Source organism: Antechinus flavipes, chromosome 1 (genome assembly GCF_016432865.1).
Source record: "Antechinus flavipes isolate AdamAnt ecotype Samford, QLD, Australia chromosome 1, AdamAnt_v2, whole genome shotgun sequence".
Taxonomy (NCBI): domain Eukaryota; kingdom Metazoa; phylum Chordata; class Mammalia; order Dasyuromorphia; family Dasyuridae; genus Antechinus; species Antechinus flavipes.
The window spans coordinates 156,471,024-156,759,381 of NC_067398.1; the positions used below are offsets into that span (position 1 = coordinate 156,471,024).

Consider the following 288,358-nt stretch of genomic DNA (forward strand, 5'->3'; position numbering starts at 1 on the left):
TTATAGTAACAGAATAATAGGTGCCCTTTTCTTGATTTTTTTTTTACAGCCTCTTTCGAATCTGGGAGATGACAGTTTCAATTTAGGTATTAAATGGACCAGGAAAAAAAATTGGGTAAAGGTGATCAGTTGGAGAGGTTACCACAACTGTGTTTCATCAACAGTTTCAATAGAAACTATAAAATATGCAATTTGGAATATTGGACAAGTATTCAGTCACACCAGTTCTGTTACTATTCAAACACAGAGGGAGTCACTAGGTAGTAGGCAGTAGTAGTCAAGACCAAATAGAAATTTCCAAGTTAAGAGCAAAGTATAGAGCAAAGTAAGGCCATTTTAATGATGTTTGCAAAGAACATGGCATGGAATAGGGCACGACTGTTATGGGAATGATAAATTCATTTGAGATTTCTTGCCCTGAAGGACCTAAAATGACAAATATTCAAAATGTATCTAAAGGCACGGGATATGATTAGGCAACAGAAATGTTTTGAAGCAGTGAGTAGGCTCAGACTATTTTGCTTCCCAGACCGAAGTATATATTCAGATACATTTTATAACAGTCCAATGGATCCCATACAACTAAATGTTAACATAATTTCTGACACAAACTAACCTGACACTTAATAAAAATAAACAATTTTAGTTCAATGGATAGCTTCTCTAAATTGAACCAATTGAATATTTATTCTGCTTTTCTGTGTCAAGGTGCAAATTTTTTTTTAATGGAATTTTTTAATCAGCTATAGTCCCACTGAAAACTCTTTTCTCCTTGAAATTAGAATTTAGTTGTGTTAGTGGCTATAACTTGTTTCTGTTATATAATGTGTCAAAAAAAGAAAAAGTATTAGGCTCCAAAGAAAAAAATCTTTCAACTCACACAATTGTTTATTTGGTTGACATTTACCTCTATTTAATATACTTCCCCTTTCTGCAAGCATCATCTCCTACTGCTCTTAACCAGGTCAATGTTGTTTAACCTAAGGTGTTGTACTCTTGAGAAGATATTAGGGTAGAATTCCAAGGATGTCAGTAATATTACTTCATCTTTAATCTAATTCTGGGCTTTTACATCTAGAATGACTGTTAAATAAACAATAATTAGGGGCTACTTTTCTGGCAGAGATTTGATATGTAAGGACCCACCAATTATTACATGAAATAATCTTAGATGAGTTCTGCTAAATTGGGCTAAGATAAAATTAGTCAATATATTTCAGCAGTTATGGGGGATTTTATGTTCCACATAAGAGTATTAACAATTAAGGGATCAGATCTGAAAGAATTCTTAATCTGGGTTCTGTGAATTTGGGTGTGTGTGTGTGTGTGTGTGTGTGTGTGTGTGTTTTTCTTGGGGGTGGGGAATATATTTTGATAATTCTTTCAATACAACTATAGTTTCCTTTGTAGTCCTATTTATTTTATTTAGTGCATTAAAAATGTTCCAAGATTTAGGCTTTACCAGACTGAATAAAAGAAGTACATGATACCCCCCAAAAGTTAAAGACCCTTAGATTAGAAAATAAAATCTGTGCAGTTGAATTTCATAAATGACAAAAACATAGGATTAAAAATTGTTTTCCTAGTCCAATATAAAAAAGGAGAATTACTTTGTTTTATAATCTAGGCAAAAAAATAAAAGAATGGGCTTTCAACAGGTAAGATTTTAGGTTAGGTGAGCCAGTTAATAGATTCAAAATGAAATGAATCAACATTTGCACATTAGGTGAAGCTATGGAATTCATATAATCTGAATATGACTTATTGTATTACTATACTGTGGCTTTCTTAATATGTAATACTAATGGAATATTAAGAAAAGAGAATAGTACTAGTGAAAATCTGTTGATTAAAACATTTTTAATGAATTACAGAACTATTAAAAGTCTGGACTGACAACTAGAGGACTTTAATTAGTGTAATCTTTTTCTTTGGAGAATTTAAATGAACACATGTCCATCTATCCAGGATGGCTTAGGTGCAGTTTAAGGCTTAAAAAAAAAACTACTAGACCTTCTTTGGCACTAAGATTTGCATTGATGAACCATCTCTGGAGTTGGCACAACAATAAACTGATACTAATGCAATAGAGATTGGGCAAGGCTAGGGTGGGGTGGGGAGAAGTAATCTTTATCTAAATGAAACTAGTAATTTTTAACAAGAAAATATCATGATGTTTAAAATCAATATTTCTATTCCTGTAATACTAAATTAAGATATAAATATGAGTTGTTTAAATACCAAGTCCTAGAATATAATTTTGCCTTTTGAAATAAATCTTCACTGTATTCTTTTTATAGTTTCAAGATTTTAAATTACATTTTGTCCTAAATCAATGTATTATAGTCAATTAAATCCTAAAAGATAGGTTTGTAGAACAAATTTTTTTTTTAATCCAACATTTTAGTTAATCATATTTATTTTACTTCTGGAGTGCTCAAACTACATTCAATCAACAGATGACTTCTAAAAATTTTACTAAACAAATGGGGGAAATAGACGAGTATACAAGTACCATAACAATTCAATACATAGGAACAAAAAAATGCTAGTCAATGAATTCTGTAAATGAACAGTAGCAATAATTGTGTTGAAGCTAACATTGAGAAAAAAACCAAAGCAATAAATAGAAAAAAACTGCACGAACCACAAAGATATAGCTTTATAGAAATAAACAAAAAAAAAAAAGTAAACTTTTAAAAATACAAACATCATTCAATGTGGATTAGGAAATGTTAATTAGGAAAAACATTTTCCTAATGATAAACTAGTTGTGAAAATACAAACTTACATTTTAATGTAACACTCATAAAGTGAAAATACTATTTGTTTTATTAAAGTAAATATGTCACCAAAGGAAGGATACCAAGAACATCCTTTCAAATTAAGTTTTTGCAAAAAAATCTTTAGCTAAGAACATGGGAATCCACCAATACACAGTAGGTATTTATTCTCTACACCAAGACATAAACTGGTATTCATCAGTGACGCTGGGAGTAGAGAAAGGAAGACAAGGGCAAAGGAGGACATAAATGAAACAAAAGCAACAGAAAAAATACTGATATAAAAGTGTCAATTAATTTTTTTAAAAATCAAACAAGCCTAGTTTAAATTTTAGACAGGACACATTAAATCATGTTTTATTTTAGATTGGTCATTTGGGTTTAATTACTTCAAAGTAGATTCCTTTTTAATCCAATATAAGACAAAAATATATCCATTGAATGTTTTTAAATACTTTGGTAAGACACTGTGTATGGTCGGATTCTAAGTGGGTCTGATATGTTATTTCTTGTTTTAAAAGATTATAAAATTACCTATACATTTTAAAACTTGAAATGTGGCATTTTCTGTAAAGTAGGACCTATTGTGTAATTCCTGTCTTTTAACATTTTAATAGATTCTTTAAAACTATACAGAGCAAACATCCAGTAAACAGTATTTTATTTTATGACACTCTATTAATACAATAAATATACAAAACTTTCAAACTACTCAAAACATGCAACATCAGAGGGACAGATGAGAAGGGCATTTATATAGAACCAAGACAGTCACCATGATAGCAAAGCATCATTAGTCATTTACAAAATATACAAACATTCCTTAGATAAATACTCCAAATCCTAAATTACAGACCACTAAGCAATGACTTCCAGTGTTCAAACTTTACTTTGAAATAAATTAGCCACAATTTATTACTAGAAAACAAAAATTAAATGGGTTTTAAAATTGCTCTGTGACTGGAAATACCTGGAAATCTTAGGATAAAGTATAAAACATTTTAACAAATAGCCCTGGCTTTCAAAGTGAACACATGAACTTTTTCTTTTACTGACCAGAGAAAAGTAATTCCTGTAAAACCTCTTTCACACCTGGCTATGGACATCACACCATTATTTTAACACAAATTTTCTCTTTAAAAAACAATACAATTGTAGACACGAATTTGTAACAAGAGTATCCAAACAAATCAATTTCAAAACATTTCCCCACCCCTCCCCTACACAAAAAAAGGACCCAAGGATTTTAGGAATCCTTTTACACTTCATAATGCTAATTTGAACACTGCCCTTTGGGGGATGTGAAAACATTTCCATTCCAAAAGAAACAATAATTAATCTAATCTTCTTTTAAAATTTTAAATATCCTCCCCAAAATAAATTTTTATCTGTAGTTTAATGAAACACCAAAATTGATTTGGAATATGAGGTGATGACTATGAATGAATGCGCTTGTGACATTTATTAGTCAATGTGTTTTTAACGAATATAAAATTATTACAATAAAACATTAAATATTCATTAAATACTCTGATACCTCTTAGCAGCAGGAAGAACTGATCTGAAAGATTTCATTTGCAACGTTTATTTTATAGCTTGTGCAGAAATTATTACTGAAGAAAATTATTTTATGAGAAAAATAGCTTTAAACTTTATAATAGGAACTAGATTTTCCTAAAGATAATGTAGAAATGTATTCCAAGTACACAGATTTGTCATAGTCCCAAATAAACTTAACAGAGCGTCATTTAACTAGATCCACATTCCTTGGCCAAGTTATTTATACAATGATTCTTAAGATCAGTCAGGTCACTAAGTATATCCAGTATTTTATTTACCTTTATAGTATAGAAAGTATGAGGGGGAATCTTTTTAAAGTATTTATTCATTGGTGTTGGATATGAATTTTTGAAAAATAAGGCTTTTGCTTTATGCTCAAACATTATACTCCCTACATATAAATCTCCTTAAAATCAGGTTAATATATGCTGTTCTCTATAAATGTATTATTTCTCCTTAAAAACTGCTCAAGGACCTCCATGGCTTTAAAAGATGACTTGGAAAGATGTAAAGCCAAACATTATACAACGAAAACTTCTACAGAGCATGGAGGCAAGTGAGTAGTATAACCTACACAATTAATACACTTAGCTTTATTTTCATTTCCTTTCTCAGTATAAGCTGAATATTTGAATGTTTGAATTTTACTACTTACTTCCACTTGGAAGTAGTCTTGCTATTTGCAGAATTTAAATAATTCACTTGATTTGTCTCAAACCCCAAAGATTGAAGTGCAATAAAAGGAATTCAAGTATGTGTGAAGCATCAGCTTAAAAAATCATTAGCAGTGACAATAACAGAAGAAAAAATAAGTTAAAACACTGTATATTTATATTTAGGGACAAAGGGCAACCTGATTTGTAAAGGTAAGAAAGTAAATACAATGTTAAAATTACAGTTTTCATTGTTAAAACACAAATTACACACGCAAATTTAAGTCCTAAATACAACCAAAATTTCCCTCCAAATAAGGGTAGAAAAGACTAACCACAAGAGTATGTCAAGAAATAAGAAAACATCTTTTCTTTAACGGCATTTTCTCTAAGACATGAATACTGAATTTTTTTTTAAAGAGCAAATATAATCACTTAATTCTATTCCATCAGTTTCTTTTTCTTTTAACTCAACTGTACAATGCATTGCATATTCTACTGTTAGAATAACTGAACCCCCAAATCAACTTTTATTTGAGTATAATACTCTATTTAAAACATTTTTATGATTGTAAAAACATTCCACCAAATCCTGTAATCATAAATGGTACAGATTGATGCTGAACCAAAATAATAATTTATTAAATAACTCAACAGTACTCATGCAAGCTTATAAGTTGATATCAAAAGAACTACTACTTTAAAAATAAAAAATAAAATGAAATTTACATCAGTTTTTAGTGAATGCACACAGGCCCATCATCTTCAATTTTTAAAGTTTCCACACCAGCAAGCCAAATTGAAATTCTGAAACTCTCAGCCTACCCTATTTCTTTTGTACAAACAGGGAGACAAGAATGAAAAATCAATGCACTTGCTCCTAAATGTTCCTCATATCTAATGAAAGATTCTCAAAAGAATTACTGTAGCTAAAACCTAAATGTATTTTTAATCATAAGTACCATAGTAATTTCAGTGTTCCATCACTGAAGTAAGTCATTGAAACATTCATCCCCCAGAAAATATGGAGAATATTTATTTATCATATAGTATAACCTTTTTCTTTGTGAGGGGTACTGAAATATTGTTCAAGAAAAAAAAAGTTAAGGATTTAAAACAAAGAACTTTTCCTGGTTTTTGCCCATGCACAGGTGAACAAGAAACATACATGCTGTGGATAGTGTGTATTTCAAACATAAAAATCTTCATAGAATAATACAGTAACTTGAGAAAAAGTACAGTCAAAAGGTAACAGTGCATTGTTGTCTGGAGATATTTCTAAATCTGGTTACCCTTGAACGCATTTTGGGCTGCACTTGTTGCTGCTGTTGAAGCTGCATTTGCGGCTGCTGTCTGTACGGTTTTATTAGACATCACACCTGTTGCAAACTCTTGCTGGGCCTTCTCAAAACTAGCACCTGTTGTACGGTATAGTCCATGCACCTTTGGAGGCAAAAGAGAAGGCAAATGGAAAAAACAACCAAATACTAAATGCTCTGGTCGACTACAGAGACACAAAATTTTAAGTAGCTCAGAAAGAAGAATCTCAGAAAGAAGTGTTTAGAAGGACTGAATTACAGTTGGATTTATCACTTATATCTTATAAATCAATACTCCTTAGAAATAGTGAAAAATAAATTAAAGGAGTATAGAAAAAATTACTTTTCAGCTCTATAGATAGGGGAAGAATTCCTTAGCAAAGAAGGGGGAAAAAAATCACAAGAGAAAAAATGGATAATTTTGATTACATAAAACCATAAAGTTTTTGCATAAGTAAAACCAATAAAGCTAAAATTAAAAAGACTTCAGAACTCTGATTAACAAAAGTGACCTATCAGGATTCCACAGGGCTGATTATGAAAAATTTTATTTATTTCCTGATGAGGTGGTGATGGACTAAATGTCTTTTGATTTTTGAATAAATTGTATTATGGAGAAAATATCCAGAATGATATGCATTTTTTTAAGAAGAAATCTATTTTGCTTCACTATGCGTCTTTAATTATAAGGATTTTTTTCTTTTCTTCTAAATTATTTATGAAGTTTGAAGGAAAGAGAATAAACTATTAAATGAAAAAAATTTAAATGTTGAAATAAAACACTGGTTAAGATGCACATTAAGAAAATATTAAACAAATAATAAGTACCTTAAAATTGTCTAGAATCTCTAATAATCATAAAAGTGCAAATTGGAACAACCTTGAGGTATGAACTCATCCCATCATGACTAGAAAACTTGCAGATCAAAAGGCTGGGCAAAGACAATAGACTAATTCATTATTAGTGGAGCTATAAACTGTTTGGGAAAATAATTTTTCAATTATACAAAATTACTAAGCTGGTCAAACACTCTAGCCCAGAAATTCCACTTCTGTGACTATATCCCAAGATTTTTCAAAATGTTCAGAGCATCACTACTTGTGATAAAATGTTGGCTATTACATATGGGAAGAGGGCTGAATCAAGTATAAAATTTGATGTATTTTAAGGAATGAGAAATATGATGAAATCAGAGAACCAGAGAAATAGAAAGAAGAAAGCAAATTCAAAATAATGTTGATGACGATTAAAACAACACAAAATCATATGAGGCAACTGATGGAAAACATAGCAACCAAGACTAGTATAATGATACCAAACCACAGGAAAAAAATCTCCCTTAAATTAATGTCAATAATCTGTGGCATTTTAAAAGGTTCTTTTGGATGTTTGACAGAAAATATCTGCTATGTCAAAATGAAATGTTAATAATTTAAAGCCTATTAAGATGAAAAAACTACTTTGAATTGTTGTCATTTTTTAATATAATAATACTCAAACTAGTCTTCGTGCTGAAATAAAACACTGATTAAGATGCACATTAAGAAAATATTAAACTATCAACAGCCACCTGAAAACTGTCATCAACTCTAATCTCTGCTATCTGATATTCCAAAGCATTGCCAACTTTCTGTAAAGCTATCACACATTCTTTAAATCAAAATTAATTTTACCTTACTTCAGTTTTTTAAAAATATATAATTCATATAGCATTTTCACCTTATGATGTAATTCCCAAAGGGACACAGGTTTCTTTTTAAACTAGTAACTTAATGATGAGCCTGACCCCTGGTGGATACAATTAATGACTAACAAGATATGGACCTTAAAGGATTAAGAAAAAATCGGTTCAGAGGCGTGAAAGAAAATTTAAAGGGGGGAAAAAAAAACACAAAACTAATCATCATCCAGTAAGTATTCACAATTAATTTCACAATAATCTCACAGTAAGACTAAAACCAAATTCATATTTCCTTTGAAACCTGCTTTCCTTGACCTTTGTGCCAATATCACTTCCATTCTAAGACTGCAGTAGGCCCTTTTTATTGATTCTTCCCATAACCAGTTCATTATCAGGCTTTGCCAAGGTTCTCAGCAATAACTTTGATAGTTATCCTTTCCTTTCTTATTTCTCTCATCCTAATTCAGATCACCCTTCTTGCCTGTTATAATAATTTTGAATGACCACATTGCCTCCAGTCTCTGCACTTTAATTTATCCCAGATACAACTTTTAAAACTTATCTTTTTATTGCATGAAAATGATTATGAATCAGACTAAGCCATCCTGGCAACTTCTGAAAAAATCACATGACATAGGACTGGAGATAGGCAAATGTTCTACTTTTTAAAAAGGAAGAAGGACTCATCAAACTATTAGCTAAGATATTTTACTTCAGTCCTTAGCAAAAAAATCTAGAACAAGTTATGGAAGAGATGGATCTGTGAATATTTCAAAAAGAATTGCTATGAGCCATTATGAGTTCAAAAATATGTCATATATTAAACTCATTTTTTAAAACACTATTAACTATAAGAGGACTAACAATAGTAGATAATGTATACTTGAAAGAGACTACATAAAAGTAAAAAACTTGAGACAGAATACATACCTCATCTGATCCTCAGAACAATCCTGTGAGGGTAAAGCTATTCCTTAAAATGACTAAAAGATCTTACACGATTCCACATGTATACTGGATTGCTTAATGTCTGGTGCAGGGGGTAGGAGAGGGAGAAAGAATTTGGAAGTCTAAAATCATACAGCTCATCTTACCTTTTTAAACATAACTAGAGAGATGACTGCAGATGCTGTGAAAAGTGCTGCTATGATCATCATCATAATTCCAACAGGAATACTTTTATTGAGGCCAGTTAAAGATGAAATCCAACCACTGTGTTGTACCAATAAAGACAAGGGAAACAGACATTTAAGTTAATACAGATGAATACATTAATACAGGTGAATGTCTCACTTTTCAAAAAACCATCACTCATTTTGAAATTTTTTTACAATACATTGGATCTGCTTTATATCATGCTACACATATGCTATGTGCTACTTTCTGTATAAATGTTAATAATAATTAAATCAAATGTGTTAAAATGTTCACAAAACTTTCTAAGATACTTCTATGCCTAGATACTTCAAAAACTATGAATTTGCAACAGAGATGTCACTAAGGTGAGAATTTTCACCATGGATACAATCCCCAACCTCTGAAAGCCTTTTGCTTCTTTGTGTCAAACTCAAATAGAAATGGAGACCAGTAAACTATACAAGAGGATCCCTTCTGGTCACATATTGACTTAGTTTTAAAATGCAATGTCATCTTATGTTTGATTTTATTTTTATTTAGTTAAATATTTCTTAATTACTTTTTAATCTGAGTCACTGAAAATGTTGGGGACTGCATGTTCCCACTAGTAGAGTGTTTTGACACCTCTGCCTTAATAAACTGCTTTTCCTAAAATGTCATGGCCAAAACTCTCCTCAACTGCTAGATAATATTTTGCTAATAAGCCACTCTAGACAACAAACAAGTGTTCTTCACTGATTCAAACTCAAGACATTCATAAGAAACATGAAAAAAAGCACCTCCAAAAGTCAATCTCCATGAAATAACAGGCCATACCACTGTCACTGCCTCTTAAAACTCCAGGTCACTTCCAAATCAACATGAGAAACTGTAGTAAGACTTGCATGACACAAAATAAGTGTTTTAAGATAATGAGGTATGGTGCTTCTGTTACATTAAAATAATGAGAAATTTCTGGTTTGTTAATAATTTCATAATAGTATATTTGGCTTAAAATTATTATATGGTTAAATAAATTTAAATTTTCCTTTTTCCTCAATGACAAATGACTAGGTTCTACTTAGAAGGAAGCTGGTTTTTTTTGATATTTAAAAAGTTCTTGTAATAGTTGATGAAAACTATCCTCACATATAAACTAGCACAAATTCAAATACAAAAACATGCTACAGAGAAATATGTTTTAGAAAATAAGAGGAAAATATTTTCAAGGTAATATCATTTGCTGTTATAAGGAAAAAACAACACATCACTTTAAGTTTTACCACAGAAAAGACTATTAAACAAATTATAAAATCCAAAATGCAAGATTGATTTCAATTAACCAACATTTATTGAATATCTAATTATATGTTATGTTAATTTCTTGATGCCAGAAATTCCCATTTTTGGCAATTGACATAGCATATGACACATTACATCAGCAGTATTATTTGAATGCTCCTTTAAAAACATAATTCATATCTATGACAAACACTAAGAAGAAAATTTTTATATTTTTAATACTACAATTTCATATTTGACAATCAGATAAAAAGCACTACTATGACTGACATTATTGACATTTATATTATGTATTCAATCCTCAATGAAGCATATTAAAAAAGGGATGCTGGTAATTTTTTTAACATTATTTTGTTATATATATATATTTTTTTTAATTTTATAATAACTTTTTATTGACAGAACCAATGTCAGGGTAATTTTTTCTTACATTATCCCTTGCACTCGTTTCTGTTCCGGAAAAAAAAAAAAAACCAACAAAAAAAAAACATTATTTTGTTATAAAGTACATATGTTAAAGTTTTCAAAAATAAAGGATCACTCTAAATCTGTTTTTGCAAATTATAAATTATATAGCATCCTAATCCTGACACCTACTCAATGTTCCTTACAATTATCTGCAGTATTTTAGAGAGAGCCTTTCACAGTACAGCAGAAAGAGTAGACTAAGCAGGAGTCCTCTACTTCAGCCTGCCTGTGCTCCAGACAGTGAAAGATAAAAGTAGTTCTGAGTTCCTTCTCCCAAGTCATACAAAGACTTAGCCATTCTAACACTAGTGTACTGAATCCCTTGTACACCCTTGTCCTAACACCATTCTTCTCTTGCCAAATTTGCCTCAACCTAGATTATACCCATCATCTATCTCCTCCACCACTACTCAAAACTTAATTCATGAAGGTAAAAGAACTCTCACATGCTGATTGAATATGTAACTAATTCTTTCTATTCAATAGCATTTAGATTCTGTAACAATGCAGTCATCTTTAATTCCCTCTTCTCAAGAACCTTTCTTCTTACTTTCAGGGAAAAACAGGTTGTTCAATGTAAGCTCCATCTTCTTCCATTTCCTATCTCAAAAACCCCTGACATCATCATGCACTCTTTCTTTCCCTTAGTCTCTGACAAAGAAATGGCTCTTCTTATAGTCTAGATTCACCCCCTCTATTTGTGTATTTGATTATATCCCTTCCATTTTCTCCAATAGAATACCACTTTTCCATTAATCATCACTCTTCTTCTCTCCTCAATCTTTAACCTTTCCCCATCAACTAGTTTATCACCTACTGCCTTCAAACATTTCCAAGGGTCATGACCTCAATAAACCTTCATTAGATACTAACTACCCTCCCCTCAAACTATTATCCTAGATCTCTTCTCCCATTCTCAAACTCAACAGAAAAAATTGTCTACATTCACTTGCCTCCACCTCTGCTCCTCTCATTCACCACCATCCCAATCCCTTCAAATTAGAAATTACAATACCTGAATTCATCAGAATACTGAAATTGTTCTCAAAGTTATCAATGATCTTTCTTTAAAAAAAGATTTTTCTTGATACCCCAGATTTCCCCCTGTATTTCTTTCCCTGGTCTCTTTTAGGAATCATCCCTCAGGACACAGGATTTAAAAAGAAAAAAATTTATTACAACTGATCAACAAATAAAAGGGAAAAAAAAGATGCTACATATAATGTCCACAATATACAGACTCCCCATTACTGTTTCCTTGCAAAATAAATTGGTTTATGGTTGTTATTCTTTCCGATTATATAATTATTTTTGTGGCACTATGTATACAGTGTTCCTAGCTTTATTTACCCCATTCTGTATAAGTTTATGTATTGTCCTATGCCTCTCTATATTTTTTCATCTTTGTCATTTCTCATTACTACAATAATATTCCATTACATTTATGTACTATTGAGCCATTCTCCAATAAATGTATATGTGGTTTTTTTTTTTACCAATTTTTTGCTATCAGAAAAATGGCATAAAAATTCTGATAGGCATGGTACCTTTTTATCAATATACCTTCATACCTTCTTTGGGATATATTCCTGAGAGTGGAATCTTTTGGTCAATGGGTATATGTACTTAACTTTATTTGCATAATTCCAAATTACTTTCCAGAATGACTGTGCCAAGAAACACTTCTATTGTCTTTCCATAACCCCGCCAACAATGACTATTTAATTATTCAAGTTATTGGACTATCTGCTGCAAAAGATCACAAAAACTATATTTAACCAAAAAGTACTTTTACTAAAAATATATTCTAATAACTCAATATACCCTTACTTAGAAGCAGATAACAAAGCAAATAAAAGCAACTCAAGAAGACAAAAACAAATAAAAAGCTGACAAGAAGGAGGTTCCTCCATTACACACCTGTCAGATTGGCTAAGATGACAGGAAAAAATAATGATGAATGTTGGAGGGGATGCGGGAAAACGGGGACACTGATGCATTGTTGGTGGAGTTGTGAACGAATCCAACCGTTGTGGAGAGCAATCTGGAATTATGCCCAAAAAGTTATCAAATTGTGCATACCCTTTGATCCAGCAGTGTTTCTATTGGGCTTATATCCCAAAGAAATACTAAAGAAGGGAAAGGGACCTGTATGTGCCAAAATGTTTGTGGCAGCCCTGTTTGTAGTGGCTAGAAACTGGAAAATGAATGGATGCCCATCAATTGGAGAATGGCTGGGTAAATTGTGGTATATGAATGTTATGGAATATTATTGTTCTGTAAGAAATGACCAGCAGGATGAATACAGTGAGGACTGGCGAGCCTTACATGAACTGATGCTAAGTGAAATGAGCAGAACCAGGAGATCATTATACACTTCGACAACGATACTGTATGAGGACATATTTTGATGGAAATGGATTTCTTTGACAAAGAGACCTAACTGGGTTTCAATTGATAAATGACGGACAGAAGCAGCTACACCCAAAGAAAGAACACTGGGAAACGAATGTGAACTATCTGCATGTTTGTTTTTCTTCCCGGTTATTTATACCTTCTGAATCCAATTCTCCCTATGCAACAAGAGAACTGTTCGGTTCTGCACACATATATTGTATCTAGGATATACTGCAACATATCCAACATATAAAGGACTGCTTGCCATCTAGGGGAGGGGATGGAGGGAGGGAGGGGAAAAATCGGAACAGAAACGAGTGCAAGGGATAATGTTGTAAAAAAAATTACCCTGGCATGGATTCTGTCAATATAAAGTAATTATTAAATAAAAATTAAAAAAAAAAAAAAAGAAGAAGGAGGTTCCTCCAGGTCTAAGGATCTGTCAAACTAATTGCTTTTATACTCTTTTAATATAAAGTATACATAACTGGGTCCCAGATCAACAAAAACTCAAATTATTCCAGGTTTACATTACAATTTCTCTGCTTACAATAGTCTTGGAGAGATATGGTGGAGGTTAGGAATTAATTTAGGCTTACTCAGTACTAACATACTCAGTATCCTGGCCCACAACACTCATCTTTTGCCATCTTTGCCAATTTTCTGGATATGAAGTACTGGGTTTTGTGGATTTTAATTTCTTTTAATAATAGTATTATAGAAAACTATTTATTTCTATCCTTTGACCACCTACATAACAATAATTTCTTCTTGCCAAATATAATGGTCTTCTCTCACCTCTAACACTTCTCAGCACATCAGCTGTACTCCCCACTGCTGCCAGTCTCTCTTCTCAGATTTTTATTTATTCTTTGCTGATCTGCTTCCTACATGCCTGGCCCCTTCTTTTCAGTTTCCTTTGCTGGCACATCATGCCCATCCTATTCCCTAAGGTTCTGTCCTGAGTCCTCTTCTCTTATCCTTCTTATACTCTCACTTCAAAGTACATCTCCAATCCCAGTTTCTCCTCTAAGCTTCAATCCCACATCATCACTTGCCTATTTCAGACATTTCAAAATGAATATCCCAGAGATTTCCTAAACTCCAAACATGTAAAACTGAACTCAGCATCTTTTCCCCTTTTCAAACTTCCCAATTTCAATCAAAGGTTTCACTATCTTTCTAGAGTCTCAAGTTCATTGTTATCGTGGACTCATCACTCTCCCTTACTCCACATATCCAGTCAGTTGTTAAACTTTATCACTTCCACATTCAGATATCTCTTATATCCCACTTCTTTCTATTCACACAGACCCCTGGGTTCTGATCTTCATCACCTTTCACTTAGATGACTAAAATGGGTCTCTTAAATTTAACTTCCTGCCCAGAACTCTACCTAATCCAGTTCAACTTACCCACTGCTGCCAAAGTAATTTTCCTTAAGTGCTAATATCATCATATGACAGTCCTTTAAAGTACTTAATAGATGTCTAGCCCTGATTTTTGTTCTTATGATTCGTTTCAGTCTTGTTTGATTTTTTATGACCCCATTTGGGATTTTCTTGGCAAAAATAGAGAAGTGATTTATCTTGAGGAAACTGAGACAAGGTGAAGAGACTTGCCTAGGGTCACAAAACTAATAAGCATCAGAGACCGGATTTGTATTGTGAAGATGAACCTTCCTCCAGGCTAAAGACTCTACTCCACTGTACCAGCTAGTTGCTCTTTAGACTTTTTTTGCCTGGACCCAGAGCAGTAATGGGTGAAAGTTACAGAAAAGCAAACTTGAAAAGATGGTCAAAAACAATCAGTTTGGAAGCAGAAGGCTTTTCTTCACTAGAAATCTTTAAATAATAGCTGGGTAAAAAATAAAAAATAAAAAAAATAAACAATAGCTGGGTGATCATTTCTTCAGATTGTTTAGGGGGAATTCTGATTCAAGTACCGATTAGAATAAATGATGGTTATCTTTCCCATAGCTGTAATAACTCTCCTAGCATGAAGTTTAGAATGTAGGGTAGAAATTCTTGGGCACCAGTAATGTGTTAATTCTCTACAAATCTACACTTATATAAGAGAAGATGCCTCTCTTAGTCATTAATGCCCCAACTCATCTCAACTGATATAAAAAGGATAGCTTTTTATTCACAAATGGAGATTGACTAAACCCTGAAAAAGTAGACCAAGATATGAACTTTTCTGTATTGCAGCACAAATAAACAAATTATACAATCTATGTTGAAGAAAAAGTTTCATCTTTTATTTGCTCAAAAGAAACACAAGAGCTAATGAGGCATAGCTAGCCTCGAAGTCAACTATATCAAATTACTTAACTTCTCAAGGTAAGGAAGGGAGAGAGAAAGGAAGAGAATATAGAACTCAAATTTTAAATGATTTTAAAATTTGATTTTAGGGGGCAACTTGGTGATACAGTAGATAAAGCACCAGTCATGGAGTCAGGAAGACCTGAGTTCAAATCCAGGCTTAGATATTTACTAGCTATCTGGGCAAATCATTTAACCCCAATCCTACTTGTACCATCCCCAATTGTCTTTACATACAATTGAAGAAAAAAAAATTTTTTTAAAGAAAAACCTGCATTTGATTTTGATATGACAGGACCACTATCTAATCCCCCCAGTCCCAATGATTAGACAAGTTTTTCCTTGAAAAGGATCAAAGCCGCCCTTCTCCTGCTTGATTGTCTAGGGAAATTAAGGCTCAAAATATCCCTGAAATAACTTTCTTATACCTGTGATCATAATTAAGTGGCTTCCAGTTTACCCATGGACCTTTTTTAAAAGGCTTTCTACATAAAGACACAGTAAGGCATATCAACATCATTTGGGCCACCACATTACTCTGCTGACCAGACCCATTTTTAAATAGAGGGAGCACGTCTCTGATCTTTCTAACCTAAGTACTTCTATAATCATACTGAATATCTTTTCTAATTTATGACTAAACAACTCTCCTTTTTAAAACTTTTGAATGATGAAATTAGTGTCTCCTTCTAACAGCAAACCTGAAGTAGGCCCACCCATTACCCCCTGCCCCTGACCATCCTTGCTGTGTGTTCTGGGGGTAGTCATTTGAGTTCTCAATGCCCTGGTCAGTAGTATCAAAGTCAAATCAAAAGGAAGACCACTAAACCCTACATAAGGATCCCTGTGGGCTATGTATCAACTTGCAAAATTTGTTTTTATTTGTTTTGTGAAACACTTACTGATTTTATCTTAATATGATTTGGGCAGTACTTGGAACTGAGACATGGGAGTGGGGAAGAAAGGGAACATGCTTGACAGCTCTGCTCTATATGACTGACTGTTTAAAAAAAGTAGTAAGGTGAAGAAAAAGTGAAGACTAGCATTGGAGGAAAAATTCTTCAACCAGCAGTTCCCTAGATCATTGAATTCACAGGTCCTGTCAGTATTCCCCAAGAAACACAGAGTAAAGTATTCAAAAAGATTATGATTCCATGACTGTAATACAAAACACTGAAAAGCAGTGGAGGATAAAATAAACATGCAGAAGACTAGATGTGTGACCTAGTTAAGTATGGACAGAAGAAATAACTAGGAGTAAGGCAGAAGAAACAACAATAAATCAATGTGAGATGACAGAGATCTCTGTTGGCATCTGTAAGGGGATCCATTCCAACTAACAACGGTGCTATCTTGAGTTTAGACTCTACTACCTCATCAGCCTCATGGACCACATATGGAGGGTGCCATGTTACCTCAAAAGATGAAATTAAGGAAGAAAAAACAGAACAGGGCAAGTATACAGAGAAGAAATACATGCTTTCTATAAAAACATAAAAATTTACTTAAAATTTTAATACAACTTACAGAAAATAGATTGGTCTTTAAATTTCATGTTCAACCTATCGTAAAAATAACAGAGTGAATATAATCTACAAAACAATGATTCAGTCCAAGTGTCATCTTTCAACAATATTTTGTTAAACTAAGTTAAAAAAATAAGTCGAGAAATATCATTTGCATATTTATGTTATAGTATGGAATTCTTTACCTTTATATTTTTGAAATCTAATATATTACATAAATATGCTAAGACTGTGACAACTAAGAAAAATTAAAGTTAAATAACTTACCAATTGCCCCAGCTCTGAAATCCAGCAGCCTGAAGTACATGTACAGCAAACTGACAAATATACACAAAGAAGAATACAAAGAATCTGAAGGAACTGTCGCTCCTGAAAGAAAAGGAAAAAATAAATATTTTTCTCACTAAAAAATGACACACATTAATGTATAACATTTAAACTAACAGGAGGAAACAAGTATCTCAGACCCAAAGAGCCACTTAAATACCTATCACTGAAGGGAAAAAATTCTTTTGTATTGCACATAGATGTACAGTTGAAGGAAACTGGAAAAAAGCCATGTTTTAACTCTTTGAAATCACCACCAATTTAGAAAGGCCTTTTAGTGAATAAATATATAAATTGAGATTTATCTTTTGGTACTTTCCCCTCTTAAGAATACAACAACCTATGACAAATAACTTATTCCAAAGAATTGTAGCATTGCAGAAATAAATTCATAGGTTCTATGACTCCACATTTCCAGAAAATCATACTAATAAAACAGTCACATTTTAAAGAAGTTTAAAGTTGCGTAAATTTAAACGATATTGTCTAAACTTCAACAGCAGGAGCAGGAGTATTCACGTTTCTGACAACTTTTACTTAGTATTTCTTTCACATAAGTAGTATGAGAAAAACAATTACATTCTTGCCATCAAGGAGCTTACAATCTGGCAGAGGTGAAGAATCGAGTATATATATTTAACTCAAATACTTCAGAATTCGATTCATAAATCATAAACATATAGAAATTTAAGGGTAAATACATAGAAGGGAGTAAATACAAAGAGATTAAATGTACAGAAGAGGCTAAATAGAATGAAAGATCTGAAAAGGAAGAAATGAGTTGAGAAAATCAGAAAAAGTAAGATGGGAGCTAGGTCTTAAAGAAGCTTTCCACAGGCAGAAATATGGGTAGAAGTCTACTCTAGACATGGGGAATAAAATGGCCAAACAGTCAGAAGCCTCTGAAGGCTAGAAATGTAGGCTGGATCCAAAACATCAATGCTTTATTTGGCCTCACAACCTGGTTAAAGCAAAATATCTGGGGTTCAGGAATTCCAGAAAATTGATACTCAAGAAAATAGTATAACCACAAGCTTAAACTGTTATATAGCACAGCAAGCAAGCAAAGAATATATACATACCCACACTATATGACAATATAAGCAAAAGTATGTCCCCACATGCAAGCAGCTCAACCCAGCCAGAGCATGATGAGGGAGACATATTAGAACAGCAACATGCTCAAAATTGGGGTTTGGGTTGCAAGGTTACATACCCTAAAAATGGGCTTAGTTAAGAATAGGTAATTGATGCCAGAGGTAGAAGGGGACATTCTTTTTTTTTTTTTTTTTTAAATAGCTTTTTACTTACAAGTTATATGCATGGCTAATTTTTCAGCATTGACAATTGCCAAACCTTTTGTTCCAATTTTTCCCCTCCTTCCCCCCATCCTCTCCCCTAGATGGCAGGATGACCAGTAGATGTTAAATATATTAAAGTGTAAATTAGATACACAATAAGTATACATGACCCAAACAGTTACTTTGCTGTACAAAAAGAATCGGACTCTGAAATATTGTACAATTAGTCTGTGAAGGAAATCAAAAATGCAGGTGGACAAAAATATAGAGAATCGGAATTCTATGTAATGGTTCATAGTCATTTCCCAGAGTTCTTTCACTGGGCGTAGCTGATTCAATTCATTACTGCTCTACTGGAACTGATTTGGTTCATGTCATTGCTGGAGATGGCTACGTTCATCAGAATGGATCCTCATATAGTATTGTTGTTGAAGTATATAATGATCTCCTGTTCCTCCTCATTTCACTCAGCATCAGTTCATGTAGGTCTCTCCAGGCCTTTCTGAAATCAACCTGCTGGTCATTTCTTATTGAACAATTATATTCTATACTATTTATATACCACAATTTATTCAGCCATTCTCCAATTGATGGGCATCCACTCAGTTTCCAGTTTCTGGCCACTGCAAAGAGGGCTGCCACAAACATTCTTGCACATACTGGTGAAGAAGAAGGACATTCTTAATTAACCCAGATGTGATAGAAAAATTCTTGGAGTCACATAACAATACTAGAAAGACTCAAATGTGGGAAGTTTCTTTATCTGGACTACAAATAGATCTGGATCTAATGTTAACTTAGAAGAAGAATGTCTTATTAAGATCCCTGCAGAAGTTCAAGAATTGATCCATTCAAAAAGCTAGAGGACCTATATACCTGACACAAGAGCTAACTATGGAAAAGAACAGTCTTTTGACTATGTGTTTCTATTGACATCAGAACCATTTAATCTAAGTGATTTCACATTGGAGTCCTGCCATCATAAATATAAAATCAAACAATAATTATAACATCAACAAAATAAAATTTACAATGGTCATGGTGAATGACTTCAATTGCCAAGTTGCCTTTGTATTTTATCAGGATATATAATGGGGGATCCAATGAAGTTTTCTAAATAGGGAGGTGGCCCATTCATACAATTAAGAAAATTATTTTCAGTAGAAATGTGAATGATGAATTGGAGGGACTAAGGAAGATGAGGAAATCAATTATAAGGAAACCTATCATAAGAAACAGCATAATACTGTGATGTGACATCAAGTGAATTATCTCTAAAAAGCAGATGAAACAGATAATGGTGGGGGTACAAAGAGAGGGAGACAGAGAGAAAAAGGCTGGTAATACAGGTCTGCAAGTTCAATGAATAGAAGCTATACCTTTGAAACTACATTCAAAAGGCTATAAAACTGTGTTTACCCTTTGACTTGGTAACCATTACTAGGTGGAAAGGAGAGGATGGGGGAGGAAGATAAAACTCAAGGATAAGGACTATAAAATACAAAAATACTTATAGTAACATCAATTAGGGAATGGCTGAACAAATTACAGTATAAGTTTGTAATGGAATACTATAGTGCTCTAAGAAATGAAATAAACAGGATGCTTTTAGAAAAATCTGAAAATAGTTATAGGGTGGAGCAAAAAATGAAGTAAACAGAATCAGGAAAATAGCATACACCGTTAACAGCAATACTATATAAAAATCAACGGTGAATGACTTTCATTCTTAGCAATTAAAAAATCCAAGAGAATTCTGAAAGACCGGGGCAGCTAGATGGTGCAGTGGATAAAGCACCAGCCCTGACATCAGCGAGACCTGAGTTCAAATCTGGTTTCAGACACTTAACACATCCTAGCTGTGTGACCCTGGGTAAGTCACTTAACCCCAACTGCCTCAGGCCCCCCACCCCCCCCAAAAAAAAGCGCTAAGGGGAATTCTGAAGGACCTATAATGAAAAAATGCGACCTACCTCTAGAGAAAAGAAGTGGTAGAATTTGAATGCAGATTGAAACAAAGTTTTTTCTACTTTAATTTTCTTGGGTTTTTTTTAATCTATGTTTTCTTTTACAACATGACTAATAGGGAAATGTTTTGTATGACTGTACATGTTAACAACCTTTATCAGATTGCTTACTGTTGCAATAAGGCAAGGAAGAGAGGACTGGAACCAAAAATTGTTAAAAATGAATGTTTAAATTGTTTTTATATGTAACTGAGAAAACATTAAATATAAGTTAAAAATCAAAAATATAAAAGTTAAAAGTTAAAAATTAAAAATTAAAGCTATAGGAGATGAATGAGATTGGGGAAAAATACCATGAGAGAAGAGTATTAAGGAAGAGAGGGGAGGAAAGGCAGAACCAAATTTAGAGGGATTAGCAGTAAAGACCAAGAAGAAACAGACTAGGCAGGAGAGATCAGGAACAGTGCCTTGAAGGCCAAGGGAGAAAAAATTATAAAGATGATGCTCAAATGTTGTAGAAAAGACAAAGAGAATAAGAACTGAAAGAAGACTTAGATTTGATACTGACCTTCAGAGAACAATTAAGCATGGTAGGGATGAATGCCACACTGCAGGGGTTTTAAGAGTTAATAGTGCAGAACAGGGAGATAATCTACATAGACATAGATTAGCAGTATATGAAAGGAATCAATCAATAAGCATTTACTAAACACCTACTGAACTATGTGCTAGCCTGTAGAGACAATAAAACTACAATGAAACTGTTCTTGCTCTCAAGGAATCTGTATTCTATCAATACAGAAAATTAATCAACAAGCATTTGTTAAGCACAGACTCTATACCAAGCATTGTGAAAAGTGTATATAGTAAGCCTCAATGCTCACAAAAAACATTTCTACATATAAATGAATATATATAAAATAAACAGAAGGTAATCTGAGGGAAGAGATATTAGTAGCTAAAGACACACAAAGATACAAAATAATGGTTTCCAGAAGTGGAAGAATCAGAGCAAATTCTATTTTGTTTTTTAAATAAGTTAAAGAAAGCAAAAGATGCTGGGGAATGTGAATGAAGATGAGAGAAGAGGGAAAAGGCTAACCAAAGGAACAACATCCCAGAGTATGTAAAAGGAATGGGATGAAGGGGACCAATGGATGGATTCACTTTGGAAAGCAGTAGACCATCTTATTCTCTGGAACTTGAGGATAAGAAAAAAATAGGGAAAGGATTTAAAGTATAACAGAAGGGAAAATGAGAGGCTCATTTATCTTTATCTTCTTGGTCAAATAGAAGCAAAAAAGGTATACATGGAATTAGGAATTTAAGTAGGTTTGAAACGGCAGTCTACAGGATCAAATAGCAACTCCTTAGTTTAGTATATTCATTATCTACCTCCTAATTTATCTTTCATATTATTATCCTTGTGCTTTTATGTTCTAGCCATACCATATTTTCCTATCTCCATGCTGTTCCCCATGCCTGGAATATATTCCTTTCTTGTCTAGAAACCTGTACTCATGTTCCTCTTGTATTCATCAACTCTCTGAAACCTTTTTGAACCTTTAAGTTCAAAATGACCACTTCTTTGCCTCTATCTTCTACCTCACATTCTACTTTATTTTATATTTACTGGTGTAGATTATAGTTTATCCCAATGGTGTCAAATTCAAATAGAAACAGGGGCTATTAAACTATACAAAAGGATCTCTATGGGCCACATACTGACTTAGAACTGCATATTAACATTTATTTTTATTAAATATTTCCCAATTATATTGTGATCTTATTCCGGCTGCACTGTGGGCCAAGTTATTTGACACCTCTAGTGTATCCCATTCTTCTAATTAGACTAGAAGACCGTCTGAGGATAGAGACTATTTATTTTCATCTTTATATCCTTCACACCTAATACAGTGCCTTAATAGCATTCACATTCAAAAATGCCTGGTGAACTGAACTGCAATAAGCCAATGACTTGTATGAAATGATGTACCAATAATAACATTTCAGACTGGGAATTCCAAGTTCTCAAACATTAAACACAAATATCCATCTAAGCCACTCAAGGAATAAAGTAAATCTCACTAGCTCACAGAAATTCATTTTATCTAGAATAATATGACGGATAAATATTGATGGCATGCCTCTGCCATATATATATTAGAGTACTAAGAAAACTATGACATGGTTGATCTAGAATCAGAAAGCGCCTAGTTCAATTTAATCCAGCTTCAGACACTACTGTGTGACCCTTGGCTAAACTATTTAACCTCTATCTGCCTCTGTTTTCTTATCTACAAAATTAAGATATTAACAGCACTTACCTCCCAAGGGTGTTCTGAAGATCAAATGAGATAATTATGAAGCAGTTAGCAGTGTCTGGCACATGGTATGTGTTATATAAATGTTAACTATTATTAATTGAACTCTTTCTTTTCTCAGCTGCCAGGAGGCCTAAAAATTACACAGTTCTCTTTAGCTGCCTTCTAATTCTACTGTCCTTTCATTAACACAGGTGCTCTCTGAATGCCTTTAGACCTGAAGCACAGAAACTCTGAAGGTGTCTTAATCACCTAAGTACACTAATACCCTATTTTTAAAAAGTAGTGATAAAGTTCTACTGCAAGTCAAATAATTTCAGGGCACATGGTTAAGGTCTTTTTTTGTTGTTCTGTTTTGATTTGCTTTTTTCCCCAGTCACATCATCAGAACTTCAAAGAGTAATTTTTTTTTAGTATTAATATTAAAACAAATTTTGCCTGCTTCTGTATTATTGAAATAAGGATAATCAAAACACTGTTTATAGTCCATTTTCAGCATTCTTGACAACGTATCAATCTCTATTTCAACCACTCACTAAAGTTCAGTTAGTTACACCCCAGACCTTTCCCATCACTAGAAACTTGTTTCACCTTTAAGATTTTGAATTTTGAGCACAAGATCATAGATTTAGAGTTGGGAGGGATTTTAAAGATCTTCCAGAGCAATTGCCTAATTTTACAGACAAGGGAGCTGAGATTAAATTACCTGTCCAGGGTCAAATAGCTATTCTTGACATCTAGCCCAGTATTCTTTCTATCGGACCACTTAATTGTTAATCCAAAATGTCTTTCCTTCTCTTTTGCTCCCTTACCCCTATTGAAACTGTTCTTACTCATCATCTCAACTAGTGATCCTTTCAACTATTCCTTTTCTCCCAGTTAGTCCCCATTTGGCTTTACTTAACTCTCTACATAAGTTAATTTAACCTCAGATCAATTCTCAATGCTTATTTTCGACCTTTTCTTTCATTTCTAATGAGTCTTATATTACACTGTTTACAACAACTGCTTTAAGTCTTTTTTAGTCTCCTGAACTTTTAGCCCAAATTTCTAAATACCTACTGGCCATCTTTACTTAAAAGTCCTGCCAGCAACTCAAATTCACTATGTTAAAAACCAAAATTATCATCTTCCCTGCCAAAATTATTCCTCTTAACTTCCTTTTCCCATTATTCAAATTTTTAAAATTCAAAGCTATCTTATCCTCCCTTTGCATTCCCTTGTCCTCCAAATCCAATCAATTGTTTAATTCAAGGTATGCCAGTTTGAGCTGCATATCAACTAGCCCCAATCTGAAGAAAGAGTACACACCATCTCAACAAGAAGCAGCTTTCACCTCTAGAGATAAGCAAAGATTTATTTGGATGGTTTAAATACCAAAAGATCCCAGGAAATCTCTAAAAGTCAAAAATATTATTATTCAACAACCTCCAAATAGCCTAAGCTTTCCTTTTTTCATTCCCACCATCTCTTTTAGGTTGCAACTAGGTTTTATCTTATGTGACTCTCTTCTAGCTAGACAGATACTTTTCAGTCTCCTTTACAAAATCCATCAGCTACACCTTGCTTCCTATATATGGGTGCAACAAGAAGGCACGTTTTCTCTGTGTTCTATTAAGATAAACTCATGAATTTCCCATGGGTTCAACTTTCATGTCTAAACAAATGATTGTCAAATTCATACAAACAGCCCTTCTCATCTCTCTCTTTCTAAGTCTAATCTTGCATGTTCAAATGCCTACTAGACAATTTCACCTGGATATACTAAAGACATCTCCAACTCAATAGTCCAAAACAAAAATCACCACTCTCCTTCCACCCCTCAAACCTGCCCCTCTCTCTTTCTATCTTCTCTATCTCTGTCAAGGATACCATTATTCGTTCAGTCACTTAAGTTCCCCAATCTTGATGCTACCCTTAACTCTACTGTTATTGCACATGTACCCACTGGGCTCTTTCTATTTACACAGACACACTACCTTATCTGGATTACTGCAAATCTAATTGGATTACAATGTCTAGCCTTTTGATTCTCTAACTCATCCTTAAAATAGATGTGAAATTGATATTTCTAAAGCATGGATTTGACTATGTCACTAGAAAATCCTCTGGCATTTAAAGCAAATGAAAATCTGGTTCCAGGTCTTTCTAAGCTACTTACCTGGAAGTCTCCTGTCAGCTTCAAAGTTCCAAAGTAGACATGATGTTCCTCATGCACAATATTTCATTTCCCACACACATGCTTTTATATAGGTTTCCCTTTGCTTAGCATACTCTCCCTCTTCATTTGCACTTCTTACAACTCCTAGCATCTTTCAAAGTGCAATTTGAGTGTCATCTCATTCGAAAAGCTTTTCTTCATTCCCTGATTTGCTGATATTCCCACTCCAAAATCATGTCTATTCGTCTTCTATATAGTATATTCACTTACCTGTAAGCCTATCATATTCTTCCAACAGAAAAAGCTTCTTGAAGACAGTCTTATTTTTGTTTTCTATATTCTTAACAGAATAACGGGAATATAATGGGTGCTTAATAATGCTTTCTGACAGATTATAGATGACTACAAGAAACCACTTCTAGTCAGTCCTCTTACCAATCCAATCTTCCCTATGCTCAACCTACTGAGTAAAGTTTAAACTCCTCAGTCTAGCATTTAAGACCATCTATACATCTGATTCCCACATGTCTTTCTAGCTCCCTTCTGACCTTCTCTTTTGCATAAACTCTGACAGTGCTCTAATCAATTTCTTCAGCATCCCCTGAAAAGAAAATCATAATCTCGTAGCTAGAAGAGACCTACCTAATCCCACCTTCAACACTCCTGATAAGTGGAACACTCAATCTCAAGTCAAGGAATCTAAGTTCAAATCTTGGCTGTCATTCTATTACCTTGAACCAAATATTAAATATCTATGAACCTCATTTGTAAAAGTTTTTACATTTGAAAAAACCATACTTAGCTCAAGGGTAGTACAAAAACAAGTCTATGGGCCTGTAGGTATGTAGTTGTCACCTTTATCTGACCCAAGGTCCCTTTTTAGCTCCAGACCTTATGATCTTCAGTGATGGGGAACTCATTACTTCACAAGCTAATTTATTCCTATTTTTAGATAGATCTAATTATTAAAAATCACTTTAGATATATTTACCTAACTCACATTCACTGGTCTTAGTTCTGCCGTTTAGAAGCAACCAAAACAGGTCTAATTCCTCCTCAAGACAAACAGCCTTTTCTGTATTCAATAACAATTGTCATATCCCCATAACACAACATTTCTGACCTCTGAGCCTCTGCTTCTGCCACTGCTTCCATGTGGAATATGCTCCTGCTTCCACCTTTGCATTTCAAAATTTCATCTATTCTTCAAGGCCTATTTCTAATTAGAACCTCAATATCTTTTCTGATCTTGCTCCTCTCTACTCTCAGCCAGGTATAATTTCTGTCTTCTGAACTTCTAAAACATGCTGTTTAAACCTTATTACAAAGCCCTTCTTATAGATATCTATATACTTTTTTATGTTCCTCCTTGCATATAAACTCCTAAAGAGCAAAAATTTAGTAGTTTACTTATACCAGTCCTTTAATTAAAAATTATTTTGAGAATAAACATGTGAATAAGCATAGTGCCCAAAAGCAATAAAGCCTTAGTTACATCTTTTTATACCAATTTTCTCTTTCTATCTAGGTTGAAAGGATTTTATTTCACTTTTTATGTTCCTTTCCTGATATTCTAACCAGATATAATCAATTTAAAAAGTCACATTATTATCTAAAATAAATCAACTTTGCCTATCTGTTCAAGGTTAAGCAGTGATAGTGATACAAATAATTTATAGAATTCTCTCAAATCTAGACATAAATTTGTTAAAATGATCTTTGATAGAAGCAAGGAAAATATGGCTCAGATAGGTCTAGGAAAACAAAGATTTAGATATTAAATGCTTTATTTTTTAATCAAAAAAGTAACAACAGATAAAAAAAAATCATTTAGATTGGAGATCAACAGAAGAATTAAGAGCACATGCCCACATAATAATCATGAGGACTTCAAAAATTTGACAACATAAGACTGAGCAGAAGATGAGGTTAAGTAGATACCCTCTGAATATTAAGATGATAGATATGCTTCTTAACAATACACTGTTAAATATTTCTCAAATTTTGGTATAATTCTTTTGTACAAGAACAGTTTCTGAAATAGCGTAAGGAACATACTCTGGTTTCTAGCTGTCCAAGGTCTGGAATCATTACATATAAGTCAAAGATCTGCTCTCTTCATAATCCTAACTTATCCTTCCTTTTTCTCTCTTCACTCCATCAAAACCAAACTTTTAGCTAGAGCCACTGATCACACTAATTCACAAAGAATAAATTATCAGCTTCATGCAGCAGTTTAACTTTTTTTTGTGTTATGGAATTTTTCACAATTTAATTAAAAATTATAAATACCATATCAGAAGATATTTAAATGCATAAAATACATAAAATTAAAAAGGAAACCAATTACATAATGAGATGCAGTTATCCCAATTTTTTTTAAGTTCACAGATCCAAGGTTAAAAACTCCTAATCTACTGTGTTAACCATACTAGAAGTTTTCCTAGTTTATAAAATCAACAGGATAAGCTACAAGACTAAAAATCTCTCTTCTCTTTCTAACCATGTACCTCTACCAGGCAACACAAGGACAGAGTCATGCCTGTTTGTGAATAAGAACAGACTCAAATTACAAGAGAAAACTTAGATATAAAATGCCAAATTATTAGAATAAATTTCAATAGAAATTAATGAACATTCAACATGTATTTTATGCATATATCTCCACTTAATACATATCTACTTAGCAAGTCTTCACATATTAGCAAAATTAACTTTCTGAATAAAAAACTTTCAGAATAAAGTTAAATTTAACATTCAATTAAATTACATCTACCAATGTGTGCCAAAAACAAAACAAAAGCCCCAGCAAAATGGAATGGGTTTCTTTTCTTTTAAGGTGAGTAATCACTGGACATTTAAACTTTTAGCCTCTATTACAATCCTACTCCAGACAATGCCAAACAAGCACAAACTCAGGCAAAGATCAAGATGACAAGAGCGAATAGATCTGATGGGGGCAGACCTCCTAAGGATTAGCCTGATTATTGGATAAACTTATCACCAAAACACTGGCTACCATATATCAAGTTTTATCACTCCTCGTGAAGACCTTCTATCTACTATTTAGGGGTTTAGATCTTTCTCAGTGAAGAGAGCATCTTTAGAAATAAATCACAGGCCCTGGAGATAACTTATTTTATACACATCTTCCTGGTAATATCAGTTCTAATTTAAATTTTGTTGTTCAATAGTTTCAGTCATCTACAACTCTTCATGATTCTCATTTGGGGGGTTTCTGGCAAGGTACTGGAGAGGTATGCCATTTCCCTTTACAGATGAAGAAACTGAGGGTGAAGTGAATGGCCCAGAGTCACAGAGTGCCTGAGGCCAGATTTGAATTAAGAAAAACAAGTCTTAACTCTGAGATACCACTACACACCTGTCAGATTGGCTAGAGTGACAGGGAAAGATAATGCGGAATGTTGGAGGGGATGTGGGAAAACAGGGACACTGATACATTGTTGGTGGAATTGTGAACACATCCAACCATTCTGGAGAACAATTTGGAACTATGCTCAAAAAGTTATCAAACTGTGCATACCCTTTGATCCAGCAGTGTTTCTATTGGGCTTATATCCCAAAGAAATACTAAAGAAGGGAAAGGGACCTGTATGTGCCAAATGTTTGTGGCAGCCCTGTTTGTAGTGGCTAGAAGCTGGAAAATGAATGGATGCCCATCAATTGGAGAATGGTTGAGTAAATTGTGGTATATGAATGTTATGGAATATTATTGTTCTGTAAGGAATGACCAGCAGGATGAATACAGAGAAGACTGACGAGACTTACATGAACTGATGCTAAGTGAAATGAGCAGAACCAGGAGATCATTATACACTTCAACAGCGATACTGTTTGAGGATGTATTCTGGTGGAAGTGGATCTCTTTGATAAAGAGAGCTAATTCAGTTTCAATTGATCAAAGATGGGCAGAAGCAGCTACACCCAAAGAAGGAACACTGGGAGATGAATATAAACTGCTTCCATTTTTGTTTTTCTTCCCAGATTATTTATACCTTCTGAATTCAATTCTCCCTGTGCAACAAGAAAACTTTTCGGTTCTGCACACATATATTGTATCCAGGAATACTGTAACCTGTTCAACATGTAAAGGATTGCTTGCCATCTGGGGGTGGGGGTGAAGGGAGGGAGGGGAAAAATCGGAACAGAAGTGAATGCAAGGGATAGTGCTGTAAAAAATTATCCTGGCATGGGTTCTGTCAATAAAAAGTTATTAAAAAAAAAAAAAAAAACAAGTCTTCCTGATTCCAGGCCCATAACTCTATCCACTGTACTACCTAGCTGTCCCATTTATACATGCTTGAGGTTTCCAAAGTACTTTACATAAATTAGTAGTATAATGATGAGCACAAGAATCCTTGATGTGGGAAGAAATATTATTTGGGAAATTGAGGAACTTGCCCATGGTCACAAAGGCAATTATGAGACAGTCTATCATGACTATAGCAGTCAAGATTTGAACTCAGATTCTCTGACTCCAAAATCAGTGCCCTTATCAGGTAATAAATAAGTTTAGAAAGTAAAAGTGCCTTCTATGTAACAAGATATTGCACTATTGCACTGGCATTGAGAATACAAATACAGAACTGAGCCAACCCCTGCCTAAAGGGAGCTCACATTTTACTAAAAGGGTTACTAATTCACTATAGAAGTTACTAAATGAACGCCACATGTTCACAAATAAACAGACTAAGGATATATATATATATATATATAATATATATATATATATATACACACACACACACACACACACACACACACACACACACACACATATAAAATATGTGTACAACTAGGTAAATCAGGAAAGACTTCTAAAAGGAAATCACACTGGATCTAAATCTGGAAGGGGAATTCCTGTTTCCAAGAAATAAAGATAAGGAAGAACAATAAAAGTTTGGAAAGATAGATGAATTTTGTGAAAGCATGAGGATTTGAAAAAAAATGGCATTGAGAACAACAGGCACATCAGTCTAGAGAAAGATAGGCAGGAGCTTGTTATGGAATGTGTATCCTAAAACCAAATGTAGAACTATTGAAGCTTCCAGAACAGAACAAAGGCAAGGTCAGCCCTACAATTCTGGAATATCTCAGGAGGAACAGTATGGTGCAATAGAAAACATACTGGACTTTAAGTCAGGCAAAACCTGAATTCACAGCAACCTGCCTCTCCTGTTTAACAACTGAGTGATAAGGCAGAGTCACTTAATCTCTCTAGTTCTAGTTTCCTCTTCTGCAACATGGGGTAATAAAAAGGGACATTTACTTCACAAAGTTGTAGTAAGTTGGGATAAGCTGCAATGTTTAGATAAATTTAAATGCAAATCTTCAAGTCTAGAGGCTGCTATCTATTCTCATTCCCACCACATGACAACCCTGTGTAAAGTGAATGGAAAGAGTGCTGGATTTAGAGGAAACTATGAGCTCAAACTGTTTCTATTCTGCAATGCTTTTATGGCCATGGGCCAATCCCTTAGACTTCTCAGGGCTTCAGTTCCCTCAAATTCAAACAGAAAGAGATTCCTACAGAATACATATTGATTTTTAAAACCAGATACTATTAGTGTAAATGTCAATTAAACTTTTATTTTGTTAAATATTTCCCAATTTCATTTCTGATTCATGCCAAGGCCCGAGTTTAATGCCCCTGCACTAGAACTTGGAAATCACTTGCAAAGCTCAAAATTTATGATTTTATGTTCTTATAAACTTTCTGACCGTAAAAATGCATTTCTCTAAAAAACAATCTGGGCCCTCCCTCAATTCTTGAGCCTGATCTTGACTCCCAATTCAATCCCTCATTGTTCTCCAAATTAATCATCCTATTTGCAATGTGCTTTCCTCACTTTCAATCCCTTCAACCATGGCCATCAAAATGCTGGCAATTAATTTCTTTTTTTTGACCAGAGAAACTAAAAGATGGTAAAATATGGTGCTGTGAACAAAGACATAGAGGAATTAGTACCTATGTCAGTAGAGAAGATACTGAAACTAAGGAAATCACAAATCGTTTAAATATTAAGAAAATATGTTCTCATATTCTATACTGAATGCCAGCAGAATCAATTTAATAAAAAGGGAATCACCTGTCCATCAATTGGAGAATGGTTGAGTAAACTGTGGTATATGAATGTTATGGAATATTATTGTTCTGTAAGGAATGACCAGCAGGACGAATACAGAGAGGACTGGCAAGACTTACATGAACTGATGCTGAGTGAAATGAGCAGAACCAGGAGATCATTATATACCTCAACAACGATACTGTTTGAGGATGTATTCTGATGGAAGTGGATCTCTTCAATAAAGAGAGCTAATTCAGTTTCGATTGATCAAAGATGGACAGAAGCATTACACCCAAAGAAAGAACACTGGGAAATGAATATAAACTGCTTGCATTTTTGTTTTTCTTCCCGGGTTATTTATACCTTCTGAATCCAATTCTCCCTGTGCAACAAGAAAACTGTTCGGTTCTAGACAATTTTCAGATGATGAAATTGAAACTATTACCACTCACATGAAAGAGTGTTCCAAATCACTATTGATCAGAGAAATGCAAATTAAGACAACTCTGAGATATCACTACACACCTGTCAGATTGGCTAAGATGACAGGAAAAAATAATGATGAATGTTGGAGGGGATGCGGGAAAACGGGGACACTGATGCATTGTTGGTGGAGTTGCGAACGAATCCAACCATTCTGCAGAGCAATCTGGAATTATGCCCCAAAAGTTATCAAACTGTGCGTACCCTTTGATCCAGCAGTGTTTCTATTGGGCTTATATCCCAAAGAGATACTAAAAAAAGGAAAGGGACCTGTATGTGCCAAAATGTTTGTAGTAGCCCTGTTTGTAGTGGCTAGAAACTGGAAAATGAATGGATGCCCATCAATTGGAGAATGGCTGGGTAAACTGTGGTATATGAATGTTATGGAATATTATTGTTCTGTAAGGAATGACCAGCAGGATGAATACAGAGAGGCTTGGAGAGACCTACATGGACTGATGCTAAGTGAGATGAGCAGAACGAGGAGATCATTATACACTTCGACAACGATATTGTATGAGGATGTATTCTGGTGGAAGTGGATTTCTATGACAAAGAGACCTAACTGAGTTTCAATGGATAAATGATGGACAGAAACAGCTACACCCAAAGAAGGAACACTGGGAAACGAATGTGAACTATTTGCATTTTTGATTTTCTTCCCGAGTTATTTTTACCTTCTGAATCCAATTCTCCCTGTGCAACAGGAGAACTGTTCGGTTCTGCAAATATGTATTGTATCTAGGATATACTGCAACATATTTAACATATATAGGACTGCTTGCCATCTTGGGGGGAGAGGGGGGTAGAGGGTGGGAAGGGAAAAAACGAAACATAAGCGAGTGCAAGGGATAATGTTGTAAAAAATTACCCTGGCATGAATTCTGTCAATACAAAGTTATTAAATAAAATAAAATTTAAAAAAAAAAGAAAGAAAGAAAACTGTTTGGTTCTGCACACATATGTTGTATCTAGGATATACTGCAACCCATTCAACATGTAAAGGACTGCTTGCCATCTGGGGAAAGGGGTGGAGGGAGGGAGGGGAAAAATCGGAACAGAAATGAATGTTTAAAAAAAAAAAAAAGAGGGAATCACCTTTCCCTTTCCAATTTGGGATGGTTCTAGGGATCTTCAACCTTATCTGACATCTAAACATGCTTCTTTCCAAGTTCCTTCCTAACCTCTCTTCTACATGGAAGTCCTTCAAATAAGTGGGACAATTACTACAATCTCTTGAATTTTCTCTTTTCCAGATCAAATATTCACTCCCTGTTCCTTCACTTAACTTTATGTAAAATAATCTGCTTCATTTTACATGACTTTACAAAGCTCAATAAAAGTGGTTCAGCAATTTTATCTGTGAGTTCTTTCAATAACTGTTGATATAAATGATCTAAGCCAACTTAAATCAGAGATACTTGGGTGCTCTCTTAATCATTTTTGTTCCATCCTTTCCAAAGCCATGATCAATGTCCTTGGCAGAGAAAAAAAGGAAGCAGAATAACAGTAGATTACCTCTACCTTCTCTCCACCTCTTGCCACTATCATTCCTTCTCTCCTAATCCATATGTTCCTCTACTCTTTTTTTTTTTTTAATCTTTTTCTTTTTAAGTGTATAATTAAAGGAGTTTTTGTGGTTGTCCTTAATTTTCTTAATCAACCACAGCTCATTCTGAGTTTTAATACTACTGATATTACTTTTATTGGGCTATGCTGGTCCCTGTATCCAGAATGCAGACAAACATTCTGCATATCTTAAAGTAACTTTTAATTAATTTTTGTATAAACCACGTCGTTCTTTAAAATCTTTCCCCTTTTATTCATCATCATAATTGTTTTCTCTTTCTTTGGAACTTCATTCATGAGAGCTTTCTTTCTTTAATGGACTGATCTCCTCTCTAGTTTTAGTATCTTTGCTATTTGGTCCCCTAGAATCTAAGGTGCCTGCCAAACTTTCCTATACTTTTCTCACTTTCTTTATCATAAATTCTAATGATGAATAGCCATTTCCCTACAACATTCTCTTCATTTCTCACCACTGGTTTCATCACTTACTGAAGAATAAAATTACCACTGACAAACATAAAATATTGTTAGTTGTTCTGCTTTAGACAGAAAGATCTCCTAAAGACATCTAGGTCACTGTGAAATTTCTCATGGCTATTATCAAACTCGTCAATTTTCTTTTTGTCCAGATCATGATAATATGCGATACTACCACATGTTTTTGGCTCAGGTGAATTTCAAATATTCCCTCTCTACCATTCTTTCTCTCCTTGGGTTCTTAGATTTAGTGATGTAAGTATATCTTTTTTTTTTTTTTGGGGGGGGGGAGAAGGAGGTATATCTTAATATATAATTGTTACTCTATAGTCACCCATCAATGTGACTCCAATTCAGTAAACATAATGGGCCTACTAGTTACCATAATACCAATTATCTATTAAATATTTTAAAAATTAATCACTCAACCTAACTATATTACTTGAAGTTTACTAAAATTCTAATTTTTAATTAACTCAATTGTAAACTCATGAGGGCAAGTGGCATCAGAGTATTTAGATCTGAGATCCTTTATATTTAAAAAAAAAAAAAAGGTACAAGTAATCACTAACTTACTTGCTTTAGGATTTTTATAGTCTTTAAGAAAACAAATGTATCACTAAATGTTTAACTAGTAATCATAAGATTCATAGCCAAAGGGGCCTTATATCATTTAATTTACAGATTTAAAAAATAAAAGTGCCTCAGAATAGTTGTGATTTATCTATTAGTTGATCACAGAAAACAACAGAGCTATGAGTCCAAGCCAGATTTCCTAACTTCAAATTCAGTATTCTGTTGACTATCCCATGCTGCATCTCTATCCAAATTCAAGTATTAATGGTTTTATAACTGCTAAGAATTCCCAAGAACATTTATTTAGTGAAGCAAGTTTAACAGAACTCAAAATTTTGTCCCTTGGGGGAAGAAAATGCCAAAGTTGTCCACTCAAAAGATATACTAATGACACTTGCTTAAGGTTCTCCATAAAATATTCTTCTCTTTACTCTAGAAGTCTCAAAAATGAAACTTAATTAATTTCTTTGAGGTATAACATACACAATCTGAAGTCAGGGGAAAGGGGAGAAAGAAAGGAGATTGCTAGTAGTCACTAAAAAGCTATAGTTAAAGTTCAGTTAAATTGATATTGCTGGAGTTCAAATTTTTGTCCCCAGTATAAATACGGTAATCTAAGCTTTTTTGTGACAGGCCCTTTTCTCTAGCTTCACTTTCTCCTTCTCTTCCTACCTATTCCTATTTGTTTTCTTAATTTTACCCTTTCTCTGTCAAATACTTTTCTACTATCCAACACAACTTTCCTAGAGCCTTACCTCTCTTTTTCCGTCCTTTCAAATGGAAAAACTCACGTAATTTTTTTTATAGGTAAGATATATAAAGATTAAAGATAACCAAGTGAAACTAAGTTTATACAATCATAAGGAATAGAAAAATAAATCTTATGTACTTGTTAATGGTTAGGTGTATATATAAGTATTTTTTTAAACTATAAGGCAGATTTCTATATAAATGTAAAATTTCAGGCAGAAATGGGGAAAGTAAAATAGCTTTTTTTGGGTGTGTGTGTGTGCTGAGGCAACTGGGGTTAAGTGACTTGCCCAGGTCCCACAGCTAGGAAGTATTTAGTGTCTGAGGCTAGATGTGAACTCAGGTCTTCCTGACTTCATGGTTGGTGCTCTATCCACTGCACATAGGTGCTCCCTGTAAAATAACTTTTAAAATGATCAATAGATAAAAAAAAAAAATTTTAATAAAAAATGGCATTATAGCCTCTGTTGACAATTTTATAAAATTGTATACTAGCCCCTTATTTTCTATTATATAGCAAACATTATATTAGCCAAGGACTAAGCTAGAGACTTATTTTTGTCTCAATAAAGCTACTCTAAGGAAAAGAAAGGAAAAGTATGGCATAAATCTAATCAAATGAAAATGAAATGACATAGGAAAGCATTTAACTAATGGTTAAGTGCATACAACCATATAAGACTGCCATAAATTATTCCTAAATAATACTCATGAAAATATCTCACTATCTGAACAGCATTACTGCATAGATTGCCTTATTTTGAAAATGAAAATTAAGTGGCATGGAAAATTATTAATCATAAACTAATAGGAATGAAACTACATCACATCAATTATTCACATATCTTAAAGACCATTGAAAATTATATAAGAGCAAACTTAACATTTGAGTAAAAAATGACAAGAATCAAAATATTCTGGAAAAGTTTCTCACACACAATAGAATATTTTCACATATATAATGCTTTTACCTAATATGTTAGAATAAATTTATTTTATATTCTATCAACTTTTGTGTTTAAATTTTCTTTTCTTCAATGGGGCAAAGTGGAGTCACAAAATTCTAACAATGAAAGGAAGTCGCATTTTTATTACATTTAAGATTTACTATAACAATTATTAATTTCATAATCATAAAAGATCACATTTGAAATTTTACCTGAAAGCTCCATAAAGTGGTCTGTACCAACAGACAAACGAACAAGGAGTAAAAAGCATGAACCAGAGGATACTCAATCCAAAATCAACTCCTCGTCCAGGCTCAACACAAAACCAAGCCAGGCATCCAAAGATATTTAGGAACAGTGTTACAGCATGGACTGTGGAATCAAAAAACACAAAAAAGACAATTTAAATCAATATAACTGAGTTCTTTACATAATTATAAATTTTGAAATACTACTTCCTAATACTAAATACTTTAAAATGACATTCTATATTACTATTTCCAAGTGATCATTATACTTCAATAGATCTCTCAGGTCATCCATATGGGCATGCCTTCCAGAGGTAGACTGCAAACTCTCTCTACCTTCCTCTCATGTGCAACTCTTGCTATGATTTCCAGACATCCTCTTTGAAGGAGCTACCCATGTGTTGAAGGCCTTCCTCTGGCTCTTTTAATATATTACAAATATACAATCATGACAATTAGGCTGTCCATCTATTATACCTTGCATGCTTTATACATGACCTATACACTCCTAAGCCAAAACTCCTTTATGACAGGAGCTATTAGGGCCTTGCATTAACAAATGTTCAATGAATTGATTTTTCCAATTATATAAATCTTATAAAATCTTTGACAACTATTCTCAAGAAATAGCCATAGCAATAAACTGCATCTTCCACTGACCTCTGGGTCACCTGAAAGTTTTGGCTCTTCTGCAATTATGGTCTTTAATTCATATACGTATAGCATCATTGGGGGAGGGGTATATATGAGAAAGGGACTCAAGGCAATTGGGGATAAGTGATTTGTCCAAGATTACACAACTAGTAATTTTCAAGTGTCTGAGAACAAAGTAGAACTCAGGTCCTCCTGTCTCCAAGGCTGATGCTCTATCTACTATGCTACCTAACTGCATCAATGAGAAAATTCTAACACTGAAGTATTTATTTTTTCTTAATTTGAATATACAGAAAGGCTATATCACAGTATCCTAATATTTAGCATGAACTCCATTGTCCCTATAATGGCCTGTTAAACTAGGCCAGCCCCATGAATTATGATATGTTCTCTTAAAGAAAAGGTCTACTGTATACTTATTTTATATTTAATTTATACTTTAACATATTTAACATGTATTGGTCATCCTGTCATCTAGGGGAGGGGGTGCGGGGAAGGAAGGGAAAAATGGGAACAAAAGGTTTGGCAATTGTCAATGCTGTAAAATTACCCATACATATAACTTGTAAATAAAAAGCTATTAAAAATTTTTTTTAAATGTCTACCTCCCACCTCCCCAAAGATCTCTTTATTTCTCTTCAGGCCTTTAGCAATACCCAAGGATAACAAAAGCATTCTGTCAATGTATTATAAAATGTTGCTGGTTAGTGTTGAAGTACTACAGTTACACCCAGATACATATTTGTCCAATGCAATTTGCAAAAAGAGTCTGCAGAAGTTTTTCTCCAAAAACTGTTCAAGAAAAGATACTGGAAGACACACAGTCAAGTAGAAAGAATATCATACCAGGAATTTTGACTTCCAGACACATTTTTCATTCTAATCTTAGTTTTAACACTCTATAATTCTGGTCATATCATTTCACTACTCTGGACCAGTTTTCTCATTTGCAAAACAAAGGTGGATGTGAATCAGATAAATCTTCTCTTAGGTCTCTTCTAGTTTTCAAATTCTATCAAGCCCCTTCTGAAAACTTCTTTTAAAATGGTTACCATAAATACATATATATAGATATACATATATATATGTATGTATATATGTATATATGTATATGTGTATATGTGTATATGTGTTTTACATATAGGAGGATTACATAATAGTCCAACTATAACAATTACTACTTCTCAAATTTTTATTAGCAAAAATCAATTCAGATTAAATGATAAAGTTGGACATTTGAGGAAATCTCAATCATGACTTCTAACATCCATGATTCTTAAAAGCTTAAAGTGAAAATGTATGTTTCCATTACTGAAGTCTACTTTTCTTAGTTTCTTTCAATACTCTCAAAGATTGTGCAAACTCTTAAATATAGCTCATTATTTTTATGACAGAATAAGAATCTATACAAAATAGAAAAATGCAATCAAGGACCAAAAGAACTAAATTAATCACTTAAACAACTTCGTGCCCTATTGATTAAAGTTAAAAGTTACCAAATAAAATCATCTATTAATCTTCAATCCAACAAAGTTAACAAGTGAAATCACCTATTAACAGTCAAACAAAGACACACAATACATTTGAAAAAAAATCAGAACAAGGAAACCTAAAAATTATTCAAGTTAAATGTGGAAAGAAAATCATCAGAACAGAGAATCACAGATTTAAGAGCTACAAGAACCTTTAGGAGTTAATAAATCCAAGACCTACAACAATTAAACATGTCCATGATCTCAGAGATTCAAGTATAAGGCAAGATGTGAACCAAAATATTCTTTGTTCTAGGTCTAATGCTCCTTCCAATATGCCATATTGCATCTCTATTGGATTAAAATATAGTGAGAAGATTTAATGGGCATTTTTGATACTTTAAACAATATATTTTCAAAATTTTTATGGGGAGAAAAAAAAATTTTTGGACCAAACCAATGATTCCCATTGATACAGGAAATATCTAAAAATGGAGCCTCTACTAATGCAAATCAAGTACTATTCTTCACTTATAATTTTAGAGCACTGTCAACAACATTGAGAATATCACAAAGCTAATAATTATCAGTAATGAGGGTTAAATCTTTCCAAAAATGCATCGACATGCATGCGCACACACATACACATGCACATACATATGGATGCATACACACATATATACACATATATTCCTATATAAATTTTCTTTAATTCTAACATATAATGCAACAAAAAATAAAAGTAATTATTTGTATCTCCATAAAAACTGGAAATTTCAGGAATGCTATGTTATACTATCTAAGATATTTACAAAGTAGTTCAGAATTTATAAAGAACATTATACAAAATTACCTCATTTGATTTTCATGACAACTTTGGGTGATAAGGCATACAAAGATTATTATTCCATCCTCTAGAGATGAGTAAAATGAAGCCAGAATCTGTTAAGTGACTGACCAGCCTATATTCACACAATGAGTAGGTACTTAAAGAGGACTATAACATAAGTCTCCCCAGATTCTATGTCCAGTGCTCTTCCTATTATACATGCTCTCTCCCAATTTTATGCTGGGACAGAAAAGAGTACAGCAGAAGACCATAAAGGAGACCTATCTGATTCAGCCAATCTTACTATAAGAATACTATTAAGTAAATTACTTCAAGGTACTTAAGAGTTAATTCTTTTTTTATACACAACATTCTTAAACTCCAGAAACATCTATCCATAATTATATTCTTTAGGACTTTCCCCTCTAGTCAAGTTTGATCATGAATAGAGCCAGGGAAAGTCTTCATATATATAAAAACATCACACACACACACACACACACACACACACACACACACACACACACACACATACATCCAGCAGTAAATATGTTTTTCATCTGAATGACCAATTAAGCTAACTTCAGAGAGACTCATCACCAAACAACAGATATTTTTGGAGAAGGGCAGAGGAGAGTGTGGAAATTTACAAAAGAATTACAATCCTAATCAGTAGAAGGAGTAATAAAAAAATTGATTCTTGAAATTTTGAAATAAACATTACAATTATTTTAGAAATGCTTTAGGTACCTCTAACAAAACCAGGAGGCTCTAATCAATAGCACTTATTCCACTAATGAAAATACATTTACTTTTCCTAAAAAATTACTATTTCAGTATCTGATTTGAGGGGGAAATTACCTAGAAGCTATGATAAAAGATTCAGCTTATTCTACAGTCAAGTATTCTAACTCTATTGTTGAACAAAGTCATAATACCTACATTTAACACAGATACAAAAATAACTGTGCTTTCTTCTGCATAAAAATAACACTATATGCTATTTTTAATGCTATTATTTTTAAAATAATCACTGCATAGAGAATACATTTTGAAAAAAGAAAGAATTGTTACAAAAAGATTACCTATCAGATGCTAGGGCAGTTCTATACACTTTTTCCTCAAAAGCATTCAAGTCTTTCCCATTATTTTTTCCCCAAAGGTTAAACAGATGCTTAAATAAAAATAGTTCCCTCTGGTAAGGACATTTGTTATGATTCGTATTTACATCTCTAACGTACATCTTGAATCTTGTCTTGAATCTTGAAGCTGACATTTGGTCTTTTAAAAAAAGGAAAAATTTTAATTTAATAACCTTATAACTCAAGTCTTAAAATAGAAATGTTAGATTATGATGACAAAATAAAAATTACAAAATTATATAGTTTATTCTATACTTACACATCCACAAGTAGTACATAATCTTTACTGTCTTCTGAAATTCTACAGGGATGTCAACAGAAAAATCCTGATAGAAACAAGGTCCCACTGGAAAATTACCAGGAAGAGGTGGCCAATTATTTTTTCTGCCTACAAAAATGAAAGAAACAAATCCTCTTAAAACTATACCATATGTGTTATTCTCATTTAGTACGTTGCATCAAAGAGACCTGTTTCCTCATTTAAAATATATTACCTTCCTTACTCTACAAAATATAGAACTTCTTAATAGTGGTTACTGTACTTCTTAATGTAGACCATAAATCTACTACAAATGAGTGATACTTTTTCACAAGTTATTTATCCAACCTTTTGGACATTAGACTCCCCAATTGAATTAACTTGGTTCTGATTCATATCTTTCACAGAATATACACCTGAAAACCCTTTTAGTTTAACAAGTCCTTTCAGAACTTCCATTTCAATGAAATAGTTTTTGAGAATCCCAAGTCATCTTCATGCCAATGAATTATCAGAGCAGCAGATTAGACAAACTACATTTGCTTCATGTCTTTTAATCATCCTGTAAATAATATATGATTAACCATATCTTTCAACCCATGTCTCTATAAATACCAAATTCTACTAAAACTTTAACAGGAAACCACTTCTGAACAACACACCGGACACTAAATATTTAAAGATTTTATTTCTTATCATTTCTCTCCAGAACTTCTCTATCACGCCCAGAAAATTCTTTATCCTGGAAATTCCCTCCAGGCCCCAAATTCACATACTCTTAAGTACTTTGTGCCCTTGTGAGCTCTCTTCCTAGAACAATCTCCATTTAAGGAGGCCATCCAAGCCAGTCACATATAATTCTCTTCTAGGTTTTACTCAGGAATTTTTCTACCATGTTCAAGTATCTTCTATCCCCACATTTAACACTCTTATCTCCCCCATCTTTTTAACTTCTATGTATTTCACCTGTAGAATGTAAACTCCTTAAGAACAGGACTCTTTCTGCTTCTATTTGTATTCCCAGTACTTAGAACGGTGCCTGGCACATAGTGTACATGTAAAAAAAGCTTACTGGCTGACTGACATCTCTGAAATGGATATCCCACAGTAATTTGAAACTCATTATGTACAAAATGGAACTCATTATCTTTCTCCTTAAACTTTCCCTCTTCCTAACATCTCTATTATTATTATCACGGGCACTGCCAGCTTTCAATCATCCAGTCTCACCACCTGTTTCAAATCTCCCACTCTTTCACCCCAACTTCTCTTTGCATCAAGTGTCTTCTCTCTCCATTCCATTGTCCACCAAGCTATTAAATTGATCTTCTTAAAGTGAAGGTTTGACCAGGTAACTCCCCTATTCAATAAATTTCAATGGCTCCCTATTTTCCACAGGATCAAATGCCAAATTCTTTGACTTTTAAAGGCTTTCATAATTGAGATTATGTTTGAATGCAAAATTTTCCAGTGAAATCTGCTTTTTTTCCTCAGGAATGCTTGAAAGTCCTCTATTTCACTAACCTCAATTTGTGTGCATAATAAATAAGGGTGGTAGAGGGGAGTAACAAAACTATTCCAAGAATTCTTATAGGACTTGTATCCGATCTGCATTTTTCTTTGATATTTTGTTTGTAAATGTAAGTCACTATATTCTGTGTCTTGTGTCTTGAGCTTCCCTATCACTACAGTAACTTTTTATGGTCACTCTTTATTTATTCATTTTTCCAGCCTTCTTCTTAACTTTGAAATTTATGTTAGTGATAGATTCCATACATTTTCAGTTATTCTATAATGGTGTTGATGGTGGGGAGAAATCATTTCCTCACCCTCTCTGCTAAAGGTTAAAACTGAGACCTCTCTCCATTCTTGGGTTTAGGATCACAGTTATTTCTTTGTTCCCTATATAGGTAAGGATCCTCTTCCCTCAAAACCACTGTGATTGTGAACTGTGACTCAGAAATAAATGGCTAACAGAGCTATTAGTTATCAACAGTTCCTGCTCCTAGAGGTAGTGCAACCTCCCTGGGATCTCTTTCTACCCTGGTGCTCAGTTCTCTTACTAGTGTTGGGTTCCTTCTCCCTGATATTGTTGACAGTGTTATGCTATGCTCCTGGCCAACTCCTACTCCAGTATCCATGGATATCTTCATCTTCCTATGCTCTCTTGGGCTATAAAAATGTCTCAAAGTGATCTTTTTCCTTGACTTTCTTGATCAGAATTCTGCCTGGTGTGCTTTTAAGTCACTGGAGAGAAGCTAAGGCAAAAAAATACTAATTCTCATTCTGCCATCTTCATTCCACTCCATATTTTCAATCTTCCTATAAATACAAATGTATTCTAACCTGCCAAAAGAAACCTTTCTGCCAAATTCTTGAAAAAGCAAAGATAACTAATAAATTCTGTTCTTTTTTCTTAATTCAGAATTGTTAAACATGCCCAATAAATCATATCACCACAGGAGTGTTGAAAATATGTTGAAAAAAGCAGCCACAGAACAAATACTGGATTTAAAAAATGTTATTTATTATATTCAAATCAAAATATGAGATTCTGGAAAAATGCCCCTACTTTTCTTAGGCTGAATAATCTACCTTACAAGCTCTCTGGCCCAATTTTTAAAAGCCAATGTTGCAATCCAGATAGAGGATCCACATTGTATAAGCTTCCTAAAAGCTGAGGCACAAGGCCTGGATAATACAAAAACCAAAACAATTAGTACTATATATGCAATTTTCAAACTTGCTTAAAAATTTCTGAAGAGTTCCAATGCATACCACCATGTTGATTGAGGCTCTGCATTTCTCTTTCCCGGCGATCTAATTCTGCTGCTTTTCTTTCTAGCTCTTCCTGGCGCTTAAGCAGTTCAGCTTGGGCCAATGCATGTTCCTGAAGAAAAAAGCCACAAGAATGCTAACAGGATACTCAAATGCAAACATTTAAAAAATTATTTCCAACGGCATATTTACATCATATGATAGAATTTAACATTTTAATTTACCTTTTCCCATGTAAGGGGCTGCATTTAAAAAATACTACAGTTTAGGAAAACATTTGTAGGAAGGCTAGGCCTAGTTAGGACTCCTGGGGTCTGACAAAAAGTCTTATTGAGTTTAGGATAAGTAAGATGCTCAAAGGGAGATTTATTGCTGGGTAGAAGTTAATTTTAATATGTGTTATTAAGTCTACAAAGAGATAGTGTCCTAGTCACTGTCATACTTTCTATTACATTTTAACTTTCATTACAGCTCCCTCTTCTGCCAGCTTGTAGTTACATAGCCACTTGATCCTCTTTCCCATTTCATTACTATTATAATACTATACTTTGTGCTAAAAATAACATGAAATAAGAAGCAGCCTTTAAATCCCTGAAATAAGAAGCCTTTAAAACCATAATGTAGGCTGTGTGTATTCAACAGTGAAAAGATCAGGAAAGCAAGTAACATGGTTGTCCAAGAGGTAACTATATTGGCCAACATGTCATGAAGATTAACCAAATGGAACCATTTAAAATGTAGGTATTAAAATGTAGAAATATAATATCAAAATATTTGTAGAAATTATATTTTCCAAAGGAAATTTCCTTCATTATCAAGAACTAACCTTTGCAATTTGTGTATAAGCTGAGGGTTCTTCTGTTGGTTTCATTATTGCTGGTTGTGTACTAGGTACATTAGGCATTTTCACATTTCCTGGTGGTGCCTAATAAGGAAGAAGTATAAAAGTAAGTCATAGAGGAAAAGGATTTATCTTAAAATGTATGTTAGTTTGAGGAATATATCACCTATTTCAAAAAGTAAGAAATGAAAACTTTAAAGAAAATTGTCAAAGATAATTTTATATTACTGAGAAAGAATATAATCTGCTCTTATAACTTGAACAAGGTTTGTTTGGTTTATTAAGTTGTTTCTTTGGTATAGATACTTAGACAATATCTACTTGAAAAACGAGAATAAATACATCTTACTTTGCAATTATTAAAAGTCTTTTGGATTCATTATGAGCCAGAATAATAACATTACAACAATAACTAGCATTTATATAGCACTTTAAAATTTACAAAGTATATTTTATATATTATTTTATTCTTACAACCACTCTGGGAGATGGGTGAAATTCTTTTCCCCAATTTTACATGTAAAGAAATTTGAGTCAAGAAGATAACAAGTCATTTGCTCAGCAGCACATGAGCAGATGTCTGATGTTAGATTTAAACTTATATCTGACTCCAGGTCTTCTGGACTTCCTAGCTGTTTATGTACTTGGGGTACATCTCTTTAATTTATGCTCTTCTAGAGTGCAAATACTCATGCAAGGGATCTAGCTTACTCTCCCTAAAAAATCATTTTAAATCACTGAATTACTTTCTACTTGATTAATCCTTTCAAAGCATGTGAAGAATAAAAAGTACATAAGTGAATAATTGTTATTTTTTCAAAATTTTTTTTTACACTGCTCTAAGATTTGTCTATTTTCTTTCATTCACATATCTTAATTGATGTGTTAGTCTCAAAATCTTGCTGCTTAAGAGACAGACCTAATTTTTTTTTTTTAAATGGATGTAGTCCAGCTGCTGTTCTTTTTTTTTTTTTTTTTTTACGTATCACAAATGATGTCAGAATTCAAATAATAAGATGAGTTTAATGTCACGGATGGAGGAATTTGTTAAAAAAAAAAATCTTGGGAGATAGCTTCCATTTTCACCCATTTATTTTCCTCTTCCCAATTCTGTCTTTAAACATTCTTGGAACACTGTGGCTTAACTGACTTTGAATCCTGGTTCTGCCACTTTTATGGCATGTAAGTAAAGACAAGTTAATTAACATCTCTGGGTCTTAGTTTTCTTTTTTATATATGTCCAGATTGCTTTCTAAAAGTTGTGGCGCTGATCCTAAGAAATCACATTTCCAGACCCCAGTACTTTGCAGATCCAATGCTGTGATATGACTCCTTTCAGACAGCAAGACTACTTCACCTTTCAGGTCCAGAAATTAACTGTGTTTAGGCAATGGGAAAATTACTATACCAGATTATTATTTTGTATAGTATAATTTGCTACATTGTGTTATACTCATGAGTCAGTTTACAGAATAGAAACAAAGGCATCAGAGCTTCCTGGGAGATAGTTAGTTTTAGGAGATGATAGTTAGATGATAGTTAGTTAGATAGATAGATATAGTTAGTTAGATATAGTTATAGATATATAGATATAGTTAGATAGATAGTTATAGATGATAGTTTTAGGAGATGATAGTTTTAGGCAACAAGTCTACTAATAAAAGGACTTTACTAATTACCTATTAATTATTAATAAAAGGACTTTAATTCCTGGGTTAATTTTAGAGTGGAATAGTTATCAAACATCTAGAAAAGCAAACAGCAATGACAAAAAGCCAACACAGCTTCATCAAAAACAGGTCATGTCAAAAGTAATGTCATTTCTATATACTAATATTGTATTTAATTTATACTTTAACATATTTAACATGTATTGGTCAACCTGCCATCTGGGGGAGGGGATGGGGGGAAGAAGGGGAAAAATTGAAACAAAAGGTTTGTCAATGCTGTAAAATTACCCATGCTTATAACTTGTAAATAAAAAGCTATTAAAAAGATAAGAAAAGAAAAGAAAAAAGTAATGTCATTTCCCTTTTTGACAGAACTACCAAACAATTAAATGAGGGGAATGCTGCTGATATATTTTTAAAAAGCTTCTTATAAAGTATCTCATATTATTCCTGTAGAGAAAGTAAGAGAAATATGGCTCACATAATACAATAAAAAAGATTTATTAATGAGAGAATGGGCTGGCACAAAAAATACTTATTAAGAGTCAATATCAATAAGGCATAAGGTTTTTATTGGAGTACCCCAAGCTCAATGTTTGGACCTGCACTGTTTAACAATCTTATCAGTGATTTGGATAAAGGTATAGATAGATCAAATTTGGAGATGACCAGGAAAGCAGACCAACACAATAAATAAAAGAGGGATGATCCAAAAGGATTATAACAGGATAGAACATTGAATTGAATCTAAGAATATGAAGTATAAAAACATTAAGTTCAGAAGTATAGGATAAAAAAACATACATTGATAACAGTTGCCCTAAAATGTATAGCACAACAATAAAATTATCAGCCAAAAATACAACTGAAATCTTGGGCTATGTTTAGATAGACAGCGCTTACAAGAATGAAGAGGCAATAATCTTACTGTACTCTATTCTCAGTAATCATCTGGCATTATATATTCAGTTCTAGATGTCATAATTTCAAAAATACATTAATAAAATAGAAAGTGCCAAGAGGAGAGTGGTCAGGATGATAAAAGGTCTTGAGAACAGGACATATAAAAATGATCAAAGGAAATAGGCATATATAATTTGGAAAAAAGGAAGCACTTTACTGCTATCTTAAAGTATCTGAAGAGTTGCCATGTGACAGTCTAATCATTGTCCCAGATGACAGAACCAAGAACAATGAGTAAAAGTTGCAAAGAAGCAAATTTAGACTTGCTATCAAGAAAAATTTCCTAACAATTAGAGAAGTACAAAAGTGGAATGAGCTACTTTAAGAGGTAGAGTATTTTTCCTTCTTAGAAGCCTCTGATGACCCTCTTTGGGGGTGTGTGGATAGGTATTCTTTTTGCATGTGGTTTGGATTAGATGGCTACTGAAGTCATTTATAGCTCACAAATTCAATAATTTGCAAGATTAATCACAGCTGGTTTGATGATTCAAAGAGAAAAAAAATATAAAGTGTAAACTCAAGCAGGTTTTAAGAAATGATAATACTTTGAGAAAAGCAGAGCATACTATAATACTATACTGTATGCTGAGAATGTAAGGTAAATCACAAAACAAATTATAATCTTTAACCTAAGTGACCCCTTTTCTGCAATGGTGGAAATGGTGGAAGAAAAATGGGTTTATTTATATCCTCTCCAAAATCATTGTTTCAAATAAAAACAACAAAAACAGGGAACAATAATTATATCCAATCATTAGAAAAATCAGTAAACAAATTACCATGCATTGAATGTAATTATATATTATCATGATGAAAAAGACATTTAATGGAAGAAAATCTGGAAAGACATATAAAGTGATACAAAGAAATGAGCAGAATCATTTAATCAAATATTTTTTATTTACTTACTAGGTTATTAGGCCCTTATTAAAAAGAAAATAATACTCTTTAAATACAACCATATTCAAAAAAGGAAACCAAAACCAAAAGTATTATAAGCTTTAAAAAGTACACAATTTGATTCAGAAGAGGACTCAGATAATAAATTTGTTTATTTTGCACTGTTTGATTTGAATGTTAGAATGTATGATATTGTTTGGGTGCAATTGTATATTCAATAATGGTATAAATGGCAAAAATTTTAGAATTTTGGTTGGAGTTTATTTCATGATTAATTCCACTCTGAATCTGTTAGCATTTATTAATATAAATACTCTGTGTGTGTGTGTGTTGTTATAATGAATATATGGTAAATGAATTTAGTAAATCCAAGAGAAATGATAAGAAACATGTATAAACTAGAAGGGACAGAATGAACAAAGGCATGAGAAAAGCAGAGAATCTATTCAATTGTCAAATTTAGCAAGCATAAAGGAAATCCTGGAACAGAGAATTAGGAAAAAACTGGATCAGATTCTAGAAGGCTTTCTATGTCAAGTGGTTAAGTTTGTAAATTACTGTGTAACTAACAGGGGCTTCATTAAAAATTTCCATTTAAGAGAATAATCAGAATCATGTTAGAAGATTAACACTACAACTTATTTTTCAACAACAGGGTTATAGAGCCATACTTCAGGAATATTAATTGGGAAAGGATACTCCAAATTAAATGGAAACAAAATAGGGAATAGAGAAAGAGAAATTCTTGTAAATATCCTACTAGTCCATTGCTCTAGATTAGGTAAGGGGTACAGAAGTCTGAATTGTTGGCAATAAGAAAAGGAAGAGATAGGAATTAGATATCTTAGGGATTAAAGAAACAGAATTTAAGTGACATATTTCAGGTGGGGATGACAGAGTTAACAATTACAGGAACCATCTAATTTACTGTATTTGTATTTTATTTTTTATGAAGCACCAACTATAGGATTTGGCACACAGTTGATGCTTAATAAATGTTTGTTGAGTGAGAACTAAAAAGGAACTCAAGTCAAGAAACAAAAATAATTAAGAGACCAGTTTAAGCAAGTGAAATTTGAAGTACTGGCAGAATATGCAGGTAAATATTGCTAGTAGGCAGTTCTGAACAAAAGAGACACTGCAAGCTACAAGAAAGGAACAGGAAAGTAAAGACTTTTAGAGTCTTACACCTAAAGTCATGAGTAGAAACAAACAGTAAAACAGAAAAAAACCTTAAGAATTTCCTCACTTGGGGAACAGGGAAAGAAGCTGAATTATTAAACTGAGCAGGAATGGCCAGAAAGACAGGAAAAGACAAGAAAGATAGGACAACCATTCAAAGGTCATCAAAGCTGAGAATTTAAGAATGGTAGAAAAAGTCAACAATTTGAAAAGCAAAAGAAATGTCAAAAAGTACAAAGAATAAAAAAAGGAAAAAGGAGTTATATATACAAAATAATCTGCAGCAATACCTTTCATGGTGGTAAAACATGAAAAAATTGAGGGGATGACCATGAATTAAGGATTTGGCTAAACAAGCTGTGGTATATGAAAATAATGCAGTACTATTGTGCAATAAGAAATGATGAATAGGCAGATTCCAGGGGGAAAAAATGGAAAGATTTGTACAAACTGATACAAAGTGAAATGAGCAAAATCAGGAACACTGTGCACAGTATTAGCAATACTGTGTGATGATCAACTATAAATGATTCAGCTATTCTCAGCAATACAATGATGCCAGCAAGTACAAAGGACTCAAGAAGGAAAATGCGATCCACAACCACAAAAAAAACTGATGATCTCTGAATGCAGATCTGTTATGGGCCAGAACTTGAAAACAAGGTACTAAGTGGAATTGAGGAGACAATGGTTAAATCTAGTTTGGCATAGACTTAATCCTACAACAAATGGTTTCCTAGTAATATAATGGTTGGTTTATACTCAGTGAAGGGCACATAAGCTAGGAACCTCAGCCAGGATTCAATTCGGAGAGATTCAGAGGGCAGAGAAGGAGACAGGAGCTCAAGCTCTCAGAACCAAGGAGAGAGATAGACCTCTAAGAAAACTAGCCCAAGTGAAGGAGATAGGACTTTGAAAGAGATAATAAAGGATTTGGACTTTAACACCTGCTTACTTGTGGTGATTACTGAACTGAAACGAAGGCTGCCTCCAGAGATCCCAAAGAAACCGACCCAAGAAGAACATTATATTTTGGCACCCAACAGGTGTTTCAGTTCAGTAATCACCACAAGTGTAGCCAGGTGTTAAAGTCCAAATCCTTTATTATTTTCTTGCCTGGAGCCCAGGCCAACTTTCTTGAGGTCCTCCTGAATGTATCTTGGTTTCTGTGGGGGAAGCAGGAGGACCACCACCATGGTCTCTGTCTTCCCTAGTTCTGTTTTTCCTTGAATTTGTCCAGGCTTATGTGCTCTCATCATAGGTATGAATCTTGTGGAAGTATATTATGTACTAAGTACATGTACTGAACTAGAGAACTTTTAAGCACCATGCTAAATAAGCATCATCTTTATCAATTCCACTGAGTTAGCACCTTGTAAGAATCCTTGTTTCGGAGTTCTGGCATATAACACAGATCAAAGCATACTTTTTTTTTTCATTTTGATCTGTTTTTTCTTTCACAAGTGTGACTAGCATGGAAATATGCCTTATCTGGTAATATATGTATAACATATCAAATTGTCTATCTTTTCAGGAAAAAGAGAAGGGAGAAAGGGAAGAAAAAAAATTTAGAATTCAAAATCTTATAAAATATTATTTCAAAAATTGTTTTGATGTGTAATTGGGAAGAAAATATTATTTTTTAAATACAAGGATGAGAAAATTTCTCAAAATTAACATAGGATAAAAAAGTATGAAAATGATTCAGTGGCTAGCTCCATGCTTGATAGTCATTCTATACACCACCAGGAGAGCAAAGGTGCTATAATTCAACAAATCACCCAAATTAAAAGTCTTGCGAGAAAAAGGCCCAAAATGAAGGGAAGTTTGTTCATTATGGAATGGGAATTATATAAGACATAGTAAAGGGGGAATGTCCAGAGTTAGATTGGAATTTCAATTGGGTAGGATTGAAAAGGATAGGTGTAGACGGCTGCTCTGGCAGACAAGTTTTATAAGGAAAGGCCAGAAGGGCTGTGTTCAGTGCAAGCAACTCTACTATCTTTAGATAATCGCCAGGTGATGTGGAGAGATCCAGAAAGTACTGACTGGAAGGGACCAGATAGGTTAACTGTTTGGGGTAGAGGATCTGCTTGTATCTCTACAGATCAAAAAGAACCCGATGAGTGCCAACGAGCCATATTCGCCTTGTCCATCAAAGAGAGATGGGGCAGACCCTTGAAACAAAGGAGAAGACTCAAGAAATATCAGGTGGTTCCACTGCTGACTGTGCCCACCATTGAAAGAGCCTGGCAGTTATGGCAATTGACTCATAAACATCAAAAATATTTGATAAGACTGTTGCAGAACTTCAAAACCCACAGGAATCGTTCGATTCCCTGACACCTGAAGTAATTGAAAGTAGAATGGCTTTGGGCTATCTCTTGGCTGTTGAAAGAGGTGTATGTGTGATTGTTATTTATATACATTTATATGCCAGAACTCTGTACTGGAAACGACGATTTTTACAAGGTGCTAACTCAGTGGAATTGATAAGACAATGGTTATCTAGTTTAGCATGGTGATTAATAGTTCTCTACTTCAGTACACGTACCTAGTAATGAATATAGTTATACAAGACTGACACCAATTCTACAAGACTCATTCCTACAATGATGTGATTATACTAGAGTATATAAGCTGGGATAAACTCAGCCAGAATCATTCATTCCATCTCACACCACCGTGGGGGCAGGCCTGTCCTCCTTCATTTCTCCACTGAGACCAAGGCCTGTCTGAAGCAGAGACAGATTCAGAGGGACAGAAGACTGGAGGCTGGAGTATAAGCCCTCGGACTGAGACTTCAAGACAGAGACTATGGTGGTGGTACTCCTGCTTCCTCCACAGAAACCAAGACACATTCTGGAGGACCTCAAGAAAGCTAGCCCGGATCCCAAGCAAGGGAACTAGATTGTGAAGGAGATAATAAAGAATTTGGACTTAATACCTAGCTATTCTCATAGTGATTACTTTGCTAAAACAAAGGCTGGTTCAGAGACCTCCAGAAAGCCAACCAGAATATTACAATATACCCTCTCCTTCTAGGACTTCTGGAAATCATTTACAATACCATGCTGATTCATATTGTTTGTTATATCACTACTTGCATGTATAATTTATGTTTGTTACAATACACTGAGACTGCAATGGCTGTGGGGAGAGTCATCACTGCTAACCTATGCTTTATTGCTATGAGCTTGAGTAATACCCCCCCATGCTAATGGGTTTATGTATACCTGTTTTTCAATTTCAGCCCAGAGGAAACCTGCTAACATTATCTGGTTTGACTCCCCATTTCCCTTTTGGTGTTTTCACCTCTCTTCCTGAGAAGTCAGGGAGGGCGTGACGCACCTGTGTTCTAAAACAAAAGAAAGCGGGAGGTGTAGAGGGCTGGAACTCTGAAAAGGTGTATTTAAAACTCAGTATAGTTGATAATTCTCTAGCTATTGATGTATTCATTCTAGTCAAGTACATATACATAAGGTAATGCGACAGTTCTCCTAACAAGTTGGAGCATGCTCAAGTGTAGTTGGGTATGCTCTGTGTGAGGTAGTGATATGATTTTACTGGAGTATTTAAAGGAGGCACAGAGGACTTGTGCTCTCTGGGCCACAGCGATCTCAGCCACAGAGAAGAATTCAGGCTCCAGACTCCAGAAGCCAGACTTTATCTTTGATCAGCCATGCATCTGCTCTCCTGCCTCCTTCACTTCACTCCCCAACTAAGCCCAAGGTCTCAGGCTGATCCCAAGACTCACCAGAGAGCTAGCCTAGACATTACAGATAGGGAGTAAGAGGAGGAGGTAGGGAGTGGGAATGAGATACTTTAGTCTAATCCTCGATTAGAGAAACAAGTGGGTGGGACATAGGGGTAGTAATGACTAGCTAATGAAATATAATGTTCACAGTTTTACTGGATGGTGTGATAGAATAAAGGTGCAGAAGCAAAATATTTTGAGTACTAGCTATACCCTCATGCATATCCTCAACACATGAAACTGAAATATTCCTTGCATTTGCTACCACATTTAGACTCTCCCTTTGCTGCTATCATTCAGCAACTTCTTCTCCTTGGAAATTCATTTAATTAACATTTGCACACCTATACATAATGTAGTGATTATTATATACTTGTTCCCAGGTGAATTCTCTTCTTATTTTGATAGTAGCTTTTTATTTTCAAAATAGATTGCAATTGGCCTGAATCACCTCATTGTTGAAAAGAAAAAAGTCCATCACAGTTGATCATCACATAACCTTGTTGTTGCTGTATATAATGTTCTCTTGAGAACTCAAAAAAATTTTTAAATGATTAAAAATATTTATATATAATTGAGAAAAATAAATAAATAAGTCCTGCACCTAGTCCACTCTTCCTCTTCTTCAACTCTTTTGCTTTTATATTATAGACTTTTAACATTCTTATTGAAATTCAAACACCTTAATTTCTCAAATTCTCTATCTCCTCAAACCACATGATCTATATTACACTATACTTTAACCCCACAAAAAGGAAGGCTATTACCCTGGAACTCACCATTATCTACAAGTATTGTATTTCCATAATCAGAAACCCTAACATTACTCTATTTTAGCATAATCTCCAATCATTCCACTTCTTCCTTGACCTCATTCCTTATAAACTTATTTTTCACAGACTCAATTCCTCCATAGGGCAAGAGTTCAAGGGATTCAAGAATAAAGAAAAGTAAAACGATCAGAACCTAAAGAATACTGTACAAGCTAACAGCAATATTGTAATGATGATCAACTGTGAAAGACTTAGCTATGCTGATCAAGACAGGGATCCAAGGCAATTCCAAAGGACACATGATGAAAAATGCTTTCGAACTCCAGAAAGACAAATGATAAACTGAATACAAAATGAAGCAAAATATTTTTTCACTTTAACTTTTGGGGAGTTTTGTGTTTTCTTTTACAAAATGGCTAACATAATTATGTTTTTCGTGACTTCACATATTATATTGGTATATCATATTGATTGTCCTCTCAATGGATGTGAGAGGGGAAGAATTTGAAACTTTAATTGAAAAAAAATGAATGTTTAAAAAATTTGTATATATAGGAGATATTTAATAAAATAAAAACATTTTTAAAATGAAACTAGATGTCCTCAGCATCTCCAATTATGAAAATAAATTATGGCAAGCAACTAACACTACTGCAAACAGGCCCACTTAAAGAAGCTGATGATGGAAAATAGAAAACAGACAAAAGAACAGACATCGAATTACCATTATTTCTAAGGGAAACTTCATAGATATAAATTAAGAACAACAATGAAAAGACCAAAAAGAAATTAGAAACTGCTATTGTCAGTAACCACTTGATCTCTGTGGCAAGGGAAAAGATATAAAGCAAATACCATTTTAGAACAGATAAACTAAGAAGTTCATTTAGTAGAGCCAAGGGACTGAGGAGACACTAATGAGGATTCCCTGTTATGTAAAGGGACATTATCTCACATTACCACAAAGATGGTATAGCTTTCAATAAAATATAGTATAAGTATGCTTTTTTTTTAAATAAAAATACTTTAAAAAACATTTTAAAATATCTTCAAACTGTTTTAATAAGATTTTGATAATAATTTTGCATCATTTATTGTCCCCATAGTTTAAAATAAATAGCTCATAAATTCTAAATAGCACTTCACTTAAGCAACAAGCTAAATGAATAAATTTTTAATGAAAATACAATGTCTAGATAATTTAAATAAATCACTAGTGATGAGGTAAAGAATATTCTTACCGTTCTAGAATCAGAAAATGGATTATATTCATCAAGTCCTGGTGGCATATTTCTTGTCACCTGTGTAACTGATGGATCCTGAAACAGAAAATTTTAAATAAATTTAAAATAGAGTCCATTATTTTAATAATCCATCCCATCTCATACTGATCACAGTGAACTTAATAAAGAAATGGAAGAGCAAAGAAATTTTCTTATTGTAATATCTAGTTTCTCAGTTTCAAATTTTTTATTTATCACTGTTACTTCCCAGTGACTCCCTCCCCCATTAAAAACTAATTTAAATAAAATTAAGTGAAAAAACCTAAGGTGTCTCAAAATACATGTCTCATTATGCATTTATACTCTGAAATCTCTGCCAGGAGAAAGAAGGCATTTTTCATATCACCAGTCAACTGAAGTCAATACTGATCACTGTATTGTAAGAGCTCGGAAGTATTTCTTTACACAGATTTCTTGCTTTTATGAGACTTCACACAAATCATCCCCTTTTTTTCCCCTTAAATTCTTCACATTCACATTCAGAAGAGAAGACAAGAGTAGACAGGACTTTGCTTGAGCTCTTCTTGGCTGACTTAAAAATCAACACCAGATCAAACCTTTGAGTGGATTTTGAAGTGACAGAATCCACAAATACTTGGAGTATAATAAATTTCCATCAGAATATATTTTGGGAGAATTTCAGGAAAAGTCTGTCTCAATCGGGCAGGGGGGATATGGCCCAGCACAGGTACACTCAGGGAGGCCAGGACAAAGAGGCCCCACCTAGGGAATCTAGTGGGAGACTCTTAGCCAAATTACAGCAGCACTGGATACTCTTGGTTCAGAAATCAGTGGATCAGCAGACTAGCTGTGAAACTCCAATACATAATCAAAAGACAAAAAGTAAGCCCCTAAACTTCAGCGTAACAGGGAAGATTTGGCCAGGTCCCCTAGCACTAAAAAAAAAGCCTGCAACACTGCTCCTGGGCAGCATGAAGCTGCTGTTGCCTGTAGAGGAAACTTGGAACAATCTCCCCTGTGCCTTAGGAGCAGACCTTAATCTTTAAAAATGGGCAAAAAAGCAAAAAAAGAGCTCTACAAAGATAGCTATTATAGAGACAGAGAAAAACAGACCTCAAACCCTGAGAACACTAAAGGCAAAATGTCTCCAGATGAAGAAGCCACTTTGAGGGATATGAACTGCTTTCCAACTCAAAAGGCTCTTTTGGAAGAATTCAAAAAGGATTTTAAAAGGATTAGAAGAAAAATGGAGAAAGGAAATGAAAGAGTTGCAGGAGAGTTTGGAAAAGAAAGCACAGAAATTGAAGAAAACAACTTGATTTGATAAAATGGAAAAAGAAAACAACTCCTTGAAAAATACAATTGGTAAAATGGAAGAAGAGAACAACTCCTCCTTAAAAAAAAAAAAAAAAAAAACACAAAATTAGTGAAATGGGTAAAAAAACTCCAACAAAGCAACTCAACCACTTTAAAAATGCAATTAGCCATATGTAAAAGGAGATAAAAAAGCGAACTAAAGACTAAAGAAAATACACTAAAAATTAGAACTGAACAAATGGAAGTGAATAACTCAATGAGACATCAAGAATCAGTCAAACAAAAAAATTTTTAAAAACAGAAGAAAATGTAAAATACTTCATAAGAAAAACAACTGAACTGTAAAATAGACCCAAGAGAGAAAAATCTAAGAATTATGAAGCTACCTGAAAACCACAATGAAAAAAAAAAAAAAAAGAGCCAGGCCAATATCTTTCAAGAAATCATCAGAGAAAACTACCCTAATATCCTAGAACCAGAGAATAAATAGCCATTGAAAGAATTCATCCATCACTTCCTGAAAGAGACCCCAAAATGAAAACTCCAAAAGAATATTGTGGCTAAATCCAGAATTATCAAGTCAAAAAGAAAATACTCCAAGCATCCAGAAAGAAACAATTGAAATATTGAGGAACCACAATCAGGGTTACCCAGGATCTGGAAGTTCCCACTTTAAAGGATTAAAGGGCCTGGCATATGAGATTCCAGAGAGCAAAGAAACTTGGACTGCAGCCAAGAACCAACTACCCAGCAACACTAAGTATCATCTTTCAGTGGAAAAGAAGCTCATTCAATGAAATAGGGTAGTTTCAATTATTTTTCATGAAAAGGCAGAGCTGAGCAGAATATCTGATCTTCTAATACACAACTCAAAAGAAGCAAAAGAAGATAAAAAAGGAAGGAAAAAATATTTTTTAAAGGTTAAAATGTTTAAATTCCTACATGTGAAGATGATATGTCTAACTCTTGAGAAATATATATTTGTTAGGGGTACACTTAAGAAGATGTAAGCAAAACTTAATGTGATTATATAAAAGAAAGAAACTAGGGGTAGAAAAGGGATTGTAGAAGATGAAAGGGAAGGTAAACTGAGGTAAATTACATCATATAAAAAGACAAAAAAAGCTCATTACAGTTGAGGGAAAGAAGGAAGGGGAATGAGCACTGTTTTGAGCCTTAATCTCATTGGATTTGGATCAAAGAGGTAACATCACACATACTTAGTTTGAAAGAAAAACTTGTCTCACCCTAAGAGGCAAGTAGAAGGGAAAAGGAAACACTGAGGCTAATAGAAGAGAGAGCAGAAATGGAAGGGGAAAGGGGCTGAAAAAAGAGAGGGCAGAATGAGAGAGATGATGGTCAGAAGCAAAACACAGGTGAGTAGGGAAAAGAAGAAAGGAAAGAGAAAAGTATAACTTAGAAAAAAATAGGATAGCAGGAAATAGTGTCAGTAATTTTAATTGCAAATGAGAATGGAATGAGTTCTCCAAAAAAACAGAAGCAGATAAGCAGACTGGATTAAAAGCAAGAATCCTACAGTATATTGTTTAGAAGAAACACATTTGAAGCCAAGAGACATAGAGAGAGTAAAGATAATCTATTATGCTTCAATTTAAGTTTAAAAAAAAAAGCAGAGGTAGATTCTAATTTCAGATCAAGCAAAAGCAAAAAGAGAAAAGGAAGGAAACTACATCTTGCTAAATAGTACCACAGATGATGAAGGAATATTATTATTAAACATATATAAACCAAATGGCATAGCATTCAAATTCCTATAGGAGAAATTAAGAGAGCTGCAAGAAGAAATAGCAAAACTATACTAGTGAAGGATCTCAACCTTCCTCAATCAGAACTAGATAAATTGAACCAAAAAAAAAAAAAAAACACACATTAAGAAAGAAATTAAGCTAAACAGACTTTTAGAAAAGTTAGGTTTGATAGATCTTTGGTGAAAACTGATTAGGAACAGAATGGAATATCCTTTCTTCTCAGCAGTATAGGAAACTTGTATTGACCATGTATTAGGACAGAAAAACCTTAAAATCAAATGCAGAAAGAGTAAATGCATCCTTTTCAGATCACGATGAAACAAAAATTACATGTAATGAAAGGCCAGGGGAAAAACAGAACAAAAATTCATTGGAAACTAAAGAAAGAGTGTGTGAAACAACAAATCATAGAAACAATCAATAATTTCATCCAAGACAATAAAAATAATGACACAACATACTAAAATTTATGGGCTGCAGCCAAAGCAGTTCTTAGGGAAAATTTTATATATCTAGATGCTTACTTGAATAAAGAGAGGATCAATAAATTGGGCATGCAAGTAAAGAAGCTTAAAAAAAATTTCCAATTAAATATCAAATTTTAAATTCTGAAAATAAAAAATTAATAAAAGTGAAAGAAAACTACTGAATATGAAAAAATCAACAACATGGGAAGAGCTATAGAAAGAATTTCTGGATCACCTTCTGAAAGGAAACCCCAAAAATGAAAACTCCAAGGAACATCATAGATAAATTTCAGAATTATCAGATCAAGGAAAAAATATTGCAAGCAACCAGAAAGAAACAATTCAAATATTGAGGAGCCACAATTAGGATTACTCAGGACCTAGCAGCTTCCCTTTTAAAGGATCAAAGGGCCTGGAATCTGATATTCCAAAAGTCAAAGGAACTTTGGATTGCCAAAAATCAACTATTCAGCAAAATTGAGCATTCTCTTTCAGGGAAAAAGATGGACATTCAATGATACAGATGTGTTTCATTTGTTTCTGATGAAAAGACCAGAGCTGAACAAAAAATATGATCTTCAAATACAGAACTCAAGAGAAGCATAAAAAGGTAAAAAGGAAAGAATTCTTGAGAACTATGGATATACTAAAAGAGTATAGGTATAATTCGATTTTACTGTAATAATATAGACAGAAACTAGAGGTAGAAAGGAGATTGTATTGGAAAAAGAAGAAAATGGAGGTAAAATGAAGGAAAATACCTCTCAAGAAAAGGTAAAGATCTATTTATTATAACTGAGGGAAAGAAGGAAGGGAGATGAATATTGTGTGAATCTTACTCTTAAAAGATTTGGCTCAGAGAGAATATATGGCTTCAGAGAGAAACTTGTCTCTCTATATAGAGAAGTGGGAGAAGAAAGGGAAATAGAAAAGAAGAGGCTAATAGAAGGGAAAATAGAATAGGGGAAAAGTATAAGAAAGCAATAATTAGGAGCTATTTTGCCCAATTATATGTCAATAAATCTGATAATATGAGTGAAGTGGAGGAATACTTAACAAAAATATAGATTGTCAAGAGGAAATAAATTACTTAAATAGTCCCATTTTAGAAAAAGAAATTGAACAAGCTTAATCAACTCCCTAAAAAAAAAATCTCCAGGTCGGATTGATTTACAAGTGAATTCTACCAAACATTTAAAAAACAATTAATTATAACACCATACAAACTATTTGGAAAAATAAAGGAAGAAAAAGTTCGACCAAATTCCTTTTATAACACAGATATAGTGCTGATACCTAAACCAGGTAGGGTCAAAACAGATAAAGAAAATTATAGATCAATTTTCCTAATGAATAATGATATGAAAATCTTATATATTAGCAGAAATTACAGCAAGTTATCCCCAGGATAATATACCATGACCAAGTAGGTTTTATACCAGGGCTGGTTCATAGTTAGGAAAACTATGTCAACAACCAAACTAACAGAAATCATGATTATATCAATTGATGCAGAAAAAGTATGACAAAATCCAACACTATTAAAAAAACACTAGAGAACATATGAATAAATGGAGTTTTCCTTAAAATAAAAAGTATTTAAAATAAAAAATAAATAAATCTTAAATTAAATCTTAAAATAAAAAGATTTCCTTAAAATAAAAAATCTAAAACCATCAACAAACATCATATGTAATGGAGATAAACTAGAAACATTCCCAATAAGATCAGGGATGAAACAAAGTTATCCATTATCACCATTACTATTCAATATTATATTAGAAATGTTAGTTTTAGCAATAAGAGAAGAAAAAGAAAGTGAAGGAATTAGAATAAGTAATATGGAAACAAAATTAATACTCTTTGGCGATGATATGACAGGATACTTAGATAATCCTAGAGAATTAACTAAAAAATTAAAAATAACAAATTAACAACTTTATTTAGTAAACTTGCAAGATACAAAATAAATCCACATATATCATTGGCATTTCTTTATGTTACCAACGAAGTCCAGTGGCAAGAGGCAGAAAGAGAAATTCCATTTAAAATAACTGAAAATAACATAAAATATTTGCGAGTCTACCTGCCAAGACAAAACCAGGAACTATATGAACACAATTAGAAAACATATCCCACACAAAATTAGATCTAAACAACTGGAAGAACATCAAGTGCTCATAGGTAGGCTGAGCAAATATAATAAAAATGACAATTCTATCCAAATTAATTTACTTATTCAGGGCCATACTAATCAAGTTGCCTCAAAAATACTTTATAGAGCTAAAAATAATAGTAATAACAAAATTCATCTAGAAGAAGAAAAGATCAAAAATTCCAAAGGAATTGATGAAAAAAAAATGCAAATGAAGGTAGTCTAGCTGTACCAGTCCTGAAACTATATAATAAAGCAATGATTATCAAAACCATTTGGTAGTACTGTCTAAGAAATGAGTAGTTAATCTGTGGAATAGATTAGGTTCACAAGACACAATAGTCTTGTCAATGACTATAGTAATCTAATATTTGTTAAACTAAACACTACAGCTTCTGAGGTAAGAATTCACTATTTGACAAAAATTGGAAAATAGTATTGTTAGGCATTGACCAACACAACACCCTCTACCAATGAGGTCCATGATTTAGACATAAAGGGTGATCCTTTAAAGCAAATTAGGAGAACAACAGGTAGTCTACCTCTTAGATCTGTAGAGAAGAAAGGAATTTATGGTCAAAGAAGAACTAGAGAACCAATGCAAAATGAATAATTTTGATTATATTAAAAAGTTTTTGTACAAACACAAAGAATGCAGCCAACATTAGAGGAAAAGCAAAAACCTGGGGGAAAATTTTTTATATCCAAGGGCGCTGATAAAGGCCTCATTTCTATATAGAGAATTGACTTAAATTTATAATACAAGCTATTTTCCAATTGATAAATGATCAAAGGATAGGAAGAGATAATTTTCAGATGAAGAAATTAAAGCCATTTTTAGAAAATCATATGAAAAAATGCTTTAAATCACTATTGATTAAAAGAATACAAATACCACTACATACTTTTCAGACTGACTAAGATGACAGGAAAAGATAATGATAAATGTTGGAAAAAATATGGGAAAACTGGGACATTGATACATTGTTGATGGAATTGTGACTGACCCAACCATTCTGGAGAGCAATATGGAACTATGCCCAAAGAGTTATCAAACTGTGCACAGCCTTTGATCCATAGTGTCTCTACTGGGTCTATATTCCAAAAAGATCTTTAAAAAGGGAAAAGGATTCATATGTGCAAAAATGTTTATAACAGCTCTTGTTGTAGTGGCAAGGAATTAGAAACTGAGTGAAGTTGGGGAATGGCTGAATAAGTTAAGTTATATTAATGTTATAGAATATTATTGTTCTATAAAAAACAATCAGCAGGAAGATTTCAGAGAGGCCTGGAGAGACTTGCATGAACTGATACTAAGTGAAGTAAGTAGAACCAAGAAAACATTGTACATAGCAACAAGATGACTTTGTGATGGTCAACTATGATGGACTTGGCTCTTTTCAACAGTGAAGTGATTCAGGCCAACTCCAACAGACTTGTTATAGAGAAAGCTATCTGCTTCCAGAGAGAACATGAGGACTGAATGTAGTTCACAATACAGTATTTTCACCTCTTTTGTTGTTTACTTTTTTCTCATTTTTTTTCTTTTCAATATGATTTTTCTTGTGCAGCATGATAAATGTGGAGATATTAGAAAGCTTGCGCTTGTTTAACCTATATTAGATTGCTTGCTGCCTAGGGGAAGAGATGGCGAAAAGGGAGGGAGAAAATCTGGAACACAGTTTTGCAAGGGTGGGTATTGAAAACTGTCTTTGCATTTATTCTGAAAACAAAAAAGTATTATTAAAAAAACTTTAAATAAAACAAATTCTTCACATTCTTTATTTCTTTTATCATAATTTGTTCAATAAAACTCCAATTATTAAATAACTACTTTCCCTTTAGTTCTATTCAATCTCTGCTGTAAATTTTTTGTTTTGTTTTGTTATCGATAGCAAGGCATCTTTTTCCATTTTCAACCCCTTTTCCCCTGAGAAATCTTTATATGACCCAGGTATATATTTATATAAAATAGATATCAAATATTTAGTGATAATAAATTTTAATTTTTCAACACTCACATTGAGTTACAAGATTCCATATGGGGTTGCAAATCACAGTGTAAGAAGCTAGGCTCTATAGGAACTTTTCCTCTATCTTTTACATTCTTGGGATACGTGCTTTATTGTGGCATCACTAGGTTAAAAGATATGCAGTTTATATAACCATTAATGGTGGAATCAAAACTTTAGTCATCTTTGATCACTTCCAGTTCTTTACCACATATGTCCAATCCTAAGTATTGTTGCTTCTACTTCTATATTCTCTCTTAAATATACTTTTTAATCATTTCTGCTGTCACTACCCTACCCCTCCTTTTAAAATCTCTTTTGGTATTCATACCTAATAAAAAATTATCTTTACAATTATTATACCTACCTGCATATCCCATTTATTCTATTATCTCTCTCTTTTTATCCTATCCATCCTCAAAAGTGTTTTGCTATTGACCACTCCCTCCCCCAATATGCCCTCTCTTTTATCATCTTTCAGCCTTCCCCTATCCCATTCCCCTCCTATTATCCTTCAGGGTAAGATAATCTTCTATAACCATAGTGAGTGTATATGTTATTTCCACTTTCAGACAATTCTGATGAGAGTAAGGTCCACTCATTCACCCTCTCCTCCCCCCTCCTCTGTAAAAAAATTTTTCTTCCCTCTTTTTTAGAGCACATAAATAAAAACCATTCTATTTCCCCTTTCCTTTTCTCCCATTACATTCCTCTCTCCCCTCTTAATTTCATCATTTTTAAATGATATTGTCCCTTCATATTCAACTCACACCGGGGCCCTCTATATATTCCTTCAAAATGCCATAATGATGAGAAAATTCTACTAAGTTACAAGTATCATCCTTCCATGTAGGAAATATAAACAGACGAAATCTTATTTATGATATCACTTTCCTGGTTACCTCCTTTGTGCTTCTCCTGCACCCTGAAAATCAAATGTTCCACTCAGCTCTGGTCTTTTCATCATAAATATCTGAAAATCCTTTATTTCACTGAATATCTACCTTTTCCTCTAAAGGATTACGCAGTTTTTCTGGGTAGGTGATTCTTGGTTGTAATCACAACTCCAGTACTCTCCAGTATATCATACTGCAAGCTCTCCAGTCCTTTAATATAAAATCTGTTAAATTTTGTTATCCTAACCATGGCTCCACTATATGTGAATTGTTTCTTTCTCGATGCCTGCAATATTTTCTCCTTGACTTGAAAATTCTGGAAATTGGCTATCACATTCCTGAGTTTTCATTTTGCAATCTCTTTCAAGAGGTGATCAGTGAATTATTTCAATTCCTATTTTACCTTCTGATTCTAAAATACCAGGACAATTTTTCTTGATAATTTCTTTAAAAATATGGATATATCTTTTTCTCATCATGATTTTTAGGTGGACCAAAAATTTTTAAATTATCTCTCCTGGATCTATTTTCCAAGTCAGCTTTTTTTTTTTCCCTATGAGATATTTCATTTTTTTCTATTTTTTTTTTGTTTTACTTTATCATATTTTAATTTCTCATAAAATCATTAGCTTCTATTTGCTCAAATCTATTTTTTATGGAATTATTTTTTCCTTAATGATCTTTTGGACCTCCTCTCTCATTTTGGCAATTTTACTTTTTAAAGCATTCTCTTCCTCATTATCTTTTTGTATTTCCTTTTGCACCACTCTCAATTCTTTTCCTAACTTTTCCTCTATCTCTTACTTGATTTTTGAAATCCCTTTCGAGCTCTTCCATGGATTGAGCTCAATTCTTATTTTTCTTGGAGGCTTTGACTTTATTATCACCTTGGGAGTATGTGTTTTGATATTCTTTGTCATCATAATAACTTTCAATGGTCAGATTTTTTTTTTTGGTTTATTCATTTTCCTAGCCTATTACTCAGCTTTTAACTCTTTGTTATAAAGTAGGACTACTTTCTCAGGGTGGAGGGTGCATTGTCCCCAGCTTCAGGAGTTTTGTGCATCCTAACCACAAGCACTCTTTTCTGCCCTGGAACTGTTAGGAGTTGTCCCCGCCTCACTATAGCTGTAAGACCTAGTGTGCTAAAGCAACAGAATCCTGCTTTGCTTACAGTGGACCAGGACCAGAGCTAATGCTGCACTGGACTACATGCCCGCTTCCATTCCATTGCCACAGATCCTCTCTGATGACCTTCCAAATCTTCGCTGGTGTCCCTGGGACTGAGAACTCCAGAAGCTACCAGCACCACCACTGATCTGTTCCACCTTACTGACTCTAGGGCCAGAGCCAGAGTGAGGATCAGGGCTGGGGCTGAGAATGAGTACTGGGCTCCCACTATAGGTTCCACAGACCTACTTTGCTGACCTCCCAAGTTCAGTTTAGTGTCTCTGGCCTGAGAAGTCTGGAAGCCACTAGTACTGCTGGTGATTCAGATGTCGTGATTAGCTAACAGTGCAGCTGGACCTGGGGCTCCAACAGGGGCTACACTAGCACAGCCTTCACTGGGATTTCATGTTGGAATCCAACCCTGGGACCACAGACCTTTTCTGTTGAGCTTCTATGTTGCCTTTGGGCGGAAAATGCTCTACTACATCTTTTAAGGTGTTCTGACACTCTAAAATTTATTTAGTCATTATTTAATGGAATTTGGAACAGTTTGGGAGAGAGGTTGGGGTTGTTCCCGCTTTTACTCTGCCATCTTGGCTATGCCTCCACAAATAGTCAAAGAATATTAAGGCAATTTTCAGATGAAGAAATCAAATTTATCAGAAGCCATATTAAAAAAAAAGGCTCTAAATTGATAATAAAGCAACAGCTAATAGAGCTAAAGAAAAGTTAATTAAAACAAGTACTAGCTCACATCTTCCAACTAAGAAAACAGAAAAGGCAAACAACAAATGATGGAAGAACTTGTGAAAATAGATATACTAATGCACACTGTTGGAGCTGTGAACTGTTCCAAACATCTTGGAGAACAATTCAGAACTATGTCCAAAGACCTATAAAATTATGCATATTCTGTGACCTAGCCATACCACTACTAAATCCAAAGAGTTCAAATTAAAAAAGAAAAGGAGCTACAAGTACAAAAATAGTAACAGCAACTCTTTTTGTGTTGACAAAAAAAAAAAATAAAAGGCAAAAACCAAGAAAACATCCATCAATCGGAGAATAGTAAAACTTATGGTATCTGAATGAGATGGAATATTATTGTGCTATTAAGATATGATGAAGACGATGGGTTTAGAAAAACATGGGAAGAGTTCTATGTGTCTATGCAAAATGAAATTAGCAGAACCAGAATACCAATTTATGAGATAAGAGAAATAGTATAAAAATAATAAACTCTGAAAGGCATTGTAACCCAGATCAATACAATTACCTACCATAATTCTAAAAACAATGAAAAACACTATTCACCATCATAGAGAAAACTGATTACTTGAGGTACAGAATGAAACCAATTTTTCCCTTATTTTACTCCCAGAACACGGTTAATGTAGAAATGTTTTGTATAACTTCATATTGGAATGGGTTTTGTATTTTTTATTTTCTCAATGGGTGGGGATTGGGTAGGGGAAGGAGAGAATTTGGAACTGAAAATAAAAAACTTCAACAAAAAAAAAAAAAAGTCCTGTCACCACTAACTCAAGCCCCATTTATTATTCATTCATCTCACTGCTGCAATTTACCCTCACAGGACTTCATAGTCAGTTGACCATGCTCCTAGAAACAAGATGAAGGTTTCAGTATATTCTTCATGCATATCCCAGTAAGAAACATAAAAAGCCTATGGTAAAGGCAAAATAAGGTCTAGAGCTTTGTAAAACCCAGTTATTATGGAAAAAAGATGCTGATAATCTCAAAAATGTATAATGTCAACAATTAAGAGTCCCACTACCTAGATTCATCTTTCCCAGAAACACAAGGCCTAAAACCCATCAAACATAAGCATTGATTAAGTGCAATTGAGGCCTTATAGCTCTCCCATCTTGTTCCATTCTAAAAAGAGCTAAATCATGTTAATGATGAAGAAGCAAACAAAACACCTACCTTATTCCATTATTTATATGGATACACACTGAAAAGATTTCTTAAAATTTCCAGAGATTCTCATGGCCCAAAAAGCATCTTTCCATAATAGTATTACATATAAAAATATTTTCTCATATACAAAACTTCCTTAACTAGGAAACAGAACTTTCTTTTAAAAATTAATAGATAACTAAATTCAACTAAATTCCTACATAAAACTCACTCATACTAAAGCATAAGTCTATCAACAAACTTAAAACGAAAAATTATCTTACCTTCCAACAAAACTTGTCTTCTTGCTGCTCTAATACATGTCATCTCTCATTTCTGCATTTTTTCATAGGCCAATTCCCAAATCTGAAATATATTCTGTTTTTACCAGAACCTCACAAAATTTCTTCAAATAAGGGGGTTCAGTTTAAACACCATACCCTACATGTGTTCTAATCCCCTGTGCAAATGTTATTCACTACCCATCCCTCAAAGAAGATAATCTATTTTGAGGGTAGATGGTTTTGATTTTGTTACTGTACCTCATACCTTGCATAATGCTGTACTCATAGTAGACACTTAAATGCTTCTTGAGACTGCTTGCCATCTGGGGAAAGGGGTGGAGGGAGGGAGGGGAAAAATTGGAACAGAAGTGAATGCAAGGGATAATGCTGTAAAAAATTACCCTGGCATGCGTTCTATCAATAAAAAGTTATTAAAAATAAAATAAAATAAAATAAATGCTTCTTGAATGATAAAGAAGCAGAAAAATAGGCAATGCCAAGTATTTGACAATTTCTCATTGTGGAAAAGATGGAGAAATATAAGTGAACCAGTGCCACAAAGGCCAGACCTAAAAGGTAGTCATTACTAGCTCCATGTCAAAATAGAAAATATTCATTCTACTATTTACATTTTTATTGGTGACTTAAATAAAGTTCTAAATGATATATTTATCAAATCTACAGAAAACACAAAGCTAAAAGGAAAGACAGCAAGGATGGATAATTAAATTAAGAAGCAAAAAGATGTGAACAACTCACAGGACTATTCAACTCACATTATACTAGGGAGGAAAAAAAGGCTTCACCTAACAACAGTGAACATAAAAGAAAGGTGACTTCTGGCCAAAATGGTTATCTGAACAGAAGTGGGTAGCCTAACTCTCATAAACCTACTTTGGCTAAAAAAAAATAAATAAATAAAAAATAAAAAAAAAACAGGACAGAATAATGATCTAAGAATCAAATGAGAAATTACAGGAAGTAACCACTTGAAGACTGTACAAAAAGTCAATAACCTAAGGGCCTTAGAAAAGGGAGCTTCTGCTCCCTGGCTTCCCTTATTTACAGGGAAACAAGCCAGAAGCCTCTCAAAGACAGATCCGTGAGAAATAGTTGGTGCCTTGAGAGGATATACATCCAAAGACTATCCAGAGATAGCACCAGTAGAGCAGAAATCCAGACCTTATATACCTTAGAGCTGACACCTCCAGTAAAAAGGATGCAAATTCCCTAGCACTTTCTTATAAGAGACTTTTCAGGAGTCCTCAAACTTTTTAAATAGGGGGCCAGTTCACTGTCCCTCAGACTGTTGGAGGGCCGGACTATAGTAAAAACAAAAACTTTGTTTTGTGGGCCTTTAAATAAAGAAACTTCATAGCCCTGGGTGAGGGGGTTAAACGTCCTCAGCTGCCACGTGTGGCCCGCGGGCCATAGTTTGAGGACCCCTGTATTTAGAGGGTCTTGAAGATCTAGTATTTTGAAAGCTCAAAGGGGCTACCACAGGAGAAATAGATCACACAGAAACCCTGGTGACCCAAGCTAAGCCTAAATAAGGTCAATTATTCAAAAGCACAGGCACAAGCTTGGCCCTGCACTAGCACAAAGTCCCAATTTATAAATCAAGGCTGGAGAGATGAGTAAACTCAAGAAAATACTGATCATTGTTAAGAATTGTAACAGATACAAAAAACTCCACAAATTAGATTTTGGTTAGGTTTCCAGGCCAGCTCACCAGAAAAAATAATAAATAATTTTTTTAAAGCATTAATGGTATTGGAGAACCTAATCACCACATAGAAAAAATAATTCTATCATTTCCTAAGCCCTTACTATGTGTTAGGCAAGAAAGGAAGTCTAGCAACACTGCTAGCATTGGAAGAATTAGTTAAGATCTCTCATAGATGAACTAAATTAGTTCCAATAGAGCAGTAATGAATTAAACCAGCCAAACCCAGGAAAAGCACTCTAGAAGATGACTATGAACCACTACATGGAATTCCCAATCCCTCTATTTTTGTCCGCCTGCATTTTTTATTTCCTTCACAGACTAATTGTACAAAGTCCGATTCTTTTTGTACAGCAAAATAACTATTTGGACATGTATACTTATATTGTATTTAATTTATACTTTAACATATTTAACATGTATTGGTCAACCTGCCATATCGGGGAGGGGGTGGGGGGAAGGAGGGGAAAAATTGTTACAAAAGGTTTTGCAATTGTCAATGCCGTAAAATTACCCATGCATATAAACTTGTAAATAAAAAGCTATTAAAAAAAAAAAAAAGACCTCTCATAGAAGGGTGGCACTTCAGTAGAACTATCCAAAAAAAAAAAAAAAAAAAAAAAGGCTTGAAATGTTAAGAAGTGGAGATGAGGAGAAAGTGCATCCTAAGTAAATAAAAAGAAACACAGTTGAGGGATATATTGGTCTAACTGGGAGGAACAGAAAGATGAGAATTTCATAAAAATCTGTCCAGAATTTCAATTTAGAATGCCAGAAATTAATGTCTCCTCTTTCTCAAGGCTCCATGTTATTTCTATGAATTGCTTAGATAATATAAGCAGAAAGTGAAAGAGATTTTGCCCAGCAGTCTGCTGACAGAAGGAAGTACACCCACTGCAAGAGTTTAAAGGGTTATTTTGAGCATTCTGTTTCTGTATTTGTTCATGGACTCTGGTAACTCCTTTGAGTCTTACACATTTTTCTGCAGTGTAGGAAATAAATACTGTTCCATACAGATCCATATTGTACATTGAACACTTGTGAAGTAGGAGAAATAGGATACCCACATTCTGGGGAAATCTTCCCTCTGTACTGCTGACTCTTCTCCAGAAGGTACTCTTTGAAACCTCTTCACCTCAGTAACTGATTCCAAACTGGAAGTACTCTTGAGCCATAAGGCTTCACTTTCTCAGTGACTGGTTTCTCCCAAAACCTTCAATTTAAGTAAGAGTCCAGCACCAAGTCTTCATTCTTCTCAAGGGAGAATATCTCAACTCCACAGGGTTGTGTCCCGTTCTTTTCAGCTCCTCTTAATGTGCAATTTTCCCCATGAAAACATAAACTAATTGAGGGCAGAGACTATATTTCTTATGATTCTGCTAGTATCTGCAGAATTTAGGACAGTGCTTAGCATATATTAAGCACTTAATTGTTGATTGTTGACTGGCGTAGACATGTGCCATTCCTAAGCTTTATTTAAATTTTATCAGAGTTTTACTTTGAGATGAGAACAAAATAATGAGAGAAAATAACCTCCTAGGAAGATAAGGGGAAATGTTCCAGGAACAAACCTAGTCCTAGTGAGCCCAGAGTCCTTAGGGGGCAGGTCCTAGATCCTAATTAGACAAGAGAAGGAGGAAGGGACTTGCCCAAGATCACAGGGTTCATAGTTAACAGAGCTGTTACTTGTAGCTACAAGTTTTTAGTTTCGTTAACAATATTAAGAAATAGAACTTTTCTGTAAAAAAGCTCTTTCCAAAATGGAAAAGCTCCTTGAAATAACAGCCTTTATTATCCACCTAAAGTAACTGGCACTAGAATTTTGAGGCTTAAGATATCAATGAAGATAGGGTAAGATAGCACTTTCTTGGCACAGCTCTCCTTACACAGTCTTCCCCATACATAAACCACTTGCTTTCCCAACTTCCTTCAGACCCAGCTTCTCTAGTAGCTTCCTGGTAAAGTTCCCATTTGGGAAACTTGATTGGCCCCCAGCTTGTCTAACATGGGTGTAAATTAATAATTCCATGAACCATCAAGAACCAATAAAACTAGTCAAAAGACTGAAAAAATAGAATAAAATATGAAAAATATATGACATGAAAAACAACTGATCTGGAAAATAAGTCCAGGGAAAACAACTTAATTATCTAAGACTACCCGAAAGTCATAACCAAAATAAGAGTCTAGAAATTATATTTCAAGAAATATAAGGGGCAGCTAGTTGGTGTGGTGGATAGAGCACCAGTCCTGAAGTCATGAGGAAGACCCGAGTTCAAATATGGCCTCAGACACTTAACATGTCCTGGCTGTATGACCCTAGCTAGGCAAGTCACTTAATGCCTACTGCCTCAGCAAGAGACACAGAGAGAGAGAGAGAGAGAGAGAGAGAGAGAGAGAGAGAGAGAGAGAGAGAGAGAGAGAGAGAGAGAAAGAGAGCGAGATCACCCAGATATAAAACCAGAGGGAAAAATTTGAAATTAAAAGACTCCACTAATCATCTTCCAAAAAAGAACCCAAAATAAAAACTCCTAGGAATATTATGACAAAATTCTATAACTCTAAGGTCAAAGAGCCAAAAAGAAATCATTCAACTGTTATGGAGCCACAGTCAGGATTACACAAGATTTATCAACTTACAGTATAATGGAGAAAAGAACTTAGAATATAAAATTCCAGAGGGCAAAGGATCTACAATTACAATCAAAAACTTAGGAAGCAAAATTGAGTATAATTCTACAAGGGAAAAAGGGACTAACAAAATAGAGATCTTCAGACATCCTAATGAAAAGACTGGTCTAAATTGAAAATGTGACATTCAAACACAAGACTCAAGTATAAAAGAGTAAACATGAATGAGAAATCATAAAGGATAATCACAATGAGGTTAAACTGTTTATATTCCTATATGGGAAAATGATACTAGTAATTCCCAAGAACTTATCATTATTAAGGCAGTTAAGAGTCTACCTTATCAGAACACATGGAATATAAGTCTTATGTTGGGATGATGTCAAAAAGAATGGAAGGGTAAGAAAAGAAAGGAGGAGTGGGAGGAGAGGAAAGGAAAGGAAAAATGTAGAAAATTATCTAACACAAAAAGTCATGAAAGAAAAAGTTTTTACAATACCAGGGGAAAAGGAAGAGGGGAAGAGAATTATTACATGAACCTCAATCTTATCTGCATAGGTTCAAAAAGAGAAACACACACGCACACAGAGAAAGAACTTCATTTTACCTAATAGGGAAATAATAACAAGGAAATTTTTAAGAGAAAGAGGGGAAGGTTGAGTAAGAGGGAGAGCAAATTAAAGGAGGCAGTGATCAAAAAACTAATCGATTTTTGAGGAAGACAAGTCACAGAAAGTCACACACAGCAAAATCACAACCAGACCACAGTAAGAGATAATGAAGAAAACCACATTTTGCTAAAGGGTACCACAGACAATGAAGTGATATAAACTAAACATACAAGCATAAAATGTATTGCATCCAAATTCTTTAAGTTAAATTAATTGCAGGAGGAAATATTAAAACTATAGTGAAAAAAATTTGGAACATAAAGTTTTACAAAGGTGAATGCTGAAAATTATTTCTGCTTGTATTTTGGAAATAAAAAGCTATTATTAAAAAAAAAAAAAACTTGTATTAGTAAGAGACCTCATTTACCTCTCCAATCTAGACCAATCTAATCACAAAATAAATAAGGAAATGAAATTTTAGAAAAGTAAAATATGAGCGATCTTTGGAAAATACTGAGAGCATAAAAAAGTAAGTCCTTTTCTGAGCAGTATATGGCACCTTTACAAAAAATGACCACACATTAGTGCAAAAAATCTCACATATAAATGCAGAAAAACAGAAATATTAAACATATGCTTTTCAGCCCATAATGCAATAAAATAAATAAGCTCCCTATAGAAACCACTAGACAGCATAAGATTAAGTGAAGCTTTTCTTGAAATGATCAGTATCTAAAACCAAGGGCACAAGCATCATTTGTAAAAAAGTATAAAATAGAAGCCTCCCCAATAAGATTTGTGAAGCAAGGATGTTCATTATCAACATTATTATTCAACATCATACTAGAAATGCTGACTATAGCCACAATAAAAGAAAAAGAGACTGAAAGAAAAGGCAACAAGGAAACAAAACTATCAGTCTTTGGAAATGAAGTAATGGTAATATTTAGCAAATTCAAGAAAAGCAACTATAAAACTAGTTGAAATTAGTAACAACTTTAGCAAAAGTACACGATATAAAATAAACACCCACACAAATCATCAGTATTTCTATACATTACCAACAAAACCCAATAGAGAGAGAGAGAAAGAAATTCAATTTAAAATAACTGCAGGCAATATAAAATCCTTGGAAGTATATCTGCCAAGACATACACAGCAATTATATGAACACAATTATAAAAAACTCCACACAAATAAACATTTGAAGAATTATTATATGCTTTTGGGTAGGCTAAGACAGTATAGCAAAAATTACAAAGGTACACAAATTTACTTATTTAATTACTATAACAATCAAACTACCAAAAGACTTTTTAAAAACTAGGGGAAAAAAAAAAAAAAAACGAAACTCACCTAGAATAACAAATGGTCAAGAATATTGGGGAGAAAAAAAATGAAGCAGTACCAAATCTCAGACTTTGTTACAAAGCATCATTCATCAAAATAATCTGGTACAGGATAAGAAACAGATTGATTGATCAATGAAATAGATTTGGTATACAATACATAAAAGTAAATGACCACAGTAAACTAGTGTTTGATAAAGGTACAAAGATCCCAAGTAACAGGGCAAGAATTAACTATTTCACAATAACTGTGGAAAAAACAGTATGGCAGAAATAAATCACAAACCAATGATCTCGTATTATATACTAAGATAAGGTCAAAATGGTGACATGATTTAGACATAAAGGATAATACAAACAAATTAGGGGAACATTAGGGGGAAAAATTACTAAATCTATATGGATAAAGGAAGTGTTTGAGATCAAAGGAGATAGTGGATGGATATTGGAAGTAAAATGGACAATTTTAATTACATGAAATCAAAAGATGTTTGCACAAACAAAATCAATGCAGCCAAAAATGGAAGGAAAACAGGAAACTAGGGTTCTCTTTGCCAGATGTGAAAGCATTCTCCTCTCAAGATCTGATAACTGCTAAGCGATCTTCTGCCTGGATATTCTCTCCTTTCTGAATTTTTATGTTCTCTCTTTTGCTTCTCTTTCCTATCTTCTCGGCCATTTGTTAGATTATCATCCATGTCACACTCTTTAATTGTAAGGTTCTGTCTAAGGCTCTTTCTTTATACATTCTCTTAGAGATCTCATTAACTCTCAGGCCTCTGTTAGGTTGTTGCAGATGACTCCCAGATTTACATTAATAGCCCAAAGTCTCTCTTTCCTGAATACTGTCTACTCAATATGTGAGGGATGTAGAAGACCCTTACCCAAAATGACTACTCAGAGATCACTCAGTAAAAGGCAGAAAAGTTGTTTATTGAAAACCTCTGGAGATCCACCGTGAGATAAAAAAGAGAAAGCTCCCAGTAGGAGGGCTAAAGAAGTAGTAAAGATACATATCTTTAAAAAAAAAAAAAAAAAAAAAAGATACATATCTTTTATACAAGAAATTACATCACAAGTAAGAAAGCATTGAGAAGGGGAGGGGGAGGCATCTAATTGATTGTGTTGCTATTTGGGGAGATTGGAATAGAAGGTTTCTGTTTCCCTGAAATCTTCTGATTTCTAGGAAACAGAAACTCAGGCCTTCAGGCTTAATCAAGCAGACAATGTTCCAGCTAATAGACTAAATATCGATAAATGTCAAAAACCAATAAATATCATCAGCTCAGATTAAGTAAATATGTTTTTAGCTGGCCAAGGCTCAAGTAGATATGAGCCTGCACATATTATACAGGTCATAGGGAAGACACAGAAATAATAAAATACAGAAAAAGAATTCATACATTCCTGTAAGTTCTTCACCTTATCTATTCCCCACAAATATTTCCCCCAGGAATGTATCCCAAAGAAAATTACCTTTCAAAAAAAAAAAACCCACCCCATCCCAAATTTCCCTACTGTCAATTTCCATAAGTCTTTTTATACCTATAAAGAATAGTCTTCAAAATGAAAAGAAGGCAGCTCTAAATATGGAACTCAAAAAAGGAAAAAAAATAAGCTATATTTAACAAAGTACAGAGAACTCTGCACTGAATGAAGACAATTTAAAAAATACCCAAGGATCAATCTTTAATATCTTGAAAATACCACAAAAACAGAAATGATCATAGATTGTATTGTTCCTCAAAAAACATCTCAATGTTTTTGAAAACATGAAAAATGAAATTGACAGTGTCTTAACAGTTAGTAAACAACTCATTAGAGATATACAAATCATTTCAAAATTAACTGTCTTGGGGGCAGCAAGGTAGGATCAAGAGGATCCGAGTTCAAATTCAGCCTCAGACACCTACTAGCTGTGTATAACTCTGTTATCAAGAGAGAGAGAAGAGTGGAGGAGAAAGGAAAGAGAGAGAGAAAGAAAGAGAAAGAGAGAATAAGTAATCTATATAGTCATATCTAGTCAACAGAGGGAAAAAAAATCAAAACCCAATTTGAAAAGAATAAAGAGTAGAACAATCAATAGATGTCACATAGTTTAGTCTAACCTATTTTTTAACAGTATATTAAACTAAGAGAAATTAAAGATAAAAGTCAAAATTCTGATTGGTTAAATTTCTCTAGAAATTACAATGTAAAAAACAAAACAAAACAAACAAAAAACTGAGACCAATACCGCAATGCTAAGAAGAATCCAAAAACTGACTCAGCCAGCAAATACTTAAAACTTACAAAGCATAAAGAATACATAAGGAAAATATGAGTTTAGGATACAAGCTCAATGACAAATCTGGAAACATGTTTAGAAGAACTGCATGTGTTTAACCTATATTGAATTGCTTGCTGTTTAGGGAAGAAGGGACAGGGAAAAGGAAGGAGAACATTTTGGAACAACACAAGGTTTTGCAAAGATGAATATTAAAAATTTTTTCCATGTATTTGGAAAAATAAAAAACTCATTTTTAAAAAAGAATACAAGCTCATCTATAAAACCTTACAGTGAAGATAAATAGAAAATTATGTCACTATCATCTAGGAAAAAAAAAAGAAAGTAGAAAAATTCAGGAGAGAAAATAATCCTACAAAAAGTTAAATTGAAAAAAAAAAAAATCAGCAGATTACGCCAAAAGAAGAAAATAAAACAGAGATGATTGAACAGATCAGTCAGTAATTTCTCAACTATCATCGATGATTAGTCCAAGATTCTATCCAGTGCATTACTTAACTGCTTAGTGCTCTCTCCCCATCTATGAAATTACTTTGAATCGATTTTGTATGTATTTTTTATTTACCCTGTATATGTTGTTGCCTCCCTCCCTTGGTAAATTGTAAGCTACTCAAGCTCCTCAACTGTAAAGACTATTTCATTCCTGTTTTTGTATTCCCAGTATCTAGCATACAGAAGGCACTTAAATTCTTCTTGAAAGGAATTTCAACTCAACATCTGTGATTTTCTCATCTTTTTACTCCAACTGTTTTCTCAAGTAGTGTCAAATGCTAGAAAACTTCCCTTTCTCTTGCTCCAATAGCTCAAGGATTTGTGATTTTATCAATATGGGCACTTCTCACACCAACACAGATCATAACTGCTCTTAATCATAAGTAATCATACTGTCTTTTTGAGTAGCTGAATCTTTTTTAAAAAATTATCATAGGACAATTTTCTGGTGATAAGTCTCTCCGAACTGAGATTTGATATAAAGTGATCTTTGGAGATGCAAATCCATTGTCAGTCATGTAGTAAAAGTCCTAATTTGGTGAAAGGTGGCTCAGCAAGAAGGCTATATATCAATGGATCTTCTATCAAGTTTCTAAAATCTGTTCTGTTTCATGATGACATTCATTGTCCTATGTGAACTCTGCACATTATTCCCCAATCTATAACTCCTTTCAAGTTTATCTGATTTCCAGGTCTGCAATAAATTTTGCATAGTTTTACTTCTGCAATTCTCATAAAATTCTCTTTACTTAGAATACCTTCCTAAACTTCCTTTAATCCCCAAATCCTTATTCAGTCCCATTCAAATGATATTTTTCTTTAAAAATTCAGCTAAAAATCCCTTCTTCTCAGTACAGATAACTTAAAGATAATTTCATTACCACCTCCTCCTCTCTTCTCTGAACACACTGTCCTATACCACCAACCTGGCAACCCAATCTTGTGACATTTCTTTTACTTCATAATGCTATATCTTTTTTCATTTAACTTCACACATATTTATGTTTTAGTTTTCTATTTTAACATATCAACCTTGTCTTTGAAGAGTTTACCCTTCTTTGTACCCCACAAATTGCCTAGCATACAAGCTATTCAATACATGTTTAACTGATCAATTAAAATTTCCACAATTAACTGCCTCCTCTTCCTACACATTTATCCTTGCCTTCTACTCTAAAATGCAATTATTTGTATGCATATCACATAAATGGTCTGAATTGGTTCACTGCATTCATTTTTATTTATTATGGCCTTTCCATATTGTATATAGAAAACATAATTAATCTTGTTCTATAACCTACTAAAGTCCAGGGATCATATGTATAATTCTTTTTATGTATTTTTACAAAAAATTATAAATCCAACACATGCTTTTTAAATTATTTTTGTTTTTTCTTAAATAAAAAAGCTTTTTTATTTTTCAAAATAATATGCAAAGATAGTTTTCAACATTCACCCTAGCAAAACTTTGTGTTCCAAATTTTTCTCTCTCCCTTCTCCTCTTCCCCCCTGCAATACAGGTTAAACATGTATAACTCTTCTAATTATATTTTCACATTTGTCATGCTGTACAAGAAAAATCAGATGAAAGGGAAAAAATGAGAAAAAAACCAAAAATTTTAAAAAGGAGAAAATACTACACTGGGATCCACATTCAATCTCCATGGTCTTCTCTCTGGATTATGCTTTTTTTTTTTTTTTTAAGAGAGTAATCTAATAAGCAGATGAGAAATTAAATATTGAGAACTATAATTGCCAGAGCCAAGATCAAAACAAAATTTGCATAGATTACAGAATAAAAACATTCAGCATTCTTATTAATTCATAGATTCAAATATTAAATTATCAGAAGAGTGACATTCATATTTATTTGTGCTCTGAAAGGAGGAAAGCAATGTGGTATAATGCAGTCATAGCACCTGGGTTCAAATTCCAGCTGTTTGGTATCTTTGGTACCTAAGCAACTCTGGGCAAGTGCCTCATAAACAAAATGGGAGGATTAAACTAAATGACTTCAAATGTTTGTCCTTTCCAGCTCTATATTTCTATGATTAGGTGAATAAATCAAGAAAAATACTTTTAAGTGCTGACTATGTGTCAATTGCTATGGTTGACAATACAAACAGGTAAAAAAAAGAGACAGATTCCAGCCTCAGCTTACATGCTAATATATACCTTTCTATAGATATGTCTATACATCTATAGAAATGTGGATGTGGGTGTCCATGTGTGTAAGGAGTAGAGGGTCAAGAAAGAGTCACAGGAATGAAGAATTGATTCATGTGGCAATCACCTCACTTACCTTCCAGGAACAATGGGGCAAATAGCAAAGTAGCTAGGGAGGATGGCTAAATGACATGTGAAGTAGGATCTGGTCTGTTAGTCTAACGCCAGCTAGACAGGATGGACTGAAATCCAACTTTTTTACAGATAACCTGCAGGACTCTTCCTGGCTTTTTAAAACTGTGATCCTATGATTCTGATTGTATTTTATTTTAACTAAATATGTAAGTACACTCTCATTGATCAGGCAAACTCAAGTGAAAGTACATTTTTTTAACCATTATTTAATTAGAAAAGCATCACAGATTTAGAACTAAAAAGACCTAAAATTTCAGACCAATCCTTTCATTTTGCAGATGAGGAAACTGAAGCCGCCAAGTAATTAAAAGACAGGCACAGGTTCACAATGCTAACAATGTTGTCTGAGGTAAAATTTAAACCCAAGTCTTCCTAGCTTCCACTCAAGCACTTACTCTACTATGCCTCACTGACTCTCTAATAACTAAATTAAAAAAATGAAACCTGATAAACATTAAATTCTAACCTAATCATCTCATTGCTATTACTCCATGTATAAACATTTTACAAAGACACAATGTGTGTGTGTATATATATATATGTATATATATATATATTTTATGCTATGCATTTTTAACAATTTATGTAAACATTTCCATAAATCAGCATAATAATCATTTTTAATGATGAGATTTAGTCAAAATTTTACCTATAACATGTTTAAAAATAAGCACTGAATTATAACTTTATTTGAAACAGATTTTACTGAATAGGTTAATAAAGTAAATTAATAAACATCCTTTTATAAAACTTTTTATCAATTATTCAACCTCTGATCACACATATAATATGCATGTAAAAAAGTGCAATTAGTGTCAGAGTGTCAATTAGAAATAATAAGTGTGCACAGAAATTATTTCCTCTAAGTCAAAGATTATCATTTCAAATATAAATTCTTTCAATAACAAATTCCTGAAACTGAGAAAAATTAATGATTTATTAATCACTCTATACATGAGTTTCTTATTATACAAAGACAAAGTAGACACTGTGCCAATAAGTGTAAAAAAAAAAAAAGCCACAAATTTATATTCAAGATTACCTCATATGTCTGATTAATTTAATTAAAGGAAAACAATATTTCATTATTCTTTCAAATACCATCACAAATTTTCTGTAATACAAAATTTTTGCTACAAATTGTGGATTTGCCCTATATTCATTCTTGTGTTTTACAAAGTTAAGAAAAATAAAATTCTTTTGAGAAAACTAACTTCACATAATACAATGTTTTAAAGACACCTCAAATATATTTTAAGGGTTTTTTGTTTCTTTTTCATCATGACAAATAACTTTCTTCATTTAAAATCTAGTAGAGAACAAATCCTCTATTCGGCAGTGTCCTTTTACCAACAGATCATTTAAAATGCAGATTTGGCAGTAATCAACAAATCAGGTTTTACCACATTAGTCCAACTGGATACTACCTACACTTTAAAAGAACTAAGATTATCAAGGGCCCTACTGACCAAACAGTTAAAAAATAGGTGGTTAACTAAATTAAAAATAGCCTCTTGTAAAGAGCTCACAGAGACCTAAACACCAAAATATCAAGCTGGTCAAGTCCCTGCTGAGGCAAGCAAACAGACATGATGGAAAGAAGACTGAGCGTGGTCCTGTTTTCTCATGTGCAACTTTAAGGGGATGGATCAAATAATCTTTAAGGTCCCTTACGGTCATAAAATTCCAGGTCTTCTTATGGTAATCCTATACACAAAACACATACACACACACACACACACACACACACACACACGTAAAACAAATATGTTATGAAGACTACACTAGCTTTTAGAGGTATAACCTAGTACGAAATAAATTTTTAAAATAAATAGAAATAAAATTAAAAGTTAATTATTTTCCTTCTAGATGAAGGTGCTGAGCAAAACAGAGGGCAAAAAAGCACATATCAAACACAGAATGAAACTTATTTATTTTGAAATAAGACAAACTGATTTTTATTTGTATCACAATTAATAATTATCATAAACATTTTACCTAGTACCTATTATGTATCAGGCTCAATGCTAAATGCTTTTTACCTTTTTTAATCTCAAAGAAAACCTATGAGATAGATGCTACTATTATCTCCATGTTACAGTTGAGGAAATAATAAAGGTTAAGTGATTTGCTAGGGTCACACTGCCAGTAAGTATCTGAGGACAAATTTGAACTCCAGTTCTAACATTCTATTCACTAGCTGCCTTTAAAATGGAACCTCGACTTAATATATTTTCTTAAAACTCCCATCCAATAGGTTATATTTATTAAAACAACGTATTCAAGCAGTGGAATGAAATAGCTCTAAAGAGAACATCGTGAAGGTCATCTACTAAAACAAAGAAAAATAGACAAATCTCTCAATAAAGGTAACCTAATATAATAAAGAAAATCCCAGGAAAAAAAAAGCAGCAAACCTATTCTGCCACTGTTATCTTAGGCAAGTGACCTTTCTCAACCTCAGTTTCCTTGTCTGTAAAAAGAGGGATTTGGATTAAATGAACTCTTACACATGTCCTTCTAGGACAATATCCTATAATCCTATAAATTAGCACAGTAATAGATGCCTATAATGTTTCTAACCTTTCTTTCCAGACTTATTACATCCTATTTCTCTTTAACTAGACTATTTACCTTTTCCTCATCTTCTATCCTTCCCACTTGTGTGCCTTTGTACAAGTCATCGTCCAGGCAAACAGTCTTCCATTTCTAGGATGATTTTCCCAATCAGCTTCACATATAAGAACTAGACTCTAGATTCAAGGAACCTCAGAGATCAACTCATCCAAAACTTCTCATTTTACCAATTAAAAAAAAAACAAAGGTTCAATATAAACTGAAAAAATCTCAATTGCTTATGGACTATATATATATATATATATATATATATATATATAATATAATATAATAATATATAATAGAAATGACAATTCTACCTAAATTAGTCTACTTATTCAGTGTACTACCAATCAAATTGCCAAAAATTATTTTACAGAGCTAGAAAAAAAATAAAAACAAATTCTTCTGGAAGCACAAAAAGTCAAGAATATCACAAGAATTAATGGGGGGGGGGGGGGGGGAATGCAAAGGAAGGTGGCCTAAAACTACATTATAAAGCGGCAGTCATAAAAAATCGTTTGGTACTGGCTAAGAAATAGAATAGTGGATCAGAGAAATAGGTTAGATACACAAGACACAATACTCAATAACTACAGTAATGTACTGTTTGATAAACCCAAAGACTCCAGCTTCTGGGATAAGAATTTTCTATCTGATAAAAACTGCTGGGAAAACTAGAAAATAGCATGGCAAAAACTAAGTATAAACCAGCATCTCACACCCTATATATCAACATAAGGTCGAAATGGGTTCATGACTTAGACATAAAGGATGATATTATGAGCAAATTAATAGAGCAAGGGATAGTTTATCTATCAGCTCTCTGGAGAAGGAAGGAATTTATGATCAAATAAGAAACAGAAAATGTTGTAAAATGCAAAATGGATAATTTTGATTAAATTAAAAATTTGTATTGCATTAGTACATTAAATTTAAAAGGTTTTCCACCAACAAAACCAATGCAGCCAAGATTAAAAGGGAAGCAGAAAGCTGAAAAAAAAATATCTATAGCCAATGTTTCTGAAAAAGTCCTCATTTCTAAAATACATAGAGAACTGACTCAATTTATAAAAATAAAAGTCATTTCTCAATATATGGTCAAGGGATATGAACAAATGCATATTGAAGTCATTTATAGCCAAAAAAAAAAAAAAAAAAAGTTCTAAATCACTATTGATTAGAGAAATGCAAATTAAGACAACTCTGAGTTATGACCTCATACTTCTCAGATTGGCTAAGATGACAGGAAAAAATAATGATAAATGTTGGAGGGGATGTGGGAAAACTGGGACATTAATGAATTGTTGGTGAAGTTGTGAACTGGTCCGGCCATTCTGGAGAGCAATTTGGAACTATGTCCAAAGGGCAAAGTTTGATTCAGCAGTGTCACTACTGGGTCTGTATTCCAAAAAGATCATAAAAGAGGGAAAAGGATCCACGAGTATTATAGCAGCTCTTTTTGCAGTAGCAAGGAAATGGAAATTGAATGGATTACCATCAACTGTGGAATAGCTGAGTAAGTCGTGGTACATGAATGTGATGGAACATCATTGTTCTATAAGCAACAATAAGCAAGTTATTTCAGAAGAGCTGAAAAGATTTGCATGAACTATGCTGAGTGATGTGAGCAGACCCAGGAGAGCACTGTATACAACAAGATTATGTAATTATCAACTGTGATAGACTTGGCTCTTCTCAGTAATGCAATGATCCAAGACAGGAACAAAAAATGCCATCCACATCCAGAGAACTATGGGGTCTGAATGCATATTGAAGCAAAGTATTTTTACCTTTTTTTTTTTTGGTTTTTGTTTGCTGTTTCTTGTGGTTTTTTTTCCCTTTGTTCTAAGTTTTTTTTCACAACATGACAAATATGGAAATATGTTTAAAATTATTGTATGTGTATAACCTATATCAGATTGCTTACTTCCTTGGGGAAGAAGGAGATTAAGGAGGAAGGGAGAAAAAAATTTGGAAATCTAAAAATCTTACAAAAAATGATAGAGCACCAGCCCTGAAGTCAGGAGGACCTGAGTTAAAATCTTGTCTCAGACACTTAACAGGTCCTAGCTGTGTGACCCTGGGCAAATCATTTAACCCCAATTGCCTCAGGGGAAAAAAAGAAACCTGAAAACTATCTTTATATTTAATTGGGAAAATAAAATACTATTTTAAAAAAGAAAGAAAGAAAAGGTTTAAAAAAAAAGTTCAGGGAGATTAAGTTACTTGCCCATAGTCACTCTGGTAAACAATATCAAAGATGGCATTTGGTGCTCTGTATGTCCTCCATTGTATCTCCCACTTTCTCTGTTTAAATCTTTTCTTTCTTTCAAGTCCCTGCTATAATGTCACTTCCTATATGAAGCTTTATGCATATAAATTCTACATCCCAAATCTGGGGCCTTTGTATTAGTAATTCCCCACGTCTGGAAAACACAGATTAGTTTTCTCCAAAGCATCTTGGGTACCACTTCCTGTACAAGATCTTTCCTGATCTCCCTAGTTGTTAGTGCACTCTCTCTTAAAGTTATGTTATATAACCTTCTAGATATTAATGACATATATGTAACTTTTTAAAGCTGCAAAACGCCTTGTTAGCTCATGTAATTCTTATAAGAAAATACTTTGTATTTACTTATTCTAGAGACACTGTATCTCTTTTCTCTTCCCAGTAAATATAAAGCTCCTTTGAGGGGAAAGAATTCCATTATTGTCCCAGCATCTAAAAGATAAATAGGTGCTTAATGTTTGATAATTTAGTCTTCTCAGGTATCCATTATAGCCATTCTGTTTGTGTTTCTATTATATAAATTATGTTTCACCTTGTACTGTTATCTGAGTACTTTTTCTATCATGGAAATGAATTTTGGATTCTTAAAGACAAAGACTAGGTCCTGTTTCATCATTAGCAAGTGATGTATATATTAGGTACTGCCTATTTCTTGGAACTGAATTTTTAAAGATCCTAGAGACCATTTAAACCCTACTATTGCACTATTTTGCCTCCCTAATCATGCCCTCCCTGGTCTCTACCCTTTTTAGCTTTAAAGTGTCAGTTTCCTCCCCTATAGATTGTAATTTCCTTGAGAGCAGGAGTTGTCTTTTTTTTTTAGTATTAGTATCTCCAGGCCAAGCAGTTTCAGCTCAAAATAGGTGCTTAATAAATGTTTACTATCATCTATTTCTTCCTATCACAGTATGCCCTCATTAGTCACAAAATCATCTATTGCCTTATGATGTCGCAGAATGTCATCTTACACTATTACTTAGCTTTTCACATTATGGTTACAATAAAAAATAGGGACACAAAGTATTCACTTATTTAAACAACTCTTAAATGAGGACACTTCCTCTACTAAGGCATGCCCACTCTTTTCCTGAAATTTACAGTAACAATTGTGTAGACTCCTGAGTTGCTTAAACTGATAGTCAATTTATGTTGAACTTTGGACTTAAACTTATCTTTTCTTGGCTCTGAGCCCAGTTCTATCCATTACAAGACACTATCACTTGATTTTTTAAAATTGTATTTAAGAGAAGAATTTGTTTTTATTGACTGTAAAATTCAAGAATAGTAAAAAAGAAAAATCTCATTTTAGTAAATATTTATTGTCTAATGAGCTTTTTTGCAACAAACCAGGTAATATCAAATCAAGATGGCATGTTGAAACTTTTCCAAAACTCACTTTACTTCTGGCGGGTTTTTTTTTTTTAATGAAAGAAAAAGCATTTAGCAAACATTACTGATGTTGTGGATGAAATGCCAGACCAGCAGTCAGAAAGACTAATCTACCTAAGTTCAAAACTGTACTCAGACACTCACCCTGTGACTGTGGGCAAGTCACTTAATGTTGTTTACCTCAGTTCCTCATCTGTAAAATGAACTGGAGAAGGAAACAGCAAACCACTCCAGTATCCATGCCAAGAAAACTCAAATAGGGTCAGGAGGCAGACTCATTGAACAATAACAGCAAACATTTATTATATGTGAAAAGCACAGTGCTGACCATTGGCCATACAAAAGGAAACAGATCCTGCCATCAAGCTGCTTACTTCTGTGAAAGGAGACAAGATAGTTGAATGGTAATCAAGAAGAGGTATTTTAATTCAAAAACTGAGAATTCATAGAATCATGGAGAAGTACTTAGATATTAGCCTCGCTTTATCAGCAAGTTAAGCAATTGGCTGGGGAAAAAGGCAGTGTGGTAGGAAGAATTCTATATAGTGGGCAACTGGAGTTGCCACTAATCCTAAGCATACTATATAGTATGTCTAAAGTTACAAAAATGTAATTTATGATAAACTTAAAACAATTCACAACTATATATATGTAAAGGGTGTTGTGAATTCACTTTGTAAACTAGAACCATGTAAACATGAATTGAATCATTAAAGTAACTGAGTAATTTTACAATAGCCTAAAAACTTTTAATGTCATATTGTTACTGCCTCAAAAACTGACCTAGATATAAGAAACTGGCTTTGATTGTAAAGGCTCAATTGAAAAAGATGTTTGTGATGACTTTGTGATGAACATAAAGGAAACTCAAAGGAAAAACAGTTAAAGAAATACTAATTTTGGAAAAACAAAAATAAAAAACAACAAAGGGAAACAAAATATATTTAAATAAGAGGGAGATAAAAAGTTAAGAGACTGAACGTTTCAAAACAAAATCTTTGTATATGGATACAAAGGGTGAAAGGACCATAAGAACAAAGGTTTTGAAACTAAACTGTTCCTGAAAATTGATCTGGTAACATTTTATAATTAGTTTCTACTTAAGATGAAGGTATTAGAAACTCAGTTCAAATCTGCAGGAAATGTGGATAGAAATCCTAATTAAAAAAAAAAAAAGAAAAATACACAATAAAGATGTAGAATTCTGAGAAAGAAAAATGGGCTAAAGAAATTATGAAAAAAGAAAAAAACATAGGAGTATACCTATGTTGAAACGAGTAATAGAAATATAGATGAAAAGAGTGAAAAATTGAAGATGAGTAAAAATGTTCTAAATTAAAGTTTTGTACTAATACTATAAGTTTTACTTCCTTTAACATAAATTGTATCATTCAGAATTTTCTGCGCTTAAACAATCACTGCCATTTGGATGTATCAGTTCTTAAAAGGTATCTAAATTTTAAAAGACTGAATTATGTCACATGAAATGATATCATTTAAAACTACTTTGGTATGGAATTACTGCAAAGTTTTTAGGGAAGAGTCAGTGCAAAACATAACAACAAAGCAGATTACGCTATAAAAATGTACTGAGTTAACAAGAGGTTAAACTATGTAAAAAGATGCACTAGATAGAATGTACCTATGGAAAAAAGCAAAAAATCTTGAAATAAAATTGGAGGAATACTCAATTTTCTGCATCAGCAAAGGTTACAAAGACTAAGGTTTATATGTGCACAGTTTCTGAAGGATTAGAAATAACTTTTATGTGGTTAAGAAAAAAATTTTTTTTTAACATTATGTGAATCTTATTACATCTACAGAGGCATATTGAACAGGAAAAAAAAAATAAAAGCTTCTCGCCACTCATAAACAAAAGCTGTGTTTAAAGGTGATATAGGCATTAAGGATTTTTTGACTAAAATATAAAGTGAATTTTTTCTTTGGAAATGCCTAATAAAAGACAAAATTAACATAAGTGTAAACAAGAAGGCAGAAACTTGCAAAATCACAGTTATTGCAAATGCATACTAATTCCTGCTACCTGTCAAATCGTTCATGAGAAATGAAGGGACAGCTAAGTTAAATAAATTAGGGAAAGGGGTAGGATTCATGAAATAGCAGCATTTCTTTATGAAACACAGAGCCATGAGACAGTAACCATTTCCATTTATTAAAACCAAATTAGAGAGCCAGTCCACAACGCTTTCATCTCACTGAAAAAACTAATGGGGACTTTGACTGTTCTACCACAAAGTATTACAGAAGCTGTAGGCAAGTGAAGGAAAAAAGGTGAACTGGGAAATGCAACCAAGAGCCTAGGTGACGCACAAAAGGAAGAGTTCGGAAAGTATTCTGGTTTTACCTTGCACCGGACAATTGAGGTGCCTTGAAGACAACACTCATCTGCAGTTGGGGGTGGGGGAACGATTTTTCTTAAATGCTTATTTTATCAACTTTTGTTTTAAAATCCATATTCAGGATGCCCATCTCTCCCTCCCACTGAAGGCTGGCAGAGTGGTGCCAAGGAGTAGCAAATACCAAAGCCCCCTTTCCCTGTGCAACGCAGTACCTGTCATCATCACCACCTCCTTCTCCTCCTCCTCCTCCTCCACACTTTTCCCATCACTCCCACGCAGCAGCTCGCAGCCTTCACCAAGAGGCACCCCACCCTCCCCCGCTGACACTCGCCCGGGTCCCCATGACAACCCAGCCCCTCTCCTCTTCACCTCTAGCACCCCCCTCGCTGCCCTTCCCCCTTTCGCAGCCCTTCCCCCCGGGCCAATTTTTTTTCTCTTCCACAACCCCCCCCCAGCGCTCCTCCCCAGGGGGTTGACCCCTCCCCCCAAGGCAAATAAGCCCCCAGGGCTACAGGGAGCCGGAGCCCCCTCCCCTGCTCCCCAACCCGGGGCGGGTGAGGGACTCCCAGGGACTTGGGGCTGAGGACCGATAAACTTGTGCCGGTGTCCCCGCGGAGCCGCGTCCGCCGGGGCTGGGGGGCGGGGAAGAGAAAATACCGGCGAGGCCACTCACCTTGAAAGGGTTGTTGAGATCCGGGTCCGCGAAAGGGTTACTGTCGAAATCCGACATCTCGCTCGCCGCGTCGGCCGCCGGAGGGCCCAGGGGCAGAGACAGGGAGATGCCGCCGCCGAGGCTGCCGCCGATGCCGATGCCGCCGCCGCCGCCGCCGCCCCCCTTGCGCGCTCACGTCGCTGCCGCCGCCGCCGCGGAGCCGATCCCGGGCCAGCGCGATGGCCTCCTATTGGCGACCCGACGGGCCCCAGCTACTGAGCATGCCCGGTGCGGCCCGAAGCGGCGGCCCCTGCCGGGCACTAGTCCACCGCTCCGGGTTTTCGCGGAAGCTCAGTCGGGAATAGAGAGGAGAGCGCGAAGGGAGGGAGCCAGAACTAGAGCTCAGAGAGAGCCACCATTTCAGCCTTGGAAAGGAGGGGGTTTGCGATTGGATCGTGTGGTTTTATGCGTGGCCTGGTGGAACGGGCGCCAGCGACAGGAAGCCGGCGTGTGGCACTGAGCGCTCACCTAGGGCCAGGTGGTGGGAAAGGCGTTTTTGCTGGGAAGGAGACACCTACCATGACTCCTCCCTTCCCTCTGTCCCCCTCCCTCCCCAATCACCCTCTTCTAGGAAAATCCCCACCATTTCCCAAGGAGACGGGGACGTTAGTGGTTAAAACGCCCTGCAGAGCCCTGGGGTAGTTTTTAGTTATAAACGACGATGTGGTAATGACGTGGCAAGTTATGCCCGCAGTTCTTAAAAAAAAGAAAGCGGAGTATCCCCCCTCCCTCTCCTCGGCTCCCTATCGACTTGTGGCGCCTCCAATCTCCCCTCCAAGAGTCCACCTTAAAATCCTCAACTGTTTTAACTGTTTTTCGGCACTTCGGGTAAACTCCAAAAGATGGAGAAACGGATAACATTAGTAGGTTCTTCTCATTGAGCATGCTCAGGAAGCTCACAGGGGTTACCCCAAGGGGCATCCTGGCAAGACCTCCAAAAAAAAAAAAGGCAACTGCCTCGGAAGTGACGCAAACGGGAGGATTGGCAAAGGTGTGAGACTAGGGTCTCCACGTGCTTTTTGCTGATTTTGAAAAGGGGTGTGAACCCTGTGGCTTTTTGTTTGGAGTCCCACCCAAAGTTCCTTCTCAGATTTGGAATTGCCAAATATTGGAGAACAGGTGTGTCTAACTTATAAGTGAGGGGCCGTTGATACTTCCCAAAGAATCTCTGCTGCCTCACATGACAATTTTAATGTCATGTTACCTATATTTTATTGTATTTATATTTTGTTACATTATAATTAATTTAATGGCATATTAATCTGCCCCTGCTTCGACTCAGGTTTTTTTACCCTTGGGGTAGAATTCAGTTCAATTCGATAAATATTGATTAAGCACTTATTAAGTGCCGTCAAGCTGAGGATACAAGAAAGAGGCAAAAAAAAAAAAAAAAAAAAAATCCCTACCCTTGTAGAGCTTACAAGCTAAGAAAGGTGGGGGTGGAGAGACAACATGCAAACAAACATATACAAAGAAAATGGTAAGAACATGCAAGCCTCTTCTTTTGCAGCATGACAAGGAGTCTAGGAAGATTTGGTAAATCTCCTTTTCTAAAGGTACTTGACGGCTGGGTGACACTGTTCAAATGAATCAGGATAGTCATTATACACAGTTAACTTATTAGTGTCTCCAAATAACTCAAATTGTAGAGCATTTGCATACCAGTAGTAGACTAGTCTGTACAGACTACAAACAGTGAGACTAGCTATCAACGCCTGATGAAGCATGACACCAAGGTTTTTATGATCATACACACAAAAGAGCAGAAAAATAAGTCTATCCCAATCTGGCAATTCACCTAGTAACTAAGTTCCCTTCTGACTTTAAATCTGTGATCTCATAACCAGCAAATGCACACTCGGGGAAACCTTTTCCCCTTACTACAATACTTATAATCTGTCCTTCAACCTCATGGATGCAGCAGATGTCCTTCAGGGGGGATTCTGTCCCTGGACTGATGAGGAAGAGTTCCACTTACACACACATACATATACTTATACACACACCCCTTTTTGAGTGTTCAGCTAAACAGTGACTGGCCCAAAATAAGCAGGCTTGGATGGATTGCAATCAGCTTCACCAAATGCAGATCTGGTTACAATATCAGATCTTTTTACTCCTGTTATTCTGGAGGGTGCCACCATCCTTCTAGATAGTCAAGAAATTATTAGTTCTCTCTTATCCTATACATCCACTAAGATACCAAATCATATCATTTCTACCAATAAACATCTCTTTCATCTGTTCAGTTTCTCTTTTTACAGTTTAAACCCTCCTTCAGACTCTCCTTCAGAGCCTCAACATCTCTAGCCTGGACTATGGCAACATCTTCATAATCCATCTCTCTAATCTTGCCCTCTCCATGCCCTACTCATAATTGCCAAAATGATTATTCCCAAAAGACCATGTTACTCTCCTATTTAAAAAGTCCCAGTAGCTCCCTACTGAATATAGAACCAAATACTACTTCATTTTTATCCCATCCTTTTTTATTTTCAATTTTGTTTATGTTTTGTAATTATTAGTATCATAGTATGGATAGGTAACAACTATACCTATAGACATCACACTATAGAAGAGCTAGTCCTAGAAGACCTTAGAGACCACCAGTCTGAACATGTCCTTAACAAAATTTTTTAAGCTGATAAGGAATCAAAAAGGTTTAGAGACTAGCCAATGAAAAAAATGGGAAAACATTTATTACCAAATCTTTTGAATTTACCCAGAGGTTCAATGAAGTGTTAAGCCACCTTTAAAAAAAATCAAAATAATTTGTCAGGTTCTCCATAAATCATTACCAATGGCTTAATGATTGCTAACAAAGTTCATCATCTTCACTATGACATAGAACAGTTAGGCACCTTAAAGTTCTTTTTGTTTTATTTTTAGAAATACTGTAGCCTAGGACACTCCAAACATGTTACATTTTAATTACTCCTTCAAAAGACACTTGTCAGACACTAAACCATTGTTGGTAAAGTTGTGGATTGATCCAATTATTCTGCAGAGCAATTTGTACTATGCCCAAACTGTACATATCCTTTGATCCAGTAGTATCTGTACTAGGTCTGTATTCCAAAGAGATCATATAAGAGGGAAAATGACAGAACTAGAAATTGAGTAGATGCCCATCAGTTGTAAAAGGGCTGAATAAGTTATGGCATATGTGTAATGGGATTCTATAAGAAACAAGGAGCAAACTGATTTCAGAAAATTCTGGAAAGACAAATTGATGCTGAGTGAAATGAGCAGAACAAGGAAAACATTGTACTCAACAAGATTATGTGATGATCAACTGTGATAGACTTAAAGAGTTGATTTTAGGCAATTTCAATAGACTTGTGATAGAAAATGCCATCTGCATCCAAAGAGAATTATGGAGACTGAATGGGGATCAAAACATAGTATTTTCACTCTTTTTTGGTTGGTTGGTTTGCCTTTGCTTTTTTATAGTTTTTTTTTTCCCTTTTGGTCTGATTTTTCATGACAAATATGGAAATATATTTAAAAGGATTGCACATTTAACCTATATCAGATTGCTTGCTATATTGGGGAGATAAAGAAGAGAGAAGAAAAATTTAAAACACAGTCTTACAAAAACAAACTATATATATACTTGGAAAAATGAGATATCATTGAGGAAAAAAATACTTGTCAGAGGTGATGCCCTTTCAATGAATATCTTTCTAGGACAGAATACCTGTGAACCATTGGCAGGAAAGCTAAACTAAAAGCAGGACAACAGAAGAAAACATCTAAGCCAGTGATATCAAATAGTAGCTATTATTTGTCTAGAAGACCAATAGAACATTATGGTTTAACTGGATAGCAATAACAAACATTCTAAGTAAACAAGTAGCAGAAAAAGACTAAGAAAGATATCTTATATCCCAGAAGCATGCTTTGAAACATGACCTTTTCCCCTCAGGTAGCTTCATTTCAGTTTATTCAAGAGCTATTAAGTACTTTGTGTGGTATAGTAATAGGTAGTAGAAGCCTTGCAAAGTTTAGTTAAGATGTGTCTACTTCCTTCATACAGTTTATAATCTAGTCCTGTTTTTTTGCCCTCCAAAAAAATTATTGTGAGCTTCTTATAGGCAGGGAGTGCCTATGTTTAGCCTAGAATCTATATACAGTAGGATCTTAATAAATACTTATTGAATTGGGGGAAAAAAATCACTTCTGATAATGATCATCACTTTGTTTTTGTGACTGGTCCTTTCTTTACCCTTCCTGTAATTTGTCAATGACTAAATATTAAGTATGAGTAAGAGATTTTTTTCCTTCTCTGTATATCTCCAGCATCTACAACAGTACTCCGAAATAGTAGGCACTTAATAAATATGTTAGTTAATTGATTGAGCAAATGAGGTTCTATTATAAAGGTTCTATTATAGTTGTAAACTATAAGTTATTCCCTGTAACTTCAGAGAATTAGACTGATAGAAATTTCAGGGGAGCATATTCAGAGAAGAAAAAAATCCCTAATCTAATAAATTGTTCAATTATACATACACTGTCCCTGGGGCTTCCTTGGCAAAGATACTGGAATGGTTTGTGATTTCCTTCTCCAGTGGATTAAGACAAACAGAAGTTTGCCAACAATTTGTACTTGCCCAAGGTCATACAATTAGTGTATGATGTTCAGTTTGAACCCAGATCTTTCTAACTTCATATGAGTACTGGAAAAAATGGCACCATGTAAACAATAAAGCAGTCTCTAACTATGAGCTGATTAGTATTTTTATTCTGTATATTATAAATAATAATCATTGTGTAATGCAGTTTGCAAAGCCTAAAACTTCATTTTTAGTTTTTAGATAAATGGAATAATGCTTGAAATCGAAGGGCAGTTCTTGATTGTCAGAAGATAAATAGGAAATAAATGCTTTAGGACTTAAGATGGTAGGAATCAACAGAATTGTCTTTGAAGACTTTATGAAGAAGGATCAAAATAGTAGAATTTAAGTAACTGAGGAAAAAAGAGAAAGAAGCAACATAAAATTTCAAGAGTTTTGTAAGCATTCTTAGTTTATCTGGAAGGGATTTCAACAGCTAATTGAAGATAATATTATTGATATAGATTGGAGGATCTTGGCTCAGAAATGATTCAGAGCAAACATGCAATAATTTATCCCTAAGAAATTGTTGTGCTACAGTTCCCTTTTAAAGTCCTGACTCAGTTTCCCTAATTGTCCTATTCAGTTACTCTGCCTCAGATTATAACCATTCCCTCTTAATGTTAGGATAAAGGTCTTATATGTTAGACCTTAGGCTATAATCATTCCCTCTTAATGTTTGATAGGAAAAAGGTCTTTATCCCTTTTAGACATCATTAGAATATCAGAAGCCTCCCTCCATTATACCATCCTCATCTTAGGTGCCTCCCCCCATTAGGTCATCCCCATCCAGGTACCTCCCTCAATATGTCATTGTTCTTGTTACCCTATAAAAGAATCTTGTATCTGACATTCACAGCTGGATTCTTTGAGATGATAGTTTCATTCAGCCCTGCGACCAAACATAGATCCATTTGGTACCAGTAAATCTTTCCATTTAATAAATTATTAAATACTCTCTAATCTCTGTCTTGCTCAGTTTCTCCAGCCTTACAAAATCACAAAACCCTGAAACATACTAAAATTTCTATGCATAACCAAAATCAACACTTCAACTCATCTATTCCTGATCTTTGAGAGTCTTTTAAAGTTAATTGTTTCTAATGCTGGGTCCATGTTTCTTTTCCACTAATTTGTCCAATTTAAATTGTAAGACATCTGAGAAGAAGTTATATGTTAATTTCAGATTATGTACACTGCTTCAGGCTACAACTAATACTCAGTAAACAATTAATCATGAAGGGCAATGGGATATTTATCTTACCTCAAAGGGATTGCTGAGGTCTGGATTCACAAATGAGTCAGAAATGTAAAGGGACATGTCTCTCACTGGGTTCATCCAGAAGAGTTATTACTGCTGCTACTGTTCATACATTATGGGATGATATGACCTTTTTCAAAGACGAATTCAACTCTTTCATTAACTGGTCTTCATTTTCAGAGGAGATGGTGATGCCTGCAGAATAAGAAAAGAAATACATAATTGTTTTGTTTTGATTTGGTTTGGGTTTTTATCACAAGACAGGGTTCATTCTGGAAAGGAAAGGATCAGCAATTAAAATATACAAAAACATTCATATGACTGGTGCCCAAGAGATCTAAAACTTCTGTTTTAAACAGAAGTTCTTAACCTCAGTATGTGAACTTTTAAAAAATTAAATTTATTTCAACATAATTAGTTTCTTTTGAATTTATACATTTTAAAGCATTATTTTGAAGTGTCCATGGGCTTTACCGAACTGCTAAAGGAATCTATAATGATAAAAGAGGTTAAGAAACCTAATTTAGAAACAGAGGTTCCTTCTTAAGGGAAAAGTTCAGATTATGCTTTTTAAATTTTTTTTACCTTTTAAATGCAAAATTTATAACATATGTAGCAAATACTCTCTGGTTTTTTCTTCCAGAATCAGACTGTTGTCTTTCACTGTATTGTAAAGGCATCATAAAAGACTGAATGCTTCTCCTCTGCTGCTCTGAGCTCAAGCCCCCAACTAGCTGTATTCTCTTGTTAGAAATAGATAACTAGCATCTAGTTCTGTTTAACATTGGGGCATATAACTTCAAAGCTGCAAAAAGAAAAAGTCTTTAAACATTTCTCCCAATATCTCCAAGGCTTGTTTGCTCTATATCTTTCAGACTGTGATGGACTAGACTCAAAAATTAGCTCAGTTCCTACATAACCCTTGATCCTATCAAATTTATACACAAATGTGACATGACTACCATATTAATCCTTCAACTTGGCTGAGGTTCCAGAGGTTCCTCCAAAAAACTATTCCTTGGGGCATCACTACCATTGGTACTTCATTGATTCTGGCATCCCAGTTGATTCCCAGATTCCTATGGTTCACTTTCTCAACTGGGATGGGAAAATCACTGAAGCTTACAGGCCTCTTTGAATACCTCTGAAGCCAGTAAGAGTCTCATCCATTCACCATATGATCTGTTTACTAGAACTAGTTATAGAATTTCTATGCATGCTCTTCATTTTCTGCAATACATTTCCCTTACTCATCATTTTTTTTAATAATAATTAAAACGTTTTATTGACAGAACCCATGCCTGGGTAGTTTTTTACAACATTATCCCTTGCACTCACTTCTGTTCCAATCTTTCCCCTTCCTCCCTACATCCCCTCCCCCGATGGCAAGCAGTCCCATACATGTTAAATATGTCACAGTATATCCTAGATACAATATATGTGTGTAGAACTGAACAGTTCTCTTGTTGCACAGGAAGAATTGGATTCAGAAGGTAAACAGAAGCAACTCTTTAACATCTTCTTCCACGTAGAGCAATTATATCAGCCAAGCAAACAGTTGACCCGCATGAGATCCCATTAGATATATATTTATAATAAAACCCAAACGGCTCACACAGCATTAATACCCAAGTAATACATGCTGGGAAGTGAGATGGCTCAATGGATAAGAGTACCGGGCCTAGAAACAGGAACACCAGTTCAAATCCAGTCTCAGACTCTTGCTGGGTAAATCACTTAACTTTTATTTCCCTTAAACCACCAGAGAAGGAGATGGCAAGCCAGTCCAATATCTTTGCCAAGAAAATCCCATCGACAGCATTGGTGTGCTATAGTCCATGGAATCACAAAAAGTTGGACGAAACTGAACAACAAATGTACATATTAGAAACATAGCATAGTCTGTATAAAGTTTACTCTTACTTTCTGCCCATAATAAAAACAGTCTATGAGGCAAGATTTCCAAAAGACTATGGAACTGTTAATTATTCTGATGAATTTGATACATATTGTCCTTTAAAAAAAAAAAAAAAGGAACTAAGATCCTACAGAAGTATTTAAGAAAGTGAAAAAGTAATGATTAAAATCAGCACAAATAAGTGTGTTTCTGGAAATGGCAGGGAAAAGTTTTCTTTTTATTCCTATTATCCGAAAAGGCATAATCCCTTCAAAAATGGTTTCCAAAATTTCTCATCTTTACAAAAGCAAACTTTTTTTCATCTACATTAATTTGACTGAGAAAGGAATATAATGGCATTTACAAAAACAATTTTACCAAATGCACAGGATTAAAAATAAATCCAAAACAAAGCACATAGCAATAATTGTTATTTTCTAAAGATCCCCATGATTTTCCACAAGATAAATTAGATAACTAAAGTCAAGTGTTGCCTCAATTGCAATATGTCTTGTCAGGTGATGCTATCCAAAAAATAAAAGATTTCTTCCTCATTCATGATATGGAACAAATACTAAGAAGTAGAGAAAAATGCTTGACTTTTCAGATAGTTACAGGAAATATAGCCGAAAAAGTGTGTTTCATATAGGTCTGTCCCATGTACAAGTTCTATATTGATGTAGACCTTGTAATGAATAATAAAACAATGAATAATAAGGCATTTAAGTACAAAAAAAAAAAACTGTTTTGTACTTATGGAATAGGAGATTGGTCAATGAGAGTCCAGTGCTTACATCATACTCTTCCTAGTACCAACCTACAAAAAGCCTTGGTGAACTTCTTACAAGATATTACAATACAAAGCATGCCTAAATACACTTTGAGGATTGTATTGACTTGCTGCATGTTGATGAAAAGCCTTTTAATTGGCTGCTAAACCAGAGGTGACTATGCAAAACAAACAGAAATAAAATGAAAAGATTTCTCTTGCTCTTTCTGGCATTTTTCAAATAAGAAGGAAGAAATACTGTGTACCTCCAAGTAGAGAGTGAGGTAGAAAAACACCAGCAGCATGCACTTTTGCATCAGTCTTATCAGCCCACTTGGATTACCATATGGCCACAAAAGCATGATCCTTGTTTCTTTTGTCCATGGTGTATTTGTTCTTTGATGATCTTGAATGAATATCAGCAACTAACCCTTATATAATACTTTAAGGTTAACAAAGCACTTTATATATTTAATTTGATACTCAAAACAACCCCATTAGGTTAAATACTATTAGCCTTATTTTATTTTATTTTTAATTAAAGCTTTTTTATTTTCAAAACATGCATGGATAATTTTTCAACACTGACCCTTGCAAAACCTTGTGTTCCAAATTTTTCCCCTCACCCTCCCACTCCCTCCCCTAGATGGCAAGTAATTAAATATAAGTTAAACATATGCAATTCTTCTATACATATTTATATAATTATTGTGCTGCACAAGAAAAATCAAAAGGAAAAACAATGAGAAAGAAAACAAAGTGCAAGCAAACGACAACAGATTGAAAATGTCATGTTGTGACACCCACTCAGTCTCCACAGTCCTCTCTCTGGATGTAGATGACTCTCTTCATCACAAGATCAATGGAATTTAGCCTCATTTTATATAGGTGAGGATTTTGAAGCTGACTGAAATCAAGTGATTTACTCAGGATCATACAACTAGCAAATATATGATGCAATATTTGGATTCGGACATTCCTGACTCTAAGTACAGTATTATATCCATAATGCACCTATGAGGATATCTACTATTAACTATCTATTATGACATTTATTAATTTAATAGAGAAGAACAGAGAGGGCATATTAGTCAATTATAATGTAGAATCAAAAAGTATAAAATCTGTTTTCACCTTCCATTCTACTGAAGGTAGAACAATAGACACAACAAGAAGAGCTGGATTTGAATCCCAATTTTGCCCTTTACTGTCTATGTAAGGTTCAATATGTTTCCCAGGCCCCAGTTTCCTCAACTATAAAACAAGAGAATTAGGCTAGAAAACCTTTAAAGACTCTTCCAGATTTAAATACTATGAATTATAGGGGTAACCTATTGGGTATCTTATAATGATTTCCAAATATGTTTATGAAATATGTAGAATAAAAGAATTAAGAGTTGGACGATACCTACGAGTTCATCTAGTCCACTCATTTTATGAATGAGAAAATTGAAACCCAGAGACATAAATTTGCTCAGTCATACAGGTAACAAGTAGCAAAGGGAAAATTTGAACCTAAGTAGTTAACTCCAAGATCAGCATTCTTTCTCCTCTTCTACAGTGTCTCCATTTCTCTTTCTTTCTCAGCAATGGCTATAGTATGTTGATCACCTGTTTTAAAATTAAAACCTATTATCTATTAGCAAGCAAATTTTAACAAGCAAATATTCAATACAACTAGTATTTATAAATCTACCAGAACTGATATAGGTACTAGGAATACAATGATAAAATTATTTTAAAAGTTCCTACCTCAAGTAACTTACATTCAACTAAGGGACACAATAGAAATGTAGCTAAGTAAATATAAAACTTGCAAAAAGTAAACACAAAGTAATTTGGAGGAAAAGAAGGAAGTATTAACAATCCGGGAATCAGGAAAGACCTTGAATAAAATGTGGCCCTCTTGCCAAGCTTTGAAGGGAGCTAAATGTAGCCAAGAGTTTGATTTGGCCCCCACCTTTGGAATGCGGACATGTCCAACTACTTCCTTCCTCCTCCCAAAAAATGAGAACTTTTCTAGTCACCACTCGCAATTTCAGCCCTACAGGGAGATTTCTTTGAATTTTCTTGAGTGGGAAAACAATGAATTGGGTACTGTGACTCAATAATGCCTATTCCCCACCACCACACAGACACGTGCTATACTCCTGAAGAAGAAGAGAAGGGTCCAAATTTGCCCTACTTTGGACATCAATATCAATTTTAAAAAAAATTTTTTTTGGTTCTTATAGTCCTGGATGAGGGAAGAATTTCTGCCCTTACATTCAGAGAAAAAGGGACCATTCTGGGTTTATCTTATTCTCATATTCTGCTATTCACTTTCTCTCTTTTCTCTTGCTTACCCCTTTGCCAATAACAAAAGACACAACTGGGAATAACTATGATATTAATTAAAAAAAAAAAAAAGAAGGCATGAACATAAGTGTAAAGAATAGGGAAAGTTAGGAATAGACATGGTTTTCTAGGGTAGGGAAGAAAAAGAAGATAAAGAGGGATAAACAGAATAAAAGAGTCACCATCCTCCTTCTCAGCAAATTTCATCAATCAGTCTTTCTTTAGCCCTAGAGATGTCTCCCTGATTTAACAGACACACACCCATCACAACAGTAGCAATGAGAACTATTGCAACTAACTGTCCTTCCATCTTCTCATCAAACTGAAAATGATAGCCTAAAATTGAATTGCTCATGATAAAGCACTGGCAATTAGTTTCCCAAAAAATCACACAATGAGGTTCCTCCACTCCTTCCCCATATTCTTTTTCTATCTGTTGATCATCCCACGCTAAAGAATTACATTCTTGCCAGTTGGACATCATACCCAGAATGTATTTATCTTTGGAAGGGAGAGATACTAAGAGTAAGATAAAGACTCCAAGATACAAGGTGAGAAAGGAATTAATTTCATATATTGGGACAACCTGAGCAGAGACATGGGGCCAGAAATAAAATTTATTGCTAAGCATTCCTATCCAGCCCACTGTTATCAGCCCCAATCCTAACCACTTCTCATCATTAATATTTCAACAGTGACTGTTGGGATTAGTGATGTTGGGAAATTCAAATATTGATTATATATTTCAAATTCAATTGTGTAACTGCAAAAATCCAACCCTCTTCTTTGAGTCTAAGTAGAGAAGCTCATGAGTCCAAAAGTTCAGTCTTTCTGAGCTAGTTGCCAAAGGATTAAGCCTTCCCTCATTCATTGTTAATTAAATAGAACCGCTGACCTTGACTTTAGGAGTTTAATTTTCTCATTTTGCATTCTAATTCCATGGTTACTGTTATCTCAGCTACATCTGCAAATCATTCCTGCCAAGAGAAGCATGCTATTTCATATAACTTCAGTTTCTGAGAAACTGAATGATTATCTGCATGTCATACGAGAAAAGCATATTAGATGACCTTGTCCCATCTTAAGGCCCCATCCTTGTAAATTTTAGGTGGGCTTATCTTGTGACCAGGAATATTTGAGTCTGGTGCTCCTGTCCAAAATCAATGAGCTCAAAATGCAACTGGTCCCCATAAATTCACAAAAATAATCCTTATTAAGAAGTTAGCCTCATTGTACAATATGTTTCTCCATTAATGCAACCAATCATGATCCTCCAACCCCGTGATGTTGCCAGTTCCATAATGATTTTTGTTGTGTTCTTTGTTCTGTTTTTATAAAAATGTATTGCATCTTTAATTCTGGGTCTTTTGTCAGAGGCAATGTTACTTACCCATTTATTAATCAGTTTTGCACTTATTAATAAATAAGCTTATTTTTTATAGAATTATCTCAGTTTACCTTTTGTTAAGTTTCATACCTGTGTGTGTGTTTGTAAAATCATATAAATATACTTTAGTCTATCATTTCTGTCTCTGGAGGTGGATGCCAGCTTCCTTCATAGGACCTTGGTAGTTGATTTGAATATTTGTAGTATTCAGAATAACTTAGTCATTCATTGTTATTTTTTAATATTGCTGTTACTTTATGTGTTCATTTCACTCTTCATTATTTCATGCAAGTCTTTCCATGTTTTTCTAAAATCACTGAGCTCATTATTTCTTACAACACAGTAATATTCCTCATAACCATATACCACAACTTATTCAGCTATTTTCCAATTGATGGGCATCCCCTCAACTTCCAGTTCTTTGCCATTACAAAGAGAGCTACTATAAACATTTTAGAACATAAGAATTTCTTTTACTTTTTCTCTGATCACCTTAGAAAACAGACTTAATAGTGGATCATAGGATATTCACAGTTTTGTAATTCTTTAAGTATAATTGCAGTTTATTCTCCAAAATGATCAGTTCTCAATTTTACCAATTATGTATTAGTATCCCATTTTTAAAAAATATCCCTTCCAATATTTGTCATTTTCTCCATGATTTTAGCCAGTCTGATAGGTGTGAGATGTCTCAAAATTGTTTTAATTTGCATTTCTCTAATCAATAATACTTTAGAGCATTTTCCCATATGTATCTTTGATTTCTTCATCAAAAAAATTATCTGTTCATACTTCTTGACCATTTATCAATTGGGGAATGACTCATATTATTATAAATTTGGTAACATTCTCTATGTATTTGAGATATCTAAGAAAACTTTTATCCAAGAAAACTGTCCATAATTTTTTCTCTAATTTTCTGCTTTCTCTCTAATCTTGACTCATTGGTTTTATTTGTATAAAAACTTTTAAATTTAATATGATGTAAAATATCCATTTTAATACTCATAATATTTTCTGTCTTTTGTTTACTCATAAATTTTTCTATCTAATAGACTATATGATCTATGTTCTTCTAATTTTCTTATGCTATTTCCCTTTATATCTAGGTTATGAATCCATTTTAATCTTATTTTGGTAAATTGGGTAATGTTGGAATCCTTACCAAGTGTTAACTCATTAGAGTTGATAGAGACAATAATTATCTAATTTAGCATGGTTCAGTATGATTGATCTGATCCTACAAGAAGATGTTATGGGCCAGAACTTGAAACAAGGTACTAAGTGGAATTGAGGAGACAGTCTAAATCTAGTTTAGAATTGATTTAATCCTACAACAAATAATAGTAATATAATGATTAGTGTGTACTCAGTGAACAGCATATAAGCAAGAAGCTTTCAGGGCCAGATACAGAGCACTCTGGGAGATACAGAAGCCCACAAGCCCACTCTCAGAGGTGAAGTCAGATTTATTGCATCTTTCACCTTTGTGCTGGCTGGAGGCTGAAGAAAGCAAGGACAAAGGACAAGCTGCAAGAGCTCTTGGAACCAAGCAGAGAGATAAGCTTCTAAGGAAGCTAATCGGGCCCAAGAAAGAGATAAGAAATAAACGTTTGGATTTTATCAGCTGGCTGTATTTGGAGTGATTATTACTCTGAATTGAAACTAAGGCTGCCTCCAGAAAACTTCCCCAAGAAATCTGCTCCCACAGAGAATCATCATATATTATAAAAAAGAAGAGAACACCACAGGGTAAGTTATAGGTCTATACCTAATATCTGTCAGTTTTCTCATAATTTTTTCCAAATAGTAAATTCTAATCCCACAAGCTTAAATCTTTACATTAATAAAAATAATTACTCTATTTACTGCTGTGTGTTGTATATCTACTCTATTCCACTGGCCAGCCTTTCTATGTCTTAGCCAATACCAAATGGTGTTGATATTTACTACCTTTTAATATAGCTTAAGATCTGGTACTGCTAAACCTCCATCCTTTTATATTTTTTCATTAATATTTTTTACTATATTTGATCATTTTGGTGCTTCTTAATGAATTTTTGTTATTTTTTTCTAGTTCAATAAAATGTCTTTGATAATTTCATTATGATACCATTGAATAAGTAGATTAATTAAGATAGAATTATCATTTTTATTGTATTAGCTTTGCCCAACCCATGAACAATTGGTATTTCTCTAGTTCTTTAAATCTGACTCTATTTGTATAAAAAGGATTTTATAATCATGGTCATCTAGTTCTTGGGCTGGTCTTGTCACATATATTCCCAGATATTTTATGCTGTCTGTAATTATTTTAAATGGGGTATCTCTTAGTATCTCTTCTTGCAGCATTTTGTTTGTGGCATATAGAAATGCTAATGAGTATGTAGGTTTATTTTATATCCTGCTTTCAGGATATAAAACTTTGCTAAAATTATTATTTTTTTCAACTAGCTTTTTTTAGTTAAATCTCTAGTATTATTCAAGTATGTCATATTATCTACAAAGAGGTAGTTTTATTGACTCCTTGTCCATTCTGACTCCTTCAATTTCTTTTTCTTGTAATATAATATTTGTAATAATAAAATGGATATCCTTGTTTCTTTTTAAATTTATTTTTATTATAGCTTTTTATTTACAAGATATATGCATGAATAATTTTTCAGCATTGACCTTTGCAAAACTTTCTGTTACAACTTTTCCCCTCCGTCCCCCTACTCCCTTCCCTAGATGACAAATAGACCAATACATGTTAAATATGTCAAAGTGTATGTTAAACACAATATATGTAAACATATCCATACATTTATTTTGCTGCACAAGAAAAATCAGACTTAGAAATAAGGTAAAAATAACCTGAGAAGGAAATAAAAAATGCAAGCAGACAAAAACAGAAGGAGTGGAAATGCTATGTTGTGGTTCACACTCATTTTCCCATAGTTCTTTCATTGGGTGTAGCTGGTTCTCTTCATTCTTGAACAAATAGAACTGATTTGGTTCATCTCATTGTTGAAGAGAGCCATGTCCATCAGAATTGATCATCATATAGTATTGTTGTTGAAGTATATATATATAGGGAACATCCTTGTTTCATGTGTAATCTTATTGGGAAGTCTTCAAGCATCAAAATACTTGCTGATCATTTTAGGTAGTTGCTGCTTATCATTTCGAGGAAAAATCCATTTATGTCTACACTTTCAAGTGTTTTTTTAATAGAAATGAATGTTTTATTTTGTCAAAAGTTTTTTCTGTATATATTGATATAATCATGTGATTTTTTTTTGTTCTTTTATTATTTATACAATCAATTATGTGAATAGTTTTCCCTATGTTAAATTATCCCTGCAATCCTTGTATAAATCCTAGTCACCATGTGAAAGAATTTTTGTATTCATCTTCATTAATGACAAACAATTTTCTTTCTCTGTTGTTTTTTTCCTGGTTTAGATGTCAGCACCATATTTTTTTTATTACAGGAACTTAGTAAGACTCTCTTTTTGGCCTATTATGGCAGATAATTTACTTAATACTGGAATTAATTGACTTTTAAATATCTGGCAGAACTCACTTGTAAATCCACCTAATCCTGATAGTTTTTTTTAGGAAGCTTATTTATAACATGATCAAGATCTTTTTTCTAAAATAGGTTTATTTAGATATTCTGTTTTCTCTTTTGTTAATCTAAGCAATTTTAATTTTTTTAAGTTTTCTTCCATTTCACTTAAATTATGAAATTTATTGTCATGTAATTGGACAAAATAACTCCTAATAAGTACTTTGATTTTATCTTCATTAGTGATATGTTCACCCTTTTCATTTTTGAAATTAGTGATTTGGTTTTCTTTTTTTAATCTTATTAACTAATGATTTATCTGTTTTATTGTTTTTTTTTTAAAAATAAAGCCAACTACTAGTTTCATGTATTAATTCAATCATTTTTTACATTCCATTTTATTAGTGTCACCTTTAATTTTTAGGATTTCCAATTTAATATTTAATTGGAAATTTTTAATTTGTTCTTTTTCTAGTTTATTTTTTTTCATTGCATACCCAATTCATTGGTCTGCTCTTTCTTATTTTATTGATATAATCATTTAGAGATATAAATTTTCCCCTGATTATTGCTTTTGCTGCATCCCATAGCTTTTGGTATGTTTTCTTATTATTATCCTTTTCTTAAAAATAACAATTATTTATTGTTTCTATGATTTGTTCTTTAACCCACTCATTCCTTAAGAGTAAATTTTTTAGAGGCAGCTAGATAGAGCAGTGGATAGAGTACCCCCCCCCCACTCACCCCCCATGCCTCCTGAAGTCAGGAGGCCCTGAATTCAAATCTGGTCTCAGACACTTAACACTTCCTAGCTGTGTGACCCTGGACAACTCACTTAACCCCAATTGCCTCAGGAAAAAAAAAGATTAGGTTATTTAGTATACAATTATTGTGTTTTTATTGTTCTTTGTTAACTATAATTTTATTGTATTATGAGCTGGAAAAGATGCATTTAATATTTCTGCTTTTCTACAATTAGCTATAAATTTTTATGATCTCAATACATGTTCAATTTTTGCAAAGGTACCATGCACCAGGAAAAGTATATTCTTTTCTATATCCCTTCAACTTTCTCTAAATACCTATATCTATTTTATCTGAGATTCTAGTTATTTCCTTGACTTCTTTCTTATGTTTTGGTTTGATTTATTTAGTTCTGAGAAGAGAAGGTTTAAGTTCCCCACTATAATAGTTTTGCTATCTACTTCCACCTGTATTTTATTTAGCTTTTCCTTTAAAAATTTGGATCCTATAGCATTTGGTGCATATAAGTTAAATATTGCTATTACTTATTATTTATAGCACTTTTTATCATGTTTCCCTGTTTATCTCTTTTAATTAAAGCTATTTTAGTTTTAACTTTGTTGAGATCATGATTGCTACCCTTGCTTTTTTTTTTTTTTTGCATCAGCTAAAGTATAATTTATTCCAGCCCTTTATTTTTATTGTATATGTAGCTTTCATTTTAAAATGTATTTCTTATAAACAATATAGTGTCAGATTTTGGGTTTTAATTCATTCTGCTATCCATTTTCATTTCATGGGTAAGTTCATCTCATTCACATTTAAAGGTCTAATTACTAATTGTATATTTCCTTCCATTCTATTTTTCCTCACTTTTTATTCTTCTTTTCCATTATTTTTACTCATCCCTCCTCAGATATCTAATTTACTCTGATTACTACTACCCAACTTGAACCCTTTCTAAGGATTCTTCCCTTATACTCTCCTCTTGTCCTCCTATTTCTTGATCTGCATGCCCTACTGAGAGTCCCTTTTTTAGCCTATTGATGAGATTTAGGTTTAGGGAACCAAAATGAAATTAGGCTTTCTGGTGGTCAGGGAGTTAAATGATAAGGTCTATTGGCAGGTTCGGGGTTCAGGGAACCAAATAGAGAGGTTTGGCTCCCCTGCAATGCCTTAGGATTCAGTGCAAGGGTAGGGAGTTTTGGGACCTCCCTTCTGGTGGTACAGAAGTTCTCTGTAAAAGAATTTACAGACCCTAAAACCTAGATTGATAAAAGGGTTTATTATGGGGATTGGAAGTAAGGTTAGAAATCCTGACAGAGAGGCATAAAGTCTGATTAAGGAAATAGGTAAGGGTAAAGAGAGGATGGCACTGGAAAGAGTATTCCAGTGGACAGAGGCCCTTGACATGCCAAGCATGGAGCTGGCATGTTTGGAACCTCTGCAAAGAAAGGGTTTTAGTTTGGCTTGTTTTATAATGAGAGCTTTGGCTACAAGCTGAAGAGGGCTTGCGGGTGGAGTCCCAAGTTGGCTCCCTGGGTTTCAGCTTGGGCTAGAATTTGAATTGAATTCAGTGAGTTTCAGGAGTGAGTGAACCCCATCCAGATAACAAAGATGGAACTGTTTGTTCTTTGGGGCAGAGTCCCTTATTGAGGCAGAGTTGAAGTAGATTTTCTCCTTTAAGGATTTTGAGTTTCAGAGTCCCCTCTTCACTATCCCATTACTCTCCTATTTCTGTTAAGACTTTTATATCCTCCTAGATGAATATGTTATCTCTTTAATCCAGTTGTATCACTCCACCTCCTTTTGTCTGTCAGTGTAATAATTCTTCCATTCATACTTCATGTATATAATTGTTCCATTTTACCTCTCTTTACCCAGTTTTTTAAGGATTATCCTATCATATTCAGCACAATCCCAAAGCTTCTATTGATGTATGCTCTTCTTTCTGTATGCTCTTCTAAAACTACCCCAATAACTATAACTTATCATATTCTTAAGAGATATAGATCATGTTTTCTCATATAGGAAATAGTTTGATCTTAATAATAAATCCTTGATAATTAGTGTTTCATGTTTATCATTTTATATTTCTTCTGAGTTTGTAGATCAAATTTTCCATTCAATTCTGGTCTTTTTCACACAAATACTTGAAAGTCCTTTAATTTATTAAATATCCATTTTTTCATGCAGGTTTATAGTCAGCTTTAATTGGTAAGTTATTCTTGGTTGCAGACCCACTTTCTCCTTTTGCATATCCTATGCCAAGCCCTTCAATTTTTTAATGTAGAAACTGTTAATTTGTGTATTATAATGACTGTAACTTTACAGTAGTTAAGTTGTTTCTTTTCATTTGCTTGTAGTATTTTTTCCTTGACCTGGGAACTTCAAAATGGCTATAATGTACCTGAAGTTTTCATCTTTGGATTTCTTTCAGATGGTGAACAATGGATTTTTTTTCTCATTTCTATTTTTATCATTTATTTCCAAAATTTCAGGCCAATTTTCCTTCGTAATTTCTTGAATTAGAGTGTTTAGATGATTTTTAAAATTATGATTTTCAGATAGTCCAATAATTTCTATATTGTCTCTCCTTGATCTGTTTTCCAGGTCTTTTTTTTTCCTTATGAACTGTTTCATATTCTCTTCTATTTTTCATTCTTTTGATTTTGCTTTATTATTTCTGGGTGTTTTATGAATGCATTAGTTTCCCTTTGCTCAATTCTAATTTTTAAGGAGTTATTTTCTTCCATAAGTTTCTGGATCTCTTTCCAATTACTTGACTTTTTTAAAAAATAATTTTCTTGAGGCAGCTAAGTGGTGCAGTAGATAGAGCACCAGCCCTGAAGTCAGGAAGATCTGAGTTCAAATCTGACCTCAGACACTTAATACTTCTTAGCTTTGTGACCTTGGGCAAGTCACTTAACCCCAATCGCCTCAGCCAAAAAAAAAAAAATAATAATTTTCTTGATTTTCTTCACTGTTCTTATTTTTTTTTCTAATTTTTCCTCAACTTATCTTATTTGATTTTTAAAGTCCTTTTTAAGCTCTTCTAAGAATTCTTTTTGGGCTTGTGACCATTTTACATTATTCTTTTAAGTAGATTTTTTTTTTTTTTGATGTCATGATCTTCTGAGTTTGAACTCGTATCTTCACTATTACCCTAGCAGTTCTGTATGATAAGGTTTTGCTTACTCACTTTTTTAGTTATTTTGTGGCTTTTAAGTGTGTGTTAGAATCAGACTCTAGTCCCAAAGTGTAGGGAATAAGGTCTCAAGTTTCATGTTTTTCATGCTATTGTTTTTTTGAACTTTATCTGGAGATTTGATCTCAAGTACTCCTCTTTACCCCAAAGTCACAACCAGTAATGCTGAAACCACAAACACTGTTACTTTATGTGATTCCTCAGATGGCTCTAAGCTTCATATTACTTCTCTCCCTAGAACCAAAACCAAGGACTTCACACCCCTGCCTTTGCTCCTCTGTGACTGTACTCACCAGCCTGGGACCTGTCTGGTCAGCAAACCCAGGCCCCTAGCCAATATCAGCCAGAAGAAGGCCCTGATGAATTTCACTGATCAATGGTCTGACTCCAACACTCTGAGTAAAAGTTCCTGAAGTTAAGGCTTCTATTTATATAGCTGCCCCCAGGGCTTGTTGTTTGTTGACTCAGGGGTATCTGTACTTCAGTTCTATCCTCCTGGGAGGTTAGATTTTCTTAAGTCATCCTAACTTGTCACAGCGTGGACAATTGTTTTTACTCTAACTTTTAATTATTTCTGCTCTGTCAAAGCTAACTTTGAGACATTATTTTAAATTGTTTCTGGGGAAGTTTTGGAAAGCTAATTTCCTGCGTTATTTTTCCATCTTCCCTGAATCTTTTCCTGCTCCATCATTTTTGCCAATCTCCTTACAAAGCATTTACAAAAACAAACCAACCAAGGTCCAGGATGGTGATTAAAAACAACAACAACAACAACAACAACAACAAACCTTTACAAACTTTTTAAAATAATTTGATGAGTTGCTGGGGCAAAATAAATATTAAAAAATAAATAAATAAAAAGACTGAATATAAAAATAAAAAGATTGAACAATGGAAGAATAATTAATTTGGAAAATGAGCCTAGGAAAGATTGAAGAAGGGACCCCGAAACTCGAAAACCCCTTGAAGGAGAAAATCTCCTTCAACTCTGCCTCAGTGAGGGATCCCATCTGAGGGAAAAAAGACAAACAGTTTCATTCTGTTATCTAGGTGAGGTTGGTTCAGTCCTTAGCAAAAAAAATTCCAACCCTATTCAATTAAAGAAAATCATTTAATTCTATTCAAATTCCAGCTCAAGCTGAAACCCAGCTGTCCCAGACCCAGACCCAATATAACAGCTTCCTTCAGCAAAGGTCTTTTACAGATGGACCTTGGTATCTCCCTTTGCTGTCAGGACCTTCTGTCCACTGAGAACTGCATTCTCAGTGTGAAACTCCTTTTTTCATTAGATCTGTCACTATAGAAGTCAGTCTCTTGGTAAACTGATTTCTATCTAACAATAAACTTTCATTTTGCACTAATAATTCAGGAATGAGTGAATTTTTTCACTCCTAAAACCTGCGGCCAATTTAAAAAGGATTCTTAACAACTCTCTTATAGCCACTAATCTAGCCCACTCAAACAGCATCAAGATGATTTAAGAATCTGCACACATATATTGTATCTAGGATATACTGTGACCTATTTAACATGTAAAGGATTGCTTGCCATCTGGGGAGGGGGTAGAGGGAGGGAGGGGAAAAATCGGAACAGAAATGAATGCAAGGGATAATGCTGTAAAAAATTACCCTGGCATGAGTTCTATCAATAAAAAGTTATTAAAAAAAAAAAAAAACACAGGTTGACAAGGCTCAAAAAAAAAAAAAAGATGATTTAAGAATCAGTGAATTATATAAAAACTCATGAACAAAAAGAATTTGGATATCATATTTTTAAGGAATCATGAATGAAAATGGCACAGATCTATTAGAACCAGAGAACAATGTACATAAAAAGAATCCACAAATTATCTCCTAAAAGAAACCCCAAAGTTAAAACTCCTAAAAACATAGTAGCCAAAATCCACTATTTGCAAGTCAAAGATAAAAAAAAATATTATAAGCAGTCAGAAATCAAAAGTTTGAAAACTGAGGATTCACAATTAGGATCACATAAGATTTAGCTGCTACTACTATATGAAAGTTGAGAAGGAATATTATTGTTCTATAAGAAATGATGACCAGACTAATTTCAGAAAAGCCTGTAAAAATTTACATGAACTGATGTTGAGTGAACTGAGCACAACCAAGCAAACATTGTACACAGCATTAGCAAGCTTATGTGATGATCAACTTTGTAGGACTTGGCTCTTCTCAGCAATGTGGTGATTCAAGAAATTGCAATAATCTTAGGTTGGAAAATGCCATTTGCATTTAGAGAGAGAACTATGAAGACTGATTATGGATTGAAGCATAGAGTATTCTCACTTTTTTTTTTGTCTATTTGTTTTTTCTTTCTTGTGTTTTTTTTTCCCTTTTGGTCTCATTTTTCTTTAACAGTATGTCAAACATGGAAACATGCAAAAGATTGTATATGTTAAACCTATATCAGATTGTTTGTTGTTTTGGGAAGAAGCAAGGGAAGTAGAAACATTTGGAATATAAAATCTTACAAAAATGAATGTTGGAAGCTATCTTTATATATAATTGAAAAAATAGAATACTATTGAAAAAAAGAGTTGAGAGCATGGAATATGATATTACAAAAGGCAAAATATATAGCTTTACAACCAAGTATAACATCCAGCAAAACTAAGAATTATCCTAAGTAATAGTGATCTAGGAGGGGTAATGAATTTTCAATGATATCAAGGGCTTCTAAGCATTACTGAAAAACAAAAAACAAAAAAACCCAAAAATTTGTCTTCCTTTTTAAACTATGAGCTCCTTAAGAACAGAAATTATCCTACACCCAAAGAAAGAACACTGGGAAATGAATATAAACTGCTTGCATGTTTGTTTTTCTTCCCGGGTTATTTATACCTTCTGAATCCAATTCTCCCTGTGCAACAAGAAAACTGTTCGGTTCTGCACACATATAGTGTTTCTAGGATATACTGTAACCTATTCAACATGTAAAGGACTGCTTGCCATCTGGGGGAGTGGGTGGAGGGAGGGAGGGGAAAAAATCGGAACAGAAGTGAGTGCAAGGGATAATGCTGTAAAAAATTACCCTGGCATGGATTCTGTCAATAAAAAGTTATAAAAAAAAAAAAAGAACAGAAATTATCTTTTGCTTTTCTTTCTATTCTCAGTGATTAGCACAGTAACACATAGTAGACTTTTAATAAATTTTTATGGATTGACTAAACAGAGAGAGAGACAAAGACAGAAAGAGAGGGACAGAGAAAGAGAGAGAGGGAGGGAGGGAAAAGGAGAGAAAGGATCTTTTCCTATTATCATCATCTTTGGCCCTCAACTTAACCCACCTCCTAATGTCCTAATTTCTCTTAAGAGCATTGCCATCTTCAAGTCCCTCAAATTTGTATATCTTTATAGTAAAATATTATTTTCCTTTCCTGTATAAAGAATTTCCAAATCCTGATAATTTTATCCCTATAGCATCCATCCCATTTTCTCCATTCACACAATTACCATAGTTCCTCAACACTACAAGAAATCTTCTAATTGACTTCCCTAACTCCAGACTCTCCTTTTTCCATTTATTACTTTAGAGGGCTGCCAAAATAATCATTCTTAGGTGCAAGATTGACACTGTCATGCTCCTTTTCAAAACAAAACAAAACAAAACCATCAAAGTGTTCCTATTTCCTAAAGAATAAAATATAAACTTAGCTTGATATTTAGGCTCTTCATAACCTGGTTTCAGCCTATCTCCTCAGACTTATTTCATATTATTTCACTTCCCCCACTCTAAATTCCAGTCAAACTGGTCTACTATTTCCTGAATAAGCCTATATATTCATAAGAGCTGTCACACATGCCTAGACAATATTTGGACAATGTTGCAATACCCTATCAGAGAGAAAACATCTAGTCATTAAAGTGTGTATGTTTGTGTGTGTGTGTGTGTGTGTGTGTTTATAGAGGTGCGGTTTTCATTTTGAAATCACCCTTTTATACAATTAAATTGACTGATTAGAATAAAGATAAAAATCAATACTAAATTAGAAAAATTGATAAGGATAAGAAGGCCCTATATACAATACAACAATTTCAATCTGATCTATCTTAATAAGCTGTTTATTCTGGGAAAATGGATAAAACTACACATAATGACCCTGACTATCATCATCTCTTAAAATATTTTAATTGAGATAAGGTAAGTACTACAACTAGAAAGCCAAAAGAGCTCAGAAATCATGTCATCTAGCAGTCGATCTCTTTGCCAAGTGAATATAACAGGTCATTATGGTGGAGTATGACAAAAGATGAACGCAAGCTCCTCACATAAGAGTTAAAAGAATTGTGAATGAGCTTCAGAAAGTTTTAACGAAGAATAGTTGAGTCAGATCATACCAAGAATATTATAGATCAATCTATATAGATGATAATAAAGTAGGCCTACATTTCTATAACACTTTAGTCTCACCGTTAATGTTAGGAGAAGCCCCAATGTTTTCACTCTCATTTAATATTGTTATAAAGAAATCTTATATTGTTGTGCAGTTGTATTGTGCTTTATATTTTCCAATAGAAAAACTTGTTTTTTCTAGCCTAGCCTTTCTCTGTCCAACAGGCTATTTAGTACCCAGTCATGTCTACTCCTCCTGCCTGATAACCCCTTATTCATGCTCTGTTCTTTTCTAGAAACCCTTTCTATCTGTACCTTCTATACCAGAAAGCTTCTAGGCTGGTAACTTTTAGTTCCCTACCTAATTGATACCTCTTTGCCTATCTATCACCAATTAAGCCCATCTGAGCAGGACTGCTTCCTTCCTTATAAAAAATTTGAGCAACCCTGATGTAATGATTTGGAAAATGATTCCAGGAAGCATAAACTCTGAAATCCTATATTATGGCAACATCCTTTTTCCATGGCATGAATGCTCTCACTCCTAAGTTTTCCTGGTGACATTTTTAATTGTTTCATTTTTCTGTCTCTTCCTAGTCTTACTTTGGAAATGTTCATCCTAGCTCCATTGTAAGGGAGATCATTGGGCTACCTTAGTTTGTAGGTATCAGTCAATTCTCAGGTTTAGAGAGTGGAGGCCTCTCTACCTTAGAAGCATCAGCCTTTGTCTTAATGTGAAGGGCTCAGAATAATAGAATCATAGAATATCAGAGTTAGGAGAAATACAATAGAATCAACTAGAGGGGAGGGGAGGGAGAGGGAGAGAAAATGAAGAATCATTATAATGATCATCTTGTTCCCCCAAAAAGAAAGCAGCAAATATACCTCCTTCCTTCTTTGAAGAAATAGAGAACTATTGGTATGGAACCATTTTATACATACACATATGTATGTGTGTTTTATCAGGTTTAATTAATATGTTATTTATTTTAATAAAAAATTAATTTAATTTAAAATAATAATTAAATATTATTTAATAATAAAATTTTAATTTATTATTTTTTTTACTTTCTTGTTGGAGGGGAATATCTGTATAGGGGAGAGGTAAAAGATATTTTTAGGGAAGTGAAAATGATATAAAAATTATATGTACCTATATATTCTTTTTTTAATTATAGCTTTTTATTTTCAAAATATATACATGGATAAATTTTGACATTCACTCCTAAAACAGCTGTGTTCTAATTTTTTCCTCCCTTTCCCCTCAGTCAGCAAGTGATCCAATATATGTTAAACATGTGCACTTCCTTTCTATATATTTCCATAAATATCATGCTGCACAAGAAAAATCAGATCCAAAAGGAAAAATAATGAGAAAGAAAACAAAATGCATGCAAACAACAACAAAAAGAGTGAAAATACTATGTTACAGTCCACATTCAATTCCCACAGTCCTCTCTCTGGTGCAGATGGCTTTTTTCATCACAAGACCATTGGCACTCTGGTCTAAGTCCATGAAGAGAGCCATGTCCATTAGAATTGATCATCGTATAATCTTGCTGTTGCCATGTATAATGATGTCTTGGTTCTGCTCATTTCACTTAGCATTAGTTCATAGAAGTCTCTTCAGGCCTCTCTGAAATTATCCTGATCCTTTCTTATTGAACAATAATATTCAATAACATTCATATGCCATAACTTATTGAGCCATTTTCCAACTGATGGGTATCTACTCATCTACTCAATTTCCAGTTTTTTGCCACTACAAAAAGGGCTGCCATAAAAAGATCTTTCTGTGATATAAGCCCAGTAGAAACACTGCTGGATCAAAGGGTACTTTTTGATAACTTTTTGAGCATAGTTCCAAATTGTTTTCCAGAATGGCTGGATTCATTCACAACTTCACCAACAATGTATTACTGTCCCCAGTTTTCCCACATCCCCTCCAACATTTGCATTATCTTTTCCTGTCATTTTAGCCAATCTGAGAGTTATGTAGTAGTACCTCAGAGTTGTCTTAATTTGCATTTCTCTGATCAATAATGATGTAGGGCACCTTTTCATAGAGAAGAAATGGTTTTTATTTCTTCATCTGAAAATTGCCTATTTACATCCTCTAACCATTTATCAATTGGAGAATTTCTTGAATTCTTATAAATTTGAGTCAATTCTCTATGTATTTTAGAAATGAGACCTTTATCAGAATCCTTGAATGTACCAATATATTTTTATAATGGGTCTAAATACTGTAGTTCAGATATTTGTCCCTTATAATGTGATGAGTCTCAGAAAATTCAGGAGTAGCCTGAATTAAATATAGCTTTTTCCCCCATAATCTTCTTATAATACAAGCTCTAATGGACAATAAAATGGGAGTAAAATTGTATGAAACATGTGGAAGAAAAGATTTGAATGATCCAAAAATAATAGTACTTGACCACTCAGCTATGGTGAATTTTCTATACACTTACCTTACAAAAGGGTTAACACAGTATCTGTAAAGTTGAAATTCTTGAACTAGAAGTACAAAATACATTGTCAAGGACAACCAAATGAGAACAGAATGTTGCCACTATTGTGATAAAATGTTCTAGGACCGAATTCATAAGGATAAATGGTGACTTCATAGAATACTATGGAGGTATTTTAAGTGGTAAATGATTAAATCTAATCTTAACCTCTTTCTACTCTCTCAAATCTTCATTTTCTCCCTATCTACTGGTTCCCTCCCTATTATTTCAAGCTTTGGACCTAGAATCAGGAAGATCTGACTTCAAATCGAACCTCAAACATTTACCAATGTATGACCTTGAACAAGATAAACAGTACCTACCTTCTGGGGATGTTGTGAGGGTCAAACAAGATAATATTTGTAAAAAGCACTTAGTACAATGCCTGTCATAGTAAAGACTATGTAAAAGTTACTCTCTTCCCATCTTCCCACCTTGGTTCAGGCCCTAATCATTTCTTACCTGAATTATAGCAAGAGCTTCCTGATTTGTCTCCCTATCTTAAAATTCTTACCACTCCATTCCATCTCATACACTGATGCCAAAGACATTTTCATTAAGCTCAGATTTGACTATGTGACTCCTTTCCTCAATCAACTCCAATGGTTGCTTCTTAACCTCTAAGATCAAATGTAACTCCTCAGTGTAACTTTTAAAGCTCTATATAACTTCAATCAATCTTTTCAGCTTCAGTGGACATTACTGGTCTTCCTACACACTTGAGATCCAACCAAATTAGTCTTCTCCCAGTTCTTCACATAAAGCTCATTCCAGTGCTTGGCCCTAGTCATTCTGTATACCTGGAATGCTTCACTCATTCAAAGAAACTCTTGTCTTCCTTCAAGAGATTACTCAAGTACCACCTTCTACTTGAAGCCTTTCCTCCTTAGCCTAACTGTGTCAGTGCCTTCTCTCACAAATTACCTTGTAAATAATTAGTTGTAAGTTTTTGTGTTCTTTTTATGTCTTCTCTCTTATTTTCTTTCTTCCATATATGTGTGTGTTTGTGTGTGTGTGTGTAATGTACATACACACATGTATGTATATATACATATGTAGAGAAATATTTATATCTATAAAGGTAAAGAGAGAGAAAGATTCATATCTATATAGAGAGAAACATAACTACATACAGATCTATATTTATAGAGAAAATTCTTTATATCTATATATAGAGATGTCTATCTTTCTATATTTTGAGAGATCTGCATCTATCTATCTCCCTATATTTAATGAGAGGGAGGGAGGGAAGGAGAGAGAGAGAGAGAGAGAGAGAGAGAGAGAGAGAGAGAGAGAGAGAGAGAGAGAGAAAGAGAGAGAGAGAAAGAGAGACACAGAGAGAGTCTCTTTGAAAGTAAGAATTGGTTCATCTTTTGTATTTATATCCTGGGTTAAAACATGATATTTGGCACATGGAAAAATGCTGCTTAATTACTATGTGTTGGTTGCTTGACTATTTGAAACACATTCAATTCTTTGTATACTGTGAAAATAGAGCAGAGGAAATAGTTTTTCTTTTTAACAACTTTATAAGAAATAAGAATGTACTTTACTTCTTACTATTTTTGCCCTTTGAAATGTTACATTCTACAAAGTTTCTGGAGTAAAAGTATTTCACCTATAAATTGAAACTGAAGAAAGAATCTTCAGCAGAATCTTGAGAAATAGGAAACAGAAGTATTAATCACATTAATGACCTATTTCCTTACTTCTAGAAAGAAATATATCCAAGTCTAACATGAATCCTTTAAGAAAAGAAAAGCTATTTTCAGCTTCTTCCACTTTTCTTTAATGAGGAAATTTTGAAAAACATATTTTTAGAATTTATATTAAAACAGTAATTGTGATAATATTTGTTTTTACAGAATATGTTCAACATTTTTGTTATATATGATATATTACCACATCTTTTAATGTTCTATGATATTAAAAAATAATCCTTTCAGTTTTGTAATGATTCCCTGTTGACCTGTGGGTCAATAGCTCATCTTCAAAGTCTTTCAGTCACTGCCTTCAAATACCTACTCTACTCCTTCAATAGCCCTCCCATTAGCCATGTGCCTTTCCACTTTTGGCTAAAGTCAAGTAAGTTTTGTTCATACCAAACGCTAGCTACTACCTTTACTATTTCATACCTTTTGGTGATTGTAGTTTCAGTCATATGCAACACTTTGCGATTCTATTTGGGGTTTTCTTGGCAAAAATACTGGAGTGGTTTGCCATTTCCTTCTCCAATTCTTTTTACAGATAAGGAAACTGAGCAAACATGGTTAAGTGACTTGCCCAGGGTCACACAGCTAATAAGTGTCTGAGACTAGGTTTGATATTTATGATTCTAGGACCAGTGTTCTATCTATTGTTCCACTTAGCTGCCCTTTCCTATCATTTAACTGTGTTTTTGTATAGGCTTAGTTTTCAACTTACATTCTTTATGCTTCTATCTTTTACTTAATAGAGAACATCTATAGTAATAGGTTCTTAGATATTTCTAAAACCAATCAATGAAATGCAAGAAAAAATAAAAATCATATTTTAAATTAGCCCTCCTTGTAGTATAGAAAGAATTCATGGGATTGTGGATAAAGAAGAGATTAATAATTAATCAATTATGATATTAAAATAAAATAAATTGGGAAAGCTCATTTTGTGTAAAGCACCTAAGAAATGAATTATATTATTACCACAGCAATAGTTCAGTTTCTCAGTGTAATTTTAATGAGCATAAAAGGATGCAGTATAAGTTATATACAGGAATTGATGACATTAAATTTTTAAAATTAAATATTGAGCTTGAAATAATGTCACAATTGGCTCTATAAATGCAAAAGAAATAGTATTCTTTCTTTTGACTTCCATTGTAAAGCTTTCAGGAAACAAGATGTGAGATGTACCATATAACATCCTGTGGTATTTACAGGTAATGAAAAATCTATGTTATCTCAGAACTGGGGAAACAAAAATATTGCTCGCAACTATATTTTTCATGAAATCATATTTCACATGTAAGTACTTACAGGCAGGGATGTATGGGATATTCAGGAAAAACTAGTATCTCTGGTGTGAGGGCTGCTGAGCTCTTTTTAATACTGCTTGTCCATCTTTGGTGTCCATTTTCACCCATCTTTTACCTGTGGCTCCAAAAAGCTATAGCACGGGCTACGACCACACCCCAGTAAAAACAACTTGGCAGATGGGACAAAACAGGTGGAAAGTAACTGGCTGACCTCAAACCTGTTGACGAGTTAATGGGATGTCTACCTTCCCTGATGAAATGGACAGATGAGAAGACTTCTTCCAAATCCATGAAAGAGTTGAAACAGGTGAAGGTTAGAGCTTGGTCAGACATCAAAGACTCCAAGATCATTCACTTTCTCCCTGAGCTATCATCAGGTATCTTGACTTTTGTCTTGTCACTAGGCTGCAATAACTCTGGAAGGGATAGTATGACTGATAGCTTCATGCAACTCTGCTTCACTTAAATCCAACTCGCAAATGAAGTAAAATATCACCTTATGATGTTATTGGTCTTTTTCAATTCAAAAGACAACTTTTTTCAATGATATATTATTTTCCTAAATACATACAAAAATAATTTTCAACATTCACCTTTGCAATACTTTGTATCCCAAATTTTTCTCCCTCCCTCTTTTAGTCAGACAGGAAACAATTTGATATGTTAAACACGTGCAATTCCTGCAAACACCTTTCCATATTTTATGCTGCACAAGAAAAACTAGATTAAAAGAAAAAAAAAAACCACAAGAAAGAAAATAAAAAAGTAAACAAACAAAAACAATAACAAAAAGGTGAAAATACTATGCTTTGATCCACATTCAGCCTTCATAGTTTTTTCTCTGGATGCAGATAGCTCTGGAATTGCCTTGAATCACTTCATTGTTGAAAAGAGCCACATCCATCACAGTTGACCATCACATAACCTTATTACTGTGTACAATATTCTCTTGATTCTGCTCACTTTACTCAGCATCAGCTTATGTAAATCTTTCCAGGCTTTTCTGAAATCAGCTTGTTTATCATTTCTTATAGAACAATAATAATCCATTACATTCGTATATCATAACTTATTCAGTCATTCTCCAACTGATGGACATCCACTCAATTTCCAGTTTCTAGCCACTACAGAAAGGGTTGCCACAAACATTTTTGTATATGTGGATTCCTTTCCCTCTTTTATGATCTCTTTGGGATACAAGCCCAGTAGAAACACTGCTATATCAAAGGGTATTCCCAGTTCCCTTTGGGTATAGTTCCCAATTACTCTCCAGAATGGTTAGATCATTTCATGACTCCATCAACAAGGCATGATTAAGACAAGTAACTATTGACAGGCAATTATGTGTAGTGTTCACAAACTTTTCGATCTCCCTTTATACTCTTAAAAAGCCATTAAAGACTCTAGTAGTCATATATAAGCCCAAGTGGAAAGAATATGGTGGCCAAGTGGCCACTCCTTTCCTTCTTGGAACATCCTCATAAAAGTCACCAGGGAGAGACTTTTTTGTACCTATTTGTCCACATGTTTCCATGCTCAGTACAGTTCAGCAGTTAAAGGTTTTTCAGTTCAGTTAAAAGGTTTTTCTTTAGTAAGCAGACTAGGAGGCAGAGCTCTTCACTCTCCATGTTTGGAAGCAACCTCTCCAAGCATCCAAGTGGGTTGGTACTAAGAGCAAACTGTATGTTATCAAAGGATTTGGCTCTATTACCCAGTCTCCCATTACATTTAAATATGTTTCTATTTTAACATAATAATTTTGATGAAAGCACAGGTGGCATATTAATCATGTATTTTTTTTTTTGAATCCAGAAAACACAAATTGCATGGGGAGAATTTTCCATGTAATTTGAAAAGGGTTGCTAGGAAAACTAGAAAACAGTTGGCATGTTACCTACTTCCTGATGAACTTAAGGTGTAGATTGAGACATATATATTTTTGGAAATGGTCACTGTGATAATTTCTCTTGCTCAACTATGCATATTTTTAACTTATTTATTTTTGGTGAGGCAATTGGGATTAGTGATTTGCTTAGGGTCTTAAATGTCTACATCATTTAGCTAACCAATCAACTATGTATATAAATTATAAGGAATTTGTTTTTCTCTTTTCCCTCAAGGAAAAGGGGTAGGAGGAAAAGAAAACATATTTTTATTAAGCAAAAAAAATTGCTTATAAATAAAAATTTGACAGAAATTATTTCTAACATCTTATACACAAACCATAAAACCAAGATCAAAATGGATTTCCACTCAATATTAAATAAAGACTATACCATAAAACACTAAAACACCACTAGATTATATATCTATCTTTCATGGCTCAGGCTAATATGAAAATTCATAACCAAACAAGAGACAGAGACTATTGCAAAAGAAAAAAATGGATAATTTTTATTATGTGAAATAAAAAAAAAAAAAAGCTTTGGCATGAACAAAATAAATGCAACTAGAATAAAGGAAGTAGTAGATTTTTATTGGGGAAAAATTGCATCAAATATGTGATCAAGTTCTTGTATTGATATAAATTATGTCCCCCTTTAACCTTTGGGGGAGCTTTGAAACTTCATCCCCCTTTGGTGAAGGGAACTCCTGAGTCTCAAACTCTCCCAACCTCTTGGGAGGGACCACACCCATTCATGATAAGCAATCTCATTCAATTTTGAATTGAATTGAAGCCCCAGCTTCAGACGGCTAATAAAAGGCAACTCTGAACCCACAATCATTGCAGAAGTTCTAATAGGATCTTGCCCACTAAGAAGGGCTGTCTTACTAGCAAGCTGTCTTCTCAGTGTAAGTAAATCCCATTCTTTGCCACAAACATCATGCCTGAATTCATTGGGGCCATTGCATTCGGCCATTGCAATCTCATACCCTTAATTTTTGCACCTCATCAGTATCAAAGATGTATAGTGAAATAATATAAATACATTGGAAGAAATTCCCTAGTGACTTGAAAATCAAAGAATATAAGTAAACAATCCTCAAAAAAAGAATTATAAGCCATTAGCAATCATTTGAAAGACTGATCCAAATCACATATGATAACAGAAATGTAAATCAAACCAAATCTGAGTTTTTACTTTATACCAGCAAATTAGCAAAGATGACAAAAGATGGCAGTGGTTACTATTGGAGGAGATATGGAGAGACAGACTTACTAACAGCCTGTTGGTGCACTGTGAATTGATCTATTTGGGAAAGCAATTTGAAATAATGCCAAATGACTAAAAAGTTCATACTATTTGAACTGAGGTTTTACTAGTATGCACATATTCCAAGTATATATGACATTACATGTAATGTCAGCTTTGGTTGGTAAGTTGATTAGCTTTCTTAAACTTTTTCTCCCTTTTCATTATTTTTTAAGTTATGGTTCTTGGGGAAGAGAGCATATTGAGAAATAGAGGACATAGAAAAACAAAAAAAAAAGTTTTAAAGAAGCATAACCCATGGAACAAGGAAAATGATAATAGGATTGATGGGGATGATGATAGGCACCAAAAGCTGGGATTTAATCACGTGAAGAATTTCACAATGGCCATTCTCTTTGGCAAAAGGTAGATTTATTTAGGGGAATAGGTTACAGACAAAATGAAGGGTTACAATAGACACTGGGAATGGTAAATAGGAAATAGAGTGAGAGAACATATGAAAAACAAGTTCCTCAGTGGAACTCACAATTACCACGTAGAAAGAGAGCACTTCATGAGATTTAGCTAACAGGCTAAATTCTGAAAGGAACTCAGCACCCAAAAAAGAGTTAGTTAGCTGTAAAGAGAAGTGGGGTTGAGTTAGGAGAGATACCACGTGGCATAGGGGAGGGGTAAGGAGAAAAATATATCAGAGAACCATGGCAGGCTGACCCAAAGGAGGGAAATAGCCCATAAGTAGATTGTATAAAGAAAATTTAATCTCAGGGACATCAGTGGGATTTTTGACAGAACATACTGTCGTGCCACACTTCCCTTTTAGTGTCCTGCCTCAGTTTCCCTAATTGTCCTGCCTCAGTTTCCCTGGTTGCAACCCTCCTTTTCTGCTCATTAGAACTGAGATAATTAGGGCTATGGAGATCTGACATTCCAGAAGATAAGACTCTTAGATATCCTATCTCAGATTACCTAATTGGTATACACAGAGTCTGACATAACTTGGATTTCCTACTAGTTGACCTTCCTAAAGGGTGGAACCATGAAGCTAACTGATCTCTATCAGTGCTTTCTCCCTGCTTGCCTCATGGATCAATTCTTTAGTTTCTCTCTGTCCAACATACCATTCAAGACTACATCTAATAGGAGTATTGTGTTTAGTTCTGGATATTACATTTTTAAAAGGACAACTGAAAAGCTGTATCATATCTAGAGGAAAGTAACTGAAATAAGAAGGGAACTTGAAACTACACTCTAAGAGAAAGAACTGGGGATGCTTAACCCAGAGAAAAGGAGTTTTAGCAAAAATATATTAGTTGTTATTTGGACTCAGGGGAGAGAAAAAGGAACAATAGTTTGAAGTTGTAAAGGAGCTGATTTGTGTCAATATAAGCAACAAATTAAATGCAATTAGAAACAACAACAACACCAACAAAAATAGAATGGGTTGTTTAGGAAAGTGGTGAACTCCCTATCCTTCTAAATTGTCTTAAATGTTTTTACATTACATTGTAAACGCCTTGAGGGCAAGAACGGTCTAGTACTTTGCACAAAGATGTTTATTGATTGATTTAGGAGGGATTTCTGCTCAAGTTTAGGTGGAATTAGATAATCTTTGATTTCCCCAATGATGAAATTCTCTAATTCTTTGAATCAGTTTCTTTCCTACAGATCTGATTTAATGGTTTAATTAATGTCATTCTCCTGGACCATCTTGCCACATGTTTTTAGAGAAAGTTCTATTTTTCTTCTATATTCTACCATAAAATATTTTAGTAGCTTATGTACCTCTAAATTCTGAAATACAAAATTTCTGTAATTGAGGAAAAGTTCTAGAGAACTTGTAAAGGTTTGAACTTTTTTGAACCATATTAACCTTAATTAATATTAATCTGAAAAGGAAAGGAAACTTGATTCTATGTATCTGGATAGTCTTATTATTTAAATTCCCATGTTCTTTAGTCCTATATCTTTCCTAGAGCCAACACAATTATTTCTATTAGAAACTTGATTTTCATTTTAAGATTTTTTTTAAAGTTCTATTACTTTATAAATAAATAAATTAAATTAAATAATAAAACCACAATTTACAAGCCTCCCAACAAAAATGAAATAACAAATGAAGTCATGGAAATATGATATATTATATAATTATGTGTATATGTATAATTAATGCATGTATAATTACAGTAACAAGCTAAATTAAAAATTAATAAACAATATATCTCATCACTCAGATTGCCTTCTTTGTCTTGTTTGATGGAGAGCCCTCATAATTTTTTCATAATTTATTTTTAACATGTAGCTTGTAGTATAGGGAAGCTAGTGGAACATACAAGCATTATTTAAATAATGACATTTCTTACATTAGTGAATTAGTTTTCTCCAAAGCAATTAAAGACTTGCCCTTCACACTATTCAGTTTTTTACATTTCTTTCAATATCTTCATTATTGCTTAATAGACACTGGTAACCATCATTCAGGCCAGTAGGTCATGACTCATTAACCCTTGAAAAGTGCTGATTAAACATTTCAGGTATAGATGTGGATTTAAGATAACAAAAATACAGAGTGTACTCTAGTTCAATCTACTGGATTTTCCTATGGTTGTCATGAATAGATGGTTCTTGTCTTTCCAGAGTTAGAAAGAAACAAACGAAAGAAATATGAATAACAAAAGAATGACTCTATAGTCTTATATTTCTAAAGTACTGGAAGTTTTTTATAGCTTTGATTTCTTCCTGAAGACTGCTTGGAAGTTTTGCAGAGTAATGTAATTGGTAGAGCTAAAGAGGTATGAACAAACAAAGAGGAAGCAACCCAGAATTGATGAGGAAGAAAGCACACCCCAATACTCAGACCCAGTCAAAATAGTAGGCTCTTACATTCCTCACATACAAAACTCCATCTCTCCTGCTGGCCATCCTTCATGATTGGAATGTCTTCTCATAGAATCCTCTTCCTTCAAGAAGCAGCATAATAGAGTAGATGCCCATCAATTGGAGAATGGCTGAATAAATTGTGGTATATGAATATTACGAAACATTATTGTTCTGTAAGAAATGACCAGCAGAAGGATTTCAGAAAGGCCTGGAGAGACTTACATGAACTGAGGCTGAGTAAAATGAGAGGGACTAGGAGATCATTATATACTTCAATAACAATACTATATGATGATCCATTCTGATGGACCTGGCCATCTCCAGCAATGAGATAAACCAAATCAGTTCCAATAGAGCAGTAATGAACTGAACCAGCTACACTCAGCGAAAGAACTCTGGGAGATGACTATAAACCACTATGTAGAATTCCCAATCCCTTTATTTTTGTCTGCCTGCATTTTTGATTTCCTTCACAGGTTAATTGTACACTATTTCAAAGTCCGATTCTTTTTGTACAGCAAAATAACTGTTTGGACATGTATACTTATATTGTATTTAATTTATACTTTAACATATTTAACATGTATTGATCAACCTGCCCTCTGGGGGAAGAAGTGGGGGGAAGGAGGGGAAAAGTTGGAACAAAAGGATTTGCAATTATTAATGCTGAAAAATTACCCATGCATATATCTTGTAAATAAAAAGGCATAATAAAAAAAAAGAAGCAGCATAATAAATACCACCATAATGACCTTCCTCCCAAATTATCTTGTAATTAATTATATTTAGTCTCTCTATATTTATGCCATCTTTGTGTGTATATTCGTATATTTGTGTCCTCCATTAGAAGACAATTTTTTTGTAAAGATAATAATAGCACCTTCTTCCCAAGGTTTTTGTGAGGAATAATGAGATAATTGTAAAGCACTTGGCACATTGTAAACTCCAAATATTTGTTGTTATTATTATTATTGTAAGCAGAGATCATTTAATTCATTGCATTTGCATCCTTAGCACTTAGCCCAAACTGGCACATAGTAGATCTTTAATGAACACTTATTGTTGATTGATAAATAATTCTCACTCTTTCATTTAGTAAGTTCTGGTCATCTGTTTGTTTTTCTTAATGACAGCATCCTTTTCTAAAAAGTTATTTATACACTTTTGATTCAAACTGGGTTATCTGAAATCACTGTTATTCAACTCATAATTTAAATGATAATTTCCTTCTTGAAGCTACTCATTTTTTCAAGAAAACAAATTGCAAAGACTATAATTTCCCATGACTCTTTCTAACTTCACATTCCCTATTAGGATAAGTCAGAATTTCAGGTCTCAATTCTCAAAACAATGAAACAGCTCTGCAATCTCAATAATTTTTATGTTCTATACAGTGATACAGATCTCAACCATCCAAGCCTTCCCATCTCATGCCAATCTTGTCCATACATTCTTATAAATTCACAATAGGATGATGAGTTCACCCTACATACAAGGGATCTTTTTCAATTTCTTCTGATGCTGAGAATACCAGTGGAATACTTAGGATATCCTCATCTTCACTACATCCAGTCCATTTTCTCTTCTATCACATATTTCCCTACAGCCATCTCTTACTTCATTTTTCAAAATTCCTCTTTTTAGTTATTTATAAAAATCTACTCACATCTTCCATGTACCTCTTTCCATTACCTTTTTGAAAACGACAAAACAACATGTCACAACCCTAGAGTAGCTTTTAGGGAATCCACAAATAAAGAGGTCTCCAGGTGCTACATGTCTAACATACTAATCTGACCTATTCCTGAGACTTTATCTTTTATCTCATCAGTATGGCCGCTTAACACTATGAATAGTTTCTCCTGACTTTCATGGCATTAAATTAATCTCATTCTTTTCCTGCCTCTATATCACTCCTTTGCAATAGCCTTTGCAATTGATTAACTTCTTTCTTTCATGATGAGGGACCAGGATGTCTTTTTAATGCATATCATCAGTATGCTTCCCACCATGATTATCATTTGATATCAGTTAGTCAGCTTGACTTAATTAGCTTTTAGAAAAGGATATTTACTAAGGTGATATAGTTGGAATAATTATTATAGACTTCTTATCTACACCCAAGGCATGAAACATTCTCCCACAAGTATATAGAGTACAGGAGAAAGATTAAAGATTAGAGAGCGTATATTTTTTAAAAATCATTTACAGAAAGATTCTCTGATAAATGTTTCATTTATCATATTGATGAGGTTTGGCACAGGGCAGGGAGTTGTGGGAACCCCCTTCTGGTCAGTGCAGGTCCTTCAGAATTTACGAACCCAAAAAGTTAAACTGGCAAAAGAAATTTATTACTAGAACTGAGAAGTCAGCTTTTGCAGGCTGACTTCCTTAGTGGCAGGGTTCTGACAGAGAAGTAAAGATCTAGCAGAGAAATCCTCTAGCAGAGAAAGTTTCTAGCAGAGAAATCCTGACAGAGAAGTGAAATAGGTGAGAGAGATAAAGAGGAAGAATTTCTTTTCAGCAGGCAGAGGGTCATAGCTATTTCAAGTGGAGAGAGGTTCCTTGGCATGATTAGATCCTCTGCAAGGAGTAAGCCCCAAGTTGCCTCTTTTTATAATTGAAACTTTGGCTAGAATTTGGGGGGCAATTTGAATTGAAATCAGACAGAGATTTTCCGAATTGAATAAAAATTTTCAATTTGAATGAGTGTCCCTGGACTAATCTCTAACAGGGCTAAGTAGGAGTGGTCCTGGACTCAACTAGTCCCTCCCAGATAAAAGAATGAAACCACTTTCTTTTGATTCCCTGGTTTTGGGTCTCTCAGGGGAGAGCTTCTCTGAGGGAGTTTCCCAAGCTTTCCCCCCAAAGTCTGAGAGAGAGTGAGAGTTTGGGGGCTCCCCTCGTTAATATATTTAGGGAACTGAGTCAAATTTATGAGAATATGAGTCATTCCCCAATTGACAAATTATAAAGGAATAAAAACAGGCAGTTTTCAGAGGAAAAAAATCAAAACTATAAATAGCTATATGGAAAAATGCTTTAAATTGTTAATAATTTAAAAAAATTTAAAACAACTCTGAGGCACCATTTCATATTCATCATATTGGCAAGGAAAAAAGGCAAATGACAAATGTTGGAGGAGATGAGGAAAAATAGGCACATTAACGTAATATTGGATCTATACCCTCAAAGCTGTAAAACTATGTGCTCTTTGTCTCAGCAATACTTCTATTAGGTCTGTAGCCTCAAAAGATAATTATAGCAACTCTTTTTGTGGTAGCAAAGAATTGGAAACTGAGAGGATGCTTATCTATTGGAGAATGGCTGAACAAGTTATTGTATATGGATGAGATGGAATAATATTGCATTATAAGAAATGATGGGGAGGGGCAGCTAGGAGGCACAATGGATAGAGCAGTAGCCCTGAAGTCAGAAGGACCTGAGTAACATGTCCTAGCTGTGTGACGTTGGGCAAGTCACTTAACCCCAATTGCCTCAGGAAAAAAAAAAAAAAGAAAGAAACAATGGAGGTGATTTCAGAAAAACCTGGCAAGACTTACATGGACTGATACAAAATGAAGTGAACAGAACATAGTAATAGCAATTTTGTAAAGATTATCAACTGGAAAAGACTTAGTAAATCAATATAATGATCCACCACAATTTCAAAGTACGTGATGAAAAATGCTATCCACTTTTAGGTAGATAATTGATTGATTCACAGTAGAAACTCTTGAATATTTTTTTCTTTTTCTCATTTTTCCCCAGAACATGGCTAATGCAAAAGTACGCTTTGTAGAACTTCATGTAGATAATGGATATTGTATTTCTTGCTTTCTCTGTGGGTGAAGAGGGATAGATGGAGGGAGAAAATTTGGAACTGAATATAAAAATGAAATTGAATTTAAAGAGAAGGGATAACTTACAGCTCCTAATAATTTTATTCCTTTCATGGGATCCTTGTAAAGTTCTTCAAATTAAAATTGTTTTCTTCTGGGCATTTTTTAGAATCCTGAAGCAATTTTTCTTTAATCTGTCTAGTTTGCCTTTGACTCTTGATGCAGACACCAGCCATCATTAATGTTTTTAGGATAATGCTAAGTCCAAATCTTTTTATTTTCCAATGTTCACAAGATCATCTTCTGGAGAAGGAGACAGAGGTAGCTAGATGATGTGGTGGAAAGAGTAAGAGAGTTAGATTCAGGAAGACCTTAAAATACCATATAAATGCTAGTTATTTTATTATCATTATTATTATTACTGCTGTTGTTATTATTAGTACTAGAACCACCACCATCATCACCACTACTACTACTATGACTATACACAACTACTACTACTACTACTACTACTACTACTATTACTCTACTATTACTACTACTTTCTCCTCCCTTACCTTCAAACTATTCTTTCAAGGTCCTGGCTAGAACTGCTTTCTCTTCTAAGCTTCTAGCCATTTTAAGTTTGGATTTTGAATCAACTTGTTGATATATAAATCTGTAACATAAGACATAAAAGTTCCTTCAGACAATCTCAGTTTCCTTTTGGGACTAATTGAAATACTTTTGATTGATTTTGATTCAGTGGACTGGTTGAAAAGTGAGAGAAACTCCCTTTTTAATATTTCCTTGCAAATAGTTGCCAAATCTTCATCTCTATATAATATAATACTATCCTTCATATTTTACAGACCATTATTTTTCAGCTAATTACTAGACATTTCTATCTTCACGTACCTCAAATTCAACGTATAAAAATAGAGTCCATTGTCTTTTATTTAAAATCTGCTCTTTCTTCTGACTTCATTACGTTACTTTCATTCTTTCATTCACTTATATGCTTGAAATCTGTTCATCTTTTGCACCTCCTTCGTCCTTCTCTACCTCCTTCCTTCTCCATACCCAAAGTCACCATGTTCTATCTACCTTCATAATACTTCATACAGTTTAACAAGCTATTCAGTAATTGAGGCCTTGATTTGCCTCATGTGGTTAGGTGGCTCAGTCTTTAGTTTCCAGAGTATCTGCTTTCCTCTGCATTCAAATCCGGTCTCAGATACTTACTAGGTCTGTGACCCAGGGAAAGACACTTAACCCTGCCTTACTCCACTGGAGAAAGAAATGGGCAAACCATTCCACTTTCTCTGGTAAGAGAAGCCCATGGACAGTATGGTGAAAGGTCAAATTACTGAACAACAAAGAGGACATAGGGAGACATTGGGCTTTATTTAGAAGTGGTTAAACCTGAACTTTAGGAAAATATTGTTATAGTTCTGTGGAGAACAGATTGAAGTGAAAAGAAATTTGAGTCAGAAAGACCAAGTAGGAGGCTATTGCAATCATCTAGGCAAACAGCAGTGAGGGCCTGACTTAAGATGGTGGCTAGTTGAGTGGAGAGAAGAGAACTAAGTGAGAGACATCACCATTAAATATTAGTGGCTATTATAAGAAATAAAAATATCTTACCAAGAACTTCACTGACTCACTGATGAAGGCAGGAAAGATTTTATTTTACATTCTTGCAAAAATGGTTATACCCCAATTCCCCCAAGAGTGGGAACACACTTTACAGAGGCCAAATCAAGCTTTTTTATATTAGTCCTATTCCTCCTATCAAGATCCTGATTGGTTAAGATCCTTCCAGTTACAATTCTCCTTATAAGGTAATAATATGCCTGATTCTAAGCAAAATGTACCCAAAGCAGATCTTCCTTTTGTAATTTGAACTAATGCTGGTGGTCACTTTTCCCAATCCTTCCTTGCCCTAGAGGTAATTTTCCCCACCCTTTCCTTTTTTTTTTTTTAACCATATAAATGAGTTTTTATTGTTATTATTATTATTATTATTTTTTAATTTAAATTTTATTTTATTTAATAATAACTTTGTATTGACAGAATCCATGCCAGGGTAATTTTTTACAACATTATCCCTTGCACTCGCTTATGTTTCATTTTTTTCCCCTCCCTCCCTCCACCCTCCCTCTCCCCCAAGATGGCAAGCAGTCCTATATATGTTAAATATGTTGCAATATATCCTAGATACAATACATATTTGCAGAATCGTCCCCACCCTTTCCTTAACTGCAACTCTAGCACAATCCTTAGGGTATTTACCCTTCTCAAAGACCCTATGGGAGCAAAACAGTTAGGATTATGTAATTCCATTTCTGACACCGTGAAGCACTGGAGACATGAGTTACCTTGTCATGCATATTCCCTAATCTTCTATGTTCCATGAGCTAAAACTTCTCCCTCCCACAGATACTACCTGCTCTGTACTATCTGCTCATGCTACTCCAGGTGAATGCCCCTGTGCATCTTTATTCTTCTCTCTGAAAGCACGTATATTTGTTGAGAAATAAACTTCAAGTTTTTTGAAAGTTCTGTTGTTATTTTATTACTATACTATTTCATTAAGTGACTTTGCTTAGTACTAAGTGTGTCCTCTGGCTAATTAAAAGTTAACATAAGAGTAGAGTCTTGTAAGCAATGAGTCAGGATGCTAACCCATGAAATACCTGGAACTTTGGATAGCTTTCTGAGGGATGTACCGCTGAACACAGTCCTCCCCACAGTGCCATAGTAATAAAGAAGCTGGTCCTTTCTCCAACTTGAAGGAGGAATATCTTAAAGCCACAATGGAGAGATACAGCACTATAAAAACTTGTTTTAGGATTCAGAGCTCTATTCAGAAGTGTTGAGTGTCTGGGTCTCTCTTTCCCTTGTGTTATAAATTTGTGTTTTCTTCTGGGTTAGAAGGAAGCATGATAGGATCTGATGCTTTGTGTCTTTCCAATATCCTGATTGTCTCTCTATATTTATGGGGGATCAGATTCAAAGGAACTGCTCAAATGGATCAGTAGCAGAGTTTAAAGCTCCCAGACTTAGAACTAAAGTGTGTCCTTAACACCCCCTATACACATTCACTACACCATCACATAACCTCCCTGATCTCAATGACCTCAATTCTAAAAAAAGGGTGGTAATTGATGATTTCTGAGGTCTTTTCCAGTTCTGGGTCTATGACCTTATTTAATTAGTGATTTGGATTCTTTTCTTTTTTGAAGTCACATATTAAGAATAGAAACTTGGCTTTTCTGTTTCTTCTATAATACTGGATTCTTTTCTCTGAAGAGATTTAATTTATTTCCAACTGGAATCTTCACTAATTAGAATAATTATTTACTGAACTGTAGGGCAGGCCACAGACAAGAGTAGAGGGAGGGGGTTAACAAAAGACCAGCTCCTCCTTTCTACCAAAAAGAATTACATATCTCTATATAAAAAACCCCAACAAAACAAAACTTGGCAGTTCAACCAAACATTTTCTATAAATTGAATTTGTTTTGTGGGTTACTCATTGATGGAGGCTTCTCTTGTGGCAGAATGCCATTTGTTTAGGGCTATTCTGAGGCATGGCTGATCTGGGAGGCTGCCCAGGGTGCCTCAAATTAGAAGAACTCTGTTGAAAAGACCATACAAATAGTTGAATGTATAACTATAAATTGCTTGTATTTTGAGCTAACTAGATTACAGCATTATTTTGCTAAAGGATAGCTCTGCAAGAAAAATGGGAATTCAGCATAAAGATGCATTCACTAATCAGTGTGTGCAATGTGGCATACACTCTGAATAGAATATTGAATACCCAATATACTTACTATTAATTCCCTGTTTTAAAAAAATCTTCAGGCCCCCTACTTTTCTTTTTTTAAGTGTTTTTTATTAATATCTTTTGATTTTGTATCACTTCATTTCCCATTATATCTTTTCTTTTTCCCCACTCAAGGAGTCATTTCTGATAACAAAGAATGAAAAAGAAGAGGGGCAAAGCAGTTCAATAATATTGGGGCAGCTAAGTGGTTCAATGGATAGTGCTGAGACTGTAGTCAGGAAGACTTCTTCCTGACTTCCTGAGTTCAAATTCAACCTCAGATACTTGATAGCCATGTAACTGTAGGCAAGTCACTCAATCCTGTTTGTCTCAGTTTCCACATTTGTAAAATGATCTAGAGAAGGAAACAAAAAAAAAATCACTCCAGTATTTTGCCAAGAAACTCATTAGAATTGGTTTCAAAACAATTGAAAAACAGTAACAAAATTAGAAATATTAAACAACACATCAGCCAAGTCCAATGGTACATGCAGTATTCCATATCCATAATCTTTCACCTCTGCAGAAAAAAAGGATAGAGGTACATTTTTATAACCTCTTCCTTAAGGTCAAGCTTAATCATTATAATTATACAGAATGCACTTTCAATTATTGTTGTCTTTTTTGTTCTTTTCCATTTACATCTTTGTAATCATCATGTATACTTTTCTACCCAATTCTACTTACCTCACTTTGCATTAGTTCATGTTTTCCTGTGCTTTCCTGTATTCTTCATACAGCAGAGTAATAATTAATTTCATTCACAATTTATTAAACTATCCCTTTAGTGGAAAGGCATCTGCTTTATTTCCAGTTCTTTGCAACAACAACAAAAAAATGCTACTGAAAATATTTTGGATATCTTACATTCTATGTTTGTTTAACCTTTTTGGAGTATCTACCAAGCAGTGAGATTTCTCAGAGAATCTTTATTTTTTGAGGTTATCACTCTGACATTAAATAGATTCATATAGAATCAAAAACAAATTTTTTCTACTTTCCCCAAACAATCCAAGAGTCTGACTAATTCTGGACTCATCCCAGAAATGCAGATCTGGCCTGGGGATGCTTTGAGAGACAATAGTGGCAGCAGAGTTTCTCAAAAGGCCCTAAAAACTAGCACAGGTAACCAGGTCTGTGCCCTGTTTTCTAACATCCTGGAAAGGATTCTCATTTCAGTTAGGTATAGTTCCTGTTTCTTAGTAGTACTATCACATAATAGCACTCTCATCAGGATCAAGCTGCCTCTCTTCCCCCCAAAGAAGGACAAAATACTCCATTCCCAGTGGCACACTATGGCTTCTAACACTGACTAATCCACCTGGTCTAAGGACATCTGCCAGATAGGATACCTGAGATGAATGCAAGATCAGTTGATGGATCAGCAGTGAAGGCTCCTCTGCTCATAGCTGGCTGCACTGATCATCACTGTCCCTCTATTCCCCCATAGTAAAGTCTGTCCTTATCTTCTCCCAGTCACAAACCTTCCTTTTCTGCTGTGCCCTCTGAATAATTCCTTGCCTCTGTTCTGCTGCAGCAGATGGCTGAATTTAGATCCTAAATTTGAATTTTGGCTCAACCACTTGCCAATTTACTCTACCTCTTTATGACTCAGTTTCCTCATTGTAAAATGAGGGATTTAGACCAGAACACCACTAAAGTTCCTTCCAATTTTAAATTTATGATCCTTTATCTCTTTATCTTTCTTCTTTACATTTTCTGGTAATCATGAAAACCTATGTTTTTCCTGAAGGCACCATATCTCTTGGCGTCCTTTCTAAGTCTAATTGCTCCTTTTTCCTCACATGTTCTAACCTACAGGACCAGGAAGAGGTACTGGCATCCTTTTTGCTTCTCACTGTCAGGAAACCACTTCTTTCTAAAAGTCTCTTCCACCTAGATAGATTTTGTTTTTGTCATCTATAAACCTCCAAGGATTGTACTGGCAAATGTTTAACAACCAGTCCAGAGGAGGGCAGGGGCAAGTATGAACAGCATATTTTTAAGTTTAATTTACCTTACTAACATTTTCTTAAGCCTAGATCAGGGCTTCTTAAACTTTTTTTTCCACTCACAATCCTTTTTCACTCAAGAAATTTTATGCAATCCAGAGTATATAGATATATAAAATAGGCATACAAATCAAACATTTACTGATAATAAATCATAATTTTACAACCCCCCACATTCAGGTAAGAGACCCCACAGAATTTTAAAAGTTTTGGTCTAGACAATCAAAAGAGCAATAAAGCAAGCCTTGATTTATAATATTTGCTGATTTCTGAAGTATCAATACTCATGCTGAAAATTTAAGACCTGTAGGAGCTGACTCCAGTCCCCCACATCCAAGTCATGCCCTTTCCTCTCCAATAATTTCCTTCCCAAACTCAATCTTTCTCAGTACTACAGATTTCTTCAATTCTGGGGTTTCTGGTTTAAGAAAGATATCGATAAGCTAGAAAATGTCTAGAGAAAAGCAACCAGGAAAAGTGAAGAATCTTCCATCTGTGTCATAGGAGAATCATTTGAAAGAACTGGGAATGTTTAGTTTGGAGAAAGTAAAAGGAAGGAGAGTAGATAGGGGGTGGAAGATGGAGATCTTTCTTTAAAGATCTGAAGGGGCATCACTTATGGGAGGGATTAGACTTGCTCTGTTTGGTCCCAGAGGAAAGAACCAGGAGCAGTGGTGATAAGAATTGCAAAGAGGCAAATTTAAGCTCAATGTCAGGAGATATTTCCTAACAATTTGTTGTCATTGTTCAGTTGTTTTTCCAATTATGTCTGACTTTCCATGACCCTGTTTGAGGTATTCTTGGCAAAGATATTGGAGTGACTTGCCATTTCCTTCTCCAGCTCATTTTATAGATGAGAAAATAGAGACAAATAGGTTTAAGTGACTTGTCCAGGATCACATAGCTAGTGAGTGTCTGAGGCAGGATTTTAATTAAGAACTTCCAGGCTCCAGGCCTAGAGCCCTATCCATTATATCCCCTCCTCACAGAACATTCCAAAAGTGAAATGGGCTGTCTTGAGTCACCTTGGGATTCTTCAAGACAATGTCAGTTAATTCCTATTATGTATACTTTGAGCTAGATTACCATTGAGGTCTCTTTTAACGCTAATTCATCATTCTTCTCAAATCCCTTTACCTTTTAAACTTCCTGGCCTCCCAGATCCTCATTCTTCTTTGATTATAAGTTAAAATTACTTACAAAAACTTACAAATAGATCCCACCTCTCCAGCACCCTTACCTATGGCATAGACTCAAAGCCCTTTACAATCCTGCTTGCCCTACTCTAGACCAGTGGTTCTCAAGCTTTTGTTCTCAGTATCTTTATACTATTAAAAATAATTGAGCAAAGAAAGAACACTGGAAAATGAATATAAACTGCTTGCATTTTTGTTTTTCTTCCCACGTTATTTTTACCTTCTGAATCCAACTCTTCCTGTGCAACAAGAGAACTGTTCGGTTCTGCACACATATATTGTATCTAGGATATACTGTAACCTATTCAACATGTAAAGGACTGCTTGCCATCTGGGGGAGGGGGTGGAGGGAGGGAGGGGGAAAATCAGAAAAGAAGTGAGTGCAAGGAATAATGCTGTAAAAAATTACCCTGGCATGGGTTCTGTCAATAAAAAGTTATTTTAAAAATAAATAAATTAAAAAAAATAATAATAATAATTGAGGATCTGTCCAAAGAGTTTGTGTTTATGTGAATCATATGTATAGATATTTATCATATTAGAAATAAAAGCTAATTTTGAATTTTAAATCCTCTGAGTTTCAGAGATCCCCAGGATTCTCTAGACCAATGGTCCTCAAACTTTTGTTCTCAATATCTTTATCCTATTAAAAATGATTGAGGATCTGTCAAAGAGTTTTTGTTTTATGTGGGTTATAGTTATAGATATTGATCACATTAAACATAAAAACCAATTATGAATTTGTAGACTCTCTGAAAGGATTTTAGGGATTCCTCAGGATGCTCTGGACCAGACTTTGAGAACCATAGCTCTAGACCATACTTTGAGAATCACTGCTCTAGACACTCTCCAACTTATTAATGGGACCTCTATCATTAATATACTTAACCACACAAAGGAGTAATATCTTAGATCCCACTGTTCATCTTATCTGCTTTTTTCTTTTCTCCTTAATCCAAATTCAAATTAATTTGCCCTAATAGAATTCCTAGTTTTAGGTCTGTGATCCAACTCTGAATCACTTTTCTTCATAAGGAAATCATGAATGAATCCCATTAACATTTTCTAGAATCATTAAACATGAGAAGTGATTGGAATCATAGAAATCATTTCTTTAATCTAACAAGTTTATTTTATAAATAAGCAAACTGATGAAGTAACTTGTCCAAGGTCACATAAGTTTGCAAATTCTGTATTAGTGAAGTCTACATTAATGGGATTTTATTGCATTTTACCATGCATAGTAGAGTGAAAAGCAAGTTAGATTTGGAATAGAAGACCTTGATTCCGATTCTGATCCTGCTATTTACCTTCTCTGGGCCTCAGTTTCCTCATCTGTAAAATGAAAAGTTTGAATTATTAGCATTTAAGGGTCCTTTCAGATCTATACCTCTCACAACAATCTTATGTGTACAATAGTCCAAGACCAAATTAACTAGTGCGTGCAGGCCCTTATAAATATTTCATATGTACTTATATATGTATATATACATACATGTATGTGCATATGTATATATATTTATGTGTATGTATATGAATATATACATCTTTGTTTATTCATTCTTTGTGCTTGTCTCTAGATATTACTTACCTTCACTTCAAATTCGGCTAACTCAGGTTCAACTTTCAGCATTCCTGTATTAATACTATAGATTGTCTTATCATCAGCATCAGATAGCAGAAGAGCTTAGGTTCAAAATGATATAAATTTAAAAATATTTTAAAGCTAGTTCCTTCATAATACTGACATAATACTACTTATTTACATGGGCAAATTAAAAATGATTATAGATTAATTAATAAAAAACTTTTATTATAGTTATTTTAATTGGGGTATACAGAATGTTTTCTTTTTAACCTGCATGTCATTACTTCATTCAGACCTATTAGAAAAATTGTTAGAAAAAGAGAAAATGGTCAAAGGTATGCTTGATTTCAACACCATGAACATCAGCCTCTCCTAGGCTGATCGTATGAAGTCTCACCACTCTACAGAAGATTGACTCAGCTTTTGATACTTAAGACCTTTTCAGCACCTCGTTGTTTCTTCAATTTGATTGGAGGGCTGGAAAATGGAGCAATAAACTCTTTCCCAAGCCTTCCCTCAGAGAGATCTGAGAACTTCTCAAGTAACTCTTCATTTTCTTTTGTGTGTTGTTTCCCCTCACTCCCCCCATTCAATTGTAAGCTTTCTGATGCCAGCAGCTGTCTTTTTTTTTTTCTTTTTTCTCAGTGCTTGGCATATAGTAGGTGCTCAATAAATTATTGTTGAATAAAAATTGAATTCAAAAGACTAACTATTAATAACCATAGTCCAAAAAACCTAATAGTAAGAGAAATATAAATCAAAACAAATCTAAGGTTCATTTCACACCTATCAAACTGGTAAAGATGATGTCTAATTAATGTTAGAGAGTCTGTGGAAAGATAGACATGTTAACTAAGCCTGACTTAGGCCAGTCTCATGATAGTTTAGTTTGAATATTGGAACAAAATGAGATATGCATAGATCATTCAACAGATAAATGGAGATTTAATTAGCAATAGTAAGGGAGAAATATGCAATAAGAACACTGTGAGTTGATTTAGCTGAATGAATCATCGTGCTTTGCCAGCCAAACCTAAGACAGAAGATGAAGCACATCATGGTTGTTTTGTACTCCAGTGATGTCAGCAAGTGTAAATTGTTAGGACATTGCTTCCACCACAGATAGGAACAAAAAGATCTCGAAAAAAGAATTGCAAATTATTAATAAGCATAAGAAAGAGTGATCCAAATTATTAATGATAAGAGAAATGCAAATCAAAACAAATTTGAAGTAGAATCTTTGGGTCAGAAGATATAAACATTTTGGTCACTCTTTTTGAATAATTCTAAATTGCTTTCCAGAATGGTTGTACCAATTCAAAGCTCCACCAATAATGCAATCATGCGCTTCTCTGTCCATAATCTATCTTAAACATTGGATCTTTTTATCTTTTGTCATTTCTGCAAGCTTGTTTTTATTTACATTTCTCTTATCATTAATGATTTGGAATACTTTCTTATTCTTGTTAATAATAAATGATACATATTGAGATGTTTTTGTTCTCAATATGCATCACATGAAAATCAATGACAAAAAGAATATACAAATATATACCAAATAATTCATAAAAGCATTTTTTATGGTAGCAAAGACTGGGAAACAAAGTAGGTATCAATTGATTGGAGAACGACTAAACAAATTGTGGTACATGAATGTAATGGAATATTATTGTTCTGTAAGACATAGTAAATATATTGAAAATAAATATACATTATATGCAGTAAATATACAGAAAAACATGGATAGATTTACATGAACTGATGCAAGGGAGGTAAGCAGAATCACTAAAACAATATATTCAATCAGTATAAGAATGTAAATGGAAAGAACAACAAAAAAGAATCACTAATTCTGAAAAATTAAGCTTGATCAAAATAAGCAGCATGAGAAACTTCCCTCTGTTTTGTAAGGTTTGTTTTTATGGAAGCTGGGTATAGTTTCATATATGAGGAAAGGTAAGTGACATAAAAATAAAAGATATAAGGATAAATTATTTTTAAAAAATCAGAATTTCTTCTCTGATGACTCAATCACTAAGAGCAAAGAAAAAGAGACAATTTGTTGATTGAAAAAACACATTTCTACTGCACTTTGGGGCTTTAGCCAAGGACTCTTTTCCAAGGGTATGCAGGCTACTTGGGAATGGGTAGTCTCAGGAAAAATTGAAGTGAATAGAAAAATCTGCACATCCTTATTTGGCATCTTTCTCTCCTCTGACAATGTCTTTTCAGTCTTCCTCTTTTTCCTCCGTTACATCTTCTTCAATCTATTCCCTGCCTCACCACCTACATCAGAAGCATCATGATACGATAGAAAAAGTTCTAAACTAGATATCAGGATGTATGAGTTAATAATTCTTAAACTTTCTTCCTGTGATGTGATCTTGGGCAAGTCATACCACATCAGCACATACATCAATAAAAGGAGGGGGCTGAAATAAATGATCTGTCCAAACCTAACAATCTTTAACTTTTTTAAGTCGCTGCTTTATACTATGAAGAAACAATTATAGCTTCCTGAAGGCCAGCCCATATTACCCCAAACTGGGAATATACAACAGTATTTGGCTGGAAAGTAGGGAAGACACTCTGAGTTGTGACTAAGATCAGGGAAGTTCCTTTTACATGTCATGCTTAAACATCCCCTCTCCTACCCATTCTCCAATATATTCATCAATTTTAACAGAAATCTCTATTTGCTAGGGCTGGATTCCCCAAGAAACTGCTAACTTTTCTTCATCAACATGTATCTCTCAATAATGGAAACCCCATCTGTGTATGTTTCTTGCACAATGTCCTAGGATTTCCTTAGATTCCAGGACCAATACAATCTCTTATACACAAAGCACTGTCAAGTACGAAGTATATAAATGCATTGAGGGTTGTGATAGTTCAGCCTATATGAGCACACAGATTATTTTATGATTGTTTCCAATTCTTGTGCCTTTTTGATTAGCTGTTAAGATGGAACTGGGTGTACTTACAAAAAAAATTCCCACAGGCAAATCACCCTTTTTTTCATGACTGGCTGAGTTCAAATGAAGATACAATATCTACTGAAACTCTGAGCAACAAACCCTGCTATTGTTTTTAATCCCTGTTGTAACTATTCTTTTCTGTTTTATGTGAAGGAGTATTAGCAATAGAACAAACTATGCTGCAACTTTGTGAGCTTCAAAATGTTGGAGAGCACTGGGGTCCCAGGAATTGAAGCCTATGACAGAGTTTGATGTGATTAGTGACCTTTGGGATTCTACCCAGCAATGAATCAGACCCCAAAGTGAAACTCTAGTTTTAATAAGCAAGAAAGTGACTTTGTCTCAAAATATTCATATGTAAACTTGGTGGAGCAAATGTTTTGTAGCAACTGCTTTAAGTTTGATCCAATTATTCCCAGGACCAAGGCAAGGATGGGAAAAATGTGAATCCTGATTTTTTTTGTTCTTTTTTATATCTTCTCACTAAATATCCTTTTATTAAATGATGCTGAGGTGCTACTAAATACTATTGATGAAGTTGTAGAGATGAAGCAATAGTGAATGATACTGGAAAAATACATCAAAATGGAGATTTGAGCCGATAGCATTAAAAACCTGAGGGGCCATAGTAACCATTCTTTGATACCCAATTCTTCAGAGTGAGGGTGAGTTAGGATAAGGACTCACAAAGTCTATAAAAGATATATAAGTGATAAAGACATATTCAGATATTTATATTTTGGTATATTGTTAATCAAGATTAGTATTTACTCTGTTAAAGCAGATCATGACGCCTTTAAATTTTCTTATCCTGTTGAATTTTTGTCTATGTTTTTCATGGAGAGATCTTCCATATATATTCTTCCTAATACATAGGAGAACTTCTTGGTCTCTTGATATCTCAAGGGTATTCTTCTATTCATTACTAGTCCAAGATATACTTATTGATTAACTGTCTACATATACAGACCACACACACACACACACACACACACTTCGTTTTCTTCCCAGCTGCTTTCCTAGACTTCATCATCTCCAGAAATTCATTCTGAAAAATGATATCAACTCTGAAACTTTTATTTCCTCAGATAATAATTTCTCACTCCAGCTATAGGACTTAATCTTGCCCCTGAGCCCTGTAACCATCCCCTCCACACATCCTGAGAGAAATAATTATTAGCAACTAATAGCTTGGGGAGATTAAAGTTTCCCATTTTTCTAAAGTCCTCATTCCAAAATCTCAGTCTCTAAAGATTGAAGTAACTTTCTCCTCAGTTGTGGTCATTCTCCATCCAAATTCATAAGGAATTATCTAAGGTGAATTACTGCTTATTCCTGCCCAATTCCACAATCAAGTCTAGGTGGAGGTACATATTTTGTCTAGATTGCCCAAAGCTGGGGATAGTATGAATACAGAAAGAATCTCTCTGTCCAAGAATGACACAATGTCACTCTCTCAATCTCTCATTGGAGTAATAAGCACATTTCTCATTGTAATATTCATTTTCTAATTAATTATCAATCAATCAGATTTGATAGCCACCCTTAGGAATACTTACTCTTCCAAAGGCATATAAACTGTGAGGCCAGTGCCTTGAGTAGGTCAAGGAGAGACAGCCAAATGATCTTTCCTTTCACTAATAAAATGTTAACTTACAAAATGATTAATTACCCAGAAACTATGTCTCTTGAACTTTTTAAATATTGCAACCCTTACTCCTGGCTGTTTTAGCTCCTTTTAATCTGTTTCTCTCATTTAATTGTGTGGGGCAGGTTAGTCATATTTCATAAATGTTTATGGACTCTGACTCTGCCAGTATTCAGATATTATCTATGAGACAAAATCAAACTTATAGCTTTTAATATACATTCAATGTTAGTATTTATATGGTTTGGGGGAAAGGGGGACTGACCAATTTGCTGACTTGCACTAATAGAGTTCCCAATATATTGCTGGTGTTCCAGCTCAGTTCGCAACTAGGTCTCCTAGCTTTATATTCATCCTAGTATGTACCACTCACTGGTTTCTTCATTTTCATGATTATATTCTCTGAAATTCTCATCATCACAGATTTACTCACTTTCTTATTCTCTCATTCTTTTTCAAGAGCCACAGAATCAATCTTCTGATACTTCTTCTCTCTACCTTCCATTTATTCCTACAGTCCAACTATCATCAAACTTTCCAAGAACTCAGTGAACTGTATCACAAACTTTATCCCTCAGTTCAAATGCAAATTCCCTCCTTCCAATCAACTGAGCAAATACCAGCCCTCAAACTAAGCAATTATACTTTAAACTGTTGTCCTTTGGCTCCTCACAATAGCTTTCAAAATAAAGATTGAGCTTAAGATCTCAATCTTTGTCCAAAGAGAGTTTTCAAGTCTCCATTTTGTTCTACCATGTAAAATGCCCTCTTAAAATCAGTAAACAGTAAATATAGTGGGATTTATTGAAACTTTTTGGTCAGATGTAACATAAAAAATGAAAAGTCAGTTGTAGGAAATTGTCTGCAAAAATCTGCCTATTCTGATTTCATGCTTTCATTCATTATGTGTGCTTAGAGCATTCTCAAAACTCTTATTGAAATGATAAAGCAAGTATATGGATCATTAGCTGTGAATATCTTCTCAGATACTTTTTTTGTAGGAAAAAAAAAAGCCTTTTGGAATCTTCCTTCATGTGATTTGGACTTTATGACTTTTTGAGAATTTATGAAATGCTCTGATGTCTATCAAAGCTCAAAAATAGACATGGAGAGCTAGAGCTGGAAGGGATTTTAGGGATCATTTAGTCCAAATCCCTCAGTTTACAAAAGTGCTTATCAAGTCTCCAGGAGGTACAATGCCTTTACAGAGTTCTTGAAAGGAAGATTTTGCATCCAAGTCTGACTCCCAGCTTGGTGCTTTTTGTATTACAGCAAGACAATGGATGCCTTTAAAATTGAGTTGTTTCTGGCACAGATTCCTACTAACTTGAATTTACTTGGGTCCAGTCATTCTTCCCATCTTCATCTTCTTAAATAAAATGATTGCTTTCTCACTTGGTACATCAGGTACTGAGAAGGAAGAGTCCAAATGTGGTGACTTCATTAATATTGTCAATGGCAATAGATTATGCAAAGGTTATTCTGTTTGTTGTTCTTCTGATTTCATTATTGACTATTTTTTTATATTATTTATTCATTTTTAACATTCTTTTCTTTTAAAATTTTGAATTTCAAATTCTCTCTCTCAATATGATATCAGTTATACATGTGAAATAATGTAAAATATATTTCAATATTAGTTATAATTTATTTTTAAAGCAAGAACAATAAAGTAAGAAAATAATACTTCAATTTGTAGTCAGAATTCATCAGTTCTCTCTCTGGAGATAGATAGCATCTTGAGTCTTTTGGAATTGCCTTGGCAGATATTCTTAGGGGTAAATAGGCTTGCTCACTCGCATTTGGAAAGCTAATTTTACCCTCAACTGCTTTGTTTTTTTTGGTGACTTGGGATTTTGATTTGTTTTATTGTGATTCATAATGCTTTGTAAGGAACTTATGTTCTAAACTCAAGTTGTTTCTGGCTGCCTTATCTCTCCCCTTAACAAGAAGATTGCTTGTAGACTGAGGTGGTTTAGGTTTTTGGGTTTTTTTTAATGATGACTGGCTGCCTTACCATTTCCTAAAAAAGTTTAATTGTTATGCCATAGTTCTTAGTTTCCATAATTATCCTGACTCAGTTTCTCTGCTTTAGCTCAAAACTCAGTCCTGCAAAATCTCCCCTCCTTCTTTATCAAGAATATTTGATAAGGATAAAAGATCTTATGTTTTAGAATATCAGAATGCCTCTCCCCATCCCAAGCTACCAGAATGTCAGATACCATCTTATCAAAATACCTCTCCTCATCTCTGAGGTTCCTCCCCTTATGCCTCCCCTCACCCTGTCAGAGTCCTGTTCCTGCTCTCAGCATCCTGACTCCACCCCCACTTCAGTCTATCCCCTGAGTCTGAGCCATGTGTATATAGGTCATTGAGAACTCTCATTGTTTACTGGATTTTTGGAGAGGATAGTCTCATTTAGCCCTGGGACTAAACCATAGATCCATTTGGTCCCAGTAAATCTCTCCCTTTAAATAAATTATTAAATACTTTCAAATCTCTATCCTGCCTCAGTTTCTCTGGCATTACATAATTAATGCACAACATGCATTTGCCATTGTCCATTTCCCACTTTTTCAATGTTGATAGTTTGCCCATGATCCCAACAACTCTGGATTCACATGTATCAAGGATCCTATCTTGAGATATTTCATTAATTTCACTGCTCTAACTCATTGGAGCCTCTATTCCTTCAGAATCTACATATGAACACCAAGCTGTAAAGGGATGTCTTTTGAATTCAGCTTTTCCACTTTATCTTACTAGATAGATATAATTGGTTGCTGTTATTCAGTCATTTCAGTCATGCCTTATTCTTTGTGACCCCATTTCTTTCTCCAACTCATTTTGCAGATGAAGAAACTGAGGCAAACAGAATTAAGTGACTTTCCCAGTGTGATGTAACTAGTGTCTTAGGTTACATTTGAATTCAGGACTTTCTAACCCCAGGGCTGACACTCTATCTTCTATACCACCTGTTGTTGCTCCTGGAATTGGTAGGCTTCCCCAATTAACATATATATTCTTTATGCAGATTCTTCCCATATAGTCCACTATTTAAGAACAATTATTCACTTACTACTAATGGAAAGCCCTTTTTGGAACCTGATTTCTTAACATTACTTCATTACTATCCTCTTTGACAAAGAGTTGGAATAACTCCTCTATGGGCAACAAGTAGTTACTACAAATAACCTCTATAGGGCTCTGTTTGTTTTCTGGAGCATTTTTAAAAAATTTTCTGAAAACCCAATATTGTACATCAATATTACCAGTCAAATTTGTTTGCATCAATTTAATCCATTAGAGTTAAGATGATTAATTTCTTTTCTTTCTTTCTTTTCTTTTCTTTTTTTTTTTTTTTTTGCTGAGGCAATTTCCCAGGGTTACACAGCTAGGAGGTGTTAAGTGTCTGAGGCCAGATTTGAACTCAGGTCCTCCTGACTTCAGGGCTGGTGGCTCTATCCACTGCACCACCTAGCTTCCCCAAGATGATTAATTTCAATTAATAAAATATTATAATTCTTTTCTCCCCCTATTCTATTACTACACACAAACCCATCTATTTCCTCAGTCCCATATTCCTGAATATTAGTGTTTCCCTTATAACAAATACATATTGTTGGGCAAAACAAATCAATGCATTGGCCATGTCTCAGAATACATGTCTGATTCTGTGCTTTTGGTCCATCATCTGTCTTCCCAAAGGATGAAAGGTAAGTTTCAATGTCAGTTTTTTGAAGTCACATATGGTAGCTGCTTGATCAGAGTTCTGAGGTTTTTCAGAGTCATTTCCTTTGTGTAATTGTGGTCAGAACATAAATTATCCTACCTCCATGTGCAAAAATATTTATAGCAGCTCTTTTTGTGATAGCAAAGAACTGGAAATTGAGAGAATATCCACCAATTGGGGAATGGATGAACAAGTTATGACGTATGTATGTAATGGAATACTACTGTGCTATAAGAAATGATGAGCAGGCAGATTTCAGAAAGACCTGGAAAGACTTTTGTGAAGTGATGCTAAGTGAAGTGAGCAGAACCAAGAGAACACTGTTAACAGTAACAGCAATACAGTATGATACAATGATCCAAGAAAATTCAAAAAGTCTTTTAATGAAAAATGTTATCCACATCCAGAGAAAGAACTCTGAATGCATATCAAAGCATAGTATTTTCACTTGTTGTAGGTTTTTTGCATGGTTTTTCCTTTTTGTTCTGTTTCTTCTTTTACAACATGACATGTGGAAATATGTTTAACATGAATGTATATAATAACCATATCATATTGCTTGCCGTCTTCAGGAGAGAGGGACAGAGAAAAATTTAGAACTCAAAATCTTATAAAAAATGAATGTTAGAAACAATCTTTACCTGTAATTGGAAATAATAAAATACTATTTACAAAAAAATTGTTTTCCTAATTGTGCTATCTTTTGTCGATAGCACAAGTTCATGCAAATTTCTACATATTTATCTGAATCCCAAATATTTTCTATTTTTTTATGGCACAATAAAACTCTTGTTTTATTTTATGCATGTAATTTATCAAGTTTGTTCAATTTTGTTTCCAATTCTTTGCTATAACTAAAAGTGTTGCTCTAAACAAGGGTTTCATCCCTTTAGCTTGTCAGATTGGATGCATCCTTTATCTTGGCATTTGTGATCCTAATTACTACATAAGTGATAGATTAAAAATTGTTGCTCTAAATGTTGTCCCCTGCCATTAAATTAAATTTAATTCAATGCTAGACATTGTGCTAGTTGTTGAGTACAAAGACAAAAATGAAAACAAATTCTTTCCTCAAGGATCTTACATTCTACTTAGAATAAATAACATCATAAAGTTAAATTATAAAGACAAATTATAAAGTAATTTCAGAGCTGAAGAAAGTACTGATTACTTGAGGGTTCAGATGTAAACAGAAATGTAAATAAAAATATTAACCATAGAACTAGGTAGTTTCATGGGTAGGGTAGACAATATAAAAGGGACAATAAAAGACAAATGTATAATACTTGATACAAGAATATAAATAGGAAGCAATATGTTTAACTGTCATCCTCAAACATAAAGAAAAACTAGTCTCTTATGAATTCATTAAAGTGTACAACGATCTTAAATATCTTACTCACCTCCTTTATTAGCAGTGAAGAGAGAACCCCAAAGCAATGAAAAATCCTTAAAGGAGAAAACCTTCTTCGACTCTGCCTTTGTGAGGGGACTCCACCCCAAGCACAAACAGTTTCACCTTTGTTATCTGGGTGGGGTCGGCTCAGCCCCCAAACACATTGAATTCAGTTCAAATTCCAGCTCGAAGCTGAAACCTTGCTACAAGCCAACCTGGGACTAGCCCCTGTTATAAAAGAGCCAAATTAAAACCCTCTCTTTGCAGAGGTTCCAAACAGGCCAGCACCATGCCTGGCATCCCAAGAATTCTCTGTCCACTAGAATGGGCTTTCCAGTGCCCCTTCTCTTTACTCTCACCTGTTTCCTTAACTAGACAAGACTTTACCCTTATTTCCAAACCCCATAATAAACCTCTTTTATCAATCTAGGTTTTCCAGTCTGTAAATTTCTTTACAGGGGACTCTTGTGCCACCAGAAAGGAATTCTAGAACTCCCTAGCCTTTCGCCACCACTAGACCTCATTTAGACCTCATTCAACTCCCTGACCACCAGAAACCCTAATTTCATTTGGGTACCCCAAATGTAAACCTCATCAGCAGAACTCCTATCCATTGATAACTATGATATTATTCATAACCCAATACTTAGCAAATTCTTACCATCTTCTAATTTTTCTAGTACCTGAAACATTGAATCCCTAACTGCTAAAAGTCCTCCCCTGGAATTCTTCCTGCCCCTCTCATCTCCATCCATCTCAAGACTACCCTTACAATATCCTGCTGCATTTGTCTGCCCCTTCCATTTTATCCTCTGTAGTACCTTCTCTATCATCAACCAATTTCCCTTCATTTTAGACCTCTATCACCAGTGCAAAGAAAGCAGGAAGAATTCTGGAAATTTTCCTGCTCACCTTTGCCTCTTGGAATCCCTGATTTTCTTTAAAACTCACCTCAAAGGTAAAACAAATACATTTACTTCTGTTCTATATATAATTATATCTGTATATGTGATTTTCTAGGTTAAAATGTAAGCCCCTTGAGGGTGGGGATTGTTTCACTTTTGCCTTTTTGTCTTATGCTTGGCCCAGTGCCTGGCACATGAAAGATGCTTAATAAATACTTAATGGCTGATCAATGATTGATTGATTTTAATTTTCAATTGCAGCATCTACAATGCATATTCCTCAGAGGGTTATGTAAAGAATCATGCCCATAACAAGGGGAATTCTGACCACTCTAAAAGGCAAGTGTGTGTTTAGTGAAGCTCTGAACCTCATTCTCTAGAGATGGAGAATCATCTGCAGAATCAACTTACTCCTAATCTCTTACATATCAGAAACCCTCCTAGACACATAAGTCTAGTATCAGCACACTTTCTGCTCATCCTCTTTTAATGACTAAAAATAACCTGGGTAGTATAGAATTATAGATTTGGAACTGAAAAGGTTTGATTTAAACTAATGTTTTACTTTAAAAAAAAAAAAAAGATAAAGTAGAAGCTAAAAGGCAGCAGTTATTCAGAGTTTAGATTACAAAATTACCGAGATTTAAAGCACTATTTCTCCAGATGGAGTTTACATTTCTATTTTGTTATTTCTCTTCCCCAGGCTTCCTCTGCTCCTCACCATTTATAAAAGGAAAAAGACAATTCCAACCTTGTCAGTCACAGGACTACAATGGGTCATTATTTGTTGTGTCCTAATTTTCAGTTCCAAGGAATACATTTTAGGTTAAAAAAAAGATTATCAGGTCTAGCTCCCCAGGGAAGGCACAGAGCCTAGCTAGCATTCATTGAGAGCAGAATCCGGTGTCTGTTGAACAGTTTGCCTTACCTTGTGAATCAATATGCACCTTTCTTTCTCAATTTCTCTCTCTCAACAAAATGGAATAGGGATAGAAGACTTTCTCTCACTCAGAAAAGAAAAATCAACAAGATTAGTATCGATAGAAGCCAGGTTTCAGCATCCTTGAGTTTAAAAAAAAATATGGAAAATGTCTTCTCTAAATCTGCATTTCATTTTGAGATAAAAGTGAGTGTTACTAGTAGAGGTGTCAAAACCATAAATTCAACTGTTTCTATCTAAAGGTATTTTTTAAGGGTCAAAAAGGGAACTGTGGGAGAAATTCAGCTTTTAATGAGTTTTCACACTTGCCTGACCTCCAAGCGTTTTCAAGTAGGATGACTTGCCCTTCTGATGACATTCTCACTGCCACTGCCCCCACATCATAGATGTGCTGGAAAAAAGGTTCTCTTCTCAAGATGAAAAAGGGGAGCGTGAAAACTAAATGTTATAAAAATAAGAAAAGCCTATGGTGTTTTCATTGGATTTGACCCAGTCGTGAGGCAGGATGAATTACCTCCTCTTGTGTTGTTATTAAATCTTTGTTAAGGTAAGAATGGGTTACATAAGACATAGAGAGAATCAGGAGCTTTATCTGTAAACATTTATGGAAAAATAAGATAAGTAAGAGGAACCTTAACAAAACTATGGTTCCCATTGTACAGAAACCATAGATCACCGAATTAAAGCTTCAATATATCTTCTCATTTTACAGATGAGGAAACAAATAAGGGATGGTGTGGCATATTGAACGGCTATTGGACCTAAAGCCAGAAACATTTCACCGTGTTCAAATCCTACTTCAGATACATGATGATGAGTTTGGAAAAGTTGTTTAATATCTCCTTCCCTCAGTTTCCTCATCTCTAAAATGAGGCAACTGGATTCTTTGTGTTGTGCCACAGTTTCCTTTTATTGTCCTGCCTCAATTTCCCTAATTGTCCTGCTCAAGTTTCCCTAAATTGTCTTGCCTCAGTTTCCCCAAATTGTTCTGCCTCCGTTCCTTGAATTGTTCTGCCCTCAATCCCCCTGGTTGCAACACCCCTTCCTGACCATTAGAACTGAGATAATTACGACTATAGAGATCTGGCATTCCAAAAGACTCCAGATGTCCTATCTCAGATACCTAACTAACATCCTCTACCTCTATCTCTCCAGACTTCCTGGCTCTAGTTTGACTATCTCTTTTACTCCCAATTTGCAAGAATGTATGGTCCTACCCCAAAACCTGTTAGAATTAGAATAGAGAGATTCCTGCTCACCAGTTTGAACTCCACTCCCCTGTCTTTGTCTTAGAATCCTGATCTTGAAGCCATGTATATAAAAAAATGATTGGAATCTCACAATTCTTGCTGCTACTGAAGCTGCTGCTGCTGCTGAATGCTTTGAGACATCAGTCCTGGGACCATGAACAGAGGATATAAATAGACAGTTTTTGAAAAAGAAACACAAATTATATATAGTCACTGGAAAAGCTATTCAATGTAATAGTAATAATAATAAAATTTTAAAACAGTTGGGAGATGCTCCTTCATGCCAATCAAATTGGCAAAAATTGGTTTAAAAAAATCCATGATGGTAGAGCTGTGGAACAACAAACATTTCAATCCTGTATGGGGAAAGCATATGTCTGTGGTAAAATTGGTATTATACAGGATTTCCCAAAAATCTTAGTACAATAGCTGTAAACTTCACTAAGATTTTTGGAGTGTCCTATACTGTTAGTAAAACTATATTTGATATAGTATTTTTAGAAAGCACAATGACAACATGGAAAATCATGTTTCAATATAGCGGTGAATCCATGACCTCACTGATAGAACTATTCCCTTCAGCTGGGCAGATCTCTATCTATCCATGATTTCTTATCCTGAATGACTCTTGTTCCTGGTCTTCTATAACTCCTCCTTAAGTGGTCCATCCAATAACATGAGGGATTTCCTCTAAAGTTCTTAACAATATGTAGATGTAAACGGAGCACATAGGATATCCATCTGCTCTCCATTGTTCTTGCTACATGATTAGCCCACATCCTCTTCTGTTCTTCTACCATTTTGTTGACACATTTTATGCCATTTTGATCATATGTTACAATCTACTCATTATACCATGTGCCCTTCCATTGAATGGATACTAACTTTAATTCTATGGAAATTGTAATATTTATTACATGATTCATAGTCATGTAGCATCACCAGGAAAATATTCATCTTAAGGAGAATTTTTGTTTCAAGGAAAAACTTGGGTTATTTAAAACACTGGACACTTTCACAAATGCAATTTAATTCACTCTCTTCTTACTCTGTAACTCTGTATCCATTTCACAGTCAATCTTCAGTGTTTGTCCCAGGTTCTTTTTTATAGTGAGCTAATAAGTTAAGGAATTAAAGCACAGGTTTAGAATCAGGAAGACTTATCTTCATGAGTTCAAATTCAGTCTCAGACATTTATCAGCCATGTGACCCTGGACAAACCTTGTCTATCTCATTTCCTTATCTGTAAAAGGAAGTAGAGAAGGAAATATCAAACCATACCAGTATCTTGGATAAGACAACACTAAATGAGATCACAAATAGCTTCAACTGAAAAGCAACTGAACAACATCAAGGAGAGCAGCATTTCTGTATTTTTCAGTCAATTGTGTGAATGTAAACATAGTATATGCTATAGGGTAGAGGTATCAAACACATGTATACAATACTCCTCTGCAGCTTGAACCAAATTAAAATGTAATTGGGAAATACTTAACAAAATAATTTACAATATGATGGAACATAGATAATGTTAATATGTGGTTCTCTGAGTCAGTTTGCAGGTGGCAGAGATCTTTATATACCATCTTTTTCTATTTGAATTTGATACCACTGCTATGGAATCTACAACTTTCTTTCTCATACATCAAGGATGTCCTTGATCAACTATGATTGTCATGTACTATAAAGATTTAGAGGTGGAATAATTAGCATATGAGTTGGCAACTATTAATTTTTCAGTGGGTCAATGTTTTTGTGTAATTATGTCCATGATATTTATAAACATTTGGTATTTTCTACTCTTTCAAATATTTTAAAGACCAATCTTTCAATGTCCTTAATATTACATCATCTTCATTGAAGATCTTTTCTGTATATTCTAGATCTGGTTTAACCATTTTTCCTATCTTTATTTTCCCTGTTGATATCTACTTCTTCATTCAGCACACTGGAGACTGTGAATGCAAATGTGGGTCTCCACTGACATTGATGAAGAAAAAAAATCTTGTTTTTATAACATTTTTAATACTTTCCCCCATTCTTCCATGCTTGTTGCTCTCTTCTCTGTTTCATTTTGAAATATTGTTAGGATAGTCTAATTTAATTGGGTCTCTTGATGAAATGCAAAATATAATAATTAATTGTATTTTTAATGAAATTCAGGTCCACTAATGAGAAGAATAGAATTCTTTTGGGGAGTTTAACATTTCACTTAATGGGGATTCAAAATTAGTGAGCCCTATCATCAAAATCAATTGCAAATGTTCATCTAAAGCTGATCTGTAATGAGATTTTATCTATTTCATCTTTGAAAATGTCCGTAAAAGATAGGTATTGCCAAATTATGATGTCAATACACAAGCATATAATTTTAACTGAACTGGAAGACTAATAGTCTTAAACAAGTTTATTTTCTCTGGACACATTTCTTTTGCTGCTATAATCAAATTTGATATAATTAACTCCTGTCTCTGTATCTCTCTCTTTCCTTCCTTTCTTTTTTCTTTCTTTCTTTTCTCTTCCTCTTCTTTCTCCTTTTCTTCCTCCTTTTCCTCCTCCTCCCTCCTTTCTTCTTCTTTTTCTTCTTCTTCCTCCTCCTCCTCCCACTTTTTCTTTTCCTCCTCCTCTTCTTCCTTCCCTTCCTTTCCTTTCTCCCACATGTTCTCGCCCTTCTTCTCTTATTTTCAGCCTGCCGCTGCTGAAACAATTACTCTGACAGACTCTGCCTCCACTAAGAGTGAAGAAGTAAAAAGTTAAGGACTAAAGTGACAAAAGCATAAGACTTTTTATTATGGATGTTTTCTCATACAGCTGGAACACTGAAATAAAAAAAAAAAAATGACGGAATCAACAATCCTATCCTTCACCTAAATGTATTCTTTTATTAATATCATTATTTGGTTAAAGACTGGACCTGACTATTCTAATCTTAATTCTCAAAAACCTGTAGTGGTTTGGAATTTCTTTATGTACCATGACTCACAGCATAGATATAGGAGAATCTCCTAGTGCAAGACTAAGATAATAACTACTCCCACTGTTATTTTTTCTTTCTAACTAGAAGTATTATCTCAAAATATTCATGTGTTTCATAGTAGCACTTTCAAAATCAGAATTGTTACAAACTTGGGCCTTTAAATTTTCCCCATTAGATCATGAACCACATTTGCAACTTATAGTTTTTTTTTAAATTTTTATTTAATAATTACTTTATATTGACAGAATCCATGCCAGGGTAATTTTTTTACAACATTATCCCTTGCATTCGTTTCTGTTCCGATTTTTCCCCTCCCTCCCTCCACCCCCTCCCCTAGATGGCAAGCAGTTTTATATATGTTAGATATTGCAACTTATAGTTTAGAGAGTGCTTGGGACAATGTCACTTGGGACAATGTTAAATGACTTGTCCAAAATTTCTGTCAAAGTCTGGATATGACTCCAAGTCTTTTTAGTTCAAGGCTAGATCTCTCTAGGATGCTCCTGTGTCCTCCTAATTGGTTTGGGACTATCTGTTCTCATAGTGGGAAGGGACTAGCTCTTAAACTACTGCTTGTCTTTCTGCTCTTTATCTCCTAGGAATGGCCAATTGAAAGTGACTCTTAAGATTAATCAAAAAACATGAGACCCTAGGGGTTCTGTGCTTCCTATGATTCAATGGTGTAGGGAAGTCCTTAAATTTTTGTTTGTTTGTTTGTTTGTTTTCAAGTCTCTGTAGTTTATAGTCTTAGAGAATTAGAGACACTGGGAGATTAAATGATTTGTCTAGGATTGCACAACTAGTAAATAAGAGAGTTAGAATTTGAACTTAGGTTTTCCAAACTATGCCATGTTTGCTTCTCAACTGTACTATCTATGTACTATAGACTAGAATAATCATATTTGCCAAAGCAGCTAAGAACTTATCCAAGCCTAATTAAAAATTGAAAAGGAAAAGTAATTGACTAATATTGACTTTATATTCAACAAAATTTTAAATGAAAAGCTAAAAAGAGAGGAGAAAATAATTTTTAAGATCAATAATTCATAAGATTATAACATCCATGTAATTAGAAAAGAGAATCAATATGTAGAATTACTTTGGATATTTTCTGTGAAAACAACTACCTCTGGTGCCCACAGATGGAATTACATTCACATAAGACAAAATAAGAGCCTCTCGACTAACCATTGCAGAGTATAATTTTTGGTCTCTTTTCTCCTAATGAATGCAGGCATTTTCCATTAACCTTAACAGTAGTTGCACATGAATGGAGAAGGATATATCCTTTGGGACAATAAAATAACTGTATATGCAAATGTATCACAAATGGTTGTTTGAGGATAATTGTACAGCATTGATTGCAATTATAAATGGAAAATAACCTTTTTCCATGCATTCTTCACTATCTCTGAATTAATCAAATCTTGGGCACATTTCCTATATTTCTATAAACATGTACAAATGACTTCAAAAATAGAATTTTCTCATTCCTGTTTAAAATTGCTGTTTAGAGATAAGGTAGTACGTAGAAAAGCACTAAACTCATGAGTTAAAAGACAAAGTGTGAATTATTTTGCTAACCATTTCAGACTATAATTTTTGGTCTATTTTCTCCTAATGAATGTAGGCACTTTCCATTAACCTTAACAAATAGATGCAGCCCTGAACTTCTATGATTCTAGCCCTGAAATTATATAAGAAAATTATAATCTTATGAAGGTCATTTTATGATAGGGTTGCTATTTTTCTCTATTTTCCACATTAAGGCATCATCATCATTAACCTTTTTTTAGTACCTTCTACATGTAGAGCACCATGTCACATTTGAGAGACCTAGGGAGATATATAATAGAGTCTTTGCTATTATAGAATTTACAAATTGTTTGGGATGGTCATGAATTATCAGAATAGCCAGAAAATAATACAGAGTACCCTGGGTACTCTCTGCAGCTGTCCCCTAGCCCTGAAATGTTTCCCCTCCTCTGCACTACTGATTTTTTAAAAATTCCAACTAAAATTCCATCTTCAACAGGAAGCCTTCCTTAACCCCTCTTAATTTGAGTACCTTCCCTCTAATAATGATGTATTTATCCTGTACAGAGGTGGGGGTAGAGTGAGTAATCAGGGGGAGTCATTGGGGAAGATTGAGGGAACCTTGGTTAATTAGGACTGCCAGGCCCAGCTCTGCTCCTGAGACTGGACCTTGGGCCAGAAGAAGCCAGCCAGCATATCTGGTGAATATAGAACAGTTGGGCAAGGAAGCTGCTGACTGTGGGCACTTACAAGAGGGTAAAGTTTTTGGTTTGGGGTTCCAGGGCAGAGAGGAAAATTAAAGTGAAACCAGAGGTACCATCCCCCCACTACAGGATTAGAGGTGTTTAAATTAATAAGTTTTTTTTTTTTTAATGAGCATGCAAAGGAAAAAGAACTCAACCCTAGAAACTTACTATAGGAATAAGGAAAATCAGGGTTCATCTTCAGAAAAGGACATTAAAGTAAAAAAAAAAAGCCTCTTATATCCAAAAGAATAATGTTAAATGCCTCTCTGCCCAGAAAGAATTTATAGAACTCAAAAAGATTTAAAACTCAAATGAGAGAGACTGATGAAAAACTAAAAAACAAAACAAAACAGAAAAACTAAAAACTAAAAATCATCCAAGAAAAACAACATTATGAAAAGAAAGTCAATCAATTAGAAAAGGAGATCCAGAGTCTTAAAGAAGAAAGTTATTTTTTTTGAAAATCAAAATTGGGCAAGGGGAAATCAGTGAAACTAAGAGATCAAAAAATAACAAAACAATGAAATAATAATAAAAAAGAAATAACAAAAGAATAAAAAAAGAGAAGAGAATGTGAAACAACTTATTAAAAAAACCCAATAGATTGGAGAGTAGATCAAGAAGAGAAAACATAAGAATAATTGGGCTATCTGAAAGCTGTGACCAAAAAAAAAAAAAAAAAAGAACTTTGACATAATAATACAAAAAATAATCAAAGAAAATTGTCCTGAAGGGATAAAACAGGAGGGGAAAGAAGTAATAGAAAAAAGGTTACCAATTCAGAGATCCTATGAGGAAAATCATATTAGAAAATCATTTATTGCTAAATTTTGAAACCCTCAAATCAAAGAGAAAATTTTACAAACCCCAAAACAAAAAAAATTCAAATATGCTGTAGCTACAATTAGAATTGTACAAAATTTATTAACAGTTACAATAAAAGATCACAGATCCTAGAATATTATATATCAAAAAAAAAAAAAAAAAACTAGGATTGCAGCCGAAAATATTGTATCCAACAAAATTAAGTATAATATTGAATGAAAAAAATGGAGATTCAATGAACTATCAGATTTTTTAGGGTTTTGTTGCAAACATACTTGAACCCAACAGAAAATTTGACATATAAGAGCCAACATTAAAAACTAATTTCAAGAGAATCAATAAGGACAAACTGTTTATGTTTTATAAGTAGAAGGGTAAACTATATGTCTGAGACTGATACAAGTAATTGGATAGTCTAAAAGAAAGATTGGGGCATCAGTTGAGTATGATCTAACCTTGAAAAGCAAAACCGTTTAGAAAAAGGTAAAAATAGTAAATATGCTATATGAACAAGGTGCAGAGAAAGAACCAACATGGATTAGATGGGGGATGAAGGCTGGTAGTTCTGAAAACCTACTCACATTAGGAATGTCTTCTATTATTATGTATGCTTTCTTGTAGTGGGAATTTATTGTTTCATCTTTTGAATCCTTCCTGATATTCTGCTGGACATATGATGATATTCTTCCCCACTCCCTTTATGTCTTTCTTTCTTTTTCTATTTTGTTTTTTCTTATTTTATATTTAGTCTTAAATAAATACTTTTTTTTAAAAAGAAAAAAAAATAGACTTGATCAAGTGGAAGCTAATACCATCATGAGACACCAAGAAACAATAAAACAAAATCAAACAAATGCAAAAAATAGAAAAAATGTGTAATATTTTATCGAGAAAATAACTAACCTAGAAAATTGATCCATGAGAGATAAATGAAAAATTATTGGGCCATTTGAAACCCATAATCCAAAAAAAAGAGTATAGTCACCACATTTCAAGAATTTTTTTTAAACTGCCTAATATCATAGAGCTAAGAGAGTAAAATAGAAATTGAAACAATTCACTTCCTGAAAGAGATCCTAAAATGAAAACCCTCAAAAATATTATAGTCAACTTTAAAATCTCTGAGGTCAAGGAGAAAATACTTTAAGCAACTAGAAAGAAATCATGTAAATATCATTGAGTCTAATCAGGATCATACACAATTTAGCAGCTAGCAACAAAAGAAATGGAGGGTTCAGAATGTGATATTTAGAAGGCAAAGGAACTAGGATTACAACCAAGAATAACCTTTCAAGTACGATTAATTATCCTTCAGAGGGAAAAATGGTTACATGAAATAGAGGACTTCCAAGCATTCCTGATCAAAAGATCAGAGATGAATAAAAATTGATATTTAAATACAAGACTCAAGGGAAGCAAGAAAAAGGTAAACATGAAAGAAAAGCCATAAGGCATTTAATAGGTCAAACTGCTTACATTCCTATAACAGAAATTGATACATGTAACTTTTAAGATATTAAGGCAGAAAAAATCTATAGAGACGTAAGGGATGGATGTATTTTTATTACATTGGTATGATCTAAAAAAATAGATTAGAAAGGTTAGAATGAAGAATGCACTAGGAAAAAGGGAAAAGGAGGGGAAGAATTGGAAAAATTATCTCATAATTATTTCTGCTCAAAAAAAGAATTTTAATAATAGAGAGACAAATGTGGGGAGGGAGTGGGCAACACTTGAACCTTACTCTTATCTGAATCGGTTTAAAGATGAAAGAATATATACACACACACAATTGACTATAGAAATCTATCTTTTCCAACAGCAAAGTAGGAGGTAAAAGGACTAATAGAAAGGTTGAGTAATAAAAAGAAAGACAAAAACAAAATTACCAGGCTCAAAAATGAAAAGGGTAAAAATACAATCACTGAAGATAAAATTAAAGCAAAATGACAATCTAAGTTAAATGGATGAATATTTACAAAAATATAAATTATCTAGATTAATGAAAGAGGAAACAAAATATTTACATAGCTCTATCTTAGAAAAAGAAAATGAACAAACAGTAAATATACTCTCTCAGAAAGATCCATAGGATCAAATGTATTTTCAAGTGATTTCTATCAGACATTTAAGGAACAATTAACTCCATCTTTTGTTTAAAAAAAAAAAATATATATATATATATATAATGCATTCTACTAAGGAAAATGAACTTAGGCTTAAAACAGAAAGGTAGCTATAAATATAATATACATTTTATATGCTATTAGAAAAAAATAGGTAAAGGAGTCCTACCAAATTTCTTGTGACACAAATATAATTTTGTAATCTAACTCAGGAGCATAAACAGACAAAATAAAAAACACCTATAGACTGATTTTCTTGATGAATATTGTTGAAAAAATTTTAAATAAAATAACTAGCATGGATACTAGAGCAATATATCACAACACAAAGATCATACACTGTGACCAGGTGAGAGTTATACTAAGATCAGAGCTTGTTCAATATTGGGAGTCTAATCAACCCTATCAATAACAAAGCAGCAAAAATCATATGAGTTTATCAATAAATGCAGAAAAAGTTTTCACAAAATGCAATATCCATTCTTATTAAAAACACTAGAAGGCATAGGAAGAAATGGAACTTAAAAAATTGAAAAGGAGTTTCTATCTAAAACTAAGAGCAAGTATTATCTATAATGGGGATAAAATTGAAGCCTTCCCAATATGACGAGGGTAAAGCAAGGATATCTGATTTTCCACATAGGCATTAAAAACTGGCATTCTTATTTATGCTTGGAACTATTTTATATATTTTGTGGTATGTAACTAAACAATGAGTGTGAAACTGAATCAAAGGCTTTGAGATATAAATATTATAAAGAGTAATATAAAATATAAAACTTTTGCCTAGTTTGTTTAATAATCAACAAAATATAATAAATTGCTCTTTTTAGGGCTAGAACTTGTCAGTACACACTTTTTGGTCTCTAACCAACATATGTGGGGTTTTAATAAGTGTTTATAGATTTTCTGAACAATAGAAACTGTTAAATTTTTTGGTATGTAATGATAATTTTTGGAAGAGTCACTAGTGTTCTCATCTTTTGGCAAAAAAAAGTAATATTTCCTATTATGAAAGAGTAAATTGGTAAATTGCTTTGCTAATGATGCTTACAGTACTATGAAATGCTTGATCCAATAACTGTGGAACTTATTCAGACTTTCTGCCTTAGATTTTAATTAATTTCCCTTAATGTAACTGTTTTATTATTTATTCTATTATAGGTACACAAGCTTTATGTTTTATACTCAATCCAACTTTTACTTTCACTGTGTTGGATGTCTTGGGGCCATTTAGATGATTAAAAATTTTCCATCTTCCTTTTTCCAGGATTTTCTCTCTATTCTAGTTTCTTTGTTTCTCAAGGCTCTATTGTATAATTTTTTATTGTTGTTGAAGTGTTTATTTTGTTCTTTCCACTATTTTGACTATATCATTTTAATATTTTTCTTTTACTTTCTGTTATCAATTAAGGGTATCAAAAATTCTGAGGTTATTTTCAAAATTCCATTCTACAGGTTTCCTTTTCATTACCTTTAATTAAATATAACAGCATTCAACTTTTCTACTATATGTTTTGGCTATGTATTGATATAATCATTCAAAATCTTTCTTCAAGTGAACATCATTAATTTTCTTAAGTGAACTCAATCATGGTAGTATTTGATATCATTCCTTAGAAGTATTTTTTGTTTGTGAGCATTGTTTACTCAATGCAACCTCCAAAGCTGAGATGCAATAAAGAATAGATTGATTATCTGCTGCTTGTGCTAATTTTGCCTAATAATTAACACCAAGAAAATATAGATGTTCCATCTGCCAGTATCACATTATCCATATGTAGAACCAAGGTAAAACAAAAGCTATGGATAAGTTCACTTACCTTGGCAGTATACTTTCTGGGTATGTTCACATTGATAATGAGGTTGACATATATTGCCAGAGTTTGGGAGGCTCTAAAGGAAAGTATGGGAGAGAAGAAGTATTAGACCAAATGAAAGGTCTATAGAGTCATTGTACGGCTGAGAATATGCTAGTATACTAGCACCATGCTAGGAAACATAATTGTTTCCATTTGAATTGTTTCAGGAAGATTCTGAAGATCACCTGCCTGGATAAGATAACAGGTAGTTTCTTGAAATAAACTACCAGCATTGAAACTACTGCAGAGAGAACAACTCTGATGGGTTGGCCCCATTGAATGGCAATGCACACGTACCAAAAAGACAAGTTTATGGAAACCTCACACAGGGCAGGTACTCACATGGTGGTCAGAAAAAAACAATATAAGGTCATTCTCAAGGTCTCTCTTAAGAACTTTAGAATTGATTGCATGACATGGGAGACTAGCACAGGACCGACCGCCCAGCATAATAGAAGCTTCTGTGCTCTATGAGCAAAGCAGAATTGCAGTAACTCAAAAGAAGCATGAGATGTGCAATGTTAGAGAATACACTTCAAATGTTCACATGGTCTATCTGTACCAGGTAGAGTATTCTGAGTTTATATTGGTCTGATCAGCCACAGTTGGACACATTGCAACTTGACTTTAACATAGCAATGTTATTTTTTGTATTCTTCAAGAATGAAGAACAGCAAGCAATCAACCTGTGTTACCAGTTATACACCATAGTGCTGGCATCCAATAAAAACTTTCATATCTCCAGTCCATTGTTTGTCTACTTAACTGGTCAGAGTCATCTGAACCAAAGCAGAGCTGGGTCATGTGGAGTATTGAGATATTTATTTATTTATCCTGTAACTTCTTGACTTCGACCAGAACATATAATTTTGCCAATTCTGCTGTCCCCCAAGTAAAACAAGTCATCATGATAGTTTCAAGTAAGGTCAGCCTGGTATCCTATGCCACTCTGTCTATTGCTTAGATTACTTAGATAGGAATAACAATTTTAGATTCTTAGATTGGTAGGAATAATTTCATAACACTGATTGGGATGTTAAGCCAGTCAAAGCCTGTGTGACCAGCTTTACTTCAATGCTTTTAGCTGACTGCTTTCATTGTTCTTCCTAGCAACTCTGATTTCAAGATACAGGTAAGTCTCTTTACATATTTAGATATAGCTTTATTATGGATACCTAAATCTTTGTACTCAATGTGTCTTTTCTAAAGGAGAAAATGGTACAGGGTGTTCTAAAACAGTGCTGTTTTAGGGTTTAACAATTTCAGAAGCATAAGTGCTACAAATTTACAAAAATCAGTTGAAAAATTAATTATTTACATTTAAAAATATTGATGTTTTTCATTAAATTTAACACTACCACTATCCAGGTTATTTGTTGTTGCTCTAGTTGATTTTTGAAGGTTGTAAAAACAAAAATCAAAAAACTTTCCATCAGCGGCTTCTCAGTGACTAAAAGGATTACATTTGTAATTCTAGCTGTAAGAGTATGCAAAGAATGAGGTTTTGATGACTGTTATAGTTTTTTGTAGGGTCACTTTTTCTTGTGACTCCACAAGTTAAAGTCTAATGGAGAAGATAAATTAAATGACTGAGGTGAAAAATTAAAGGTCTTTTATCTTATGATACAGCATTCTGAGTAAGTATCATCCAGAAACTGATAGATACACAGTACATAATAACAGGGAGACCTATCTTGTTAAAATTAAAATTTATTTTTTTAATTCAAAAATTAAATAATAGCTAAAGAAATTTTAGTAATTAGGCTTTTGAATTATGTTTTTGAAAGTTTGTAGCATATAGATTTCTAAAATGATGAAAGCTTAAAAATATACTCAGACTTTTGGGTTTTGCTGTATTTGTAGGCATCACTTTAATCCACTGGTTCAATGTGATATCAATTTTTGTCTGGTAGCTTTTTCTCAATTTTTTTTCTGACAGATGTTAAGAATTTTACACTTATTGAGCTGAAATGATATTTTAGTCACATAGAAAGATTCTATAAGTTGAAGAAACCATATAACTTGTTTTTGCAGTGGAGCCATATAGTGTGATCAGTCTCATAATCAAATGAATAATAAGTATTATAGAAGCATCATCATCATCATCATTATTATAAGAATATGCTCATCATCATCATCATTACAAGAATATGAGTATATGTGTACTTGTATTTATAGGTAGCTTTTGTTATCCAGCTAAACAGCAGGCAACTATTTTCTCTTTTGTACTTGTTATGTTTTTAGATAAAAGGGAACACAGAAATATGAGCCTGGCTACCATAAAACTGAGTTTTCTGAAATGAATCAAGGTTGAGAGTTTCCAACATCATTTCTAAAGGACAAAAGGACTTTCTAAAGGACTTCCTGGATCTTTATTTTGGAATCCACAGAACTGAGTTTTCATTCTTCTTGACTGAGACTCTTAGCTACAATTCTAGAAGGCAATAGAGAGAGAAAAACCTACTAGCATCAAATGCTAGTCAGCGATCATTTACTTGGTTTTTGGGCCAGGAAGTGGAAACCATTGACTGATGGGTATTCATGGTTGGCCAATTTCTCTTTCCTCCTGTGACTTTGATATCAGAAGTTCTAGTTGATGACTCAAATCTGTTTTTGCTGAAGTGGCCATTCCACAGGAAGAGAAACTTATTGCCAAATGGAGATATTAGTAAATCACTTAAAAACACTTCCCCACAAACCTCTGTTTTTCTGTTAAAAGAATGCAGAAAGCTGAAGGGAGGGAGGAAAACTGAAAATGCAGATATTATTGGGAATAAATGGGTAATTTTAAAATTGTACTTTTTACTTGAAATTTAACTTAAATACCAAAAGATTGGCTCTATCTTTGTAATAAGACTGAGGAACAGTGACAACAAACCAAGTGAATTATGGGTTATTGTCAGATTAAATTTACCCTTAGACTTTAATCTGTGAGTAAAGGCAATATAAAGGAGACATAAAGGTTGAGACGTCTGCAGATGGCCAGAGGTATTTGTACATGACCAGGATGATTGAGATAATAATTTGTGGAGAATAGAATGTTCAATACTTGTTCATTCATTAGAAGGATGCTGGAGCAAGTAGCTTAACTGTATAGTTCCACCTAGTGGTTCACTCAGACATAGCCATCCAAGTAGTTCTTCAAGCTAGGAGAGGTGGGGGGCAGTGCTGAGTAATTCATGTATTTATATCTGTATTTTTTTTTTTTAAAGTATGATCTGGGTCTCCAAAATGAAATCATTACTTCTACCTTACCTATTTGTATCTGCACCCGATAATATTTCCAAGACTCTCAACCTCTCCATATCTAAACAATGAGGAGTTTGGACTTATTGGTCTCAACAATCTTTCAAGCTATAAATCTATGATTCTTTCTGTATAAGGACCACATCATCAAAAAAGAACTTGACATATCAACCAACTACTGTACTTCACTCAATTAGTCCATGTCTATAACAATGAATGATAACCCTCTTTCATTCAACTGGTCCCTTAACTCTTGGGCCCTTTTGGCATGGGAAAATACCACTGACTATTAAAAGGTATTGTGAATACAAATATGCAAATATAAATTTGGCCATGTACTTGAATAATCAATCAATCTATCAATAAACATTTATTAAGCTCCTACGTGACAGCCATTTTGCTAAGTGATAGAGAGAAAAAGATTAAAACAAAATAGCCTTAGGCCTCAAGGAGATTTTGAGAAGAGGAGAGGAATTATCTGACCTCCTTTAAGTCAGCTTTGTGAAGGGTCCATTGGTGAGGGGAGAGAACTGAAGCAAGAAAATCAACTAGTAAACTATTTCTCTAGTCAACAAGAGAGATGATAAAGGTTTAATACAAAGTGGTAACTATTTGAGTAGAAATAAGGGAGCACATATGAGAGATTGTGGAGGTAGAATTGACAAGAAGTAGAATCTTATTAGAGTAATTTGATGAATTTCTATAGATCAGTATTTACAATATTAATTCATTTACAAGAATGAGTGAAGAAGGATAACATTTGCAGTTACAAAATTCTAAGGAGCAAACTTATATTCTATCATTATCAGGGAATTAACATTATAAAAAGTGAATATTATAGAAAGCATTATAGTAACTAAAGATTTGCTTACCTCAACATAAGTATTCATATTTATTAAGGAAAAGGTCTTTTGAAATATTGAAGTAAATAATCAAAAAGAAAGCATAAACCAGCTAAAATAAATCTTTTTTTTTAAAGAAAGAATTATATTTTCATAGAAATAGCATAGGTAAAGGAGCAGTATGATATAAGGGAAGAAAAGACTATTTTTGTAAGTTAAAAGATGAGTTCAAATGCCTAAAATTTTCTCTTATCATCTCTACCTCTTGGTCTCTCTGGCTTCCTTCAACTCTCAACTGAAGTCTTACTTTCTGCAAGAAACCTTTTCTAGTCCCTTTTTGATACTTCCCTCTGAGATATCCTCCATTTTATCTTGTATATATCTCAATTATACATAGTGGTTTGTTCAGATGTTGTCTCCCTCTTAAACTACAAGCTCCTTAAGAACAGGGACTCCTTTTTCCTTTCTTGATATCCCTAGTGTTTAGCAGTGTCTGGCACACAGTAAGTATTTAATAAATGTTTGTTGACTTGGTTTGACCATTGTATGATCACTTATTACTGTATGAATGAATATTTTAATAAGCATACTAACTAATTTGACTTGCTTGAGTTTCTTGAATATCCAGATAACTGAGAACTATATGAAAACTAGCTGTATTGATTAGCAAGCACAATTGCTTGACATACCAACAATCCTTTACAGTGAATAAAACTTAGCTGCACATGCAGTAAATAAGCAACTCTGAAACCAAGTAAGCTCATATCAGCTTTGAAGCAAACCCTGAATCATTTGGTGGTTTAGGGACCTTTAAGAGACATCTCTACATTCAAAGACTTTCCTGACTACAGATTATGAAACTATGAATATGTCCTGTTTTATGGGTTTTTTGGAGACAGTGTTATCACCAGAGACTCTCCTAACTTTGGTTATGATACTTTTGGAATTATCCTGTTTTTGTCGATATTCCCTTATCAACCCTTAAACTATGAACCACTTATCACCAAGAAAGACTTTTGCTTTGTGGCCAAGGGCTACAGCCTTGACACTTGGAATTCACTCTCTCTCCCCTTGGGAATAGGGCTCAATGACTTTTTCCTTTCCAAATTTCCTTACCTTCCTTTGTTTAAAAGGTATATAAATTCCTCCAATCCATTAGCTGGTGTCCTATCCAGCACAGGCTGAATAATACCCATGCACATGTTATTTTCCCTGCTTGAAAAAACCTTTCTTTAATTTCACAAGCAACATCTTCCTTGTCCTCTTTTTTTTCCTTTTAAGGAAAAGGGGAATTTAAATCTTGAAAACAGGGGCAGCTAGATAGTACAGTGAATAGAGCACCAGCCTTGAAGTCAGGAGGACCTGGGTTCAAATCTAGTCTCAGACACTTAACACTTCCTAGCTGCGTGACCTTGGGCAGGTCACTTAACCCCAATTGCCTCAGCAAATTAAAACAAACAAACAAACAAATAAATAAATAAAAAATCTTGAAAACAGACCTTTATGTTTATAGGAGAGAGACATATAAATTTTCTCCAGAGAACATTTGTCTTGGTTTATCTTACTAGTTGACCCTAGCAAGTTACTTTTACTCTGTGGGTCTCAGTTTCCTTATCCATAAAAGAAGATGGAACTAGAGATTCTCTGAGGTCCCTTACAACCATAAATCTACGATCTTCTAATATAAAATTGCTCCCTTTTACACTTGAGTAAGGTTGAAAGACATAAGGGACAAAGATAGAAGCAATAAGATGTGAAGATGAAGACTTTTCTGGTTCAAATAAAGCATTCCATACTTAAAAAAATAATAATTATAGACTATGAATAGCTGAATTGCATATGAAAAGGTCAGAAACAAGAAACTTGCCCTCAGAACTTGAACTACTCCAGTACTTTTTTTTCCCCCCACCTATTCACTTACATTAACTAACAGGAATTTAGAAAATATACTGGATTAATGGCACAATGGATAGAGAGTGCTGGGTCTCCAGCAGGATGATTTCAGAGAGTGCTGGAGAGACTTACATGAACTGATGCTAAATGAAATGAGTAGAACTAGGAGGACATTGTATACAACAACAAGATTATATGATGATGAAATCTGACAGACATGACTGTTTTCAACAATGAGGTGATTCACACCAGTTTCAATGATCTTGTGATGAAGAGAGCCATCTGCACCCTGAGAGAGTATTGTGGGCACTGAGTATGGATCACAACATAGTATTTTCACTTTTTTATTGTTGTATGCTTGCATTTTGTTTTTTTTTTTCTCATTTTCCCCCTTTTTGATCTGATTTTTTTCTCATGCAGCATGATAATTGTGGAAATATGTATAGAAGAACTGCACATATTTAAAATATATTGCATTATTTGGAACTATGCTCAAAAAGTTATCAAACTGTGCATACCTTTTGATCCAGCAGTGTTACTATTGGGCTCATATCCCAAAGAGATTTTAAAGAAGGGAAAGGGACCTGTATGTTCAAGAATGTTTATGGCAGCCCTCTTTGGAGTGGCCAGCTGGAAATTGAGTAGATGCCTATCAATTGGAGAATGGCTGAATAAATTGTGGTATATGAATATTATGGAATATTATTGTTCTGTAAGAAATGACCAGCAGGAGGATTTCAGAAAGGCCTGGAGAGACTTACACGAACTGATGCTGAGTGAAATGAGCAGGACCAGGAGATCGTTATATACTTCAACAACAATACTATATGATGATCCATTCTGATGGACCTGGCCATCTCCAGCAATGAGATGAACCAAATCAGTTCCAATAGAGCAGTAATGAATTGAACCAGCTACACCCAGCGAAAGAACTCTGGGAGATGACTATGAACCACTACATAGAATTCCCAGTCCCTCTATTTTTGTCCGCCTGCATTTTTTATTTCCTTCACAGGCTAATTGTACACTATTTCAAAGTCCGATTCTTTTTGTACAGCAAAATAACTGTTTGGACATATATACTACATATATTGTATTTAACTTATACTTTAACGTATTTAACATGTATTGGTCATCCTGCCATCTGGGGGAAGGGATGGAGGGGAAGGAAGGGAAAATTGGAACAAAAGGTTTTGCAATTGTCAATGCTGGAAAATTACCCATGCATATATCTTGTAAATAAAAAGCTATATTAAAATATATATATATATATATATTGCATTACTTGCCATCTAGGAGAGGGAATGAAGGAAAGGGAGGGAAAAATTCAGAACAAAGGTTTTGCAAGGGTGAATGTTGAAAATGATCTATGCATATGTTTTGAAAAAAAAACTTTAAAAAAAAGATGATTTGTCTTAGAAATAACTATTTGACAAAAATTGACAAGAAAAGTGAAAAGGAGTTTTCCTGAAACTAGGTATATAGACTGTAATATTCTTCTCTAAAATGTGATGTTCTCTGGGAGCAGGTTTTTTGTGGGGAGGGCTTCTGGGAGCAGCCTTCTTTTCAGTTCAGTAATTACCCCAAATGCATCCAGGTGTTAAAGTCCAAATCCTTTAATATATCCTTCAAAGTCTTGTCCCTTTCACTTGGGGCTGGGTTAGTTTTTCTGGAGGCCTTAGGGGTCTTGGTTTCAAGTGTTCTCCACAGTATGACCTGCCACCGCTTCTCTGTCTTCCTTAGTTCTCCCCAACTGCCTTCTCTGGCTTCTGAATCTCCACGACTGAATCCTGGTTGAGGCTCCTAGCTTATATATGCTCTCTTAAAGGTGTGAATCTTGTAGAATTGTAGTGAGTACTAAGTACATGTACTGAACTAGAGAACTGTTAAGTACCATGCTAAATAATCATTGTCTCTATCAATTCCATTGACTTAGCACCTTGTTTCAAGTTCTGGCCCATAACAATAGACTAACATTTCTGTTGCTTATTCTGCAATGTGTTCAAAATAGGTACATAATTTACACATAAAGAATGTTGTCAAAAATAAATTAGGGGAAATGGACTATTTTTCCTGTCAGACTTGTAAATAAGGGAAGAATTTATGACCAAACAAAAGATAGAGAGCATTACAGGACATAAGACAAATCATTTTGATTACATCAAATTAAAAAGGTTTTGTACAAATAAAACCAACATAGCCAAGATTAGAAAGAAAGCAGGAAATTAGGGAGACATAATTTTTATAGCAAGTTTCTTATAAGGGCTTCATTTCTCAACTGAGTTAAATTTATAAAAATACAAATCATTTCCCAATTGACAATGATCAAGAGATATGAGCAGGCAGTTTTCAAAAGATATCAAAGTTATTCATAATCATATAGGAAAATGCTCTAAATCACTCCTGATTAGAGAAATGCAGATAAAGTAAATCTGAGGTACTGTTTCACACTTATCAGATTGGCTAATATGACAGAAAAGAAAAATAGCAAATGTTGGAGGGGGTGTGAAAAAATAGGGACACTGCTACATTGCTGGTGGAATTGTGAACTGATCCAACCATTCTAGAGAGCAATTCAAAACTATGACCAAAGGGCAACCAAACTGTACATATCCTTTGACCCAGTGGCACCACTACTAGGTCTACACACCAAAGAGATCAAAGAAAAAGGAAAATAACTTACATGTAAAAAATACTAATAGTTCTTTTAGTGATGGCAAAGAATTGGAAATTGAGATGATGCCCATCAACTAGGGAATGGCTGATCAAGTTGTGGTATGTAAGTGTGATGTAATATTATTGCTATAAGAAATGATGAATAGGATGCTTTCAGAAAAACCAGGAGAGGCTTACATGAATTGTTTCAAAGTGAAGAGAGCAAAACCAGGAGAACTCTGTACACAATAATAGCAATATTGTACAATGGTCAACTGTTAATGACTTAACTAATCTCAGCAATAACAATAATCTAAGATAATTCCAAAGGACATAGCAAGAAAAATGTTATCCACCTCCAGAAAAAGAAAAAGAATATAGATTGAAGCATACTTTTTAAAAAAATATTTTTTGGGTTTTTGATCTGTGTTTTCTTTTATAGTATGGCTAGTATGGATATGTACACTTATGTAATCTATATCAAATTGCTTGCCTTTTTAAGAAGGCATGAAAGGAAGTAGGAGGGGAGAAAATTTGGAACTCAAAATTTTTAAAAATGAATACTGAGGGGCAGCTAGGTGTAATGGGCTGAGGCTTGAGTTGATACACTGAGGTCCCAAGCACATGAGGCTAAATAGTAATTGGACCATACTCTATTAATATACAAGCTTGGAGAAAGAATGACCCCCGCCCACTCTTTGTGCAAGTCCTGATGTGTTGTATAGGAAATGACGATTTTGGTGGGTGGAGGCAGGGGAGTGGAAAAGGAAGGGGAAGGAGAGACTTTTGGGATTGCCTTGCCACGGTTTGCTCAGCTCAGATCCCCCTCTGTTAGCTGGCTTCCTGTCGCAACTGTCCATATTGCTATCGCAATCTTTCTTGCCTATATTTGCTATCGCAATCTTTATTCACCTCTTCACTTCAATAAATATTGAAGATTTTTCCCTTAACCTGAATTCCTGACTCCGGCTGATTTTAAATATGCGGTCATTACAGCTAGGTGGTGCAGTGGATAGAACACCAGCCCTGAAGTCAGGACAACTGAGCTGAGTTCAAATCTGATCTCAGACACGTAATACTATCCTGGTTGTGTGACTCTGAGCCAGTTACTTAACCCTAATTGCCTCAAAAAAAAAAAAAAAAAAAGGCAACAACCAAAAATGAATGTTGAAATTTTTTTGCTTACATGAAATTGAGAAAAAATAAAGTAAAAATTAAATTATTAAAAAAGTAATTATTTTTAGGAATATGTTCAAGATAGCACTGAAACAGGAGGTTCAATTTAGTTTCTAATAATGTTTGTCTGTGAATGTTATTGCCTTCTCTCATCTTCCCACCCCACCAGTTTTGTTTTCTCAGGAAGGTAAAATAGATTCAAATTTTATCTGCAAAGAGATGATCAGTAAATGTGACAGTAGGTAAAAAAAGGCGGTCTAAGCAGTACTAAGTACTTCAGCTACATTCCCAATTTGATTAAGCATTACTTTATTATTTCAGTTTCTTCTTCTAAAACTAAAGGTTTTAAAAATTCAGCATATTAGGGATGTAAGGAAGAGTAGCATAATAAAAATCATTTTACTTTTAGCTTTCCATCCTTGCATAAATTATGTCTTCATCTCTAAGATTAAAGAGCACACCTTGTACTCATGGATAATAAAATCCAATGGAAAATTTTAAATGACTGAAAATGTTCCCTTCACAATATCTAGTGATTTAATCTCTTTCCCTTCCTAGATCATTATTTCAAATAAACACTAGTCATTATCTAGCATAGAAATAATCACATCTCATTTTTCCTGAACACTTTCATAATTTTTCATTATATAATACAGTAATGAATTCAAAAAACTATCCATAATGGCACATGAAGCAGATGTACTTTTTGAAATCTCAAAATACAAAATAGGTACATTTCGGAGGCTATCATTTTCTATTAGAGAAGAATCCTTCATTTTTAAGAAGTATTTACCATAGGTCTCCTTTAAATAGGCAGAGATTAGTAGAAGGAGTGATTAGAGTTAAAATTTTTATTTGATAAATGAAAGCAAGTGTTAAATGTCATAGGTAATTGATGGTCAATTAGAAATTTATATCAGGAAGGAATCATGATGGTGTTCTTAGAAGATTTTTGACTTAGGAAACAGGACAGATAAGACATTTGGGGAGGAGAAATTTGGAAGGCCTTGAGGTGAATTTGAAAGACAGAAGCTAAAGCAAGAAAAGGGCTTTGGAGATGAAGGAGGAGGATAGGGCTGAAGAAGAACAATTTGCTCTATAAGAGAAGAACCAATCAACAAAAGGAGGATTTGAGAAGAAGAAAGTTTTTTGTCAAGAGACTTAAGGAAAGGGAGAAGGAAAAAAAGATGGAGGGTAAATTTTAGCTAAAGGAAAAGAAGCAAGAGAAAAGTAGAAAAGACTCATAGATGTAGAGGGCTGAAACTATTGGGTTGATGCACTGAAGTCGAGACTGCTGAGCGCTTGAGGCTAACTACTGATTGGACAATACTCTATGGGCATATGCTTGGAAAATGGTCCTTTCCACTATCCGTACTGGCTCAATGATTGGTGTATAGAGGATTGTAGGAGGGACTAGGGGATGCCAGTAAGACAAGCGAGGGACACACTCTTGACAGTAGATGAGGGAGAAAACTGTTGTGGAGAATCTGCTTCCATCCTGTTTAATCTTGCCTCTAAGACCAAGAATAAAGACTGAGAACTTTTGCTTATCCTGACTCCAGCTGATTCTGGGGTGTCCTGGGTGCTAGCATGGTCGTCACACATAGGAAAGGAAAAATAGTTTTTTTTTTTTTTAAAGTAGAAAACTGAATAAATAAAACAAATGAGTAAATTAAGAAGAATCAGGAGGGTGTGTGTGTGTGTGTGTGTGTGTGTGTGTGTGTGTGTGTTTGTAAGAGAGAGACAGACAGACACAGAGGCAGAGAGTTAGAGACAGAGGTTGCCTCAGCAGTTCTAATAGCAAAAAGCATAACCAGTAAGGATTTCATTTACAACAAATATGTTAAGTTGGGACAATCTGGCCACAGTCTGTATATTTATATTTCTGCCAAGGCTATGTGGTAGCCTTGGATAGCGTGCTGAAACTGTAGTCAGAAGGCTCTGAGTTTTGGACTCGGGGGCTTCAGATTCAGATATTTGATTAGCAGTTTGAAGGGTTCTAAGACAGTTACTTATTGATCTGATAACAGAAATACTTGCTATCATCCTAGTCAGATATATCAAGGAAATTGTTGACACTTTTCAAAACAGATAACTATTATCTTTTTTGGAGGATTGACATGGGAGCAAATGACACTGTCAGAAGGAACCTAGAAAATATTAGTAAAGATTACAAAGTCTAGGGCACCTAGATGACTCAATGGATAGAGAGCTGGAACTGGAATTAAGAAGACCAGAGTTCAAATCCCACAATAGATTTTACTACCTCTGTGAGTCTGGGCAAATCACTTGATTTCTATTTGCCTTAATTCACTGGAAAAGGAAATAATAGACCACTTCAGTATCTTTGCCAAGAAAACCACAGAGTGTCATGAAGAGTTGGACATAAATGGATGACAATAGCTAAGTCTTAATCAAGAAGCTGAATACCTTATCGTAGCTGGTTTCGTTTTATTTTCACCACTGCTCATCAAAGACAAGATATGCAGAAAAGGAAAGCTTACTGGGAAGCGAACAGTTCAATAAGAAGATGGTGTCTGACTTTTGTTGTTGTTTGCTTGAGTTTTTGTTTTCTTTCTCATATATTTTTCCCCCTTTCGATTTTTCTTGGGCAGCATGACAAATATGGAAACATGTTTAGAAGAATTGCACATTTTTAACCTATGTTAGATTGCTTACTGTCTTGAGAAGGGGAAGGGAGACAAAGGGAGAAAAATTTGGAACACAAGGTTTTGCAAAGGTGAATATTGAATATTGAAAACTATCTTTGCATGTATTTGGAAAAAATAAAATGCTATTATTTAAAAAAAAAAGAAGATGGTGCCTGAAAATAGCATTTCAATCTTTACACCGTGGCTTAACATATTGACATTATACTGGAGAGTACTTAACAAAGGCGGTAAAAAAATAATAACAAACAACAACAATAATATACACATGAGATTTCTTCAGTGTAGGAAAATCCCAGCATGGAAACTCTCTCTTCTAATGTGCTTATAAGTAATTCATTTATGACTTATGATCTTAGATATTGTTCAGTGCATTAAGAGATTAACTGATCACCCCGACCATGTAACTAAGTATGTGTCAGAGGCTATTTATTCCCCAAATCTTCTTGACTCAAAGTCCAGAGTTCTACTCATTAAAACACATTGCTTGTCAATATTTGGCCAATATTTTAAAAATCTAACAAAAGGACTTTAAGTAAGGAAAGAAAAGTAAGGAAGAGAAAGAAAACTGTGTATATTTTTCAAGCTAAATACTTTAAAGAGCAACTTCAATGTAGGAAAAATAATAATTAAGATACTCAATATTTTAAAAGTTATAAAACACAAGAAATGAACCAGTAATAAAACCCATGGCCTCAGAGATCTATGTAGAAATGCACAAAGTATACAGGTAATAAGCAAAAAGTAGAGATTCTAAATATGAGAAGGCAAATTTGACCCAATAAATATCACTAAAATTTTATGGAATGAGATACAGAGTAGCCTGTGGATGGATATGTCCCATTTAAAAACAACAGAATAGATAAAATTGCATGAGAGGGTATGAAGATCTTCATGTGAAGAAATCCAGAACAGAAGGAAGAAGCATGATGGAGAGCATTTGGGTGAACATCACTAGAGACAGACACAGAAATGATATTGTGATAGAAGTATACTACAGAAAGAAAATAAATATGGACTTCAACAAATAGATCACAAGTCTGGCACAAAAAAATGGTTCAGTATGGGAAAAGGAACAAGCTTTTATGAAACACCTGCTGTAAAAGAGATACTGTGCTAAGTGTTTTACAAATGTTAACTCACTTGATCTTTACAACAATTTTTCAAGGTAGGTGTTAGATGAAAGTGGGTTTCCTCTGCATGGAATCTATGAAAAAGCTAAGATCCAGTAGCAGAGTCAATATGCTTTATACACATGAACTTAATTGATAATATATTGACAAAGAAGTATTGAGAAAGTGGATATGTTTATAGAAATTGGGGGGTTTATGATAAAAATTCAGGATCAATTCTTCACCACCAGATATGATAGAAAAGTTATCCTTCAAGAGACTGGATTAATTGATCAATGTATTATGCAAAAAAGATAAAAACTTTGCAATCATTACTGGAGAATGCAAAAACAAAGGAAACAAAGAAACAAACAAAACCTTATCCCCTACTGAATTCCAAGTAAAACACAACCTAGTAACTAGAATTCTACATCAGTAGCTTTTAAAACTAAATAGATAACTTCTCCTTGTTAGATGGGCCATCAGCATTTTTACAGGCAACCCACAGAAAGAACCTGATGCATTTCCTGCTATTGCCATCTCCACCCTAGATGACACCCCGGTTTTAACCTGCTCCTGAGATCTGGGCTTCAATCTTTGGATTCTCAACTGCCCTTCAGCTTGGAGAACATGGGACAACTGATTGGGAACGACTGGCCGGGATACACACCCCTTGGGTGCCCTGCTGCCATCCCCAAACCCCACACCTCATGCCTCACCTCCTGGCATGAACCCCAAATCTCTACAACCCTTGCCAGCTTGAAGCAGTTAAGAGATTGGTGCCCCTTTTCCCCACATGCCTTTGGAGGTGACTGCTTGGGGGGAGGAATGAAGAGAGGACCCCCGAACTTGGAAAATCCTGGAAGGAGAAAATCTTCAATTCTGTCTCAATTTTGCCCCATGTCTTTTTCCTTAAATGAATTTAAGTTCCAACTTGAGTGGGGAATGATGTGGGAAAGATTAGTTTCTAGATTCCCATCCCCTCCTAGTGAATGTAATTACCCTTTGACTCACAAATCCTTGTCCCTTTGAATTCCAATAGAAGATCGGGACCTGTCCCAGCCCCACCCGGATCTGAGCCAACTTTGGGGCTACACCCAAAAGCCCCTCGAGCTAAGTCTCCTATTATAAAAAGGCCAGGCTGGAAACCCCTCTTTGCAGAGATTCCAAACATGGTAGCCATGTGAGGACCCTCTGATCACTGGACCCTTTGTCCAGTGCCCTCCTTATCTCTATCTTCACCTATCTCCTTACTTCCAAATCCAATAATAAACCTCTTTTATGAATTTAAAAACAAAACAAAACAAAAAAACTAAATAGATAAATTTCCCATATTACAAAGATAGATTTCAATTTTTTAAAAATATCCTTGAGAAGTCAACAAATAAGCTGTCCTAGAACTAAACTCATCATCTCATATAGACCTACTAACCATTATCCCTCAGACATAATACTAATTCATAAAATTATGAGTAATGTTTTTGATAATAATTGTCACACCAAATTATCACAATCTCTAAATTATATGGAATGAAAAGGTTTGAAATGTGGAGTTCTAGAAGATTGTCTTTTACTACAATTCTCTCAAAGATTTTTTTTTCAATGAATTTATGGTGGAGCTTACATCCAAATCTTTTTTTTTTCAATTACAAAAAAAAAAAAAAATCTATTTTATTCCCCTCTAATAATAAGTCCATAGAAAATTAAGTATAAAAGTAAAATAACAGAATATTCACTTGTTCTAGGATCACTTCTATCTAAACTCCATTGATAAATACGAAAATGAAATAACCATTAATAAAAATAATTATTAAAATAACACTATTTAAAAATAGATCCTGAAGTGGCATATAGGTAGCATGGTACAGAGAGTGCTTGCCTGGTGTCAAAAACACCTGAGTTAAATCCAGGTGTGTGGATACTTACTAGATATGTGACCTAGACAACTCACCTATCTGCTGCCTGTTTCAATTTTCTTATCTTTTAAAATGAAGAGATCATAATAACACTTATCTTTCAGGGTTGTTGAGAAGATTAAAATTAGAAAATATTTGTAAAACTCTTTCTATACATGAGTTGTTAAGAAGTTGGAAGTCAGGTCAGGAAACAAAGAATGAATACAAAGGTGTGGCATGGTCTGTAAGGATAGTGTCAAGTACACTAAGTATAATTTTAAAAAATAGGGTTTTTTTAAACAAAGTTTCCATATTCATGAAAAAGAAAAACATAGGAGAGAGTGCATGATTTCTTGGGATAAATAGAATGATGATGATAGAAGACCCCATTTATCATCTTATTTCTCTTCTATTTCCTCTGCCAAGGAGAATGGCTTTTGGTTTGGAAAAGTCAGAACAATAATGGCTTATAGCAAATGAATACTCAAATTAGTAGAGAAAACAGTAAATCTGGAGTCAATCTGTGTTTGAGTTGTGGCTTTGCCACTTATTGTTTCTGTGATTGTGAATTTTAGTTTCATCAAAACTAAAATGAAGAAGTTGGATTAGGTGACCTCTAAAGTTCTAATACTTATGAGACTGTGACCCTAAGCTAATAATGGAGCAAGATTCTAATTGCTTTTGCTAAATTCAGGTGGCCTAGTTCAAATGAACTCCATTTTTAGGTGCTGAAAGAATTGGAAGGGGTAGTTGCTCAGCCATTGTTAGTGTTATTTAAGAGATGGTGGAAAATGAGTTGGAGGTGGGGAGAGTGCAATATTGGAAAATTACATATTTTGACCCAATTTCAAAGAAGGGAAGAGAGTATAGTCTGCAAACTATTGGCCAGTGAATTTGTCTCCAATTGCCATCAAAATTATAAAATCTAACATTAAAGGAATGGTTGTTGAACATATAGCAGAGAAAGTAGCAATTCTAAGGGACCAGCATGGCTCCCTCAAGAAGAGGTCATGCCAGAACAATCTATATTTATTTCTTGTAGATGAGGGCAATAATCCTGCTATTGTTTTATTAGGGTATAGCTGGGCATGTGCTGATAAATGTTTAACATGGTGGGGATGATTGGGAGAAACACTTTTAAACTTAATGTGTATTATTAACATATCTTCATCATTCTTAAATCTAGAAATCATTTTACAATTGAGAAAACTGGTAAGTGACTTATATAGGCCACATAGCTAGTAAGTGTCTGAGGTCATATTTGAACTCAGGAAGATGAGTCTTCATTACTCCAAGTCCAGCACTTGAACCACTTTGCCACCTACCTACCCAACAACAAAACACACATGCATAGGCATGGAATGGCAAAGCATTTCAAATCTATTTGTGGAAATGACAGAAATACATGGTCTAGAGTATACTCTAGATAGCATTCTAGAGCAATAGTATTCATCTCAAATAGAAATGTGGTCACTATTCTGTACAACAGGATTCTTGTGAGCCACCTATTGACTTAGAAAACCACATATTAACATTGCCTTTGTTTTATTGTATTTTTTATATATTTTGTAAAACATTTCCCAATTCCATTTTAATTTGGTTGGGCAGTTTTTGTACAGCCAGGGGCAAAGTGTTTCATACATCTGTTCATCAGAAGTATCAAACTTGTAGCCAGCAAAACTCTGGAATATAGCCAGAACCAGATTAAAATGTAATTGGAAAATGTTTAACAAAATAAATAAAAATATAAGTAACATTAATTTGTGGTTTTCTAAGTCAATATGCTGTTAGCAAGAATTCATTTCCATTTGAATTTGACACCAAAGGTCTAAAGTGTAAGGAAGATACAGAATAGGTTCAGTTGTTGGACCCAAAGAATGAATTATTAATGGATTAAATAGACTCAATTAATGGTTTGATGTTAGCTTGGGGATGCCCCAGAGATCTGTGTTTAGTTTTGTACTACTAGATATTATCAGATAGTTGGATAAAGGCATAAATAGTATACATATCAATTTTCAGGTAACACAAAGTAGAGAAGGATAGATAATGAAATGGATAACCGAGTTAAGATTCAAGAAGATTTTGATAGGCTAGAACTCTGGGCCAAATTGAATAAAATGAAATTCAATAGGGAAAATGTAAATTCTTATGTGAGATCAAACAAATATGATATGGGAGAGGCCTGACTAGAGAGCAGTTCATCAGCAAAGGACCCAGGAGTTTCAGTGATCTACAAATTCAGGATGAATCAATAATATGCTGTATCAGCTTAAAAAGTAAATGCAATTTTGCACTGAGGATATAAGTATCCAAGAATGAGAAAGTGATAGTCCTATCCTTCTCAGTTTTTGACAAACTATATCCAGAGTATTGTATTCTGAGTACAAGAAGAAGAACATTCATAAACTGGACAGTTTCCAGAAGGTGGGTGACTAGAATAATCCAGAATTTTGAGGTCATGTCATATGAGGATCAGCTGAAGGAACTTAGGGTAGTTAGCCCAGAGAAGAAAAGACTTGTAAGACACATGGTGTCACTTTCAGGATAAGTACATGTATAGTGAATAGTGTGCCAAGACTTGGAGTCAGGAACACTCATCTTCCTAATTTCAAATCTGAACTCAGATACTTCCTAGCTGTGTGACTAATGAGCTGGACAAGGAAATGGTGGACCACTGTAGTATCTGCCAAGAAAACTCCAAACAGGGTAACCAAGAGTTGGACATAACTGAACAGCAACAAAATCAGCTTCAAATACTAATTTGAAAATCTTTGTTGTCTTGGGGATGAGGGATTTGACTTGCTCCCTTTAGTCTCAGGGGGCAGAAGTTGGAACAATGGATGAAAGATGCAAAATACTAAATTTAGATTTGATGTAAGGAGTAGTAAAGACTGGATAGCTACTTAATAGGTGTATTGTAGTAGAGGACATTCTTTTGGTAATGGATTTGTACTTTTTTTTTAAAACAACTTTTTATTGACAGAACCCATGCCAGGGTAATTTTTTACAACATTATCCCTTGCACTCACTTCTGTTCCTATTTTTCCCCTCCCTCCCTCCACACCTTCCCCATGGCAAGCAGTCTTTTATATGTTAAATAGGTTATAGTATAATTGGATTGGTATTTAAAGATTATCTTTTCCAACTCTGGTTTTCTGTAATTCTGAATCTCAGACAAAATACTAACTTATACAAAAACTACTTTTTCTTCGTTCAAATCAGGATGATAATCTCAGTTTACTATCAGAGCTCTGTAAACAAGGGAAGAATGAAGAATCATTTACTTGATCCATAGAGATGCTAGTTTACCCCCTCCCAGAATTACCTTGTATTAATTTTTCATATTACCTTGTATATATATTTTTTGTAGTCTACATTGTGTGTTCCTGTTAAGAATTAGGCTCCCTAGAAGCTTTAAATTTAGTACATTGTCTATCTAGGAACTTCAGAGATTCTTCATATTAAAGTTCTTCCTAGTCCTTCATCAAGATTCATATTATATATATATGTGTGTGTGTGTGTGTGTGTGTGTGTGTGTGTGTAATCAGCTCTTTTTTTTCATTTTATTTTCTTTTTATTCTGAAGTTAAACTTCAAATAAAATGAACATTTCTATACAAAATATGGAACAGGAGATGAGATTGTAATATGAAATTTTGATTGGTATTATGGATTTTTCTTTTAAAGCATAATAAATTGAACATATCACTTTTAAAGCTTCCTGCTATTATATGACTCCTTTTGGCCTTTTTTTTTTTTTAAGGAAAGAATATGCTTCTCTTCTTAACTTTTGAATAATATTTTATTATTATTATTATTTTTAATAACTTTTTATTGACAGAACCCATGCCAGGGCAATTTTTTACGGCATTATCCCTTGCACTCACTTCTGTTCCGATTTTCCCCCTCCCTCCCTCCACCCTCTCCCCCAGATGGCAAGCAGTCCTTTACATGTTAAATACGTTACAGTATATCCTAGATACAATATATGTTTGCAGAACCGAACAGTTCTCTTGTTGCACAGGGAGAATTGGATTCAGAAGGTATAAATAACCCGGGAAGAAAAACAAAAATGCAAGCAGTTTATATTCATTTCCCAGTGTTCTTTCTCTGGGTGTAGCTGCTTCTGTCCATCTTTGATCAATTAAGGCTCTCTTTATTGAAGAGATCCACTTCCATCAGAATACATCCTCAAACAGTATCATTGTTGAAGTATATAATGATCTCCTGGTTCTGCTCATTTCACTTAGCATCAGTTCATGTAAGTCTCGCCAGTCCTCTCTGTGTTGAATAATATTTTAGATAAGGAACGTTTCCTTTCCACCGGAATCCACCAGCTAAATCAGTGGAGCGAGAGTACTGATTATTTTGGCTGTACTTTCCCCACAGTAACAATATAGCGCTATGTCTACTAGAATGCAGTTGACACAAGTTTGCACACACCGTCCACTTCTGGCTCCTGTCATGTGGGAGAGGCTGGGACCGTTCGGCCAATCTCGTGCCTTGGAATAGTCTTCAGAACAGGAGCAGCCACTTCCGGGTTCTAAAGCGACCAGCGCTGACTTAGCCGCAGGCTCACCGGGGATTGAACCCGCTGCTTAAAGTTTTGGGACAGTTTCAGCTACTGAGATCCAGTTCTCTGTTTTAGCTGCCGCCGGGCGGGAAGAAAAGGGGCAAAGGGAGGAGTTATAAATTAATTCTACCTAAAACTCTATATTAACTTGACTTAAAACTCGTGAACTGGTAAGGATGGACGTTGAATACTGATTGCAAGTTAGCTATAAATGTGTTTCCAGGAAGATCAGGTTTCTTATGTGGAATGGCTCATCAAAATGTACCCCTTCTTTACCCATATATTTATGTTCCTGGAACCCTTATGAAATTGTATCTTTTGAAGGACCTCTAACCTAGTGACTGGGATAGTTTAGTGATCAATATCAGGAGGGAGATGGATATCAAACTGCCCCAAATGCATTTCTTTTCAGCTGGATCCCTTCCCAGGCTAAATTTGGTGGTTAGACTTGCGGCGGTAATTCAACAAGACTTTGATAACAATTGTGCATTATATAGATAAATGTGCAATACCGGTATATATACACACACATGTGTTCACAACGCACATGTACACACATGTAGGTCATATACGCATGTGTTATGTACACAGGTGTTTTTATATTTATATGGGACTTTTAAGTTTTCCAAAATGCTTCCAGAAGACAGGTAGAACACGAGGTTGACTCGTGATAGAATGTCTCCAGTACACTGATTAATCAATTCTTAGGGAAATTTCTTTGCGGAGTTTTAAGGATGAAGACATCCCTCAAAAAGTGTGATTTGAAAGCACTGCAGTGCGGTCTATCGAGGAGTGGAAAGATCTTTTGAAAATACATTAGTTTGGGGTTATTTATAAAAATGGGAGGGGAAAAGAAAAGAAAATAATCTTCCAGATGTTAGTAAAAATAAAGCAATATTGGCCAAAGAAAAAGCATGAATAAAGATTGAACGTAATAACGATGGATTGTTTTCCAATTAATAAGCATTTACTTTCCCATTTCCAATGAAAAGAAAAAAAGAAAAGCAAAACTCTTGTAACCGATGTAAATAGGCAGAATAAATTGCGGGAATGGCAAATGTCAAAAAACAGATTAGGAAAATTTCAGGAAATAGCAATTTGCTTACGTAGTGCAATTCAAGCAAAGGAATCCTTAGCCCCTAGTAGGTTAAAAAATGTGTCCAAAGCAAATCTTCCCCACTCTCTCCCAACTAGTGGGAGCAGATTCTTGAAGGCGGGCAAGGCGCAGAGTCGGACCACCCTCAGGCTTTGGGTTCTAGGGCAAACTCCGAGTCGAGAGAACAGGTCCCTGGAGGTCCAGGGGGAGCCGACCCGGGGGCGGTCTGTACTGAGCATGCGCTGGAGCTCGGACTCCAGGATTCCGCGGCCGCGGCGAGTCCTAAAGCGCCTGCGCGAACGTCGCGGCCCCTGAACTAGTTTTGTTCCGGGAGCCTCCTGCGGGCGAGGTAGTAGTCGAGGTCCCCAGGGTCGGACGTGAGAGCCTGAACGGAGAGCGCGCGAGGCAGAGTCCCGGACCCACGGGCGAGCAACGAGAGCGAGGGCGGACGAACGAGCGCGCGCGCGCCGAGGCCAAGGCCATGTCCGGCAACAGCCTCTCCTACAATGAGCAACTCGCCGGCGGCGAGCCGCCCGAGCTGGGCCAGGAGGCCACCCCCGCCACGTCCCCCTCGGGAGCCTTCGGCCTCTTCAGCAGCGACTTGAAAAAGTGAGGAGCCCGGGGGTGGGGCGACGCGTGGACGTCATTCCCATTTTGCAGATGAGGAAACTGAGATTCAGGGGAGGTGCATTCTTAGTAGGGTCTTGTTGGCGCCTGCTGGGGCTAGGAGCAGGGAGGAGGTGACAGCCACTAGGTCGTGTTGACGATAGGAAGGATCTGCCTGCCTCCCTCTGGAAAGGCTAATAGGGAAATTGAGAGAAGTTGGGCGAGTTTAGAGAGAGCTGGTGCCGGGTTACTGGAGAGAGGGGGGGGGGGGTGGCGTGCTGGGAGCTTGGAGGAGACTTAGAGCTGCAAGAGACCAGGGAGACCAGCTCCTTCGTTTTGCAGATGAGGAAACTGAGGCCCAGAGATGTTCAGTGACTCACTTCCCCAGGGTCACACAGCTCGTGTCTTAGGGGTCTTCCTGACCCATCTATCAGCAAGCATTTATTAAGCCCCGACTAGGGGCACTGAATTCCAGTTCCCTATTCGCTGTGCGAATCACGTAGTCCAAACCTTCCACCCTTTCCCCTTTTCCTTTTCTAGATAAGAAACTGTGGCCCAGAGAAGGTAATTGTTCTGCTCAGTTACAGATCCAGGATTCAAAACTCGAGCTCTTGGACAAGTCCCTTTACTTCTCTCACCAGACCAGTTTCTTCCCGCGTGAAATGAATGTGTTGGACTAGATGTACTCTTAGGTCATTGCAGGCTCTAAATCGATAGTTCTTTGATTCCGACTCAAAATCCAGGATTCTTGACTGTACCAAAGCTGTTAAAATTTCAAGGATTTTAGGAGGATGTGTATGAAAGTTGTTTTTCAAGATGTAAAGTTCTTGATTGATGCCATTTACAAAAAGTAAAGAGGAAAAAAAATCGGAAGGAAAATATAAGAATGTTTTAAGTTTTTCGTTACTAATTATAGGTTAAGTTTTTAAAAAATTTATGTGGTTGGACTTGGAAAATATCAGTGGAAAGGAAATACCTTCAGATTCCATTCAGTGTATGATTGTCTTAAGTCAAGAGATCTGGGTTTTAGCTCTGCCTCCACTATTAACTAGCTGTATGAAGTTAGCTAAACTTCATCTTATTTTTGCTGGGCTAATTTAGTTTCCTCATCTGTAAAATGAAGAAGTTAGATTTGGTCCCCGAAAGTCCTTTCATGAACTCTTTAAGTTTTTGAATTAGTTCATAGAGGGTTTTTTTTTTTTCTCCTTCTGTTAAAGGAGGGACATTTTTTAAAAAAAAAGCTTTTTATTTTCAAAATGTATGCATAGTTTCGCCTTTACAAAGGAGGGACATTCTTAAAAGAATTGAAATGACATTTAAGACAACTTTAGGGAGCACAGAAGATAGAGCATTGGCCTTAAAGTCAGGAGAACTTATCTGGCTTCAGACACTTAAAACTTACTAGCTGTTTGATAGTGGGCAAATCACCCCAATTGCCTTACCAAAAAAACCAAAAAAAAAAAAAACCCTTTAAATTTTAATAATTCACATTTGTAGTGCTTTGCAGTTTACGAAATAACTTGTCAGATAATACTGAGGCAATGAAAAATTTTATTATTCTCGTTTTACAGATGGGAAACTCAATGAGACTAACACTTCCAGTTTATATATGAGGAAATTTTGACCCAAGTGATCAAGTGCTAATGACTAGTCACACAGCTAGTATCTGAGACAGGATTTGAACTTAAGTTTTCCTGGCTCCAAATCCTGTGTCATAAGTACTACAACATGATGCCTTGTGATTTTCTCATGGTTGTTCAGCTAGCAAATATCTGAAACGAGACGTAAATCCAGGTCTCCTGACTCTAGATCTGGGATTTTTTTCTATTCTACCTATGGAAACTATCATGCAGTTCTTTTGAGTAACTTTTAACTGGAAGACATAAAAAAGACATTTTTGATTTATGTCAGCAAGCATTTTATTAAGCAGTTATTATGTGCCAGGCATTGTGCTAAGTACTGAGGATATGGAGGGGAAGAAGGGGAGTTAGAAATTGTGTTGCAAAAATAGAAAAGAAAAAAACATTCTTTTAAATGCTCAGAAGAGATAAACTTTGAAGGAAAAAGACAAGCAGGATAGCTTTACAAGAAGCAAATTGAATTTATAATATACTTTAAAAAACCGCAAGCTCTATATAATTGATTATAATTTTCATATATAATGCTTTTTTCTATTCTAATTTATATGTGCAATTTTTTTTATTGTTCATTAATTTTTTTTCTCTTCCAAATTAAAAATAATGGAAGCCACAACCCTTGTAACCAATAAGCTTAATCAAGCAAGGCAGATTCATAATTTGAGATATACCAAAAGGTATGCATCATTCTGAATCTTGCATCCATCACCCCATTGTTAGGAGGTGAATAGCATGCCTCTCATATTGGTTAGTCTTATGGAATCAGGGTTGGTCAATCCATTGACCAAATTCCTAAGTGTTTTAAGATTCTTTTTTCTTGACACTATTGTCGTTACTATATAAATTGTTCTCTTAGTTTTGTTCACTTAACTCTGAATCATTTCATACAGATCTTCCCAGGTTTCTCTGTATATGTAATTTTTTTTATTGCTTGTGGCAAAATAATTCAGTGAGGTTCATATTTGTGTTTATGATAAATCCTATGAAATAGTCATATTATTCCAGTTCTCATTGTATCTTTACATTGGGCTGGAAGCAGCTCCCCGTATTTTGTTTACTTACATAATTTGAATAGCATGAATTTGAATACATGCAGTCATTCATAGGATTCATTTTTCTAAGTAATAAAGACCTATTTCATTTTTTTTATAGACCTCAATTTGTTCAAACACTTCCCAATTAATAGACGTGTAGTTTTCTTCTAATGAAAAGGGGGCTAAGTATATTTTGTAATTGTATTTAAGCATTAAACAGATAATACTTTAGTGCCCTGTTCAAGCAGTTTTTTAAGTGAGTAAAAGGAAGAGAAAATTATGGGTGCAGTATGTGAATTGTGCCCTGAACCTCTTTATGCCCATGATGAACAAATAGGATATTTGAATAATATTTTTTTTAAGAATTTTGTTCAGTCTCTTAATTTGGAGTCTATGAACTTAAAAAAAGTTTTGATAACTATTTCAGTATGACTTGTGATCTCATGTATTTTATTTTACTAATTTAAAAACATTCTGAGGAATCCAAAGATTCCATTAAACTCTAAAGGAGTCTATGGCACATGAAAAAAAAGGTGAAGGGACCCTAATTTAATTGTTAATATGACTTTGTGTTACCAAATGCTTGAGTTAGTGATTTGAGGCAGATGTTATTTTATTTTTTTGCTTGTGATCCACTTACTAAGATTCCTTAATGCATTAAAAACTCCCTCAACCTGTTTTTTTTTTTTTTTTTTTGTTTGTTTGTTTGTTTTTGTTTTTTAAATACCTTGTATAGCAACTACCATTATGCTGGATATGGCCAGTCTGCTTTGGGAAGTTATGTGGCTTTGAGCCTGGGTAGAGTGACCTGGTTGTGGCTTCCAAGGCACTTGTAAAAGGCAAATTTGAAGTGTTTCATGGAAATACTTAGTATTTAGTGATAGGGTAGGATTCTGAACCCATTGCTCAATTTCCAGATGATGACCCAGCATCCTTAAAAGATTGTGACAAAGATGATGGTATGACAGGAAGACTAGATATGAATTTTGGCTCAGCCACTCCACAGTTATTGAACTATACCTTAGTGGAACTTTTGTTCCAGAAAATGCACTAAAACACACTAGAACAAAAATTATTTTGATTGATTGTAAGCCATTCTGGATAGGGATTGGCTACAATTCACAGGAGGGTAGTAAGGACATGAACCCCTGTTCTTTGTAAAGTTCTTATCCTCTTTCCCCTTCCATATGCTCTAAGGATAGAAATTTCTTGATCTGACATTTAAATTCTCTTCCACTTCTCTTTTAATAATTAAAAGTATTTTTTTAGACTTAAAATACTATATACTTCCTTTTCAGAAGTTGCTGTTTTTAGTGACATCTTTTCATGAGTTAAAATTTCTTTTTATTTCTGCATGATCTTTCATTTCATTAAAAGAGTGTTAGGGAGAATAAAATACTGGCAGTGTTAAAGAAATCGGTCTTTTTTTTTAAGAAATTGTTTTTTCTTTTTTTTTTTTTTTGATTATACATGTACATTAACTTTTTAAATAAATAAAATAAATAAATTTTTAAATAAATCATATTGGTAGAGAAAAATCAGGACAAAAGGGAAAAATCATAAGAAGAAAAAAACAGGGAAAAAAGTGAACATAGCATGTATAGTGAAGCAGGCTTTAAATTTCATTATTTCATTTATCAGTCAGCCCGTAAATTAGGTAATGTTTTCGAGATTTGAATGTATTAATCTCCCAATGCTTCTCAAATTTTTTTTTTGTAAATGTCCATAGTTTTCTGTTATTCTTCTTTGTACTATTTTGCAAATAAACCAACATTGCATATCACAACAAAGATTAAATGTTTACTAGTTCAGGCAGTTTCAGGTTCTTTTGATCTCTTTGTTTTGGAGACTGTTTCACTTGGTTAGAACCTTCTCCAAGAAATAGTGATGTCATGGTCTTTTGTTCATTCCTCATTTTCACAGGTAACTTTTTCTAGGTTGTGTTAGGATTGCTGTAGTTGTATATGTGTACATATGTAGATATGTTATTGTTTTCTTATTATTATTTATTATTATATCATATTTACTAGGACTTTTTCTTTAACTAATGGAGGATTTCACTACCTGTAGATAGCTGATTCTTAAATGACCATTAAAACTATGGCCAATTTACTATCTATTATGTGGCGATTTTCTTCTTTTAAAATAATATAGTAATAGTTCTCTCTAGGAGAAAGCAGGTTTCTTGGGGAAGTTTTCTGGAGGCAGCCTTAGTTTCAGTTAAGAGTAAATAATCACCCAAAATGCAGCCAGGTGATAAAAGTTCAGATCTTTTATTGCCTCCAATATAGCCTGGTTAGCTTAGAGGCCTGTCTTTCTGCTTGGTTCCAAGAGCTTCCTCCGAATGTCTCCAAATCTAAAAGTTTGTCCTTCAGTCTTCCAGCGAGCCAAGTGGAAAATGGAATGGATCTCTCTTGCCTCGGAGAGAGGGCTTCTGGCTCTCAATCTCCAATATAGCCTGATTAGCTTTTCTTAGAGGCCTCTCTCTCTCTCCTTGGTTCTAAGAGCTCTTGCAGATTGTCCTTTGCTTTTGCCTCTGCTTTCTTCAGCCTCCAGAGCCAGCACCAAGTTGAATCTGTCTTGCCTCCGAGAGAGGGCTTCTGGCTCTCAATCTCCCAGAGTGCTCCTCTCCGACCCCAGTCAATATTCCGAAGTAAAACTCCTCACTCACAGAGGGCTTCTGGCTGAATTCACTTGACACTCCCCTTTCTATCTAAATTCAGCTCCATTCCCCTTGTAATTCAGCTGAATTCTGTCCGAGAGCCTCTGTCTGTTTCTTATATATGAGAGAGAGGAATGGTGGGATACGAGAGAGAGAGATTATGGGTTTCTTCCCAGAGTGCTCTCTGGCCCTAAGAGCTTCAAGGGAGGTGTGAATTCACAAAGTTACAAAGTTTACTTTATGAAACTCCCATACTTGTGAACTCCAATAAGTAAAGATGTGAACACAAGCATTGTATCAATTACATTGAGTTAACACTAGGATTCTAACATCTCCCTTGAGTTATCACCTTGTTTCAAGTTAAGCTAACACTAGGATTCCAACATCTCCCCCTTTCTTTTGATTTAGAACATAGGTGATCATGACCTCCCTGACTTCTCAAGAAGGTGAGAACCCCAAAAAGAAGGTGATCACGCCTTCCCTGACTGCTCAAAAAAGGAGTGAAAACACCATAAAAAGAAGGTGGTCACGCCCTCCCTGACATTTCAGGAAGGGAGATGAAAACATCAAAAGAAATAGGAAATCAAATCACATTAGCAGGTGTCTGAAGGGGCTCACTTGAAACAGGTAAACATAAATTCATCAATATGGGCCAGAACTTTAAACAGATATACATGGTATCCATAAATCTATCAATATGGGAGGCATTACATCTAATTTACATAAGCACATAGCAATATAACACAGGCTAGTAGTAATGTAACAAATAACATGAATCGACATGAAAATTTAAGTACTACAATAGTCTCATCAACAATTTTTCATCTCAAGAAATCCAATGATTCTTGCAATTACATAAAATACATAAGCACATAGCAATATAACACAGGCTAGTAGTAATGTAACAACATGAATCAACCTGAGAATTTACACATGTCCATAAGTCCTAGAAATAGTCCAAAAGGAATCCATTGTCCATTAGTTCATGTTCCAGGAATCCAATAGTTCCTGTAACATACCCTATGGGCTTTTAAAAAAATGAGTAAAAAAGCCAAGTACTCTCACCATTGATAGCTTTTATACAGAAAGAGAGCAGGTTTTCAACTCTGAGAAGACTAATAGCAGACGGTTTCCAGACAAAGCCCCAGATGGAGATGTCCATTAGTTCATGTGCCAGGAATCCAATAGTTCCTGTAAGCCCTGAAATACTGCAGTATTCTTATCAACAATTTTTCATCTCAAGGAATCCAATGATTCTTGCTGGTTTTTCAAGAACTAAAACAGTCTCATCTTGTGTTCGGAAATCCAATGATTCCTGAAGATTTTTAAAAGTTCTTTTTAACAGTCTCATTGTCTGCCATGCTCTTTCAGTGTCAGATGTTTCTTAAATCTCCTTTGTTTTGAAGTTTTTTTCTTTTTCTGTTTCACACTGATGGACAAGGCAAATGCAGCTCATTGGCACACATCTGATTCGTTCTCTATCTGTATCCTTCTCTATCTGTAAAAATACAGCAAACCCTTTCTCCCAAGCAGTTAACCTATCTAATTCCCTTCTATTTACCACTTTTGGGATTTTGCCTCATCATCTGGCAATTACATTGGAGTTGTTTGCACTGGACACTTCCCAGTTAGTTTAAAAGGCCTGTATTCTTCCCAACTGTAATCCTGATTGCTTTTCTGTTGATTGATGACAACAGAGTCCTGAATTTCTAAAGTCTCTCTGAGTGTAACCTCAGTTGCTATCATGTCCCACCTGTCCTTTGATTGATACCTTGGAGTATCAATTGCCTCTCATTTCTCTGGGTCAGTCTACATTCAGAGGCCCAGTGAAAGCCTTGGTTACATTTTGGATATGGGGTTTTGGGTTTTCTCTCACCCTGTCTTGTCATTCTATCTCCATTTCTACAGTGAGCTCTCAAATGTCCAACTTTTCCACACTGAAAACATCTATGAGTTTCTCTAGAAGTCCCTTGCCAAGAAGGACCTTGTCTTTCCATGTTCATTATAGTTTGGGCATAATAAGCATTTGTGCCCACTCTGGCACAGCATCTTATGATCTCCTCTAAAGGAGCATCTTTGTCTAGCCCCCATATAATTCTTTTGCAAACCTCATTGGCATTTTCCTTAGCCAAATGTCTAGTCGTTATTTCTGTTGCTGCATTGTCTCCAATGGTTCTTATTACAGCTGTTTGCAAACGTCCCACAAAATCTGCAAAAGGTTCATTGGGACCTTGCTCTATTTTTGTAAAAGCTTTATTTCCATCTTTCTGTCCAGGGAGAGAATTCCAAGCTTTTATTGCAGCCTTAGAAATTTGCCCATACACTGTTATGGGATAATAAATCTGTTCTGAATTCTCTCTATACTGACCTTCACCAGCTAGTTGGTCAAAAGTGATTTGTCCAATAGCTCCTGTTTGTCTATTGCGTTGGGCTTGAATACTACATAATTCATGAAACTCCAAAAGCCACAATAAATTTTGTCCTGGTTCTAGACATGTTCTAGCTATGGATTTCCAGTCATTTGGGGTTAAGATTTCATAATTTCTGGGTTGAGGAGGCTTTTCCACTGGATCAGGATCTGAATCAGTCCCACGTTCAGGCGCCAAAATGTGGTGTTTTTCTTCTTTTAAAATAATATAATATTTTATTATTATAATAATAATAAAAATAATAATTTTATTTCTGGGAGCAAGCAGGTTTCTTGGGGAGGTTTCCTGGAGGCAGCCTTAGTATCAGTTTAGATCAATAATTACTCCAAAAATGCAGCCAGGTGATAAAAGTTCAGATCTTTTATTGTTCCAATATAGCCCGGTTAGCTTTTCTTAGAAGCCTCTCTCTCTGCTTGGTTCCAAGAGCTCTTGCAGCTTTGTCCTTTGCTTCTGCCTCTGCTTTCTTTAGCCTCCAGAGCCAGCACCAAATTGAATCTGTCTTGCCTTTGAGAGAGGGCTTCTGGCTCTCAACCTCCCAGAGTGCTCCTCTCCGACCCCAGTCAATGTGCCAAAGTAAAACTCCTCACTCAGAGAGGGCTTCTGGCTGAACTCACTTGATGCTCCCCTCTCAATCTAAATTCAGCTCAACTCCTGCAGCTTTATCCTTTGCTTCTGCCTCTGCTTTCTTCAGCCTCCAATTCAGCTGAACTCTCTTGACTGGGCTTATATAGGACTCTTCTGAGAGAATGGGATTATGGGTTTTCTCCCAGAGTACTCTCTGGCCCTAAGAGCTTCGAGGGAGGTGTGAATTCACAAAGTTACACAATTAACTTTGTGAATCTCCCATACTTGTGAATTCCAATGAGTAAAGGTGTAAACACAAGCATTGTATCAATTAGTTCTATTTAGTACTTTGTTTCAGGTTTTGGCCCAAAACATCTCCTTGTAAGATCAGATCAATAATCTATCAACTCTAATGAGTTAGCAGTTTGTAAAGATTCCAACACTATTAAAGTATAGTCATTACTTAAATGGATCCATGATCGGTTAATTCTGTTACCTATCCTCATCTTAACCTATGCAAACCCTTTTCTGTGTCTTCTGATGAGTCTCCCCTCCCCCCCACCCCACCTCCTGTTTTCTCAGTTACAAGTAAACAAAACCTTTTAATCTTTTTTAAAAAAAGATTATGAGTTCCAAATTCTCCCTCTCCCTATCACCCTTTACCAGTTTGATATAGATTAAGCTTTCTTAAACTTTTGCCACTTGAGAAATTTTTATGTGACCTCAGGCAAATAGGTGTACAAACCAAACATTTTTTGATAATAAATCATAATTTTGTTGCAAAACACAGATCAAAAAAAAAAAAATAAAAAAGTATACTTCAATCTGCAAATAGACTCCCAGAGCAGTTATTTTTCTGGAAGTGGAAAGCATTTTTCATCATAATTTTTTAGGAATTATTTTAGATCATTTTATTGCTGAAAATAGCTAAGTCATTCACACTTGGTCATCATATAGTATTACTATTACTATTTTTATTATTAATACATATAGTATTATTATTACTAATATTACTATTACCATTTTTTCCTGGTTTGGTTCATTTCACTTTGCATCAGTTCATGTAAGTTTTCCCAAGTTTCTCTGAAAGCATCCTGCTCATTATTTCAAAGTATTAGCGCAATAGTATTCAATTACACTCATATTTGGTAACTTCTGTCATTCCCCAATAGATGTGTATTCCTTCAATTTCTAAATCTGTGCTACTAATAAAAGGCATAACTGTAGATATAGTATAGATATAGTGATTAGGTCAAAGGATACCCATGATTTTATAGATTTTTGGGCATTATTCTAAAGTACTTTCCACAATGGTTGGATCAGTTTAGAACTTTACCAGCAGTACATTGGTGTCCCTATTTTTGCACAGCCCCTCCAATAGCTATCATTTCCCTTTTTTTGGCATAATAGGCAGTCTAATAGTTTGTGGAGGGGGTGTGTGAAAACTCAGAGTTGTTTTAATTTTCATTTCTCTAATTAATAGTGATTTAAAGCAATTTTTATGTGATTATAAATTGCTTTGATTACATTGTCTGAAAATTGCTTATTCAAATCTTTTCAATATTTATCAGTTGAGAAATGACTCATTCTTATGTTTTCCCAATTTCCTGTAATCTTGGTTGCAAAACCCTTTTTATGTGATGTGATCAAAATGATTAATTTTATATCTTGTAATGTTCTCTCTTATTTGATCATAGTTTTTTCCCTCATCCATAGATCTGAGAGTTTAAAATATTCCATGTTCTATTAATTTGCTTATGATATTCATCCTTTATGTCAAAATCATATACCCATTTTGACCTCATCTCAGTATACAGTGTGAGTTGTTGCTCTATACCTAGTTTGGGCTAAACTCCTTTCCAGTTTTCAAAGGATGATTTCTTGTTCTAAAATCTTGAATCTTTGGGTTTGTCAACCATTAGGTGACAATGGTAATTTACTACTATGTATTTTGTTAACTAATCTATTTCACTGATCTACCACTATTTCTTAGCCAGTACCAGATTGCTTTGATTGCTTTGTACTGTTTGAAATCTTGTACTGCTGAGCCACCTCTCTTTACATAAAAAAAAAAAAAAAAAAAAAAAAAAAAAAATTCCCTTGATATTCTTGATCTTTTGTTTTTCCAGATGAATTTTATTATTTTTCTAGCTCTGTAAAATAAATTTTTATTAATTTGGTATAGCATTGAAAAAATAAATTGGGTAGAATTGTCATTTTTATTATATCAGCTTGGCCCATGGACAGTGCAGGTTTTTCTACTTATTTAGATTTGACTTTACTTGTGTGAAAGTGTTTTGTAATTGTGTTCATATAATTCCTGGGTTTGTCTTGGCAGGTAGACACTCAAACATTTTATATTGTCTGCAGTTATTTTAAATAGAATTTCTCTCTCTTTTTTTTTCTTGCTGTACTTTGTTCGCAATACATATAAATGCTGATGATTTATGTGGATTTATTTTATATCCTACAACTTTGCTGAAGTTGTTAATTATTTCATTTAATTTTTAATTGGTTCTCCAGAATTCTTTAAGTATACCATTATATCCTTTCATAAATTTTTCATAGAGTATTCTTCTCCCTTCCTCTCCTGCCCAATATACTTGAAATTTTCCTCTAAGTCTTATCATTCCATGAGTATTTCTCTAACACTTGGGCTGTCTAGTATTCTCTATCATTTGTTCTCCTTATATCATCAGCTTATTTTATTCTAATTGTGTATTTCTTGGATAATATATTTTATGCTACTAGCTGCATACAAATCATCATTGGTAATACACTGGAGCTGTCTTAGGCCCATCATCTTTCCACTGCTCTTGGAGTCTCTTGCAATTATATTCTTCAGAGATTTACTCTCGACTAAAATTAGTGTTGAAAAGATGGGATTTTGTTGGGTAACTTTATCTTGTGTTTTTCCTTCCATTCAATTCTGGGCTCATTTTTAAGATGAACTTGTCTGTCTCTCTTTTTCTCTCAGCTTATCCTTCCATGTCTCTAATAATATACTATAGATATACTGTAACTTATCTCTCTACCTGTACACTCACTTTATTGGCCACCCTTCTAACTGCATTCTATTTTTAAGATCAGTGGTAGTGTCAAAATCTAATTGTACATAAAGATCCTGGCTGGCTGCATACTGACTTACAAAACCACATGTTAACTTTATTTCTCTTCCATTGTATTTTTATTTATTGGGTCCTGTTGCAGGCTGCCAGTTTTGACACTTCTGGTTTAGATAATGGGCATTTATTCCCTTTGCAAACTCTTGAAGTCTGTTAGGCTAATCTCTTGTTAGCTGGTGATTGTTCCTGAGTAGGCTATGAATGTTTGGGGACTTTATACAATTAATAAAATTGCTATTTGGTTACAGATATCTTCTCAGTTGTCTTTTTTGTGGTAATAATATGCTCTCCTTTTTCTCTTCCCTCCTGTTTGGTATTTTCCTTTTATTTTAGAACTTTAATGCTTTCACAGTTGATATTTTCAGTACCACCTCTGTTTACAGTTGATATGATTCACATACTCTTTCTGACCTCATTTTTAAAAATATCATTTCTGTTTTTATCAATGTATTGGGAATTGATGGTGGGAGAGTTCAAAAGTTGTGGTTCCACTGTCATCAGTGATAAAAATTATTACTATCATTGCCATGTTTTGGGTTAGTTGAGTTTCATATCAAACTTTCTTCAGTTTTTTTCCCCCCTAGACTATTCCTGTTTGTGAGGCAGTACTTCTAAAATCTTCCACAATTGTTATTTATAACATTTTTGCAAAAATGTTTCTCTGCTAAACTGACATTGCTTTTGACACCATTTCCCCTTGGCCAGGAAATGATGGATAAGGCAATTTCAGGCTTTTGGTTTTCTTATGTGACAATTATTTTACATTGACTAAACTTCTATATGGAACATTGATAATTTTAGTTATTATAGTCTTTATGTTCATTTTCACTTTTGTGTTTAAATATGTCAGTTTGGAATTCTGATCATTGTAGAGACACATCATCTCATTATATGTAGGCTATCTTATTTTAGTCCAATCTTCTTATTTCACAAGTAAGAAAATTAACCACTTGAAGTAACTTATCCCAGATTATTCAGGTAGCAAATGGCAGAGCCAGATTTTGAGCTCATATTCTATAACTCCAAATATGGAGTGCATTACACAATTACAATTACTATATTGCCTCTTCTGTTTTGAAGACAAAATTATTTTTATTTTAAATGCTGTGCTTCTAGTATCTAATATAAATATTTGTGGAAGAGAAATTTTAGAAAGTACTACCTGTGTTTAGTGACATATCACATGCACAAGATGAAATTGATCATATCTTAAGAGGAAAAGATCATTACCAATAGGGGAATGAATTTGCATATCAGTTTTCGGCAGTCAGATGAAATCAAAAGTCAAAATCTCCTTTAAGCCAGAAGAAAGCATAATGATGAGAAGATAATGAGCCATTTCTGCATCTTTGTTTTTGCTGTCAACAATGTGCCATATATAGAAAGAGAAAACGGTAATCATTTGACAGCAATGGTAGAAATGGAAAATGAATTTTACGTAACTGTTTTAAAGAGCAGCAATTGTATTTTTGCCTCTCTGTATCCTTAGCACTTAGTAACAGTGTATAGCATGGAATAAACACTTAATGAAATTTCTTGTTGGCCAATTGGCTTATAGGAGAATAGTAAGTATAATTAAATTTGGCTTCAACATTTAAAAGTCACAGTTAGCCTTTGTATTCTACTTTTGAGTGGAGAAGTTGTTATGTCTTGAATTTTGTTGTCATGTTGTATAGTTTTGGATCAAAACAAAATGATGTGATGAGTGGCAATTCATGACTGTCACTTAATAAGTGTATGCCATTGAGAAACTTATTTAAAATACTATCTTTTCTTATGTGAGATATAGAGATTGAATTAGTTGATCTCTAAGGGCTCCTGTAGCTTTAAAATGCTGTATGAATAGGTGAGACAGGGCTCCAAGTTAGAATAGTTCAATTGAACCAGGTTCCTTTCACTTTTGAGAAAATTATTTTAGTGGACATTCTCTTCTTCCTCTTCCCCCCCAATGTAATTCATAGCCTTATAGCTGATTATCTCTGTTGTGGAAGTTTCTTTGCTTGCCTACTGTGCCCTTAGCTTTTGTTCTACATGTATTTATGTTTAGAAGTCTTTTAGAGGCAGCCAGATGGCTCAATGGATAGAGTCTGGGGCGTGCAGTCAGGAAGACCTGAGTTCAAATTTGGGTTTAGCTACTTAATAGCTTTGTGACCCTGGGCAAGCCACTTTTCGCCTTAATTCACTGGAGAAGAGAATGGCAAGTCACTCCAGTGTCTTTGACAAGAAAACCTTATGAACAATACTGGTATGCTGTGTTCTGTAGGCTCACAAAGAATCACTGTCACTGGACAGCAACAATAGCAACAAAAAAGTCCAAATACTTACTACCCCAATGGATAATGGAGGAAAACACAACATGTACCCTTTTAGTTTTGTAATATTTGGCAAGATTTTTTAGGTTCCTGTAGACTGTATCATTTCTGCCTACTTTAATACCCCAGAAGTGTGAAGTAGTCATCCATTTTTGAAGAACCCTGGGAAGTGCTCTGTTACGTCTTGGATATATGTAATAGGAAGATAATATAGTGGTATCTCAGTACTCATTGTTAATTGATGCCATAAGGCACAAGGAGTATTGAAAATGACCAGTACCCAATGAATTTTTCCCACAAGGAGTACATCTCTAGTCTGTAACTTATCTCTCCCTTCCTAGTGCTCCATTGGGGCAAATAGGGCTTCTAGCTGCTGAGTAACAAGCCAGCTCATCCCAGTCAGCCTCCTCCCTTCTTGATCCAACTTACTTTTTGAGAGGAACTTTTATACTCTTCCCCTTGCCTTTTTTCTTCTTTCCCCTCCATGTTGTCCTAGCTTTCTTAGAGGTAGAGTGGTAAATGTGGAGACCAAAGCTTTGGTCCTATCTTTGCAGCCCTGGGCTCTGGCTGCTGCCCTAGGGTTTGGACTTGCCAGGAATCTTGAGTCATCAGTTGCCACTGCCTCCACCTGGGCTACCTCTAATCCTGCTGTTCCTGTTGTTGCTCCTACTAAGCATGCAGGTCTCTTTGTGCATAGTTCCAGCTTCCAGTTTTGGGAGCCAGAAGACTTGTAACTGTATTTACATCATCCTGCAGAAACTGCCCCAGACTTGTCTGCTGGGGCGCAAAACCTCAGCATTATGGGCTCCAACTTGACAATTCTGTGTGCTGCTGCCTTCACTGGAGAGGAGCTGCAAATAGCTGAGGGGGACTGGGCAGGACACCTGGCCAACCTCACATCCTTATTGCTTACCCAAAACAAGAATCAAGTGCAGTGAGTACTGAGCAGTTGTCAAGTGCTGAAGTGGTTTTTTTTCTCATTGAGTTCTATGAGTTTTTCCAAAAAATATTTTATTTTTAAACACATTGCTTTAGGAATCATGATGGGAGAGAAAAATCAGAGCAAAAGGGAAAAACCATGGGAGAGATTAAGGAAAAAAAACAGAAAAAAGAAGTGAACATAGCGTGTGTTGATTTACATTCAGTCTACATAATTCTTTTTTCTGGATGCAGATAGCATTTTCTGTCCAAAGTTTATTGAGATTGTTTTGGATCACTAAACTGCTATGAAGAACCAAGCCTTTCATAGTTGATCATCGCACATTCTTCTTGTGATATTGTACTATATATTCCTGGTTCTGCTTGTTTCATTCAGCGTCAGTTCATGTAAATCTTTCCAGGCCATTCAAAAATCAGCATGTTTACCGTTTTTTTTTTAATAGAATAGTAATATTCCATTACTTTCATATATCACAATTTGTTCAACCATTCCTTAATTGATGGGCATCTAGTCATTTTCCATTTCTTTGCTACCACAAAAAGAGCTGCTACAAACATTTTTGCACATGTGGGCCTTTTCCCTCCTTTATGATTTCCTTGGGATACCAACCCAGTAATGGCACTGCTGAATCAAAGGTATGCACAGTTTTATATCCTTTGGGCATAGTTCCAGCTTCCCAGATTGGTTGGATCATTTCATACCACCACCAACAATGCATTAATGTCCCAATTTTCCTGCATTCCCTCCAACACTTATCATTATCTTTTCCTGTCATCTCAGTCAATCTGAGAGATGTGAGGGAATTATAGGCGTTTTGAAGTAACTGAATGTTGAGGTACCATTGTAGACCTTAATCTTGGTATGTAATTAAGGAATCAGGGTAAAATGTAGATGAGGAAGGGGGCTTGTTTTAATCCCACAGTTACATTATAGCTTTTTCCACTAAAAATCTCTTCTGATACTTCTTGATATGGTGAACAAAGACTTTGTCAGGGGCACACAAGCTCTGACTGGTTTGAAAAGACTTCAGATGCAAGCCTGGCTAGACACTATAGGTCTGTCGTATAAGGACTGTGTTCAAAAAGGCTCATCCTTAAGTTGTAAACATTTTTTGACCACAAAGTCTCAAAGATCAAGTCAAAGAGCAGTTGCATTCTTTGTTGATGGACAGAACTCTTGTTGACAAAACCACACGTTCTTAAATTATTAAAGTATATGTAAAGCACTCACAGTTTTACAAAATGTTATTTATTTATTTGTTTGCTTGTTTTATTTATTTTTACATCAGTCCTTCAGGTAGGCAATGCAGTATTATTATTTTTTTACAGTTTAAGATACTGAGGCCAGGTTAAGTTAAGGGACTTACTTATGGTTACATAATTAGTAAGTGTTAGAGCCAGAATTCAAATTCAGGTCTCTTGACTCTTAAGTCTGCTATTATGTTTTTTTTTTTTTTTCTTTTTAGATCAAAGATACTTTTTCTTTATTTCTTTATTTTTTAAAATTAATTTGTTCTGAATGGATGCCCATCAATTGGAGAATGGTTGAGTAAATTGTGGTATATGAACGTTATGGAATATTATTATTCTGTAAGGAATGACCAGTGGGATGAATACAGAGAGGACTGGTGAGACTTACATGAACTGATGCTAAATGAAATGAGTAGAACCAGGAGATCATTATATGCCTCAACAGTGATACTGTTTGAGGATGTATTCTGATGGAAGTGGATCTCTTCAATAAAGAGAGCTAATTCAGTTTCGATTGATCAAAGATGGACAGAAGCAGCTACACCCAAAGAAAGAACACTGGGAAATGAATATAAACTGCTTGCATTTTTGTTTTTCTTCCCAGGTTATTTATACCTTCTGAATTCAATTCTCCCTGTGCAACAAGAAAACTATTCTGTACACATATATTGTATCTAGGATATACTGTAACCTATTCAACATGTAAAGGACAGCTTGCCATCTGGGGAGGGGGTGGAGGGAGTGGAAAAATCGGAACAGAAGTGAATGCAAGGGATAATGCTGTAAAAAATTACCCTGGCATGGGTTCTATCAATAAAAAGTTATTAAAAAATAAAATTAATTTCTTCTTTATTATGTCTTTTTATTTACAAGATATATGCATGGGTAATTTTTCAGCATTGACCCTTGCAAAACCTTCTGTTCCAACTTTTCCCCTCCTTACCCTCACCCCCTCCCCTAGATGGCAAGTAGACCAATACATGTTAAATATGTTAAAGTATATGTTAAACACAATATATGTATACATATCCATAGAGTTATTTTGCTGCACAAGAAAAATCAGACTTAGAAATAAGGTAAAAATAACCTGAGAAGGAAAACAAAAATGCAAGCGGACAAAAAACAGGAGTGGAAATGCTATGTCATGTTCACATTCATTTCCCATGCTATTATGGTTTTAAATCATTCTCTTTCCTTTAAAATTTGTTTTTTAAGTTAATACATTATTGATATCTTTAGCTTTTATAAGTCATTTTCAAGTTGTAAGAAATACAATTACCTTTATCTATGACGACATTTATTACAATATGCAGCATTTTGCACTCTGAACTTCCTTAAGAAAAACACAACTTATTTCCTCCTCTCTTTTCCAGGACTGTTTCAGTATGTGTGTGTGTGTGTGTGTGCACATGATTATAATTCCCTCAAGTCTGGTATTTCCAGTATATGAGCATGTGGTATGTGCACATGAACTTAAGAGAAAAAAAGAGATTTATCTATTTTATACAAATTGAATTCTCATTTTGAGCTGTGAAAAGGTCTTTTTGTTCATGTAATAATTGGACATTTGCAGTGACACTAATTTATTCTTCATAAGTCAATAATAAAGAAAATGGCAGTTAGTGATCCTCTGACATGAACAGAAACAAAGCAGTATTTATTGGAACTTGAGCAGCCATTTTTCCGTGCATAAAATAAAGTATACCTTTGCTAAAGACCATTTAGCCTATGCAAGGATGGCTGGTTTATTAGGAAAATCCAGTTTCAGGTACAATAGAGTTACATTATAGTAGTTTATTACATAGATTTGGATTTACTTCATGACAAATCATAGATGCACATATCTTCCTTCTATAACCTAATCTTTAAGATTAATATTCTTTCCTCATACCCAAAATAAAAGATTATGTCATTCAATTAACATCATTTATTAAGCAAATGCTGTGTGGAAGATACTATGTTAAGTTGTGGTGATTAAAAACAAATCAGTCTAACTATTTATTAAATGCTTATTATTATATTGCAAGTACTGTACTAAATTCTAAGAATAATAAGAATGGCAAAAGACAGTTCCTATCCTTAAGGAATTTGTAGTCTAGTGGTAGAAGAAAATTGAAAGAAGTTAGAAGGGGCAGAGGGAAGATACTTGGTACTAAGACATGATGAAGTCCAGGTAGAAAATTAGTTGGTTGCCTTCACTAAATGGAAACTCTAAAGGAATTCTCCATTGTCTACTCTCTCCAATCAAAACAAAAGTGAAATTTAAGAAACTTGCATTCTCTTGTGGGAGACAGAATGTGCACATAATAAACAGATACAAAGCAAATATTAGGTAATTACAGATGTGAAAAAATAAGGGAAATAAGTTGGTAGTCATGTACACATGTAGAAATAAGGGAATGGAATTCAAGAGGTCTCATAGGAGTTGAATTAATGAGAGTTGGCAACTTATGTGGGGTGAAGGAGAGGGAAGAATCGTGACAAAATAGGAAGTTCTGAAGGAACTGTAGGATTGAAGAGAGGGGTGGAATGATGAGCTTTGTTTTAGATATATTGAGTTTTAGATGTTTGTATCCATTTCAGATCCTCCATTCGTCACTTGCTGATAAATCAAGACAGAGATAAAGCCTGAATGTATAGATCTGGTAATTATTTGTATAGAGTCAGTAACTGAAATTATGGGATCTAATGATCCCATCTCTTCTAATAGAGAATAGGACCCAGTTTAAATGGAAGAGGAAAGCATCAAAGCTGTCTTGAAGCCAAAAAACTAAGATTTTGGCAACTGGTCCCATCACTTCCAGGCAAATAGAGGGAGAAGAAATGGAAGCAGTATTAGATTTTTATATTCTTGGGCACCAAGATCACTGCAGTCATGATCGGGACTGTGCTATAATTGGGACTGTGCCATGATCAGGAAATTTAAAGATATTTCCTCCTTGGAAGGAAAGCTGTGGCAAATCTGGATAGAATATTAAAATGTATAGGTATCATCTTGCTAACAAAGGTCCCTATGGACAGAGCTATGGTTTTTCTATGTATGGCTATGAGGATTGGACTATAAGGGAGGCTGACAGCCACAGAATTGGTACTTTCGATGGTAGTGTTTTTTTTTTTTTTTTTAATAACTTTTTATTGATAGAACGCATGCCAGGGTAATTTTTTACAGCATTATTCCTTGCATTCACTTCTGTTCTGATTTTTCCCCTCCCTCCCTCCACCCCTTCCCCCAGATGGCAAGCAGTCCTTTACATGTTGAATGGGTTGCAGTATATCCTAGATACAATATATGTGTGCAGAACCAAACAGTTTTCTTGTTGCACAGGGAGAATTGAATTCAGAAGGTATAAATAACCCGGGAGGAAAAACATAAATGCAAGCAGTTTATATTCATTTCCCAGTGTTCTTTCTCTGGGTGTAGCTGCTTCTGTCCATCTTTGATCAATTAAGGCTCTCTTTATCGAAGAGATCCACTTCCATCAGAATACATCCTCAAACAGTATCGTTGTTGAGGTATATAATGATCTCCTGGTTCTGCTCATTTCACTCAGCATCAGTTCATGTAAGTCTCACCAGTCCTCTCTGTATTCATCCCAGTGGTCATTCCTTACAGAATAATAATATTCCATAACGTTCATATACCACAATTTACTCAACCATTCTCCAATTGATGGACATCCTTTCATTTTCCAGCTTCTAGCCACTACAAACAGGGCTGCCACAAACATTTTGGCACATACAAGTCCCTTTCCTTTCTTTAGTATCTCTTTGGGATATAAGCCCAGTAGAAACACTGCTGGATCAAAGGGTATGCACAGTTTGATAACTTTTTGAGCATAGTTCCAAATTGCTCTCCAGAATGGCTGGATGTGTTCACAGTTCCACCAACAATGTTCGATGGTAGTGTTGAAAAAGACTTTTGAGAGTCCTTTGGATGGCAAGGAGATCAAATAAGTCAGTACTTAAAGAAATTGGCTCAGACTGTTCACTGGAAGATCAAATACTGAAGTTTTAGTACTTTGGCCACCTAACGAGAAGACAGGACTCATTGGAAAGGGACTTAATGTTGGGAAACCTTGAAGGCAAAAGAAAGAGATGACAGGATGGGGTAGACAGAGAGTATCACAGAATCATGACGTGAACTTGGAGAGACTTTGGGAGGTAGTGGAAGATAGAAGGATCTGGTTTGCTGTGCATAGTCCATGAGGGAGTCATGAAGAGTCATATGTGAGTGAGTAACAACCTAGGATAAAGTTCATAGTTAAGGGTGTGAGATATGGATAGTGGATTCAACAAAAGAGACTGAGGAGAGCAGATAGGTGAGAAGGGGAAATGAGAAAATGATATTATGAAAGTGATTATTTATTGCCTGTGTTTTATATGGAGAAAATTTGGTAAAGAAAATGTGAATTTTGAAAATTTTGGTATTTTTTAAAATGTCATTAACATAATTTTTAAAATATGAAATAGCAAGATATAAAATACTTTTTTATTATAATAAGCATATTATTATAGACACTAGATCCATTAAAATTCTTTGAGAAAAAGATTGGGTAACAAACTTCTAATATTTTTGTGAGGCTTGAAAATATGAAATATTATATTAAAATATTTATATGTTTAGGTCAACATTACCAAAACTGGATGTTAAAAACAAAAAGGGAGACAGATGGTTGGATGAAAATGCCCTTTATACTGAATGAGAAGTCATAAACCCTCACAGAATGACAAGTATATTTAATATTAAAATAATTTGACAAAATCATGCTTGTGAATACAAATGAACTGTTAAGAAAAACAAATTGCCTGCAATTCAAAATCAAAATTTAAAGCTGAGAACTCAATGAAGAACAATCAAAAAAGAAATAATTTTCTTGTATATTGCATAACATTTATTATTGCATAACATTTATTTAGTATGCTATAATTATGACTAATACTTCAATAATTAAGGGCTCAGTAATTTTGTCAGTGTGAGGAGCACTATAACCACTGTTGCTACTCCATTAGCAGATTTTCAAGAGTTTTTGTACTAGAAAAAGTTATTACCTTTCATTTAGCCTGGTTTGAAAACCTCCAAGTTTAGGAAGGCATTGGACATTCTAAGCCATTGTTAGACTCATAATTAAAGCCTTTTGAGTTTGGTTAGAGTCCCAGGGGTCCTCAGACTTTTTAAATAGGGGGCTAGTTCACTGTCCCTCAGACTGTTGGAGGGCCGGACTATAGTAAAAACAAAAACTTTGTTTTGAGCCTTTACATAAAGAAACTAAATAGCCCTTGGTAAGGGGATTAAAACATCCTCAGCTGCAGCATACTGGCATACCTTGGAAGAATCTAAGGCTTCTTTTTATTTTTATTTTATTTTATTTTATTTTATTTTATTTTTTTTAAATTTTTTATTTAATAATTACATTATATTGACACTCGTTTCTGTTCCGATTTTTTCCCCCCTCCCTCCCTCCACCCCCTCCCCTAGATGGCAAGCAGTTAAGGCTTCTTTTTAAAGAGGTATGATGAATAATACTGAATATTTGTTTGATAATGAGGATCAAATGAGTTGCATGTAAAATGTTGTGCAAAGCTTAAATAACCATATACTAATGCTATTATTGTTGTTGTTATTTGTATGTTCAGTCAAAAGCCATTCAACCTACTATTGATTTGTACTATAGCCTGAAAGAGTTATGTCCTTATAAAAAGGCAACAATTTTTATTCTTCTCATTATCTATTTTACAGATCATAGCTCAGGCTGTGATTTCTCCCATATATTTCTTTCCCGTGTACTGCATTCCTTCCTTCCTTCATTTATTTTTGTGAGGCAGTTGGGGTTAAGTGACTTGTCCAGGGTCATACAGCTAGTAAGTGTTAAGTGTCTGAGGTCGAATTTGAACTAGGATCCTCCTGACTTAAGGGCCCGCACTCTATATTCACTGTGCCATCTAGATACTCCCTTTCCCTTTTTTATAGAATCTTTTCCTCAGAATCTCCAATCTTAGATATCTTATATTTCATGAAAGAGACGTTGCACCATTGAATGAACTTGATATAAAAAGTTGGGGAATGGAACTGAATCTGTTTCATTTATCTTCCAATCATAATGGGACAGCCAACCTATTTCTCTGGATCTTTTATTTTTCTGTACTTGCCCTTAGTGTCAGGTGCCTTGGGGACCTAGACTTCTTTATCCATGGGGAAGGATAGTGGCACCAGTCAGTGAATACCATTTATTTTTATTTAAATGTTTTCATTGATATAATTTGTTTTTGCTTGACTTTTATTTCCAAATATATTGATCTTTTCTCCCTACCCTGGAATGTGTCCCTTATATCAGAGAATGTAAAATAAGCAAAAAAAGGAAAGCAGTTTAGCAAAACTAACCAAAATTAACAAAATTTGACAGTGTATATATAATGTTCTGGACTTAGCTTCCTTGATGGAAATCAAGTTCTCTTGCCCTTGTTCTATAGCAGGTTTGACACTGCTGAATTTTTTCTCCATTCCAGACTATTTATGTTTTCCTGTCCCTATCACTGGGGCTGGGCACATTCACAAACTTTCATCTGCTAAAGTGGGAAGTAATTTGGATGAATTTTTGTTAAGGGAAATTCAAGAGGCAACACTTTTAAGTTACCCCAGCCACAGCCATGTGGTTTATGGGACCCAGAGGAGGAGTTTAATGAGAGACTATAGGATTACTGATAGGGATGATGAATGAATAATAACATCCTTTTAAGTTAATTTTTTTGGGGGGGATTTATTATTACTTTAATAATAAAACAAATGAAGAACATGAGGAATTCAGACAAAAGATGGGAAAACTTGTTTAAATTGATGCAGGGTAAAGAAAGGGAAATCAAAAAGATATCTATGATGGCTGTTAACAGCATAAACTGTTAAAATAAAATGGAATTGAATATTTTATTATAATGAACCTTCTTGTCCTGAAAAAGACTTTTTTTTTTTTTTTTTTTTTGGTGGAGGGGGGGAGAGGTAGGAGATTGAGTATGGACCAGTTAGGATTGCTGTGGTTAGTTTTACATAACTAGTTTCTCTCCCCTCTTCCCCCATTTAAGGGAAGGCTCATTTGTAAACCTTAGGGGTGAAGAAACTACTTTGTTTCCAATATTGCTGTCAGAAAAAAAAATTTTTTTAAATTGTGTACCTTATAAATTTCTTCTATCTATATATGGAATCTTTTCCTCTCTCTTTGACTTACTTGGGGTTTATGATATTTTCAGAATGGTTTACTAGATAAAAAGGATGTGCTTTTAGTGATTTATGCAGTTATCCCACACACATCTTTGGGATTAGGGATATGGTACCCTTCTAATGTGGAAAATCTTGTAAAATTTTTTTGGCTCTCACTTCATACCAGAGAAGAAGTCTGAATTTTTTTTTTTATGAGGTCCTTATAGTATCTTATTGTAAAATATGAGTTGATATATAATATTACACATATATTTATGCTGTTTCTTAGTTTATAAACTTTTTCTGTTTCATTTGTTTGCCTTTTCATATCATCTGTGGCTTCCATAAAACTTCCCCAACATTCCTATTTAATTTCTTGTGGTGATCTGTAGTATATTAAAACTGTGATAGGAAAACTCATGATGTGGAAGAGATAATTGTAGTCTATTTCCAAATTATTTTTCAGAAGTTTGATAGATAATTTACTGTCTTCCCACAGTCTTCCCTTTGTTATAAAGTGAAAGTTTAGAGTTGTATATGCATGGGAAGAATAGAATTGAAATAAGAGGTTGCAAGTTCTAAAGGTCCTTATCTTTTACTAGCTTTGTGACCTGCTGCAAATCAGGTGCTTTTCTTCCTTTATATTGTTTCATTAGATGATCTCATCCCTTTGAAAGGTTTCTTCATTCTGATGACTGTGAGAGTTACTTGTTTAGTTCTGACTTCTGACCTCCAGTCTCATATCTCTAACTGGTTATTAGGCATGTGGAATTACATATCTTGAAGATGTCTTAAATACATCATGTCTAAAATTGAATTCAGTATTCTATCATACAGTGACACTGGCCCCCCTGTTGTTTCTAATACACGATCCTCTTATCTCCCAGTTGTAATTATTTTTATTGACTACTCCTTGGGACTAGAATGTTTTCCCTCCTCATCTCTTCCTTCTGCTTTCTCTGGATTCATTCAAGACTCACCTAGTTAGTTTATACTCAGCATGTCCCAAATGGAACTCATTATCTCTTCTCCTTAAATGGTTCCCACTTCCAATATTTCCTTTTACTGTTAAGGGACAGAAGGGTTGTAAAAAAGACAGACACAGTACTGAATTATTGGTGGAGGTAGAGAACCGAAACTCTGGAGTATACTTCAAACAAGGTGTTAACTCAGTAGAATTGATAAGATAATGGTTCTCTAGTTCACATATATATTTAGTACTTAGTATGGTGATGTAATGGTTCTCTAAGTTCACACATAATCAGTATTCTGTAATGATGTAATTGCAATAAGGTATATAAGGCTTAAGAAGGACTGGGAGATTGACATTCTGTATTTGACCATGCTCCTGGTAGCTCTCCTGCCTCCTGCACTAAGATTAAGACTGGGCCAGAATAAAGAGTCTAGACTTTATTCTTAACCATTCTCGTTGTGTCTATCCCGCTGAGATCAAAGCCCATCCAAAGGACTTCCAGAAAGCTAGCCCAGACATTACAGGTGGAATTCAGGAAGGCTGTTTGAAATTATGTAAAGTAAATAAAGTCACTTTAGGAAAGATTAAAAGTCTTTATTCTGATTCATAGATTCCACTGCTAGGCATATATTCTATCTTCTTTTGACAAAAAGAAAGACTCCGTATAATACTCCAAGATATTTCTAATAGCACTTTTTGTGATTGCAAAGAACTGGAAACCACGTAGAAACACAGAGATTGGTGATTAGCTAAGCAAGTTGTGATGAATATTTGTAATGAAATGTTCTTTAAGAAAATGATAAATATGGTAAATACAGAGAAGAATAAAAAAGGTATCAACAAATTGATGCTAAATAAAGTGAGCAGAAACAGAAAAATAAAGTGACCAACTTCTACAATGACAAAATGATCAGAACACTATTGCAAAATTGTGAAGAACAAGATTGATTCCAAATAAAAGGTATGAGAAGACCTTTAACAGAAAAAGTGGATTCCATGGTGCACTGTGTCATTGCATATTGTGTCAGGCTTTTTCCTGTTGATTGGTTTTGCTGTATATTTTTCTCTTTTTAAAAAAGTTATTTGTTTTAAGGGTTGGCTCTGTGAGAAGGAGGTAGATAAAGGAGTAAATTTAGATAATGTAAAAACAAAATATGTCATTAAAAATCTATTAAAACAGATGAGGGGATTTGAAAGCCTTGTGTGTAGTATACCTGAGTTATGCCTTGAAGGAGACTAAAAATCCTTAGGGATGTGGTCTTGCGTAGAAAGTACATCCTAGATATAAGTGACCACCTGTATCATGGTTGAAATATTGGAATATTTTTGAAATTGAAATCGAAATAAGAAAACAATGAAATTGGTTTGATTGGATGGAAATTGCATGAATGAGAATGATATGAAAAAAAGACTAGAAAATAGTTAGATCTTAGATTTTAGGGGATCTTAAATGTTAGACTGTGAAATGCTGTGATAGAGTCAATAAAAAACTGTAGAAGAATTTTGAGGCAATATGGTTGACATGTGTTAATAGGAATATCAATGTTTCTGTATGAATTGGAAAGAGGAAAGACCAATTAAGAGACTTGTGCAATAGTTCACATGAAAGATAATGAAGGCTTGAATGAAAGACAAAATGAAAAAAAAGGTCAAGTGTGTGAGAAATGTGGAGGTAGAATTGATAAGATAATGGTTCTCTAGTTCACATATATATTTAGTACTTAGTATGGTGATGTAATGGTTCTCTAGTTCACATATATATTTAGTACTTAGTATGGTGATGTAATGGTTCTCTAGTTCACATATATATTTAGTACTTAGTATGGTGATGTAATGGTTCTCTAGTTCACATATATATTTAGTACTTAGTATGGTGATGTAATGGTTCTCTAGTTCACATATATATTTAGTACTTAGTATGGTGATGTAATGGTTCTCTAGTTCACATATATATTTAGTACTTAGTATGGTGATGTAATGGTTCTCTAGTTCACATATATATTTAGTACTTAGTATGGTGATGTAATGGTTCTCTAGTTCACATATATATTTAGTACTTAGTATGGTGATGTAATGGTTCTCTAGTTCACATATATATTTAGTACTTAGTATGGTGATGTAATGGTTCTCTAGTTCACATATATATTTAGTACTTAGTATGGTGATGTAATGGTTCTCTAAGTTCACACATAATCAGTATTCTGTAATGATGTAATTGCAATAAGGTATATAAGGCTTAAGAAGGACTGGGAGATTGACATTCTGTATTTGACCATGCTCCTGGTAGCTCTCCTGCCTCCTGCACTAAGATTAAGACTGGGCCAGAATAAAGAGTCTAGACTTTATTCTTAACCATTCTCGTTGTGTCTATCCCGCTGAGATCAAAGCCCATCCAAAGGACTTCCAGAAAGCTAGCCCAGACATTACAGGTGGAATTCAGGAAGGCTGTTTGAAATTATGTAAAGTAAATAAAGTCACTTTAGGAAAGATTAAAAGTCTTTATTCTGATTCATAGATTCCACTGCTAGGCATATATTCTATCTTCTTTTGACAAAAAGAAAGACTCCGTATAATACTCCAAGATATTTCTAATAGCACTTTTTGTGATTGCAAAGAACTGGAAACCACGTAGAAACACAGAGATTGGTGATTAGCTAAGCAAGTTGTGATGAATATTTGTAATGAAATGTTCTTTAAGAAAATGATAAATATGGTAAATACAGAGAAGAATAAAAAAGGTATCAACAAATTGATGCTAAATAAAGTGAGCAGAAACAGAAAAATAAAGTGACCAACTTCTACAAGCTTTGTGACCTGCTGCAAATCAGGTGCTTTTCTTCCTTTATATTGTTTCATTAGATGATCTCATCCCTTTGAAAGGTTTCTTCATTCTGATGACTGTGAGAGTTACTTGTTTAGTTCTGACTTCTGACCTCCAGTCTCATATCTCTAACTGGTTATTAGGCATGTGGAATTACATATCTTGAAGATGTCTTAAATACATCATGTCTAAAATTGAATTCAGTATTCTATCATACAGTGACACTGGCCCCCCTGTTGTTTCTAATACACGATCCTCTTATCTCCCAGTTGTAATTATTTTTATTGACTACTCCTTGGGACTAGAATGTTTTCCCTCCTCATCTCTTCCTTCTGCTTTCTCTGGATTCATTCAAGACTCACCTAGTTAGTTTATACTCAGCATGTCCCAAATGGAACTCATTATCTCTTCTCCTTAAATGGTTCCCACTTCCAATATTTCCTTTTACTCTTAAGGGATAGAAGGGTTGTAAAAAGACAGACACAGTACTGAATTATTGGTGGAGGTAGAGAACCGGAACTCTGGAGTATACTTCAAACAAGGTGTTAACTCAGTAGAATTGATAAGATAATGGTTCTCTAGTTCACATATATATTTAGTACTTAGTATGGTGATGTAATGGTTCTCTAAGTTCACACATAATCAGTATTCTGTAATGATGTAATTGCAATAAGGTATATAAGGCTTAAGAAGGACTGGGAGATTGACATTCTGTATTTGACCATGCTCCTGGTAGCTCTCCTGCCTCCTGCACTAAGATTAAGACTGGGCCAGAATAAAGAGTCTAGACTTTATTCTTAACCATTAACCTTCCCACATTCTCATTCAAGTGTCATTCTTGGATTCTCTCTCCCTCTCCAAGCTCCTTATCCAATCAACTGCCAAGTCTTATCAATTCTACCTCCACATTTCTCACACACTTGACCTTTTTTCATTTTGTCTTTCATTCAAGCCTTCATTATCTTTCATGTGAACTATTGCACAAGTCTCTTAATTGGTCTTTCCTCTTTCCAATTCATACAGAAACATTGATATTCCTATTAACACATGTCAACCATATTGCCTCAAAATTCTTCTACAGTTTTTTATTGACTCTATCACAGCATTTCACAGTCTAACATTTAAGATCCCCTAAAATCTAAGATCTAACTATTTTCTAGTCTTTTTTTCATATCATTCTCATTCATGCAATTTCCATCCAATCAAACCAATTTCATTGTTTTCTTATTTCGATTTCAATTTCAAAAATTCTTCTATTCTCAAATATATCCTCCTTTGATCTCCCATCCCCACTAACTGTTGACCTGTATCTCTTCTGCCCTTTGTAGCTAATCACCTTGTAAAGACTGTCAATACTGATTGTCTCCATTTTCCTCTCCCATTCTCTTCTTAACCTCATGCTATCTGGTTTTACTCCACCAAAACTCCTTTTTCTGAAGTTATTCATGGTCTCTTAGTTGTCAAATTCAACAGCCTTTTCTGAATTCTTGTTCACCTTGCAGCCTAGGATACTGCTCATCACTTTCTCCCTGGTACTTCTCTCCCTAGGGGGCAGGATACCACTCTCTCCTGGTACTACTCCTACTTCCCTGAACACTCCCTCTGGTCTCCTTTGCTGTTATTTCCATCCAGATCATACTCTTTAATCGTAGGTACCTCATGGGGGTCTGCCCTTGAGGATCTTCTTCTATCTTTATACTATTAAACATGGCAATCTCATCAGCTCCCATAGATTTATTTCATTACCACCTCTGTGCTAAGGATTCTCAGATTGCCCTAATCTGCCCCCTCCTCTCTGTGTGTTCCATCCCACATCTCCAGTTGCCTTTCAGATGTCTCGAACCAGCTATCCTCTAAACATCCTAAGCTCAATATGTCCAAAACAGAACTTTTATCTTTCTTCCTAAACCTTTACCCCCTCTTATTTTCCCTATTACTATAGAGAGCAAGCACCATCCTCCTAATCCCTAAGGTATTTATAATCTGGGAGTCATCTTGGACTCTTCTGTATTTCTTACTCCCTTGTATCCAAGTTGTTATCAAGACCTTTCGATTTCACCTTTGCAACATCTCTCATACATACCTCCTTCTTTCTTCTGATCTTGCTCCCACTCTAAAACAGTCTCCTCACCACTTCATGCCTGGATTATTGCATTAGCCTGCTGGTACATTTGCTGGCTTTAAATCTCTGCCCACTCCAATCTCATCCTCCATTTAGCCACCAAAGCTCAGGTCTGATCATGTTACCTCCTTAGTAAACTCCTGTGATTCCCTATTGCCTCTAGGTTCAAATTAAAAAAATGTTCTGTTTGGCTTTCAGAGGCTTTAGCCCTAGTAACAATGATCTTTCAGCTGTTCCACGAGATGCCCCATCTCTCAGCTAGAGGAATTATTTCTGGCTTTTCCCTGGCCCTGGAATAAGCTTTCTTTGTTCTGACTAACTTCCTAGTTTCCTTTAATCTCCAATCAAAAAACCCCCTTCTTTGGGCAGCCTTCCCTAACCCTTTGTAATCCCCTTGCCTTCCATTTGTTAAATCATTTCCATTTGATCCTGTTAGTTTGCTTTTGTTTGTTTGCTTGTTGTCTCTCTCTTTGGATTATAAACTCTTAGAGGGCAGAGAAAAGCTCTTTTGTATGCCCAGAGGAGCATTCTGTAGATGCTCAGTAAATGTTTCCTTCCTTACTGCTTATATGGGTCCCTTTGGAGGAAGGATGTCCCACTGGCTCAGTTTGTGGGGCCCTCTGGAAGTCTAACTGGAGCTGTCCATGTTACCACTGTTTTCTCTTATCATAGAAAAACATAATTTTCTCCTCTTTCATATCTATTAAAATGTTCAGACTATAAGCCTTCTAAAATGTAGGAAAATATTAATTTAATTTACGTAATCACAAGAACTGGAGATCTATGTTTTTCTCTGAATTTTGACATTTGACAACTCTTGTTCAGTTGTTTCAGTAGCATCTGGTTCTTCATAACTCCATTTGGGGTTTTCTTGGCAAAGATACTGGAGTGGTTTATTATTTCTTTTTATTTCTTTTTCTAGCTCATTTTATAGATGAGGAAACTCAGGCATGCAGGGTTAAGTAATTTAATCCAAGATATCACACAGCTAATAAATGCTTGAGCGTGGATTTGGATTCAGGTCTTTCTGACTCCAGGTCAATTCAGTGCTTTATCTATTGCCCCTTGATAAAATGCAATGATGAGAAGAGTTGTAAATTCTTATGTTGAAAGTTCTCTGTGGGCAACTGAATGCTTCCATGGTTAGCTATGAACATTTTATTTAAAGCTTCTTGGTTTATTTGGCCCTTATGTAGCTAAAGGAAAGGAAACATTAAGTTTTTAAATTGATATCTTTTTGTTACCTTACTTTACCTTTATTTCCAAATGTATCTCTCTCCCTAGACTCTTTCCAGAGAAACCCTTATAAGAAAGAATTAAAGAAAGAAAAGAAAAAAAAAAAAAACAGTTTAACCAAACTAATATTATCAACTGGGTCTGAAAGTGTAGGCAGTTTTTACCTCTGCAAAGAATGTTAATTTTCTTCTCTCTTCTTTAAGGTCCAACTTGGTTATTATGTTATCATTGTAAAGCTGTAATAAATTGCATGGCATTCAGTTTTGTTGTATGAAGTGTCTGTGCTAAAATAATCTAGACTCTTTTTTATAATGTTACAGCTTAAGGTATTTTAAAAGCTCCTAGCAATCACTACTCATATGCTTTTACATAGGAAAAATAAGAATTCAGATGAAAGATAAATTGTTTAAAATGAGTTATAGAGTTGTTTCTTTTATTTGTCCAAGTTGATTGAAGTGTGATAAAGGAGTATAGGAATATGAGCATCTGTTTAGTATGTCTTATTTGTAAAAACAAATCTTTTGATTATCAGAAGTAACTCCACCATGTTAGAAACATAGAGGTGGAAAGGGTCAAACCTCTAAGTAACAAGCCACATGATTGGGAAGAAACTGCTCTAGTCCTTTGGAACAGGTCATATAGCAGTTACTATTTTTTCTTTTGCCTAAAACTCCCTCCCCTTCCACAACCTTCCCTGAACCCCCCAAGTTTGGTTATGAAAGAATTGAGAAATAGGAAGAAAATCTTAGATTTTTGTCCACCTTTGATTCTAACCTCATTTTAGATATATTCTTTCTGGAATGGAAAAAAGGACCTTTCTCATAGCCATTTAAGCAAATTAGGATCATCTGAGAAAACATTGAATTAATATAAAATTGTACTTATATGGTATACTATGTTAGAAAGTCTATAACAGTGGAACTTTAAAATTAAATGAAAAAGAAAAATTCATATGAAATGTTTAAGTTCTTTTTAAGCTCTTTCTGGAAAAACTAGGAAGAAGAAAGTAACAAATTTATAAGTTATGCTTCTGTTCTCATCATTAATTGTTTGCTATTTCCTGTCTTTAGCACATGTGAAAAAGTTTACTGAATCTGGCTGGAAAGATAAGACCTGTGAAAAACATATTATTGAAGATAATTTTTTTTAATAACTTTTTATTGACAGAGCCCATGCCTGGGTAATTTTTTTTACAACATTATCCCTTGCACTCAATTCTGTTCCGACTTTTCCCCTTCCTCCCTTTACTCCCTCCCACAGATGGCAAGCAGTCCTATATAAGTTAAATATGTCACAGTGTATTCTAGATACAATATGTGTGCAGAATCTAACAGTTCTTTTGTTGCACAGGAAGAATTGGATTCAGAGGGTAAAAATAACCTGGAAAGAAAAACAAAAATGCAAGCAGTTTACATTCATTTCCCAGTGTTCTTTCTTTGAGTGTAGCTGCTTCTGTCCATCCTTGGTCAGTTGAAACTGAGTTAGATTTCTTTATCGAAGAAATCTACTTCCATCAGAATACATCCTCATACAGTATCGTTGTTGAGGTATATAATGATCTCCTGGTTCTGCTCATTTCACTTAGCATCAGTTCATGTAAGTCTCGCCAATCCTTTCTGTATTCCTCCTGCTGGTTATTTCTTACAGAACAATAATATTCCATAATATTCATATACCACAATTTACTCAACCATTCTCCAATTGATGGGCATTCATTCATTTTCCAGCTTCTAGCCACTACAAACAGGGCTGCTACAAACATTTTGGCACATACAGGTCCCTTTCCCTTTTTTAGTATCTCTTTGGGGTATAAGCCCAGTAGTAGCACTGCTGGATCAAAGGATATGCACAGTTTGATTACTTTTTGAGCATAGTTCCAAATTGCTCTCCAGAATGGCTGGATGTATTCACAGTTCCACCAACAATGTATCAGTTGTCCCTGTTTTCCCACATCCCCTCCAACATTCCACATTATCTTTCCCTGTCATAGGAGATAATTTTTTTAAGCTATTATAGTGTACAAATTCTGAATCAGACCTCTAAATCATAGATAATCTGTAGAGTATTGTAACTAGAAAGTATGTTAGATATCAGGTAATCTGATTTCTTTATTTTACAGAGATGGAGGAGCAAAGAAGTTAAGAAGGATGATATAGCCTACTACTGCAAAGTATTTAGTCTTGGGAATAGAAGTGTAAAACGAAAATACTATTCACAAATTAGCTAAATTCTGTTTCTTTCTGTGGCATTGGTCAGTATTCTAATAGTATAACAATGTAAGAGACAGGAATTTGGTTTAAAACAAATGAATCTTATTATTATTATTTGGAGACTAGTTTTTCCAGGCAGGAAGTATAGTGCCTTTTCACATGCTTGAAATAGTTTTCGTGTGTGAATACTGTCAAAAGATTTAAGATGTCAAAAAATTAAACCAAATGTTAAAATTTATTAATAAGTTTTTTGACAATCACAAGTTGTTATTGACAAGTATTTGAGTATTATTTTCAACAGATGGAAGAATTTGAAATGAGTGTTTATACTTAAGTAATTTGCATTTTTAGATTCTATTTCTGCCAAACCAAAATGCATTTGTAATTTATTAGGTTTTTTTTTTTTTTTTTCATGTGGTTCTGGCTTCTGTATCCTGCTGGTTTATTCATCAGGAAACTTGGCTGGGCCATGTTAACTTTTTAAAATGTGTTTTAGCTGAGATTTTGCAAGCACCTTTGGAGGGGGAAATTGTGGTTTTGGAGGTGATATTATGATTTTGGTTTCCCCCTAATTCCCTATGCAGAAAACTGATCCAAATTCATCAGATTGAAAACTTATTTTCTATAGTTTTAGAAAGTTAAAAAAAAAAAAGATTCTTCAAATTAACTCTAAGTTGGCATATTCTCTTAACCACAGTTGTGGAGAACTTGCATAGACTATAGTTTACGAATTTCTTGGAGAGAAATCTAATCCTAATATTCAAACTTGATGCATAAACTGATTCTTTGGCATGTCTACATTTATACCCATCTGTTACTGTGGCATTGTGCCTGTTAATATGGTGGCATTCCAGTTTCAGCGAGCCATGTAAGCCAGCAAAGATGAATTGTTTGGATGAAGTGCACTCTTCTGTAATACTAATTAATGTTGAGCTGATGAATCTACATGAGATAATTCTGACCACATACAATCAAAATGATGTCAATGAAAGTAAAATGTGTTTTGACTATGTAGAAATGTGTATCACAGATGTTTTAAACTACTGAGAACAATAAAATTAATAACTTAGATCTCAAAGGTTTTCTTTTCTTTTATAAATCTGAGCCTAAAAAATAACTGCTCTTTCCTTTGTGATAAATTAAGAAGGGCTATTTTATAGGTTCTATGTTCTTCTTAGCATTTCACTTTGTATTTTTTGATAGAACTGTTAAGATGTATTCTTGGATTAGTCAGTTGAATTTTTATTATCAGGTTATATTCTTCTTTCTTCTTTCACATCTGACATACTATTTCCCATTATTTAAAAAAAATGGTATCTGCTCAAGGAATGAGAACTGTTTTTAATATTAGACTAATCAAAAGAAAATTGGGAATGTGATTCTTTAAAAAATATGCCAAGATCAAATATGAAAAGATCTTGAATTTTTAAAATAATTAAAAATTTTTGGTACAGATTATCAAAAGTTTATATATTGGTTGGAAGTAGGTAAGTTATAGTGAGGTTTTTGTATGAAATTTGGTGCTTATAATTTCACCTGTATTTCATGTAGATAATAGCAACTTAAACAGTTATATATGGTAATGATAATAACTAACATTTATATAGTGCTTATTAAGTGCTATCACTGTATGAAATGCTTTACAACTATTGTCTCATTTGAGCTTCACAACTCTGTGAAGTAGGTGCTATTATCATCTTCACTTTATAGCAGAGGAAACTGAGGCAAGCAGGCTAATGGATGTGAAATTTTTTATTTAAAGCAGAAGGGGAGTAAAGGCTAATAGATTGAGTGAACTCTGAAAGATCTCAATCTGAAATGCTGGAAAACTTTAGTAGCGGACATCTTCCTTAGACTGGAGTGCAGCTAAAAAGAGTTAGCTGGCTCTACTATGTATCCTGCTGTAGTGGTTAGAGCCATCATTTTTTTTTTTTTTTTTGAACAGGTTAATTGTATCTGTAGACACAGTTCTTAGAAGAAAAGTTAGTGAAGTGGAAAAAAAATGACGTGAACTGAGTCGGAGAGAGGGGAGCAAATAAGCTTGATGTGGCAAAAATCTTTCTTTGGAGATTTTTGGAACTGAAACTTACAGTTTCATATAATTTTTAATAATTTTTGAACTTATTAAATCAGTTCAGTTGGATGTTTTAAGCACTTTGAAGGCAGAAATAATCATATCATTTCCAACACAAGTAATCAATAAGACAATCATTTATTAAGCATCTACTCTTATACCAGATACTAAACAATTGGTGTCACAAATGAAAAAAGCAAGACAGTTACTACATTTGTGTAAAGTCCAAGCTAGCTCCCTGGAGGCCTTGGGATCATACAGAGTCAAGATAAGCAAAAGTCCTTGGTCTTTAGGAGAAGTGAAGGAGATGGATAAAACTGCCAGTAGTTTTGCCAAGGATCTCTTCTTGATTCCAGAGTCCAGAATCTCCACACTTTTCTCCTTCTTGTCCTATGGCCAAATGAAGTTCTCTCGCCTCTCTCACTCCACCCCCTAATCCTTTTTAGGATTATCTATATACACCAAACATCGAGCCAGCATGGAACAGTGAGAAGGGCCATTTTTCCAAACATATGCTAATAGAATCATTGTCCAATAGGTAATTAGCCTTAAGTGCTCAGTTGTCTGATTCAAGCACACCTTTTAAGAGTTTAGCCCTTTACACCCTTGTGCAGCTTATATTTAACTGATACTAAAAATAAATGTCAACCTAAGAGGCAGACATAAATAACAACCAGCACTATTCTAGACTATGTTGATAAAAGTATATGCATATTAAATTAACTAGGATAAATATGAAATAGAACGGAAGGATTGGCAGAGACCTTAGAAATCATCTTTCAATTTTCTAATTTTATGGAGTAGGAAAAAAAAAAAAAAAAAAAAGAAAAGACAAGTACTTGTTCAAGGTTGTATGACTCAACAACAGGGGAGTTCAGTAGTTTTTCCAGTTTAACACAGGTGCTTTTTTAAGCAGCAGTAAATAACATACTTGCATGTTGATTTTATTTTTCTGATTTTTTTTCTTTTTCTTTTTCTTTTTTTATTTATATAGCTTTTTATTTACAAGACATATGCATGACTAATTTTTTTCAGCATTGACAATTACCAAACCTTTTGTTCCAATTTTTCCCCTTCTTCCCCCCGCTCCCTCCCCCAGATGGCAGGTAGACCAATACATGTTAAATATGTTAAAGTATATGTTAAATACAATGTATATATACACATATACATAGTTATTTTGCTGCACAAGAAGAATCGGACTTTGAAATAATGTACAATTAACCTGTTAAGGAAATCAAAAATGCAAGCGGACAAAAACAAAGGGATTGGAAATGCTATATAGTGATTCACACTTATTTCCCAGAGTTCTTTCTCTGGGTGTAGCTGGTTCTATTCATTATTGAACAAATGGAACTGATTTGGTTCATCTTATTGTTGAAGAGAGCCATGTCCACAGAATTGATCATCATATAGTATGTTGTTGAAATATATAATGATCTGGTCCTGCTCATTTCACTCATCATCAGTTCATATAAATCTCTCCAGGCCTTTCTGAAATCATCCTATTGATCATTTCTTACAGAACAATAATATTCCATAACACTCATATACCACAATTTATTCAGCCATTCTTCAATTGATGGGCATCCACTCAGTTTCCAGTTTTTGGCCACTACAAAGAGGGCTGCCACAAACATTTTATTGCATGTTGATTCTTTTGGCTACAGATTTATCTTTCAGCATAAAATTTATTATTATAGGTGTAGATAGAAACATGATCCTCTCCCCTCTTTCCCTCCCATTTTGCAAATGTCGATGTAGCCTATCTTATTATTCTCCTCCATACTAGCACCTTTATCTTCTCTAATGGAAACAATAAGGTGATAATAGAGAATAGATATCTGACACATAGAATACAAATTCCTTGAAGGCACCCCATTTTGTATTTTTAAGAATCCCTTTTCATAAATGCATTTGATAAACTTTTCTGGTTCTAAAAGGTCAAGAATTTCAAGGGAATTAATGGGGAAAAAAAAAGTAAATGATGGTGGTCTAGCTGTATCAGACCTAAAACTACAATCTAAATCAACGGATATCAAAACTTTTTGGTATTGGCTGAGAAATAGAATAGTTGATCACTGGACTAGGTTAAGTTCACAAGACACAAAAGTCAATGACTATAGTAATCTAGTCTCACTATTTGACAAAAATTTCTGGGAAAATTAGAAAGTAGCATGGCAGAAACTCTGTATTGATCAACACCTAATATCCCATACCAAGATAAGGTCGAAATGGGTTCATGATTTAGACATAAAGGGTGATACTATAAGCAAATTAGAACTTTTTCAGATCTGTGGAGAAAGAAGGAATTTCCAAGACCAAAGAAAAATTAGAGAACATTATGAAATGCAAAATGGATAATTTTGATTATATAAGATTAAAATGTTTTTGTATAAACAAAACCAATGTAGACAAGATTAGAAGGGAAGCAGAAGACTGGGAAAATTTTTTTTACAACTAAAAGTTCTGATAAAAGCCTCATTTCTAAAATATATAGAGAATTGACTCAAATTTATAAGAATACAAGCCATTCTCCAACTGATAAAAGATCAAAGTCTATGAACAGACAGTTTTCAGATGAAATTAAAACCATTTCTAGTCATATGAAAAAAATGCTCTAAATCAGTGTTAATCAGAAAAATGCAAATTAAGACAACTTTGAGATACTACTACACACCTCTCAGATTGGCTAAAATGACATGAAAAGATAATGATGAATGATGGAAGGGATGTGGAGAAAACTGGGATACAAGCAAAATATTTATGCCTTATTGGTGGAGTTGTGAACTGATCCAACCATTCTGGAGAGCAGTATTATCTATTGTGCATACCCTTTGATCCAGCAGTCTCATACTGAGTCTGTATCCCAAAGAAATCATTAAAAAAAGGAAAAGGATCCACATGTGCAAAAATATTTGTAGCAGCCCCCCCCCTCCTTTTTTTTTTTTTGTAGTGGCATTGGACTGGAAATTGAGTGGATACCCTGTAATTGGGCAATGGCTGAATAAGGTATGGCATATGAATGTAATGGAATATTATTGGTCTATAAGAAACAATCAGCAGAATGATTTCAGAATAGTCTGGAGAGACTTACGAGAGCTGATGCTGAGTGAAGTAATTAGAATGAAGAGAACATTGTAACACTGCAGGGAAAAGATTACATGATGATCAACTCTGATAGACTTGGCTCTTTTCAATAATGAAGTGATTCAGGCCTGCTCCAATGGTCTTGTGATGGAGAGAGTCATCTGCATCCAGAGAGAGGACTGTGGGAACTGAATGTGGATCATAACACAGTATTTTCATCTTTTTTGTTGTTGTTTGCTTGCTTTTTTTTTTTTTCTGCTTATTTTTCCTTTTTGATCTGATTTTTCTTGTGCAGCATGATGAATGTGGAAATATGCACAGATGAATTGCATGTGTTTAATCCAGAATATTGGGATTATTTCCTGTCTAGGGAAGAGGGTGGGTGAAGGGAGGGAAAAAAATTTGGAACAAGATTTTGCAAGGGTGAATGTTGAAAACTATTTTTACATGTATTTTGAAAAATAAAAAGCTATTAAAAAAAGAATTTCTGGTTCCTATCCTGGTAATGATTTATATATGAAAAAATTATGAGTTGTCCTTATTTATGAGATATTTTTCATATTTATAGTTTTAGAAGTAAAAAAAAAAATTAGGTCAGTCATAACATGTCTTTTTGAAATTGAGAAAACCGCAAGAATGAGAGAAGCTTTAGTAATGATATGCTTCACTTTTATTTATTTTTAAATCTTCCTTGTAATTTCATGAGGTTAAATGACTTGCAGTTTTAAATCTCCAATATATATAGCAGGATTTAAACTGAGCTGTTCCTGATTCTGAGACCAGTTCTCTATCTACTACTCTCTACTTCTACGTAAAAGTACTTAGCAGAGTGGCTGACATATAGGCCTTAATAAATTGTTTATTTGACTTACTTTCTGACTCCTATATGTTTTAATACACAAAGAGAGAAAATTTCTTATTAAAAAGGTTTATTTTTAAGTCAAAACTTAGAAAGTATTTTCTCATAGAAATAATACTAATCATCATAGTTAGCTTTTGTGAGAGTCAGAGCTCATTTAATTCAGATAAGTACCTCAAGGATAATTTTGTGCTACTATATAACTTTATCTGGCACTTGTAACTGCTTCTGTCAGACATTGTTTTTACAATTCCAATTGAGGATGTCAGAAACAAATTTCCCCGTTTTAGTGCATGGAGTCAATTCCTACTCTCTTGTATGTGCAACCTGTATTCTTTCCTTATTGCTTTAAAACATGGTCAAGTTTCCCCATTCTTAAAAAAACTTCAGTAAAAGTTAACATTCTCTGAAGCTATCATCCTGTATCTCTCTTCTTCACTCAAACTTTTAGAAAAAGCCATCTATAATCACTTATTTACTTACTTCCTTCTCACTCTTTAGCCCTTTGCAGTCTGGTTTTTGACCCTATCACCCAACTGAAACTGACTTCACCAACGTTGTTGACCTTTTTTCTTGGTACTCAACTTGATCTCTGTCATTGTTGACTACTCTTCCCTTCTAGAAACTCTTCTTTTCTCTCAGTTTGGGTAACATTGCAACTTCTGGCTTTCTACTTGCTGATCACTATTTCTTTTCTTCTTTGCTGGCTCATCATCACTATCATGTCCCTTAACTATGCATGTTCTTCACAGTTCTGTCTTAGGTTCTCTATGATTACCTCACTCAGTTTCTTGGTGATCTCATGAGCACCCTTGGGATGACTCCCAGATCTCTCTGTATAGCCAGCCCTAGTCTCTTTCCTGATCTTTTTTTTTTTTTTTTTTCCCATTTCAAACTGTATTCCAAAGACGTTTTAAACTCAGCATGGCTAAAACAATTTACCTTCTGTCCCTTCTCCCTTCCCTTTTCCCAAAGTTAACTGGTTTTGAGAAGGTTACCACTATGTGTCTTGTCTCCCAGATCTTAGAGTATTCTGGATTCCTACCTTTCTTGATCTACATGTTCAATCAACTGCTAATCTTGCCATTTGTACCTCCACAATAAAATCTTTTAGCTAGTTCCTTCTTTCTATTCATATTGCTGCCACCTTAATTAAAACTTCACTTAGTTCTTATCTAGTATATTGCAACAACCTTCTAATCGGTTTCCTTACCTTAAATCTAGCCCTAGACCAAATCCATTGTACATATTGTTGGCAAAGCAATTTTCCTTAAGAACAGAGCTCACCAGGCCACTCTATTCAGTCACCTCTAATGTCTTTAGTGACTCTGGGATCTATTAAACTTACAACCTAGCCCCAGCCTGTTTTTCTGGTCTCCTATATTACTCCTTTTCCTGTGATCTTTGATCCAACTTCATTGGTCTTCTCTCTGATCTTCACTTAAGAGTATTCCATTGTTCATCTCTTTGCCTTTGCACTTTCCTGGAATTTGTCTCTATCTCTACCTGTACTTTTTTATTTCAAAATAGAGCTGAAACCTCCTTTGACAATTAAGAGATCATTGGTAATTTTTGAGCGATTGGTTTTAGTTGAATGATAAGATCAGAAGTTTCCTTTGGTTAGCAAAAGATCGATGTCCTGATTCTATCCAACTGCTAGTACCCTCCCTCCCAGATTACTATTTAATTAGTAATCTGATTTACTATTTAACTAATTTGCACATAATTACATTTAATTTTTGGTATTTATTCTATATATGCTTCTATATACTTATTGCCTCCCCTATTAGAATGTAAACTCTCCATCTATAAAGATCATGTCACTCTTTTCTCCTTGTCAGTTCTCTTCTCTATAAACAGAAGATATTCTGGAATACAATATTCCAGAAGGCAAAAATTATAGGCTTCCAAGTGGGAATAATTTACTAGCAAGACTGAACATGATCCTACAGGAGGAAAAATGGATCTCAGATATAATGGAAGCCCTTCAAGCATTTCTGATGAAAAGACTAGAGCTGAGTAGGAATTTCTAAATGCAATAATAATAGTAAAGAGAAACTAGAAAGGTAAATTTATTCATGCCATTTAAAGGAACTATATGATGGTGGTTGTACTAAATTCTCATATGGGAGAAGAAAATGTCTCTTCAGAGTCTTAATGTTTTAAGTGGGTATTGAGGAAATTAGAAAAGTGAGTTTCTGTGGTTGATTCTGTTCTTAGAGTATTATGAGGAAAATAAAAGGAGGAATACTCTGATATGGGAAAGAGGAGAAGTGGGTAGAAACGAGTTTTTTTCTTGAAATGGTACAGGTAAAAAGGGTATATACACACATGGAGGAAGATTGGGAGAAAGATACTGAATGACATGATTTTACAAGAAAGATTGATTTCTTTCTTTTTTTTCTCCTCTTCTCTTTTTCTCCTCTCCCTTGGATATGCACATGCACATATATAGTGTTTATTGTAAAAATACATAAATGCCTGAAAAGCATATATAGGGAAACAAGTGGCTATAGATGGGCAGAGTTAATTGGGGCAATAATACCAGAAAAGAAAAAAAAGTCACACGAAAGATAAGCATCCTGATTCTGGAGTAGAGAAGTAATGGAGAAATAAAAAAACCTAGAATCTTTGTTCCAAGTGGTATGAGAGTTGTGTGTGTATATATACACGTGTATATGCATACGCAAGCATAAAGGCCTTAGATTGTCTCTTAGACAATTGGAGAATATGAGCAAACTTAAATATGAATGTAATGGAATATTACTGTGTCCTAAGAAATAATGAAACATAATTTTATTATTTTGTTATTTTTTTAATTAAAGCTTTTTATTTGCAAAACCTATGCATGGGTAATTTTTCAACACTGACCCTTACAAAACTTTCTGTTCCAAATTTTTCCTTCTTTCTCCCTTTCCTCTCCTCTAGATGGCAGATAGTCCAGTACAATTAAATATGTTAAAATATATGTTAAATCCAGTATATGCCTGCATATTTATACAGTTTTATCTTGCTGCACAAGAAAAATTGGATCTAAAAAGAAAAAAAAAAAACCTGAGAAGAAAAACAAAATGCAAGCAAACATCAACAGAAAGTGTGAAAATGTTTTGTTGTGTTCCATATTCAGTTCCCACAGGCCTCTTTTCTGGGTGTATATGGCTTTCTTCATCACTGAACAATTGGAACTGGTTTGAATCATCTCATTGTTGAAGAGAGCTGTGTCCATCAGAATTGATCAGTAAATAATGATAGGAGTCCTTCATTCCCTATTTTTTTCAAATAGTTTATATAGTATTGGAGTTGATTGTTCTTTAAATGTTTGGTAGAATTCACATGTAAATCCATCTAGTCCTGGGGATTTTTTCTTAGGAAGTTGATTAATAGCTTGTTCTGTTTCTTTTTCTAAAATGGGACTATTTAAGTAATTTATTTCCTTTTCTGTTAATCTGGGCAATCTATATTTTTGTAGGTATTCCTCCATTTCACTTAGGTTGTCAAATTTATTGATATAAAGTTGGGCAAAGTAACTCCTAATTATTGCTCTAATTTCCTCTTCATTGGTGGAAAGTTCTCCCTTTTCATTTTTGAGACTAACAATTTGATTTTCCTCTTTCCTTTTAATAATCAAATTAATTAAAGTTTCATCTATTTTCTTTTTACAAAACCAACTCTTAGTTTTATTTATTAATTCAATAGTTTTTTTTATTTTCAATTTTATTGATCTCTTCTTTTAATTTTAGAATTTCAAATTTGGGATTTGATTGGGGCTTTTTAATTTGTTATTTTTCTATTTTTTTTAGTTGCAAACCCAATTCATTGATTTTTTTTTCCCTTTATTTATTACAAGTAAGCATCTAGAGATACAAAATTACTGCTTTGGCTGCATCCTACAAATTTTGGTATGTTGTCTCACTATTGTCATTCTCTTGGATGAAATTATTAATTGTGTCTATGATTTTCAGTTTCACCCATTCATTCTTTAGGAGAGATTATTTAGTTTTCAGTTACTTCTTGGTCTATTTTCTCCTGGCCTTATATTGCATGTGATTTTTATTACCTCATGATCTGAAAAAAAAAAAAGCATTTACTATTTCTGCCTTTCTGCATTTGATTTTGAGGTTTTTATGCTCTAACATATGTTATGTTGTATAAGTATAAGAACCGCTGAGAAAAAAGTAAACTCCTTTCTGTCTCCATTTAATTTTCTCCAAAGATCTATCATACCTAACTTTTCTAACATTTTGTTTACCTCCTTAACTTCTTTCTTTCTTTCTTTCTTTTTTTTTTTTTATGGTTCGATTTATCTAGTTCTGAGAGAGCAAGGTTGAGATCCCCCACTAGTATAGTTTTGCTGTCTATTTCTTCTTGCATCTCTCTTAACTTCTCTAGGAATTTCTATGCTATACCATTTGGTGCATATATGTTTAGTATTGATATTGCTTCATTATCTATGGTATCCTTTAGTAAAAAATAGTTTCCTTCCTTATCTGTTTTAATTAGATCTATCTTTGCTTTTACTTGATCTGAGGTAAGGATGGCTACCCCTGCTTTTTCTTCTTCACCTGAAGCATAATAGATTCTGCTCTTTACCTTCCCTCCGTATATATCACTGTGCTTTAAATGTGTTTCTTGTAAACAACATATGGTAGGATTGTGGCTTTTAATCCAGTTTGCTATCTGCTTCCATTTTATGGGAGAGTTCATCCCATCTCATTCACAGTTAAAACACTCATTCTGTATTTCCTGCCATCTTATTTACCATAGGTTATACTTTTCTCTTTCCTATCCCCCTTCCCTTCTCCCCTATTCTCCTTCCCTCCTCCCCAGTATTTTGCTTTTGTTGACAACCTCCCTCAAACAGTCCTTGCCCTTTAGAGCTCCTCTCCCTTTTTTTATACTTTTCCCCTCATTTTTTCTGTTTTCCCTTCTATTAAGTCTTTCCCTTTCTTTTCTCCTTTACCCTCTAACTTTCTTGTAAGGTGAGACAAGTTTTTTTTTTTTTTGTGATACCAAATATGTGTGATATTCTCTCAGTAAAATCTGATGAGAGTAAGATTCACACAATGCTCATCCCCCTCCCTTCTTTCCCTCAGTTATGTAGATTTTCTTTGCCTCTTGGTGAGATGTAATTTCTCTTATTTTACCTCCTTTTCCCAGTATGATCCCCTATCTACCTCTAGTTTCTTTTTCACATTATCATAATAAAATAAAATTATACCCACATTCTCTAAGTATACCCATAACTGAAATAGAGTTCTCAAGAGTTCTTTCCTTTTTACCTTTTTATGCTGCTCTTTAGTTCTGTTTGGAGACAGTTTTTTTGGTTCAATTCTGATCTTTTCATTAGAAATAGGTGAGATTCACCTATATCATTGAATGTCCTCTTCTTCCCTGAAAGATAATGCTCATTTTAACTGGATAGCTTATTATTGGCTATAATCCCAGTTTCTTTGTTTTCAGAATATCAGATTCCAGGCCCTTTGATCTTTTAAAGTGGAAGCTGCTAGGTCCTGGGTAATCCTAATTGTGGTTCCTTGATATTAAAATTATTTCTTTCTGGCTGCTTGCAATATTTTTTCCTTGATACAATAGTTCTGAAATTTTGCCACAATATTCCTTGGGGGTTTAATTTTGGGATCCCTTTCAGAAGGTGATTGGTGGATTCTTTCAATGGCTGTTTTACCTTCTGGAAAAAGATAACTTTAAAGATTCTTGAACTAATGTAGAGTGAAATAAGCTGAAACAGGAGAATGATCTATACAAACATTATATAGTTTATACAACATTATAAACAGTAAAATTTCTCAGATCACAACCTCTTATCATTCTATCTCTTCTTGTTCTTAACTCCCAAACTTGTTTTTGTTCTACCAAACCACTAACCACTCCCAGCTATCTCAGTCATCACTATGTTCAACAATTTATACAGTATTATAAAGGAAAGCAACTTTGAAAGCCTAAAAGATCTCTGAGTAGTGAAGTGACCAGCCATGTATATAGAGAATATATGATGAAGCATGTTACTTAGTCCAGAAAGAGAGGTGAGGGACTCAAGGTGTAGCAAAAGAACTAGCTTTTTGGATATGACCACTGTGATTGTTTTTTTCCCCTTTAACTGTTACAAGGACTTTTTTTCTTTCTTTCTCTTAGTTTGTCATTTTTGATGTGAAAAGTACCACCATCTGATGTAGATCTGCACCCAGACAATTGCCTGGAATATCTAGAGTTTAAATGACTTGTTAGAAACTTCTTTTCTTTTTTTCTTAATATCTCTTATTTTTGCAAATACATGCAAAGATAGTTTTTAACATTCACTTTTGCAAAGCCTTGTGTTCCACATTTTTCTCCCTCTCTTTCCTCCCACAAGCTATCCAATGGATTAAACATGTACAATTCTAAATATATTTCCATATTCATCATGTTATGCAAAAAAAAAAAATCAGATCAAAAGGTGAAAGGAAAAAAAAAAAAAACATGAGAAGCAAAAACCAAACAAAAAGAATAAAAAAAAAAAAAAAGGTGAAAATACTGTTTTGATCCACATTCAGTTTTATAGTTCTCTCTCTGGGTGTGAATATTTTTTCTATCACAAGTCTATTGAAATTGGACTGAATCACCTCATTGTTGAAAAGAGCCAAGTCCATCACAGCTGATCATCATATAATCTTGTTGCCATGTACAAATATTCTGTTGGTTCTGTTCATTAAGTTAGCATTAGTTCATGTAAGTCTTTACAGGTTTTTCTGAAATTAGCCTGCTCATCATTTCTTATAGAAAATAATATTTCATTAACATTCATATATCATAACTTATTCAGCTATTCCCCAACTGAGAATAATTCATTCACTTTCCAGTTCTTTGCCACTACAAAAGAGCAGCTACAAATATTTTTCCACAGTGGGTTCTTATCTCATTTTTATCTCTTGGAGATACAGACACAGTAGAGACACTGCTAGATAACTCTTTGGACATAGTTCCAAATTGCCCTCCAGAATAGTTGGATCAGGTCACAATTCCACCACCAAGGCATTAGTGTTTCAGTTTTCCCACATCTCCTCTAACATAGTTCATTATAGTTTCCTGTTGTCTTAGCCAATCTGAAAGGTGTGAAGTGGTACCTCAGAGTTGTCTTAGTTTGAATTTTAGGGGCCTTACTTCTAAACCACTATAGTTAGAAAATATATTTTTATTTTTTTTCTAGTAACAGTGATAAATCAGGCCAGATTTATGCACACATCTTTCTTTTAGAAGTTATAATTTTGGTATAAGAACACATGGTTTACCAAAAGCACAACTTGATTTTACAGCATATGCAAAAGTTGCTTGGTGGTAAGTGTTGCTGAAGATTGGGGTAGATGAGAGAATAGGGTAAAAGTCCTTCTTGGGGCTTGAACCTGATTAAAATACAATTGGGAAATATTTAACAAAACAAAAATGCAGTACAACATAGGTAATGCTAATAATGTGGTTTTCCAATTCAACATGTAGCACATGTAGTACATGTATTGTAATTTTTAGTGACTTCAATTTTTCCTTGAGTTTGACATCTCTGATCAGTAGCACCATCCATATTGATACCATTCATTAGTTGTCCTCTGTGACTTAACTCACTTGGCTAGAGTATAGTGCTAATCTCTTCTTAATCTGGATTAGCATAACTTTTTAAAAAAAAAATCACTGAAATGTCCTTAATTTTCTCTTAGTTTATGAGAATGTGCAACTTTTCTTGTAAAGGTCGAATGGACTTAATAAGAGTTTGATTGGATTACTATGAATCTATCATCATTACTGGAAAAAGCATTTAAAGTATATTCCCATCAGTAGTGACTTAACAATGTCATTTTTATATTTATTCCTCTTCATATGTGTATACCATGCCTAGGTATTGATTCATTGTGCTAAGTTATTACATTGAAGTGTGGAATATGTTCCACTATTACAGTATTGTAAAAGTGTTGGTAATAATTCTAATAGCTGTCATTTATATAGCACAGTAGGTTGCAAAACTCTTTCCATTAATTATCTAATACGATTGAATATTACTAGGATTATGATTTGGAGAGTTTTTAAAAAGGCATTTGTCACATCTAAAGGCAGGCTTTTTTCCTTCAGGTTCTGATTTCAGGGTATTGACTGCTTTCAGATAATATTTTGCAAGTGTGAAGCAGATGAGAATTTACTAACAATGTTTTCTTATGAAAAATAACCATAAAATTTGGGGAGGAGTTAAAAGATCTTTCACCGAGACCTGCTCCTAATTAGGCAGAAGCAACATCCTTTTCTTTTTTCTTTTTTTTTTTTTTTTTTTAGATTGATAAAAGAGGTTTATTATTGGGTTTGGAAGTAAGGAGATAGGTGAAGATAGAGATAAGGAGGGCACTGGACAAAGGGTCCAGTGGACAGAGGGTCCTCACATGGCTAGCATGTTTGGAATCTCTGCCAACATCCTTTTCTTTCTTCATGTCCCTAAGGAAAGGATTAAAGCAACAATAGTGTTTTTTCTTTCTTTTTTTTTAAAAGAACTGAGTAAAGTGCACCTATCTTGTTTTTCCCAGTTAAAGCCCAAACTAGGTAATTCAGATCCTAATATCTGATAACTTTTGTGATTTCCTGGCATTACTTTACTATTCTCACACTTAGCAACATATAAGAGTAATCTTGTTGAGTGCTGGCTTTCTAGTTACTGGCAGGACAAGTCAGTTTGACATTTTCTTTCTTCATAGAGGCAAGAGTAGAAACTCTGGGCCTGTAGTTAGGCAGACCTGAGTTCAAATTTAACCTCACACACTTAGGAGCTATGTGCTTCTGGGCAAATCACTTAACCTCTCTTTCTGCCTCAGTTTCCTCAACTGGAATATAAGGATAAAAATAGTACTTATCTCTCAAGGTTGTTGTGAGGATCAAATGAGAAAATATTAGTAAAAAGTGCCTAGCATGGTGCTATATAAATAAATGTTTATACAGGTTCTGAAACCACCTGGAGAGTGTCCCTGAGTGTTAGATTGTAAATTATCTCTTTGAAGGCCATGGTTAGAAATTTTGTATTCCCTTCAATTCTTAGCATAATAACTCGCATATTGTAAAGTTTAATAAATGTATATGGAATTGAATTAAACTCGCCAAAAGACAGCCTTGGCTACTCTGTTGTCTTTGAATAGGCATAAACATTGCATATATATGCCTTATCTTATCCTTTTTTTGAAATGCACTCTAATATTTGGTATACTGTACTATGATTTAGACCAGTAGTATCAAATAATAGATCTTTGGGGACTCCATTATTACTTAGAAAACTGAAAATTAATATTGTCTATGTTGCATTTTTAAAAATTTCTTAAGCAATTCAAAATTGCATTTTAATCCTGTTTGGGCCCTACTTGGTAATATGTGAGTTTTATACTGTAAGCAGTCTAATATAGAAGTAGAGTCTTTCTCCCTTCTCTTTCTGTTTGAAACACTACATATTTTTCTATCAAAATAGTGTTGCATGTGGAAGTTAAAACTTCCCAGCACACTCTGGAAATATGGATTTAGTCTAGTACTACAGAATGCCATTATTTTATGTGCTTTCACAGAAAACATTTCTGACATGCTAAAAAAAAATGTGAAATTAACTGTGAAATTCTAAAATATTTTCTTTAGCTTTTCTAATACTAACAAGAATACTAACTACATATTTCACTTGGTCATAAATTATAGATTTTATTTTAAAATAAAAGATAAATTTGTACTGTGTTAAAAAACCCACGACAAATATTCATCTTTTCCTTTTAATTTCTCAAAATAACACTTTTTTCGTTTTGCTTTCTACTCGTTGTGCCATAATTTTATTTTGTGTCTCAGCTAGAGTTGCTTTCAAGGCTGTTTTTCATTTAACTTTTCACTTAACATTGGTAGTTTTTTTTTCTTTTTCAGCTTTATATTACTGCCTTTGTATGAGGGGAAATCAGGCAGATCTTTCTTTGAAAGGGAAAGTAATACTGTATAACACCACAAGATGTCACTTGTGTAAAATAAAGTCAGTTCCTTATTATAAAGCTAGTAACATTCAAGATTTTAAAAGAACAGGATGAAATATTTTCAGGTAACTTTTATTTTCCAGAATCTTTCTATGAAAAAGGTGTTGGTGTTAATAGTAGAGTTTGTTAAACATTTGGATACTTTATTATTGATAGAGAAAACAGAAAGAGCTTGCTAGATTTCTAAAGTTAGATAATGTACTTTGACATATTTCAGGCTATATCAAAGAAGCTTTGATGGAAGTTGAGAGTTTACATAGTAAAATCAGTGGAATAAAGTTGCTATAAATGTCTATTTTGATCATGATTCCTCTTGTCCATCCATTGTCTTTTTTCTATGTATGATCACTAACTGCCCTTGTTTTAGTTTTGACAGCTTTTATGTATCTGTTTCCTTAGGCCAAAGACTAAAACTGTTTTAGATAGCTTTGTATCCTCTACATCTAGCCCTGTGCCTTACTTAGATTTGGTGCTTATAAAGTTGAATTAAGTAAAATTGAAGACCTTGGGCAATGTATATCTTTTAACACTAAAAGTAATTTTTGAAATAGAAAGGTTGGACTCAATGACCTCTAAAATCTCTAACTCACTAAATTAAAGGAATACTTAGGGAGAAATATAAACTATTAGTGTCTCAATTTTGACCCATTCTGGGGAAGACTTAGACAGGAGAAAGCATAGCATAGAAGGTATGGCGGGGTTGCCACTCTGTAGGCCAAAATACTTCAGTAATAATTGATGGTGGACTGAAAGGTTGAATGACAATGAACAGATTCATTGAGTTACAGAATTATAAAGGGTTTAAGTATCCTGTCATTTGACCAATGTGTAAATAAAAGTCCTAGAAGTGACATATTCAGAAATTGCTACACAGCAATAAAGCTGGAATGAGAGCCCAGGTTTTCTGACTCCAAGTTTATAATACTTTTTTGGGCACACCAAACCTATTAAAGAAGGTGAAATAAAGTCAGATTTTCCTTATTTCTTTATTACAAACATAGTAAGCTTCTGTTGGCTTGCCTACAGAGAGATGATAGCAATTTATAATAGTTTGGTAAGACTAGGTTTTGTGTTGCAGAAAATAGCTTATGTATTTAACCAGTTAACTCTCAGGATCATGTTATCTGGGATCATACATTTCTAGAGCCTTAAGGAAGGTCATGGAGTTTAACCTCATTTTACATTACTGATGTCTAGTAAGATCATATGATTTACTTAAGATGACACAGATATTAAGTGGCAGAATTGGGAGTAGAATTGAGGTTCTATTTTATTAATTTTATGTGTTGATTGTAAAGTAAAATTAATTCTTTCATTTCCCCTCTCTTCCTAGGCCCCCCATAAGCACACACTAGTATTGATAACTCTTTTGGTCAGGGGACCAATACTTTTATTCCTCTCTCAACCCTTATGGTTATTTTACTTCTTGAGTCTTTATTGACAGTTTTAAAACCTGTGATAAGGAAACACTGTCCAATTAGAAATGTTTCATTCATTGTTAACATGGGAGTAACTAAAAAGGAGAATTTTTTTGAAGTGTCTGTATAAAATGATTGAAACATTTTTAAACTTTAGTAGAGATTAAAGGTTTTTAAAATTAAATTTTGATGATTAAACCTTTTTTTTTTTTCCACATGGTCTCATATGAGTATAGAATTAGAATTTGAAGGAATTTTAGAGGTCATCTAGTCCATCTCTTTCATTTGGGTAAACCAAAGAAAGAGACTGTTTGCTCTGCCTCACATTCAGTGGCAGAGTTGGGATTTGAACTCATATTTTTCAGACTTCAGGTTCAGAGCTCTTTCTTCTGCCTTTTTTCATGCATAAAAACCAACCAGGAAGCATATCTTTCTTTGAACACAAAGATAAATAAAATATGATCTCTGTCCTCAAAGCTCATAGTCTAATGGAGGAGACAACATTATAGTAACTATGTACATACAGTGTATGTGCCTCATAAAAGAAGGGAAGGAGAGTATTTAGTGACCTGGAAAAGTCCCCTGCAGCAAGTAGGATTTGAATTAAGTCTGGAGGGAAGCCAGGGAACCTTTCAAATCAGTCACAAAGAGGCAAAAGACACCCTTTTCTCAGGGAACTTGAGTCCTGTGTGTATGCACGTGTGTGCAAACAAATATATACAAAACAAGCTATATATGGGATAAATAGGAGGTAATGAAAAGAGAGAAAACACTGGAATTAAAAAGAATTAGAGAAGGCTTCTTGTAGAAATTAGTGTTGAGTTGTGACTGGCTAGAAGACAGAAGGGAAGAGGGGAGAAGATGTCTCATAGGGGACATCTAGTGCAAAGTCAGCGATGAACAGGGAGCCCTGTGGATTGCGGAATGTGGGGAAGGGTGTGAAGTATGAGAAGACTTGAAAGATAGGAAGGGGCCAGATTGAGAAGGACATTCAGTGAAATAGATAACCTTTTGTATTTGATCATGGAAGTAACAGGAGTCACTGGAGTTTATTGAATAGAGGACTAATGTGGTCAGGCAGCACTTCAGGAAAATCACTTTGGCAGCTGAGTGGAGATTGGATTGGACTAGGGAGAGTCTTGATGCAGGAACAATAATAAGAGGGTTATTTATTATGGTAGTGCAGGCACCTATATTAGGGTAGTGACTGTGTGGTTGGTGAGAGACATTGTGATGGCAGAAAAAACAAGATTTGGCAGTGGATTGGATATGTGGGTGACAGAAATGGAAGATGACAAAGAGGTCATGAGGCTGTTTGATTAGGAGGATGCTAGTGCTGTCAGGGATAGGAAAGTCAGAAGAAGGAAGGCTTTTTGAGGAAAGAGAACACATTCCATTCTGGATATGTTGAATTTGGAATACCTATAGGGCAACCAATTCCAGAATCCAAAAGACAGTTGATGATGTGGAATTGAAACTGAGGAGCTTATGATTAGGTATATAGATTTGGGAGTCATCTACATAGAGATAATTGAACCTGTAAGTCCAGAGAGCCTGAAAAGTCTAGGGAAGTGTCTGGGGTTACATTCCTGATTAATATATGGAATCTTGGATAAAGATATAGAAAAGAGACTGAGAAAAAGAATGCCCAGACTGTTAGGAAGGACTTTAAAGAAACAGAAATCATGGTCTTAGTTTTTTGTTTTGCCATGACTTCATTATTGATCTTTCAATAAGTCATATAACATCTCTGGTTCTCAGTTTCCTCATTTTTGAAATATATGGGTTGTGCTAGATAAGTATTTTTCTTGGTCTTGGAACCTCTTTACAATTTAAAAACTTGAGGAACCCAAAGAGTTATTATTTATGTGGATCATGTATTATGATTTTCCGTATTAGGAATTGAAACTTAAGAAAAGTCAAGAATTTCAAGTGAATTATAATAATAAATAATAAGAATAATAATAAAAAATGCAAACAAAGGTGGCCTTGCTGTACTAGACATAAAACTATATTACAAAGCAGCAATCATCAAAACCATTAGTACTGGCTAAGAAAGAGTAGTGGATCAGTGGAACAGGTTAGGTTCACAAGACACAATAGTCAATGACTATAGTAGTAGTGTTTGATAAACTGGAAGAATCCAGCTTCTGGGGCAAGAACTTACTATTTGACAAAAATTGTTGTCAGAAACTAGGCATTGACCAGCATATAACATCGTATATACCAAGTTTGGGTTCATGATTTAAACATGAAGGGTGAAATATCACCCTTATACTTATAATAATAAGTAAATTAGGAGGACAAAGTTTAGCCTATTTCTCAGAACTGTGGAGAAGGAGGAATTTATGGCCAAAGAAGAACTTTATAAAATGCAAAGTGAATAATTTTGATTGCATGAAATTAAAAATTTTTTGCACAAACAAAACCAATGCAATCAAGATTAGAAGGGAAACAGAAAGCTGGGAAAATTTTTTTATAGTCAAGTGTTTCTGATAAAGGCCTTATTTCTAAAATATATAGAGAATAGATTCCAATTTAGAAGAATACAAGCCATTCCCCAGTTGATAAATGGTCAGAGGATATGAACACTTTTCATATGAAGAAATTAAACAATTTATAGTCATATGAAAAAATGCTCTAAAATACTATTCCTCCCCACCCCCAGGCAATTGGGTTAAATGACTTGCCCAAGGTCACACAATTAGGCCGTATCAAGTATCTGAGGTCAGATTTGAACTCAGGGCTAGTGCTCTATCCACTGTACCACCTAGCTGCCCCTCTAAAACACTATTGATTAGAGAAATGCAAATTAAGGCAATTCTGAGATATCACTTCATATCTCTCAGAATGGCTAAGATGATAGGAAAATATAATGATGAATGTTGGAGGGGATATAGGAAAACTGGGACACTAATGCCTTGTTGGTGGAGTTGTGAATTGGTGTAACCATTCTGTAGAGGAATTTGAAATTATATTCAAAGGACTATCAAACATTCCATAATCATACTGCTTGATCTAGCAGAGTCTCTACTGAGTCTGTTTCCCAAAGAGATCATAAAAAAAAGGAAAAGAACCCATATGTGCAAAAATGTTTGTAGCAGTCCTTTTGTAGTGCCAAAGAATTGGAAAGTGATTCTCAGTTGGGGAATAGCTGAATAAGTTATGATATATGAATGTAATGAAATATTATTTTCTTTAAGAAATGATGAGCAATCTGATTTCAGAAAAGCTTGGAAAGATTTAACATAAATGATACTAAGTTAAGTGAGCAGAACCAAGAGAACACTATATATATATAATAACAAGATTATGTGATGATCAGCTGTGATATGCTTGGTTCTTTTCAACAGTGAGGTGATTTAGGCCAATTTCAATAGACTTGTGATAGAAAGTGCCATTCACATCCAGAGAGAGAAAACTATGGAGACTGAATGTGGATCAAAGCATAGTATTTTCACATGTTGTTGTTATATTGTTATTTGTTTGTTTGCTTTTTTCTTTTGATCTGATTTTTTTTTTTTTTTTGCACAACATAATGAATATGAAAATATGTTTAGAAGAATTGTGTATGTTTAACCTATATTGGATTGCTTGCTGTCTTGGGCAGAATGTGGGGGTAAGGAGAGGGAGAAAAATGTGGAACACAAAGTTTTGCAAAGGTGAATGTTGAAAACTATCTTTGTATGTATTTGGAAAAGTAAAATACTATTAAAGAAAAAAAAAGGAAATAAAACTCCATAATGGAGAAAATTAAAAAAAAAAAACCTAAAACTGACATTTAGTTTTTTTATTTGCTTTAAGAGTTTGTTTGGAAATGAAAAAAGTATGATTTAGTCTGTACTCAGTTCATTGATTCTCTTTGGAGGTGGATCGTAAAAATTGACATTTAAAATATTTATTAATTCATTTAAAATAACAAGCTCATTACATGTAACATAACCTTTTTAATATGAAAAAATTGTTTTCCAAAATGAAAAAAACTTTTGGCAAAAAGATTGTTTTTTATCTATTTTTTGCAAATCTAATATTTGGCTTAGTAGAAATTAGCTGAATTCTCATCTGCTTTTGCTTTTGATCCATTGTGATACTGTGTTTTAGTTTAAGTACTTGAAAGAAATCTGACCTCATCCAGATATATTTGGAAAAGGGAGGAACATTATAATAGGAAAATAACATTTTAGTTTTATTATAAAAATTTTTTACATTACTATACTCACTGAAAGGGTCTTGGGAATGCCCAGACTATCCTTTGAGACTGGACTAAGTGATTTAGAAGAATCTGTTCTAGTTTTAAAATTCTGTGATTATTAGAGACACTGACACTAGGAGTTGGGAACAGTATATATCAAACCTTTTGCTCAATGTAGAAATTAAAATAACCTGATTGATGGTATGATCTTAACTTCTGCTTGCATATTTTCTGTGAAAGTAAACTTACTGTTTCACAAGCTCACTACTTATTTTAAAAGGCTTTTTCATGTTTATCTCTAATTTGCCATATATCTGCTGGCCCAAGTTCTATGCAATATATAGAATAAGTCCAATATTCTTCCTCATAAATATTCTTCAAAAACATCAACATCATTTTTTATTTTGCTAAGCTGATCAACTCTTTTTTTGATATAATGTTGTTTCTATCTTCTCCAGCCATTTTGATTATTTTCTTTTGGATGGCCTGTAATTTTATCAGCATCTTAAATTATGGTTTATTGTTACCAAAACCAGATAAGTTCAGTTATGTAAAATTGAAAAACTTTTACATGAACAAAATCAATGACATAACAATAAGGAGAGAATCTTACAGGATATGAATAAAATATGTCTCGAATTGACAGCAATATGAAAGACTGCTCCAAAACACTAGGAAAATGCGGATTGAAACAGCAGAGATTTTACTGCATGTCCAAGCTAGCAAAGATGGCAATAGATGGAAACTGTCAACATTGGATCAATTGCCAGTTTCCCTTTAAAACATTATGAACTTACTCTAACTCTAGTCATTCAGTCAGTCAACACGAATTTATTAGTGAGATTAAAAACATCTATTAAGTTCCTTTCTATGTGACTTGCACTGTGCTAAATGCTAGGGATACAAATATGAAAAGAAAGACAGCCTCTACTCTCAGGGAGCTTCCAATTTAATGAGGAAAGACAGCACAAAAAAGGAAACCATCTAATCAGAGGAAAGAGGATTCTGAAATGCTGTTTTGGTGTGAATGCTTGTTGATTTGCTTTCCTTTTTTCTGTGATGTCTTTTGCTCTTGCTACTGAGAATTTCCAGTCCAAATTTAACTCTTCATCATCAGCTGACTGTTTGACTATGTTTAACCTTTTATTGCTTAGTGAGGAGCTGAAAATGCAAATAGGAGGAAAAAAGAGAAACTACATCAAGATATTTAAAAAAAAAAAAAGATAAATCCAGGAGTCTTTTGGAGAAGTAGCTCTTGAAGGAGTTGGGGGTGGAAGATGGGATAGCAAGACTTTGGAAATCTATAATGTGTTGATATACATATGGGAGGAATGAATTGGAAGCAGAAAACTGAAGTGGTGAATGGGGTGAGTAGGAACAATGTTGGGACTTTTCCCATTATTATAATATTGAATTATGAAAAGGGGCTAAGGATGTATTCCCTTGATGAAAAGCAGGATCCTTTCCAGATGGGGCAGATTGGCAGAACCATTTTAGTCTTACATGGCAGGGTGGTTTTTTTTTTCCCCAGAAGAAAATTTGAGGCCATTCCGTGAATGACCAGGTAATTTATCTATTTATTTATTTTTGAAATAATAGCCTTTTTATTTTCAAAATATATGCAGATAGTTTTCAACATTCACTCTTGCAAAACCTTGTATTTCAAATTTTTCTCCTCCTTTCCCCCCCAGCAATTAATCCATATATGTTAAATATATGCAATTCTTATATACATTTATCATGCTGCACAAGAAAATCCAAATCAAAAAGGAAAAAAAATGAGAGAGAAAAAAAGAAGCAAGCAAACAATAGCAAAAAAGATGAAAACACTATGTTGTGATCCATACTCAGTTCCCACAGTTCTCTCTGTAGGTGTAGGTGACTTTCTTTATCACAAGATCATCGGAACTAGCCTGAATCTTGTTGCTGTTTAAAAGAGTCATGTCCATCAGAATTGATCATTGTATAATCTTGTTGCTGTGTACAATGATCCCCTGGTTTTACTTCACTCAGCATCAGTTCATGTTAGTCTCTCCAGGCCTCTCTAAAATCTTCCTGATCATTTCTTACAGAACAATAATATTCCATAACATTCATATACCACAATTTATTCAGCCATCCTCTATCTGATGGGCATCCACTCAGTTTCCAGTTCCTTGGCACTACAGAAAAGGCTGCCACAAACATTTTTGCACATATGGGTCCTTTGGGTGTTTATATTTGGAATTGTGGTCTAGTCTCCAATGGATGTATCTGGGAGTGGGTGAGGATAGAATGTATGACTGTAGATCCATAGCTGAGTCTGCAATGGATGATATTATTATCTTAGAATTTTTGTGAATATTATCATTAATATTCGGAAATCCACTTTCAGAGATTGTTAAGATCATTGTGATATAAAACCATTTTTGATACACTTTGCTAATTTTTTCCTTTTCTACTAAGAGGAAAGGAATAAATGTTACAATTAGACCTTTTTTATCTTGATGCCCTAGTTCTTGGTATCTGCAGTATCCTTGTTGCTACTATCTACCCTTGATGATATAAATAATAGGAAATAAATTATTGCAATTGAGGTTAAGTAGTTATTAGTGTGACCACAGATTATTTTTATCTAGGTAATTGTTATATAATAATTTTTTTTATTCTTGTAATTACAATACTGATGTAGATTGTAGTGGTTGAACAATGTCATTTTGTAGTTTACTTCTATTATTATTAAGAGATATTATAGCTCTAAAGTAAATATTATTAATGTACTTTTAAATTACTATTTCTATTTTATTATAGAAATAGTCTAGACTGGACTGTCAATTTTTCTGCTGATTTCATTCTCTTTCTATTTTATAGACCTTTTAGAACTTCCTTATATTAATATGCTTTCCAAACTCTGAAAATGAAATTTATTTTGTACTGTGTCTTCTTAACACATATAGCAAGAATTGCTTTTCTTTCTACTTTAGTAATTTAGTTGCTTCTGTACAGGTTTTATATGAATGGTTAATTATGACTCCTATAACTGAAAATATTTCCAATTATATGTGATCTTTTATTTAAAACTGTTTTATTTTATGAAAAATGTCCTTAAAAGAAGCTGTATTTTTAATAGTATTTTTTTTCAAATACATGTAAAGACACTTTTCAGTATTCATTTTTATAAGATTTTGTATCCACATTTTTCTTCCTTCTTTCTCCTTTTCTTCTCCCCTTCCTAAGGAAAAAAATTGTATTTTAAAAAATATATAAAATAATTTGGAACCAGAAAAATGTATAAAGTGAGCTTTTATTGATGACTTATTTTCTTTCATTCATACCACATGTATTAAAAACTTGTAGTATACAGAATAAGATGATGGTTTAAATCGATTTTCTGTCAAACTTCTTTAGAGTGATCTGATCAATTCTTGTTAAATAGGGAGTTCTCCCTTCAAGTATTGTGTTCTCAGAATACTGGCTTATTGTACTCATTTGCATTTCAGTATTGCTTAGCAAGTGTGTGCCATCGATTTTTTTGCTTTTAATTTTTAATGAATCCCAAATAATTTTGATGGATCATTGCTTTATAATATAGTTTGAAATCTGATAATTCTAGAATACATCCTTTGTTCCTACTTGTGTTCATAATTTTTTAGCATTTTCTAGAATTTTTATTCCTATAAGTGAAGATTGTTATTATTTTTAGTTCCATATAATAACCTGTTGATGGGTTGGAAGAAGATAATATAAATAATGTTTTGCTGTTATATTTATATATAACTAAGGATGGTAGGCTAACTGCCATATATTTTAAGTTTATGTATTTTGTATTCAGTTTAACTGGAATTTTCCCTTTAGCCAGATTTTTGTAAGTTACATGAAGAAATATACAAATAATTTTATCATGTTATATATTGATTCCGTAGGGTTTTTTGATGCCATTTGTTTCTTGCATTATTATATTTATTGCAAGTTTTCTTTCCCCACATCCTCCCAGAGAGACATTCTAAAAATTCCATAATTTTTGGGTTTTTTTTTTTTTTTTGAGAGGGAAAAATTAGCATAACATCATTGAAAAATTCAAAACCTGTGTAATGTAATACCTATGGATCTTCCTAGGAGTAAGTTTGGTGTATCCTCTCATATTTCTTCATTTGAATTCTGCTTTATCTTTATTAATTTTGTTATTTTAACTTTTTTTTTTTTTTGATGTGTTAGTTCTTTCCATTTCTTTTTTTTTTTTTTTTTAATGACTTTTTATTGATAGAACCCATGTCAGGGTAATTTTTTACAACATTATTCCTTGCACTCACTTCTATTCTGATTTTCCCCCTCTCTCCCTCCACCCCCTCCCCCAGATGGCAAGCATATGTTGAATAGATTACAGTATATCCTAGATACAATATATGTGTGCAGAACCGAACAGTTCTCTTGTTGCACAGGGAGAATTGGATTCAGAAGGTATAAATAACCCGGGAAGAAAAACAAAAATGCAAGCAGTTTATATTCATTTCCCAGTGTTCTTTCTTTGGGTGTAGCTGCTTCTGTCCATCCTTGATCAATTGAAACTGAATTAATTCTCTTTATCGAAGAGATCCACTTCCATCAGAATACATCCTCAAACAGTATCATTGTTGAGGTATATAATGATCTCCTGGTTCTGCTCATTTCACTTAGCATCAGTTCATGTAAGTCTCGCCAGTCCTCTCTGTATTCATCCTGCTGGTAATTCTTTCCATTTACTTTGATGTAGTTATTTATATTGCTTATTTTTGACTCTGCTTTACTTCCTTCCATATCAGTTCATATAGATCTTTGTCTCTCTGTATTAAAAATGTGCATCATTTCACATAGCACAGTAATATTTCTTTACATTCATGTACCATAATTTGTTTAATTATTCTCATATATATGTATGTGTTTGCATGTATGTGTGTATATATGTGTATGTGTATGTGTATTTATATATATGTATGTATGTATATGGGGACTTGGCTTTTATCAATGGCTTCTTTGAGGTATGTTGGATTCCCAGTAATAGCATCCTCAGTTCAAAGGGTGTAAACATTTTAGTCACTATATGTGTATCATTCCAGATTGCTTTCTGAAATAGTTGTACCACTTCACAGCTTTACCAAAAGTTTATTAGAATGCCTATTTTTCCACTATCCCCAACAGTGAGTATTCTTTAATTTTTTGTCATTTTTGCCAGTTTACAGAATGTGAAGTGAAACCTCAGCATTGTTTTGATTTTCTCTTAACATTAAGGATTTGGAGCATTCTTTTACATGACAGTAAATTCTTTGCATTTCAGCTTTTGAGAAATGTATGTTTCTATTCTTTGCCCATTTATGTATTAGGTAATGGCTATTAGTCATATCTATTTGTCTATAAATTTTTTGTGTGTCTTAGATACACTTAGATACCCTTCTTATACTAAATATTTGTATGTTGTCAATGAAGAAGTATTTCAATTTCATATCATGTCATGTTTGGTTAAGAGTACATTCTTTACCTATAGTTATGAGAGTTATGTGTTCTATTTCTCTTTTAATTTTTAAAATAGTATTATAATTTTATTTTCTTTCTCATGACTTATTGAAACCGTTGTCCTTTTTCTTATTTTGTTTTATTTTACTTTTAGTTTAATTTTTTTAGTCTTAAATGCCAGCAAAAAAAAACAAAAAACAAAAAACGTCAGTACAAAAAGAATTATTTGTGAAACTGTGAATTTCTGTTTGAAATAGCCTATTTCTTTTTTTTAAGTTTTTAAGTAAATTTATCTCATTACTTTCAAAACTGCTTTGCCTGCCTGTGCTTCCTTTTGTACTTCCTTCTATTTACCTGTGTGCACTTTAAAAAATATAACCAGTAGATTCCCTTGTTTTTTATAGTATCATCATTGCTACCTTGTTCTTTTTTGAACTTCTCCCTAAAATAAGAACTGAAAAAAAAAAATCAAAAACCAAGTACAACCCATCTTTTGAATAATAAACATGATCAAGCAAAACTTAGATAAATTTCCATTTGTATCTAATGTTGATTTCCTTTTTGTTGGAGATTGGTAACATGTTTCATCTTAGGTTCTTGGGAGGTGTTATTAGTAATTTTTAAAATCAGAATTCTTAAGTTTTTCAAAGTTATTTTTATTGTCTTTTTTATAGGTTGTTGAGTTCTTTTGGTTTTGCTCATTTTACTAAACATTTGTTTCTAATTCTCAGGATTCTCTAAAATAATTTCTCTCCTTTTTAATGTATTTATTTAAAATTTCAATACAATATAGAAAAAAAGATTATGTATACAGCAGAATGTAAGGGAGGATTCAAAATATGTTACAATAAATTTCCATTTCAATAAAGTATATACATAATAATAGAAGACATTGTATTCAGAACTGTTCCTCTTTCCTTCCTTGTAGATTTTCTTTTGTTTTCTGTGGTACCATTTTTGTTTTATTCTTTTTTCCCCCTTTTCTTCTCCCTTCTCTCCCTACCTTCCCTAAGCAGGCTATAGTTAAGTATTGATATATTTATTATACATATATATATATATATACAAATATACACACATACACACACACCATATACAATCACACCCAAATATATAGGTATAGATACACCTACATATGTTGGGATCAATGAACCCCAGCAAAATACTACTCAATGTCTGAGTGGGCCCCACATTGCCTTGGTAATCTCTGCTACTGTGCTCTGGTAACTTACTTTGTACACCTTTGGCGTCACCAAACTTTGACTTGAATTCATCTCTCTAATACTCCCAGCCACAGGCCATTATATTTCACTCCCAACTTCTGCACACCACTTAACAAGTGTCCCTGGATTTGGTCTCTAAAATTGCAGCCTTGGTCTGCTAAATCTCTTTCTGTTTAGGGACTCCCAACCTCCTTTCGACAAATTAAAAGAATGGAGAAATGATGTGATCCCCAGTTCCTGGATACAGGTGGCAGAGAGGGACTGGAGCACTGATGGACTTGCTCTCTGGGTACTGATAGGAACCAGTTTAGCCTCATAGTCCCATTCTCTGTGGAGGTGATCATAAATCCCAGTTATGTCAAACCTCTGAGGTTAAATCTTCCCTGTAAAGCTGTCCATGGCTCATGCCATTTTTGCTGAATCCCTCTTGGGGTTACAGCCCACACAGCACTCTGCCTCCCTCTGCCTCGTAGTCTTTCATAATCTGAGGAAAGACAAAAAAAAAAAAAACACACACACACACAAAAACAAAAAAAAAACTATCCAAGAAAAACAAGATTATGAAAAAAACTTAGCCAATTAGAAAAGGAGGTAGAGTCTCAAAAATTAAATAATTCTTTGAAAATTAGAATTGGGCAAGAATTAGGCCAGTGAAGCTATGAGAGACCAAGAAATAACAAAACAGATAATTAAGAATGAGAAAATAGAACAGAATTTTAATTAACTTTTAAGAAAAACAACAGGTTTGGTGAACACATCAAGAAGAGAAAATATAAGAATAATTGGACTGCCAGAAAGTTGTGACCAAAAGAAAACCTTGACACAATAATGCAGGAAATAATCCAAGAAAATTGTCTTGTAGTGATAAACATGAAGGAAAAATAGAAATAGAAAAAAATCCACTGATCAATTATTGCCAAATTTTGAAACTCCCAGATCAAAGAAAATTTTGCAAGAAACAAGAAAAAAACAATTCATATATGCTAGCGTTATAATTAGAGTTATACAAAATTTATCAGCAAGCTCCAATGAAAAATTGCAGGTCCTGGAATCTTATCTACCAAAAATCAAAAGGACTAGATCTGTGGCCAAAAATATCATATCCAGCAAAAATTATCTGTAATTTTGAATGAGAAAAAATGAATTTTCAAAGAACTTGCAGATTTTCAGGACTTTCTATCAACCAAACCCCTACTTAACAGAAAATTTAACATATAAAAGCCAATATCAAAGATCAATTTTAAGGAACTCAACATAGACAGACTATTTAAACAAGGGGGGGCGGGGAGAGAAGAAAAGGGAGGGATCCTTGGGTGGGGGAGGGTTAAGTAATAGTAAGGTAAGTTATGGAGCAGAATTTAATGAAAGAGTCAGCAGGGAATCAAGATGTGTATATATGTGTGTGTGTGTGTGTGTGTGTGTGTGTGTGTGTGTATGCATGCATGTATGTATATATCTACATGTGCATATATAAATATATCTTTTCTTAACTATAACTTGCTTGGTAATAGAGAGATGAACGAGGGAAAAATAAAGTAAAAAAGATATGCAGCAGAGAACCAAAAAACAATTTGTAAGGAAGTAAAGAAAAAAATGGACATTCGTGAATATAATTTCTTCTACAAATATATATTCTCCCTGATGTTCTGCTGGGCACATAACAAATAGTGGTCTCTTTTGTTTTGTTTTCTTTTGTTTTGTATTCCTTTTCTGTTTTTCTTTTTTCTTACCCTGTTTTTTCAAATAAAATGCATTTTTAAAAAACAAAATTGCTTTTGGGGGAATCATTGGTGAATATTTTTCTATTTCTACTTTTTCTTCTATCACTTTGGATAGCTTTAATTATCTCTTGTGTTATTGTATCTGCTGGGTGGAGTGCTTATCTCTGCTTGATCTCATCATGGTCATCTAGGTTCTTGGATTTAACCAGAATATGCCCTCTTGCATCTTTGAGGTTGGGAGTGTTGGATTTTCTACATCCTGTGAGATGCTAAGTATAGAGATCTTGGAACTCTCAAACTTAGGATGTTCCCATACCATGGCCAGACTGGAAACAAAGTGTATTTTCATTTTTTGGCGTATGACTAAACAAATTGTAGTACATAAATAATAATGGAATAATTCTGTGCTGTAAGAAACAGTGAACAGAAAGAATCCAATATGAGGAGGTATATGTCAATTGATGGCAAATGAGATAAGCAGATCTAAGAAAACAACATTCACATTGATTTATAGAAGTGTAAATGGAAGGATTTTTAAAAAAATTGAAACATAGTAATATACTTATGAGCAAGGTCATTCCTGGAGAAAGAAAGAAGAAAATGCATATCTTGATATACCTGAAATATGATCTCATCTGTTTAGGGTCTAAGAATGAATAACTTAAGCACTCAGTTGGGTATGGAAATTTACCTAACCTTATAACGAAATAGAAAAAGAGGAACAGAAAAGGGAGGGACAGGATAGGACATAGGGCAGAAACACTAAGGAAAAAAAGTAAGAGAAGAGGGGAAAGGTTAATAGAAGATAAGGTAGTAGGTGAAATGGGCTAAGAAAACATTACTATGAGAAGAAGGGAGGGATGATGGGAGATAAGGTAATGGGTGGAGTTGGTAAAAGAAAACTAAACAAAACAAAACATACTACTGAGGACTGAGTGGAAAGAGAGAACAACAGTATATACCAGGGAGAAAATAGGATGGAGGGAAATACAAAACTGATAATCATAACTATGAATGTAAATGGGATAAACTCTTTCATAAAATGGAAGCAAATAGCAGAGTGGTACAAAAAACCAGAATCCTACAATATGAGGTTTACAAGAAACACAGTTGATACAGAGAGACACATGCAGAATAAACCAAAAGGCTGGTACAGAATTTGTTATGCATCACCTGAAGTAAAAAAAAAAAAATCAGCGGTAATAATTCTGATCTCAAATAAAGCAAAAGTAAAAATAGATCTTATTAAAAGATATAAGGAAGTAAAGTACATCTTAAGGATACCATATGATGAAGTAATGAGGATATTAAATGTGTATGCATCAAGTAGTAGAACAGGCAAATATCTAGAGAAGATTTTAAGACAATTATAGGAAGAAATAGACACCAAAAATATTTTAGTGGGGGAACCTCAACTATCCTCTCAGAATCAGACAATTCTAACCACAAAGTAAACATGAAAGAACCTAGGAAGGTTAATGGGATTCTAGAAACCCCAGATATGATAGATTTCTGGAAATAATTGAATAGGAACATAAAGGAATATATCTTTTTCTTGGTAGTACATGACATCTATACAAAAATTAATCATGTATTAGGACATAAAAATTTCACAGTCAAATGCAGAAAGGGAGAAATAATAAATGCTTCCTTTTGAGACCGCAGTGCCATAAAAATTATATTCAATAAAGGGCCAGGGAACGATAGACTAAAAATCAATTGGAAATTAAATAATTAATTCTAAAGAATGAGTAGGTCAAACAACAAATCACAGAAGCAATCCTGAATTTCATTCAAGAGAATGACAATAATGAGACAACATACCAAAATCTATGGAATGAAGCCAGAGCATTTCTTAGGGGTAATTTTACATCTCTACATAGCTACATGAATAAAATAGAGAAAGAGGAGATCAATGAATTAGGTATGCAACTAAAAAGGCAAAAAAAAAAAAAAAAGAACAAATTAAAACTACCCAATTAAACTAAGAAAACTATTGAACTAATAAATAAAACCAAGAGTTGGTTTTATGAAAAAAACCCAACAAAATAGATAAACCTTTGGTTAATTTCTTAAGAAAAAGGAAAGAAAAAAACCAAATCACTAGCAATCAAAAACGAAAAGGGTAAACTTACCACCAGTGAAAAAAGAAATTAAAGCAATAATTAGGATGTATTTTGCCCAACTGTATGGCAGCAAATCTGACAATCTAACTGAAATGGATGAATATTTACAAAAATATAAATTGCCCAGGTTAATAGAAATGGAAATAAATTACTTAAATAGTCCCATTTTAGAAAAAGATATTGAAGAAGGCATTAATGAACTCCTTAAGAAAAAATCTCCAGGACCAGATGGGTTCACAGGTGAATTCTGCCAAACATTTAAAGAAGAATTAATTCCAGTACTGTGTAAAGTATTTGGAAAAATAGGTAAAGAAGGGGTACTGCCACATTCCTTCTGTGACACAAATATGATACTAATAGCTAAACAGGAAGATCCAAAACAGAGAAAGAAAATTACAGATCAATTTACCTAATAAATATTGATGCAAAAATTTTAAATAAAATATTAGCAAAGAGATTTCAGCAACTTATCAGCAGGATAATATACTATGACCAAGTAGGATTTATACCAGGAATACAGGGCTGCTTCAATATCAGGAAAACTATTACTATAATAGACCACATCAATATCAAACCCAATAGAAATCATATGACAATCTCAATAAATGCCAAAAAAACTTTTGTCAAAATATAGCGCTCATTCCTATTAAAAACACTAGAGGGCATAGGAATAAAGGGAGCTTTCCTTAAAACAAACAAACAAACAAACAAAAATGAAACAGTATTGCTCTAAAAATTTACAACAACCATTATTTGTAATGGAGAAAAGCTAGACACATTCCCAGTAAGATCAGCAGTGAAACAAGGATGCTAATTATCACAATTATTATTCAGTAGTGTACTAGAAATGTTGGCGTTAGCATTAATAAAAGAAAAAGAAATTAAAAGAATAAGAATAGCAATGAGGAAATAAATCACTCTTTGCAGATAATATGATGATATACTTAGAGAATCTTAGAAAATCTTCCAAAAACCTATTGGAAACAATTCACAGCTTTAGCAAAGTTGCAGAATGTAAAATAAACCCACACAAATCATCAGCATTTCTATATATTACTGACAAAGCCCATCAGCAAGAGGTAGAAAGTGAAATGCCATTTAAAATTATGGTAGACAAAATTGACAAACTCAAGAATTTATGAACACAATTATAAAATACTTCTCACACAAATAAAGTCAGATCTAAACAGAAAAATATCAGTTGTTCATGGCTAGTCCGAGTTACTGTAATAAAAATGATAATTCTGCATAAATTTGGTCTACTTGTTCAGTGCCATACCAATCAAACTGCCAAAATATTATTTTATAGAACTAGAAAAATAATAACAAAATTAATCTGGAAGAACAAAAAGGTCAAGAACTAATGGAGAAAATTGCAAAGGATGGTGGCTTAGCAATACCAAACCTAAAACTATAATATAAAGCAGCAATCATCAAAACCCTTTAATATTGACTAAGAAATAGAGTAGTGAATCAGTGGAATAGATTAGATACAGATGACACAATAATCCAGGTCTATAGCTATCTAGTATTTGATAAACCCCACAAACTTCAGCTTCTAGAATAAGAAGTAACTGTTTGACAAAAATTGCTGGGAAAACTGGAAAATAATATGTCAGAAACTTGACATAGATCTATATCTCAAACCCCATACCAAAATAAGGTCAAAATGGATATATGATTTGGGCATAAAAGATGATACCATAAACAGATTAGGAGAATTAGGGATAATTTACCTACCAGATATTTGAGAAGGGAGGAATTTATGATCAAAAAAGAACTAGCAAACATTATGAAAAGTAAAATGGACAACTTTGATTACCTTAAACTAAAAAGTTTTTGCACAAATAAAACCCACAAAAACAAGGTCAAAAGGGAAGTACCAAGCTAGGAAAAATTTTCTTTATAGCCAGTATTTCTAATACAGGTTTCATTTCTAAAATATGTAAAGAATTGTATCAAATTTATAAGAGTACAAGCCATTCCTCAATTGATAAATGGTCAAAGGATATGAACAGACAGTTTTCAGATGATGAAATTAAAGCCATCAATAGTCATATGAAAAAATGCTCCAAATCATTATTGATTAGAGAAATGCAAACCAAAACAACTCTGAGGGACTACCTCATACCTCTCTGATTGGCTAAGATGACAGGAAAAGGTAATGATAAATGTTGTGGGAAAATTTTGACACTAATACCTTATTGGTGGAGTTGTGAACTGATCCAGCCATTCTGGAGAGCAACCTGGAACTATACCCAAAGGGCTATAAAATATGCAGTACCCTTTGATCCAGCAATACCAGCCATTACTGGGTCTGTAACCTGGATTATGAAAATCATAAAGGAGGGAAAAGGACCCAAATATCCAAAAAATGTTTGTAGTAGCTCTTTTTTTGCTGGCAAAGCATTGGAAAAGGAGTGGATTGCCCATCAGCTGGGGAATAACTTGAACAAATTGTGGTACATGAAGGTAATGGAATACTCTCGTTCTATAAGAAATGATGAACAAGCTGATTATAGAAAGGTCTGGAAAGATTTACATGAACTGATGCTGAGCAAAACAAGACGAATCAGGAATGTATTGTGTGCAATAATAGCAGGAATGTGTGATGATTAACTATGAAAAACTTGGTTTTTCTCAGTGGTTCAGTGATCCAAGGCAGTCCAATACACTTTGGTTAGAAAATGTCATCTGCATCCAGAAATAGAACTATGGCGATTGAATGTAAATCAACACATGCTATGTTCACTTCTTTTTTCTGTTTTTTTTTTTTCCCTCTCTCCCATGGTTTTTCCCTTTTGCTCTGATTTTTCTCTCCCAATATGATTCATAAAGTGTGTTAAAATAAACAAACCAATTAAAAAAAGGCTAGGTAGCAATTGAGGCAAAGATCTTTTTTATCTCATAAAAAAAATTTAAATAAATAAATGAATAAATCTGGGAGAAGACCTTCAGGGTTAAAAAAAAAAAAAGAAAAGAAATATTGTAATATATTTATGGGCAAAGTCATTCCTAGAGAAAGAAAGAAGAAAATAAATACTCCCCTTTTTTTCCCTGAGGCAATTAGGGTTAAGTGACTTGCCCAGGGTCACATAGCTAGAAAGTGTTAAGTGTCTGAGGCCAGATTTGAACTAAGGTCCTCCTGACTTCGGGGTTGGTGCTCTATCTACTGTGCCACCTAGCTGCCCACTGTATCCCTCCTTTTGCGGAGTTTGAGGACTTAGGGAACAGAGCATGTTATGAATTCTTGGTTGTTATATTTAGTTTTGTTGAACTTTTTTTTCTCTTTTTTATTCTTTGTTGGAGATTGGGGAGGAATATATTTTAAATGAAGATGATATAAGCACAAGAGATGTCAATAAAGAAGACTAGGCATCTGGATAAATGTTATTTTCCTCCTTTCATTGTCATTACCTTTGTTCACACAGTTCACACATTTCTCTTTCTCCTATCTCCACCTGATTCAAGGGATAGGTGAACTCATTTCTGTCTCCTTACAGGTAGTAATATTGATCTCTTTACCACCTCAACTCAAGATTTTGTAATTTTCTTGTGCATTTAATATATTCTGAAATATACTGTAGTTATTGTATAATTATTTTGTTATGGCTATTAGATATTTGTTGTGGCAATCTCTTTGAGGACATAGAATGAATTTTTTTAATCTTCTTGCAGAACCTTTTAGAGTGGTAAGCACAGAATAGACATAGTCCCTTACCTTAGCAGAATTGAACAAGGCAGAGATTCTCTATGGGAAATTTGGTAGTTATGGTAGAGAAAAATCCAGAGAAGCATAGGACAGTAAGATTTTGAACTGGGAGGTATTTTAGAAATGATCTGGGTGAATGCCTTTCTAGATGAGGAAACTGAGGACAAAGATTGATCTCTTTAAGATCATACAGTTAAGTAAGTAGTATTAAAATTATACTTGTACCATTCATTGAATATAGATCAGTAGTAACTGATTTATCAGTGGTCCAGAAGCCACAGCATAGCAGAAAACCATAAAAGAGCCAATATTAATAATTTCCAGCATTCATTTCTTGTCTTTACGTAATGAAGTAAAGATTGTTTAAAAAAATGACTTGGTGAACTGGTTATTAAATCTTTTGGAAACAATTTTTGTTTGGGTTCTCTTTATAGACGAAACTAGTTGAATTTATGATATTTTGTAACCTGGTACTTGTTACAAGTATCTTAATATTTTGATGTTTGTTAGGAATACAAATTATTTCCTGTTCTACCACACAGTGTGAGGGATCAAAAAGTTTTTACAAACTGCCTATCTTTGTTTACTTACTTAGGAAAGTTGATAAGAAATTCTATTAAAGGAAAATGACCTTTGAAAATTATTAAATACTTTTGATGACGGCATTTGCACACTGAAAGGAGTGGGTATCCTGTGGAAATCTTAGAATTTAATAACCTTTTATAATTAAATTTCTAATGAAACAATCATTTGGCTTCTCCTAATTCAAAATAATGGAAGAAGAATTTTCATTCCTGGATCATTTTAGTGCAGTATCTTCTACAGTTAAATCTGTTTTGGGATTAGCAGAGAGCCTGCAAGTTACACTGAAATCTGAGCCTACTGTTGAAGAGAAAGGGCTCATAGATGCTGTTATTGAACCAGTTGAATATACTTTTATTAGTAGGTAAGTGTTTGAATTTTTCTAAATTATTCAGAGAAGTAGCCTTTCAAAAATATGATAATGTAACTGGAGTTTTTTTTTTTTTTTAGCCCTTATGATTAATTTTAAAAAAGATAAATGATGATTAATGACCAAATAGTTAAAGACAAGAGGAGAATTTGATCTTCTTTATTTTTTTGCTTGATAAATTTGTTTCAGAATGTTTTTATGTGCTCATTTTTCAATATAAGATAATTTATCAAAGTACTTTAAATGTAATACTTAGGAAAATGTGAAATTTTAAAGTAAATTCTGGGGAAGGTTAAAAGAGCAGTGAAAGCATTTGTATTAGATAATGGAATAAACAGTTCCTTTCAGATATTTTTTGGAGTTGATTAAGGTTTTTTTGTTACCCTCTGAAATTGTCAACCTTTTTCTTCTAAGGGAATACTTCATTTAGTAATGAGTAATATTAAATCTATGAATATTTTAAAAGTGAAAAATCATTTAAGTTTGAATCAGACCTGATTTTCATTTTTGCATGAAGAAATTAGTAATTGCATATAGTGTACCTCTGTGCTTTTAAAAAAGATGATAAGTTTAGTACTATCAGCTAGCTCTGTTTAGTACTTTAATATGATAAAAGATCAACATTTTTCATTTTTAATATACTGAGTTTGTGAAAATTCAGTATTATAAGTACATTGAGAAGTTGGAAATTTCTTAATTCATATGTGAAACATGAATAGGAGAATGTACTGTCTGTTTTTTGATATACTTACCATATAGATTCCCTATAGTATAAAATAATCCTAAATGCTGAATTAAGGAAATAACTTTTTTGTTTCCTTACCCAATTCTGTCTCTGTCACCTCTTCCTAACCTCTTAAACTGAGGCATATTTGTTTTTTCTCTAGATAAAAAATCACTTCCTATTTCCAATCCTTGCAGCCAGATTTTCACTTTTCCACCTGGATTGAGATTTAACTCATTGTTTGATTTCACATTTGAAATTAAGACTATTTTATTTTTTATGCCACATGTACTAGTAGTAGTACATTATAACTATACACACACATACAGACACTCACACACATATACACATACATATTATATTTATGCACACTTTGTTTCAGTAACTTTGAGGTTGTTTTGAATATTGGTGACAGAGGAATTAGAGGGTTTTTTTTTTAATTCTTATGGCAGTCTTTCTTTCCTTACTAAAGTAAATTGAAATTGTTTCTTTTAAGTTAAAAAAATTATCAGTTCCAAATTTTCTTATGTGTATCATTTAGTATATGTTGAGTAAGTAAAGATTATTTTTGATAGGGAAATTTGAGTTTTAGTTTCCTTATCTACAAAGTGAAGGGAGGGTCTAGGCATGATCCAAGATCCCTTTCAGTCCAAAAGGCCTTGTGATTCTATTACATGAATTTTTGTTCCCATGATTTCATGATGTTTAATAGAACAAAATTTTTTCATAATAGTAACAAATAGATTAGAACTTTTTTTTTCCTCTTTGAAGTATTCATTGGAGAACAGGATTTTTCTAAATTTTGTTTATTTAGAAACGGAAAGGGTGGTGTTTAGAATCAGAATTTACAACAGGATATTGACTTTTTTCCACTTAGAAATTGCTCTGGTTTTGTGTAAAGGCCTGTAGAAAAGTCATCTTAGACTTTTTAGAAATATTCCACAGAGGACATTTAAAATTGCTGTAGCTAACTGGCATCCCCTATTTACTCTTCTATTTTTTATTAAGTAGATATGTTATTGCTCAAAGGAACTCTGCTTTTAGAATGATGTATATTCAGCAATATGGCTTATCTCAGCCATTGTTGTCATTTTCTTTTTGATAACTCCTTTTGACTCAGAGACTGGTGGATTATAATTTAGCAGCCCTGAACAAGTCAGTCACTTTTCTTTGTTCTTTGGTTTTAATTTTCTAAGTAGAGATGGCAATATTATAGAATGAAGTGAAGTAATTAATGGAAGTACTTTTTAGTACACAAAAACTGGGTACAAAATGTATGGTGATGTTTAGCTAACAGCATCATTCATCTTTACTTTTTCCCATTTTCTGAGAGTGCTGTCAATAAGTAATGAGACAGTTAAGAGGAAAATAAGGAGAAAAAAGGGACTTGAGCAATGTACCTGTGATTTATTGAAAATCAATTATGAAAGAAGGAGATTATATCAGTAAAAACCTATAGATATTCATTAATTCAGAAACTTAATTGGGGTTGGTTTTTTTCCTTCTTATTTAGAGTAGACGCATGTTTCTTTTTATCCATTAACAATGACCAAATCAATAGTGTAAACAAGAGAAACTATTTCATAGGAAATATTTAGTTTACTTTTAAAAAAAGCATTTACCCCAAAGTTTCAGTTACTTGAGCCAACATTCATTTGCAGAGAATATGCTAGCAAAAGATTTTTTCATAGCTACATGAGAGGTCATCATTATCGACTAGTACAACAGATATATTTCTGTATCAATTTAAGTTTCTTAAAGTGCTTTTAGCACGTCTGGGGTATAGCTAGTTGGACAAGATTGTCAGGCAACATTTTAAAAATTTCTGTTACTGGAAAATAAAACATGCATTTTTGAAAAATGTTTCATAATTCAGACTAGTCTTCCCTCCAAGTATTCTGAAATAGTGGTATATTGCAGTGATAGTTCTGTGTAGTGACTCTAGGAGCAATAACAAATTACAAAGAAAATAGGCGTTTTTCTTTTGTGGAGAAACTCATAAGAGAGAATACTTATAAATTAATGTAATGGACATTTCTTTAATACTTCAAATTATCTATAGTCTCATCTGCTGTGGATATTCTGTTCCCTGAAAATAGTTTATGTCCTTTTGAGAATGAGCTGATTGGAACTTCATAGGTGAACAGTTGAATTGCTTCTTGATGTAGGACCTACTTTATTGTATACCTTTGTCAGGTGGCTCTCTAATGAAGGATTTTATGTGTATGTAAGCAGCAGTTTATGAATACTAAACTCTTAATGAAATGATTGATATCAGTTTTTCTGGAAAAAATAATAATTGTTTTGAAAGAAAATAACAATAAAATGGAGAACTGTAGGCCTTTAGGATTGAATAAAGCTCAACATCTGTGTTGGAATCAATTTGTAGAAGACTTTCAATTCAGTGATCAGAAGCTTAAAATTTATTTCCTGGGCTGTGGGGCCTGAAGATTTTAACTTAAAAGGAAATGATATGCTGAAAGCAATACATTGAGAATATTACTTGGTTTGTAGTGTGAAGTTTATTTTAGAGTAAGAATAGAATGGAGGTGAGAAGATTGGTCAAGAAACCATTAGAAAAGTGAAGGCCTTTAGGGTGAGAATACATATCAGATAAGTTACAGATTTGAGAGTCATTTACATATACTTCATAATTAAGTCCAGTAAATATTGACAAGTACAAAGAAAAAATCCTGGTAGAGAATATTTTAACCAAATTGGAACTGAATGTTTCTTTTTTTGATTTTTAAAAATATAATGTCTTTTTTCGTATCATCATAATTTCTTGCATCATCCTTCCCATTTCCCCTTCTAGAGAGACATCCCATATAAAGATATTTTATTAAGATAATTTTTAAATGTTTTATATTTCTTTTTTTATAATAGCTTTTTATTTTTTCAAATACATATAAAGAGAGTTTTTAATGTTCACTTTTGCGATTGTGTTCCAATTTTTTTCTCCCTCCCTGTTTCCCTTCCTGTTTCCCTAGACAGCAAGCAATCTGCTTTAGGTTAAATATGTGTAATTATTCTAAACATATTTATGTATTTATTATGTTGCACAAGAAAAAGCAGATCAAACAAAAAAAAAAGAAAAAGAAAAATATCTTCTATTTCTTACATTATCATAAATACCCTCCTCTCACCCCTGCCCAAAGAACTGTCCCTATAACACATAGAATTTTTTATAGGAAAAAAAAAATCTAACACAACTGATTGAATAAATTCAATGAACTAATTCATTGAAAAAATCTGAAAACATGTGCAGCACTTGTGATTTTTCCATCTCCTTCCACCCTCACCAATGAGTAGGTTGGAAGTATTCTCTCATATTTCTTTGTTCAAGTCTTGCTTAAATTTTGAAAGTTTGTTAGATATTCATTCTCTCCCTCTCTATCTCTGAGTTTGTCTGTCTGTCTGTCTCTGTCTCTTTCTGTGCTTGTGTCTTTGTATCTGTCTCTGCCTCTCTGTCTCTGATTCCTTTGGTGTGTTGTTCCTTCTATTTAGTTATTCTGTATATTGTTTTCTTGGCTCTGCTTGCTTAACTCTGCATTGGCTCATACACAAGCATAATTTCTTTTACAGCATAGTAGTATTCCAAATTCATGTACCACAATTTGTTTAACTATTTGATGTCTATTCTATTTCTTATTCTTTGCTCCCCAAAAGTGCTGCTGTCAGTGTTTTGGTATATATATAGGGACTTTCTTTTTATCAGTGGCTTCTTGGTCTGTAAAGCTAGTAATGGAGTCGCTAGTTCAGAGGATGCGGATGGTTTAATCACTTTATATAATTCCAAATTACTTTCCTAAATGATCATTCCATTTCAGAGCTTGACCAGCAATATATTAGCATACCTTTCTTTTTACAATCCCTCCAAAACAGAGTATTGTCATTTTGCCAATTTGTAGGGTGTGAAGCTGAAACCTCAGTATTCTTTTAATTTGCATTTCTCTATTAATAATTTGGAAAATTCTTTTATGTAGTTGTGAATACTTTGCAATTCATCTTTAAAAATTATTTGTTCATATCTTTTGTCTACTTTATGAATGACTATTTGTCTTATATGTACTTGTTTATATGTCTTGGATACCAAGCTCTTATCAGACATACTTAACTAGGTATGTTAATTTATCCTAGATATCTTAATTTTGTCTGTGAAGAAACTTTTCCTTTCAAGTCATAAAAGTTAGTTATTTTGTCTTTTATTATTATCCCTGTCTTGTTTTCGCTGCCTCTGTCCTGTTGTCTCTGACTCTTAGAATCTCTCACTTCCTTTAAGAAGTAGTCAGTTCAAATACTACTTTCTATGGGAATCTTTATTTTCCTGGTCATAGTGATTTATTCTCTCTCTTTCTCTCTTTCTCTCCTTCTCTCCTTTTCACTTTTTCTCCCTCCCTCTCTCATTTTTATTTTCTAAATTTCTGTACTTAGATGTGTGTAGAGGGCCAGTATTGAATAAGATCATGTACAGAAATAATCCGGTTCAAGTAATACTTGGGACTTGCTCTCTATAAGGGCAAACAATTCATAACATTGGTTCACCACCTACCTTAACAATGAATGAAAGACATACTTAAGATAAATTTAGGATAATATTGATGGAGAATGCATGTGACTGTAACAAGGTTGCACAATTCTGTTTTCTACAACTCTGTTTTGTCAGATACCTTGTTGTTCATCATTTCTGCTATTTATGACTCTTTTGACAAATACCTTGTTATTAATAGTTACTGTTATTTATGACCCTCTTATGATAGATATGTTGTGGTATATGAACTGATAGAATGTCAATTCCCTTTGAGTCAGAATTATTCTAATTTTTTGGCAATCTGTGCCAAGAACCTGACTCAAAGTAGCTATTTAATAAATGCTTTCTTGTTGCCTAATTGATTAAATATGAACATATTTAAATTAGAAGACAAAACTTGGGTAGCTCATTGTGTTGCAGAGAACATGAATCTAGGAGTCAGAAGATAATTGGACTTGGATCAGTCTTTCAAGACAACTTGTGATTTGAGAAATAAACCATTTAACAATCACAATAGTAATAAAAATCATAGCATTTTTGTCATATTTTTAGTCAAAATATGACATATAATCCTATGAGGTAGGTCATGTAAGTATAATTATCTTTATATTTCATCTGTGCAACTTGAAGCTAAAAGGGATTGAGTTTTACATGGTCATACTTCTTTTCTTTCTTTATTAATAGTATTTTATTTTTCCAAATACATGCAAATATAGTTTTCAACATTCACCTTTGCAAAACCTTGTGTTCCAAGTTTTTCTTCCCTCCTTTCCTAGACAGCAAGCAATATGACATGGGTTAAATATGTGCAGTTCTTCTAAGCATAGTTCCATATTCATTATACTGTGCAAGAAAAATCAGATCAAGAAGGGGGAAAAAAACAAGAGAAAGGGGGAAAAAAGCAAACAAGCAAACAACAACTAAAGGAAGGCGAAAATACTGTGGCTTTGATCCACATTTAGTCTCCATAGTTCTCTCTTTGGATGCAGATGGCCCTTTCCATCACAAATCTATTGGAATTGCCTTGAAATATCTCCTTGTTGAAAAGAGCTAAGTCCATCTCAGTTGATCTTCGCGTCATCTTCTTATTGCTGTTTACAGTGTTCCCTTGGTGCTGCTCACTTAACTTTAGCATCAGTTCATTTAAGTCTCTCCAGATCTTTCTGAAATCATTCTGCTCATCATTTCTTATAAAACAATAATAGTATTCCATTACATTCATATGCCATAACTTATTCAGCCATTCCCCAACTGATGAACATCCACGCAGTTTCTAGTTCTTTGCCACTCCAAAAAGGCCATTACATTTTTGCACATGTAGTTCCTTTCCCTCCTTTATGATTCCAATAGAAATGCTGCTGGATCAAAGAGCGTGTACTGTTTGATGGCCCTTTGGCCATAGTTTCAAATTGCTCTGCAGAATGGTTAGACATTTCCCAACTACACCAACAATGTATTAGTTTCCAGTTTTCCCGCATCACCTCCAACCTCCATTATATTTTCCTCTCATCTTAGCCAATCTGAGAGGTGTGAGGTAGTACCTCAGAGTTGTCTTAATTTTCATTTCTTTAATCAGTAGTGACAGAGCATTTTTTCATATGACTAGAAATGACTTTAATTACTTTCTCTGAAAATTGTTCACATCCTTTGACATGATCATACTTCTTTAATATTAAGTTTCCTATTTTATAAAATAAATATAATAATGCTTCCTTCAGAATTGTGGTGAAGAAAATGGCCCAAGTGTTATTTGAGATTTCAGCTATTTTTATTAGCATGTTAGAATGGATTGTATTGCTTCATAAAAATAGTATGAAGTAGCAAAGGGCAAAACAAATTTATAGAAAGAGAATTCAAGAGAATCTACTTAAGCATATCATCCAGTGAGCATTTAAAGATGAAATTGGAAAGATACCAAACAAAAATCGATGTGTCAAAACTTTTGTAATGAACTATTTTCTTCATAATTGATAGTGGAGTCATCACATTTGGTGTTATTTTGATAGTTTCTTGTATGCTACAGGAGGAAATAGAGATAAATGGTGCTAAGGAAAGCAAAAGATGGAAAGGCAGCTGGATCCAACCAAATATAGAGAAAAGAGACCCACGATATAAGCTACACAATTTTGAAGGCATTAAAGATTGATTCATAAGATTTCTGAAAGAGGGGACAATATTAAACATTTGGAAAAAAATAATGGATTACTTATTACTATGAGGAAGAAAAAAATCTTAATAATTACTTATTATACCTATCTTTGAATCTTTACAAACAAATTTAAAGATAGCCTTTATACATTAGGGATGCTTAATAAAGATTTAATCCTGGAATAAGCAGATTCACTAATAAGATCAAACAGAACACATTTTTAATGGGTACATCATTGGTTACAAAGTACAGAGGTATAAATAAGATCTTCTTACACCTGGATTCTCACATTCTAGATTTTATTTATTGTGCTTATTGTTTACAAAGCCTAATGTTTACTGAATACAAAAAAATGAATTTCTAATTCATGTGAAAATAATATAGGGCATTTATAGTATCATTTTCTATTTTTGACAGAAATGAAGATCTAAAACAAATGTTGGAAAGCAACAAAGATTCTGCCAAACTGGATGCTATGAAACGAATAGTTGGGGTAAGTACAATCATGGTTTTGGTAAATACGTGGATAGTAATTTTATTAAATCTTACTGTTTTTTTAATTTTCAAATGTTTAAATGTTCAGTTTTCCTTATATATAATCTTAGGAGGGTAATTATAATAGACAAAAGATCAGCCTTAGAGTTAAAAAGACATCAATTAACTCTGTGATCCTAATTAGGCAAATAACTTAATCTTTTAGTGATCCAGGTAGATAGTTCTTTATTATTCTATGTGGGCAGGAGGCAGGGAATATAGGGGGAAAGGAAGAGAAAGTTGGGGGAGAGAAGCAATGAGGGAAGGGGGGGTTGCAGATTTGTAGAGGAAGTTTTCTCCACAAATAAAATCACATCTGATCTCTCCCCCAAGAGAAGGATTTTAGTGTCTTATTTTCTTACTGTTTGTTGTTTGATTTTTTTAAATGTGTCATGTGGTATTTGAAGGTTTGCTTTTTTAGGATATCTTATGTTGGTTTCAAACTCAAATAGAAACTGATCTCTGCTGCTGCATATTGACTTAGAAAATCACAAATTAACATTATTTTTATTGTATGTTATTTCTTAACTTTGTTAAACATTTCCCAATTATATTTTAATCTGGTTCTGCCTAAAATATCTCTAATTTGGCACCTCTGATTTATATGTGTGTGATTTTATATTAGTGTGACTTCTGGTACTTTTATTATATCAGTATTCTTTACTTTCATTATTTTGTATTTTGCATGATTTTAATTTTTTTCTCCTTCTGTCTCCTCCTCTTTCTTCTTTTCTCTCTTATTATCTACCTCCTTCCTCTTCAAGCTGCTTCCTTTTTAAGTTTGCTATGGGAATATAATAAAACATTTGTAAGATAATGAGCAGTTAGCTAAAAGATTTATTTTGTCATAATCTAGAAAGGATATTAAACAATTATTCTGTAGTGCTTTACTTGAGATAAGCATGACTTTCCTTTCCTCCTGTTAGAAGCAGGTCTGGTCATTTGGGTTTTCTGAATTTTCTGAATTAAGCTCAGTATTTTGAATTTTATTGCACAAAAATTCAAAACAAAAATTTATTGTGGAATTAGGAGGTAAGAAATCTAAACATTATCAAACTCCTTGACATCTCAGGTCCTTTCCAACTCTTACGTCTATTTAGCTAAGCCTAAAGTTTTCCTCCTACAAAATTGGAAATAATCTTTCTGTGAAATAGAAATGTGTAGTTATTATGATCGTAAGACAAACTAATAGAAAAAACAACTTTTGAATATTTTGGAAGAATGGTGTTATTTTTGCCTTGTAAGTTTTTTTTTTTTTTTTGCAGGGGAGGGATGGTTTTTTAAATTTTTTTGATCATTTAATGATTTTGATAAGAGGTGTCTTTCTTCCCAAGTGTTGATATGCCATATCTACTAGGAAGGAAAATATCCTTACTTAATTTCACAAAGAGAAATTACTACTAATAATATTAGCCTCAATATTATTATGCATTTGTGGATTAGATGAAGAATCTGTATGAGACAGTATCTTTGTTTTAAGGATAATATCAATTTGAATCATAGATGGAATTAGAGTGTGCTTTTTAAAAGTATGTCTATTGATTAGTGACAACAATAGGTTATACTGAATAGAATTAGTTTGTTGCAAATTGTTTAAGTTCCTCTAAGAATTTTAAATTAAATTTTAGAAGAATAGTAAGTTTTAAAATATAATTTGGAGCAACAACATTATGTTAATTCTAAAGAAGTTAAAAAAATATTGTTAATCAAGTTGTTTTTTTAAAGCAAATTTAACTCTGAAATGGTCTCCCTGTCTCTCATCATTTTTTTTTTTTTTTTTTAACACAGCAACTCAAATTTTCCTAATGTCCATGTTTGGGTATGTCACATCCTTACTTAACCTCATCTAGTGACTCCATATAGGCCTCTATTCTCAGTGGATCATAGTATTGATAGAAGGCAGTAGAACTTGTGCTTCCATATAAGTCATAATAGTAATTAAAAAAAAAAAACAAACTTGTTTTCTTGCTTTTTTTTGATACCACCTTGACTCAACACTTTTGTGTATTAGGGCTTTGTTAATTCTGAATTTCATTTTTTAAATGTTTTATTAGCACATCATTTGAAGTTAGGTCTTTTACCTAGGGTTTTAGGCATATTTTAAAATTAACTTTGTTTCTTTTCTTCCTTTGAGTTTGATTAAGATTAGATGTACATTTTAATTCTACTTTAAATTGATGATAGCGAGAGATCTAGTCATTGGTGGTTATGTAGCAAGGTTAGGATTTTTGCTCAATGTTTGCTAAAATAGGTGCTGTCATTCATGCTTAGTATTGATATTAAATAAATTTGTGAAAAAGGCGAATACAGAATTAAGATTTTAATGATGTTATCTGTCCCTCATCTTGCATATGGCAAAGTATATCTGTTTAAAACATGGCATTTCAAGGATTTGTTGGGCTTCTAGAAATGTATATTGACATCTTGATATCTCCTAGGTACCACAAATTCCTTGTTTTCAAAACAGCACAACAGCAACGACAGTAACAACAGCAATCAAACAAATCAGTAGCCAACTAACAAACCAGCAACAATGAAACACCCCCAAACTATCAGTCAGAAACCAACCAACCAACAACAGCCCCCAAGCAAACCAGCAACCAACAAACCACCTACCTACCTTTTCTCCTAAGTTCCTTCTAGAGCTTGCTGTCATTTCCCTAGTTTTGTAAACTCTTTCCCTACAAAATCTCTCTTGTGTGTCTCTTTTTCTTGACTTATATTGCATTATAATTCTGGTTTGCATTGACTCATTTGAGCTTTTGTAATAGCTTCCAAACTTGTTTCTCTGCTTATAATCTGCTTATATAATTATTTTTTCCTCCTGGCTACTCAAATTTTCCTAATTTTATTGCGTGGGGATGCCACTTCCCTGCTTAAAATATGTTATCTATATGATAAATTAGAAATTGGAGGTGGAGATGAGATGATAGAGAAAAGGCAGAGATTTGCCTAAGGTGTCCTAAATTCTTCTCCAAATAACTTAAAAATAACTTCTCAAAATGAAATCTGGAGCAGCAGAATCCACAAAAAAGACAGGATGAAAAATTTTCTGGCTCAAGACAAGTTAAGTTAGCAGGAAAGGTCTGTTGCATATTGGTAGGAATAGAGCTCAGTCCAGGGCAGGCTTCCCTCGAGCCATCAAGCAGCAAAACCTTATGGGTAACTAAACAGGAGTCACTTTTACTGGTCCTGGGTGCAGGACTCTATTGCATTTTCCACAGAGCATACCAGAATATACCAAAGCTTGCAGCTGCAAAGGAGTGTCAATTCTGGTCATAGTTCCAAGCTGGAAAAGAGTGCTTTTTATCACTCGGTCTTGGTGAAGATCAGGACAGTATTAACATACTTCTCCTTAGATCATACCATCTTGGAAGAACTGAAAACTTACAGATCCCTCCAAATTGAAAACGGCTACACAAAAAGCCTGAAGCTTGGAATAATAAAATAAAAGAGGCACAAGAATCTGCCAAAGAGAAAAATGCTTTCAAAAGCAGAACTGGACAAATGGAAAAAAAGGTTACAAAAATTCCCTGACGAAAAGAGCTCATTAAAAAAATAGAACTGGCTAAATGGAAAGGTGATAGAAAAGTCCAGTAAAGATAATAATTCCTTAAAAATTAGAATCGGGCAAGTCGAAGATACTGAGTACATGAAACATCAGAAAACAAGAAAACAAAACAAAAGTAATGAAAAAAAATACAAGAAACTGTGTACTATTTTATTGGGAAAACCAGCTGATACAGATCTAGTACAGATAGCTTAAGAATTATTGAACTCTCTGAAAGGCATGATCAAAAAAAGAGGCTGGGCATGATCTTTCAAGATATTATCGAGGAAAACTATCCTGATATTCTAGAACAAGAGGGTAAAATAGAAATGGAAAGAATCCATTAATTATTTCCTGAAAGCAATTCCAAAATGAAAATATTATAGCTAAATTCCATAGCTCCCAGGTCAAGGAGAAAATAGCAAGCAGAAAGAAACCATTCAGATACTATCGAACCACAGTCAGGATAATCCAAGTTTTAGTATGCTGTACATTAAACAATTGATAATTCCAAAGGCCTCATGATGAAAGGTGCTATCCCATCTCCAGAGATAGAATTGATGTAGTCAGAATGCATATTGAAGCATACTTTCTTAAACTGTCTTTCTTTTTAAAATATATTATCTTTTTGATTTGTGTGTGGTTTTTTTTTTAACATGACTAATAGATAAATATATTTTACATGACTGCATGTGTATAACATATCAAATTATATGTTTTCTCAATGAGGGAGAAAGGACATAATAGAGGGAGAGAATTTGGAACTCAAAATTTTAAAAACTGAATGTGAAAAGTGATTTTTACATGTCATTGGAGAAAAATAAAACATTAAACATTTATGTTAACAGTAAAAAAATGAAAAACAAAAGATAAAATAAAAATTTCTTATTTTAGCATTTAAAATCTATTTTACCTTTTCATCTTTAGTACTCACTTTATTCTGTATTTTCTAAAGTTCTAGCCATACTAGTTAATTATACATTGATTGATGTCACACATTCTGTCCTCTCACCTATTTCTATCAATTTGTACAGTTTGTCTTCTTATACTTGGAATTTCCTTCTTTTATATGTCTGACCATTGAAATACTTCCTTTATTCAAAGTTTTGCTTTGGGAGCTTACCTTTTTCATAGTATCCACTGAATTTCTGCTCATATCTCTGTCTGAATCTTTCCTTTGAATCAATTATGGTTATCTTCCTATCATATTATGTAAAATATGATATTCTTCTTTTATATTCTTCTCTGAGGAAGGGACTATTTTTCATTTTTTTATATCTATTACTTAATACAGTACTTTTTGTATTATAGTTTTTAAATATAATTTAGTGAATAAAATCTAAAAATATTGTTATGCATTCTGAATGTCTCTTCTTGTGTAGTAATATGGTTGAAGCTTTTGAATTTATAAGTACAGCATCATTTGCTTTATATAAGAAGACCTATAGATATGCTCGTCAATATAACTAATTCTCTACTGAATAATTTTAAAATCCCCTTGCTTTTCCTTGCTGTTTGATTACTTTCTTTACTAAGATCTTTATAATGCTATTCTACAAATATGTAGAACATAACATAAATTCTTATTTCTAAGTTTATCCATTTTAAAAGTTATATCATGAGCAGAAGCTTTCTTTTTCTGCTATTGTGAAATGTTTGCCTTCAGTTTGTCTCATCTGCAATCCATCATTCATACAGATGCTAATATAATTTTCTTAATGTTCCTGTTTAGACATATAATGGGATAAAATACAAACTATTTGGCGTAAAAGGAACATTTATTTTTTGGAATCTAGCATAATTTTCATTGAAGATGACAACCAGATAATTCTTGGGATTTAATTGAGCTAGAGGACTAAGAGGATTTGTGGAATTCCCACTGCCTATAGGACTTTTTTTTTTTCTGCTTTAATGAATGTGAAGGTCAACAGGAACAGTATTTATTTTTATTAATTATGTCCTTATAAATCAAGTTATTTTTATTGTTTCTATGGTACTTTTTACATTGTTTAAAACAATTTGGACAAAGTACTTTGAATTTGTCCAAAGCAATCAATAATGGACTTTTCTAGGGTATAATATATATATTTTTTATTTTGGAGGAGTTTCAGAAGTATGCATGAGGATAGAAATCAAATTGTGGGTAATTACGAAAGAAAAGCTATGAGAGGAAAGAAGAATTAGTTGGAAGGCCATATATAGAGAGAGACTTGGGTATGTTTTATTAGTTTTTAAATTTTTTTTAAAACTTTAGTAACATTTTATTTTTCCAAATACATGTAAAGATAGTTTTCAACATTCATTTTTGTAAGATTTTGAGTTCCAAACTTTTTTTCTCCCTCCCTCCTTTATTACTCCTCTCCCCAAAATATCAAGCAATCTGATATAGGTTATACATGTATAATCATTTATACCATTTCTATATTAATCATGTTGGGAAAGAAAAATAAGAACAATAAAAAAGAAAAGCTATGGGGAAAAAAAAAACAAAATAACAAAAACCTTGAAATATAAATGCTGTGATAGGCATTTCTGGGTGTGTTTTTAAAGCAATGATGTAGGAACCAGTGCAGTTGGAGAGGATATATGTGGGACTTTGGGCATCTTACCTTCTCCTTTTTTTTTTGCTCAGCCAATTTAGTTTTTATAGTAGTCTGAGAAATAAGTTAGAGGATATGATATAATTTTTGAGGTAAGAATTCCTGAAATGAAGTTTAAAAAAATAAAGTGTGTATTAAGTGTTTACTTTGTACAAAGCTCTGTGCTGATACTGGGGATGCAAATAGAAAAGTAAAAGACAGTTCCTGCACTCAAAGAGATTACATTTTATAAGGGGAGACAAAACACATAAAAAGGATAAATATGATAAGAAATCGTGTTATGTCATCAAGACATAGAATAAAGTTGGAAGTGAAGATGAATGTTTTTTAATGTCTTTCTGTTGCTGTTTCTTTCACAGAAAACTGATGGAGAATGTGTAGAATAAGTATCTAATCATCCTCTAGGCGTCCTAATTCTGATGAAAGAAAGATATTTTCTTCTGATCTATGTGAAAGAAGTAGACCTTGCCTATATTTAGAATTACATTTTATAAATGAGCTTTTTTCCTCCCTTAAATTTATAAAACATTTGTCTAAGAGGCACTATAGTGCCAAGAATTCTTGAGTTACAAACAAGATCAAACAGCTTAGATGTATATTATATAATTACTCCAATGGAGTGTTCTTGAGTTTTCTTAAAAATTTTTTTTGGAACTATATTTCAATATAATTGTTTCCTTTAATTTTATGAAATTGAAATATATAAGCTCCCTTTAATTCAAAACATGATGAGTTGTACATAACAGTTTTTAGTTTATTATTTAACCTTCTTGTTATTCTTTGTATATTGAAATGTTTATATTTGCTTATGATTAATTTCATTAAAAAAGTTTTTTTAAAAACTCAACCTTTTGCTTTCTTAAGAAAATTCCTTTCTTTGAATGAATGCTTAATAAAAAGATTTCTTTTTTTAAATTAAAGCTTTTTATTTTTAAAAGATATGCATAAATAATTTTTCAACATTAATCTTTGTAAATTTTCCCTTCTAACCCCACCTCCTCCCCTAGATGGCAAGTAATCCAATATGTTAAACATAGTAAAAATATGTTATACCCAATATATGCATACATATTTGTACAATTATCTTGCTGCACAAGAAAAATCAGATCAAAAAGGAAACAAGTGAGAAAGTAAGTAAAATGCAAGCAGTCAACAACAAAAAGAGTGAAAATGTTATGTTGTGGTCCACCCTCAGTTCTTACAGTCCTCTTTCTTCATCATATGATTATAGGAACTGGCCTCAATCATCTCATTGTTGAAAAAGAGCCACGTCCATCAGAATTGGTCATTGTATAATCTTGTTACCATGTACAATGATCTCAATAAAAATGTTTGAAGAGAATAAACTTTAAAAGATGTATTTAATCTTGTTAACTATGACTGTTTTATCATGAAATTGATTTAATAACTTTTATCCATTCACAGAATTATTCAAGTCTTACGCAATATCAATGTATAAAGTAAATTTTCTTTGAAATTTATTTTGTTTAGAAATTATTCTTGATGTGTGTGTTATATGTTAAAACATTAACATTATATTTTGTGTTTCAGATGATTGCAAAGGGGAAAAATGCATCTGAACTCTTTCCTGCTGTTGTGAAAAATGTGGCCAGTAAAAATATTGAGGTATGTTCTGATATAGTATTGCTATGATTTCTTTTGTTATTAAAGAGTTTCTTGTTACTTTGAAATGTTAAAAAACTTTTTAAATTAAACATCATAGGTTAATAGTGCTTTAATTTCAGTGAGAAAATTTACATATAAGGTATAATAAAAGAGACACTATAGTTTACTTGGTTTAAGGTTATTGCAGAAGGTGAAATCTGATATTGAGAAGAATTTACTTAGAAGAATGATTAAATTATGCTATCCTATTTTCCTGTTTATAGATTCTTGTTCAATTTTGATTTAGGATTGAGGTGATAGTATAGGCCCAGTGAGATAGGTGTAATAAAAAAATATTTCTTGGAAAGTTTAAGATGATTTTAAATTGAACTATAGATGGATTAGACCCTCTGGAGGAATTTGGTATAAAGATAGAACCCTAATTTTTTATCTGAATGTGAATCATTGATATTGCTGGGTGTCATTGAAAGAACAAATTTATAAATTTCCTATATTGGAGTGAAAGGAAGATATTACTCATGCTCTAAAACCAAGCATTCCTCCTGATTCTGGTTAGAGTCCTTTTTTTTTTTTTTAAATTGCTAACTGCTTTAATTGTGCTAATGAAGATGTTTTAGTAGAATATTTTCCAGTAATAATCAATTTAATAATACTTTTGTGATAGATACTTGGGATATCCAAAATGATTATTATTATTTAGATTTAACTTTTAATAAGTAACATTTGGTCTATTGTCTATTTAGAGAGCTGTGGTTCCTCAAGTAAGATAGACTCTATTTCTGTTTAGTGATAACTTTTTCCACCCCCTCTCCAAATTTAAGTGCAAAATCAGAAAGAGCCACTTTTTTAAAAAAAATTTTTATTTAATGATTACTTTATATTGACAACATTATCCCTTGCACTCGTTTCTTTTCCGATTTTTTTCCCTTCCCTCCCTCCACCCCCTCCCCTAGATGGCAAGCAGTCCTTTATATGTTGGATATGTGGCAGTATATCCTAGATACAATATATGTTTGCAGAACCGAACAGTTCTCTTGTTGCATAGGGAGAATTGGATTTAGAAGGTATAAATAACCCGGGAAGAAAAACAAAAATGCAGATAGTTCACATTCGTTTCCCAGTGTTCTTTCTTTGGGTGTAGCTGCTTTTGTCCATCATTTATCAATTGAAACTCAGTTAGGTCTCTTTGTCAAAGAAATCCACTTCCATCAAAATATGTCCTCATACAATATCGTTGTCGAAGTGTATAATGATCTCCTGGTTCTGCTCATTTCACTTAGCATCAGTTCATGTAAGTCTCGCCAGTCCTCTCTGTATTCATCCTGCTGGTCATTTCTTACAGAACAATAATATTCCATAACATTCATATACCACAATTTACTCAACCATTCTCCAATTGATGGGCATCCATTCATTTTCCAGTTTCTAGCCACTACAAATAGGGCTGCTACAAACATTTTGGCACATACAGGTCCTTTCCCTTCTTTAGTATTTCTTTGGGATATAAGTCCAATAGAAACACTGCTGGATCAAAGGGTATGCACAGTTTGATAATTTTTTGGGCATAATTCCAGATTGAGAAAGAACCACTTTGTGATACAGATTTAAAGGAATCTGCATTTCATAGAAGGTGGAATTTATTATTTCTTTGAAAAATGTCCAGAAGAAAACAATTCATGTGACTTCACGATCACTTCATAATGAGATTGAGTTGCTTTCCTACTGTGCATCAGGAAATAACTGATTTAAGTATAATCCATGAAAAATAATTTGTTTTATAAATTGTAACAGGTTATATATGAAAGTTTGTTGAAGTGATATGATGTCACAGAAGTAAAAGGTTCTATAATAAATATAGATATTCTGTTAGTTGGATGCCAGATTGTGGCAGAAGGGCACAAACTCCAACAGGTCCTATCAAGTTAGAATGGCTCCTTCTATGGTTTACCATGGTAGCTTTTTGAGGATTGACCAGCCTGCAGATCTGAGATGATAGTGAATGGCACCTCTCCTCCTTCTCCCTTTGTATTCCTCCATCCCTGCTCCCTGTATGTAGAATGGCTCTCAGTTCTCTACATCCCTAATCCATTTTGGAAATGATGGTGTCCAACTGATAGAAAAGCAGGCAGAAGCTGCTAAAAATGATATAACTTGTAAGATATTTATGAACACAAAGTTAATTGTTATTGCTCAAAATGTGAGATGCTTGTTTAGTGGTCAGGTGAGCACATCACTAGAGGAACTTATTCATATCAATCTTGATTTTCTTACAAAAAATAAAACCACATAACAGAAAGAAGTTGCTGCTAAATTCAAAGAGACTCAAGGATTCTTCTTGGCTAGGCAAATAAAAGAATTGGTGGAATCTTATAATGCATCCCAAGGCAACAAGAATCACTGTTTTTGTGAAACAAGTGATCACTTTCAGTCATTCAACAAACACTTAGTAAGTACTTACCGTGTGCTAGGTAGACTCTATTCTCAGTGTTCAGGATATACAGGTAGAAGTGAAGTTGACTCTACCCTTAAGGAGCTTCAGTTTCAGCAGAGGAAATGATATGTACATATATCATTACAGCCAGTTAGGTAGTGCAGTGGATAGAGCACTAAGCTAGTTGGTGGGTAGATTCTGTGTTCAAATCCAGATCAAATACTTTCTGTGTGACCCTAGGCAAATTATTTATCTTTTCAGCCTCAATTTCCTCAGTTGTAAAATGGGGATAGTAACACTCACCTAGCAGGATTGGGAGGATCAAATGAGATATTGGTAAAAGCATTTAGCACATAGTGCTTGGCATGTATTACTCAGTTTGTTTGTACCCATTTCTTCATGACAAGATGGGCTATAGCATGATAGTTTGAGGCTTTGTTGGCAAAGATACTGGAGGGCTTGCCATTTCCTTTTCCAATGGATTAAGGCAAATAGATTAAATGACTTGCTTAGGGTCATGTAGAGGGGCTGAACTCTGGAGAAGTATATTTGAAACAAAGTGTTAACTCAGTGAATTGATGAGATGATGGTTCTCTAGTTTACGTATACTCGGTACTTAATATGATAATGCAATGGTTCTCTAGTTCACAGATATTCAGTATGCTGTAATGGTGTAATTGTACTAAGGTATATAAGGGCTGAGAAGGACTATTAAAAAAATTTTTTTAATAGCTTTTTATTTATAAGTTATATGCATGGGTAATTTTATACCATTGACAATTGCTAAACCTTTTGTTCCAATTTTTCCCCTCCTTCCCCCAACCCCCTCCCCTAGATGGCAGGATGACCAATACATGTTAAATATGTTAAAGGATAAATTAAATACAAAATAAGTATACATGTCCAAACTGTTACTTTGCTGTACAGAAAGAATCGGATTCTGAAATATTGTACAGTTAGTTTGCGAAGGAGATAAAAAATGCAGGTGGGCAAAAATGTAGGGATTGGGAATTCTATGTAATAGTTCTTAGTCATCTCCCAGAATTCTTTTGTTGGATGTAGCTGGTTCAGTTCATTACTGTTCCATTGGAACTGATTTGGTTTATTTCATTGCTGAAGATGGCCAGTTCATCAGAATTGATCATCATATAGTAAGTATTGTTGTTGAAGTATATAATGATCTCCTGGCCCTGCTCATTTCACTCAGCATCAGTTCATGTAAGCCTCTCCAGGCCTTTCTGAAATCCTCCTGCTGGTCATTTCTTATAGAATAATAATATTCCATAATATTCATATATCACAACTTATTCAGCCATTCTCCAATTGATGGGCATCTACTCAGTTTCCAGTTTCTGTACACTATAAAGAGGGCTGCCCCAAACATTCTTGCACATACAGGTCCCTTTCCCTTCTTTAAGATCTCTTTGGGGTATAAGCCCAGTAGTAACACTGCTGGATCAAAGGGTATGCACAGTTTGATAACTTTTTGAGCATAGTTCCAAATTGCTCTCCAGAATGGCTGGATCAATTCACAGTTCCACCAACATTGTGTCAATGTCCCAGTTTTCCCACATCCCCTCCAACATTCCGCATTATCTTTCCTTTTCATTCTAGCCAATCTGACAGGTGTGTAGTGGTGTCTCAGAGTTGTCTTAATTTGCATTTCTCTGATTAATAATGACTTGGAGCATTTTTTCATATGGCTAGAAATAGTTTCAATTTCTTGAGAAGGACTATTTTTGACCATCCTCCGAGTGGCTCTCCTGCCTCCTGCACTCAAGACTGGGTCAGACTGACAGGCACATACCCTGAAGGAGATAATAAAGAGTCTAGACTCTATTCCTGATCATTCTTGTGGAGTCTATCCTATTGAGACCAAGACCCATCTGAAGGACCTTCAGAAAGATAGCCTGGACATTACAGGGTCACACAGCTATTAAGTGTCTGAGGTCACATATGAACTCAGGTCTCCCTGACTCCAGTCCCAGCTCTCTTAACTGTTGAGTTACATAGCTGCCTCTCCTAGCATATGCTTATTGTTCCTCTTCCTTTCAATTTAGAGATGTAATGAATAGACTGTATTTTTGGATAGGAGTGTACTAGAAACTAGGGGTATCAGGAAAGGTTTCATAGAGAAGGAAACTAGAACTTTCAAGAGGCAGAGATAAAGAAGAAGGATATTCCAGCAAAGGGAGCACTCATGGGAAGAACACCAGGAAGACTGGCTTAATAGAAGGTGGGGGACCCAGCCCCACTACTCAGGACTGTGAAACTTTTGCTTATTAGGGGAGAATCTTTTGTCTTTAAATGGAAAAGAGATCCAGTTTCTCATTTGGAAGGAGATTGAGAACCATGTAGATTAGTTAGTGCTCTGATTGGCATAAAGAGTACTATTGAACAGAAATAATTACCATCTTTAGTTGGAAGAAAAATATGATTTGTGCCCACTGCAATATGATAACATGATTTTGTGTCCAAATTGGTAATACATTCACTTCCCAACCTCTGCTGTTCTTTTAAGGGCTTCAAGCCTGGTTCTCCATTTTAACAAGAGGCATTTGATATCTCTGACGAGTGCTAATAAATTCCATAACTAGCTGTATTTGGGAGAATTATTCCTTATTTGCTCTCAGAAGAAGCCACTTAGAGAAAATGTCTTTGTGCTACTGAGTAGCTTCTAAGATGGTCAAAAGACCAAAGGCTTCCTTTGTACAAACAGAACGAATGCAAACAAGATTAGTAGGGAAGTAACAAACTGGGAAAACATCTTTACAGTTAAAGGTTCTGATAAAGTCCTCATTTCCAAAATATATAGAGAACTGACCCTAATTTATAAGAAACCAAGCCATTCTCCAATTGATAAATGGTCAAAGGATATGAACAGACAATTTTCAGAGGATGAAATTGAAACTATTACCACTCATATGAAAGAGTGTTCCAAATCACTATTGATCAGAGAAATGCAAATTAAGACAACCCTGTGATATCACTACACACCTGTCAGATTGGCTAAGATGACAGGAAAAAATAATGATGAATGTTGGAGGGGATGCGGGAAAACTGATGCATTGTTGGTGGAGTTGTGAATGAACCCAACCATTCTGGAGAGCAATCTGGAATTATGCCCAAAAAGTTATCAGACTGTGCGTACCCTTTGATCCAGCCGTGTTTCTATTGGGCTTATATCCCAAAGAGATACTAAAGAAGGGAAAGAGACCTGTATGTGTCAAAATGTTTGTAGCAGCCCTGTTTGTAGTGGCTAAAAGCTGGAAATTGAATGGATGCCCATCAATTGGAGAATGGCTGGGTAAATTGTGGTATATGAATGTTATGGAATATTATTGCTCTGTAAGAAATGACCAGCAGGATGAATACAGAGAGGCTTGGAGAGACTTACATGAACTGATGGTAAGTGAGATGAGCAGAACCAGGAGATTATTATATACTTTGACAACGATACTGTATGAGAATGTATTCTGATGGAAGTGGATTTCTATGACAAAGAGACCTAACTGAGTTTCAATGGATAAATGATGGACAGAAACAGCTACACCCAAAGAAGGAACACTGGGAAATGAATGTGAACTATTTGCATTTTTGATTTTCTTCCCGAGTTATTTTTACCTTCTGAATCCAATTCTCCCTGTGCAACAGGAGAACTGTTCGGTTCTGCAAATATGTATTGTATCTAGGATATACTGCAACATATCTAACATATATAGGACTGCTTGCCATCTTGGGGAGGGGGTGGAGGGAGGGAGGGGAAAAATCGAAACATAAGCGAGTGCAAGGGATAATGTTGTAAAAAATTACCCTGGCATGGATTCTGTCAATATAAAGTTATTATTAAAATAAAATTAAAAAAAAAAAAAAGAAAGACCAAAGGTTTCTTTCTATATCTGATCCTTTAATCACCTGCTTTACTTCCTCTGAATTCTAGAAAGAATTTGGTAAGACATTCTTTCCAATTAATTACCACATACCTTAAATATGTGGTAACTTTAGAATAAAGGAGAGGATGTTTCATCTGTTTTTTCAGGCAAATTTTTATCTAAAATGTGTCCTTCATACCATTTCTCTTGCACAGTTCTCTGTTGGCAGTATATTACAACCTGATCATGTCTGCTGTAATTCTTGACCTTGAAAAATACATTTTGATGGAAAAAGTACATATTTTTGTGGATGAAGCCTTCAAATGTTACTCTTGCTGATAGTAGCAGGCTCTTGAATATTAAATCTCTGATCACTCAAAAAAAAGCTCGGCCTAGCTATTCCCTAGGAAAAGAGTTATGGATTAAGGGGTCCATCTCTTTACTTATATAGCTATCTGATTCATCATAAACAAAATCTGTATGTACATATATGTGTAAATGTGTGTATGTATATATATATATATATATATATTTGAAAGTCACTTTCGATGGGCTCAGGGTTAAATAGGATGAGAGAAGTGGGTTATATTGCCCATGGGGAATTGTGCAGTGCTTTTAATAACTTCAAATTTCTTCTTGAAACAAAGCATATCTTTTTAGCATAAGATTTCTTTTACTATGCTATATTTCTTGGAATACCACAGTCCTTAGAAAATTAAAGTTTATTGTCACCCAAAGGACAGTGGAAAGGTGCTGAATTGGGTATGGATAGACTGCAACATATTTTTAACATATCCTGCCTTGTCCTTGTTTGGAAATGGGTTGAAATAACTGTCATGAAAAGACAAAAGATATCAACAAAATATTAAAATTAAAGAGAAATATTTTATTTCTCCCCCTCCCATTACCAATAAAGGAGCGCAGGAGACATGATATGAAGGACATTTTATTTAAGAGAACTTTGAATATTTATATAGGACTTGGGTTGATCTTGCTGCAAGAGAAAGATGTAACCAATGAAAAGACTTTAGGCTAAATTATTATTTTGCACAGTAAATTGATAGAGAAATGCTCCCAGCATATTGGGTGATTACTCCCAGGAGGGGTTATGGGAAGACAGATAGAATTGGATGGGATAATAAAGGAGATCATGTGTCAGTGAAATGTGTCATGGATTTTAAAGACCTGGGACACAAATTTAGATCCCAGGTCTGCAATGTAGAATGTGGTCTTAGAGAAGTAATATAAAATCCCTCTTAGGCTCAGTTTTTCATCTTTAAAATGAAGGGATCAGACTAGATGTCCTGTAAAGCCCCTTTTTAAGTTCTATATAATGAATGTGTAAATTGGTTGTGATCTTATCAATCTATGTTGTTGCGATCTCAGATCCATAACTATATATATTATATATGGATAGCTGTGTATTTTATATATATTCATACATATGATATACATAGAACACATATGTAATGTATTTAGCATATATGGTATATACACCAAACGTTGTGTGAAAGATATACAGATATATGTCAATATATGTATAGACCCACAATTATTCTTTCCTACTTTCCTGTCCTAGGTATTGTTAATATCACTTTTACTTCTTTGTTTAAAAATCACCAAAAGGGACATGGAAAATGTAGGATATTAGAATTTACCATGATTTTTGATGTATACTAAAATGTAAAGCTCATTTAGTTTGGAATCAGTCTTCTAGAGCTCAGATTCTTAAACTGTGGTTTGTGATTCTCAAACTGGGATTTCCCCATATTGGAGACGGTTAGCTTTTCAAAAATGGCAGTCATTAGTTCATTTGAAATTATTTCTCCTAATTTCCATATAGAGTTTTTCTCCTATTATATAATGGGAGATTCATTTGTACCTTTTCTCTCTTTTTTTTTCACTCTGTATCTACAGGAGTTAAAAGAAAATTTCAATAGTTAAATATATGAAAATGAACAAAATATTGCTAGAAAATTTTATTGTCAGTGTTTAAATAATTTCCACTTTTTCAAAGAAAATAAATTGAATGAAGAGGCTATATAAGTACATGGCATATCGATTCAATAAAATAACCATGAAGTAGGTATGACAGTTTAATTTTTGATACAAATAGATGCAACAGAACAGGCAGGTATTAATTGTATATGTAATATACAGCTATGATTGCAGTGTCCAGACTAAACTAATACCAGCTATAGGTTTAGCACTTAAAATCATTGAATCAGGAATCATTACTACATTAATAGCTTTTTCACAGATATGGCTAGAATTTACTTTTCAAGGAATTTTGAATTGAGACATTCAGAATCTAATAAAGGACTTAAATTTTTTTTTATAACAATAGCTTTTTGTTTTTCAAAATACAAAGAGAGTTTTCATCATTTACCCTGGCAAAACCTTGTGCTCCAAATTTTTCTCCTTCTCTCCCTTTCTCCCTCCTCCCTTGGACAGCAGGTAATCCAATATAGATTAAACATATGCAATTCTTCTAAATGTGTATCCACATTTATCATGATGCACAAGAAAAAATCAGATCAAAAGGGAAAAAAATTAAGGAAAAAAAATAAGTAAGCAAGCAAACAGCAGCAGCAGCAGCAGCAGCAACAGCAACAAAAAGTTGAAAATGCTATGCTGTGATATACATTTAATCCCCTTTGTGTGTTCAGTTGGTTGTCTCCATCATAAGTCTATTAGAATTGGCCTGAATCACATCATTGTTGAAAAGAGCCAAGTCCATCACAGTTGATCATCACATAGTCTTATTGTTGCTATGGAGAATGTTCTCTTGGTTCTACTCATTTCACTTAGTATCAGTTCATGCAAGTCTATCCAGGCCTCTCTGAAATTATCTTACTGATTGTTTCTTATAGAACAATAATATTCCTTTACATTCACATACTCAGCCATTCTCCAACTGATGGGCATCTATTCAGTTTCCAGTTCCTTGCCACTTCAAAAGGTCTGCTACAAGCATTTGTGCACATGTGGGTCCTTTTCCCATTTTTTATGATTTCTTTGGCATATAGGCCCAGTAAAGACACTGCTGGATCAAAGTGTACACACCATTTGATAACCTTTTGAGCATTGTTCCAAATTGCTTTCCAGAATGATTGGATCTGTTCACAACTCCACCAATAATGTATTAGTGTTACAGTTTTCCCACATAACTTCTAACATTATCATTATCATTATCTTAGCCAATCTGAGAAGTGTGAAGTGGTACTTCAGAGTTGTCTTAATTTGCATTTCTCTAATCAATAGTGATTTAGAGCACTTAGAAAATAAATTTTAAAAGAATTTCTAGAAAAAAAATTTCATGCATGAACCATTTTTCCTTATATACTAACTTGATTAGAATAATTTAAAATGGAAGTTATTTTTTGTTTGGATTTTTGGTTCTGTTTTTCAGCAAATGCTAAGTGAATTGAATTTACTGTCCTTTAAAACAGTAAATAAATTATATAGCTTAGCTGGATGATTATTGTCATCACATTGAATAATGTTATTGTAAATCATTTTTAGAGTTGACTTTGTTGATAAAACACAACCAAAAAATCTATTTTTAACCATTGGTGCCAATTTAGCAAGTAGATTAAATTAACTTTTTTTTTTTTTTTGACTTATCAGATTCATTCTTTTTGGGACATAAGGGTTGGAAAAGCAGATTAATGTTTGGAATATCATTTTCTTCCTAAAATAGATATATTGGAAAAGCATGTCACATGAGATTGTTGATTTTTCTTTTCTTTATATAGCAGTCACATATCAGTTATGTTCTTTGTACCTGTAAGTTTAGAGGCTTGAGGTCTCTAATTGTTCTGGTTCTACTAAGATTGGTCTGTCATTCAGCAAACATTTGAGTGCTAAATGTTTATATAGCCCAATTCTGGGAGATAGAAGGAACATGTGGCTGCTCACCTGAAGGTGTACATACATGAAAAACTTATTGAAATTGTGTAATAGCATTTATTAAATACCAACATGTGAAGGACAAATGATGTAATGTGGAGGAAGGAAAGATTACTCCATCCTGATTATGGTTAAAAGTGATTCTTAGACTTGAGCTAGAGCTTGAAGATGGGTGAAGTTTAGACAGGTGGACTCTGATACTCTCTTCTCTCTTTTCCCCTCTCTTTTCTTTCTTCTATTTCATTCTCTCCCTCTGTTTTCTCTTCTCTCTCCTCTCCTTCACTCCTACCTCCCGTGTTTGTGTGTGTGTGTGTGTGTGTGTGTGTGTGTGTGTGTGTGTGTAGTGTATATACATCTATATCTTCTCACTACTTTCCTTTGAAGGGAATTCTCCTATAACAGCCTGGATGAATGTTTTTTCAGCGACTATGTACTAATCACTGTGTAGATTAAAGGGGGAAAATAGTCCCTGCCTTCTAGATGCTTATAATTGAATGGGGGAGACAATATGTAGTTTTCAATATGCATAATAAATTAAAAGTGATCTGAGAGAGAAGGAAATGAACTTTAAAAGGAAAAAGGAATCATACCCAGAACAAATGGAATCTCTTTTTCATAAGACAGTTGTTAAATACTTGAAGATATAATTATCATTCCCAGGCTAAATGTTCTTAGTGGCTCATGCCACTTGTATGTGATGTGGATCTAATGTCTTTTATCATCCTGGTTGCCCTCTTCTGGTTACTCTCTAGCTTATCAATCTCTTTAGATGGTGGTGCCTAGAATGAAACACTACACTCTAGATAGGATCTGTTAGAACCAAAATAATAAACTTTCAGCCATTTGGAGGGCTATTAGTGATACTTGCAGAGCATGTGGTCTGGGTTGTTTTGGACATGGGTAACCTCTTCATTTTGATCCAGAGAAAATTTCTCTCTCTCTCTCTCTTCCTTCTCTCCCTTTGAGTAGAAGATAGTTCCCTAAGGGATAAATGCATCTTGAGTAAGGAATAGATGGATGGATGGATGCATGAATGGGAGGAAAGAGAGAGATATGGATGGATTGATGGGGTGTGTGCATCATGTTCATAAGTACAAATTCAGCCTTAGATACTTACTAGCAGTGTGATCCTGAACATGTCACTTGACCCTGTTTATATTAGCTCTTCATCTGTAACATGATGTGGAAAAGGAAATAATAACTTACTTCAATATCTTTGCCAGGAAAAACCCCAAATGGGGTCATGAAAAGTTAGACATGAGGAAGGAAGGAGGGAAGGAAGGAAAGAAAAAAAGGAGGGAAGGGGGAGAGAAGAAGGGAGGGAGGGAAAAAAGAAGACATTTTTCTTAATACCAGGTTTTGAATATCTTTTCCTTTATTTAAAACCTTATTATTTTTATTTTTTCTACTATGACACTTCTTGTGATAATACTTGACTGTTGAAAAGTAACATTGATTTTAATCTTAACCTTGTCTTTTAAGTTTCGGTGAGTTTTTTCTTAATAGTAGTATTCCAGATTTTAATGAAAAAGTTCTCGTTCACCTTGATCCTCCATATCTTTAGCAGTCTTATAGACTTTGATCATGATCATCAACCCTCCCTGTATGCCCTATGTCCTTCGCCCCATCTTAGTTTTCAACTTTTCAGTTTAGTGTGTCTTAAATTTTTAAGTTTGACATGTCTTCAGGGATTTTCAGTGATTTCTGTATCTCCTTAAATATAATTGATAAATGAGATTCTCTCTATAGTGTATAATTTGGTTTATTTTTAAGAAATCATTTTGAAATTTATCCCTATCAACCTGGTATTTCACTAAAGTTTTTAAACTTGTGCTTTGGATATAGTTTCTTTTTACAAAGAACAAATGTGGTTTATGTAAACCAAAGAATATTCCTATATTTTTGTGTTTGTAGATCTTTTAATCACTCTTGGGAAGAGGAGATTAAGAAAGGCAATGAATTGACTATCCCGTATAATAAACTCCTGGTCTCTTTGTTCCAGATAAGAAATTATATATTTAAGTTGATATTAAGTGACTAAAACTTGAGTGCTGCTGATTATATAAGACATATTGAATTTAAAAGGAGGATAAATATCATTAATTAGTAATGTAATTTTAAGAACAGAAGTGGTTAACTTTACAGACTATAAGAATTGGAATAATCAACACTTTTTCCTTTGCAATGAGAATTTTTATATATAATTTAGTGTTTTATAACTAATATTATCACAATAAGCATAATACAAATGTTCTTTTCTCGTGGCATTTTATTTCATAGCCTTGTTTTCTTGTCCCAAAATATATTACTATTTTTATTCATTGAGCCATGTTTAATCTTTTGACATTAGGGGAAAACTAAAAGAGACTTTTTATTATCTTCAGAGAATTGAAAGGACGTTTCATTGTTTCCAAAGTATGTTCTATAAATTTCATTTTTCTAAGTGCATGCTGCCCTAGACTCAGTTGGGCTGTTCATCATATGTCATTAGATGTCAAAATATACCAAAAGTGACCTAGTAAGAAATCAGTCGTTATAGCACAAAAATAATCAAAGGTTTTAGTCAATAACTCATGAAGTTTGATGTACTAGTATTGATAAACTAATTAAACAGATCTGCCTGTGTTCTTCCAGCCTAATGTAGCCCTGCTATGATTAGTTTTACAGCAAGGAGTGTAGTAACATTGAATGAAGGTAACTGATCAGAGAATGGTGTAGTCACGAAACCCTAAGTACTCCCATTTCTGGTCACAGAGTGGTTTCAGGGAAAGAAGGCTTTCTCTGAACACCTGCAGCCATTCAGTGCATCGGCCTCTTGTGGTCAATATTGATTGGTTCTTATAGCAAAACAAGAACAAATTTAGTGTTTTGCAACCTTCTGTGATTTAATACTGTTATGCTTTTTGCCATAACTGTAGCAAAAATCTTTCTCCAATAGTGAGTAATTATAGCAGTGGCTTCTTGCACAGTTGTAGTTCCGAGTCTTCTCATGTAGTCATTATGAACCCTGAATTATTCTGGAGTTTATAATTTAGCCATAAAAGTTGTCTCTGCAATTGCTTTGAAAAGAGAGGGTTTGCTTACGAATGAATTCTATGAAGGTTTAAAAAAAACAAAACAAAAACAAGCCACTAAAACTCTTTTCCTACATTGGTCTTCACTGTACCCCCTTAAAGGGGAAGCCTGCCAAAAGCTTTTTATGGAAAATATAGAATGGTATTTGAGTTAACAAGTAAGGAGAAAAAAATTTCTAGTTATTATTTTTTAAAATCACATTATGACTTTCAGGACATAAGCCCCAGAACCAAATATTTTCCTTATATAGAGGGTGTTCTTCATAATTACATGTTATTGTTCTATTAAGTTCAATTGAGATTTAAGTTGAATAGTTGTTTGGGGAGGTTTTTTTTTTTTTTTTAACATTTCGAGTGCATTGGTTGGATATAACAATCTAGGTACTTTAGATCTAAGTATTAAATATAATCTAATCTAAGTACTAAAGTATTTCAGTACTTTAAGAATATGTGTTTTTATTATATTGGTACCTCATCCTAAATACTACATAGCTTTACTGGTTGGTCTTCATGAGTTGTAGTAGTTAATAAAAAAATAATCTCACCTTTTGTCCAGCTTGTTGATGAGCTCCTCTGCATTTAGGTAGGCTAATCTAATATAAAATCCATTGCTCTCTCTGTCTGTGTTGAAAAATTTTCCAGCTCTGAAAGGATTTGTCAGATCTTATATTATGTTGAGAAAGTTCCTGAGAACTTGAAGTTCTCACACCATAAAGAAGTGCCTGGAATAGAACTTTAAATGATAATCATTTAAATATTCCCAAATGGTAAAGAGAAGAGAGACAAAAAATTCCTTCTCCTATGGAACTCATTATCTATCTAGTTAGGGGGAAATACATAATAATAAAAACTTAAATTTATATAGTGCTATTAAAAAGTGTATAAAGTACCAACTACACATGTGAAAAAATAGAGAATTAAATTATATTAAAAATGTGAATTGTATGGTATAGAAAATAGAAGTTATAGAGGAAAAAGATCACTGAGAAATGAACTTCATAAATGTCCTAATGGAAGCAGTGTTATTGGGCTTTAAATAATAAAGATTTAATAATTCACTAACAATTTTTTGGAGAAAAACTGCAGATATTTTAGAATGGATAGAGGATAACATTCTGAGCCTTAAGAACCAGGATTAAAGAAATAAAAATGCATATAGCTTTTGAGATGAAAAAACTAAATGTGAAGTGATTGGCCCAACAAAAGGGCTATTGTTTTTAGTATTGAGAAGGTAGTAGACAAATTCTGCCTCCAAAGGCAGAATTTGGGGCTTTTTAATTGAAGAGTTAAAGATAGGTGTGATAGAGAATGGGAAATTGTGGCTGGGTTTTTTTTTTTTTTTAATAGAAAAGTGAAAGGTTTTATTTTTTTTAATTGAAGAATAATTTGGCAATAATATGCAATCAGTTTTATAAAGAGATTTCCAGTACCCACAATCCTGGGAGCTGGGGTCATGAAGATAGAAACACATAAATTTGTGTGTGTGTGTGTGTGTGTGTGTGTGTGTGTGTGTGTGAGACAGAGAGAGAGAGAGAGAGAGAGAGAGAGAGTTAATAGTCTATCTTAAGTGGATATTCTATCTTAAATATCACTGTCCTTTTTGATAATATATTTTGATATTTAGGAAATAATGGAAGAAAAAGGTAGGTTGGAGTCAGATAGTAGAGGATTTTAGATGCTGAACTGAAGAGATTGTATTTTATTTTAGGAGCATTAAATAGATTGGGGGTTAGGGGAATAATATACGGAGCAATGGATGGCAAAGTAGATAGATCAGCATGCCTGGAGTCATTAAAATCTGAGTTCAAATGTAGCCTCAGACATATCTTAACTGTGTGACCCTATGCAAGTCATTTAACTTTAGTTTGACTCAGTTTCTTCATTTATAAAATGGGGATAATAACTGCCTCTCAAAGTTCCTGCAAGGCTCATATGAAATAATAATTGTAAAGTGCTTAGCACAATGCCTGGTTCATAATAAGTGCTATATAATGATAGCTATTATTATTATTATTACACCAACAAATCCTGGAGAAGGGACCTGATAATAATAAGAATAAAGTAAAAGTAAATAAATTTCAGCCTTCTTTCATTTTCTTTCTTAAACTTGTGAATATGACATTTTTCCATTGGAATTTTACACAATAGAGGTTATATGGTATAATAGATAAAGAGCCAGCTTTAACCCGAGGAAGACTCAAAGTTAAATACAGTCTCTGCCCTTAGTGACTTTGTGTCCTTGGAAGGTCACTTAACCTTGCCAATACTCTGAAGTAGAAAAGTGTTGAAATGCACTTGCAGGGAAAATTTCATCCGAGTTTCCTTGCTAAGGAAAATACAGAATGAGTCACTTTCTCTAGCTTATGTTATATAAAATAATTTTGACTTTAGGGAGACATAAGAAGTGTTTTCGACACTTAGTGAATTTTCAAAACATTTGTCTGTTTCCACATTTTATATATATATGTGAAAATGAAAAACATCATCTGTAGAACAATTCATGCTTTGTATATAATCACAAAACTCTTGTTGATATTTTAATAGTTATATAATGTCTTCCTTGGAATGCCTTTTTTAAACTTTCTGGATAATTAAAAAATAAAAAGATTTATACTTTATAAGTACTTTGAATTGTTATTCCTTTACCCAGTAAAGTAATATCTTCTTCTTATATTCATGAGGAAACTCAGATGGAGCAAGATTATATCATTTACCCAAGGGAAATTGAGAGTTAATTTGAAATTAAAAGACATTCATTTTTACAAACGTCTTTAACAAAGTTATTTTATCTGATTATATAACAGTAGAATTGATAATTTAAATGCAACAATTGGAATATTTACAAAAATATAAAACAAAACAATCAAATTAACAGAGTAGAAAATTAAAACAACCTAATCTTAGAAAAGTGACATAAATTAATTCAAAAATGAAAAGCAGCAATAACAACACTCCACTATCAGCTAGATATACAAATTAATTTTTAGCAAACATTCAGAAAACAGCTAATTCCAATATTAAATAAACATTTTCCAAAATTTTTTTCAGTGATTCAAAATGGGGTCACAGAAACTAAACCAGAAATAGACAATTTAAACAAAGAAAATATAGACTTATCATACCTGGTGAATCTTAGTGCAGAAATTTTAGATGAAAGAATGACAAAAAAACTGCAGGAAAATATCAGAAAAATTACTCAGTGACCAGCTCAGATTTATAAGGGAATTCAAGGTTATTTTATTAGAAGGACTATAACCTAATAGATCATATTAACAGAAAACAGTCAAATTCACAAGATTGTAGCAATAGACATTGAAAAGTCTTAACAAAGTACTATACCTCTTTCTGTTAAAACAACAACACTGGAAAACATAGGAAAAAAGTTATGTTTTCCTTAACATGGTAAATAATATCTATCTAAAATCAAGGTAAACTCTATAGGTAATATAGAAATGTTGGAAGTCTTTTAGTAACATAAACGATAAAGATGTTCATTATCCTCATTTATATTTTACAGAATTATAGGATTTCTACCTGTGGTCATTAGATAAGAAAATAGAATGAAGAAATAAATCATAGACAGAGGAAAAACATCAGTATTTACTAATTTTTTTGTGATTTACATAAAAAGCTTAGGGCAGGGAATCTATGAGGTCAAAACTATTTTCATAATAATGCTAAAATACTTTTTACTATATTATCCCAAACTAATCTTCCAGCCTAATGGAAGAGATAACTATTGCCAAGGAAAAATTAAAAAAAAAAGTGCTATAGTTTTATCAATATATGTGTTTGGTATACCAATCATATATCAATATGTGTGTCAGTTATGTGTCTAAGTAGCTCAACCACATTATACTCTAAAAAATTATTGAGAACTTACCCCCATCCCTATACCCAGCTTTTGCTTATGTGAATTGCGTCTAATGGAAATTAAAAATATTTTAGCATTATTATGAAAATAGTTTTGACCTCATAGATTCCCTGCTCTAAGCTTTTTAGGTTTACAAAGAGAAGCAAATGAACATAGTAACTTATAATGTTCAATAAATTCCCAAAGTGCATATATTAGAATAGGATTCACTATTCCACAAAAACAACTGTGAAAATTAGAAGGTAGCCTGAAAAATTAGGTTTAGATAATCATCTCACAACATCTAGCACAATAATCTCCAAATAGATTATTGGCCAGATGTTAAAAGTTCCATAACCAAATAAGAGGAATAAGGAAGAAGATGCCGTATACAAGTTTGTATAGGAGAAGTGGATCATAAGAAATAAAATGAACAGTTTTGATTTTGTAAAACTGAAGTTTTTGCATAAAATACGATCATCACAGTTAACATTAGAAGCAAAATAGTTAACTAGAAAAATATTTGCAGCAAGTTTCTCTGACTGCTGATAAATCAGCAAACTAAATAAGAATGTTAGCCATTCCCCAAAAGATAAATACATTATCAAAGTAGATGAAAAGGTAGTTTGCAAAGAAAGAAATCTAAGTTCCCAGTATCTATATGAAAAAAAAAGATTTAAATGACTAATAATTAGAGAGATACAAATTAAATTCATTTTTGCTTTGTAGCCATCAGATTGGCAAAGAGGATTTAAACCAATAGACAATTTTTAGAGAACCTGTGGAAGATAGTGACACTATTGCATTGTTGTTGGAGTTGTGAATTGATTCATTCATTTTTTGTGAACAATTTGGAATTACACCCCTAAAATCACAAAAGTGTACAGGCAACTTTGACCTAGAGATATCTCTAGTAGGCTTTTATTCCCCAAAAAACAAAGAAAGAAGAAAACTATCCATAAATACAAAAATATTTATAACAACTCTTTCAGTGATAAAGAACTGGAAATTAAGGGATTACTTATCAGAGAATCCCTGAATGAATATTGGTATTATCATGTTCTAAGAAATAACAAAGAGAATGGTTTCTTTAAAATTTGACAACATTTGAATGAACTGACATAGAGTAAGACAAGAATCAGGAAGACAGTTTATATGGTAACCGAAAGGAAAGCAATATAGAAGGATATTAGGTCTTTGCCAATGTAATAATGAGCCATAATTTCAGAGGACTGATGATGAAACAAATATGCCACTAAAATCTACTGTTAGGAAAATGATAGACTCATGATATGGAATGATATATACTATGAGATACATATATTTTCGAACTGGCAAATGTATGGATTTGTTTTCTTTCACTCTGTTTATTTGTTTTAAAACAAAGATAATGTTGTTTTTTCCTTTGGGGGAAGGGAGAAATAGAATACTATTAAAGTTAAAAGAAAAAAAAAAAAAGAAAAGAGGGCCATTGATTTGTAGTTTTTAAAATGCTATGAGCAAAGAAATCTTTAAAATTAAAAAAAAAATCAATTCCACGGACAAAGCTCTGAAGTCAGGCCCCAGTGGCTGCCAATGGAGAAATTAATTAAAGCCCTACTCACTTTTTTTTTTTTCCCTCTGAGGCCATTGGGGCTAAATGACTTGTCCAGGATCACACAGCTAGGAAGTATTTAGTGTCTGAGATCAGATTTCAACTCAGGTCCTCCTGACTTCAGGGCTAGTGTTCTATCTACTGTGCCACCTAGCTGTTCCCCTCTCCCCACTCATTTTTATATAAAATAAGAGCATTAGTGTATAAAATAGAGTATTAGTGCAGCCACCGAGAATCTTTTAATAAAAAGCATCATCTGCTGCAGATCATAAAAGAAATGCACAGGTATAACAGAAGGAGATTCTCAAAAGGAAATACAAGCAGGACAGAGTTGAAATTAATTTTTAGATTTAACAGACACTTAAAAAAGCAAATTATATATAACAAACTTACAATTTTATATTGTTATACTGTTCTATTTTGCATTTGGAATTAAAAAAAAAATTAGATAAAATATTAGCAAAGAGATTACTCCCCAGGATAAAATACTATGACCAAGTAGGATTTATACCAGGAATGCAGAGTTGGTTCAATATTAGGAAAACTATCAGCATAATCGACTATATCAATAACCAAACTAAAAAAAATCATATGAAAATATTTTTTTTTGACATTGGTGAAGTTAAGAATTTAATAAATGTATAATCTTTAGAGCACAATATTAATACTAAGTTTATAAATGCATATTTTGGTATTACCTGCATTTTAGTTTAGTAGTTAATTTCATGCCTTTTCTTGAAATAATTTTTTTAGATATTATGGACAATTAAACATCCTGTACTTTAAAAGCACTTTGAAATGTTGTTTCCATGGTCTAGATTAATATCCTTATTATAGAGATTATGTGATTTTTCTTTAGGAAAATTTAGAATAACTATGACACTAAAAGACTTTCAATTCCAAAAACATTATTGATCAGTTACTGTGTATAGGACATTTTTATTTTTTAATGTGGTGAGTTCCTTATCTTTCAGTCTGGTATGATCAGACATGGTTTTTATTTTTCCCTTCCTGTACTTTCTTCTCCCCTCCAGATCAAAAAGCTGGTCTATGTTTACCTGGTGCGATATGCTGAGGAGCAACAGGATCTGGCTCTCTTGTCTATCAGCACTTTTCAACGAGCTCTAAAAGTAAGTAATAGCACAGAATTGTTCTAGAGGAACAAGATGTTTGCACGTTGAAGGAAGTTACTATTTAGAAGAGAAGCTCTATAATTTATTTAATGTCAGAAGAGTGTCTTAAAAAACTTACAATTTTTTTGTCATGGTGAGTGAATTATATTCCCAAAGAATAGTTTATGGTCCCTCAGAATCTTTTCTCTTTGGGAGCCTGTGTGTAAGTTCTTACCTTCATGTCTATTTAAAAATTTTTAATAATGACTTTATTGTTCCCTACTACTATGTTGGTTGGTGGAAGAAGAAAATGGGACAGAATCCTTGCTTTTCTGACTCCTACTCTTTTCTAGGATGCAATTGCTAATAGGCATCTAAGGAAAAAAAACATAAAACATTGTACTAAATAGTTAAATTCTAGGAAATGAGGAAAAACAAATTTGTGCAGTAAAAATTGAAAAATTATAGAAAAAAGCATAAAAAACAAAACATGTCATTAAAATGAGTAATCTCACAAAAATCATTTAGTAAAATACTGAGGATTTTAAAATTTTTGTCCAGTCCTGTAATTTCACTGATTATGTGGTATTCCCAATGAATCAGACCTTTTCTGTAAATGATGACCAACAACTATTTTGCAATATGTAGTCTTAGCTACATGCACATAATAAAAAATTAAATCAGGTCATTTGTCCTTGGTCAGTCTGATGGTATTTGACCTCTGAAACTAGTAGTTGTGATTTTTAATCTTTGGTCTAAAGTTAGTGCTTTTAATTTATAGTTTGAGTAAAAATTTTAGTAAGAAACTGATGGATGTACCAAAAGAAATCTAAATATTAGGAATTTTTGTTTTTGAAGTTTAATTTTGATTTTAGAAGTAGGTAAAAGATATCGATAATGTGAATTCCTCAGTTATATGAATGACTAACTTTTTTTTGACACAAAATACCAGCTTTATGATTACTGTTTTGAAAATCTAGCATTTAAAGGCTTTATTATTAGATGGTGTAGAAACTGATTATAATGCTCTAGATTTTTCTTCATTGGGAAGACAGTTCTGATTTTTAAAAATGATTTTTTTTTGCATTTTATTGTAGTGAAGATTTTAGATGATGTAAATGATGAAATAAAGTTAATTTTTGTAGCTTAAAAAAATACTGTATCAGAAGTGCTACTTCAACCCATGTTTTAGATTTTGAGACTGGCTTTCTATTTTTCTATGTTGCTACTTCTTGATATTGAATGATAGCTATGCATATTTAAATAATTATTTTGTTTTTAGTTAGCTACTACCTTTCTATCATTAGTTTTCAAATCTTAATCAAAATTTATTTTATTCTTATGTTCCTTTTTAAAAAATATTATCTTATTGTGCCTTTTGGGCTAATGGACATATTAGCTTGAAAGACTACTCTGAAGCTTCATGAATCAAATTTTGATGAGCTCCTTCCATATTTGAAACTAAAAGAAAATGCCTTATAAGCCAACGTCTATCATATATTAACATTACATACTGTTTTAAAATGTATGTGATTTTAGATATTAATATTTTAGATTTTAGATATTAAAATATTTTGTGTTTTTAGGATCCTAATCAATTAATTCGTGCAAGTGCTTTGAGAGTCCTTTCCAGTATCAGAGTACCAATCATTGTTCCTATCATGATGCTTGCTATTAAAGAAGCTTCTGCTGATTTATCACCATATGTTAGAAAGAATGCTGCCCATGCAATACAAAAATTGTACAGGTAAGAGTCCAAAAGTTATGATAATAATGAAGAGGACATAATGTGGTATAGTTGCTGGAAAGTTGAATGTGAAGTCAAGAAGAAGTGATTTCATGTCATGCCATAAACACTTATTAATTATGTGACCATGTCCCATTTTCTTCACCTATAAGATCTATAATAAAGCCTATATCACTTTACAGGATCATTCTAAGTATCAGTTTACAAAATGAATGTAAAGAGCTTTCAAGCTTTAAAGTGTTTTATAAATATAAGTTTGTTGTTAGTAATTTCTTATAGAATGGTAAAGTAAACATTGAAAGCCTGCTTAATTAACATGTAATTAACGTCATCTCTTTTAATTAGATCACAGTTTTTCGGTTTTATTTGTATTAGAAAGCCATCTTATCCTGTGAACTTTGAGTTTCTTTAGGTGTGGTAAGAATTATACCTTTTTGTAACTTTAAGTAATGTTTGCTTATTCTTATTCTTTCTCTCCTTCAGAGTTGTTTTAGTTCGGTATTTTTTTCTTTCTGAAGTAAGCTAGGTTTCCCAGTTCCTATTTCCTTCAGTTTTTGTCTTGATATTGGGGATTGGTCCTTTTTATACTTGTTGATGAATCAACAACAAATTGTTTTTAAACTGTCATGTTACAGTGTTAGTTTATTAAAAATAATCAGTGACCTGCCATTTATGTAATATTTTATCTTATTTGAGTCTCATAGCAGCCATATAGAGGAGACAGGACAGATATTGTTTTCCTTTTAATAGATGAGTTAAATGAGACTCAAAAGTTGTAGCTTGCCCTGAATCACTGGTTAACAATCAGGAAAGCTAGCACTCCAATCTGTCCTTTCAGAATCCTGATTCTAGACTCTTTTTGCTGACCTACAATTAGGTCCTAAGTAAATAGCTATAAAGAAGAAATTAAATTTTATTTATTTAATGTTATTTATTTAATAACATTTTATTAAATATTAAATATTTATTTAATTCCATTTGGTAGGCAAATATAAATGAATTATGTATATATCCATGTGCTTTATATTTAATTTATTGTCAAAATTATTTCATTGTCAGACAATCAATAGGTTGAAGTCTAAATTTATAATGAAAAGGACTCTCTAGCACAAGGATTTCTGGGACTCCTTTCTCCCTTCAAAATTGATAAACACATTATTCTATACAAACAGGACAGTTTGGGAGAACTAACCAGATCATGATTTTTGTTTTATTCCTGAGAATAAGCTGGTTGAGAGTTC

General features: G+C 33.8%; 2 protein-coding genes across 6 annotated transcripts in view; one reads left to right on the plus strand and one right to left on the minus strand.

Moving 5' to 3' along the window:
- Positions 1-3,427: 3,427 nt before the first annotated feature.
- Positions 3,428-114,317, minus strand: SCAMP1 (secretory carrier membrane protein 1). Of its 2 annotated transcripts, XM_051991816.1 has the most exons (10): positions 114,230-114,317; positions 93,514-93,705; positions 54,811-54,888; positions 44,310-44,408; positions 43,484-43,595; positions 40,706-40,834; positions 36,314-36,473; positions 17,398-17,499; positions 9,092-9,209; positions 3,428-6,439 (listed from the first exon to the last, which is right to left on the minus strand). In XM_051991816.1, exons 2-10 carry the CDS (start codon positions 93,586-93,588, stop codon positions 6,275-6,277), a joined length of 1,038 nt encoding a protein of 345 aa, XP_051847776.1. In that variant the 5' UTR covers positions 93,589-93,705; positions 114,230-114,317; the 3' UTR covers positions 3,428-6,274. The 2 variants fall into 2 exon arrangements, with proteins under 2 accessions (XP_051847776.1, XP_051847777.1); XM_051991817.1 differs by lacking the exons at positions 93,514-93,705; positions 114,230-114,317 and adding an exon at positions 87,592-87,748.
- A 65,899-nt stretch (positions 114,318-180,216) lies between these two features.
- Positions 180,217-288,358, plus strand: part of AP3B1 (adaptor related protein complex 3 subunit beta 1) — a 320,898-nt gene continuing 212,756 nt past the window's right edge. Inside the window, exons 1-5 of one of the 4 annotated variants that reach the window (XM_051991812.1) lie at positions 180,217-180,455; positions 257,630-257,705; positions 265,448-265,522; positions 285,293-285,388; positions 286,957-287,117. In XM_051991812.1, the coding sequence (XP_051847772.1) occupies positions 180,328-180,455; positions 257,630-257,705; positions 265,448-265,522; positions 285,293-285,388; positions 286,957-287,117 (536 nt within the window). In that variant the 5' untranslated portion in view covers positions 180,217-180,327. Of the gene's footprint in view, positions 180,456-249,609; positions 249,803-257,629; positions 257,706-265,447; positions 265,523-285,292; positions 285,389-286,956; positions 287,118-288,358 lie in introns of those variants that run through there. The other 3 variants (XM_051991813.1, XM_051991814.1, XM_051991811.1) reach the window with 3 other exon arrangements.

Bases quoted from the DNA above. Each gene is read 5' to 3' on its own strand.
- SCAMP1 (XM_051991816.1), bottom strand. From the start codon at position 93,588: ATGAACCCAGTGAGAGACATGTCCCTTTACATTTCTGACTCATTTGTG. The intron at 54,889-93,513 runs GTAAGATAAATA...TTTCTGTTTCAG, and splicing joins ACCTCAGCAATCCCTTTGAG to GATCCATCAGTTACACAGGT. The intron at 6,440-9,091 runs GTAAGATGAGCT...TTGCCTCCAAAG, and splicing joins CTCTAGTTATGTTTAAAAAG to GTGCATGGACTATACCGTAC.